This window comes from Podarcis raffonei, chromosome 3 (genome assembly GCF_027172205.1).
Source record: "Podarcis raffonei isolate rPodRaf1 chromosome 3, rPodRaf1.pri, whole genome shotgun sequence".
Classification (NCBI taxonomy): Eukaryota; Metazoa; Chordata; class Lepidosauria; order Squamata; family Lacertidae; genus Podarcis; species Podarcis raffonei.
Window position 1 is genome coordinate 63005825 of NC_070604.1, and position 288358 is coordinate 63294182.

At 41.9% G+C, this 288358-nt stretch overlaps 5 protein-coding genes across 8 annotated transcripts; 2 read left to right on the forward strand and 3 right to left on the reverse strand.

Annotated features, from left to right (window-relative positions):
• Window positions 1-1974: 1974 nt before the first annotated feature.
• Window positions 1975-104435, reverse strand: MAP3K5 (mitogen-activated protein kinase kinase kinase 5). 4 transcript variants are annotated; one of them, XM_053382022.1, is made up of 30 exons: window positions 104288-104435; window positions 69020-69159; window positions 66129-66152; window positions 60955-61148; window positions 57793-57961; window positions 54836-54942; window positions 49881-50051; window positions 45543-45655; window positions 43793-43952; window positions 39103-39256; window positions 37632-37739; window positions 34039-34088; window positions 30508-30603; window positions 28538-28619; window positions 27805-27938; window positions 25943-26070; window positions 24856-24992; window positions 21685-21790; window positions 19981-20138; window positions 19495-19672; window positions 19013-19033; window positions 18320-18500; window positions 18059-18227; window positions 13548-13733; window positions 11354-11459; window positions 8828-9071; window positions 6079-6191; window positions 4826-4938; window positions 3411-3487; window positions 1975-2952 (listed from the first exon to the last, which is right to left on the reverse strand). In XM_053382022.1, exons 1-30 carry the CDS (start codon window positions 104418-104420, stop codon window positions 2892-2894), a joined length of 3813 nt encoding a protein of 1270 aa, XP_053237997.1. In that variant the 5' UTR covers window positions 104421-104435; the 3' UTR covers window positions 1975-2891. The 4 variants fall into 4 exon arrangements, with proteins under 4 accessions (XP_053237997.1, XP_053237994.1, XP_053237995.1 ...); XM_053382019.1 differs by lacking the exon at window positions 104288-104435 and adding an exon at window positions 94397-95487; XM_053382020.1 differs by lacking the exon at window positions 104288-104435 and adding an exon at window positions 94397-95486 and having other exon boundaries at window positions 18320-18497.
• Window positions 104077-158163, forward strand: PEX7 (peroxisomal biogenesis factor 7). Its single transcript, XM_053382023.1, has 10 exons — window positions 104077-104336; window positions 105657-105714; window positions 107274-107424; window positions 112095-112172; window positions 113745-113853; window positions 129884-129990; window positions 131418-131531; window positions 132776-132831; window positions 148787-148886; window positions 157965-158163. Exons 1-10 carry the CDS (start codon window positions 104180-104182, stop codon window positions 158031-158033), a joined length of 999 nt encoding a protein of 332 aa, XP_053237998.1. The 5' UTR covers window positions 104077-104179; the 3' UTR covers window positions 158034-158163.
• A 10345-nt stretch (window positions 158164-168508) lies between these two features.
• Window positions 168509-177801, forward strand: SLC35D3 (solute carrier family 35 member D3). Its single transcript, XM_053382024.1, has 2 exons — window positions 168509-169097; window positions 172436-177801. The coding sequence occupies exons 1-2, from the start codon at window positions 168662-168664 to the stop codon at window positions 173260-173262; spliced, it is 1263 nt and encodes a 420-aa protein (XP_053237999.1). The 5' UTR covers window positions 168509-168661; the 3' UTR covers window positions 173263-177801.
• A 31488-nt stretch (window positions 177802-209289) lies between these two features.
• Window positions 209290-222365, reverse strand: LOC128410576 (interleukin-20 receptor subunit alpha-like). The gene is made up of 7 exons (XM_053382026.1): window positions 222260-222365; window positions 219835-219964; window positions 218759-218937; window positions 217352-217527; window positions 215460-215598; window positions 213280-213419; window positions 209290-211010 (listed from the first exon to the last, which is right to left on the reverse strand). The coding sequence occupies exons 1-7, from the start codon at window positions 222354-222356 to the stop codon at window positions 209955-209957; spliced, it is 1917 nt and encodes a 638-aa protein (XP_053238001.1). The 5' UTR covers window positions 222357-222365; the 3' UTR covers window positions 209290-209954.
• Window positions 222366-238156: 15791 nt separating this feature from the next.
• Window positions 238157-259106, reverse strand: IFNGR1 (interferon gamma receptor 1). The gene is made up of 7 exons (XM_053382027.1): window positions 258843-259106; window positions 250889-251006; window positions 250555-250724; window positions 247418-247587; window positions 244666-244846; window positions 243007-243125; window positions 238157-241336 (listed from the first exon to the last, which is right to left on the reverse strand). The coding sequence occupies exons 1-7, from the start codon at window positions 258928-258930 to the stop codon at window positions 240902-240904; spliced, it is 1281 nt and encodes a 426-aa protein (XP_053238002.1). The 5' UTR covers window positions 258931-259106; the 3' UTR covers window positions 238157-240901.
• Between the last annotated feature and the right edge of the window lie 29252 nt (window positions 259107-288358).

Consider the following 288358-nt stretch of genomic DNA (forward strand, 5'->3'; position numbering starts at 1 on the left):
CCCGGCTAGACGAGCAATTTGGCTAAGCGTAAGGTGGGGGGGGGGAGTTTGCAAGAACGAAGGGCCACGGATTAGCATATGCTAATCGAAATAGAAATCCGTTTGGCTAAACTTTGAAATCCACAAAACAGTCGGTAGAAATGAACTGTGAACTTTGGATTAATTGAAGCCAAAGTGCAGCAACGAACAGCAGCAGATGGTGATAAAGCCACGGTTCATTCCGTAGCCTGGAGAAGGTGAATGAAATCTAGTACCGATTGTAAAGAAATTACAGCATTATATAACCCAGACTAAACAAATAAAAGAATCCTACACAATGCATGCGAAACAGCATTACAATGACCCATTTGAACAGTCAATGAGTTTAAAAGCATTTCTTGTTTATGCCTGTTTCCTGAGCTGCATTCAGCTTTACCAAGTTAACCTCAGTCTCTGGACGTGTAGCTGCATTTATTTTCTTGCTTTTGAGGCTTGCAGAGCTCCTTGTAAATTTAAAGGATCCCTTCCAAGCATTATGAATTGCTAGTTCATCCACTGGTGCAGTGCATCTACTGGTGCAGAAAGCTCACTGAGGTCCAGCTGACCCTTTTGCAGCAATGGGTACTGAGAAGCTGTGTTTTTCGCACACAGGCCATGACTGATCAGCCTCACATGAGTGAGTTGTGAGGGAAATGATGTTTGGCAATGAGGATGGAGAGAGATAAATAGGGCAGGGGAGGACACTTGCCATTTAACAGCACTCCTGATGCATTTTTCTTTAAAATTCAACAGTATTGTCACTTGTTTCGCTATTGCTAAATCAGAAATTTGTACTAAACGTATAGTGATGATTTTGGCAGCTGCCTCATTGGTTGGTTGGAAAAGATTGTTGCACCAGAGCAAAGGAAAGTCCAGCCTTGTTGGTAGGGAGAGGGGGTTATATTATGTGTTGCCACTATCCTGTCTTGTCCCTGAAATCTGATTTTGCTACTTTTGGCACACTCAGAATGCCTAATGGGAGTTTTTTTTTGGGGGGGGGGAAACCCTCCCACTTTCCAACAACAGACCTCCACACACACACACACACCACCCTATTTTTGAATGGCCCTCAAGTCCAAAAACATTGCCAGGAAGAGTGCACAAGTATTTGCATGGTACTTTGGATCCTGGTCATAATCTCCTGAGCTACTGCACCAGTGCAACTTTCATTAGGGTACAAAGACAACTCCAGGGCAACACTCATGCAGCAGCTCTTATAACTTATCATCACTAAACTAACATTTTTTTAAAAAAAAACACTACCAACTAAACCAAGCTTCTGTTCTTGTACAGAAGCAAGAACTCAGACTGTGCCAGGCTTCTATTGAGAGACAAAAGCACTCAATTTAGCTACTGGCCCACCTCAGCCCTTTTGATGATTTAAGACTAGCACTAAACTGAAAGTATGTGAAAGCAGTTTTCAGTGCACTGGTGACTAATTAGTGTATGGTCAAGTGTACTAAAATCCTATCAGTTATTTCACCACTGCTTAAAAAATGCATCTGCACATTCCTTTGATGTACAAATTGATGGGTAGCTTTTCCAACTTCTACAGATATTTAGACAGTTTTCCTCTGTACTGCAATTCTGTAAAGATGTTTCTGCCTGCTATACAGTGGTACCTCGGGTCAAGTACTTAATTCGTTCCGGAGGTCTGTACTTAACCTGAAACTGTTCTTAACCTGAAGCACCACATTAGATAATGGGGCCTCCCGCTGCTGCCGCGCCGCCGGAGCACGATTTTTGTTCTTATCCTGAAGCAAAGTTCTTAACCTGAAGCACTATTTCTGGGTTAGCGGAGTCTGTAACCTGAAGCATATGTAACCTGAAGCGTATGTAACCTGAGGTACCACTGTACTTTCACTAGCAGGACCCTTTAATTATTCTCCATTTCCTCCTGTTTGTCATAGTTCAGATCTTTCAACTACAACTTTAAACCCAGTAAGTCAAGAAATCTATCAGAATTGTGCATCATTTTTTATTCCTAAAATGTATATCACAATGGATAGCTTTAGAACAAGCTAACAGTACTATATGTATTTTCAGGCATATGTAACTGGTACAGTTCAGTAGTACATAAACAACACTAAAAACAAATTGCACTGTAGACCAGGATTTAAGTTACTAAAATAAAAACAATATAAACATTTATAAAGGACTGTAAGTAAGTACCAAGTATAATATTCAGCATACTAGAAGGAAAAAGCTACCAAATAAGCTTTACACAATCATTTCAGTTACGAATTCCACCCCAAATTATGAAAACATGCAAGAGCCTCAGAACAATGTCTTCAGTCCTTGGAAAGACAATACCCATGGGCCCTTGTGTTTCCCCTGCCCAAAACCTACCCCTTCTACTGAGCCACCCACCCCACCCCAGGCAAGCTGCAAAGCCACCCTGAGATTGAACTGATAGGTCTCCCACCATTCTCTTCTGCAGGCTGAGAAAAAGAGACTGAGTCCCAGAAAACACCCTGCCCCCATCACAGGCTCTGGTTACACATATTAACGCAGAAAGCTAATTTTCACATTTGCTTCGTTGATGTGGAATCACATGAAATCGTACAATGGGTCTTTGTAATATTTACATGGGTTTTGTTAATTATAGCCGCTGTTCCATCATTTTAGAAAAAGAGAAGATTCTGTGTAAAAAAATATTTAAAACTAAAATAAAATTTAATGTTGTAGACAGGTCTCTCAGGAACATTAGGAGTAGACGCAGCCAGAAAGCTGCAGTGTCCTTAGCAACGGTAAACAAATACTGGATTAAAGTGCAACAGCATTTTTATCTTTTTTTTTATACGGAACTCCTGTTCTGGGCTGCTGGAAAGCTCCAGTTCTCTTCAGAGATGGAGGAATCCCTTCAGTCGGGGTCAGGTGTGCTTCTCTCGGAAGTCAGTGATGGCCTTCCACAGTGTACATAAAATCCCACCTCTGCAAAAGAAAGTCACAGCAGGTTTTTTTTTTGTTCTGTTTTGTTTTACTCACAACAAACAGCATTTTCACTGGCAAATGTCTTCATTCAGATACCTTGTGCGCTTCTTAAGCAGAAACAATGCACATTAATTTTAGTTCCTATCAATCACTGTGCAATAATGACATCCTAATGGAGATTTTGATGTATATCTTATAATTAAATGCAGTGCACTAGCTACATAATTGATAAAATGTACTAGTTTAGTTTTAGCTATCATTAAAAAAATACATTAAAAAGCATCACAATTTGTATAAATGCATTATAAATAAGGATTCAATATGTATATATGTGAAAGATTATGTCAGTCTAAGAAGCTTGTAAATAAAAGTAATCGATTCATTGAAATAACAATAAGCCCTTTCATAAAATGAGTACTACAAGTTTTTTTAAAAAAAACCAAAAAATACTTGGTTACCTGAGTCTAAGGCATTTTAGATCATCTCGAGTAACATAGCAGAGAACGTCCATTAGTGTGTAGTCTTCGGCCAAAAACTAAAACAAGAAATCTATGATGAAAGTTATGCTGATTGTGCCACTGGTTATCACTCTTGCTTTATTCTCAGGGTTATACAATATCCCTGTTTAAATCAAAGTCTATTTGTCTGAAAGATGCACAGAGCACATGTAACTTATGAAGAAAAGTGTAAGATGAATGTGTAAGAGTAATGTAATATTTTTGTTTAATACTTTAGTTCTTTATGTACCCATAAGAGCCAAGTAAGAGAACCATGGTGTTCTGGATTCTATTTTACAGAACTCTGGAACTTACACTGTAAAGACTATAACAAAGACAACTGAGCTTTGGTCAGAGGCAGTGCATAAAGAACCAGATAAACTGCTCAAAATTAAGCAGTGTGCTAGTCATTAGTGCATTAGCATTTTTACACTAAAGTTCAGGGCTGTGGAACCGGTGGCCCTTTGGATACTGTTGGACTCCAACTCCCAGTCAGCATGGTCATAGGTCAATAATGATGGGTGCTGGAGTCTATCAGCAGCATCAGGAGGACCACAGGTTTCCCTAACTCTACTCTAGACATTAAGAATATCAGCTATAAGCATTTAAAACAACAACAGCCCAACAACCGGAGTCTATAAACCATTTAGAATTTATTTTTTAACAGAAGTCATGGGACTAAGCAAAGTTGCAAGTAGAAGATTGCTTGTTTAGCTGCTTTGTAGATTGCAATAAAGTCACAGAAGGTTTTATCCAGGAGTCGTCGTCAAGGTCGGGGCTGAATGCGTGCACTGGAAAAGCCAATCCAGCATTTCTACCAATGCATCCATGCAACCCTGACCTCACTAGCATCCTGGCCCACCCAGATGAGCAGTAAGTGACACCAGTGTCAAGAAGGTGACTCCTTATGACACCGGCAGCTCCTGATTTGTTCACTCACCAAAAAAAGTGACTTTTTTTGGGGGGGGGATGTTTGGCTTAATGGTAGTTTACAGAGATTCTTCACACTTATCCCCTGAATGCCCATAGCTCAGTGGCAGAACACATATGTGACATATGTAGAAAGCCTACAGCTCAGCTATAGTACAGTGACATTGGACCAAGTAATAAATAATAAAAGTAGCTCATGACTGAACTAGTGATCCAGTGATCAGACATACTGTATTTCAACACACGATATTAATTCAAATCCAGGAAGGATGAACAAATATAGTAGTTCTTTTTATGTTTTTTATACACATCGCATTTTCTTCCCTTTATTTGATTTCCCCCCTCATCAAACAGATAGATAAAGCAACATTTAAAAGTTTGCAAACTAAACCTCTGGGTCTAGCAAAATCACAAACAGAACATACCTAATAAAATATCTTTCCTACCCTGTTTATGGTTTCTTCATCAGCACCATGAACTCTCAGCCAATTAGTAAGATCTGGATCTTCAACCCCTCCATCAGTTGTGCTATGGTGAGACAGAGACGTGCCAGGAATAGCTGAAACAAATTTTTGAGACTGGTAAGTTAGTGCATTTTTACATTTACATGGACCCATAAACTTCCTCCAACCTTCATGCGGAATTTTACATCATGTGCCCTATAGTTGCCAATGGGGAGAAGTGCTAGATAAAGACTGTGAACTTCAGAAATGAGCTTGTGCTAATTATGATCGTCAGCCAATATGAAGAAATGGCAGGGAAGGACTGTACCCACTACCCATATAATCATGCCATTTGTCATTTTAAGTGACTTGATTTGGGAGAACCCATTTAGAAGAAAAATATTTGTTCACGATCCTTGTGTACATAAAGTGCAGCCAGCTAAAAAACATCATGTATGGTTCAAATTTATTTGATTTTTTTTAAAAAAAGTGATAACAAAAATGGATCTAACTCGTCCACAAAATAGTTATTTCAGCAGAGTGATTCAAAACAATGTGTGCTAGAACATAAGATTCAAAGAAATCTTAGTTTGCAGGTATAAATAACTTAGGGCAAAGCTTTGTGAATTATAGATAAGTGAGTACTGAGTGGCAAAAGGCACCCAAATCTTATCAGATCTGTTGTCAGAATTCTTTCATAAGAACTGCCATGCTGAATTACAACAAGGTCGAGCCTTGTGACAATTAATTTGAATTGTTGCAGAGAAACCTCATGGGCATTTGCTTTGCTCTGTACTTAACAAAAGTGAGTTGTATCATTCCATTTTGTGGTCTAGGTTTCTGCTCCTGCTTACTCTGGTAAAGCTTCACAGTGACAGTGTTTACACATAAATAATAAAACTAGGAATGTTACAGATTTCTTTTTTAAAAAAACCCAGCAACCTAGAAATAAAATTAAGAGAGAATCTTGCTGTTAGCTAGTAATGTATAAATCTTTGTTTTAAGTAAAATTTGTAAAACACTTGCTTTACTGATGCTATACGGTATCAGAAATAATATGCATGCTGTGGGTATATCATATGCCTGTTTCAAAGAACTAACTGCCTAGAAAATGTGATAAAGCGTCTTAAACAAAGGAGGCAAAACAACCAAAATGAAAAAGATGGGTCAGGGTGCATGTGAAGGCTTTGACTGCTCAGTCTTCTTTTGAAAAGTGCTTTGAGGAGCAATTGCCTTTGAAGATTCTAGTGGAGCACCTATTGGTTGAGTCCTAAGCTTCAGGTGTTTGATCTCCTGTTCCTTTTCTTCTATAGCGTGATGCAACAGGGCTTGAAATTCTCTCTCCTTCTGCACTAGCTCTTCCAGTAGTCTGTTAAGGAAGTCAGAGAGATGAAAGGAAAGAGTTACATTTCACTGTGTGTTTGCCAAGGTAACAACATGAAAAGCAAAAAAATGCAGAACTGCATGAGTTAATTCCCCAAAGCTACTTCCATATCTTGACACAACTTCCATGCCAAACAAGAGTACCATAAAGCAAGCTTCTACAGTTCATGAAAAGCAGATTGTGTATACTTTGCAAATGAAGAGGCACCTGTTAGGCCTACTTCTGAAGTTCTAAAACCTATGCAACTTCCATTCATTTAAGTGAAATGCACTTATTGTTTAATTTCTACCCTGCCTATTGCAAATAAAATCTGAGGAGGAATGCAAAAAAAAAAAAAATCTAATAAAATCTCATTCAGAATCAATAAAATTCTCTCTGAACTCTCTGGCAATGCATTAGTAATGATCACTAAAGAGCAAATTCAACTTTCTGCCTGATTAAAACCTTTAATTTGTAATGATGGGCTGAGGCGATTCTCCAAAGAGAACCAATTCTGAAGGCTGACAACTGCATCAGAAAAGGTTCTATATGCTGTTCTGTGAAACAGCCCACCAAGACTGAAGTCCTTGAGCAGAGCAAGTCCTTTAGAATCAAGGTAAAATATTGCATGAAACAAATACTAGGAAAGGAAAGGAAAGGAAGAAATTAGGAGGTGATAATTTTATTCAGTTGCAAATTATTATGCGTGACAAAGGAGTGCATATATGTAGCAAGTAGGGAGAGGAGGTGAAATGAACAAGAGACCATCCAGTCAACAACACCTTCCTCATCTTGCTTCCTTGTCCCCACCCCACTGCCAACCAAACAACACAGACAAAAAGAGTATTTCCCCACCTGCTTGCCAGTGTGTAATGCAAACAGGGAATGCACCTTTGCCTCTTAAACTGGAGCTTGGATTAAATAATGTGTGACATAAAGAGAAGCAAATGACCCTCCCCTACACAAATATCCCTCAATTGTTCTTCATATGAGTCCTTCACAAAAGCCTGTACTGCGATGAAAAGGTGGGGCAGGACTGTGTCTGCTTCCAGTGTAATGATGAGTGGAGGACCATTGGCCTTCTCTATAATTTCCCACCCCACTTCCTTTGCCTCTCTCAGGAAGGGGTGTGTCTGCAGGAGCTAACTCCCTACATTTACTCTCCCCACCACAATGAGATCCCAGGAAAATGATAAAAGAAGCACTGTTCCATTTCCCCACCATACTGAATGTCCCAGAATACAACACTGAACAGGAGCAAGAGATGGTGAACAAGAGTCCACCTTTAGCAGTGCACATATAGTGAAAAAGTGGGGATATATATGTGTGAGCATACGCATGTGCACACTTCCGCCACTGAACATTAATTATTTGCAATGTGGAAGGTGTATTAGGATCATAGTGAATTTAGTAGATATTCACGTAGATTGGGGAATCCATGCTAACTCCTACAGAACAATCACAATAAGCAGAAATCTTAGGATTTATGCCTACTTGCTTCTATGAATGTTTTCGGAGCAAAATCAGCTTTAAAAGCAATACTTAAAATAGTTTTGGACCTGGAAGCTAACAACAGAGTTGTTTTATATTCTCTGTCTAACATTATTTGATATTTGTTTTTATAATTATTTAGTTCCAAAGACTGAGTTTTCTATAGTATATTTTGAATGGAGGTCAGTAACAATGAAAACAATGCGCTCTAGGTAGCTGTGCTAAGCCAGGTGTTCAGTAGCCTGGATTTGTTCCCGGTGAATGAATTATTAAGAAGACCTGGTGGTGGTTCATACTATTATGAAAATGAATTGTTATTTAATCATGAGTTGTGAATGGCAGGAATATAACAGAAGATCTTGGAAGCCCATGTAACAAAGGAGCTTTAAAAGCCCAAGGACGTTTTAAAAGCAGGCTTTAGACTGCTATATCAATCTAGCTAGATGTACGATTCACATGGAAGCAGCTTTTTGTGAACCTATTCTAGCCAGAACTAGAAGAATTGTGTATAGACTTTTATTCAACAGTCAGATTTTTATTTTTATTATTTAAGAAAAGCTAAAATCCTATCAATTGTCTGTTGGGGAGAAGTCATTAATGGAGTAGGGCCTAGATTTGTCCCCCTTGCTCCTCCTTCCTACCAAACAGCTGATAGGCAAAAGGTAAAGGTAAAGGGACCCCTGACCGTTAAGTCCAGTTGTGGACAACTCAGGTTGCGGCACTCATCTTGCTTTACTGTCCGAGGGAGCTGGTGTTTGTCCGCAGACAGCTTCCGGATCACGTGGCCAGCATGACTAAGCCGCTTCTGGCAAACCACAGCAGCGCATGGAAACGCTGTTTACCTTCCCGCTGGAGGGTACCTATTTATCTACTTGCACTTTGACGTGCCTTCGAACTGCTAGAACTTCAATTTTTTCTCTCTGCATGCACATAGCCCTGACAGCTCTGTGCTCACTCCACTAGATGGGAGTGTCGGTGTTTTACTAGTCTCAAAGAATTAAACTGATCTGGCACAGCAGATTAAGACTTGTGCAAAAAAAATAATGAAAAATGCCTAATGGATTGTGCAACAATATACTTTAAAATGTTGGTGCAACTCTGTTAAGTGTGATAAGGAATCAGCTCCAGGTCTTCAACTACCTAGGACTTACCTGTTAGTTTCCAATTTTAGCCTTCCAAGTTGAACATTAAGGGATCGCTGGGCAGCCTGGGATTCATGGGATACAGTAGAACTTAGAGTGCTCACTCCTGAGGTAGCTATAGCATCTTCCAGTACAAGGCAAGGCCGATGAATGGTTGGATTTGGAGGTTGCTCTTCATGTTCCTCCTCACCTTCAACGTCCTCCTGATCGGCTGTATCACTCTCAGATGCTAAACTGAAGTGTGTCCTCAATTCTGTTAGAGAGAAGGCTTAGTGTTAATTTTAGCAATGAAATCACAGACAAGTATGATGGGCTCTGCAGCCTCCTGTACGATGGGCAGAAAACTTGGAGGACTTGGAACAGCACGGGCTGCACCCATTCTCCAGGCTGAAACCAAGATGCAGTTTGTGAAATAAGAAAGGACCCCAGGGATAATAACCTTGCAGATCTGGCACATCAGGAACAAATAAGAAACCAAGCTGCTAAATTAGGTGCTGATCCCCAGGAAAAACTGGCACAGACTTGTCACCAACAAAGCTTGCTAGTAGCGCCACCAAGAAGGGATAAGATCAAACCTATATAAAGCTAAAAGCTGTGTTCAGCTGACGAGACAGCAGCTTGCCACAGAAATTATGCTGACATAGCATAGCAGAGTACTTTGGCTTCCAGTAGAAGCTGAGGAAGTGTACTTATATTGAAACAGACTATATTTGTTTATCTAGTCAACCTATTGCAATTGGCAGAAGTGTCATCCAGCAAGGCCAGCTATGATCCTGTTTAATTGGGGGGTGCTGAGGATCAAACCTAGACAGCTCATTCATACTGATTCAGATCACTGATCCATCTAGCTCAGTGCTGCCTACACCAGCTGGCAGCAGCTGTCCAATGTTTCAGTCCCAGCTGGAGATACCAAGGATTGAACATTGAGATCTTCTGCCTACGAAGCATGTGCTGCAGGGTCCTCACCCCACAGGCTGATCTTGTTCTTTTTCTTGTTTACTTCTTTCCTACCAGGCTTGTTTCACTCTTGCTTTCTTTGTAGTAATTATGTATTTAATTAGTTTTATTTACAAAGATTTAGAAACCACTTGGCTGCAAAGCTCTCCAAGCACTGTACCTAATAAAACTGTATTAGTAGACTCCACTGATCGGCCTGCCAAGCCAGCACTTTTGTCCTGCCTCGCGTGGTTCTATACTGCTCTTGCTTTACATTCCATTTCATTTTATGGATATGCTTTTGATGCAACGTTGGCATTTTATTGTGTTTATACTGTAAGCTGCTTTGATTTGGTTATGTAAGTGGGATGCAGTTGCAACCAAAAGAAATTATTACGAATTCTAACAGCCATGTCCTTTATACTAGGATGTAGGACTGGCACATGGGCTGATTGTTATAAGAGATGTACAGCAACCTCTGCACTACACACAGGCCTTGAGGTCTGACCAACGGCAGCTACTAAATCAACAAGTGCTGACTAGGATTTGCACTACATCTATCAGGCAATTCATTCTCATGTCTTGTAAATACTCATTGCAGCTGCATGCAGAATGGAAGGCTTATGGGATTTTTCAAAAATAATCTCTAAAGCTCTTTCCTGGTCACTAAGCCGGAGCACTTTTCATACAGCAAATGCTTCAGGGCTTACTATTTTTCATGCCTCTGACCAGAGTTGATTTTTTCCAAACATTTTATAAATCTATCTAGACCAAACTGCACACTTCCTACCATTAATTATTATTATTGTTATTATTATTCAGTAACTTCAAGAATCAGTGCCTGAATGTATGTGCTTTCTTCTTCCTTCCGCATTCTTCTTTTCCTTTTGCATGTTGTTGATAGATGGTGAGGCTGCAGGGCCTGGATCGACTTACCTTTCAAACTCTGTATAGCACTTAGAAAATGATAAGCACTTCAAAAGTGATAAATCACCCTCTTTGGTTTTAGAAGGAGCATAGGAAGTAGAAGTTGAACAGTTTTTGATCATTTTGCCTTAATGATATGTGCCCCAAAGGGAGCTAATATATATGGTCCAATTAACTGTGTGTTCACTGATCACAGCATGTACTGAGCATTCTGGGAAAGATAGAGTCTCAGATTAAATCTAATGCATTGCTAAACCTTAAAGAAATAAAAAGAGGAGTGTAAAAAGTGTAAATAGAGGAGTGCCTTAATAATCAGGTGTTAATTCTTTTAGCTGTAGGTCTTAGAACACTTGCAGCTTTAAGTCCTAAGGACTGAAACTATGGTCTCCTTCATACATACATTTTAGTGGGTATATTTTAGAGACACGTAGTTGGTATATTTCTGATCTTTCCATCTATGCTTGAGTCCTGTGTTTGTACACTCCCCCTCCCTCATGGGTAGCCAATAACTGCTTCAAAGATTACAATTTTATTAGGGGAACATAACAAGGGTATGCAACCGCAAACATTAACATGTAACGTTTGGTGATTTCAGCAAAATTTTCCTCCATGTTAAGTGCACTTAGGAGGATAGCCTTTGAGAACTATTTCAGTGAGTGGCAAGTGTCTCACCTGGAACCAGGATGGTAATAGCAGTCTGCACAGCTTTGCGAATTATGCTATCTAGCGCAAACATCCAATGTGGTTTGATATTGTGAGTTCTTAAAACTTTATTCACCTGGAAAGAGACACTGGAATTAGAAACACTATTACGTTTCCTGTCTAATATTAAAGTGTAGGTATGCATAACAAAGAAAAGTTATTATTCATTGTCGGAAAGGAAGGCAATTTTGATATTTTCATGTTTCACCACCATTACACCTAAAAAAAGCATCAGAAAAGGATCTTGTGTCCTAAACAACCATCAGCCTTGGTAGCATGTCAACAAAACAAGCCCTTGCCTTCCCCCCTAATCTTGGGGCTGGAAAGAGGGATGATAGATGCCCGCCCCTCCATCTCAAAGATTAGGAAAAGGGCTGGGTCTTATGAAGCGTGCCAGAGGGCATGGAAAATGCACTTTAAAAAACCCCTCAGAATGTATGTTGTCTGAAGACATCTTTAGGGAAAAAATTAATAAATGTTCAGAACTAGTACCTTGGAGACCAGAGTTTAAATCCCCATTCAGCCATGAAGCACACCAAGTGAATTTGGGCAGTCAATGACTCTCAATCTAACTTATTTCAGAGAGTTGTTAACACCACCTTGAGTGTCCTGGTTCCCACTCAGTGAAGAACTTGAACATAGGTTGCAGTTTCTACCAAAATCTTCAATGCTGAGATCAGTGCAATGCATAGCAAAATGCAGTTCAAAAGGACAGCAGCAAGGGAATGGGGTGTGCACGACTTAGCACAGCAAACATTTCTGCTCTGAAGTCTGGGCAAACAACCTAGCTGAGCCTACTGTACCTGCTCATGTCTACACTGGTGTCTCTGTGACCTAGGTGGGTCACTCCCTCATCACAGGTGGATGGGACAGGTGGAAAGGCAACACTGAACATGGTTTCTGACAACTACAAAGGCAAAGCTGGATGAGGCAGAACCAATGTTTGACTGCTCCAGAGATGGAGAAGCCTGTGCATCAGGGCTGTGGCGACTGATGGAAAGGTGGAATAGGGCAAGGGAACGCCCCTGCCTATTTGAACCCTTTTCAGGAGTCTCTTCCTCCGGCTCTCCCAAGCAGAGGCCTTCTCAGTCCGCTGGATCAGTGGCAGAACTTGGGGTCTCAAATTTCAGTGGTGCTCTGTCCGATGTGGGACATGGGTGGCACTGTGGGTTAAACCACAGAGCCTAGGGCTTACCAATCAGAAGGTCGGCGGTTCGAATCCCCGTGACGGGGTGAGCTCCTGTTGCTCGGTCCCTGCTCCTGCCAACCTAGCAGTTCAAAAGCACGTCAAAGTACAAGCAGATAAATAGGTACCGCTCCAGCAGGAAAGTAAACAGCGTTTCCATTCGCTGCTCTGCTTCGCCAGAAGCAGCTTTGTCATGCTGGCCACATGACCCGGAAGCTGTACACCGGCTCCCTCGGCCAGTAAAGCGAGATAAGCGCTGCAACCTCAGAGTCGTCCGTGACTGGACTTAACGGTCAGGGGTCCCTTTACCTTTACTGTGCAATGCCAGAATTTGATGCCCTCCTGCCTCTCGCCTTCCATTCCACCTCATAGTTGCAGCGCCCCCTAGGCTCTGCACCCAGTACAATCGAACTGAACTAGATCTCTTCCTGGGGTCATATATTTATTGGCCACATCTCTTCTCTGCCCTGGCTCAACCAGCCTCTTTGCACGCACCCACCCACCCGGATCCATGATATCAAGCTCCTTGGAGTTAAATGCGAGAAATAAATGTGATATGTAACTAAAGAAGGAGGATATTTCTCACATTATTCATAATGTATTAGCCTGGACATAGTGTTTCTCATTCTAAACTCTAGTCCAAGAAACTTGCTTATTTATGTATTTCGATTCCATTTTGGCTCCAATGAATTCTAGGTGACACACATTGTGTTTCCTCCACCCCTATGTTATCTTCACAACAATGCTGTGAGGTTGGTTAGAATGAAAAACAGACTTGCTCATGGTCACCCAGTGAGCTTCATGTCTCAGTAGGGATTTAAACTATGCCTTCCCAGCCCTATCTGAGCACTGTGACTACTTTACCAAATTGGCTCATGATTAACTTTCACTCAATTGTATTGCAGATTTAAGACATTCATCAGTATATGAAAAATCAGTGTAGCAAAACTAGCAAAAAAGAGAGAAAGGTATACTTACTGCATCTTGGAAACCAAAGAGGACCAGCTGAACCTGGCTGATGCCATGACTGTCAAAGTCTAGCTCTAGTTTTATCTTTGAAAGTGTATTTGCAATAATTTTGCGATCAGTTGTCCGTATAAATTCTCTGAGACTGGCGACTAAAGTTGTGATGTGTTCCCATTTCAGCTTAGGCTCTTCAGGTCCCTGTTAGAACAAACAAAAAATAGCTAATTACCTTTGTGTAATCATGAGGCAATAGTGAAAATATTCAGTGAATATTCCTCTAGGCACTACTTTCATCTATAGATTTCCATATGGCTTCAACAATTCAGTCTTTTTGCAAATACTGTGGGGTCTTTTAGCTAGGGGATGTATATAACAGAAACTGCAGGTCTCCAGAAATAGACGTAAGTGTATTTGGACTTTCAAAAAAATTCTGATAAAAGTTTCTGATCCAAGGTATCTGAAGAAAGTATGGACAGATTACTGGTTAAAAAACAGGAAGAAGAAAGTAGGAATAAACTGAAGGTTTCCACAATGGAAGAAATGGGTTTCCCAAGGACCTGTGATTTCTGACTTGCTTATAAATGATCTGGAGTTATGGATGAGTAGTTAGGTGTCCAAGTCTGTGGTTCAAGTGTGAAGTGATGCATATTGGGCACCAAAAATTCAAATTTCACAAATATGCTAATGGGGTTTGAACTGGTGGTGACTGACCAGAAAAGGGACCTTGAGGCCATTCAATGACAACAATCAACCCTATGTACTAGCAAATTGCATGCAAGGGATTATTAGGAAAGGGATAAAAACAAAGTTGCCAATATCATAATGTTTTTATATTAATCTGTGAGGTGATCACATTTGGAATACGTTGACACATCTTTAAAAAGGATATTGTAGAGCTGGAAAAGTTGCAGAAAGGGGAAAGCAAAATGATCCAGGTTGGAGCAGTTTCTCTATGAGGAAAGGGTACAATGATGGGAAAGGGGGTTACTTCAGAAAAAAAGTTGAGTTGGAAAGACATGGTTGATGTTAATAAAATTATGCTTAGTGTTAAGAAAGTGGATAGAGAGATGCTTTTCTCACTCATTAGCACTCCCAGGCACCTAATGAAGATATACAGTGGGACATCCAGGACAGATTGGGGGGCAGGGGGCAAAGACTTCATTACCCAGCACATAAGTGAACTATGGAATCTGCTACCTCAAGATGTGGTGATGGCCATGAACTTAGATTGGCTTTAAAAAAGAATTAGACAAATTCATGCATGATATGGCTAAAATGGCTACTCGTCATGTTCACTATATTCTACCCTCCAGGATCAGAGGCAGCATGCATCTGAAAAGCAGGGAACAACAGAAGAAGAGAACTATTGCTCTCATCCTGCTTATGGGCTTTTCATAGGCACCTGCTTGCTCACTGTGAAAAGCTGGCTTAGACAGGCCTTTGCCTGACCCAGCAGAGGCTCTTCTTATGTTCCTATGACTTTTAGAAGGCTGTTCTAGACATAAAGAGAAGTGTGACACAAGGCACAGAGGCAGGAATGAGAGAAAAAGACCAGGCTACTAGTGGTGTACTCATTTTCCAAACTACAGTGTAGTTCATTACTATTCATTGAAGCAGTAAACATTTACTATATGAGCATTTCCAAAACTGCAATAGAAAATGTTTTTTCACTTCTATTTCCTATGTCGTTGGTGGCATCTACAGGTGCAAAAGGACTTGGTACATGACAAGATGTGAAACAGCATTCAGTGTATGGAGACATTTGGTTTATTACCTTTTCCCTACCAACACATCTCATTCACACTTTGGAATTTATACCCTGAGCTTCTCAGCTAAGAATCTCACAGAATATTTTTGAATACATTTCCCGTGAATGTGTGAGGAAAGCACAGTGAAAAGGATCACATGCCTTTTGAATATTTTTGTATGAACTGCATCACTGGTTATCTGGAGAAAACTCCTCAATTCATTTTAACCACTAATTTGCTTAGGGGCACACACAAGATTGTGGACATGGGTGGCGCTGTGGTCTAAACCACAGAGCCTCTTGGGCTTGCCGAACAAAAGGTTGGCAGTTCGAATCCCTGCAACGGAGTGAGCTCCTGTTGCTCTGTCCCAGCTCCTGCCAAGCTAGCAGTTCGAAAGCACATCAAAGTGCAAGTAGATAAATAGGTGGCAGGAAGGTAAACGGTGTTTCCATGCGCTCTGGTTTCTGTCACGGTGTTGCGTTGCACCAGAAGCGGTTTAGTCATTCTGGCCACATGACCCAGAAAGCTGTCTTTGGACAAACACCGGCTCCCTCGGCCTGAAAGCGAGATGAGTGCCGCAACCCCATAGTCGCCTTTGACTGGACCTAACCTTCCAGGGGTCCTTTACTTCTTTTACCTTACACACAGGATTAATAAATAAAGTTTGAAAGCAGCAAATTATTATTATTATTATTATTATTATTATTATTATTATTATTATTATTACCCCGCCCATCTGGCTGGGCCTCCCCAGCCACTTTGGGCGGCTTCCAACAAAATATTAAAATACAGTAGTCTGTTAAACACTAAAAGCTTCCCTAAACAGGGCTGCCTTCAGATGTCTTCTAAAAGTCTGGTAGTCGTTTTTCTCTTTGACATCTGGTGGGATGGCGTTCCACAGGGCAGGTGCCACTACCGAGAAGGCCCTCTGCCTAGTTCTCTGTAACTTGGCTTCTCATAGCGAGGGAACCAGCAGAAGGCCCTCAGGGCTGGACCTGAGTGTCCGGGCTGAACGATGGGGGTGGAGATGCTCCTTCAGGAATACAGGACTGAGGCCATTTAGAGCTTAAAAGGTCAGCACCAACACTTTGAATTGTGCTCGGAAACGTACTGGGAGCCAACGTAAGTCTTTCAAGACTGATGTTATGTGGTCTTGGTGGCCGCTCCCAGTCACCAGTCTAGCTGCTGCATTCTGGATTAGTTGTAGTTTCCGGGTCACCTTCAAAGGTAGCCCCACATAGAGCGCATTGCAGTAGTCCAAGCGAGAGATAACCAAAGCATACACCACTCTGGTGAGACAGTCTGCGGGCAGATAGAGTCTCAGCCTGCGTACCTGATGGAGCTGGTAAACAGCTGCCCTGGACACAGAATTGACCTTTGCCTCCATGGACAACTGTGAGTCCAAAATGACTCCCAGGCTGCGCACCTGGTCCTTCAGGGGCACAGTTACTCCTGACTAATGAGAGATCTAATTACTCTCATCTCATAATGGTCTGGGCTTATTTAGTGTGGAACTTCCTGTACATAATGATGCTGCAATAGTAAGCCACTTTGAGGCACAGCATTTCCCATATTTGCTGCAACTTGTGGCCTGGGTTTGATAAAATTAGACTCATTGGTGGTGAAATAGATCAGATTGCTCAGCCCTAGTGCTGAGCACAGTTTAGGTATATGCCATGGTCAACTCAGATTTGACACTTAAGTTACATTACTTCACCCAAGGTGAGTCACAGAACAACACTTCATTTATCTACTAATTGCAACATCTGCCATGTGATGCTGTTGTTAGATAGTCATGGCCATTCTCCTGTAACACAATGAAATTTTCTAGCACCATATAAACCAAAGGCTGTTGAGTAAATTCCTCAAAGCAAAGTTGCCAAACTACCAGGGTTAACTGGAGTCAATTCCTTGTAGGCCCATCCTAATGGTGTGCTTTAGCAAGGTCAACTGTGTTACAATTTGGCCAGGGAGAGGAAAGTATTTTTCTGACATTTTTCTGTACATTTTCCTCACTTTTAAATTTTATTCCCAGATTAAAGTACTCTAATAACAGTGTGTGTGTGTGTATTTATACAGAACCACACAAATATTTTTGCATTTCTGTTTCCAAGTCAAACTATAGTCTCTGAGAGTTAAATAGAGCATTTGTCACTATACATATCTTGATTGACATGTTTTTATTCCCTATAAATTTTACATAATTCAGCCATCTAGTAATCTGTTTCTGCTTTCAATTTTAAAGACAAAAGCCCCCAATAATGTGGATTACTGTTTACTAGAGACCCAGAACCTTAGGAGAATTCAAGTTTGACTTGTGCACACCATATAGTATTTTACGCTTCTCTGCTTCTACTTTTTACTACTTCTTAAAGCCAATTATTTCTGATAAATATTATTCTACTAAAAAGCCTCTGCTTTCAAAGTGCATGCCTAATTTGCAGCATTTGGGTGCTTGCTATTGTAGGATGTCTTAAATAACTTGTTATACAGTGCACTGAACTTTATAGTTCCATGCTAGTTACTCCTGCTTAAGTGTATATAGGATTGCAGTCTTAAGTCTTGCAGAGGTACTTGCATTTAATTATGTATCCCCACTAAATGAGCCCCTAAACACTCAGTCATCTGATAAAGGTGTTCTAAATTATCAATCATAAACAAATACACCAGAGTAATATCAATGAAACCTTGCAAAAACTTCCAGTTTGGGATGTGCTAGTCCTCTGATTACAAGCACTTATTTTACTATTAACTATGCTAAGGGTATTTGTTTACCTGTGCTAAGGCTTCCATCAAGTTTCTCACCACCTTATCTTGGTCCTCTGTTAGGATTCTATGAAGGGTGGCTCGCCGTTCACTATCCTTTTTGAGCATGAAGATGCCAGAATCCTTCTCTTCAGGTGAAGGAGGTGCACTGTGGTCCTCAAAATTCTCATCTGGGATGCTGCGAATATATAAATTAGAAACTGCTATTAAAACCACCAAATTTATTTGCAAAAGTCACTTTCTTTCCACGAAGCAATATGGAAGGTTTACCTTAGAAAAAGGGACCTTAGCCCTTTTGCATCCTTTTCTCCACAAGATTTGGCTCTCATTTTAAAAGAGAATGGGTCAAGCTTTAATTCTGTGTCAGGTGAAACAGAGCCATATTCGCTGCTGCTACTAGTATCTTCTACAACAACAGGAACAGGCAAAGATATGCTTCGAAGATATTCTGCTCATGGAAGTGAAGAAACCCAGAAATTAGTGTAATCAAGCCCGCTGGACACAGTGAATTATAATAAACATTAGCAATGATCCATCTCATCTAGCATGCAAAGCATATGTAACCTGTGGGGCCTATGGGAGTTGATGTGATGCTCACATCCAAGGTAATGTCCAGATACACTGAACTGGACCACGAGGAAATGTGGCTTTGGTGGGGAGAGAGAGTTCATTATACCCTATGAAAATCTCCTCCCACATGTACAAGTATGGGATCTGCATCAATAGGACAGGATTGATTGTACCAATTATGTCTCTGTTATTGCCCTTTGAAGCAGGTTTTGAAGTTGCACAAGAGGCTGTGGAAGGTGAAAAGAGGAAGTCCCACTGTATGAGAAGATGTCATGTTTGGATATTATTTTCTCATTTGAAATGGTAAATGTAGTAGCTAATGACTAAATAAAACACCAAAGTTCAAAGATTTCATTAAGTGTATGAAAAGAAAGGTCTAAATATTAAACTTACCATTTGATCCAACTGAGAGTGCTGTGAGAAAAAAAAATAGAAAAGGAAAAGTAATTGAAACCATCCAGAATTCACTTATGAAGTAGAACTAGCAACAGGTAATTTGACCATATTACCGGGGGGGGGGGTGTTCAGAGAATTTAAAACAGAGGGGGTTTTGTGTTTTAAGGATTATTTCAAGACACACATAAAGGCCTCAATCTAGCTAAAGTTATTCATGACTCGTTTTCACTGAAAAAACAATTTAACAAGCCTATTATTACTCTCTTAAGTAAGTCTCAATGCTTTCAAAGGGAAGTTAAATGTTAACAAATAGTATCATAAACGTTTAAAAAACACTTATTTGATGCAAACTGGTTGATTAAAGTCACATTTTAAGTATGCTAGTGATTCTGTGTTGAGCTTCTCAAAGAAGCTGTCAGTGTTGGCTCAATTAAACAGAATTGCTAAGCTCTTTGAGCTAGGCATAAATAGGTCTTTACCTGTTAACTTTGACTGAGACTTCCTTTTTTTGCTTGTAACCTTTAAAAACTCATCTACAAGAAGCTCGTTAGCGCAGGCTCTCTTGTCTGGATCTGGTTCAAAGCAGCACAATAGGAAGGCTTTTGCCTCTGCTGACATGGATTCAGGAATCTCAGGGTGTATTTTGAACATTCCAACCTGACAAATACAGAAAAGGAAAGACAATCAAGACCTTCCACCACAGAGAGGAGTCTTCTTAAAATAAAACATTACATAAAGACATTAGCATTTCCATCTGAAACTGGTTTTCATTCCTAGGGAGGCATTCATTGGAATTTGAACAACTTTTTAATATTCTCTCTTTAGCGTATTTTCCCTTTTAACTGAATCACTACTGCAAAACATATTATTCCTCACAGACACACACAGACGAGTGTTTCATCTTATGGCTCTTCTCCAGATCAGCGTCTCTTTTACAAAAACCTAAAACATCTATAGGATCTAACCTTAAACATTGCCGCCTGAGGCTCTCCAAGTTCGTAAAACGGAGGTTTCCCTGTTGCCATTTCAATAATTGTGCAGCCTAGGGACCAGATATCTGCAGCCTTTCCATAACCTCTTGGTCCTTTATCAATGATCTCTGGCGCCATATACTGAAGGGTACCTGTTAAAAACAAGCAGGCAAGCAAAAATTCACTTAGGCAGGAATTTCTTTAATCAAAAGCGAAATCTGGAAGAAAAGCGCACAGTCAAATATTAAATTCCCAGGCTTTCATGGTGTTTTGTACTTTATCTAGTGTGCAAAGCATTTTAGCTCTGTTGGCACAATGTAATAGGCTTTGTGTCCATGTTCTGTTCTTACCCTTCCCTTCATGTGCGAAGTTTGGGTGCTTCTAATGTGGTTCATTACATCAGAGTTTCCCCAGTTACACCCGAACTGGGAAACTGTGGTTTAATTTCCATTTACAATCCAGAATAAACCTCAGAAGTGTTTGATTATGGTGCACAAGTGAAAGAAGGAAAGGAGAATCATAGGCTCAGTGCTTGTTCTGAGTCCAATAAATCACAGTTTAAAGCAGCCCATTATCTCAGCAATTCTTACAACATAGGTAAAAATAAATACAGTGATACCACGGGTTAAGTACTTAATTCGTTCCGGAGGTCCATTCTTAACCTGAAACTGTTCTTAACCTGAAGCACCACTTTAGCTAATGGGGCCTCCCGCTGCTGCCGTGCTGCCGGAGCACGATTTCTGTTCTCATCTTGAAGCAAAGTTCTTAACCTGAGGTAATATTTCTGGGTTAGTGGAGTCTGTAACCTGAAGCGTATGTAACCTGAGGTACCACTGTAAATGGAATTGTGGGGAGAGACTAAGAGATTTAATTTATTTATAAATATATCTAGACTTTCTCTGCAAGGCAGCATAAAGTGGGATGCAGCAGTAGCTTACCTTAGGCCACACTGCTTTTATGCAAGTTCTGTTTGCATAAAAGTAAGACTATAATACTGAATTTAATATCCACCATCACCACCAATATCAATTGAAATTAAAAATGAAGAGATTGGTAATCAAAATACATTCTGAACATGTTTCAAATCTGCATCTGTGAAGCTCAGTCAGATAATCTGAGTATCATTCATTAGCTGTTTAGCAAGAAAGGGGAAATGAGGCAGGGAACAAAGTCTACAAAGAAACATACTGTCTCAAACAGTATGCTGATACCAAAGTATCTATGGATGCATGCTGTCTTGGCTGCTAGACTGAGGAACAGAACACACACAATACCTCGCTCATCTAAGCAGACATATTGCCTCTAGCTATATCAGAACGTTTCCTTATAACATGGAAGGTCAGGAAACTGCAGCAGTCTGGGCTTCTCTTGATTCAGGGACCAGGAATGTTGCTGATAACAGTGAAGGAAACTGCTATGTGTGTTGCGCAAGCAGATTATTAATACTTATCTGATGACCACAACTTGGTCAATGAATAAAGCCACACTCCTGAAAACATTTCCCAATGACTTCAGTGCAACTTTGCAAGTCAGTGTGCTTGGGATCTCAACCTGTATCAGGGTTTTAAAAAATGTACAGAACTAAAGCTGTAATCCTGTACCTACCTTCCTGCGAGTAAGTGCCTTATCTAATTTATGCTCCAGAATATTATTTTACTCTTAAATTAGGCGACTCTGTAATATGTTTTAGAAACATACCTGTGAATGTTTCAGTGCATGGATTTATGCCAGCAAGCCTCTTTGATGTCCCAAAATCTGAAATCTTTAGCACTCCACTGTATGTGTTGATAAGTACATTATCACCCTGGAGGGGAGAATATTTGGGATTGTTACTTTTTTTTAATCTTATGGCTGATCTTGAAAAAGAGTTTGCAGCTAAAATTAATGATGAAATGGCTTGTAATAAAAGAGGAATTAAGTGGAAGCTGCTATTAGTCACTTCATTTCTAGTTCAATGAAACTTCATTCCTGAATGGAAAAATTACTACTTTCAAACATATTATGAACAAATTCTTTCAAACATATTATGAACAATTGGCTATTTTGATATTTATTACGAGATTTTGGAATTCTAGATTTCTCTAGGTTTATTACGTAAAGTAACATTTGGATCCTTTCAAACTTTCTACAGAAATTAGTTTTTTATTAAATTAGTTTTTAGGGGCTTTTTAATTTGTTTTTATAAATTAGCTTATACAGTGCTTTTTTCTTTAAAAAAACCATGTATAGGGGTACTCTCATTTTACTACTCATATTGAAATACTGCCCCTCAATGAGGCCAAACTTAGATTCACAAAATGTTTAGGGTATGTGTACCCCTGCGTCTCCCCAGAAAAAAAGAACTGAGTTTATATAAAATCTCCCAATCATTTTTTTTTTGCTTTGCATTTTTAAATATCATGCTGCCTTATTTTTAAAGGCTCTCTACATAAAACAAGACAGAAATGAAATCTAGAATTGAGTAGAAGTACCTCAATCTGCTATGGTTGTGTGTTTGCTGCAAAACAAATAGGTCAATGCACAGTTGCATCTTCTATTCCGAATAGGGGGGTTTCCCTGTGTCATATAACTGCTTATGCAATGCTGCCTGGCAGTTGATAGCTGGCGCTGTTGCAATAGCAGTGATCTGTCTTGTAACATAGGGTGTATACACTGTGCTAGGAAAGAGAACTCCATCTGATTTTATGCAGGCAACATTTTTGAAGAACATGAGTAAAATGGACAGTGCCATATGCACAGCCACAACGTGAACTCGTAGCTGAAAAGGAGATTTGAACTCTGGCAAAGAATTCCAAAAGGTCTATCCTATTGGATCATAGTAATCTATCCAACTGGATCATTAGCAGCATCTAAGGAAACCGGTGTGGCTGCATAAGGAGCTTACAGATGAGCTGAGAGTTAAGAAGGGCATGTATAAGAAAGGGAAGAAAGGGAAAATCACAGAGGAGGAGAATACACAAGTAGCCAACAGTTGTAGGGGAAAAGTCATGCTGGCTAAAACTCAGAATGAGCCCAGGCTTGCCAGAGAGGTTAATAATAATAATAACAATAACAACAATAATAAATGTTTCTTTGGCTATGTCCAAAGTAAGAGGAAGAACAAGCATGGGGAACAAGCGTGGGGAACATGGAGAAATGCTATTGGGTGACAGAGAAAAGGCAGAACTACTCAACACCTACTTTGCCTCGGTCTTCACCCAAAAGGAAAGCAATGCCCAACCTGGTGATAACAGAATAGTAAGGAGGGCGCTACAGCTCAAGATAGGAAAAGAGGTAGTAAGGGAACACCTAGCTACTTGAAATGACTTATACTTTAAATGAATACTAAAGGAGCTTGTGGATGTAATTTCAGAGCCTTTGTCTATTATCTTAGAGAATTTTTGGAGAACAGGGACCTACAGACTGGAGGCAGGAAAATGTTGTCCCCATCTTCAAAAAGGGGTGAAAAGAATAACCAGGTAACTACCGACCAGTGAGCTTGACATCGATACCAGGGAAGGTCCTAGAACAGATAATTCAATAGTTGGTCTGTGAGCATTTAGGAAAGGATGCTGTGATTACTAAGACCCAGCATGGGCTTCTCAAAAAAAAAAAAAAAAGTCATGCGAGACCAATCTAATTTCTTTTTTTGATGGAATTACAAACTTGGTGGATCAAGGAAATGCTGTGGACATGGTGTATCTTGATTTCAGTAAGGCTTTTGATAAAAGTCCACCATGATATTCTCATGAGGAAGCTGGTAAAATGTGGGTTGAATGAGGTAGCTGTTAGGTGGATTTGTAGCTGGTTGACTGACCAAACCCAAAGAGTACTCATTAATGGTTCCTCGTCATTCTGGAAAAAAGTGACAAGTGGAGTGCTGCAGGGTTCTGTCCTGGGTCCGTTGTTGTTCAACATCTTTATAAATGACTAAGATGAAGGAATTTAGGGAATCATATTTGGTGATGACACCAGACTGGGAAGGATAGCTAATGTTGCAGAAGACAGAATCAGAATTCAAAATGACCTTAACAAGTTGGAGAACTGCGGGCATGCTAAGAAAATGAATTTCAATAGGGACAGATGTAAGGTTCTATACTTAGGCAGGAAGAAACAGATGCACAAATATAGGATGAGGGACACCTGGCTTACTAGCAGTACATGTGAAAAGGATCTAGTGGTCTTGGTGGACCACAAGCTTAACATGAGTCAACAGTGTGATGCAGCAGCAAAAAAAGCAAAAACAGCTAATGCTATTTATGCTGCATCAACAGGGAGGTAATTGTACCACTCTATTCTGCCTTGGTCAGGCCACACTTGGAATACTGTGTCCAATTCTGGGGACCACAAGGGTCTGGAAACTAAGCCTTATGAGAAGTGCTTGAAGGAGCTGCGTATGTTTAGCCTGGAAAAGAGGAGACTGAGAGGAGATATGATAACCATCTTCAAATATCTTAAGGGCTGTCACATGGAGGAGAGAGCATGCTTGTTTTCTCTTGTTCTGGAGGGTAGGACTCGAACCAATGGCTTCAAGTTGCAAGAAAAAGGATTCTAACTAAACATTAAGAAAAACTTTCTGACAGTAAGAACTGTTCAGCAGTGGAAGAGACTCCCACAAGAGGTGGTGGACTCTCCTTCCTTGGAGGTTTTTAAATAGAGGTTGGATGGCCATCTGTTGTGGATGCTTTAGCTGAGATTCCATCATTGCAAGGGGTTGGACTAGATGACCCTTGGGTCCCTTCCAACTCTAAGCTTCTATGATTCATCAGCTTAAGACTCTGAGAACTGAATCAAGTTCCTCTCCATTCCATTGCATTTTGCTTCAGAGGGCACTTAAGGATAACTTCATGTCCATTACATAAATTTAATGCTTTTTGTAAAGAAATCTACCTTTATGTCTCGATGCACTATTTGATTATCATGGAGGTATTTCAATCCTTCAAGAATCTGTTTGGTATAAAAACCAATGGTCTGTTCGTTATCCTTCAATGGTCCCCATTTCGATCTCAGAAGAGCAGAAAGGCTGCCTGTAATATGGAAAAAAAGTCAATGAAGGCAATTTTCAAATCAGGAAGATCGCCATTGTCATTAGCCCTGTGGAGATGTTCTGGCCAGGCTGGATGGAAAGGGGAGCAGGATTTGGACAAGAGTATGGAACTGATCCTGGGGAAGGACCCAGTGGCCTGGGAGGGGCTGATCTGGTTCGCTGCCTATGCATCTGGATAGGCTTGTCAATTAAAATAAACAATATCCCTTTTTATTATATAATATAATAGAAAAAGAGAATGAATTGCTTATTCCAATTCAAAGGCCTGTGCTATTTTTAGGTCATCTGAGATATGCAAGTCGGCAGGAAAGCAAATCCCAACATAATGGAATTGGTAAAGTTCTGTTAATCCAGCCAGCCGCACTAGTTCTAGATAACTAAAGTATAAAATGTCAACATCCTAGGCACATAGAAAGGAATTTCACATTGCACTAAGGTGACTGCTAAACATTTTGGCTTGCTAGACAGAACAATTCCCCTTTCCCATTCCTGCTGCTCTGGGGGCTCTCCTGACACCCCCCATCCACTTGAGCCAATTTCAGGTAGTGTGGGAAGGAGAAGAGGGCAGGAAGCTCTATTGGGCAAGTGGAAGTCATTGTGCAGGGCTGCCACTGACGGGACTCATTAGCTGAATTGTGCCCCAAGATTTGTATACATTGCAGTGCAATCCTAGTGCTGTCTTCTCAGAAGTAAGCCCCACAGAGTTCTCAAGGGCTTACTCTTAGGTTAGGCCTATGGTCTAAGGAACTTAATGTTGTATACATGCCTATTAGATGGGTGTCATCAGTAAACACTTCAATGCCTGAGCTAATATGAAGGGTCCTGCTTTCTCCGGCTCAGTGAAAATGTGAGCGGAGTCTTGTGAGCACAACAATCTCTGCATCAGAACAGAATATATATATATATATTCATTAACCAAAAGCTGCTTACCTCCTGGTACTTGTTCCATGAATATCTTAATGAATCCATTTTCACTAAATGAGCCAAGATACTGGACAATGTTCTTATGTTTGAGGTGCTTATGCAAAGCTATTTCTTCATGTAAAGGCTGGGAATACCTGAAAGAAAGTTCAGACTGCCTCAATCAGCTTATTTCACTGTATGGAGTTCCATACCCTACCATGCTGTGATATAAATTCAAAAGCAACCCGAAATAGCAATTCTGCTAGTAAATACTTTAAGGTAAAATGGTACAGGAAATTGCCCAGGCAACGTTTATCAAAAGGAAATAGGTCTAAATGATAATGGAGAACAAACAGGCAGGCAGAAAGCTTCAAGGCTAAATAAATGAACCATCCCAACAGCATAGAAAAATAAAACTCAAGCTTATCTCTCTGGTTGAATAATCCAGCATAAATGAAAAGCTTTTAAAGTGGGAGGTTTATAGGAAATGTCAACCATGGATGTTTGCCTAAAGTGCAATAACATTTTTTTTCCTTCTTCACTGAGAGATCTGCAGTTTTCAGCCAGTATCCACTCACATGTGCTATTTGGCTGGCTTTTTCAGTGATTTTCTGTGTTTCTTCTGGAAAACTAAGGTATGGAGCCTGCTTTAATGACATGCCAGCAGCCAGCTTTTGCAATCCCACCCCTGCTCACAGGAGTAGTTAACTTGTGTTCATGGTGTATTAGTCATTCTATTGTTGTACTGATCATGTGAGTAGACCACACAATCTATTAGGATTTTCTTTGGTGGTGGTGGTAAACCACCAGTGTAATCAGGACTGAGTCTCTGATTTGAGGTATTAAGGTTGAATTTTTACAAATCCATCCATTTGAATCCTTCTGCAGTGTCGTGTTCCTGACCATGTGCTGAAAGTTCCCAGACACAAAATCCTGAGGCACAAGACTACTCCAATTTCAGGGAACGAGGGGCAGGGAAGGGCCCACCTTTTCCCATGGCACTTCACATACTCCCATGTGAAGTCTATGGCAGCAATCAGGAGCGTAGAAAGCTGTCATAGACGAGTGTTTTCGAGAACCTGTGTGTTGTGGCCCTCCTGCTCAGGCCCCTGATTCTGAGCTGAGCCCCTCCACTGAAACTCTCCCTCTGAAAGTCTTCCAGGTCCCCTCCTTCCTTGGCTTAGGATGAGGAGGTTGAGCTATCCAATGCCAGGGAAGCCACTTCTCTGCCAGGAGAGGTAAGGGGCTCCATGGCACAGAGTGAGCTATCAGAGGAGCAGGAAAGCCAGGCATTGTCTTCAAAGAAACAGAGATGCAACCAGAGGCAGGATCATCCACCCTCCCCCCAAATAAGGAGCACCTGGCTTCAGGCCAGGAGTTCTCAGCAGGCCAAGCATTCTCGCAAGTAACTAGACTTCCCATGTCTCTGTTTAAAAGCATGGCAGATGGTTGGGACCAGTTGTCTGAACAACTTCACATTCCTGTGCAGTCTGATGTTGCAGCTCCTGATCCTGGAATCCTCACCACTGGCCTCATCCCTTAACTGTGTTTAGGGAACCTCGTTGGCACCTAAGGGCATTTGGACTAATTCCTGCTCTTCTCCTGTTGCTAAATTTGCACTGTCAGTCTTCTAGAATGAAGCTTGGCTTCTTTAACTAACAAGCAAGTGCAGCTGTCATTGTTCTTGGGCAGGAGCTAGAACACTGAGAGCCTGGAAATCAGAATATTATGCAAAAATGACTACACCCTGCACACCTAAAGCAGCCTATGAATCACTTTGATTAAGCTTTTTATGTCTAACATCTAACACATCATGCAATTGTTTAAACTTTGGAGAACTAAGAACACAGAGCACATGAAAGCCTATGGAATGCAGACCGTTACTTTACCTGCTATCTCTTTCTGGGATTTCTTTAATGGCAATTCTCACTTGATTGCTCATATCTCGTCCTGCATAAACTACACCGTAAGTGCCTTTACCCAGAATAACTCGATCACCATTTTCATCATATTCGTAGTCATACTACAACAGAAAGTACAACAAAAGGAAAATATCAGTGATTCTAGTATTTATTCCGTTTAAGTATTGTCTTGTGTGCTTAGAAATAACACAGGGAAGTCATGCCTTACCTGAATTAAATTGCAGTTGTCAGCCTGGAATAAACATTTCTAAGAAGTATCTTAGAAGTTCCAAGTCTTCGAAACATAGCGTAACCTCCATTTGTTTCTAAATTTACACCCTGCACTTCAGTGGCCAACTGATATTCCCAAAGCAGCAATTCACTATGATAACACTACTTTGCAATGGATTTTACAGCTACCACAGAGGAATCAAGAACATGACTGAAGTCAGTGATTGTTGGACATGCTAAGGGGCGCAAGATTGAAGCAGTACTTTCAAGTTTGAGATAAACTGCATTAACAACTATTACTGGAACAATCCAGAAGTTGTTAATTTCACACCGAACTCTTTCAATATGAAAGAGATGAGGATTTGGCTTGCTTTTTATCCAAAGCAGTTAAGGCTCATCGAGCTAATTATCCAGTTAAGAAAAAGTAACCCAACAGGAGCACAATTCTGTAAAAGTGTGAGAAGTAGCAGGAATGCAAGACTGCCCTTACCTCCAGAGAGTCTCCATCACATTCACCTTCCTCTGTGTTCTTTCCTATTTCTTCAGTGATGCTATTAACCATTTCAAAAAATCTGCCAAAAATCCATATGAAAGAAAATATAGTATTACAGCAAAATGAATCCTAGTGGTTGCCTCTTTTTTTAGCTGCTTATGACTATTTCGCTGTGTTCATAATAGCTTTCACCCCCTCCGTTTTAAGAACATTGTAACATAAGAAAAGCCTGCTGGATCAGGCCAATGGCCCATCTAGTCCAGCATACTGTTCTTACAGTGGCTGGACAGTTGCCTGTGGGAAACCAGCAAGCAGGATCCGAGCACAAGAGCACTCTCCCCTCCTGTGGTTTCCAGCAACTGGTACTCAGAAGCATTGCATAGCCACTGTGGCTAGTAGCCATTCATAGCTTTCTCCTCCATGAATTTGTCTAATCCTCTTTTAAAGCCATTTCCCTTCTCCACTCAACAGCATCAGTACTGATATACAACAGATGCCCATTACTGTGTCCTTTTGGGAAACACGGGAAAACCTGGGGAAAGGTCTCTTCCTTAGATGATTATTCTGCATTGTTTTAAAACCTATCTTTAGCTGTCATTTTTTGTGGTGTTTTTAAAGCTATTGTGGTAGATTTTCTGTAAAGTGCCTCAAGATTCATGTGAAGAGTTTTTCATAAATTGATAAAATTCATGCAGTTGTGCATGTGTTTATGAATGAATGCGTACTCTGATAATACTGTGCTCCTGAGTACAAACCATGATTTCTAATTATATCACAGCTGGACAACAGGGATTAACAAAATCTACCACATCCATTTTTGGCCTATTCTGTTTGCCATCCAGATTAATTTTTAAAACAGCAGTTGCACAATTTGCCACAGTTTTAGCTTGCGTCTTATTTTCTTTACATTGTTACTATTGTAAAGGAAGACATGCTGATAAAACATCATGACAAAAGGAATCCTGACATAAGTGTACTATCACATCAGGATTCCTTTGTATGCTGGAATTGTCTGTATGTGCAATGATTCAATCTTGATGTGAATGTATGATTGCAGCAAGATAATTACTATTACAATTGTTGTTGTTACAATTGCAAAGAAAAATTTGATGGATGTTGATGATTAGCACAATGTAAACTGAAAAAATGTGACCAACTATTCATCTGAATACAAATTGGAAATCAAAACCAGAAGAATGTCGTGTTTCCCAACACAATGGTGCAACCCTGTAAGCAAGACCAGGTAACTCGTAGCTTCAAAATCCAAGGACAGATTTGGATAGGTAGAACTTTGTAAGCAACCCTTCTAAACATCACTCCATGCTCATCATTCTATGTTCGCCTGAGGCTCACAAATGCTAACCAGTTCATCAGCAGCCGTTACTTCTTTTTAGAATACTGAATATTATTTTTCTTCAAACATTTCAATTCCTGTCAAAGAGCCATTCAGTGTATTATGCAGAATGAAGTAAGACACTGTTGGCAAAATTCTAGAATGTACCAAAAATTGCAGGCATATGAGTGTATCATTTTTTTGAATGTAAAATTAAGCCTGCCTGCATGTAGTTAACTAACAAAGGTATGGTGTAGCCCCCTTTCCAGTGTGCTTGTTCACACATGCTGGGTTTTCTTTTAGAAAACATAAGACCAAAAGGAGACCTTCCACCTGAAGTGGTAGATTCTAGAATTCTAATACTTATACCACTGCAGCATGCTTAGAGACAAAAGGAATGTGTTGATATTCCCAGTAAAATCACTTCATCTCAGTTTTATCTGTGGGTCTCAATTTATTTTGATAAACGTTATGCTGACTCTAGTATACACTTGTCTCATGCACACACATCTCATGCTCAGGCGGAATGTAATTGGTCAAAGATGATCCTGTCAGCCGAAGCCAATTTCCTAAACAGCAGCAGCTCACAGGATCACCGTCACGCAAACTGTATAGATAATTGGTGAAAACATACTTTTTGCAGTGGTGTTCTGTACAGAAATAAATTTGGAAGTCATCTGAATTGTGCAGCACGTACAAGAAACAGCATCGTTCTTCAAATTTTGAAATGCTAGAAGAGAAGCAAAGATAGCATGGGTTAATGGTTTTGTGACTCTATGCTTTAGGCAGTTTTCGTATTTCAAAAAGAAAAATTATGTTCTTTATGCTTGCAAGAGAAAGGATAGAACCATACTTTCTCCAGTTAGATCCTTCTAAATGGAAGTTGCTCCAGGGAAATTTGTGGCTGTTATACAATTGAAAGATGGGTCAGGATTTCATGGAGGAAGCGGGATAATAAATATTGCATAATGAAAATGAATGCTCTATATTGTATTTCATGTATAATAGATGGACTTAGATTATTGTCCTTTTGCTATATTAAAATATAAAGAACATTAACTGAAAAAGCTTCACATAACTGAAAAGATTTGGACCTCAATGATTCAACAAAACTGACTGTTGCAGAAAAGCAGCCCTGAGTGTTTTCTAGAGATAACCCTTTCCAGTCAGTGCTGAGCACACACAAAACATCAGTTTAACAATTACTTTTGCAACAGGGACATTTTGGGACGGCTATTCCCTGTAACAAACAATTTGAAGAGTAGGCTAACTTATTTATCTTACCAGAAATAAACACTTATGAGGAAAATACCTCTTTCTGACATGTGCTGCATAAGCTAATGTAGAAGTCTAGCAGAGTAAAAGCCCACCAACAGAATATAAGTATAATCCATTTGCATTTTATATCATTCTGTTGAGACAATGCCTCTTCTGTACTTCTGCTTGCAGGATCCTTGTCTGTTTGCTCATCTGTTCTTTCCATGGAGACTAGACCCTTAAAAGAGTTTGAGCCAAGAGTTTCTATTCAGAATGAAGGCCAGGCACCGTTTATTTCCTACCAGATTCTATTTCTTAATTTATAATGAAATGGAAAGAGCCATCAGGGGGCACCCTAGCACAACCGTATAAGTCATTTTGTTGTTCTTAAAGTAGTAAAAGCACCACCACTCAAAAACTGCTGTCACATAGTTATTCTAGGAAACACACAGAAACAGAGGAAGTTATCTATACCAAGTGAGACTGCCTCTCCATCTGGCTCAGCAATGTAAACACTGACTGACAGCAGCTCTCCATAATTTAAAGCAAGAGACAGTTCCAAACCAACCTGGAGATGCCAGGGACTGAATCTGGAACCTTCTGAGCCACAGCCCTTTCACATATTTGGAAAGGAGTGGAGTAAACGGTAAAAAGTGCTATGTTCCTTAAACTTCCTAGGGAGATGTGAGCATAGCTGACTCCAAAGGATACAACAAATGTAAAACTTTTCTCCCTCCTCTGTACCTCATATTCAATGACTCCTTGTCCAGAATATGTTGGTCGCACTTAAGTTCCATCAAAATTAATTAATTTAGCACCATGGTTAGCTTGCCTGATTGATTTAAATCTAACTATCTCTCTGGATTGAAATGATTTTCTGCCTCTGAGTTTTGGGATTTCTTTTAACCAGTTATTTTCTAAGTTAATTAACAATGAGAATCATTCTCCCCACCACCACCACCAAGAGTTTGGGTTTTGTTTTGTTTTGTTTGAGAATTTAACTAAAAGTTAAATCTCAAATAAAGTAATGAGGAAAATGAGACACTGCATATCCAAGATACTAGGGTCTAATCATCTCCATGGTCAAAACTCACCCATTACAAAAACCACTGCATTATTTTAATGCAGCAGTTGAGGTAAGAAGGCGCTAATCTTTATTTGTTCAAGAACGGCCTTACAATGTTGTCTAGAATTGGAAATATTGAAGATCTGCAATGTGGAGATGTGATGTGCCTCTTTTCCTTTCAGTATGTATCTTGGTGGCTCCTTTCTCATTGAACTGCCATTCCCTACATGGTTAGCCAGTGTCAGGAGACTTGAGAGAAATTTATAAATCTTCCACTTTGGTGCTATGGAAGGGCACCACGCCATGCCTTCTGCAAGTGCCCTCGGAAGACCACCACTACGAAGTAAGCCCACCTGATACAGTGCAGACCCATCAAGCTGCTGCAGTCAGCAACATGTACTCTTTCCTGTATTTCAAGTTTAACAACAACTCATCAAACCTGTCTACAGGAAGCTCCTGTGCAGACAAGCCCTACATAAAACCCAAGCTACTAATGAAGGGGGGGGGACTGAAGAAAAACCACTCAAACACGACAGAATTACATACACTTGTTCAGCACTCACTGCTGTAGGCCTAAATTTCTTTAATGACACCCTTCATTCTGAAGGAACAAATTCTAGTAACCATGGATTATACAATCTGATTTCAACACTCCTTTTAAAGAAGATGTCTTTTCAGAGCCATTTTATGTCAGCAGAACCAAGTTTAGACTGTACTACTTTAGGCTGCATGTAAAGCTTATGTGTTTGAATGCTTCCTCGCAGAGGAAACACCCTTCTTGAACAATGAAAGCTAGAAGGGCAGGAATAATGTTCACTATAGTCCTCTCCCTAATATGCTTTTTCATTACTGAGATAGCATTTTTGGTAGCAGAAGCATTCAAACATGCAACAAATTCTCTCTCCCAAGTGTCCAGGCTGCCTTCCCATATACTTTCTTTCTATATTCTGCACCTATTTATGGTTCTTACATGACATTTTGTGGTTTTGGTACTGCTACTCCAGAGGATCCTATAACATGTATTTCACCAGCTATCAAGGTACTAAATGTGTTTATATCACTGCCTCTCCTAATACTAGTAGATGGAAGCAATAAGGGAGAAACAATTAGGCCCCTGTCCACATATGTACTAAATGGAAACTTCATCACCACATTTCTTATTGGCACAATGCAGCAGAGGGCAATGCTGCATGGTGGGCGGTGTGTTGAGATGAGTCTGGGAAACCTGGCTTTGGAATTATGTTAACCTGTGAAGTTCAGACTGCATTCCTATGCATGGCTACCTGGGTGTAGGCTCCACTAATACAGCATGACTTGATTCTGCGTAAACATGCATAGAACTGGGCAGCCCCCGTATATATAAGGTGTTGCCAGCAAACATTTATGAAGAGATAAATGTACTGCCAATATATAATAACTGCTTGAATTATGAGAGGAAGATAATTTATGGACTAGAATATTTGTATGGGGAAAGGTCATGTGGAGCCTCTGGGCAAGATTAAACATTATGTATGTATGTATGTATGTATGTATGTATGTATGTATGTATGTCAGTCATACAAGACAGGAATTCAAAAACTGCTTCATGCACATTTTGAGGATTTCCCCCACAGTTCTGACACCCAATTTGAAAGATTTTGTTTATGTTTAGCCTTTTAAATATGTTTGTGAGGGGGTTATTGGTTTTGCTGCTGCTGCTGCTGTGTATTTTGTGTTCTCGTTTTATATTTTTCTGCTGTAAACCACCCAGCGATCTTCGGATGGATGGCATAAAAATTAATTAATTAAATAATGGCTACAGAGGAAATGTCATAGGTATCACAAATAAATAAATAACTTTACCTTACTCCTCTTATAGAGTCAGCACTGAAGTTCCATTCATGAATGCCTTTCTGTAATGAAGAAGTCAACAAAAATTACCGTTCTTGCGCATATAGCTGTACATACATACATACAAATGTGTTAATTTGTACACGTTTATGATCAAACAATAAAAATTATTCATTTAAAAAAGAAGCAGCGTACAACAGCTTTTAGTCTATAACTTACAAAATAATATTTGCAGGTTATTTCCCCCCCACTGTGTTGGCCCTTTTGTAACTGTACACGTCACCTTCATAACAACGTAGAAATAAAAACACAGTGCATGTGCACACACAAACCTGCAAAGATACAAATAATCCTAGTACTGTATGTTTCCTTCACTGAACCTCTGAAACAAAATCTGTTATTTTACCCAGTCTTCACCCTGTGCTATGGGAACCAGTGTGTATCACATCCTTCAAAACAACCCAATAAAATCTCTCTCCAAACATGCCTTTTTCATGTTAAATTTAGACATCAATTCACGGCCACTATGCTGGAAAAAACCTGTATGTAAATGAAGGCGTTAAGATGTAAGAACATTTCCATTTCTCATTTCTAACTTAAAACAATCTAACACACATACAAAACCACAGCCACAAGCCCAAGACATTCCCAACCCTTCAAAAATCCTAGTTTCTCTTTGATTCATGTGACCTCTTTGTTTATGCTGTTATGTTCTCAGGCTGGTGAATTCCTGGCGATTCTGCCAAATTTTCAATCCATTGGAGTAAACATTTTATGGGGACTGTCTAATTCTGACATCTGTTCTTTGGTTAATAATAAAAAAGGCAATTGGAAAACTGCTTCAGCAGCCAACATGAGAGACCCAAGTGTCCAGGCTAAGGCACTACTGAGAGCAGTAGCAATATCAATTCCAGCTGCTACCTTTTACTGTAGCTAAAGTTCAGAGCCAGAAAGTTTCATGCTATCAAAACAATTCGGAGTTATGCAGAGTTTTTTAACAGCCAGGAAAAGTCAGCAAGTCCTCTCCACGTCAATTGAATATTCAGAGTGAGACTTCCCAGCTATGATGGAATCCAGGGAATGAGTCATGAAGAGTTAGGACGTCAGTGTAATCCAGAGGACAGAGTGACCCTGGACCTTAGGCCTACATTCAGATACCTCTCCAGCCATGAACATACTTGGACAAATAAGTGCTCCTGAAGTCCTACTTCCAAATCCACAAAATGGGAATAACAGTAAATTGATGCACGGGGTTGTGGAAAACATGAGTAAGATAAGGAACAGAAACAAGAATTTCCACATTATGCACTCAATGGTCATTATTACAAATGTGATGTGATGTTTATGGAATCAGCCAGATGTTTAACACTGTTCAACTTGTGGTAACTTGGGGAGCTTGCTAGAAATGATTTTTGCTACATGTAATACAACACAAATAACGATACAGATGTGTCACACAGTGAAATGAAGCAACCGCTGACCTAGTAGAAACTAAACCAGTGTGCAGTTGAAGTTCTGTATGCTTCTCTGACATGGATTCTTACTTAAGCAATCTAGACTGGCTGAATGACGTTAAAGTCCAACTACTGCAAGGGGGAAATGGCTTGCTTCTAAGCAAATTAAATGAAATAGATATAAACAGCAATATTCTACCATGTTTTGCCTTCATAAAGCTAACAAAGGCAACCCACTAGCTTAAAACGAGTTATTAATTCACTGTTAATGTACATGTGATGTGATACTTGAGTATATTCTTACATATGGTATCCAGATTTACTCTATCAGAACAGACAAATGGTCATGTCTGTAATGTCTTAAGAGATTGTGTTGGTTTATATTCAACAGATATGTTTGATGCAGCAGAAAAGACAGAAAAGAAAAAAAAACTGTCGCTATTCCATGCTGCATCAACAGAAGCATAGTGTCCAGATCAAGGAAAGAAGAAGAAGAAGAGAAGAGTTTGGATTTGATATCCCGCCTTTCACTCCCCTTCAGGAGTCTCAAAGCGGCTAACATTCTCCTTTCCCTTCCTCCCCCACAACAAACACTCTGTGAGGTGAGTGGGGCTGAGAGACTTCAAAGAAGTGTGACTGGCCCGAGGTCACCCAGCAGCTGCATGTGGAGGAGCGGAGACGCGAACCCGGTTCCCCAGATTACGAGACTACCACTCTTAACCACTACACCACACTGGGTGTAATTGGGAAAGTAATTGTACCACTCTATTCTGCCTTCATCAGACCACACCCGGAATACTGTGTCCATTTCTGGGCACCACAAATTAAGAAGGATGTTGACAAGGTGGAATGTGTGCAAAGGAGGGCAACCAAGATGATCAAGGGTCTGGAAACTATCTGTCACCGATGCTTTAGCTGAGATTCTGGCATTGCAGGGGGTTGGACTAGATGACCCTTGGGTCCCTTCCAACTAAGATTCTATGATTGATTATGAAAGCTGAGTACACCTCCTCAAGAATTTACTGCTCTTCGTTTCAAGATTGCTGCTACCTTTACTCCAGAACTAAACGTGAAAACATCACAGAGTGATCACCTCAAGTTTTCCATGTACTGTTGCAATAAAAAAGATGAACAAAATAAAAAACAGAACTTTCCAATAAATTGCTACAAAAAGCAGCCAATGCCAGGAAAAATTCTCTGCTACATTCTTCTGTAGTGGAAGCAAAATAGAGAAGAAATAACATCTTATGGGTATGAAGTATTTGAGATGTTATCTGGAAAATAACTTTTCCTGTTTCCAACTTTCCCTCAACCCATTCCATTTACACCTCCAGTTTTCCCTCTATAACTTTTGCTTGCTGCCTCCAGTTCCTACTATCAGCCACTTAGGACCACTTTATACATCTCACAGCAGTGAAGCTGAGCTTGCTACCATTGAAAGCAAAAGCAAGCAGCAACAACTCCTGGTTCCCTGATGAGTGTACCTATAGGATATATCTGCCTTTAAACACCTGCTTCTCACACATGCATTCTATATGTTTAGATATATTCTGTAAAACCACAATTTGTAAAGAAGCTCTTATAAGTACACCGCAAGGTACCAACCTGGTCTTCCATAATTTTATTTTCCTCATCTCTTTAGGCCAAAGTCACAGCACAAGATTCTCCAGAGGTATAAAGGGAGAAGTCTGCCTTTTATATCCAGAAGGTTTTCAACTTCTTGTTTCTTCAGATTCCTGATTACCAATTATGAACATTTCTCAAACAGGCCAGTCACTCTATCTGCCAAAATGGCAGCCTATACATGGAACACTTAGGAAACAACCTTATTTTGATGGTGAAGTCTGAAGAGTTGTTTCTCATGCTCTGTGCCTGTACCCTTCAGCTCCAGACCTGTAGCCTGTATGGACATGCCATGCTTAATACTCCCTTTTGTTCCCAATATTCATTACTTCCTCACCCTTGGGCTGCTTTGGATGTTCTGTGTTTCAATCTCTCAAACATGAAAGGCTCTAAATCCTCTCTCGTTTCCACAAACGTCTCCCAATTTCCTTTAAACTCCTTCGATCAAGCAGTCAGCAGTTACAGGATATAAGCTGCACAGAGGAGTCAATGGTTTATTGTTGTAAAAGTGGTGTGGTAGCAGCTTACCTTATCATCAGGCATAACATGCCAGATAGAGACTGTCTTCTCTTCAGCCTCACTATTAATGGAGAGGTAAGAAGGCTGGTAGATTTTCGTAGGCTCTAATATTAAAACCTTTGAACAGAAAAAATACATAGAACATTGCTAAACAGTTACTACATTTCTTCAAAATGCCCCCATAAAATTATAAAATTAAGTACTGACACTTCTCAGTTTAGCTCTTGGAGGCAAGGACAAACTGCGCAAAAGACAAACTTTTACTATTTGCCATAAGCAGCTTTGCATTTTGTTAGCTAAATAATTTACTGAATGTCTTCCAGCTTTCAATTTTGAAGAATATTCTACTTTACTTTTGTTATTTGGTTCTTACATGCAAAAATGTGAGAAAAAATGTTTTGCTGAAGAAGCAGCACTTGCCAATTTCACAAATTTCCTTAGTCCAAGCCTGATTTGCAGATCAGCCACCTGCAATCTCACTCCATGTTATTAAAAATAAACTCCAGGCCCTCCGAAAGTATTTGGGAGGAGAAGAGGCATGAGTAGCTACAGGGGAGAAGAAGGGACACCAAACTTTCCTTTTGTGAACTTCCTTAAGTTAGGATCCCATAGCAATATTTACCGTATTTTTCGCCCTATAGGACGCACTTTTTCCCCTCCAAAAATGAAGGGGAAATCTGTCTAGGCTGCGGATAGCAGCCTACTTCCCGGAGCATCGGGTGCTCTGCTTTCAGGGCGCCCGGCGCTTTGGGAACACATCCGCAGCATGGGGAGCCCTGCGGGAGTTCCCCGCAGGGCTCCCCACGCTGCGGATAGGAGCCTGCCGCCCGGCGGGCACGGCACCCTGAAGCAGAGCTCCCCGCGCGCCGGACAGACATCTGCAGCTAGGGGAGCCCTGCAGGACTCCCCACGCTGCGGATAGGAGCCTGCCGCCCGGCGGGCACGGCACCCTGAAGCAGAGCACCCCTCGCGCCGGGCAGACATCGGCCAGCCCCACAAGCTCGGGGGACAGCAGGGAGGTGCAGCGCCACCATCCCGCTGTTCCTCGACCTGGTTCGGTTTCCCCGACCTGCTTTTGGGGGGGGAAATAAAGGAAAACATTTTTTCCTTTATTTCCCCCCCAAAAAACTAGGTGCGTCCTATGGGACGAAAATACGGTAATTTTTATTTTCTTTTTATGAGTAAAACCTACAGAATCAGACTTGAACATGTAAAAATCCATACACCAGATCCACCAGAAGCCTGAGTGAATAAAAAAATGTCTTTATGTGGCAACAGAAACTCATCAAGGATGTAGCAGTTTGTGCCACCAGGAGAAGCAAGGCACCTTCACAATTATTCAGATCAACTCATCTTGCTGTTCAAAGTTTATTGCTTTCCAAATTAAAAATGCTTCCCTGCCCCTCAAGAATCACATGGCAGGACAAACAGGAAATTGAAATGGTTAAAAATTAATTGGAAGAGTTCAAAACACACTCACAGGAAATCTAACTACAGAGACGTCTGACTTTGTGGCCTCAACCAGAAAGTCCATCCAAAAGTCCACAAGTTCATGTTTTGCTACTTGCTGTTCTGGATTCAGTTTCTTAAAGTGCTGATATATCAAAATAGTCTCCACAATGGACTTGAGGTACCTAGGAGCAACCAACAAAAAACGAAACAAGTCTGTAGCTATTTCCAATTCATTATAACCACTATATGCTTTATCACATTTATCTGCACATCACATTGCCAAGTTGAGAGACTCTCTTATCAGCTATACTGAAAGATGAGAAACATGGGCATGTCTGCACAAAGCTTTATCTGCAATTGTTGCACTAGTCTAGAAAAAGATTGCACAAAAGCAAACACACAAATATAGGCACAAAGTGCAACAAGAAAATCATGCAGACTCTTTTCTTGGTTCATGAGAACAGTACACACCGTGCTGGCCTGCTAGGATCCCTTTCTGATCTGCAGATGGACAAGAAACAAACATATTCTAGAGATCTACAAAAATTACAAGAGTACCCAGAGAGTTCTCCAAGACTTAGGAGAGCCAAGCTTATTGCATGTACACGCAGCTGTAGAAACCCAGGGCCAATCATAGTTCCTTCAGTGTGTATGAATCAAGTAAGGGAAAAAAAGATAACTCCAAATTCAGAATGCACCACAGCTAAACAGGTGTTTACTGCTATTTCCACAGCATGTGAAGCAACCATTAATTTGGGATATGTGTGGCTTTGCGGGACTCATTCGACAGAATGAGTGCATCTGTACTATAGCTGGGTAGTAGAGAACAAGCTTTGCAACTTCAAATTCTGGCACCTCCTGTTGAAAGGATCTCAGGTTGTGGGCTTAGGGACAGAACATCTGCCTGAGATCAGTCAGATCATTTATAGCATTGGATTAGACGGAACAATAGTCTGACTCACGCTAAATCAACTCCTTATATTTACCCCCAAAAGCTGCTTGTAGACACATGGAATGTGAGATAATACTTTTTATGGACAAACTGGGCTTTACAATTCTGTATTTTCAAATGCATGTCTTTGTAAAACTCAGATGTACTTGCCTGCTCTCTATTTCTCATCACTAAGATGGTCCAGTGTCAAACTAAATTATAGGTTTATAATATAGTCATGCTGATGACAAGGTACAACAACATTCAGCACATATGCCATGGGCAGCTTGTGTCACTGACAATAAATCTTGCAAATTGTCCTAATTAAAAACTTCTGGTGTCACAAACATATCTGCAGTAGCTAGAAATAGCGCCTGTACACGGGTGTGGTTCTATTATAGAATACACAAATTACAAAATCCTGCAACAATAAACATACACCACCATGCCTAAGAAATTGCTTGTATCTATTTCAGATACATTTTGATTGGGCTCCATCACATATTGGGATTCTATCCCACCCAGGGTTCCCAATTGCTTTTGGACTACTGTTCCTATCATCCCTGACCGCTAGTACTGCTAGCTAGGGATGATGGGAGCTGTAGTCCAAAAACAGCTGGAGACCCAAGTTTGGGAAACACTGATCCCACCCAAGGTGGGAAGGCATTGCTTTAGCCTGCTGTGACTGTTCTTTACTGCATCATCTTTGAATGTTCAGTTCAGGTATTTTAAAACGCTGAATGTGTTGGTGAGTGACTGTGTGCTTTAACTGCACTTTCAAGAAACAGGCCTCTGCTAAACTGATTGTCACTAATGTGTCAGAAAATGCTGCAGCTGTTCCATGATGGATGCATACACAATCTCTCCTCCCTCTTTCATTTAAAAGTACGGAATCATATATTCTGCGAGGATTAGATAAATGATATTTGTCTTCCACAAATCTTATCTTAATACTGACACTGCCAACATTATCTCTATGGCATCATCTCGATGCCATGCTATGGCAAGACATACAGCTAAAGGTCAGCAGGAGCTTTTGGCCATAGTCGCTAAAAAAGACAGTACGTACTAGCTGCTCCTTATAAAACAGGTATTATGGTCTCACTGCCCACATTTTTAATTTACTAAAACAGGTATGTTCCACCTTTCTGTTGTAAAAGAGGTTACAAGGACCTCGTTAGACACATTTTTATTTATCAAAACATCTATATTCTGCCTTTCTGTGACAGACAGCTCATATAAAAATATATTTAAAATCATCAAAATAAAACCAGAGCAGCAGATAAAAAATAATAATCAAGCAGGAGAAAATGAATTTGGTTTTCCCTCTCAAAATTGCATGTATGGAGTGGAGAAAGTGGCTTGGGGCAAGCATGATGGGGGCAGGAAAATGGTGAGTGGCGAAGGGCTAAAATATGCCCCCCCAACCACTGCTTATTTACTCAAAATGACCCATCTCCCAAAGCTACTTTACACAAAAAGTGTAGCCATAGGAATATATAGCAAATACACATTCACATTATACATGTACTTTGTGTCTTAACAGAAGAACTATACTTATTGGGCATGTTCTAGCACTTTGAATTAGAGGTGCCTGTGAAGTTATCCCTAGCCAGGCGTGGGGGTGGGGGGGGAACACTGTGGGCTGAAAAAACTTACCTCAAAGTGGAATCTTTCCCAAAGATTCTCCAACTCAGATAAAAAATCAAGCCAGAGAAGTATTCCCCTCTCAAATTGCTCGTCTCTGTCAACATCTACAATCCCCCAAAGGAGTCCCATGCCAAAGGACCTCCAAATACACTTACCCCCTTCCCATAATATTGGTGGCAGCACAGAACAGTAGTTTGAGAAGACGGCTTCCTCTCTCTCTCTCTCTCTCTCTCTCTCTCTCTCTCTCACACACACACACACACACACACACACACACACATATCCTCTCCATCACCCCACACACACATATATCCTCTCCATCACCCTAACAGCAACTCTGAAGGGAACTCTGGGAGACAGTTTCACCCAAGGATTTCACAATGACTCCTGTGCAGCAGTCAATATAAGGAAAGGGATTTCTGAAGGTGTAAGGGAGGGCGAGTTTGGATTGGTTCATAAAATCTTTCTCCTGGGAAAGTCAGAGAATCCCAAAGCCAACCCAGAGAGAACTTTAGGAAGTTCACCTCTCTCCCTGGGAGAGATTTCAACAGGGACCTAAACTGTACCAATGAGGCTTCCCATAGGCATCTGGTTGGCACTGTGAAGACAGGAAGCTGGACTAGATGGGTTTTTGGCCTGAACCAGCAGGCTTTTCTCAAGTTCTTATTGTTTGTACAAGTGTCACTAATAGGCCATTTTATGATTGAAGGGTTAGCCACACAAAAAATAAGGGAACAGCATCTTCTACCCGAACTAGTAAGTTGTGTGGTCTGTGGACTTGAAATCCCTTGGTTCAAATCTCATTTTAGCCCATGGAATTCAGTGGTTGACTTTTACCTAGTCTCTTATAGCTTGGAGCACATTTAATGTCATCCACATTAACAAGAGAAGGCGCTAATTTAAATGGGTTCCTAGGTCTAGGTTCAATGACGTTTAGACAACCAGGAAAAGGATGTTGAGAAAACTAGTTATCACCAAATAAGGCTGCAGGCTTATGGACACTTACTTCCATCTAAGTCCCAATGAAGTTAGTGGGGAATTAAACATACACAGGCCTGCATAAATACATGAAGTTGGAATCTACACTTTTCTGTACATGTAAACACAGAACAAGTGCATGCATGTCCTGATTAAAGGAGCTAACTTCATATACATTTCCACACCTTCCATTTCCCAGTCCTTCAGTTCCTTGTGACCTCTTACTTCCCCAGAGACCCACCTTCCCCCCAATTTGATCTGAAATTGGCTGAGGGGTTTTGGTTGCCTAGCAACGTCAAGCCAGCTTCCTCATCCCTGAAGCAACCAAATGGCTGACATTTGTGAGTCCAGAAGAGGCTCTAAAGAATGACAACACTGCTGCCTGGTATGTTTTGGAAAGCAAATACTGTGCAGAAATGTCTCATCCATCCACTAGTCTGGCCCTGGCCACAATATCAAGTGGAAGCTACACTGTTAAGTAGAAAATGAAGCAACTTGATTTCAACGTGTAATTGCTGTTTTATTGACCGAAAGCCAGAACCATTTTGAGCTAATAAAATAGTTTAAAAAGAAGGGGGTGAAACTAGCAACATAATGGGCTTTAGCTATCATTCTGGATGGAGAGCATTGCTGAATACAGTACTGCAACTGTTTGTAAATTGTTTACATGGGGTGACTGAATGTATTGGGGAATCTATTTTTTAAGATAATGTGACTACAATTTTCTGAGCAGTTATTACCAACTACTGCAAGAGATTCTGTTTATATGGACTGTGGGGTCACCTTGCTATGGAATTGTTTGTATAGAAAGGGGGCGGCTTTTGCTTGATGACTTGGCCTCCTGCAAGAATGCCAAGAGCCCAACCTTAAGAGGCAATTGGTGTAAAGGTTAGAAAGCCCCAGCCATGATGTTTACTGGGTGATCTTGGGCCGGTCAGCTGGACCTACCTCACAGGGTTGTTGTGAGGATAAAATAGGAGTAATTTTTTAAAAAAACAACACAGTTGCTGAGCCCATATTCAAAAATCTGGGAATGGGAAATATTGTCATTTATATTTACACTAATTTCCCCCTCCCCCCAGAATATTCAGATCAGAACAGATGCTAGAGTACTTTGAGTACTTTGATCCAATGCACACTGATCATACAAGAGCCGTACCACGCTGGCGTCTTCAATTTGAAAAGTTTCTCTGAAGCCTGTATCACTCTTGTGTGATCATTTGCCAGAACACTAGCTCCCAGGAAAAATCCGACTTCCCAGTAACTCTGCAATTTTTCCAAGTTTCCTTTTTTCCCAAGCAGGCTGCTTATCTTTACTCCTGGAGAAATAATAAAGAAAAAATTCTCTGTAAGACTGCACCGCAAACAAAAACTCAAGTTAATGCATACTTAAGCTCCGTTGAAATTGGTGGTCCTAAACTTGCGTAATCACCCACAATACAGTGTTCTGATTTATAAACCCGTCTTCCTTCTCTTTCTGCTTCTCTCTTGCTTAACTGCAATCCAGTTTCTCAAATATGACAAGATAATAGAAAGCGAGCATTTAACTGGTAGCTTCACTGGATTCTAGACCAGCACCACTAGCACATATGGTGACTGGGATGGCGGAGAACCTAATCATCCCAAGAGTGCATGCTTTAAGAGATGAGGACATATTGTAGGCCCTTCAAACCCTACCCGTGTCCTAGCCAATGGCTACCCAGAGTTTTGAACACTGATCCACTGAAAAATTCCGGCATTTCTTCACCTATTCTTTGCATCTCCCCCCTTTTTAATTCAAGGGACTGTGACCCACTAATATAGAATAGACCCACTGAGATCAAGAAAGCCACAACTAATCTTAATCCCCTGGTTTCAATAGGTCTGTTCTGAGTATTACTTAGTCAGATCTTGTGTTTGTTCTGTAAGCCTCAGAGACATTTCAAAATAGAGACAGTGAAGGTTAAGGAAACTCATATCCACAGAACAATCCACAAAACACTGCTACTAAGCAAGCTTAATTTAGCTCAGAGAGACTTCATTCGGAGCCCTGCAAAAATAAATAAGATTTATTTGTTGTCATATTTAGAACCCACTTTTGAAAGCAATCGTGCAGAAAGTGGCTCACAAATAACAACCACAGATGTCATTTAAAGCACGTGCCCTTCAGATATTTTGGACTATAACTCCCATCGTCCCTGACCACTGGCCATGCTGGCTGGAGCTGATGGGAGTTATAGTCTAAAACATGTGAAAGGCACTATGTTGGCAAAGGCTGAAATATCAGTTACGAAACAACAATTTCATACAAGCAATCAAACCATAATTGCTTTTGCAGCTGCACTGTAGCCATTTAGAATATTAGTCTGCTATAACAGACTCTTGATAATGTCATGCATTAACCCTAGTACCCTTAGGTTTCAGGGGAAAGGAAATGTTATAGTAAATAACTATTACAACTAATTCCACATTTAGAGGAAGTGTAAGATAATATGTAGCTCAATAAGAACAAGCAATGGGGGAAACAACGGCTTGCAGGATCCTCACTAGGACAAACCTTAGTCCTAGAGAGCCAATGAAGTTTGTTATTAGATTATTCATAGACTAGAACTAGCAGGGTTTACTAATCAGTATTCATAATTTATCCAACAATATCACTGAGTCACCATAAAAAGCTCTTTTCATTACTGACTCTGCAAGAGAGACATTTAACCCAGAAAAGTGAACTTAGGCAAGACAATTGCAACGGGCAGGATCCATGCGGTGGCTCAAAGTTATACCTTTTTAATGGAAAACTTAGCCGAAGTGCAGAATTACTAACTAACAAAGAACTCTGAATGCATTCATCAGATTGTTTCCTGTAAAACAGAGGGTGGTGAAAATGCTGTCACTGAATTTTATTTGCCTGTGCATCAACAGGCTATAATTACCAACTTTCCGTAGCTCAAATGAGGTATCAAACTGGTGACCAGCGGCCAAGAGAAGGACTGCATAATTAATCCCTGACTGTAATGTTGGTTCTGACTCAAATGCCTTCTTGAACCTAGGAGAACAAACAAGTTATAGATATAGATATATAAAAAATAAGACGTACAAAGGGACAATTATATACATATTTGGTACTCTAAGTGCCGCTCTTCAGTTTGTTCAGCCTGACCAACCCGTTTAAGCACAAAAATATTCTGCTTATAATTTTCCATCCAGGCAGCACGGTTATTTTAAGAAGCCAACATTTACAGCACCCTCCTACTGTTTTCTTCAGATTCTTGTGTTTATTCAGTTGTGAAAAATATATAGCTGGTTAACAGCTTTGCTGTTTTGCACGAAGAACTATTTCTGAACACTGGCATTAAAATTCCTTATGGCATTTATACTAGAATTATGATTTATGCCCCCTCATTAGAGATTAATATTGTTGTCATGAAGTTATCCTTCTCTTATTTATATTCAGTGATCCTGCGACAGTAGGCAAATCAGTACAGTGCTATGCAGTATACCAAACTAGAATGAAAGACGGAAGAGTTTTCAAATACATATTTAATAATATCAACACCCAGTGCTTATTTGTAGAATTCATCTCAAGTGCTCAAAGTGCTTCACAATAAAACAATCCTGGCAAGGCATGTCAGGCAGACAAAGGCTGTGGGAATAGGAGCTTGCCCAGAGACTCGGAAGTGCTGTAGCTCAGGGGTAGAGCATGCCGAAAGCCCCAGCATCTCCAGGTAGGGCAGGGAGAGGCCTCTGCCTGGAGACCTAGAAAAATGCTGCCTGGCAGAGTAGCCAATACTGAGCTAGATAGACCAAGAGTCTGATTCCATATAAGGAAGCTTCCTATGTACTTAATGAATTCATAAGAAGAGGCTTTAACTGCAGGGACATCCAGCTCACAACTTACACTCTTAGGGTCCATTTACGCACACCCCTTAAGCATGTGTCAATGTAGCTTTTTGTTTGAAAAGATGTGTTGGAAGGGACTGGAGTGAGAAGGAAAAAGTGTCTCCGTTTTCAATTACCCTCTCTCACATCAACTTTTCAAACAAAAGACAAAGGAACCCACAGCAGATCAGTGGTCAGAGCACTGGTCCTTCCAACTCAGTTTAACTCATTTTATTACCTCTCTTCACTTTGCAGTACAGTCAGGCATGACAAAATGAGGAAGGACATTCAAACTAACACAATGTTGATTTCCAAAAAAGCGCTTCCCTCCCTCACTAATAATTAACATGTTTGGCAGACACATAATTTCATTGCTGCTATACATTTTCCTGGCAACTTTACAACAGAAAAAAGAAAAGTCCACCAAATAAACTGGAGTTAATCCTTCTACTCAGAATGCACTAACTTGGCACTGAATAACAATTAATTCCTTAAATTTGTAAGATTCCTTGGATCTCTTAAAATGCGGTATGTTGCTAAGCAGGGCAAAAATGCATGAGAGACTAAATCCAATCCAAACAAGCATTTCTGTTCATCCAAAGTGCACACACAAAAGGAAGGCAAGCGGCAGCCTATATTTACCAGACACATCACTTCCCACTTTCCACGACTTTTAAAATGAATTTACTGTAAATAGGCACTGGCGGAGTTACATGGTGGAAGGCAAAAATCTTGTTTGTATGGAAAACAAAACAGCACAGTGAAAGCATGCCCAGAACTCTCTGCCTGAACCCTGTCTAAAGACCACAAAACAAGGTTAAAGGTGACTGTTTATTGCATTCCCTGTGCTCATCCAGCCTTTGCCCAGTTAAGCCCAACAGCTGCTTTCAGAGGAGGGACAGGAAGGGAAAAGTACAGCTAAAGAATCTGCATTAGGCAAGAAGTTAGGAATCAAATGGGTACAGGGATCACCACCATCTTACCTCTAGAACTCAAGCAGAAGGGCTCTTCAAATACCCTAAATGCTATTGGCACAGTTTCTGCTGTTGCCACTGTTATAACCCACCCATTTTAACACTGGAGTGTTTTGAGCTACGTAAGCTGAGACCTTCCCCATCACCCTGAGTAGAAGCCTGATACCCTGGGAAAGGAACAAGATGGCTCTGCCATAGAGACTTTCCAGTCCTGCCATGTTTAGACGATTTGCAAGGTATGCTACTGCCAGCAACTACAGAAACTTTCTATGTGATCAGGGTGAGACCACACTAAATGGTTCTCCCCAATTATGTGTGCCACTTTGAGCTATCTCTATGTGCAGATGTTTCCAGAAACTTCCTCATAGTGGTAGAAATGTAAGATAAGAGGTTTCCTCACTGCTTCATTGCTTCATGAGTCATGAGTTCACAAACATGCCGCCAGGGAACAACTTGAGAGTACAACATGAATCCTGTGGCTAAAGGCTCTTGGGACTCTGATGCCTCTGAATGACATGAGGGATCATATTGCTTGCTATCACACTGCAGCTGGATTCAAATGCAATGCTAAACCATGGTTTGGTGCTACACATGCATGAGCACATGCCCTCTCCTCCTCCTCCTCCCGCCACATGGCCAGGAGAAGGACATCACCAGCAGTTATTTTCAGTTTCCACTAATCTTGTATTTGTTTGGGGACCAGGGATCATGGTTTATCACAAACCCTGGCCAGTTTCAAAAGAAGCCAAAAAAGATATTATGAAGATAGTTTGTTTAGTTAACCAGGGATGCGGGTGGCGCTGTGGTCTAAACCACTGAGCTCTTGGGCTTGCCGATCAGAAGTTTGGTGGTTCGAATCTGCACAATGGGGTGAGTTCCTGTTGCTCTGTCCCAGCTCCTGCCAACTTAGCAGTTTGAAAGCACACCACTGCAAGTAGATGAATAGGTACCGCTGTGATGGGAAGGTAAATGGCACTTCCATGCACTCTGGTTTCCGTCACGGTGTTCCGCTGTGCCAGAAGTGGTTTAGTCATGCTGGCCACATGACCCAGAAAGCTGCCTGTGGACAAACGCCGGCTCCCTCAGTCTGAAAGCGAGATGAGCGCCGCAACTGCATAGTCGCCTTTGACTGGACTTAACCATCCAGGCGTCCTTTACCTTTACCTTAGTTAACCAGAGGTTGTGAAGCACCATAGTATCTTATCTGCATTTAACAACTAACTGAGATAGAGATTTCCAGGTGTGTGGAAGGAAAGAGGAAGCCCAAGACTTTGCTTGGGCTTGTTTCAGTTTGTACATGTAGTGCTAAAATCATGGTTTAGCATTATGTACAAATGCAGCTGGCAAGTAAAAGCCCTTCAAGGTGACAGACTTTATTTCCAGTCACAGTCTCACAATTTATTTAAAATTAATAAAAATTGAATAGCTTTTTATATCTGGCTTTTAAGAAGAATCTGTCTAGAGTTTTCTTTAGTGTGCGACAGAATCTCCTTTAAAAATGCATATGGAAACAATGCAAAATATACTGTAATACATTAAATGCTAAAGCCAAACCTTTATATCACTACAGCACATAAAATGTCTGCCCAGCACAATAATAAAAACTCAATGTAAACAAAATAAAACTGCACCAGCATGTCAGCCTTGTTACACCATGTATACAAGGAACTAAACATTCGGTATACAAGGTCAATTTAATGATTTAACAGCTCTAAACATTTTTAGCAGAACTCCTAGTACTATGCTGGAAGCTTGTTGCTAACAAGTCACTCTCTTCAACTTCTAATATCTGTCCTCCTTTAACCCTCTTCTCTCTCTCTGCTACAGGCTGCTGCTTTTTGGTTATGCCTGCTTGGCTATAGTCATCTACTGGAAACTGGCACAAGCTGAACCCAACCAGCTGACAGCTTTGGGCCCACACCCAGACTAGCTAGAGACTTGTTAGCCAAGCTAACAAGAGGAAGAAAACCATCTTGCCTGATTTACCCTGTCAGCATTATAGCAGCAACGTGTCTGAGAAAAATCTGACAGCTAATAATTAACTTGTCATCGCTGTGTTGATATTAATAGAAAGTCTATCACCTAGCAGCGTTCACTCTTGTCCTCAGCTTGGAAACAAGCAGATCATGAGAGAAGATAGGAAGATAAGCCACATGGACTCATCAAGCATGCTTCAATGGGCAATAAAAAATAATGAAACAAAACTTCTGGCAGTGGAAGAGTTGGCCCCTATCCTCCAACATCAACTGTGAAGTTGCCCAGTCTAACTGGAATCATATTTATTCACTAGATTATTAATTAATTTTATGTAGCCATGAGTTTGTAGAAATAGAAAAAATGGAGCCCATTTCCAACTCCTATTGTCAGCTGGAGTGTTTTTGTTAAAATTATGTGGACATGTAACATGGTGCTACTTACCATAAGGTGCCTTGGTCTCTACTTTCTGTATCTGTAAATCCAGAATCCAGAAAGATATCTTTGTAGATCCGTCCCACAAGGCAGTACATATCAGAAGGTACTTGACTCTCATGTTCCACTAGAGGTATCATAATATCTAGAGCTTTCTGTCTGTCTCCAGGAAGATTTCGCCTGGGTGTTTTTAATATAAAAAAAAAGAATACAAAAATTTGAATTTGTCATAATTCTCTGTTGTCCTGATATATGAACACTTTACGTTCTTTCGGCATGGCTAGAATTTGAATAGAGCTGGGGGGGGGGGCAAGGCAGGGAGAAAAGATAGCTGTCTCATTAAATTGAATGAAAATAACCTTCTCCTTTTGCTCTTCACAGAAAATTATATTGTAGGCATCTGGCAGTATGACATAATGCATATGAAACAGGGAACATTTTAGTAAACTCTCTGTTCAGATATTACAGAATAGTTTCTCTTTGCAGTATGATTTTCATCTGGAGTTTTAACATAATGGGTTGCAATAAAGGTAGCAACAGGAAATGGATCTCATAATCTGTCACAGTCAGTTGAGGCTTTTTGACTTAAAAAAATAGTTTGTTGCTCTCAAGTAGGAAATCTAAAAATAAAACTACTTGCTGATTGGTCAGTGCAGGGAGAATCCATTCTTGCACTGACCACTTTTTGAAGGTCTTCCCATTCCATGTTCTCACGATCATCAGAAACATTCATTCCTTGGCTGACCTCAAATTAATGCAAGTTTCTTTGAGATGCAGAATTGCTTCTAATGCAACCGATTCCAGCATACAGCATTTCCAAGTAGGAAAAAGCACACAAACAAGCCATCGACTCTCAAATACAGATTTCTTTTGCTGCTTGTACAGTGTGTTTATATGCTAAAAAAATGATCCCATGTACAATTGTCACACATGGTAATCTAGATCTTGTTTGTATAGCTGTTCTACACAGAAGCTATACGTGCAGGAAATTAGTCACTTTTGAAGCATCCCTGGGTAAGCAGCCCTCTCCATATTTCCCTAGCAACACAATGAAGGAGGCATTCAAGAGTGCCTTTCTATGCTTTGCAGCTTTGTAAAATAATGAACAAATAAAGAATGCCCAAAGAGGCAAAATCACCAAATTAATTAGATTTTCTCCACATCATTCCAACTATATTTTATCTCTGTTTTGTCCTCAACTTTCCATCTAGAAAGCTGACTGATAATTGAAATTTAACATGGCTATAAGAGGCTAAATATTCACTTAATACAGAGTCCATTTCATGTCACATATGTTATGTAACCATTTTGTAAAATGCTGATTAAGTGGTGGCAACATTTGCTCCAGATTTTTGCAGTGTAATTTTTCTCACCTGCTTACTTCCCGGTTGCCACTTTGCTCTCTGCTTATCAAACATGCAAGGCACAAGTCCCAAAACTGGATATGACACTTTGTTCCAAGTGGATTTGCTCTGAGCAGTAGACTCACATGATTCTGCTTCCACCCCATTATTTGCCAAAGGAATAATGCATTGTTTCAAGCTGAAACATTAGAAGAACGAGCCTCACTCCTACCTCAAGTTGCCTAAAGTATTTTACAATTTACTGTTATGAGATATTCAAAATTTAAACTGGTACCCACACACTTTCCGTTCTTCAAGATTACAACAAAGGTGAACTTTCTGTACATTTATTTATGATGATGATAAGTTTAGACATATTGTGCCATAACTACAACTATCACAAGGCCTGTGAAAGCTATCATGGCTCACAGATTACAGTTAGAACTTCCTTAGAATGCGAACACATTACTAGTCAAGAGAAAAGAGATTGCCAAGTATCATTTCAGTTGACCCTGGGAACTGGCCTATCCACTTCCACTGTGTCATCTTTGCTTGCCCAGTAACACACACACAACTCATCCTATTCCATACCCCACTTCAAAACAACCTTCTTCCATGAAATCTTTTCTGCTCCTTTTCAGTTGAACCTTCACCAACCTGGTGCCCTCCAGATGTTTTGGCCTACAAGTCCCATTAGCCTCTGCTCACAAGTCACTAAGTTGACAAAGGCAGCTCAAATGCAAGCCTTGTCCTCCTTATAACCATTCAAAGCCAGGAAATGTTCAATTTCCCTTTTTAAAATAATATTTTAAAAAACCAAATAGTTGCCCCTGCATATTCTTATGCAGGGACAGAATGCCTTGTATATTCTATGCCGTGCTAAGCACACCTTTGTTGCTAGATAGCTAAAGGAATTCCTGAGGAAGGCCAAATTTGTCCAGGTGCAGAGCTTCCAAATCTGATAAGAAAGAAAGCCAAAGTTCAGAGCCCCATCAGTTGCCCTCTGCTTCTTGTTATCTGCTGCCACTTCCTAACAGAAGCTGTTTTGTCCCACCTATTTCCCAAAGCCACCACAGATATCACTGTGTGAAATAAACTGGCAGCTGCCAGAAGACAGTGGCGGCATTGCAAATGGAGTATTGGCTGCACTGTAGCCCAACATTTTGCTGCCCAGTTCTGAGCTTGCCCAATAACTTCTCTGCAGGGTTATGCTAGGGCACATAACCATAGCAGCTTCTATGTTATATATGGCAGAAGGCTTCAAATGCTGGTCCAACAAGCTTCCCCAAATGTAACTGAAATCAGTGTCAGGTCCCACTACAATGCAGATCAAAAGAAATTGGAGGAGAGAGGGAGGGACCAGGGTCAGGTGAGGTCTAACTTATTCCAGGAAATATAAGTAGGGGTGTGTGGGGGGGTGTAGGGGAAGCATTATTTCTAATGGTAGCAATCGACATAAAGAACAAGAATCATAGACTATTGCATTATGTAGCAGAGCAGTGAATTAGGGCTTACATTGTGCTTTATTTTGTGATCCAGATAAGACATTTCATATATGCACATCACCAGATGTCTTGCAAACAAGAGATGGTCTAAACATTGCATTCGTCACAAGGATGCAAGCCTCTAGTGACAATATTTAGTTACCTAAAATATTTATATGCTTCCCTTCATTTTACAAAATTTGCAAGGTGAATAAAACAACTCCCAAGACTGTTTCACAACAATAATAAAAAAAAGTATCATGCACAGTAGAATGCAACATTAAAACAAAACCCAACAAATACAAGCATAAACCCAGCAGAATCAGTAAAAAAACCAACCCTGAGTTTAAACCAGCTTCACCGACATGCTGGAAGGTCTGGGTAAATCATTGCCTGGTGTCAGAAGGACATCAGATTCAGTGCCAAGTGAGCCTCATGGGAAAGGCATTCCACCTCCACACGGGACAACTGAGGGCACAGCACACAACAGTCACCACCAGCTCAGCTTCAGAAGAGTGGAAGGACTCAAGGAAGGGTCATTGATGAGGATTGTAAAGTTTGGTCAGCTCAGGTGGGGAAAAATAGTCTTTTAGAGGTGTCTGGGTCCTAAGCTGTTTTGAGCTTTTAAAAGCAACAGAACCTTTGACTGTGCTTGGTGACTGAATAGCAGCAAGTGTTCTCATTTTTCAAAGCAACTATTTCCCACAGCCATTCCCAATTAATAGTCAAGCACCTCTGTTTTGAACTGAAGTTTCTGAAATGTTTTCAGAGGAAACCTCACATACTTCAGTCTAATTTGGAGGTTACTAGGAAATGGAGACTGGTAGCCAGGTATTCTCTCCCTCCAAGGGGAATCATTGCTGATCCAAAGGCAAAAGCACGGGGAGGCACCAATTTGAGCTATAAAAGTAGATGCAAGCCAAAAAGTGCAGGAAAAATAGTTTTCAATGTAGAGACATTCCAACAAATGTTTTGCATCAGACATGCTGTGAACAAACTGGCTCTTCCTCAGAGGGTTCATTTTAGTTATAACTGGAGAACTTGCCTTAGCTGGTAAAAGGTACTATATTGCATAGATGCCAATTGGTCTCCAGTAACAAAACTGGGTGTTTCAGCTCTCCAAAACCTTTTGAGGGAATGCATCCAGAACAAGTTGAACACCACTGCACAGGTCACACAATTCATCAACAAAACCTCTGTCTTGACTGGACTAAGCTTCATTTTTTGGCCCATAAACTATCCCAGACAGATATAGCCAGGTATCAAAAACTCCACACCAGAATAGATATGACTTAGCTAAATTGTTTAGCACAATTCATTATGTAAATTAAGACCTTCAAGTCATAAGCATTCCAGTTTCCACCAGGGAACACCATTGATGTAGATATCTAGGCTAGCTCTAAGTGAGCGAACTGCCTCCATCTCAGGTGCAATGAAACCTTAATGATATTTGATTACTGAAGGCTCAGATCATAAATACGGTAAGTCACCAAGTGACTAACATACTAAAGAGGCAACACAGAGATTTCATTTCTCTTAGCAATTCTACAGGCCCTACTGCGCCCTGCCATGCCCCCAGTTTGCCTCGTGCACAATTTAGAGAACCACAGCTCAAAATTTTAGTCTACCATTCTAGTCCTAAGAGAGTATTCATACAGGCTAATTCTTTCAGCCACAGAGAAGACATGCTGTATTCTTGCAAGGGCACAAGGCCCTCTTACAATTACATGCCTACAGTACATTGTGCACATGTACGTCAGTGTGCATGCTGCACATCATGTCTGACCAGAATTGTGCTGATTTGTACTTTATGCTTTTGAGTATGTTTCATGGATTGTTCAATCAACAATCGTCTCTTCATGTTTTCTGTTTGATCAAACTGCTTTCATAATCATGAGCAGAAAGTAAAGTTAAATACCGATTTTCACACAGATGGAAAGCCAAATCTAACTCCCAGGGTGTGAAGGAAGAATAAGATGAAGTAAAGAAGGCAGGGAAATGCAGAAAGAGACATATGACTCAAACAAGAAGTTCCACTGAAAAAGCTAAGAAAAGCTTCAAGCTTTTGTAGAAGGAACATTTAAGGAAATGACTTACATGAAACCAACAAAATTTCATTAGGAAGGAAAGATCTTACCTGTTCAGTGCAAATGCATAATGAAACTTCACGTGATGATGCAAAGCCAAGTCAAAGGTTGGAAGTTTTTCTAATGTCTCTACCAGCTTCACAATAGAATCATAATCCTTCCAAGAAACAGAATGAAAGGATTTATTTAAGTCATTATAGCAAAAAAGGGAGATAAGAGTAAACTTTCCTGGTGCACTTCTGACATGACAAAACGATTTAACAGTTGCACCTGAAGAGGCACAAGTTAAAGTGGACACTATAATCATAATGTTCTTCATTATCTAATGAAAGAGCTTTTACTCAACCATCCTTTTTCTGCTTCCATTCAACTGCCACCAACTTACTTCTGAGCAGACATGTATAAAATTGCACTGTTCATTTGAAAAACACTAATTTAAGCCTGATGTCCCCAATGCAGCACCTACCAAGGCAACTTGCCCACCCAACAAAATGAGGGTTTGGGGGAGGGTTGCCGCCCTTTTAGTCTGTGTTATATTGGTTGGTAGGGTAGTAATAGATCTTGATGCCTTTTTGTGTGTTTGTGGGCTGGTTCTGAACATCACCAGTTTTTCTTTTGTGAAATGCATATTCTGTGGTGCCAGAATTCCAAATGTGCCCCTGAACTGAAAAAAATAATGGGCTGCAGGTGGTGATTGAATTAAGCATAATTAAGCCATATTTCTTTTTCATAGGAAAATGGACTATTAATAGCAAATAACAAATGAGGTAAAATGAATAATTAAAGCTTTCTCTACACACAGGAATAGAAACTGACACAGGTATAATTAAGAAAGGTTATTCAAAGGGCAATTAACATAGGCTAGTTATCACCAATCCCCCCACCTGTATTTATCAGGAAGTAATAAAAACAGACTGAATTTACAAGGAGGAAATGTTTCAGTTAAAAGGCACAAGAGCCTTTGAAAAGCTTCAATAATGCCTTGCATCTCCAAAGTAGACAGGCTGTTGCTTTACTGCAAAAAACAAAACAAAATAAAATGCAACTCAGGTCTAAAAAACATTAGATGCTAACAGAAAACACTGAAATGCAACAGGCTGACAATGATGCTGTCTGGATGCCCCATAAAAAGTGAATGAAGGATGTCAGTGTGGGTTCGTGTGAAAGCAGCCTAAGAAACCAAGAAAATATAATGTGCAGTTCCTGGGCACATAGCTATATAATCATTCCAGAGCTCTCACTTGAACAGCAGCTCCTCCTGTCATACCGGAAGTGGATTTCTATATAAAGTTTTGTTGGGCACAGGAAGCAGAACACGGACTGTTTGAGCAGAAGCACTACCATAGGCTGTTAGGATTCCATAGACGGATTTTAAAATAGTTTTCATTTAGAATGATGCAAGGAGACACAAGTGAGCTCTCCTGTCTCACCCTCCTCCAAATAGGGGTTTTTAAACACCATCACAGGAGCATGTGAACAAGTACATGAAGGACCACAGCTCCGTTGCAGAGCACTCACTTTACATACAGAAGGTCCCAGCGTCTCCAGATAGGGCTGGGAATATTCCTGGTTTGAAGCCCTGAAGAGCTACTGCCAGTCAGTGGGGGCAATATGGAGCAAGGCAGTATAAAGCAGCTTTCTATGTTGCACTGGGACTCCTGCAGCTTAATCTGACAGTAGTTCCTTGCATACTATCAGATGGCACTTCTGTAGAGTTAACCCTAGAAAAGTGATTCCCCCCCCCAATCCACTTTGTGAAGTGCTATAGCAAGAAAGGGGATCTAAGTCAGTATGAGAGAACTTCCTATGTTGCACTGGGACTCCTTCAGCTTGCACTAAAAGTCCCAGCATAGGCATGGAATTTTGTCACATAATTTCTTTATAACCCAGCTACCAAACTTAACACAGTCTTCTCCAATATGCATAATATAATAGACTTTTTTTAAAGGAATTCAGAATCCTAGCCATTATACACCCACCCCTTTCCACAAACCTAGGCATAGATGTACACAAAGTTGCCATGGCAACAAAGTTCTGTTTTTAAATCTGGCAACTGCATGAGTGCTTTCACTCTGCAGTGAGACATAAGTGCCAGTGAGCCATTTGTCCAGAGCTCCCCGCATGCGTCACCATGCTCTTTTCACTGGAAGCAGCAGCTGACCCAGATCCATTTACTGGTCAAGCATTTGCTTTGAGAATTTCCAGAAATGGGTGCCTGCAGCAGATATTAATTCCCTCTATTTCTGATGTTCAGGGGTGTGTGCTACTCACTGCTCATGTAGCCAAAACCCGTGTTCTGGAGCAGAGGTGTGGAACCCAAGGGCCACATTCCCTTCTGTGCAAGCTTCTGAGGGCCACATGCCTAATGGTAGGTGGGCTGAGAGACAAAAGTGGGTGGGCAAGCTAATGCAAAGTTTACTTTTGTGTGGTAGGCATTACCAAGGTTGTAGGACACATTTCAACCATGAAAAATTACCAGGGATTGGAAACAAGGCCACTGAGGGAGTGTGGCCTGGGAAGTGTTGTAAGGGCAGATAAGAGAGGCCTGGAGGAATAAGGTTCTCCACTGCTGCTCTAGAGGGAAGTATTAGCAGGCTCAGGAAACCTACAAAGGTTTTACCTTATTTATTTGTTAAACATATATCTCCCCCACCCCACCAGGAATGCAAACGTCCAAATGATAAATCAATACAGACTTACAGTAGGAGAAAAACACCTTTTGGCAGGGGAACCTTAATGGGGGCAAGCCTCCTCTGAAATAAGGGCCTTGTGTGTTTAGTTAGCCACGGAAAGCTGACTGACCAGGGGTGTGTGGAAAACTGGCTGGGAGGTGGAACTCGAATGAAATATCTGTGGAAGAAGGCACATCTGACTTCTAGGAACAGTGAACAGGAGCACTCCACAGAGTATGATTTTGTTATAATGGATTAAATATGTTAGTAGTGAGAAGAAATATGTCGGTGGAATAATAGGAGCAATACATTCAAATTAAACAATAGGAGCCTACCTGAATATCTCTGTAAGACAACAACAAGTTTATCACAATGTCAGCAGACAGAAGCTCAATGTTATCCACCCGTTGTCGTATCCTGGCCAGTTCTGTGGCTAGTTCTTTTCCTGTGTATAAGTTACGTGCTTTTCGGATATCATTAAGAATTGACTCCCTGAAGTATTGACTAGAATGGAAAAGAAAACTATCAATTTAAGCCTGAATATTTAAGGACAGCTACTTGACTACCTAATTCTACAGCAGACACAACGATGAAGTACGAATGTGGGGCTTTCATTTCTACTGCTACTGGAGACTATAACTGGCAGTAAGAGAACCAGGAAGACGAATCAAGGTAATGAAAGGTGATGTCAAGAATGATAGGAGTTATAGTCCAATAACCACTGGAGGGACAAAGATTCCCCAACCCTGCAATAAAGAGCTGCATATATGGATTGAATGCAAGAAACTGCAAGCTGATCACTTCTGTAATGCAGCCATATAACATGCTTCATCCCTTTAAATTCAGAAGAACACAAAATATTTTCAAATCACGGGATGCATGAACAGAAGTCACATCCCATGTTTCATATACATAGTTCAGCATGGTAAGGGATGTTGGAAGCTGGGAGAGAGTTGTGCACTTCTTTTTCTTGTAGAGACCAAGGCTCTTCTGGGGCAACTTCTCATTTTCAATGGGAGGGGTACAAAAAGAAGTAGTGTCTCTCTCCCCCTCCCAGACCTAGTGATGTTGAATTCTTGAGAATAATCTTTTGGAGAATATTCTCGATTAATGAGAATATTAGAGAAATTTCATTTAAAATAAGAGAATATACATTTTAATGCATTGAAAATTATATAATTAGTTAATATACATGTTTATTCATGGGTAAACTTGTTCAGATGGCAACCAAAAATTGTACAGATACTTTTATTCAATGGGGCAATGCAGTGAATTCACATTCTTTGATTTTTTGCACCAAACTTGAAATTGATTGTATAGGCCTAGGTACTTTAAGTGTACAAAGCATTAAAGCTACTTTCTGTAAAAACCAAACAAAACAAAACAAAAGAAAACAAAACACTGTGTGCCCAGGGATGCAGAATTGCTAAGAATCAGGTCACACCAAAATAGAAAAAAGGCTATTACATATAGTTGAAATACATACAAATTCAAATGTTCATCAAATGAAATAGCATTTTTAAAACTAAAAAAAATTAATTTTTCTGTAGCTCACATTTCAGAACTGCCAATAGTGAATGACACAATGCCCAGTAATGTAACTGGATCAAAAAAATCATTATTCATTACTTACATCAGCAATATCACAGCTTGACTTATTATTTACTAGATTTTAAAAATGTGAGTTATAAAACTGGTTCTTACATTAGAATTTACAGTTTGTGGAGAATATTCTCCGGAGAATTTTCTAGCATAAAATTCACCTCACATCACTTCCCAGACCCACCTTTTACTTTTCAGGTACTCCCTTCAGCTTCTTGGTGTGTGGAGTACCTCAGGGTGCGATACTCTCCCCAATGCTTTTCAACATCTTTATGCGCCCCCTCGCCCAGCTTGTCCGGAGTTTTGGGCTGGGTTGCCATCAGTATGCCGATGACACCCAACTCTATCTGTTGATGGATGGCCATCCTGACTCGGCCCCAGACACACTGACCAGATGTCTGGAAGCTGTGGCTGGATGGTTACGTGGGAGCCGGTTGAAGCTAAATCCTTCGAAGACAGAGGTCCTGTGGCTGGGACGGGACGATATGGGATTGGGGGGGCAACTCCCATCTCTTGCGGGGGCGCAGTTAGTGCCAGCACCGTCCGTTAAGAGTCTGGGTGTAATCTTCGACACCTCCCTTTCCATGGAGGCGCAGATTGCAGCTATAACAAAGGCGGCATTTTTCCATCTCCGCCAAGCTAAGCAGTTGGCTCCTTACCTCTCTCGCCCTGACCTAGCCACTGTGATCCACGCGACGGTCACCTCCAGACTGGATTATTGTAACTCGCTCTACGTGGGGCTGCCCTTAAGACTGACCCAGAAACTCCAGCGGGTGCAGAATGCTGCAGCGAGACTCCTTACGGGGTCTTCGCTGCGAGATCACATTCATCCGGTGCTATATCAACTGCACTGGCTCCCGGTGGAGTACAGGATCAGGTTTAAGGTGCTGGTTTTAACCTTTAAAGCCCTATACGGCCTAGGACCCTCGTACCTACGGGACCGCCTCTCCTGGTATGCCCCACAGAGAAACTTACGGTCTTCAAATAAAAACATCTTGAAGGTCCCAGGCCACAGAGAAGTTAGGCTGGCCTCAACTAGAGCCAGGGCTTTTTCAACTGTGGCTCCGACCTGGTGGAACACTCTGTCACAAGAGACTAGGGCCCTGCGGGACTTGACATCTTTCCGCAGGGCCTGCAAGACAGAGCTGTTCCGCCAGGCCTTTGGCCAGGGCACAGCCTGACTCCCTCCCTCGGCAATCTTCGCAGAGCTCTGGCCCAATGGTGGCCAGTGGCTTGAATTTAATTAATTTTATAATGAATGATTTTAGAGTGTTGTTTGTGTTGTACTTTTGTATTGTTTTATTGTTGTTAGCCGCCCTGAGCCCAGCTTCGGCTGGGGAGGGCGGGATATAAATAAAATTTATTATTATTATTATTATTTATTATTGAGCTTTTGAAGAAGGCGAGGTAGGATTGTGGGTTCTTTCTAGTTTCAGTGATATCACAGCTGGGGTGCATTGGCCTTGCTAGCAAGCAGCTTAACCAGGAACAACGTCACCCCACCCAGGTCACTCCCAATACAAAGAATGCTCCTACGCACAAGGTTGCACCTGACAAAGTTGTTCCATTTGCATAAACGCTTGTGCAGTAAAACATCCCCACCATCTCCTACCCATGCACACACCACAAATTTGTTCTGGGACTCTCCCCAACCCTAAAGTAGAATGGTGGGAAGTGTGTGGGGATGGAAGAAGAGTAAGAGGAAGGGCAATTGGACAAGCAGAAGTCGTTGATTGAATGGGACAACTTCACTGTACAACCTAAGAACACACAGATCATCATCCCTTGGATGCTACTACCATATGCTATACTTGTCTCACTGATGTTCTTCCCCCTCTTGAAAGGATTTCGCATGTGAATTTGGCAGAAGATTGCATTATGGTGAGGATCCTTACCTTGAGCTGGCCTGTGCCACCTTCAAAAGCTGAATGAAACGGTCAACCAAAGGTAAACATATTGGCCCGAGCAGAAGTTCAAAGCTGGGCTGCATCAGCTCAGTTAGTCCTTTCATAAAACTGCTGTCACAACAGTAGACTTTGTTATGGGGAGTTATCATATATGGTACGAATATGTAGTTGCCAGTGCACATCTGCAGGAGAAATAAAAATATACACTCTGTATGAATTACGGCATGAGAATGCTTTATTAAAGCTAAACCATTGGACCCATTGAAATCAATGGACTTGAATAACATGTCAATTCATTTCAATAAGTCTGATCTGAGTATGACTTAGTTAGCTATAACCCAGTGCAATCTATGTTCAATGCTTTTCTGTTTATTACAGCAATCCCTTGGGGGGTTATCTGTCAAGGACCACATGCCAGTTGCAGTCAGGGCAAAAGCTAGCAGCTAGTGGGGCAAAGCCCAAAGAGGACAGTGCACAGCCCTTTCTCTTTCTTTCTTTCTTTCTTTCTTTCTTTCCATCATCTTTATTTTATCTCTCTATGTGTTTCTGTCCAGCTGGGAGGGGAGACAGGTTGGCTGAGAGCTGAGGGTCTCATAACATTAGACCAAAGGTTGCAGATGGCTCACATTTGCTTTAAAACAATTCAGGTTTGGGTTTGTAAGTAGTTAAAAAAAAAGAAAGGATATTGTTTGCAAGCTCAGTGGTACACTGAATGATTACTATTTAACTTCCTATTATTTCACATTTCCACACATGTGGATCTGCAAGGCCGCCCGGACAACAACAGAGCAATAAAACATTGCTAACCCAACAGCAAAAGCAAAACTAACCACAAGGATCACAAAGAGATCAACAAAACTGCTTTGAGGTGGGGGCTTGTTTGTTTGTTTCTTACAATCAAGCAATATATAAACTGTATGAAATAAGCAAATAATTTCATTGGAACAGTTACCGTATTTTTCTGTGTATAAGGCTAGGTTTTTAAACCAAAAAATTTGGTTTAAAATTGGGGCTCGTTGTATACATGGGTAGTGCTGAAGGGTGTTTTCTTAATTTCTTAATTTGGAGTCCCCCAAAACAGGGGGTGTCTTATACATGGGGGAAGAAGAATATCCCGCTTTATCACTACCCTAAGGAGTCTCAAAGCGGCTATCTCCTTTCCCTTCCTCCCCCACATAAGGAGTCTTATACATGGAAAAATACGGTATGTTTTTAATAGTTCTCTCCTCCCTAGTAACGATGAAGCTCAATGTACCTCCCTCAGGAGGGAATTTCTCAGTCCTTACAACTACTCAAACAGCCCTACCTTGTATCACCCATGACACTTCAGATAGCAAGCAAGGTGGGCTTCTAATGACTGAGTGAAGAAGTAGGTCCACGTGGTAGGTTATTTACAATGGATGTTAATGCCATGTTCAGGTGCTTTGAGTATTCAGGCAAACCTCTGTATCTATGAATTCGGGGCAGGACAGGTACTGATGCAAGCACTGCCCTCAACCTTCCTATGTCCTCAATTCCTAACCATCTCTATGTTGTGTGTGGAAGGCCTATAGGGGCTTCTACTCAAAGAAGCCCTCTGCACACCTTCATATAACAAAGGGAAGGCCAGGAACTGAGGGGGACATGGGGTGGGGCTTGCATGTGCCCCTCGGTGTCCCCATCTACACTGTGAGCTTTCACATTTTAGAAATTATGGTTGAAACTTCATTTTGGTGTCAGAGAGCTCAAGCAGAGTAAGATCAGTTTCTTAGTATATCTACGGTGGTGTCCTTATCAGCGTTATACTGCTATAGGGAATGTTACAGGGAAATCTCAGAAGATATCTAGTTTCTGTTACTGAAATACGAACAACCCTAAGGAGAACTTATAGCAAAAGACTGGAATTACAAAGTCCTGTTTCCTTAAGCCACATTGGGACTTATTTCCAAATAAACAAGCTAGCAGTTGTATTATCTATATTCCCTCTCTGTGCAATAATCACAACTCCTCTTGGCTATAAAGATCCTGCCAGCTCTGGAGAAGCTATGACACGTTCATTATTGAGCCTGTCACCACTACACCACGACAAGGTGGTAATCTCACAGCATTCATAATTACGTCATCCAGTACTTATGCTTGGTTAGTGTGATAGCGAAATTGCCAATATTATTGTGGTGATGAGTCGGTGATGAATCAGTTCTCTTTTCTACAGCCCTTGCTGTGTCTCTTTCAGAGACCATCCATAATAACTGTATTGCGTAAGACTTATTGTTGAAAGTACTTCTCTGCAGGGTTTTCCGTTCAAACAGTTGTAACAGATGGCAAAATTTAGAGCATGCTATTAAGCCCATTTCTCACATAATTTTCAGCAATCAAGTCAACATGTGCTAATATTGTGCTTAATACAAATATACAGCAGAGTGTCCACTTTTACAAGGAGAAAAATAGACAGATTGCTATCTAGCTTGCTATCTAATAGGGATAAGACCAACACACATTTGCAGGATATTGAAATGTTGACAAACTTTCTCATCTTTCATTAGTGGAGCAATTCTCACAATTGTTTTGAGTGTGATAAGCTAGGGGTGAGGAATCTCGCCTACACTTGTATTTCATATAGCCCTCTGGATCCCCTTCCACCCATTAGCTCTTCATCAGGGAGTTGCTAAGAGGGTTAAGAGCTTTGATGTGGTGAAATTACAAATATCTGCTGCACGAAAATCAAAACAGAAGGGGGACAGTCCTAAGCAGACTTGCGTTTCTTGCAAATATGAAAACAGCAGTCCATACATTATGCAATTTCATGCATGCAATATTCAGGATGTGATTGCATTTTGAAGTTTGAGGCTTCAAATAACTGCAATGCTTGCAGTTCAGCTGTGTGCTGACCTTATTTGCAGCCTTCTGCTGGGATTGCTGAGTCCTTGCTGCCTTTTGCACAGTCATGATAAAGGCTGCTGAAGAGCTTTTTAAAAATTTAAACTACAAACCTTGTTTTTTTATTTAAAAAAAAACTCTCAAGGAGGTGAAACCTGAGTGGAATTACTAAGAATTAAAACATGACTTTGTTTCCACAGGAAATCGCTCTTGGTGTATGTGTTTTAAAGGTGCATGATTGCATGTCTAAAACGTGACCCTTGAATAGCTTTCCACTAGGGCAGGGGTGTCCAACAGGTCAATCGGGGATTGACAGGTTGATTCCCGGGAGGTTCTGGTCAATCATGGGCTCCTTTTAGTTTGCGTTGGCATAAGAGCATCCTGCCCCAGCCCCTCGGCCCGGCCTCCATTTTCGCATGATCAGTGTAACAATCTGTGAGGCAGATTGTTTCCTTAGCGATCTTTTGGTGAGCAACTTTTCCCCTTACTCCTTTACTCAATGTTGACATTTTCCTCCTCCTTAAAAAAAAGCTCAACAACTTTGACCTGATCCCCTGAAAAACAGCATGTTGTGCATATCTATTGTAACACGAATGGGGAACCTATGCTCTTCTAGCTTTTGTTGAACTCCAACTACCATCATCCCTGGGAGTGATGGGACTTGGAGATCAGCAACATATGAATATGGCAGGTTACTCTACTTTGCATTATAGAGAATTATGACAGGTGTCCAGAGGATACCAGTTTAACCTGTTCATGTGAGATAGAGCATATTAAGGTTTCAACAGCACAAAACACTTCAATATCGAAAGACATATCTGCATAATGGAAACATCCAGAAGCCTGCTGCATCTTGTTTCTAAAATATAATCTCTTTGAAACACATTTCCGGTTCCTGATGTAGCCACAAAATATATAGAATAAAAACAAAAATATCCTATCCATCTTCCCTACTGTTCCTCCTTTGCATGATTGCAGCTGTCTATAAAGTGCTTTGGGAATGCACTCACCCAATGAGTCAAAGTCAAAGCCAGTCAAAGTCTTGTGGAAGGACTGCTACTCACACAACGGGACTCCCCTCCCTTTCTCCCCAATACTGGCTAGGTGAGGGGGTTGAGAGATCCCCCTGAACATCACACAAGGGGAGGAGAAGGAGGACTGTTCCATCTGACAAACGGAACAGTTTAGATAATTGTGATGCCAACCAAAGGAGAAAACCCACAAGGCCAGCTTCCTTCCTCCTAATCAGTTCCAACAGTTTGAGGCAAATATGAAAGAAAACCATATTCAGCTGACAAATGGTTATTCTGAAAAGCTGAGGAACAAGTGTTTCCCTGTTGTTGTTGTTGTTGTTTGTTTGTTTGTTTGATAAAATTTATACACCACTTGATTGTAAAAACAAGAAACCCCAAAGTAGTTTACAGAAAGGTGAAACAAACATACAACGGTTAAAATATTAAAACAGATTAAAATTGTCATTGCTAGAACCCCCTTTTCACCACTCTTCTCATTGAAAGCAGAACCACTCTCCACAATCCTATATGGTTTTGGGCACTATTTTAAAGCAGCCTGCGAGCAATTCTTCTGCCACGTCCCCAAATTAACTTGACTTTCCACATTCTGCTCCAACAACAAATTGCTGAATCCTAAAAAGACTCAAGACAAGCCTTTGGCTAGGTGAGCAGTCAACAGTTGTATAGTTCACCTCTGAATCTCAGAAGTTGAGGGACAAATGGCAACAACCTGCTTGTGGCTTCCTGGAAGCATCTGATGTTTGGATTACAACCATAAGAAACCAAATGCTAGACTATAGGAGCCTCTAGTCTGATCATGAGAGCTTTCCTTGTGTCCTGAGGATGTTGTATGGGAATTGTGGGCTAAATGCAGTTTATCAGTCCTGGGCATTTGTAAAAGCAGGAAGCTTATCTATCTGTACATAGTTTCCAAAAGCAGGAAAAGGAAAGCAACTTGCTTAAAATCAAGCCAAAGGGAAGAAATAAGAGTAGGAATGGGAGAAGGGAATGCATGGGGGTAAGAATCAAGGAAGTTTGCTTGTGTGAAGGGAGAAGAGACAAATTGTAGAAAACCTGGTAAAGACAATGTGAAGTGGTAAACATGGCACTAGCAACAGGTTAATTAATGCGATTTCTAGTATTTGCTGCTGGAAATTCAGGCATTTTGACCTGAGTAACAGAGATATATGGAATAGGTGTATCAGAGAAAACTGAGTGGCATACTTTTAAACCTTCAGCTAAGTCGCTGGGCAATTCATACCACAATTTACTATTTTTGAAAAACATACTTACATTATTCTTCTGGCAAATAATTTCCTATAAAGAAAAAAAGATAGATATCAATTGTATAAATTGCAGATGATAACTAATACAGAACTTGCCCTTGGAATTTTGCATTTATTTTATGGGATTCCATTGCCTAGGGAGAAATTCCCTTTGTAATGAGTGCAAGAGATACAGATACAGTTACTGAACCTTCTCTTGTGCCTTTAACAACAGCCTGGACCACAGAGATTAAAAAGTGACACTTTCCCTAACATGAAGATAAAAGGGACAGGAGAAGATTCACCATTCTGGTTTATGGACTGGTGGTGACTTGAAGGCAGGCTTTTTCGACGTTAGCACCAGTGTCAGAAATATGAGAGCCCCATCTGTACTGGCATTCCACTGTTTTTTGAAGGCACACCTGTTTACAAAGGCATTCTCTTGACCTAGTCTCCTGCTTTAACTGCCGTGCTGTTTTCATGGAATGGTCTTACTCTACGTTTTAAATGCTGTACATTTTAACCGTGTTAAATGTAATGTAATTTTATGTAATTTTATAAACCATTCAGAAGCCTTTTTTGGCATTAAGTAGTAGATCGATTGATCAATCTGATTAATAATGCTACATGTCAGACTGTTGTTGAAGGTGCAGGAGTAAGGAATTGTGGCAACCTTAGATACAAAACTGGGCAAATGTTACCAGTTCCTGTTAGCAAGATAGCAGTTGAATTTGCAACAATATGCCAGCCAAGGTTATTTGTTAATAAATCCATTGCAATGTCCATTCTGAAGATTTGCGCCGGCACAGCTACTTGACAACTATTTTTATCCAATATATTAAATACTAGTTGCTATTATTGGGAAACTCATATTCATCAGTTATCATTATGCATATCTTGCTGTGCTGTCAGTTGCCATGGACACGCCTTTGAATTGACTGCAAGGAAGGACTTAAAAACATCCAGATGCTGCACACTATTTCTGAATGACACAATAAAAGGGATGCGAGGAAACCACAGGTTAGCTACATAACTTCATCTGTTCAAAAGTCCAAACAGCTTAGTATTTGTAGGCCTGAAGTAAGATAAGGTATATGCTTGTGCAGAGGGAGGAGTTGTGGTTAGAACTGATTTTGTTCACTTTTATTTAAACAGTTGTATCCCACCTACTTCCCAGACAAATCAAGACAGCTAACAAACCAAAATACAGGAGTAATATTTCAAATACAGTGGTACCTCTAGATACGAACGGGATCCGTTCCGGAGCCCCATTCGCATATAGAAGTAAACGTAACTAGCAACGGCACGTCTGTGCACGCACACGTCGCTTTTCGCCGCTTCTGCGCATGCGTGTGACATCATTTTGAGCGTCTGTGGAAGCGGCCAAACCCGGAAGTAACGCGCTCTGTTACTTCTGGGTTGCCGAGGAGCGCAACTCAAACGTGCTCAACTCGAAGCGTATTCAACCCGAGGTATGACTGTACAGAAAAATCAACAAGAAAACCCACTCATAACAACCAACAATCCCCCTCCTCATACCCACCCACAAACACCACAGTAATAATTCCAACACAACCAAGCTCCATAGTCCTTTTCAGAAAGTGAAATCTTTACCGGCAGCCTGCTACACCTCAGAATCCCATACTGATTCAGTTCTGTGTTTGATGCTCCTATATATCACAAGGTGTATGTATGTTTACATATATTTGCATCAGCTGCTGTTTCAGTTTTGTTTTTTGCCCACAGGTTTCTGAAACAGGGAATGAGACCAGTTGTGGGGTGTGGGGAGGGGGTGGAATGGAAGAACCAGCTGTGGGGTAGTAAAACCAGTGTCTCAGCCATTACTTCCTGCAATTCCAAAAACTGAATGCCATACGCTGTCAAATTAAGTCAACTACCTGTAGTAAGGCAAATGTGTAATGCATTGTGCAGGATCAGACCCCCATGGGCTCAGATAGTACAAGCACTCTCATCACACCCAGGCTTGCCCTCCATGGTTCTATAGTTTTAATTTGCTAGCGTAGTACGATGAGGTTGATACTAGGAAAAACTCCCTAACTGTAATTATAGTGCAACAATGAATTGTTCTGCCTAGGGAAGTACTGCTATTTTCTCCCTTGAATTTACCAGCATATACTGGATGGGCATCCGTCTTGGATGCTTTAGGATATCCTGTCACAGGAATGACATACTGGGTTTCTTCCAACTCTGTGGGTATGTCTGAACTAGAGTCTCTGTGGGCTAGTTAATTTCAATTTTTTATTTGTTCTTCAACATGTCCCACCCGTCAGTTCTTGCCGCTCTGCCCTTTGAACATTTAAGGTGCAAAGAGCAACAGGGAATCAATGCGGGCAAAAAGAGCGGGACAGGTGGGTGGACAGGCGGAGGAGGAATACAAGAATTTTAAAACATTACTTTAATGCAACAGGAAAATTAGCCACGGTGGAGTGAAGTAGACGTGGAATACCTTTTGGGTGTTTACTGCGATTTCCAAAACCTCTGTTCCAGGTTTCTTTCACACTGAGCTTTGAAGCAGTTTGACAGAAAGCAAGAGTAATTGGAAAGACATTTTGTGGTTCCCTTAGCATAGTATTTTTTATTTGTAAATGACTACCCTGTGAGGTAGGCTAAGCCGAGAGGCAGTGACTGGCCCAAGGTCACCCAGTGAGCTTCATGGCCAAATAGGGATTTGAAACCTGGTTTCCCAGGTCCTAGTCCGGCACTCTAACTACCACACCACACTGACCCTGTATGTTTGGCATCTGATTGAGTTTTCCTTTCCAGCTGTTAAGAAATCATGATGACAAATAAAACTGAGAATTGAGTAAGCGTATAGAACTCAATGCAATAAGACATTTCTCTGAAATTCTCAGGTCCCCTCCCACTTCAATCTTTTCAAGCTACAAGAGCGTCACTTACCTTCAATGACTGCAGAGAGTCTGCATTTGTATCACAGTAGAGGATAATATTATTGGCCATGCTGAAACTCTCTCGGACTCCCAGGTGATAGAAGAGGGAGGGCTGGCGGAAAGCATCACTCATCTCCACCACTGCAATATCTGCAAGGAAGAGTGAAAAATATGCTTGTCAATCTTAGTTTTAAAGTTCCAGCACTGCAAATATATTTTCAATTAACCTGATGGCTTTTCTCAGCAACCATCAAAGGTAGCTGCTGTCCTGGAGAACAGAAGTTGCTTTTAAAGCCAATTCCAAAACCAGTAACTAGAAAATGAACTACAGTGATGAAATGAAAAAGAACTTGCAACATTTTTTTGCTATGGAACAACAGATCTAAGCTTTTATTCCAAGAAGGCTGTACTTTAAGGGGAAATGGCAGAAGAGGAGGGATTTCCTCTTTGAAATAAATAAATAACTGAATCTTGAGGACTCTTCTAGTAGTGGTTCCTCATTGCAGCACTGGCAGCACATCTGGGAGCTATGCACAATTCTAATATTTTGCATTTATGGGTTCCACCTTTAAAGTGTTCTCATACATCAGGGAAGCATTATGCGGCTTTTATAACTTTCCGTTAACGGAGCCATTAGATTCCTGGCTGTTCACAGTATTTCGCTCCATGGTCTACCAGATTCCACGTAATGCTTCCACATAAAATAAAGTCAAATCATTTTTTTAAAAGTCGTTCCACATCACCTCATCTACCAAAGAACCCTGTGCATTAAAGAAGATTCTGGGACATGCCATAAGGTGTGCAGACAGTTCACATACAGAACTGGCCTGGCTTCCTGGGCATCATCCTTCCGATGCATGAAGAAAGAGTAAAACCTTAGAACGAACACTCTGTGCAATTTCACATTACAGGGAAAGATCAATGATAGAGGCAAATCATATTCCAGAAAAACTTGTCTCCCTTTGAATAACTTTCAATGAGTTTCAAAATTTACCAGAACACAGTCTGATATAACAATATACAATTTTCCCCCCTTTCCCAGAACATTTTTGTGATTGGTTACATGTAAGTTCTCATCCTGGAGAACTGAAATGTTTCTTGGATTAGATATTTATAAATTAAACATCCTAGAACTCTGGAACCCTTTAGCCATCCTCCTCTCCTTTGGTGATCCGATAATTTACACCATCCATACAGTGTAAATTGCAAGCAATATGTAGGAGTAATATTAAATGATAAGTAGACATATTCATCAGGGACACGGGTGGCGCTGTGGGTTAAAGCCTCAGCGCCTAGGACTTGCCGATCGAAAGATCGGCGGTTCGAATCCCCGCGGTGGGGTGCGCTCCCGTCGTTCGGTCCCAGCGCCTGCCAACCTAGCAGTTCGAAAGCACCCCCGGGTGCAAGTAGATAAATAGGGACCGCTTACCAGCGGGAAGGTAAACGGCGTTCCGTGTGCTGCGCTGGCTCGCCAGATGCAGCTTCGTCACGCTGGCCACGTGACCCAGAAGTGTCTGCGGACAGCGCTGGCTCCCGGCCTCTAGAGTGAGATGAGCGCACAACCCTAGAGTCTGGCAAGACTGGCCCGTACGGGCAGGGGTACCTTTACCTTTACCTTTAGACATATTCATCACTTTAGAGTCATGATTTGTATCCTTGCTTAAAGTTTACAACTTATTTATGAAGAGCTGCTGTCAGGGCTGGAGTCAAGAGCAGGTCAGAAAGCAAGAAGCAGAGTTTGGCAGGGAAGTTAACTCTTTATTAAAAGAAACAGCATACAACTCAGCAACACTTCCCAGCAAGTACTGCCCCTATGGAGCAGTGGCCAGGACTGATGGTCCCTGCCTTCAACCCCCTCTAAGGCTCCTCCTCTGCCGGATGTTTCCCAAGCAGTCTCAAACTGCTGTAGGGGTACCTTTAATCTCTGCTCCACTCTGCTCCACTCTGCATCATCTCATATGGCCTTGATACAAGGGGTGAGGGGAGCTTGTTGCGGTTTACAACACCTGGGAGACAGACTCCTGGGATTATTCTGCAGCCTCTGGGCACCCCTTCTCTGCTTCAGCCTCTGAGTCTGAACTACTCCCTGTCACAGGCTCTGCTTGCTCACTAAATCCCATCGCCTCTTCAGCATCCAATAACTCCCTCCACTCTTTGCCCTCTGACCTCTTGTCAGTGTCCCACCACCAATCTCCTGGCTTTGAGTCTCCCTCCTCTGGGAGTTCCCTGGCTGGTGCCTCCCACCACTCCTCCTCATCCAACTAATTCCTCACAGTTACATAAATTTCAGAAAGCTGAATTAAATGCAAGATTCCACATCTCAAAAGCAACATACTAATCCAGAGGTATCTTTTATCAGAGAAAGTAACTATAGATCAGGGGTAGGCAACCTAAGGCCCGGGGGCTGGATGCAGCCCAATCGCCTTCTCAATCTGGCCCGCAGACGGTCCGGGAATCAGTGTGTTTTTACATGAGTAGAATGTGTCCTTTTTAAAAATAAAATACAATATGCATCTCTGGGTATTTTGGGGGCATAGGAATTCGTTCATATTTTCCCCCCAAAATATAGTCCAGCCCACCACATGGTCTGAGGGACAGTGGACTAGCCCACAGTTGAAAAAGGTTGCTGACCCCTGCTATGGATAGTAGTCTTCTTACTTCTGCCTCCACAGTAGCTTCTGAATACCAGTTGTTGAAAACTGCAGGAGGAAGAGTGTTCTTATGCTTGGGTCCTGCTTCTGGGCTTCCCATGGGTATCTGGTTGGCCACTGTGAGGACAGGATGCTGGACCAAATGGGCTACTGGCCTGATCCAGCAGGCTCTCCTTGTGTTCTTATACTACCGTATTTTTTGCTCTATAACACGCTCCCAACCATAACATGCACATAGTTTTTAGAGGAGGAAAACAAGAAAAAAATATTCTAAACGAAACAGTGGATGTATGATTTTTGTGGTTCATGCTGTGGCCACAGACATGTGATCTGACGGTGAGTTTGGGGTAGCCCAATGCAAAAATCCTGAGGATCCATGTGGATCCGTGCTTTGTAACCACGTTTTTGCACCACTGCGGCCCCAGGCAACAGTGGGTGCGTGATTTTTTTGGTGCAAGCTGTAGCCATGGACATGCTATGTGATCTGATGGTGAATTTGGGGTGACCCAGTGCAAAAATCCTGAGGATCCGTGTGGATCCGTGCTTTGTAACCATGTTTTAAGTGGGGAGGGAAGGAAAAGCACTTAAGGGACAAGGAGCACGTGTGGGGTGGGTGGAGAAGGATGCTGTTAATAATGCAGAAGAGGGGTTTAAGAGGAGAAGGGTCTTATAAGAGGAGTGGGGAGGAGAGAGAGACAGAGAGCCTGCTTGTGAAAAACTTTGCTGCTATTTAGCGAGTGGGGAGGAGAGAGAGAGAGACAGAGAGCCTGCTTGAAAAAACGTTGCTGCTATTTAGCGAGTGGGGAGGAGAGAGAGACAGAGAGCCTGCTTGAAAAATCTTTGCTGTTATTTAGCGAGTGGGGAGAAGAGAGGGACAGAGAGCCTGCTTGCTTTAAAGGAGCCAACCGGACAGGAGCTGCTTACACTCGTGTAAGCGGCTCATCTCCTCTCCTCTCCTCTCCTGCTTTGCTCCTTTAAAGCAAGCAGGCTCTCTGTCTCTCTCTCCTCCTCACTCAGCGGCTCTTCTCCCGCTTTGCTGTTTCAAAGCGAGCCACGGAGGAGGGAAGGAGGGGGAACCATGGATCCTCTGCTCACGACTGCAGCAGATCCCCCCGCCATCCGTAGGCATTCGCTCCATAACACGCACAGACATTTCCCCTTACTTTCTAGGAGGAAAAAAGTGAGTGTTATGGTGCGAAAAATACGGTATATGTATTGTATCTCTCTTTAGTAAAGGTAAAGGTACCCCTGCCCGTACGGGCCAGTCGTGTCCGACTCTAGGGTTGTGTGCTCATCTCACTTAAGAGGCCGGGAGCCAGCGCTGTCCGGAGACACTTCCGGGTCACGTGGCCAGCGTGATGAAGCTGCTCTGGTGAGCCAGCACCAGCGCAGCACACGGAAACGCTGTTTACCTTCCCGCTATAAAGCGGTACCTATTTATCTACTTGCACTTAGGGGTGCTTTCAAACTGCCAGGTGGGCAGGAGCTGGGACCGAAAGACGGGAGCTCACCCCGCCGCGGGGATTCGAACCGCCGACCATGCGATCGGCAAGTCCTAGGCACTGAGGTTTTACCCACAGCGCCACCCACGTCCCTGTATTTCTCTTTACATTATAGTAATTACTTCTAAATCTACATTTGCTTTTTTTGTGATACGTGTTCTCCTTTTTGGCATGGCATAAGTGGTCTCTCTAGCTGCACTCCTGTCAGTCTATCAGCTTCACCAGAAGTGAATTCACAAAGAACAACATTAGAAGTATCTTGGATTCTCTTGTGTGGCCACACTCACGTTACAGGACAGGACTGGTTGGTTTTAAAACAGTGAAAGGTGTTGTCTCTGGGTAGGCTACCTACCACAAACCTGTACTATCCATTAACATTTACTGCATAAGCCTCAGTGCCATAATTCTCCTTAGTAACATAGCTAGCTTTGTGTTATTATTAAAGCAAGCAACCTTCTGCTCCTACAGCATCATAAAAAGGCAACATAGAAGACGTGTCTTTTCTCGTGAACGTGCCATCTGTCTTTCTCACCCACAACACTTCCTTCCCCTAACCATTCAGTAAATTGTGCTGATTTTTCAAAGGAAAAAAGTGGGGGAGAATCTGTAAAGAGTTTCTCAGAATCTAATAAGCAAATGGATATTTTCAGTTGTTAAAAATAGAGTAATATTTTGTTTGTTATAAAGTTATAGACACTTCTACTGATAATTCAAGAGTAGAAAGTAATGTGTCATTAGTAACACTTGTTAGATTAAGTAATTATTTTTAAAAAACAACCCTCAAACATTTAATTGACTGAAGAGTGCACCCTAATAAGCAGTCAGTAGATCATTTATACCTTTTTAATACCAGGGCTTATAAAAACTGCAGATGGCACACACTAAGAGGCATCTCCCCTGTTCTCCCACATAGGATGGATCTTCTAGGATGATCTGACACAACACATGAACACATCATTTGAAAACTATATTTCTTGCTTCTGAAATATTGTTTTTAACCATACGCAAATTTAATTAATGTGTTAATTTTAAAAACTCATATAACCTAAACTTTATGTTCATTTGTAAGCACAGCTTGTATCCACCAAGAACCATGCATTCAGTATTGTGGGCCCAATTCTGTGGAACTGCCTCCCAACTGAGATCAGGTAGACCCTCTCCCTGTTGAACTTCACCAAGTGAAGTCCTATTTCATCAGGCATTTAAGTATGTTTTCTTATTTTTCTAGTTAGTTTTAACTGGTTTTATCTTTGTAGTGTCTTTTTAACCTGACTTTACACCATGCACAGAGTAAGGTTTTAAATTGTTGAGATATATATATATATATATATATATATATATATATATATATATATATCTAAGGTAACAGCAAGAGCCTGGAGTATAACAGTTGGTAGAGCATAAGACTCTTAATCTCAGAGTTGTGGTTCAAACCCCACATTGGGCAAAATATTCCTTCACTGCATGTTGATTATTATTTTCTGCTGCCTTTTGTAGCGTTCTGCTTTAAATGATGTATTTTTTCAATGTTAACCACCGTGGGGTTCTGTGAGAGGAAGGGGTAGGTTATAAGAAACAAGGAGACTGGCTTCATTCTGGCTTAAGGTTTTAGTCTTTTGTATAGACACTGTGAACAATTCTATGCATCTTTACTCAGAATTAAGTTACAGCGGGCCCAGTGAAGATTATTTGTAGGTAGATGTTCATGAGATAGCAGCCCACGTCTCTTAGGAGATAACACCACAATCATGAATAATACTGTGTTTTGTTTTTACAGCAGTCTTGTAAATAAAAACTCCGAGGAAGATCACATAAATTGCCTCAAGTTCTCTCAGATGAGAGGATGTACTTCACAGCTAAATAAATAAAAATCATTAAATTATGGAACTCACTGTAGTGGTACAAGACAAATTCATGGAGGAGCAAGCTATCAATGGCTACTAGCCCTGACAGCTGTATACCACCTCCAGTACTGGAGGCAATATGCCTCTGAATGCTAGTTGTTGGGGAATACAAGTGGGGACGGGGCTGTTGCATTCATGTCCTGCTTGTGGGTTTCCCATACTGGTTGGCCAATGGTAGCCAGTGATTGGCCACTGTGAGAACAGGATGCTGGACTAGATAGGCCTTTGGTCTGGGGACTTATGTTCTTAAATATGCCTTGAATGGATTTCAGAACATAAAGCTTACAGCCCAATTCTATGCACCAATGGCCACTGTTTTCTATCATATTATAATATGATAAACGGTGTAGTAAGAAGGGTGAACACCCACTATGACGAACTTTGCACTTAGCTTAAATCAATACTATTAATCACCAAGGTGAATTACCAAAATTGAAGTGCTCTCATTGTTCTGTGCCATGTAAGCAGCCCAAGAACCAAATGATTACTTCCCATTTAACTATACACTCCTGTTTGCCTCCTAAGGGATTTCATTTAATTTCATACAGGACAAATGAACTGGATCTATAAATGAGCCAGACCAATTTCCAATTCAGGTACATCATGGATTTTCTGGTGGTATTGATAGGACAGCTTCTCATGCTAATGCAATCAAATATTTCTCCACTTTCCCTCTAGTTGGGCTCTGTGGTGAAAGGTGATTAGCAGAACATTAGCCCCTTAGAACTGAAAGGGGGCTAATGATGCATTTCTTTTCACTGTAGTCCTTTAGCAAACACAATAAATCTGTTACCCATTTGTGGTATACCAAGCACATCAAACGGTTTGATAAAAGAGCAGAATAGATAGAGACAGGAAGACAAAAGTAACAGCTGTATGTCTATTAAGTTCCATTTCCACCAATACCCATCATTAAAACAAATAGGCAACAGCTTTATCAATCATAGTGATGTCTAGAGTTGAAGCAACTACACCTGAAACAGAAAGAAATGAGATACTAAACAGCTTGCCTAATTCACTGCCTACTGGGCTCTACATACTTCACAAGGTCAAATGTGAACAATGATTAACAAACCTAAATACTAGACCTTCACATGGCCTATACTGACTATGAAAAAGATATACTTCTCAGGGGGTGGGGGTTATAAATCCCATTCCTAGAAGTTTATCTACAGAAGCGTTCAGGTTGATTTTTATTTTAAATAAACCGCTTATGTATAGTACAAATACTTAAGAAAGAACACTGAGAACTGTAAGGCTGGTCCACAGTATCATTGGAATTATCCAACCAGACTACAGTATCTCTTTTATTTATTAACAAATAACACCTTTGTTATGAGGAAACTCAGCTGAGCAATACAAATAACAATTAAAAACAAGAAAGCCAGTGAAATACAGACATGAGCATGAAGAAGAAATTAAAAAGGGGGAACCCACAGAGGATGCTTCACATGTTTGGCTTGGGCAATGGGCAATATCAGTGAGGTCTATTTTTGTTTAAAGCCCAATGAGAACCAGAGTTAAGAATGCTTGTAAGAAGTCTTTCAATAAGTGCCTTTGTGCTCTTTGCATCACTCTAGGAATCAGTGCTTAAAGGTTATAAGGCACTTCAGATTATATCTATGAGCACTGCAACAAGATTTAGACATGGTATTACTGGTATTCATATGATAATTGCAGCTACCACCTACTAGCTCAGGAAGTGCTGAAGTTTCTTATAAACCTAGCATGTATGTGAAATATTCATCAGGGGTAGGAAAGCAATAATAAACTAATCAAATCACACAGGAGCAGTTCCACCAGTATGAGATTATTGCTGAAGGGTCATGGGAAGCAGAAATACCATTAAAGGTGACTATATCACTCAGTTTCATTTGTTCTCAAAATTAAAAATCAACTTGAATTGAAGCAACCAGATAACAAGGCAACAGGGTATCACCATGTGAGTGTAGCTACCTGGGTCTGTTTGTCCCTGTTCAACCCCTTCATTTAGAATCCTCAAAGCCCATTGGCTACCTGTTACTTTTGGGTGTTAAGAGTGCTAGGGGAGGGGCAGTTACTTCCCCTTCCTTCCCACAAAGGCAAACACAATACAGTAGCTATCTTTACTGAGAGGAGCACTCACTGGAAGCCTGCTGCCTGCTTATTGGAGCCAAAGAAGTGCTCCTATGTTTCAGTTCATTAGTCTTTGTTATTCAGATGAGGTAGATTGGGGGGGAGGTTAGCTTTTACTGAAGGAGTTGAGTTTTCCAAAGAGAAAAAATGATTTGGGAATCTGAATGTGAGGTAAGAGTGCTACAATTCAGCCCAATATTTCAGACAACCATCTTGACTGTGGTTTGTCAGTGGTAGAAAACAAGGTACTAACTTTGTACTTAGGTTTGTAATGTCTGGTTTCCTGTTAGTGTCTAAGGAACTCAGTGCTTTTCTAAAAGGATGGATTCCAAGGCTTGCCTAAATTATTATTATTATTATTGATTGGCTGGTTACTGACTCACCTTTTATACATATTTCAAGGTGATTTACAAACATATAATAAAAACAATTATATATTTTTAAAAAAACAGTACAAAACACAACTACATACAAGTTTAAAAACAACACAAAACGATCACCCAGAGACTTTTCATCCTGTTAGAAAAAATTGCTGAAACAAAAATGTCTTCAACACTGATGCACATCCTATTCTTCCTTCCCTGGGAAATGTTCTCAGTAAAATCAGACATGTAGAAGCAAGTTGAGATTTCTCCACAACACAAAGCCAGAGGCTACATTTCCAGGGCAAAATTGTTGCAGTGAAAGTAGCTTCTTCCAATTTTTTATGTTATTTTCTGTCTTATTTTCCTGTACTTGTGGTGATTTTGCTCTTTTGACTTTCCAGTATGAACTAGAAAAGTAATACTGAACTGTTTTCCAGCTACCAGATTTTTAATCAGTCATTTCTTTATCTGTTCTTTTCTTTTAAGATTCATTTGGAGTCTCAGCTACTGGCTTTTTAATTAGTCGTTCCTTTCATTTGCATCTATATTACTACTACTACTACTATTATTACTGTTAATTAACTGCTCTTCACAAGCAGATGCCAGGGAGAATTAGAACAAATTAAATTCAGTATTAAAAACTGTTAAATTATTCACAGGAATGGGTTGGGCCCTGAAAACACACCTCTCAGGTGTCAAAGGCCAGAAGTGCATCTTCAGTATTCACAGAAAGATGAATAGTGAAGGTGCCAGTTGTGCCTCTGTGGGGAAGGATTTCACAGCTTAGGAGTCACCACAGGGAATCTCCTCTTCTGGTCCATCTCTCCCCCAAATTCTAAGGGTGATGAGGCTACCAAGAGAGTCCTCCTGCTGACTGTAACATATGAGAGGATCTATAGCAGGGGGCAGCAAACTTACTGCACCTCGGGCCGGTGTCTCCAGTGCTGATCATGCGGTAGGCCGGAGGGCGGGGGAGCACGTGCTCATATGCATGCGCACAAGCTATTTCTGGTGCTCCTCCGACCCGGAAGTGGGTAGCCACGCAGTGCAGCACTGGTAAGAGCGGGCGGTGGAGGTCGCCACGGGCCGGTTAAACGAGTCCCTCAGGTATTATCCAGCCCGCGGGCCTTAGTTTGGGGACCCCTGATATTTAGGGACAAAGGCTGTCTTTCAGGTATTTGGGGCCTGAGACATTTAGACCTTTAAACTCCTTAAACTGCAAGCACCTTAAATTGGACCTGGAAACGAACTGGCAACCAATGCAGCTGATTTAGAATGGAGTTTATATAAGTTCTAAAGGCTAAGAATGTCCATCAACCCCAGTCAATGGGGACAATGATTGGGAAAGATGGAAAATGCAGTTCACAAGACCTGGAAGGCACCATGCTGGCCACCCCAATATCCTTAAGCAATGTGTGTATTTAGTGCCATTTGGGCAGCTCACTATGACAAGGGAATGGTGGATGACAGGGCAATGACCCACCACCAGTAAAGAGTGGGGGAAGCTGGCCGCCAAGTTCTATTGCCACAAATGCAGCTCATTCACCTGCCTCTTTGAGTATATGCAGCATGAGAAGAGTAGTAGATGCCACCATCAAGAGGCCCAAGGAACTGCGGTAAGCTGACTTTTATTCAGTTGTATGGGTGACCAAGATTAACTTTGCTGAGTATTTATATTCATGCAAGAGAAGCACATGTGTGAAATTACCAGCATGGCAAACAAGGAGTTATTATGCATGCTACTAGAATATTATCTAACTAGTAATTAAGTTATGTTAAATTGCACTTACGTATCCAATACAGAAAGCGGATATGACTCACCCAAATTAAGATTCTTAACACTCTGCATGAAGGCTCTCCAACTTTGTAACATGAGAGTAAACAAACATGATAAACAGGTTTGCTTTCATTTTTCACTGGTAGTGCCTGATAGCTTCAGCTTGTGACTGCAGTGACTTAGTTCTTATTCATTCAGTGTTATAGCCAAAAGGTTCAGGGTATCAAATGTTAGTGATATGCAGAGTACACTCACTGAAATCAATCAACATGGCTAACTTAGGTCCACTAACTTAAACGGGTCTGCACCAAGTAAACTTAGTTGGATACAAACATTAAATTCAGAGAAAAAACCTATTATTTTACAAAACAGCTTTATTAAAAACGAGTAGCTTCATTATTATTTTTGCATTCTAGTGCTACAGCAAGCCACTATGAACTTTGACAGCTAGTGATGTCATAATGATGTCATGCGCTTGACAGCTGTCAAAGTTCATAGTGGCTTGCTGTAGCTGCCAATTAGCTCTCATTAGAGGTTACAGAGACCTCCTTTGAAAACACTCCTTTGAGTACATAGTTGCAAAAAGCCCATCTGAAGTCTGCAGATTAAAAATGCTCCTTTTGTGGGAAACAATCTTGCCCCAAACTTATATTCATTAAGATGAACGATAAAAACCTCAGCTTTTAGTTCAGCTTTTAGAGACTAATAGGCTGAGTCATTTTTAAATTGCATGGTTGCTGATTATGTTATTTAGGCATTTTATGAGAGTTCTTGTTTACAACATAATTTTATTTTGCCCTATTTTGTTGTACACCACCCTATGACCATGTTTGATAAAGGGTGTTACAGAAACCTTGTAATAAATTTTGTAATAAAAATAGGCTCCAGAGTTACAGCAAAAAGAGGCAATTTGTAAAAATTGCTTCTTTCACCTTCCTTTAAATGCAGCAATGAAACTTCTATGAGTGGGGCAGGGGGCACAGCCCCTTATATGTAGAGTTCCATGCATATAGCATTGTATCATGTACATTAGAGTCCTGCTGGATCAGACCAAAGGCCTATGCTGGATTAGTCCAGCATTCTGTTCCCACAGTGTGAAGCCAGATGCCCCCAAGCAGTACCTGAGTGTGACAGCACCCTCCCACTTGTGATGCCAAGAAACTAGCATTTCCGAGGCAAGCTTCCTCTGACACCGGAAGCAATGCATAGCCATCATGACTAATAGTCATTGATAGCTCAACCCCCATGAATTTGTGAAGAAACATGCATGTCTTTGGCTATTGCTATTATTATTAATTGCACTTATCGGTTTGATTCCCCCCTCCCCACAAAGTAACTCAAAGAAACCTACAAAATACTACAAAGAATAAAACCAGTATAAAGCTAAAACAGAATAAAAACATAAAAACACAAAGCCTAAAAATACATATAAAAGGCAGGTCTAACACATTCCACCTGTCAAAAGAGGCCACGAGTATATAAAATCCTTCAAATTAAGGGCCAACGGCCTGGGTAAAAAGAAACCTAACAGAGTGAAATTGCATATAATTGAAACCCATTGAAAAAGTCAACAAACACCCCGTTCTGCGCTTTTAGTGATATTTCAGTGACCTCTTTATGACGTTTCCATGATACTTCCAGGTTCAACATGATGTGCATATACATGGTCATGCACATATTGAATGATTATCTCTCTTTTATGTACCCTGAAAAAATATGGGCATTAAATTAAATGGCTAGGTTAATATCACATTCAAGTTAATATAGTACAGCCTAGTTCTTTTCTCCCCACAGTTTGGGGAAAAGGGAGGACAAGGGTGAGACTTCACCCAAAACTAAGGCCAGATTGTGTGTTCTCCCCAGAATATAATACATGAACAGGCTTAGTTAAGTACTCTGCATTCTTTTACCAATATGGTCCAGAAAGCTCAAATGTTTTTATTAGTCTCACTCAAGTGCTGCAGCATTCCTTGCAGTCTTTCAGAGTTATGACACAGACACGCAACAGAAAGAAAAGAAGCAATAAACTGGCACTTGAAACTATGTCATAATTTATACATTTCCTGTTTTCATCCAGGTGTTGTTTTTCAGTTGAGCAGTTGATTGACCAATGCATGGGATCAAATTAACCTTTTAAAACATCATTTATGTCATTCACAATAATCACATTTCCGTTCTACATCATGACTGTACAATTAACACTCTACAGTTCTCTCACCGCATTGGAATCCTGCTGTGTAATATCAATATTCACAGGATTCCTGCTGAGTAACATCAATGCGAGGCATATGATGAAGTAAACTGTAGTCCACAGAAGGTCATGCTACATTATGTCACAAGATCAGCCTCATTATTATTAGTACACTTTCCCATTTTGTCAATGGAGCTGCACTGCTGATGCCTTCGGTAATGTTTAGTGTATACTTCCTTTCTGAACACTGGAAAAGATGGAATGTACAAAGCTGAAGACTAGTGCAACTACTAAAATACTAAAGAACTCACATATGGCACTTATTCATTTGTTATTTTAGTCTTTGGTTACAATGTGTACATAAGAAGCACGATCCATCCAAAGTTAAGCACTGTTAAAATGAATGTGATTTCAAATAAAGACATTTAAACATCTGTGTTACCCTCTGACTGAAATCAGTAGGACTTGTTCACAGCAATCCTCTGATTATCCCACTGAGTTCAATGGGACTTCCTCACAGGTTGGTGAGTACAGAATTACAGCCTGAAAGTGCTTAACTTTGGCTGGATCATGGGTTAGGTGGTGCCCTTCTGATGTTAGTATAACCTACAGTGGATTATGAATCTGTATGATGATCACAGCTAGAGATTGAAACATGTATTCTAGTACTATTCAATGAAAATATAAAGAACCTCCAGTGTTCCACATCTGCTCTCCGGGTGTCTGGATTCTAACATACCATCATTAACAAGTGTGCTGAACACATAAAACAAGGTGGAGTGCCATACGGTAGCTAAGTGTAGCTAAATGAGCTGGAGGAACGCAATCTTAAATGTGTGCACAGAACAAATATCTGTGTAGGTGGAAGCAGAACAGCTGAAGCAGACACAGCCCCTAAGTTATACACGCTCATTTCAATTTGTGATGCCATCCTCCATACATACTGTATACACACTGGGGTTGTTTTGAGTTAGGTGAAGAACCTGCTGCCCTCAAGCCACCTCCCTGCCTAGGATGCATTTGTTTTATTTCCATTCGACTTCTGAAAAAGGTCCATAGCGTACCCTTGTACTACAAATGTAGGATTATTTTTTTAAAAAAGAATATCTTTGATCATAGCGGTGGAAAAAAAGGAGCTTTACTATGATATGAAATAAGTGATTATAGAACAACTGTTGGTACTTTCCCACAATATCAGGCCTTGAACACTACCCACCAGGAGTTATGCTGTGAGAACAAAAAGTTTAAATTGTGATTAGCACGTGCTCAAAACCTTTGATGGGCAGAGCAGTACATTCTTCCTTTGCACCAGGGAGCTGGATAGAGTAGAAGTATCCCTTGGTCTGGCTTTGCTGGCTTCCATCAGCCTTCCCCTGAAATGGGAGGTAGGATTCTAGAGGGAATCCACTGGATCCCAAGCCAGCCCTACTGGGCCTGATCTGACTCTGATCACAGTGCCAAATCCAGCAGCAATCTGCCTGCCACCCAATGCTCACCCCAGCCACCACGTGGGGCATGACTCCTCAATTCAGCCCCACCAGGCAGACGCCAGTGTTACGACTGCCCCCAAAACTTGAATGTAGCAACTCTGGTGCTACAGAACCAAGCCATGGTCAAGGATAGCGTGCTAGATTACAAACTGAATATTTGCAAGGTTGTGCCATATTGCATGAAGCAACCACGCAGCTCATAGACTGAAAAAAAGTAACCTGTCCCATTGCGATACAGCAAGCACTGTTCAGCTGCTCCTGTTATTGCAAGTAGATAATGGGCTATTATCCTTGCAGCATAAAGAAAGCCAAGTTAAATTTGTACTGTAAAGGGGCCTTCAAATTACAATCAGATTGCAACTAATTTAAACATTCAATAAGCAGACAATAAACTGAGCACATGTAGCGCAAGTTCATATGTTACATTATCCACACAAATGCAGCTATCACTTAATAATCTGAATTTGTGAATCTATTATGATTCTATCAGTCATCTCTGCCTCCTACTACATCAGTCCATTTCTCAGCAATGTAAGACAAGGGCCAGTTCCAACAACTTTTGTCCTCCCATGAAGAAGTAGTCATACAAGGGGAAAAAGAAGAAAAAAACTAAAATACATATTGCAGGGGGGATTCCAAAATCACAGTAATGCAGTTTTTATCTGTAAGATATCCCTGCCCCCATCATGTCACTTTTTGCTTTCTGAGCCTAAACAAAGACAACAAAAATGTTCTGTATGCCAGTGACTCAATAATCAAAGCTTATTATTACAGTGTAGCCTCACTAGGCACTACTCCAAGCACTAGAAGAAGGTCCTTTTAATCTGTTTAGGAGCAAACCCCATCCAAATAGTTCTTGGAGGGCGAGGGGGGAGGGAACAAAGAAACATTTGAATAACCCCTAGCTAATCCAACACATGATGCATTGCAGATGTTAGGGGGTGGAGGCAAGCAGGCAGAGACTTCACTTAAGAGAAACAAGTAGAATTAAAAGTGAAATTTCTTAATCACTCATTTTTATTCTATAAATGGTAGTTGTTGTTATTATTATGATGGAACTGATTTTCAGCCACTACAGACAGCAGATGTTGTGGGAAGCATGTATTTCTGTGCTAAAATGGGGTTTGGAAATCACTCAATCCACTATTAATAGGGGACAAAAGTGTTTTAAGAAGCAACTGGATGTTATAAGAACTCCAAGACAGAGAGAAAGCCTTAACATTACATTTCATCACAAATTCCAGGAAATCCAAAAATAAAATAGGAATAGTTTTGTAACCAACATTCTGGTTCACAGAGTCAAAGGAAAAAGCCTTGGAATGTAGCATCTCCCAAAGGTAAGCAAGACACTATCAGAAAAGAATCACTGGAATTTAGAAAGGGTTGCTCTGCTTCTTGCATTCCTTTTGTCCTTTGAGTCTGCAGCCAAGCAACCATGGTACAGACTCACTTCTGTCCATTCTGGATAGCGTCAAAACTTTGTAAAACAGTGAGAGCCAATTTGCATTGTTTTGTCGTGTGCAATTGTAAAAGCCTTTACTCACTGACAAGTGCATTTAAAACTGCAGTGCAATTTGTTGTGTGGCTGAGAACTGCCCCCTTCTCCCATACACCCAGAGGGCAAATTACACTTGTAAACAAGAAAGTGAGCCAGGCATGCAGATGCCATAGGACAAACCAAGGGAGGCTGGCTGCACATGCAAGTACTCCTTATCGCTTGCATTTCCTGAAGAAGCAGAATTGTCCTTTAAGGCTAGGAGGCAAGGGCCATACCTCCAGCAAACTGTGGGACACAAGTGTGCTCTCTCTTTAAAGAGCTACTGACCTTTTCAGATTAGAAGAGAGACAGAGCTATGAATACAACAACCACACTGCAACAGGGACTCCAGTGAAGCACAACAACAGCTCACACAAAGCCCTCTGTCCCTTCCACCAGTGGAGAGTGATGATAGCCACTTATCCCCTGAATAAGGCAGCTAATAAAAGTAATTGGTGACAACTAATGGCTGCAACTAATGGCTGGCAAGTAATTTGGAACCAATACGTGAAATATTGTGATGCTGCACACACCACCAGCTCATGGATGTTAGCCTTGCACAAATCCTTGCCCCACTAACCCCAGCTTTAGCACTAAAAGCTCAGACACCCACTTCAGCCCCTATACCCTGGGAAAGGATCTCTACCAACCGCCTCTTTATCTCAGATCCCCATTAACCATAGGGAACTTCAGACCCAGGAGCTTCTCTCCCTAGGCCACACAGCTCACTGGCCCAGCTTCACACCCCAAATGTGCACCCTTGAACTCTCATAATGCTTCTTTATTGTCTGGATGGAGAACAGAGACGAGTGGGGGAGTGCATGCAGAAACCAGCCTAATGTACAAAGTGGGTGCTACTCCATCCACTTGTCCTTCTGGCCCCACCCACCACAAATATGTGGCCTTTGGAAAGTTTACCAGAAGGTGAAAAAAGAGTGCTCCCCACTCCTTTGTTCCATTGCCTTCACATGGGTCCCCCCTCCCTCTCCACCAGCACAGTGTGTAAACCAAAATTACTCTTCCACTCAGATGCCAGTTAATTGCATCATGTCTGAAATTTCTATGACTGCCCAGCACAAGAAGACTCGTGAATGATTCATGACATCCCAAGAACTCAGTCAGTAGCCAGGAGGGAGACTTGCAGGCAAATGAAATGTTCAACCTCCTTTATGTATGTGAGACAAGTGTTTTCGTTTCTCACTCCAGCTCAGAGATAAAATAATGTAGCCAATGTCTAAATAAAGTCTCCCATTTGGCCTCCATGATTTTGCTAAGCTTCCACAATACTCCTCCTGTTTCCATTATCACTTTTAAACTGCAGTACTGAGCTACTCCAGCCAAAATCTATGCAAAAGGGAAGATGAATGGCACCAAACCGCATGAACTAGTTTGATTTTTCTAACCTGTTAACTAGCACTTTTATATTCCAATTCTTATTATAAGAGAAGTAGACGTATTTCCCTACAGTCCACCACTTCCTCTGAGAAAGCCAGCTGCTTTAAATTCTCCTCGTCACATAGTAATTAAAATATTTTGAGAATTGTTATGGTTGAGGAAAAGTAAGACAAGCACAGTAAATTAATTAATTAAACGAAAGACACAGAAGCATTCTTCCGGCCAAGAGCTGGCAATTCTAACCTGAAGCACAAAGCAGAAAACAAAGTAGCACCTTGGGATGCACTGGCTAGAATAATGTTTTGTGTAACAGGAGTTAATCCCTATGAGTCAGAAATTAACAGCTCAAGTCGGGAAAACATGTTTTAGAGATGAACAATAATGATGCTGTAAGGAGACAATGCTATGGTGAGAAAACACACATCAATAAGACAGTCATTTTGACTACCGTATTTTTCGCACCATAGGGCGCACCGGACCATAGGGCGCACCCAGTTTTTAGGGGGGGAAATCAAGAGAAAAAAAATTTCCCCCCCAGCCCCAAAGAGCAGCGTACAGGCTGCGCACAACCTCTCCCTGCCGGAGGGGTTTCGCGCAGCTATGGCACAAGCCAAGGCAGCGAGCAGGATGGATCCCGCTCGCTGTTTTGGCTTCCCCTTTAGCCCCGTGCAGCCTCTCCTTGCCGGAGGGGTTGCACACAGCTATGGAGCAAGCCAAAGCAGCAAGCGGGATGGATCCCGCTCGCTGTTTTGGCTTCCCCTTTAGCCCCATGCAGCTTCTCCCTCCCGGGAGAGGCTGCGTGGGGCTAAAGACTCCATAGCCCCGTGCAGCCTCTCCTTGCCGGAAGGGTTGCGCGCAGCTATGGAGCAAGCCAAAGCAGCAAGCGGGATGGATCCCGCTCGCTGTTTTGGCTTCCCCTTTAGCCCCATGCAGCCTCTCCTTGCCGGGAGATGCTGCGCAGGGCTTTCCTGGCTTTACTGGGAGGTGGGGGGATTCACCCACCTCCCGCAAAACTGGCAGAAGCCGCGCAACTTCTTTAAAGAGATCGCGGCTTCTCCTGGCTTTTCTGGGAGGTGGGAGAAGGGACTGATGCGGCCAGTCAGTCCCTTCTCCCTCCTGTGGAAAAGCCCGCAAGAGCGCACGGAGCTTGTGTGCAGCTCTTGGGGGCTTTTCCCGCCTGCCTCCCCCCTGCATTCGCTCCATAGGACGCACACACATTTTCCCTTGCTTTTTAGGAGGGGAAAAGTGCGTCCTATGGTGCAAAAAATACGGTAATTAAAGAGTTTTGTATGCACTGACACACTGATTTGAAATTAACCTTTGCATGTCTTTCAGTGCTGGTGCAAGATTTAGCAAGGTCTAACACAGGGATGGGGAACATCATTCAGCCCAAAGGTCCTATTTCATTTTGGTCAACTTTTCATAGAACCATCGAACTGTAGATTTGGAAGGGACCCCGAGGGTCATCTAGTCCAACTTCCTGCAATGCAGGAATCTCAACTAAAGCATCCATGACAGACCAAAGGTTAAAAAAGTGAGAAGAGCAACAGAGATGAGAATTTTTACCTCCATGCAATAGTTTCTGCACACACTCATACACCCCTCTATATCCTCCATCCGGGCAAGTGTGAATCATTATTAGAGTTCAAAGACACATTCAAGCCAAGCAAAACCATTCAAGGAAGGTGCAAAGCAGGGCTGACAAGGGATGTGGCCAGGCAAAAAGGTGTGTGGCTAGGTGTGGCTGAGACCTGGAGAGAGTCACACTTGGCCCCCAAGCCTGAGGTTCCATCTCCTAGGTCTAATATATACTGCAACATATACTATTATATAACAGGAGGCTATATAGGACAGCCTTGCAAATAGGTACTAGCTTGCATTTTTCTTTACCAACCTGTTAGACGGATGACGGAATGGGGTGGGAGGTTGGAGAATTCCACCTACAGCAGCGTGCTGCATGCATTTGCTAGGTGCGAAATGGAAGGGGGCAGGGGGTTCTCCTTTGGCAGAGTGCTTGGTTTCCTAGCTGGGTGCCATGAAGAGGCAGAACATTCCATTCCCCCCACAACCAGCAACCGCAGCCTGCTCCCTCACCTACATGTAACTCCTTCTCACCAGTGGCTACCAGGTTACACACGTGCACACCTATGTTTCTAGATGCTACTGGTAGTCCCCTGGCCTGCCAAATCTAAGCTTGACAAGGCAATGGAACATCCACAGAGCTTTATTCAAGTTCCAAGCTGCCATCTCTTTGTCACTCCAACATGATCAAGAAATGAAACTTATGGTAGAACCTATACAGATGAAGAGGCAGGCTCAATCCCCAGTGCATGAATTCAACAGCACAAAATAAACTAGAAAGGAGTCTCCTTTGTCTCCTTTGCTTTCTTTGTTAACCGCTCATTGTCATTTTCCACTCACTCTCTTTCTGTATACGACAGCACTTGCATTCCTCTTTTCTGCTTTACTACACAACTGTAGTCACATGCCCTCTTCTTTTTCTGTCTACCTACCCGCGGGAGTTACTACAGGTATATTCCTAAATTATCTCTGTTCCCACCCTTCCTACACAAGGGAGACGGGGAGTACAGAAAAACACATGCAGCAATCTGCACAGCGATCTGGAGCTGATTCATTTTTAGCATGCCTGGAACTGATTGATTGATTGATTGAGTTTATATACTACCCTATACCCAGAGGTCTCAAGGCAGTTCACAGAAGAAAATCAAAACCACAAAATACATAATCAAAATACCGTGGTACCTCAGTTCACGAACACCTCTGTTGTCGTATGTTTCAGTTCTCGAATGCCGAAAACCCAGAAGTAAATGCTTCTGTTTTCAAACATTTTTCGGAACTCAAAGGTGCGACACGGCTTCTGCTGAGTGCAAGAAGCTCTTGCAACCAATGGGAAGCTGCACCTCAGTTTTTGATCGTTTCGGAAGCCAAACAGGCTTCCAGAATAGATTCCGTTTGAGAACCGAGGTACCACTGTAAAAACAACAACCCAATAGCCACCCCCCCAAGCAAAAAATACCACCACGTTTTGAATTCTCTTTGCACTTTGTACACATTCTAAAGTTGGCAAGACTCAGAATTAAAATGTCTTTGTAATTTTTGGAACAGAGTGTGCCCATTGTTGCTGTACTTCGGAATGGACCCATCAGTCTACTTCTGGTCAGCATCAATTTCGCATGTGTTCACTGGTAAATCCATTCTGTCTTCATTTCATGTATTAAGTTATCTGTGTGCATGTTCTGAAACATTTTATCCAGTGTGCACATTTCAAAACATTATATATATATGCACTTTTTCACCTTACACTTTGGAACACCCTGCCTATTGAGATCAAGCAGGTACCTTCACTTTACTCTTTATGGAACCTGCTAAAAACATTTCTACTTAGACAAGACATCTCAGATGCTTAGAAAGTTTAGGTAATCTTAATCGGTTTTAGTATGTTAACTGTCATATGTTTTAAAGTAGGGTTGTCTGTTTTTTTCTTGATTTTATGGTTTTATCTTCTGCAAACCGCTTTGAGGTTTTTTATAAGCAAGTGGTGCATAAATTTTTATGAAATTAAATAAACAAATCAGGATTTCTGTAAGTCTCACTGAGACCTAGATGAAAAGCAGGGTATGCATTTTCTTAATTAATCAATATATAAACCTTAGAATTCAATCAAGTATGCCTAGCTTTAGCTCACTCCAACCATACTTGCATATAAGTGTAAACATGTGGGAGTGTTACTAATAATATTATTATGGTCCTAATCCCGTATTCCATTAGTAAATATTATTCAGTATTTTCTGCTCCAGTATTGCTGAAGTTACAGCTGTTGATACCACCCATTAACACTTTCTTGGTTAACACATCACATTAAGCCAAAGTTGTTGCTATTGCTGTTTTAATGCCTTAATGTGAACATGCAATGTTGGTGAACACACGGCTCAGAAGTTCTTGCCGAGTTCCTCCCTGGCTCCTGCTGCTGCCACACCGACAGGAAACAAGCCAGAGTGTGGCTTGTCATGCCCTCAAACCCGAGTTGTAGTTTCTTTTTCTCGAAACAAACCATGATCCCAGGTTCAGATGTTGTGAGGGGACACTCTCTGGCTTGTTTCCCAGCAACTAGAAGGAAGAACACAGTGAGAACTTTAGAGCAGTGTGTACTAGTGAACTGCATGTTCACATTATGCATAGTTTCTTTAACTATGGTTTAGTGTAACATGTGAAGTGGGCCACCAGGAACATAGGAAGCTGCCTCATATTGAGCTGGACCATCTAGTTCATTGGCTCTCCAGGGTTTTAGGCAGGGAACCTGCCTAGCCTTACCTGGAGAAGCTGCAGATTGAACTTGAGACTTTCTGCCTGAAAAGCAGATGCTCTACCACTGAACTACAGCCCTTCCCTTATGGTAGAACAACATTTATTGTGTAACCCTGGGACAACATTTCCTCACCAACGGTGCTGGTGGTCATAATAAACATCGTCACCCGAATTCTGTAGTCAGAGCTTGGTAAGGTAAACAGTGAGCTAATTCTAGTGGCACGTCAGCTGTTTTTAAAAACTACAGTGACAAAAATGTTCCTTTATAGAGTTCTGACATCACAGGAGCTAAATATAAAGAAGGGGAAATTCCCATACTCCCACACCTTCTGTTGACCTTTTGGCTGGTAATTGCTTGTTAGCTTATCATTTACAGCTGAATAATTAGTATTTACCGTATTTCTTAGGTAATTCTGTTGGGGGGGGGAGGAAATAGGCGTGTAAATTCTTATTTGCGGGGATGTTGGCATTTTTAACAGAGAACAGTTAATCAACTCTCTTTAATCATGCACACAACTAGGACTGTCAAAGAGTGTAAAGGGGTAGTTGTCACCAACATGTGGATGGCAGCTGGAGAAGACAGAGGGTGAAGAAACAGCTGTGAGCGTAGCAGCCTCTCCCCCATCCTTTGTACCCTCTGGAAAACTCAACAGACCTTCTGCACCTGGAACTGGGTGTGAAAAAAGCTGTGGGCAAGTGCCTGAGGAAGTACCGTCCACTTTGGGCCTGCCCATAAAAAGCAAGCCTAGAGTGAGAGACTAGAATGATGTCTGCTGTTTCCAGGAACTCTTATTGCTGTGAAACCTCTGTGGTTGAGCTGAGTTTGCTTGGACCCTGGGTAAGAACCCAGAGACTGAGATGGAGGGTGTGTCAGAAGGAAAATGGACTGAAAATGATTTTTATATATTAGTAACTTTGCATTGTTATATGTAACTGTGTATTTTTGTTATATTTTTGTTTGAGCTGTCTGTTGTTGCTTCAGGTTTCTGCACACTCCTTAGAGATATTCTAAATATATGGCAATTAAATAAATAAATGAAGTCATATGGCAATCAACTCTGTCTCTGTTCATCTGACTTGGAAGAGGCAGTTGAGGTACTGGACAGGTGCTTGGAGGCACATAAAGACCTGATGTGGACACATGAATGGAAGCTGAGTTCCAAGTTATTGTGCCCAGGAAGAGGGGAGACAGTGTGCTATGCATGGGATTTCACACACCCCTGTCCAGGAGAAGCATGTCTGAAGCTTGGGGTCACTGGAGACTCGGGTGGCCGTGATGACTAGGAGTGCCTATTTTGAGCGAAGGATGGTTTGTCAACAAATTTAGTAACTCCTAGACTGGATTATTGCAGTGCCGTCTATGTGGTGCTGCACTTGAAGAGGCCTCTTAAACTTCCAGAGGTCCAAAAAGCAGCAACCAGACGACTAGCTGGGGTACAATTTGGAACTCACCAAACCTCTTTTTTTTTAATAGCAGCACTGGTTGCCAGTTCGTTTGAGTCCAAATCAGGGTGCTTCTTCCCCACAGACTCTATTGGACACAAAAATTGTCAGAGGGTATCCTCCTGGTAGTTCCACCACCCTTAGAACTTTGGGTATCAGTGGTCCAGGAGAGGGCATTTTTGTGTAATGTCCTCCTCAGACAGGTGTGTCTGGCATCATCATCGTGTAGTTTTTCTCTGTACACTGAGGAGGTACCTCTTTAACCTGGCTTTTGATATATTATTAAAGGGTCTAAGCTGTTCCCTGATCTTAAGCTGCTTAAGCTGTTTTTAAATTGTGGTAACCTGCCCTGAGGCCTCATGATGATTGATTAGATTCTTACCTGCCCTTCACAATCTCTTTCCTATACACTGAGGGAGAGGAGTCATGTCCTAAAACAGGGACGAGGAATCTGGTTTTCCAAATGTTATTAACCTACAAGTCCCATTGGCCCTATCAAGCATGATAAATGGAATGAGGGGATCTGTGCTCCAACATCTGGAGGGCCATAGTTTCCTCACCTTATAAGATATTTATAGCGCAAGTAGATTGATATATTAAGCACTGCCTCTAAGGACCCATTCATATGATTAATCTGGCATAGTATGCCTGTGGGTTTAAGACGTTTCTGGGATATACTGAAAAAGTTATGTGTGCCAGCTCAGGACCCAACCTATATTTACCATACTAGTGGTCAATACATTTTCAGCAGCTGGTCAGTAAACACAGGCTAGGGGGTGAACTGAGTGTGGTGAAAGAGTTGCACAAATGGTCACACCACACAAAAACTAAGCCTGGTTTTGCTCAGCCCATGTTCAAACCACACCAATTAGACAGTGTCACATGAACAAGTCCAAAGCCACATCAGTGGCTCTGAAAACAGAAATAGAAAGGTGGATGAATTAATTATGAATAAATCTTTATGTTCCCAGGGAATCCCTGGGTGTGAACAGACAAGAGTGGACTACTTATTTCCAAAGACTTCCTGCCAAAAGACTTAGCACTGAAACACCTATTCACCTTTGTTTACAATCCTCAGGTACTACTGGCTAACAGCAGCTGCAGAATATGGACTGATTACTATCTTCAGAGCCAAGGAAACTATGAACAGCACAAGATGTGACAAAATACTCTAATTATTCTGTCTTCCATACAAAAGCCTAATAACAAATACATACGATCAGCTTTCCCAAAAACTAGCCCAGGTTTACTTCACAGACTAGGAAACAGCAGAAAGTATGTCGCACGCTACCCATCTGGGCACACATGCTAGCGACCTTCCCCAAGGGCCAGATCCCTATGCTAATACTTATCTAGGTATTTAAAATATTTCTAATCTACTGTTCAGGTCACATTGTCCTTGCAAGGCAGTTCACAAAAAGTTTTAAAAACAAGTAACATAATAAAAACAGGACTCTGTCTAAACAAGTGAAAAAGATGGTAACATGTATGATTGGTTTGAAGGGCTGACTCCCAAATAAGGCCCTCAATTGAAAAAAAAGCTAGGTATGATAGCGTAAACTGGTTCCAACTACACCAAGTTATTTACTTTAGCTTAAACCCAGATCTCAGTGGCTACCACAGGAATCGGGCTATTAGATTTTTATCAAGGTTTGAGCAGCTGATGATTGTGACTCCCTAATATTTATAAAATCTTGTTAGTGAAGGCAATGAGATCAACCCAAAGCTTAAAAGACTCATGCGAACAGTGTTTCATGAAATAAGAGAAGAAAGGAAGTGGAAAGTACTGGGTATGAAAAACGATTATATTCAGTCTCAGCAAAAATATGGGGAAATTCCCTAACAGCTACTCTCTGCTGGTATCAACTACCCTTAGTCATATTTTTATGGTGCTTAACATCACCTAAGTGTTGGAGAGAATGTGAGGCATGGGGACATATTTCCTTATGTGGTGAGAATGCACTCTTCAAGGAGCTGGGATTGGCTGCAGCTCTTTACCAAGCATGAACACGCGGTGGGAAACCTGGATTTGCTATTTTATAATGTGTGTGAAACCTCCCCTCATTTTATCTTTGGGAAGCTGCCTTATATCAAGTCACACTATTGGTCCATCTAGCTCAGAACTGTCCACACAGACCATCAGCAGCTTTCCGGGGTTTCAGGCAAGGGTCTCACGCAGCTTTACTTGGCACTTTCACGGACTGAACCTGGGACCTTCTGCTTGCAAGCAAACCCAGGAAAAACAAAAATGTGATGTTTGAATTTCAGACAAAATAATTGCCAAACAGCATTTAAGGGTCACTTGTGTAGATGACCTCTAGACCTTACTCCACGTGCCATGTGAATGATCCGGAATAAATAACTGCCAACCACAAGGCCACCACCTGGATGAGGCTCAGCAGGTCTGGCAAGTGCCTCGATGGGTGAACACCTGGGAACTGCACTTGTGCAGCCCGTTTCCATAACAGAAGAAAGTCGGCATAGAAATGTAAGAAAACACAGACATAATGGTATTCCTCTCTTCACCCTACGTGGGTATTGAGAAGAGGTAAATGAAGGCTGAAGCCCCTCGCTTGCCCCACCACCTGCATGCGCGTGAGGAAGACTCTCCTCGGGTAAGCGCGCTTTCGGCTGCAGGCGCGGCGGCTTTTGCCTTCCGCTCGCCGGAAGGAAGCTCGTCTGTCGACTCACCCGCGTTGTAGAAGCGGTCGAGCACCGCCGTCTCGCCGAAGTCCAGCTTGCCGAAGTGCAGCGTCTGCAGGTCGGCGCCCACCGCCTCGCACGCTTCCCTCAGGCTCTGCAGGGCCCCGCTCTCCGCCGCCTGCAGCAGCCCCGGACTCGCCTCGTTGATCACGTAAGACACCGTGGTGCTCCTGTTGCTGTGGCCGCCGCTGTTGTTTTTGGCCCGGGCCGCCGTGTCGCTGGCGGGGCAGACGGAGCTGCTGTCCTCGTTCCAAAAGGTGCCGGGCGGCGGCGCGCCTGGGCCGCCCAGGAAACCCCGGCCCGCCGTCCCCTCGCCTGCCGCCGGCGCTCTCCTGGCGAGCCCATCCTCGTAGAACAGCGGGCAGCCGCCGCCAAGAATGCCCGGCGGGCTGGGCACCGAGAAGCTGATGGTCCCCGCCTCGCTGGGGTCGCTCATGCCGGCTGCTCCTGTCCCAGCCGCCTCCTTGCCCCGGGACGAGACTTTATGCAGATGCCATGCCGCCGCCGCCGCCGCCGCCGCCTTTCCCCCTCGACCTGCTTTCTGCAGTTGGCTTGTGCGAGCTGTTGCCGAGCTGGAAAGCGGAGCGGGAGGGGAGGAGGGAGAAAAGGAGCCCTTCTTTGATTTCAAGCTGCAGCGGCGAGGGAAACGCGGATTCCTTCGTTGCCCGCCAAAGCCACCATTGCGCACTCTTTTCCTGAGCCCCGCCGGCTCCTCAGGTTGGCGATCGGCTCATCCGGCAGCCCCAGGCGCCTTTGCAAAGGTATTATTGCATGCCAGCCGCCCTCGCTCTCGCAGGTCTTCAGCAAACCCGCCGCCGTTTGCGGGAGCGCGCCTCTCGCCGGTACGCAGCCTCTACCTCGCCCGAGGGGCTTTGCCAACGTGAAAGACCGGGGGAAAGCAAGCGAGCGAGCGCCCAGCCACTTGTTGCATTGCTACTGTGCAAAACCAGCACCCTGCCCAGGAAAGGCTCCGCCCTCCTACCTTAGCCACGCCCCCTGCCCTGTAGTAGAGAACTGCGCATTCCTGCGCTTGTAAACATAAGACGAGCGCCAAAGTTTGGTCGAGAGGAATCATGCGGCGCCTGAACCGAGAAGTGGCTCCTGTATGATAAAGCGCCCTCTGCTGTGCTGCTCCTCTCGTCGACTTTGCTGAAGGTTGCTTTTACGCAAACAGGAGCCCGTTAAGAGGCTTCGCTTTACAGTCCCCACTTTCATTTCCTTTTTAAATGCAGAGGCAACTAGTGTTGCAAGATCCTCACCGAGTATAATTTATAAATTTCAGTCCATTTTGATTTTTTTTGCTGGCACATTCTTCTTCCCTGCCCTTCTCCTCAAGGTCCCAGGGTGGGTTACAGCATTAAAGCACGTGGCATGAACCTTATTCTTGAAATACTAGGTGGGAAATCGGATGAATTCTTATTCTGTTCTTCATCTGTTCAAATACCTTGGGCGGAGGGGGTGTCTTGTTCTCCTTAGAGCTGGAAGGTAACAATGAAATATTCTCTTTGGCAAAGGCTTGTAGCCAAGTGATCGAGCACATGCTTTTCATGCAGAAGATATTCCCTGTCCCAAGCATCTCCACGTAGGGTTCAGGAAGGCCATTGTCTGAAACCCTGGAGAATTATTTTCTGTCTTTGGACTATAATGAGCTAGATAAGCTAATGGTCTGATTGGATAAGGGAGCTAAGTTTCCTATTCTTATTTATTTAGTTATAAATCTTTTATATACATCAAAGCAATCCTAGGGTTGTTTCCCTCAAGATGTTTCAACAAATATGTTCCAGGTTTTACTTCCAAGTGTATAGGACTAGGGTGGGTTCTATAGGGCTAAAAGCATTAAAGGGCAGAGTGATTATTGATTGGTTGATTGCATTTATATCTCACCTTGTTTTTCCAAGAGATCTGGGTAGCATACATGGTTCTCTCCCCTGCTCCTTTAATTCCCACAACTACTGTGTGTGGTAGGTTAGGCTGAGGTATGTCATGGCCGAGTGGGGATTTGAACCCTCTCCCAGTTCCCACTCCAACACTCTAGCAACTATAGCACACAGGCTCTACCCATTGACACACACCCCATCATGTGCAACACAGTGTCCTTCTGCCTAAAGAATGCATATTATTATTATTATTATTATTATTATTATTATTATTATTAAAATTGTTACATATAAAAAATAAGCCTATCAAGAATAAACTTTCTGTCCTAACCTCCTTCATATGCTCATTTTCTGTATGCAAGTGCATTTTGCTAGGGGGAACATTCAAAGATACCATCATCCAACCTGTTCCTTGAAACCAAGTTCAGGGACCAATCCCATGCACCCACCAACATGCAGAAATAGCTTCCCTGTCTTCTTTGTGACTCTTTTCTTGCAATAGAACAAGCACTGTTGCTGATACCTCAAGGGGAATAATCCCCTGGCATAGCCATAACAGATGATGTAAGTGCAAATGCAGAACGGGAGACAAACAGACTGGAGGTAGTATGAGTTAAAAGGCTATGGGAAGAAACTTTTCATTTGTTTAATAAATGTAGGCAACATTTGAAGTGACAGGTCTGTTTGACATTCAAGCAAGTTTATTTACAACTTGTGCCCAAGACCGTACATCTTTGCATTGGCTCAACACTATTAGAAAAAAAATAAATAGAAAATACTTTATATGGGATCCACTGTTACACAGTGGTTACAATGTTTGTCTCAACTGGTAAAAGTCAGTATGTTTTGATTTCAATACAGTGGTACCTTGCAAGACGAATGCCTCGTAAGACGAAAAACTTGCAAGACGAAAGAGTTTTACGTTTTTTGAGTTGCTTTGCAAGACAAATTTCCCTATGGGCTTGCTTCGCAAGACAAAAACGTCTTGCGAATTTGTTTCCTTTTTCTTAAAACCGGGTGCATTGCTTGAAGAGGTGCAGTTCCGTGCTTCGCAAGACGAAAAATTCGCAAGACGAAAAAACTCGCAGAACGAATTAATTTTGTCTTGCGAGGTACCACTGTAAACCAATGGTAGAAATGGGAACAGTGGTCAAGTTAAGTTAGACAAAGCTCTTTGCAATGCAATTGAATAAATAGGGTGAATAAAAAGGGCGGAATCTAGCCACTTTCTCACAGCTTTCATCAAATATAATGTTGCTTACAGTGTGACCCCTCTTAACACCAAAAATGTCAGGGATTTTTATTCTGGTTATGTATAGGATACCTTTTGTGTGGCCCAAAATGGTCAAGGACTGAAGCACATGTTCAAATATGATAATTGGGCAATTGGTGGTTTCTGATTAAATTTTTGTGGCATCTACACCTGTCCACAATTTAATTAACCTATTCATTATATATGGAATGAAAATGTATCTGGAATATCCTGAAATACTGCAAGAGCTCCCACAGCGTGTTTTTCCTAGGGAATTTGAAATTTATAGGGAAAAAGAGCCTGTAGCATCTTAAAAACTAACAAATCTTTGAGCATAAGCATTCATGAATTATCTATGTGCTGTAATAAAATTGTCATATCTTTAAAGTGTCACAGCCCTCTGTTGTTTCTGTTAAAACAGACTAAAATAGCTCTCAGTCTGGAAGTTTTGGCATTTTATAGAATAGTCCTTGGCTGCCACCTACTGTTCTCTTGAGTGGATCCCCTTTTAGGACACTGTTACATCACATAACAATATAAATTACATTGTTGTTTTTTACACTTAAAATGTTAAGAATCACCATTAACTTTTCAATGACAAGTGTGTTTGTGATTTACAGCCATTTTTCTAGATCAGACAGGAACACTGTAGTATTTACGTAGCCTGGTTTGGAGGGAATAAGACTGTCTTGAAGTAACATAATCAAACTTTTAAAATTAATTGGCCTTATATTATTTGCTTGTGTCTAACACTGTGGACAGTGTTCTCGAAGCTACGAACATGAGTTTGACCAAGCTGCGGGAGGCAGTGGAAGACAGGAGTGCCTGGCGTGCTCTGGTCCATGGGGTCACGAAGAGTCAGACATGACTAAACGACTGAACAACAAAATTTGTATTAAATATATATTAAAGGAAAATGATTGCCCTTCACCTTCAGTTTAAAATTTGGCCCTGGTAATAATTGTTGGCCTAGAATATTTTAGGAGCAGACACAGAGCCCAACTTTGGGGCAAACCTTTAACCCATAATTTATAACAGGGCTGGGGCACCTCAAGCCTTGGAGCCAAATGCTGGCCTCCCTTGGGACTTTCACCAGGCCATATCTCCCCCCTAAGCCTTGTTTCACATCTTCCTTGAGTGTTTTGGCCTGACTGGAAAATGTCAACTCTGATGGTACTCTCTGCTTACCTGGATGGTGATAGAAGGGTGCATGAGTATGTGTAGAAACTAGTCTACTATATGGAGATAGATTTTACATTAATTACTCCACACACTTTTTCCTCTGGCACTGCAAGCAGCCCCCAGATGGAAATGCCACTCATGGATTGAAAAAGGTTCCCTGCCCACGATGTATAATGTAAACCACCAGCCAATGCTTCTTTATCTGCATCTATTTATCATGTATATGGCTGAGTTGGCTGCTTTGCCAGATTATAAACTTAGAATCCTTGGTTTCGAAAATAACTTTTATATAGGGGGAATAATTCCCCTATTCTGCTCCCACATTCACTCCTCTATCCCCTCATTATCACCATAAACAACTGCACTTCAAGACAGTGCCTGGAAGAAACACTGCTACTATCTTCCTCAGCAAGTTCTCATCTGTTTGTAATTCAAGGAGTATCACACTGCAGCCAATTTAAAAGGATGCACAATTCCTCTTCCTCTGCTCTAGCCTTGCAAAAGCCTCCCACTTCCTCAATGATGCAACCTTTCAAAAGGGAATCAGCCCAGAGAAGACTGAGAGGGAAGGAACTCTCTTCCACATACTCTGCAGCTGTTGCTGCATGCCCCACAAAATCAAGCAGAAGAGACACACAGAAGCTTCTTGAAACACAAACACACATCAGCAGCTAATCTAGAGGGTGCCAGGAGGGTGGGCAGAGGCCCCCATCTCTTCAGGCATACAGCACAGCACAGTCTTCCACTCACACTTTTGCTTGGGATTCACCAGGCTTGCTAGGAACTGTGGCTGCACTGCTCTTCCCAATGCAATTGGTATCACAATTAACACTGAACTGAGAAAGGCTGAATTCTTGTATCTACATTTAGAAGGCATTTCTATTATACAGAGTCCCTTACCCTTTTCTGATACTTGAAGATTTTTGAGAATTCTCATGTATGGCAACACAGCTGTAAATTTGTAAGTTTTCCCAGGGCTTCTCATTCTGGGATCCTGAAGCACACAACAGAAACGCCCTTCTTCTCAAACCTTCTTGTTTTCAATGCTGGGAGAAGGGTCAACACTGTCTTTGAGAGTCAGCTAATTTACTCCCTTCACTTTTCAGTCTAATTAGAGGATTCAGCCCAAGTATATTTTAGAACCATGTATGAAATTAAATAATTAGTTTCTAACTTTTCTGAGCGGCAAGGTCACATCCTGCATTCTCAGTACGGAGCACTTCATATGACAAGAATGATGTTTTTTGATGGGTGGAAAATGATATAATTCCATAATTTCTTGTGCACACAGGGTACTTTTGATAAATCTAATGCACAAGTTAACATGTTTAGTCAAACAAAGTTGTGCTTTGTATTAAAATTGCTTAATGGTTATGCAACCCTTTTGCAAAATCTCATTATTTATGCTGCTTATCTTTCAGCCACCTACGCAGCTTGAAACCGATTGAAACTTTCAGGCTTTTTGACAATGCCAACACTAACACATCCATGCAGGAAATGCTAGAGGCTAAAATAATTAGGCACTGGTTTTTACATGGCATTGTTTATCATTCCAAGTTCAGAGTCACAAAAGTGTGTGTCTTAAAACATTCCAGTTATTACAGAACAATGTAATAATTTGCAGAACAATTACTGATAAAACTCTACCATGTGAGTCATTGGACTTTTATCATGCAAAAACTTATTCACATGATAGGATTTCACAACAAACAGAGCTGCAATCCTATGAGATAAATTGGTACTGAAATCAATTAAACTTTCTTCTCAGAAAACATGCATCAGATAAGTCTCAAAGCTGCTATCTGAAAAGTATTTGCTCCTGAGAAGACTGACTCGAAAGGGACATCAAGCCCACAATGCTAGATATACTTATTAAGATGTGGCGTGTATGTTTCTTGAATCGTGGGAAGGAAGGAGGCAGACAGGCTTGGAGAAGGAAATAAAACATACAGAAAGGGGGCAGAGAAACAAACAGACCACTCAGAAAAAAGGAGAGGCAGGAGAAACCAAAGACACATGGGAGCAGGTGAGGGAAGGGAAAAGAAACAGAAGGTGCCTCCAGACTGTCAGTATTTTGTGGGTATTTTGTCTATGCATACTGAAAATTAATGTTTGTGCAATTAAAATGGATTTAAGTGCTCTGCTGCTCTAGTGCTAGTGCAAAAAAATTAAAAAGAACATTGTCTTTTTGTGGTTTGGAAAGTGATGAGGAAATGCACTGAAAAGTGCGGGACGAATGAATGATTAATAGGAAAACGCCCACAAGCAATTCAGGATGAATGCTCATTATGATATAACCTCCCAGCATGCTTTGTGTAAGCAAATCAGAATGAGTGCTGAACACACTGGACACGCCCAAAGAACTCTGCTTTCTTCTTGGTGCCAATCTCAACCTGGGGGAAAAAGAGAGTGATAAGAAACTGGAATCAGTGATACTCCTCCTACTTCCTTTCAAAGCTTTCTGTAGTTTTCCAATGAGAGATTGCTCCTTTCTCAGTTCCAAGGAATACAGAAAAGAAGTAAACTCCTGGAGAGGGGCAGGAGTGCAAAAGTTTCACAGGCACTGGAGGAGGCTTTCAGGGGCACCATTGCATCTGCCACACTGGGGACACCAGGCCTAATATAATGGATGCTGTCAGGTGAGAGCTTATGGTGGAAGGAATCTGGCATTTCAACAGAACTGGTACTTTTGGTAGTCCTGTATCACAGATCTTTGCCAGGATCTGTGTTATCAACACATTTTATGAATCACCAGTTAAAAATGTAATTATCACTTTTATTTCAATTCCTACTGATCTTACTGTTTACAATTCCCCATACACATCTCCTCAACAATGTATATTCTCCTGTGATTTAGGATAATACTTTTATGCATCAAATGAAGTATATCAGAGATAGCCAATATGCTGCTATCCCATCATAACTTGTGGCACAGACCTTTCTACCTAGCATTCTCCCAAGAGAAAAAGGCTTCACACAACTCACTCTTCTTCTAATTACATACAATCCTCCATATGTGGAGCAAGAATCAGTTTTAAAATGAAACTGAAGGGAGACTGGGCTAATTGATCTCTTTCGTTGCAAATGCTTTGAAATAATTATGTGGTAAACCACCCCCTGGGGGGAACCAAGTTTTTTTGTTCCTTGTTTGTTAGAACAGAACTCTGGTTCTATTTTGTTGTTTGGGGCCATGCAGACTGGAGAAAGCAGTCAATGAAAAAGTTAAAAGTTCACATTCTGTGCATAGAGGTTAATTATTTTGTAGTTATTTCAAACAACACACATTTTGGAAACTCAAAGCTGCCCCTTTTCAATCCTAGTAATGCTATCTTACTGGCAGAAAGTAAAGCAGCATTCAGATTACACCAGTGTCCAAACTTTTTTCAAAGAGGACCAGATTTGATGAAGTGAAGGGCCATGAGGGCTGACCAAAGGGCCAACCAATGTTGTTGACCCTTTTTTATGATTGAAGTAGTTGAGCATAGAGTATTTTTCCAGATTAAAAGGGAACCATTAAACAGATTTTTAAACATTTGCCATGTCAAAACTGTTCACTAAAATCTGAAGTGAACATTTTATAGGACTATGGCAGGACCCATCTAAAGTCTATGACAGGGGTGGCTAACTCCCAAGAGACTACAATCTACTCACAGAGCTAAAAACTTGCAGTGATCTACCCCCTTTTGGGGGGTTCAGGTCAAAGTTGTTCGAGTTTTTTCAGGAAGGAGGTAAAATGCTTAGCTTTTTTTTAGGGGAGCCACAGTTGTTCAGCTTCTTTGTGGGAAGCCAATGATCTACCAGTGACCTACCACAGACGTCCAGTGATCTACCAGTAGATCACGATCTACCTGTTGGACATGCCTGGTTTGTGGGAACACATTACTGATTAATTGCTAGGCTTCCTCTTGTGCTTTTTTTGGTTAACGCTGCCTTTTTGCTTTGGAAAATAAACTTGCTAAATGCACCATGCCACGTGCTCCTGTGCTTTTTAGAGGCCTAATTACAGCAGTATCTTCGGTTTTATGCATTTGTCCATTTTTACCCTGGAATCAACGCTCATGAAGATCAACATAAAAAAATTCCTTCCAGCAGCACCTTAGAGACCAACTAAGTTTGTTATTGGTATGAGCTTTCATGCGCATGCACACTTCTTCAGATACCATGCCCATGCATGCACACGAAAGCTCATACCAACAACAAACTTAGTTGGTCTCTAAGGTGCTACTGGAAGGATTTTTTTTATTTTGACTACGGCAGACCAGCACGGCTACCTACCTATATCTAGAAGATCAACATAGTTTTAATTGAAATAAATTTAAAAATTCAAGAGCTACACAGCCTTCTCAACTGCTGCATCTCCTATGGTGAGGGCTGCATCCCCTGTGGAAGTATTTCGCCTTTGTACTGTCTTTAATGGCCCCCAAACCCTGCCCAACCCTCATACTTTTAAGCCTTGTGTATTCTGCCTTTGGGATGTGGGTGGCGCTGTGGGTTAAACCACAGAGCCTAGGACTTGCCGATCAGAAGGTTGGCGGTTCAAATCCCCGCGACGGGGTGAGCTCCCGTTGCTCGGTCCCTGCTCCTGCCAACCTAGCAGTTCGAAAGCACGTCAAAGTGCAAGTAGGTAAATAGGTACCGCTCCGGCGGGAAGGTAAACGGCGTTTCTGTGCGCTGCTCTGGTTCGCCAGAAGCGGCTTAGTCATGCTGGCCACATGACCCGGAAGCTGTACAGCGGCTCCCTCGGCCAATAAAGCGAGATGAGTGCCGCAACCCCAGAGTCGGTCACGACTGGACCTAATGGTCAGGGGTCCCTTTACCTTTACCTAGTCTGCCTTTACATAAGGGGCAGGGCCAGCCCCTCCATGAGGCAAGGTGAGGCAACTGCCTCGGGCAGCAGAATCCACAGGGGCGGCAGATCCAGACGTAAGTCTTTAGTCCCGCTCCTTGTTGCCTGATGTAGTTCTTCAGGTACCCCTTCATCCCTGGTGGGGAGGGAGAGGCCGCCATTTTGTGGCTCGCCTCGGTTGTCTCAATGTATTGGGCCACTCCTTTGCATTGGGTTAGAGAACACGGTTAACGGCGCTTCGAACCACGGCAAGGAAATGAAGCGCGCCCAACTCTGCTCGCTATCGTGTTTCCCGTTTCTTCCCCGCACGTGGAGGGAAACGTCCCTCGAGCTGCGACGAGGAAGCGGAAGCCTCGTTGAAGAAACACCGAGCAGGCTACTGCTATTGCAAGCCCAGGACGCTTCTCCATTGCCGCCCCGCCCCAGAAACTGGAGAGGCGGCGCTCTTTGCCCAAACCTATGATGGCTGCGGAGGCGACCTCTGCCCACAGTTCCGGCGGCCAGAGCTGGGCGGGGCGACGGCGACGGGAGCGGGACCTCCCCACAGAGAAGGAGAGGCGACAGCGCCTCTCCCGCAGCCGGCCCGGGATAGCTCGAGCGACGCGGTTGAAGCTATGAGCCGCGGCGGCGGAGGTGGCGGTGGTGCGCCTGCGAAGGCCCCGAGGGCGCAGGCCTTCCGCCTGCCCGGCCGCCACGGCTACGCGGTCGAGTTCTCGCCTTACCTGCCCGGGCGCTTGGCCTGTGCTGCCTCGCAGTACTACGGGATTGCAGGTGAAGCGGCAAGCAGAGTGCGCATGCGTGGAGAGGGGCAAAGCCGTGTTGCGTTTTCCAGGCTGCCCGGTTCTTCCTGCCCATCGACGTTGGTTGAAGGATGTGGTTTGCCGGGCAAGCAGTTGTTTTAAAAAGAGTAATCTAAAAAGAAATCGAACGGCATCCCGTTTGCATGTTCGCTCCAGCCCCGCTTATTTAGGATTACCTTCCAAGCAAGCGTGATCCCAGCCTTGTTGACTTGACAGCAAAGCCCCACGGATTTCGATGGGGTTAGCTAGTTGCGGCCGCCTAGGCTTGAGGGCTGCAGCCTTTAGATGAGTATGTGCTGAGTAGGGCTTGCTTTGGAGTAAGCACGCTTGTGGTCGGGCTCGTGCTGCGACGTTGAAAGGTTACCACAGTGCATAGTAGAAAAAGGCAGTGCTTTTTTTCTTTAAAAATGTTTAGGGGTACTCTCATTTGGACTCAAGAAAACCACCATTTTATAATTCAAATCGGGAAAAATAAATACAGTAAATGGATAAAAGTACGAAGATTCACAAATGTTTAGGGGTATGCGTACCCCCAGAAAAAAAGCACTGGAAAAAAGTGTGTATCGAAGGCATCCGAACGGAAGAAGCGTGCTGTAGGATTTCTTGTAAGATTCTGAGCTGGAGAAAAGAGTGTTAAAATAGTTCTCCCGTTATGTGCAGTGTCAAAACTGTTTACTAAAAAACACATACCTAATCCCAATCGTTTCCATGGTTGTCTCTGCTGATGATCTGACAAAGGATGTGCTTTTTTTGAGGTACTTGTGGCTGATACTTAGATATAAAGACCAACCTTAACAGTGTTTAAACATAAGGGCCTAAGAACAGTCCTGCTGGATCAGACAAAAAACCCAGTGGCCAACAATATGCCCATGGAAAACCCATATGCAGGACACTCTCCACTTGTGCTCCCCTGCGACTGTTATATACAGGGATATCACCTCTTATACGCTCTAAAGGACAACTTCATATTCTGTCTATGCCACCATAGTTATCTTCTTTGTTTTAGAAAATGATTGATTCCAAACTGTAACACTTGACTGTAACACTAGATAGGTTTGATTGTGTAAGTGAAAAAAACAACTTGAACACCGGGTATTTTATAGAATTGTTTTGCAATCCTGTGCATGCTTTCCTGAAAGCAACTCCTGTAAGTCAGTCTTATGCCACATTAGGTTCTATGGTGGAATAATGGCTATAAATTAAAGAAATAAAATAAAATAAAGAAAATAAATACTATATTCTACTATAAGGTATTTCCTTATTTTCAAATGGTAATATTTTTCTTTTTCAGGTTGTGGAACTCTGGTAGTATTAGAACAAAATGAAGCTGGAGTTCATCTCTTTAGAAGGTACTATTGTTCTATAACGTATTAATAAAAATATAATCATATAACCTTGATGTATTGGAATTGTCTCTAACCATCAAAATCGGAGCAGTCAAATAAAGGAAGTTGTGATCAACTTTTGGACTTCAATGTTATTTTAGAAGCTTCATTTTGCTTCCGAATCCAAGCCAAAACTTGGATTTAATGAAACAAAAATGGGATCCTTGGCTGCCTGGGATATATTTCCAAAATTAATTTCTGATTATTCTTGAGGGATAATCTTTAACTACTTTAGCTAGGCTGTAGTGAGGATCATTCATGTGCTCTGATCCTTCAAGGGCAAAGTAGGTTAATTCACAGGTCCAAATATATCGAAGTGCACAAACTTTGGAGTGTCTTGGTGAGCCACGCTGTTCCCCTCACCACCTCTACACTTTAAACTTAAGGGAGAAGGGAGACTCTACTTCAGGGATGCTGAGAGGGTCTCCAGCGTAGTCCAGCTGGAGGGATATGATACCCTTTCTCCTTACTAGATTCAAGTACAGGAGGAAGTCTGGGGCTTGTCACACTCACCAGAATGCGGTGAGAAACACAATGGCAAGCATGACAATTAGAATTATGGATTCTTGCAGGTGGGTTTCTGCAAAATGTGATTTACATTCAGAGGAGAATGTGATTCTTTAGTACACTATGTGGATGGGGAAACCTGTATACACCCATTTAGGTGCCAATGAGTGCTTCTATCTGCAGTCTTGGTGCCTAAGTTGTGTCCAGTACCTTGTGTGTGACTACATCTCTTGACTGAGACTGTGGAATTTTAGCTACAATGCTACTTGAATGCTGTTTAGAACATAAACCCTTTAAGCTGAGAAGGGATTTAAAAACCAATAATGGGTAAGTGGCTGAGGCCTATCATTTGGTAGACTGAGGCCTACCAGACCCCAACCCTTACATAAAGTTTTAGGGCCTTGAAAACAAGGCCAGGGGAAGCAACTGAGGAGGTGGGCAACAACACTCTTGAGATTCCTGACCAAGACGTCAGCTTATAGGTTTTACAGCCAGCGCAGGTGGTGGAGGGCACACACAAGTTGTGCTGTCCCTTATGGAGATGCAGGAAAGCAAAGCTTAAAGCAGTGGTGAGGAACCTGTTGACTCTCCAATGTTGTTGCACACCAACTCCCATCATTCTAGTTCAAAACATAGGAGAGGCACCAAGCTAGGGAAGGCTAACTTTGTGAATCAGACAAGTTATTTATTAGTTTTTAAAAATCCTGCCCTCCTCCTAAGGAGTTCAAAGTAGCATTAGTGGTTCCCATCTTATCCCTACACAATCTCTACGAGGTAAGTTAGGCTAAGACAGAATGTGTTTGGCTATAGAGTGCTCAGTGAAGTTTCATGGCTCATCCAAGATTTTATTCCTGGTTGTTCCCCAGTCCAAAACTATCACTCTTTCTATGGAACTATAGTGACTCCTGAGAAGTTAAAAAAAAAAATCAGACTTAAATCTGCTATCTTAGCATATGAATTTATTTAAGTTATGTACCATTTCTCATGAACTAATGTGTTGGTTGCTATTTCTTTAGTTTTGACTGGAACGATGGCCTATTTGATGTGACATGGAGTGAGAACAATGAGCATGTGCTTATCACATCCAGTGGAGATGGATCATTACAAATCTGGGACACTGAAAAGCCCGCAGGTCCACTTCAAGTCTATAAAGAGCACAGTCAAGAGGTATAATACATGATGTTGTTGCATTTCTTTTCATTCATAAATAGGGACCTTAACACTTAGGCCTACTAAATACCTACTAAGTTGGTACAATGATAAGTGCAGTATTGACTTTACTCTTAGATTTCATTTTTCATCCTTTTTCGGGGTAATAGCTTGAAATTGGCTCTTTGAGCTGAATTCTCCTAATCTCTCCATTGGTTTCTTGCCATTGGTCTTGCTCCACTTTCTTGTGTTGTTTTTGAAAAAAGGAAGATCATCTTAAAATTTAAAGAGTACTTTTATAAAGGTTAACTTATTTTTGAACACAGGAAAATCATATTAAAAATTTTAAGAGAAGCACTGCAGATGGGTTATAATTCCTTACTAAAAAGTAGGAGAATTAAATTACATCCTCTATAAATTGTAGTGATCTATCCTAAAGTTATATTTTATTTATCTTTTTCAGAGTTGCCACACATATTGAGTTAAGCTGTTCATGTAAATGTGACCGTCTATTTAAGCAGAGCAGTGCATAGCATATAGCTTTTCTGATCCACTCGGGGAAAAACCAGTCATTTCATCATCCATAGCATTAATAGCAAACATAAAAGTTTTCACATTCTATAAACTGAACTCAAAAGATTTTTTTCTGGGCTACAGAAGTCATTAGCTTGTATTCTCCTATATCATATGAACTTCTGCCTTCTGAAATGAGTTATTACTTATTGGCTCTCATAAAGATGCCTAACCTCTATATTTTTGCAGACATTGCAGCTATACGGGTTTCACAGAAGCGTGCTGACTCATAATGTTCTGCTAGCCTTCTAATATCTGAAAAATCCTTCAAGAATTATAGCTAATTTTGCTGTGGTTCATATCTGCTGAGGATTGTATTGATCATATAATTTATTTGCCCAGTGAAAAAGAATAAACTTCCTCCTAAGTATCAGAGGTTAGAAAGAAATTCACTGTTTTGGGAAGACCTGTTTTTAAGCTATTCCTATGACAAAGGGCTTGCCTCCTCCCCTTATAAGTATCGGAATCTGGTGATTTCTGGAGACAATTTGAGAAGAATATGAAGACTACAACTCTGAGCCAAATCTAGTCTCTGGGCCTACCCTTGAAAGTGTATTGTTTATTGAAAAAGGAAAGGTGATTGCTCAAGAAACTACTTGGACATGCTTTTTACTGTCTGATGCAAATTCCCCACCCTGTGAAGTGAAAGTGACCCATGATGTTTGACTCCAGGGTCATCACATCAGTACAGAGGAGACACACAATCATTCCATTTGCGCTGGTGTTTGAGCCAGCATCACTGATGTGTCAATGAAAGGGGCATGTTGCAGTGAGATGGACTTGCTGGCATCACCTTGGGCTTCACCTTCTAGCACAAGCCGAGTGTTTCACCAGCAAGTTTCTGTCAGTAAGGGAACTGGGGTCACCATTTGAGGCAAGTGAGACAGAGGCATTGGCAAAGATTGGATGCCCCTTGGGTTGTTGTGTTAGTTGTTAAAATGGTGGCACAGGATCTCAGTTTTTAGCATGAAGAAGTAGTTACAAGTAGTTTGTAACTACTTCTCAATGCTAAAATTATATTTGTAGAATACAGCACAAGAAAAATTTGATTTCCAGTGTCTCATGATTGGGGAGGGAGGCTTGAATGAGCAGTACAGAAATGGGATCCAAGGCCAATAGGACAGAGCACTAGGGATGATGCATAACCCAGGCTTCTGTCTGTCTGTCTCTCTTCCCACTCCAAAATGAATGTCAGGGCCACACAGCATACAAGCAGAAGTGCCGGATTGGTGCTATGGGTGGCAAATCTACATTATATAAAACTAATACATTATCTTCAGAGCAACGATTAAGTCTTGCACATCAGATACTCAGAGCAAGAGGAAATCTGCCTTCCTCCCTCTCCTTACTTTTGGGTGTCACATATCAGATTTTGTGGCAGCTTGTCTATAAATATGTAAGACATAGTCTTTGCCCTAAAAATGATAATATTTTACTAAAATATTACATTATTTTAAACATAGTTTGGGGATAGTCTATTGCTTATGATTATTGCTTATGAAGCAAGAGAACAGAAGGCATCAGCTATGGATTAGAGACATTTGTAGCAAAATGTGTACTGTGAAATAAATAAAAGACTCTTGCAGGTCATCTAAACATGTAGCAAGATTCCAGACTGGAATATGGATACAGATATCTGGCTGCCATTGCTTTTGAAGAATACAGTGGTGCCTCGCAAGACGAAAAGAATCCGTTCCGCGGTTTTTTCGTCTTGCGAAGCAAGCCCATTAGCAGATTAGCGCTATTAGTGGCTTAGCGGGCTTAGCGGATCAGCTGATAAGCGGCTTAGCGGATCAGCTGATAAGCGGATTAGCGGATCAGCTGTTAAGCGGCTTAGCGGATCAGCTGATAAGCGGCTTAGCGGCTTGGGGAAAGGGGGGGGGAGGGAAAAAAACCCCGCAGGAACTCGCAAGACATTTTCGTCTTGCGAAGCAAGCCCATAGGAAATTCGTTTTGCGAAGCACCTCCAAAACGGAAAACCCTTTCGTCTAGCGGGTTTTCCGTCTTGCGAGGCATTCGTCTTGCGGGGCACCACTGTATCTTAGTGCTTAATCCATTTATTATGAATACTAACATTAATGTTAATAATATTTCAGAAATAAGCCTGAGAGCTTTTCGTTATTGTTGAGGATAAATCCTAATCCTCCCAACATCAAGAGAATAAATAATATAAATATTATATAGATCTTTATATCAGAGAGACTGTTGCTTTTCATTCTACCATTGACAGACTTGGCACTTAAAGGTTCTCTGAGTGATACAACCACTTGTTTCAGAGAATAATGCTGTAAGCATCACATTTTGTTAGAAGTTTCTTTTACCTTGCCCTTGTGTCTGATCTTGTATAACCACACACACACACACACACACACATTACTATCAAAGCCAAACTTAAAAGTAGTCACTTGCCTGGTTGAAGGGTAATAATTGTCTCTAAGCAATATTTTTATTTATTAGGTAGTAAAAAGTTTCATGCTAATAGCATCTCTTAGTTTGCTTACAAGGCTTATCAAAAGAAAATCAGCTGGTACAGATAAAAGTAAAATGTTTCTTGTTTAAAGTCTTTTTGCATGTTGGTGGGTTCCATTTGTGCAAAGCAGGTGCCACAGGCCCAGCAGGTCTATTTTTGCATACTGCATCAGGATTAGCATTCAACAATTATGGGAATGGTGTTGCACAAGCACCGAGGACTTTGTGAATTAATGCCCCAAGAGGCTTATCACAGAAACCTCAATATAGTGGTTGTGCTGCCAAATATTTTTGTTTTTTGCAGCCTAGTTAACTCACAAAATAGCTATTGTTTGTCATGAGAGGAAAATGTTCTTGCAATCATTCATGAGTTGCCTCAGATTATACTTTGTGAAGTACAGTTGCTGAGATATACTTTCAGATTTTTTTAGCAGAGTGGACAAACAAGGCTGGCAGTTCTGACATGTTGGAATCAGAACTGTCTGGATGTGGTATTCGTCCATTGTGAATCTCTGTATTGGGGATCCACTGGTAATTTGAACTGTGAAAGAGATACAGTGTTCAAAAACCTAGGGGGTTTCCTGGTTTGGACATTGCCTTCTGTACACAATAAAGGGAGTGGAGGAAAGATGAGGGGAAAACGTGTCAGCCTGAGGATAGCCTGATAGAATCATAGAACTGTAGAGCTGGAAGGGATCACAAGAGTCATCTAGTGTAACCCCCTACAATGTAGGAATCTTATGCCCAACATAGGGCTCAAATCCACAACCCTGAGATTAAGAGTCTCATGCTCTGCCAACTGAGCTACCAGAACAGGGGTGAAAAATATCTGGGCAGAGGTTTAGGAGATAGTCATAGTGAGCAACAGAAATGGCTCTAATCATTTGGACCATAGGGACCATCTTGGAGAGCACATTGTAAATTGCTTTGAGGTTACTTTTTAACAATCAAGTGGTGTATGAATTTTAGGAAATAAATAATAAGTAACGGAAAGCTTTCAGCTTTCTGTTTTAGGAAGGAAGCCTCGGTTCTAAAGTAAAGACTGCAGTACTACATTTCCACAAATAATACAATGCATCTACCTACTCATTTATTTCTCATTTCATATGTCATATCATGTAGCTAAATAAGCTTGCATCTTTATAAATGTGTTACTGAGACTTCATGTATCATTAAACCTTATACAGTGGTACCTCGGGTTACAGACGCTTCAGGTTACAGACGCTTCAGGTTACAGACTCCGCTAACCCGGAAATAGTACCTCGGGTTAAGAACTTTGCTTCAGGATGAGAACAGAAATCGTGCTCCGGCGGCACAGCAGCAGCAGGAGGCCCCATTAGCTAAAGTGGTACGTCAGGTTAAGAACAGTTTCAGGTTAAGAACAGACCTCCAGAACGAATTAAGTTCTTAACCTGAGGTATCACTGTATAGCAAACAGTTTAATTCCTGGTGTTAACGAGAGAAAGCTTTCATTGTGGAACTTTGTTTTGCTAGATATGTAAACATTTCAGAAGGTTTATGCTTTAATTGATTTCATAACAAATATTCTCACTGGTGGCAGGACAGAAAAAAACCATTCTAACTATAGTTTGTCTAACTTGGATGCTTTGTGAACTTGTGAACTGAAATTAATCCAATATTTGCAGGTTTACAGTGTTGATTGGAGCCAGGCCAGAGGAGAACAACTAGTAGTATCTGGGTCGTGGGATCAAACAGCAAAATTGGTATGTTTGTACTTCTGGCTATTTAAATTTTGTATTAATTCAACATGCAGGAAGAGAATCCTCTCTTATCCTGTGCCATTCTATTGACTCTTTGTTTGAACAGATGCTACCTTGCTCTCTCTGCTGAAATTATACTGGCTTAATAAAAATAAAGATGGTTTAGGTCAAGAATGGGGAATCTCGGAATTCTAACTCTCATAATCCTTGACCATTAACCATCCTGGTTGGGGTTGCAGTCCAATAGCAATTGGAGGGCCATTCCTGCTTTATTTCTTGCAAATGCCATAGGCAGTGAATGAATTCAGCATCTGGAGTCGTCACAGGATGTGGTTCTCCACATAGCAGAAGACCAACTGTTCAAACCTGTGTGAGAGATTAAGAAAAAATTGCCACCGACCCACTGGGTTGATGATGAAAATAAATTTGAACATAATATTATGTGAAGCAGAATTCCGGGGAAATGAGCAAAACTACAGGTGCTGAAGTATTGCTTTTGGACCTACATGTCCTGCAATAAGAGGTGAATAAGATGAAAACAGAAAAATAGTACTGCCACTAATATAGAAAGGATATTAGGTCTGGTCTGAGCATGCAGTTGAATGAGATAGTAGAATTCTGAACATTGTTCCCCTTCAGCTGTAGGTGAAGGCGCCATTTTTTAATCCATCTGAAATTGCCTACCTCCAAAAAGTCTATCACTGTTCTATTTCTTCTTGAATAGGTTCTGCTAGCATGTTGTCATATGCACCAATTAAAAAAGTTTCACGAATAACAAAACCAGAAGTTTAAAGTTTGCTGTCATAAGTGCTGGAGAGAGATTTTTTGCAACACAAACAAGATAAGGTGGTAACGAGATTTCTCTATGCACAATGTAGGAGTATTCAAGCACTCAGGTTGTATAGAATTATTCATGCAGCAGGATGGAAAATAGCTAATTTTCAGATATATAAAGCAAAGCTGCTTCATAGGTGCACATTTCTAACAGATCTTAGATTCACACTCCTACACAGAGAAGTTGTTCTAGTGGAAGATGACACCTTTTTATTTTGTATTATTTTCAGGGACAAACATGACAACAACTAGTTATTTTTTCTTTCATTTTTTTGCAATGCCAAAAGAAAGCATTTTTCTGTCTTTGAATTGGCTCTGTTTTTAAAACTATCTGGGGCTATTTAAAAATAACGAAGTTAATCCTGTGCATGTTTATGCAAACATAAATCATAGTGATTCCAATGACAGTTGCTACCAGGTAAGTGTACCTATAGTTATACCTTAAGTTTTTAAAAAGTCAAGGGGTGACATGACTGAATTTAAAATGAAACCTAATAAACATAATAAAAAACAAAGTTAATTTGTGTAGTAATTTTCCTCTGCTCAGTACTCAGTACTACTCAAAAGTAGAAAATGCTGCCCTGTTTATGAACATCTTATAATAGGACAATAATGTATGCTGTAGTGCACATATTTAGCAAAACAAGCCTATGTTTTTAATGTGAGCAAATAAAATTCAGTATATTGCCTTCAGTTATTACACTGCACAAACAGCTGTTTATTTGTTTACATTATATCTAGTGGGATCCTGCAGTGGGACAGTCTTTATGTACTTTTAAAGGCCACGAAGGTGTCATTTACAGCACAATATGGTCTCCGCACATCCCAGGCTGCTTTGCATCTGCCTCAGGTAAATATTTAACTGTGCAGTCATACTCAAAAGGGGAACATTATTTTTGATTGCTTTCATATCCTGTCCAGCAGGTGGTGGTATAAATTTATAGAAGTGGCAGAAGAAATGATAAATGTATAGCTATAATTGAAGTGGAGGTTCAGTAGTTATCTTTTAAATCCACTGACTTGGTCTCTCTACATGGATCAGCAATTGTCTCACTTGAGTGAGCTAGTGGCAATTTTTCACACTGGCATTTCCCTCCTCCCCCCGCTTCTCTTTAAAAAGTTTTTTCCCCCCTTGCCTGGTTGTCTGTATGGCAGTGTAGTGCTTTGCTACACAATCAGGCTTCACATCTTTTACCTGATATTTCTGTGTCCATGAGATCAAGGCGTTCCCTGAAAAATGCACCTCAGCAAGGCTTTGGGTAGTGTGTTGATTAAATTTTGAAGCCTGTGGTTCATAAGAATCGAAAACCAACCATTGTGTAACTTCAGCTCATGCTTATTTCTTGTGTATCTGGCTGACTTTTTATCAAAACGATTAGTATCTCTTGGGGCAAGCTGAAATCCTCACAATGATTTGAAAAGGGATTTGGGAGTATAATGAAAAGGTTCACTGCAGTAAAGATTTTTTTTAAAAAATGATTTCCAGGATATTCTTTAGGTTAACACCATCATACTGTTGCACCAATTTACTTCCTATGGTTTTCTAGGATTATTGTAGTGGCTGCATTAAGACTTAATGTTTGTATCATGCTTTTGAGTGTTCAGAGTGCTTTGTTCACATTACCTTACTGCTGTTTTTGCAACAAATTATATATATATATACACGCACACACACACACACACACACACACTGCAAAAGGTGGGCAGGTTGAAGGCAAACATGAGCAATAGTGGCATCCTATAACCAAAGTTAGTTTGCAAAGTAAGATATCAAACCACAGTTTTATTCTTGGGGGGTTTTTTCTCCTCAGCTGCATTTTGTTAGTTCTCTGAGTACATAGCATGGAATTGTTGCTTTCAGTAATGATTTCTTGAGGTTACTAATGCATGAATTACTGTGGCCTGACTGTCCGGGTCTAAGAATGGCTGCAGTTGGCATACCAACCATATCTGGTAAAATGATTTCATAGCCACTAAGCTATGTGAGCTTCCAGTGAGAAAGATGGATTCAGGAGCACTCCCAAGTTCAAAACCTGTTTTTTCAGAGGGAATGCTATCTTGCCCAGAACAGGCAATCTCTCGGACACCCACAGTGCCTCCTATTTCCCAGAGTCGAAGCTCAGTTTACCATCCATTCCATCACTGCAGCCAGATAACAGTCCAGATAATGCACAGTCTCTTTTGACTCAGATGTTACAGGGAAGTAGAGCTGTGCGTCATCAGCATAGTGACGACATTTTGCCCCAAAGCTCTGAATGACCATACCCAGTGGCTTCATATAGATATCAAACAACATTGGGGACAAGATTGTACCTTGCAGTACACCCGAGTACAAGGACCAGGGAGCCAAAACACAGTTTCCAATGCTACTCTCTGGGCATAACCTTTCAGGTAGGAGTGAAGCCATTGTGAAAGAAGTGATTCCAATACGCATCCCATGGAACCAGTCCAATAGGATCCCATGGCAAATGTATCAAAAGCTGCTGAGAGATGGAAGAAGCAGTAACAGAGGTGCACTCCTTGCATCCTGCGCTTGATACAGGTCATCCATCAGGGCGACCAAGGCTGATTCAGTTCCCAAACTGTGCCTGAACCCAAAGTGAAATGGATCCAAGTAATTCATATTCTCCAGGAACTCCTGTAACTCCTTTGCCACCACCTTACCCAAGAAAGCAGTATTTGCAAACAGGTGGTAGTTGTAAGCCATAGGATTCACATATTACACATTTTTACCTTTACAGCAATAAACATTAACTAAAAATTAGGATTGTGTTTAAGGAAAGATGTACCCCATGTGTGTGGGTGTTATTTTTAAAGCTCAGCATGTTGTGGAGCTTCTTTGCCTACTGAAGCAGCATAATTAATCTGTTTGATTAGTAGCAGCATGACCATTTCTCTTCTGTGTACCAAATGGATAGGTCAGCCAGATTTTTCTTTCAAGTGTAATGCCATTTAACACTTCAGAGTGATGCATCTTCCTTTCCACTCCTGAACCAGAATCATTTGAAACCAAATCTAATTTGTTTCAATTGAAATCAGTAAGAAAAGCTGGCTCTAGCCCTCAGCCACATGCAGCTCCTTCACTTGTTGCATGCCTAAAGGATGCTTGAACTGCAAGATTTTGTACATTTATTGCAATTCACTGGCTTCTATTCTTCAGTTAGTTTCCCCACCTACCCACCATTGGTAAGGGCAGGCAAGAGTCTTCTGAGCCAAGCTCCTTCAGATGTAAAACAGCAGATAAATAAATGCCCTTTCACTAAACAGTTGTGCTGGACTGAAAATTTTAGACCCAAAATTGGACACATACTGTAGTGAAATGGGCAAGCTGAACTATACCTTCCATTTCTTTTGACAGGCCCTTTAAGGACTATTTAATGAGCCATTTTCTCAATCTTTTTGATTAATGAAACACATTATAGAATGAACAAGATCCAGCACATGGAGGTAGAACACGGGCATCTCACTGGCTGTACTTCTAAAGATGTCGTCCTTTTCTGACCTTAGTGTTCCAGACTTGCTTTTTCTGCTGCAGCTGCTGCAGCTTTTGCAGGGAAAATATTTTATGCTTTGGCAAACTACAGACTCCTAGTTTTTGTTATTCTTTATGGTACAGAGGTCGAGCCAGGCCAACAAAGCGGCTGTGACCATTATAGACCTTGTTTTGAAGAAGATGCCATACACAGGTCTTAAGAGAAAAAGACATTTATTGCTGTGCAATAGCAAGAAAAGTTCCAAATAATGAATGATCGTTGTGATGGGATGGTGAGCTGCTTGTGCGTAAAATCCTAGTCCCTCAGAGTTTGGCTAAGTCCACAAACCTCTGTCTGTGACGGAGCGCCTTAAGCATGGCTCCATCAGTCGCTCGTTGAATCGGACAGTGGGCGTTTACGGAACTTCTTCCAGCATAAAAGCTCCTTAACGGAAACGCGTCTTCTGGACTCTCGGCGTGACAGTTTCCGGCGAGGAGTGGGTGTCCCTACAGGAGGTCCTGAAACCTCCCCACTGTTTTCGCTTGAAGTGTCTCTGAGCCCTCCCTCCGACTCACTTTCCCTTGGAACTCCACTTCTCCCCCTGCTGGTCCCCTCCTCAGCTGAATGGTCTCTCTCACCCTCCGTGAGCCCTTTCACCTCCTGCGTCTCAGATGGCAGTTCCCTGACAATCGTTTTACCTGCTTATGTTTCCCATCAGTTTTGACTGATTTCTGGGTTAATGGACCAGACCAGAAAGCAATGCAGTTGACTACATTGGGTACTGGAAAAGCACAAAATGTATTCTTCATTCTCTGGGCTTTCCTTTTAAGAACTGTTCTAGGTCAGTATGTTGGGACATCTGGCTAGTTCTGTATTTAGTTATTAGTGTTGACAGTGGCTGGGATCCAAAGAGCCACTTACTCAGTATTGCCCTTACACTGTGACCTTTCCTTGTGTGATCTGATTGGTTAAGATGAGTGCTGATAAATCATTTTACTAGGAGAAAATGTTAGTCTGTTTTTGTTTGGTTTTGCTGCTTTGGATTTTCACATCAGATGGATCTCAAGATACAATGGTTAAGAGTAATTTATCTGGATAGCTTTAAGAGACGTATGATGGGAAGCCACAAATGATGATTTGCCGCTTATGGATGTAATGTAGAAGCTATTTCGTTCTCTGGATTATTCTGTACTATGCAATACAGAAACACATGGCTGCTGTCAAACACTTGGCTTTGTTATGTTATTATTATTTAAATATTTATACCACCCTTCATCTGAAGATCACAGGGTGGTGATCTTATATTAAGGCAAATATGAATTAGCCTTTTGCACATATACATAGTCCCTTAATATAAGATCACAGGGTGGTGATCTTATATTAAGGCAAATATGAATTAGCCTTTTGCACATATACATAGCCCCTTCATTCCTTCGTAACATGAACGATCAAGCGAGGAAGTCTCAAATTAACCATAGTTTCCCATTTTATCTGGACCAGGAAACCATGGTTACCAGCTTTTGATAAAACAGGAAACTATGGCTACTTTGAGACGGCCTGATTAATTAGGGTTATTTAGAGACTGCATTCATGAACAGGCAAAAGGCTTATTCATATACTGGCTTATTAAGTTGAGAGAGGATTGTCTGAACTGGATTTATATCTTTGGTTGTTTATTCCGCATAACCTTACATGCAATCAGTGCTGATTGTCCATCTTTCCCCCTAACATCCTTTTTACCATGTTGGTTGATGTAGCACTTTGAGATGACATTTTCAAGGACCTGACCTACAGGGATGACCAAGATCTTTCATGAGCTGTGAACATATAAACAACTTTCTTAGCTTGTTATACCAAAAATATCTACGTATATTGGCTTTCTGGATTTTGTATATTTTGCTGATTAGGTTGTGTCAAATGGGTTGGCTGGTGCTGCTTCTTAAGATAGGTGGGTTAGCTTGATTGATTATATGTACGTTTTGCCTCTTACATTGTTTCCAGCTCAATAACATTAAAACTGTCTGCCATACCTATGAGATTTTTGTATGGGTTACCGGTCAAGTCACTGCAAGAGATTAACTGCAGAAATCTGTTTCATTTTAAGTTGGCTTGAAATGTCACTTGAGAGGCATTTGTGTTCAGCATCAAAATGGGTAGGGGTCCTTTTTGAATGACACCCACTTACTTCTACACAAGCTGATAACCAAATGGCGCATGTGGTGGGTGCCCACAAACAGGAGCGCCCTGCCATTCACAAGTTTTTCCAGCAGTAACTGCACACAGCTGGTCACGTGAATGAACCCTGAGCCACTAGCCTGAAAATGAAACATCCTTTGAAGTCATTCAAGGATGCTCTAAGTGAGGAGCTTTGCTTGCTACCATGATAACAAGGATACTAGTTCATGGAAGAGTTCAAAATGACATTCTTTTCTTAGCTGTGATTCCTGCATTGCAGGTGGTAGACCTAGATGACCCTCTGGGTCCCTTCCAGCTCTACAATTCTGTGAAAAGAGTTAAATAGAAAGCTAGCAAATAACTTACTGTTAAATTTTTCTATTTGCTGTTCTCCAAAGCCCTAACTGCTGGTGTGTGTTTGTGTGTGTTGCACACACATCCCATCCTATACATGTGAATGGAATTGAAGCTGCAAATGGTTGTTTTATGGAAAAAATGCATTGACAGCTTCAGGCTTTTTATGGAATTCCTCCCATTAATGCAGCAGACACTTAATCAGATTGTCAGTATATAGATATATTACAGTATGTTTGACAGTATGTAAATCTCTAAACTCTACTTTAGTTCATTGTTTGGGAGAAGGGGAGAATATTATAGGAGAAAAGCAAACAGAAAAATCACTGTATTTATGGTCTAAGAAGTAGAAATAGAAAAAAATGATTAAATACTTAAGGGTCTGGAGTTGTGCAAATTACACCCATGAGCACTTATTTGAACAAGAGTAGATTATTGGGAGTGATGGGGGTGGCCCTGCCTGAATGGCATTTCAATTAATGTGTATTCAGCATTAAATACATTTTCCATTTGGAAAGGTGCAAAGCACTTTGCAGAGCTGTTAATACTGTATTCACTCATCTGCACTCCTGTGGGAACTTACCCAGTTGCTTCAGCTCTTGTTTAGAGCCCGAGATCAAGATAGCAACCAAGAGTTGTTAAATCGATGTTGTCTATTCTATTCTATTCTGTCATGATGTCAGTACCAGTTTCTGGACTGATAAAGCCGGGTGGGAGATCGGGTGGAAGAGGCTGCTCTGGCTCATGGGCCTGATAAATGTCTGGCTGACAACAAAAGGCTAGCCATGTGGAAAATGTGATTAAAGAAATGACATAAATAACAAAACCGCCTGGTGCTTAAAAGGGTTTAATGAGTCATTGTGCCATTTGCCCAGAAGGTCCCTTCTCCCTACCTGGAAAACAAAACTGAGTATCACGTAAAGAAGGCCCAAATGCATCTGATACTCACATTTGTCACTCCTGTGTGATCTTTTGCCATTCAGTCTTCAGGGCTAGAGGTTGTGATCCATGCTTCCATTTTATCATGAACAACATCATTTTTATATTCAAATACTGTTTATGGCAGACTTGTGAAACCACAAAAGTGATAAGCCTGCAAATATTTTTACTACGTTCTCTAGGACCAGCTTGGAAATACAGGCTTGCTAGCCTCTTAATAGGCTAGTTAGCAAAATTGCCTTTAGCGATACAGCCTGGTGAAGTTGTGGCCAGATACTTGTGCCTGCTCTGTTTCCATGCCTGTTGTGGTCAAAACCAGGTAGGCTGCTGGAGGAGGGAGGGAGGGAGTGATCTGTCTTCCCTCTGCCTGACTACACAGTTGCCTGTGTAGAATTGCTGGTCGCCTGTGGCCACCAGGATATTGGTCATAAATTTGCCACTAAGAAGCTGCTTACAAATCAGATGCTTACTTGTAAGAGGAAAGCACTCTGACACTTATAAATGAGAGCTGCTTCGGCAGCGGGAAGAAATCTGTGAAGCTTGGCATAACAGCCAGCTATTATCTTAACTGCTAGGACTTCAGTTTTAATGTTGCATTCATTTAGAACTTTAATGTGGCTATTACATTTATTTATTATAGTAAATGCAAACTGGTTTTACTCCAGCATTTTCAAGCATCCAGAAAAGAAAATGTGGACTTGCATCTTAGTAGAATTTAGTCACACTGAAGTTTTCCATTCATCATAATTAAGCTTGGCTTCTTGTAGTAGGACAATTTTCTAAAGGTTTTCCCCAGCTGCAGTGGACTTGTTTTTCTTTTCAGTTTGCACACCAAAGTATCAGTACACACAGAGAAGTAGCAAGCTACGTAGCTCTCAAATTAATTAAATTCCTATTTCTCATTCAGCTCTAACATTTTATATTTAAGAGTTCGACAGCAGTGTTAATGACCATAGTGCATTATGGGAAAATAATTTACACATGAGGAATCTGGAGCTGCTGATAATATGAGACATTGGCAGTCTCCCACAAGCAACTTCAGAACATCAAATTGTTAGGAAAATGTTAACAGACTTTTCCTTGAACTTCTCTAAGAATGGTTTTGATGGGCTACCCATGAGTCAGTTTTAGGATGATCTGAATACTCGCACTAAGTACAAAAGTGCTATGTTTTGAGTCCCTGTAGATCAGTAGAAAATTGTTTTCTCTTTTTACATAAGGGGACTTCCGAGGCTAAGAAGCTGCAGATTCTTCAGTGTATCTAGTGGCCTCCTTCTAAGGCATGCAGAGCTGACGAAAACGCTTAAGTTGAGGCATGCTGGCTATTCTGCCAGCAGATCACAAAACACAGCATTATTCCAGCATTGCAGGTATGTTAGTCCAGAATTGTAGGCAGACGCAGCAGCATGTTCATTTAGAACTGGCTGTTTGGGTTTCCATGTAAATCAGCATGCAGCATCCTTGGATATTAGAACTGATTGAAAAGTAACATACCGTATTTTTCTGTGTATAAGACTTGGTTTTTTTCCAAAAAAATAATGTCAAAAATCAGTGGGCGTCTTATACACGGATAGTGCCAAGGGTGGACTGGCGATTGGCTGTTGCCCCCAAAACATGGGGGTGTCTTGTAGAAGGAAAAATACAGTAATTTCTGTGTTTTACTGCTATTAAAATTTAGGGGGGGATTATTGGGTTATTCTTGTTTTTATTTTGATTATTATTTATTCTGTGTTTTTATATCGCGATTTTATCCTGTACCACCCTGAGACCTGCAGGTATAGGGCAGTATACAATTGTTGTTGCTGCTGCTGCTGCTGCTGTTGCTGTTGTTATTAACAACAATGATAATAATAGGGTGCCCGATGATTTTTTAAAAAATAATATTTTTATTCATTTTCCACAAAAAAATATAAAAACCATTTAATACAATCAATTCACATTTTATCACACATTCATCACTTTTTTTGACTTCCCTCAGCTCCTCTGCCGATCTTTCGTTTGCATCAATATTATTAACGCATTTCTTAACTTAGTATTGCCTTTAGATATCTCCTTCCCTCCTCTTATTTTCTTTTTAACAATATTCCTCTGTTTTTCACAGAGTCTCTTGAAAACCAACAAACGTTATCTGTTCATCACATATGCCTTTCAGATAATCTGTAAATCTTCCCCAGTCCTCGATGAACTTTTGGTCTCGTTGATACCGAATCTTCCCTGTTAGTTTGTCCAATTCTGCATACTCAGTCAATTTCAGTCTCCATTCTTCCACCGTCGGTAATTCTTCCTGTTTCCATTTTTGGGCCAGAAGTATTCTCGCTGCTGTAACTGCGTATTGAAAAAGTTTACAATCTTTCTTACTTATCTCATTTCCTACCAATCCCAATAAGAAGGCCTCCGGTTTCTTAATAAACGTATATTTCAACATCTTTTTCAATTCATTATATATCATTTCCCAGAAGCCTCTCACCTTTTTACACTCCCACCACATATGGTAGAATGTCCCTTCTTTTTCTTTACATTTTCAACACTTATTACATGTTTTGTACATTTTAGCTAGTTTTACTGGCGTTATATACCATCTATATACCATTTTCATCACATTTTCCTTTAACGCAGTACATGCCGTAAATTTTAGTCTTTCATTCCATAATTTTGACCATTCATCATATTGTATATTATAACCAAAATCTCTGGCCCAATGTATCATTACCGATTTAACCTCTTCATCTTTTGTATACCACTCCAGCAACATTTTATACATTTTAGACAAATTTTTATACTCATTATTCAATATCTCTAGTTGAAATTTTGATTCTTTTTCTCCATATCCATACATTTTACAGTCTTTTTTAAACATTTCACAAACCTGATAGTAATGCAACCAATCATAGACAAATTCTTTTACTTCTTCATTTTCCATTTCCCCCCTTCTTTAACTGTCAATTCTCCATATGTTATCCACCTCCCCCTCATATTAATCTTTTTTACGCTCATCACTTCTAAGGGTGAAATCCAGTGGGGGAGTTTAAATTCCAACAAATTTTTATACCTGTCCCATACATTTATTAACGGCCTTTGGAAGATGTGGTTTTCAAACCCTTTATGAATTTTCTTCTTTTCATACCATATATAGGCGTGCCAACCAAATCTATTATCAAACCCTTCCAGATCCAACAATTCTCCATTTTCTAATTTAATCCACTCTTTTAACCAGCATAAGCAAGATGCTTCATAATATAGTTTCAAATCTGGCAGGGCGAAGCCACCTCTTTCCTTCGCATCTGTTAGTAACTTAAACTGAATCCTTGGCTTCTTACCCTGCCAGATATACCTTGATATTCTCTTTTGCCATTCTTTAAATATTGATGTCCCCTTAATTATCGGGAGTGATTGAAATAAAAATAACATCTTTGGTAGCACGCTCATCTTTATCGTGGGTGCCCGATGATTTTTATGGTTATTGGGTTTTTGTTGTTGTTGTTCTCCTTCTGAATGATTCCATGGCCTATGGCTAGTGCAATAAAAAGTTTAATTGATAATGATAGTCCAATGAGGTTTTGTTTGACTTCATAATAAGCTACACAGATAGCAAAGCAAATTTACATTATACAGGTTCCACTTGTAAGACTGGATGAGTTGGTAGGCGCAACCCAATATAAATATGCAAAGTTGGATTTCTCATTCCAACACAATGGTTTGGGATTTCATCATGTATTGGTACATGCTTGCACAGTACATTAATTTAACGATTATCAAAAATTACTTGGTATGTTTATATTTTGTTCTGTAAGCTGTTGCTAAAAATAGTAAAGTTGTTTCAATTTTGCTTAGGCCTATATATTCCTAGTATACATTGTTATTATGGCAGATGCTTTAACAGCAGTGTTAGTAACTAACTGTCATGGGGATTGAGTCTGAACTGATGTAGTGCATTATCTATACCCTTTAGATTTGGACCATGGGGAGGCATTTTAATGTACAGGTGCTAAAATAGTCTAGATTTGTTGCTGTCAGAAGTTCATCTATTAGTATGCCTGGCACCATCATTGCCTGCATTTAGGTGCTAAGCTAAAATGTTTGTTTACTCAGGCCTTTGACTGTTCACTTGGAGATAGGTAGCCGTGTTGGTCTGCCATAGTCAAAACAAAACAAAAATTTTTTCCTTCCAGTAGCACCTTAAAGACCAACTAAGTTAGTTCTTGGTATGAGCTTTCGTGTGCATGCACACACAGGTATCTGAAGGTATCTGAAGAAGTGTGCATGCACACGAAAGCTCATACCAAGAACTAACTTAGTTGGTCTTTAAGGTGCTACTGGAAGGAAAATTTTTTTGTTTTGTTCACTTGGAGGGAGGCTAGTTGTGAGGAATTGGCCAGTTTTAGTGCTCATATTCTAGCTGGGAAGGGACGCGGGTAGCGCTGTGGGTTAAACCACAGAGCCTAGGACTTGCCGATCAGAAGGTTGGCGGTTCGAATCTCCACGACGGGGTGAGCTCCCGTTGCTCGGTCCCTGCTCCTGCCAACCTAGCAGTTCGAAAGCACATCAGAGTGCAAGTAGATAAATAGGTACCGCTCTGGCGGAAAGGTAAACGGTGTTTCGGTGCGCTGCTCTGGTTCGCCAGAAGCGGCTTAGTCATGCTGGCCACATGACCCGGAAGCTGTCTGCGGACAAACGCGGCTCCCTTGGCCAATAAAGCGAGACGAGTGCCGCAACCCCAGAGTCGGGCACGACTGGACCTAATAGTCAGGGGTCCCTTTACCTTTACCTTTTATTCTAGCTGGGTGGCTGGGATTTGTCCTTTTACAAATATTCTTGGATTAGTAAGTTCAGGTATGGTGTTTTACAACTGATTTATATATGGTTTTAATTTCACTTTGGGGCACCCATTTGTGTATGAAAAGTGATGACTAAATATAATAAACAAATAAAATTTAGAATAAATACGGGGACTTTGACAATGTTACATTCTTGGTCATTTTTGAGCCTAGAAAAACTGGTTCCTCTGTTGTTCCTTGAGACCTGAAGCTGTTCAGCACCTCAGACTACCTTCTAGCTCCTGTAAAGCCACTTGGTAGCATAAAGACTAATAGCCTTTTAAGACTTTACTGTGGAGACCTTGTTTTGGCCACAGCAGATATGTGAAGTGTGAACAAGAGACATATGTACTTAAAAACTTGTGTGTACCCAGCTGGGAGACCTGATTTGTATGCTATTCTCTGAGAAGTATACATGGGTGTTGAGGAATATGCATCTGTAAACAAGTTTGCTGCATAAAAGTGTGATGTGACCTTTATGAGAGATGTCGAACACACAGCGGGCTATTTAACAGTGGGTCAGAAATCCTTATTTATTGATTTATTAAATTTATGTCTAAGCCTTAAAGGATGATGTTCACAGTTGTTGTTGTTTTTTTAAAAAATAACCTAGTAATTTTTTCCCAGACAAGTGAGACCCGTTATTAAAATACAAAAAAAACCTATCTGCAGTATGGATGAAGACCTCTTGCCTTGGCACTAGTAGCCATTTTCAGCTGCCACGTACTTCATGAGTTTGATGTTAGTCATATCTATTATATGGTGAAATGAGGCGAATATTCCATTTTGGAATGCAGCATCCCAGATCATGGCACCTTAATAGTAAATTCGATCTGCGGCCTGCTATAATTAGGCCTGAATAAATGAGCCTTTATTTATAACCTATCATAAATATTATGCAATAAATTAGCTTCCCACTTTCAGGCAGTTTGCTACAGAAAGGAATGTGACACAGCGCTTTGTGTAGTATTTATTTATTTATTTGTCATCTAGTAAAATGTTACTTAAATGTTGACCATGAAAATATGCTTTCACTAGCCAGAAACTCACAAATACAAAATAAAAAATAAAAAATATATACACAGTGTGAAAGTGAATCTTGCGCATAAGAGGCATGCTGAGGAGCTTGAATGAAGAGCTGAGAATCTTTAATATGTTTTTGCTTGGTTTTATTTTGATAAAAATATAAAGGTGAGAAATGAATGAAAAGAATGTAAATGAGAATGAATTTATGTCAGGAGGAGGCGGTTCTACAGACAAAGATCGGTTGTCGAATGTAGTCCATTCCAGAAGCCCATTCGGCTTCCGAAATATTTGACAACTGAGGCGCAGCTTCCAATTGGTTGCACTCAAGCGGAAGCTGCTTTGGATGTTTGGCCTCCAAAAAACATTCAAAAACTGGAGCATTTACTTCCGGATTTTCGGCATTCAGGAGCCGAAACATTCCAAAATGGAGACCTTCAGGAGCCGAGGTTTGACTATACAGTGGTACCTCTGGTTATGTACTTAATTCGTTCCGGAGGTCCGTTATTAACCTGAGGTACCACTTTAGCTAATGGGGCCTCCCACTGCTGCCACGCCGCTGCCGCGTAATTTCTGTTCTCATCCTGAAGCAAAGTTCTTAACCCGAGGTACTATTTCTGGGTTAGCGGAGTCTGTAACCTGAAGCGTCTGTAACCTGAAGCATATGTAACCCGAGGTACCACGGTACTAGGTCTAAACCAGGGGTAGTCAACCTTTTTATACCTACCGCTCACTAATTTTCTTGATGGTAAAATTTCCTTACCGCCCACCAGTGCTCGATGGAAGGAGGATTCAGCTTGTGCCGTAGAACCCCCTACCGCCCACCTAGAATCCTGAAACGCCCACTAGTAGGCAGTGGGGAACAGGTTGACAACCCCTGATCTAAATTATCTTCTGGTTTCTCATGGAATGCTGTACAATTGACAATTCTATGCTTGCGTTCTCATCCATTTAACAAAATTTAACAGAATAATGACAGCAAGTTGCATTAGTTTTCTACCCACAGCAGTTAAATGCTCCCCACTCCTCCCCAACCCTTTTTACTCTTGTTCACCTAGATACAGGGCCGTCTTTAGCATGCACCGCTGGGGTGCAAAGATCCGCCCAGTACTCCCAAATTTAGTTTAGCTCCCAAATTAACTTTTATTATGCTTATGTCACTATTATCATTTAATAAATAGCGCTCACGCCTGTGCGGCTCCAAAAGGAGTTTTGTGTGTGTGTTTTGTTTAAAACCAGCTTTTCCAAAGAACACACTGGGAGTCGGTGTAAAGACTCCACATAAGTACTAGTGTTGTTTTAAACACTGCTTTCAATTGCTGTAGCAATTGCTAGGGTAGTGCTGGGACAGCCATGGTGGGGAGAGTCCACTAGGCCACTTTCCCCAAGGATGCTTTAAACTTCTGCCAGTCCTAAGGGTGGGGGTTTCTGTGAGAAAAACAAGTTCAAATCTTCATTCAGTGTGCTAAACTAATTGCAGTTATTTGGATATAGGCCAATAAAATTAGCCTGCTGTGATCTTCTCAGATTTTATTTTTCTGACTTTAAAAAAACTGATTCTGATTCTTTGCCACCAGCAAGATTACATGCTACTGCTACATCCTATAGCCAATAGACATTTCTTGGCAGCAGGTACAGGCTGCCATGCCAGGGTTGTTGCTAAAAAACCACTATCCTTTTCAGTAAACTGCGATTAGTGATTCGGGAATACAGGACAAGCAGTGGCTCCCTCCAGACTGCTACCATTCATTCCCACCCTTGGGAAAGAGAGGCTGCAAAGAACACCTGTGCCCTTAGGCGAAAACACATAGCTGTCTGCACTTGTGCAGACATGCATTTTGGTAAGTGGTGGGAAACCGTTGGACCAGAATTCACCCCATCTTCTAGGAATTTGTTCCCACGTGGGCTTTGGGCTTATGCCTTATCCCAGTCTTCTGAGTCATCAATACCAGCAAACTTTATTTATTTATTTAACAACCTTTAGTATATTATTACTTGAACATAATAGCTTTGGGCGCATGTGGAGTGAGGCAGTCCTTCACATTAACTGGTCCCAAGCTGTTGAGGACTTTATATACATTAAGAGTATCAACTTGAATATGGCCCAGTAATCAATTGACAGCCAGTTTGTATCTCTGAGTGAGGGTACAGTATTTTATGCTTACAAGGTATTGCTTCTGTCATTAATTGTACTGCAGCATTCTGCACTAACTACCAAATGCCAGGAGAGATCTGTGTTCTGTTGTCTTCATCTGGTTTCATTCAAAGCCCATAGTATTCTGAAGTACGAAAGAGCCACCCTGGCCCTACAATGCTAGAGAGAATAATCAGGGACAATTGTGTCAACCGCCTGTCTCATCTAGACTAGGGCTTTGACAGGATTGCAAAATGTTTAGTTTTTGCTTACGGTTGCTTGTTCTCCAGGTGTCCTTGTGTCACAAATATCCAAAAATACTCATACTCCTTCGCTTCTGTACTACATCCAAGTGTTTGTGTTTGTGTGTGTATTAATCAGTTAAAGGCAGACTGTCAAGTATTCTGGGCAGCAAAATGTGGGTTATCATCAAAAACTGTTGCCTTATGACAATTTCCCACCAAGTATAATGCTGACATAAAACAGATTTTCTTTTAATTGTATCTCATCTTGAATTGTTCCCAGTGGCTGAAACAACCTCCCACTTCCATCTGGCAGTCTCACTTTCTGAACCCTCATCTACAGAATCATTTCTGAACTTTACTTTTTTCTAATTTTTGTCATTGGTTAACCAGTCACTACTTTATCCTCTCATATATTTTTTCCCATTTTAATTTTTTAATTCTTGTTGCTTTTTAAAATCAGGATTTATAACATAGATATTGCCCAGAGTCTTATCATTTATCACACAAAATGAAATCTTAATAGCAGCATTGTGGTGCAACGGGATCGGTGAACATGTTCAGTACCAATATTGGAAAATACTTGCATTGCAGCTGGGAAAGGGCTGTAGCTCACTGGAGGAGCATGTGCTTTGTATGCAAAAAGGTCCCAGATTCAATCCTTGGCATCTCCAGGTAAGTATGGGAGAGATCCTTGCCTGAAACCCAGGAGAACAGCTGCCAGGCTGTGTCAGCAATAGTGAATTAGGTGGACCAATGGTCTGAGTTGATACACAGCAGCTACTTAGGTTATATCACTGGGATAAAGATGAAAATACAAGGCAGAACAAATAGGTTTTGAAGCAGCAAGAGGGGTTTTGAGCCATGGAGTCCAAAGTAGTAGGGGTCCAGTTCTACAGATGAAGGCAGATCACCAGCCTGTTTTAATAAGCCCTTGACCGTTCTTTACCACTACATGACACTTATGCTTATCACTGGTTAGAAGTTTTAGTTGAATTGGGTTCCTATTATCATTTATGCTCTTTTAAGGGAAAACCATTCTTTGATGCAGCAAAACAGGCCTGTGCCCAGTTTCCTTTTTCCTTTTATTGAACAGGGAGGCACTCATTGCATATACATCTGTGTGTGTTATAGATTAGATTGGTTCTAGAGCTGGGCAGCGGGCAAGGATAAATGGTGCTGGGCAAGGAAATTTTATAAATATTTGTAGAGCAATTGGAGTAGTCTAATGTTTAAGCAAGTGGTTGATATAACTGAGTTCTAACTGAATTTGGATTCTCTACTGTATGTTTTGATGTTGCAGTTGTGCATTTACTGTCTACTGTGAACCATTTTGAGGGTGTCTGTTGGGCCAATAGTAGTTGGTATGGCTTTTATTTTTAACAAAATTATAATTACGTAGCGAATTTTAAGAATGTTACACAGGTTGTTGATATTGACCAAATCATATATCCTTACAAACAAAAAACACGTACCAAAACAAGGAATAAACGCAAACAATGAGAAACGAGGCTGAATCTTGCATTGGTTGTTTTTTAAATGTAGAATTACTGTTGTTAATTCCATCTTGTAGCTTTCTTATTAATTTTTATTTTGCATGTGGTGTTTGATTTGTAAGCTTTCCTAGATGCAAGCTTAAAAGCTTCACCATTGTAATTATATGAAGAATTGAATGGATATGTATTGGAAATAGGAAAAGCATTACTTTTTAGTGCTTCTATTTCAGGTGACCAGACTTTAAGAATTTGGGATGCAAAATCGCCAAGACCCCCAGTGATCATTCCTGCTCACCAGGCGGAGATTTTAAGTTGTGATTGGTGCAAGTATGATCAGGTATGATAGCTGGAAACAATATATTTCTAAACTTTCAATGGTCATGTTTCTGGCTGGCTTGGTAACGTATAGACAAGGAACTTGCTAAAGTTAAGTACTTTGGACAGATTTCACTGGGAGAGACATAAGCACTTGCTTAACTCTTACTTTAAAATTGCTCTCCCCGTTTAAAATGCCACTATCAATATTAGTTTACAAAAAATGAATATTTAACTTCTCTATTGTTATCCTTAATTTGCTACTTGTTTAATTAATACCCCTATGAGAGAACCAGAAGAACACCATTGTCAGGGTGAGGAACCTTTTTTGGCCTAGCGGGCCAGATCTATATCTGCCCCACACTGCAGGCCAACTTTGACAACTGCACAACTTTGACAACCTGTCAATCATATGATGTTGTAATGACATCATTATGGTAGGAGGAGATTGAACTCCTTATGCATAAGTGTTGATCATTGCCCTTCCAAAGAGGTGTCCTTGTATTTATTCTAGAATTAAGAGTTTGTGCGATTGACATCTTGGTTTCATTGGCATTCCTGTTGGTTGTTGTTCATTGTCTGAACATGTGCATCCAAGTAGCATCCAATAGGCTACTATTTAGAAAAATTCTACCTGGATGCATAAGTCTTATTTTAATCATATATAAGTTCAGTGTTACTTAGACAATAGACTAAACATTACCTGTTGCCTACCTATTTGTAATGCTATATAAAGTTCATAAACCTTCTCAAATTTTTCAGCAGTGTTAGCTGTTAGTAACGACAAAATAGACACATATTCCATGAAGGGAGTCCACGAACAGAATTGCACATTTACATTAAAAGTAATGGGGATATAAGAGGCAGAATGAATAAAGGCAAGGAAAACAGACTATGGATATTGATTTAAACTAACTGACTTCAACTTTAGCTGTGGATTGATCTTTTAATTTTTTACTTATCTTACACATATTTTTGGAAACACTGACAAACACACCCCCTTGGTGTGTACGCCTGGTTGAAGAACACTGCTCTAGTATTTAAAGCATTTCTCTCAATCTCGTATACTGTCTGTCAATTCTAGATTGATACCAGTATTTGTCTGAGACTGTACTCCTATACACATTTTCCTGGAAGTCCCACTGATTAGGATTAGTATTGTTAATTTCTGTCCCAGCTAACATTGTGCCCGAGTGAATCTTGGTTTATATTGTTCTGTGACATTATATTGCTTTTATTTGATCTATTTTCCCATTTTTGTACAACACCTTGGTGTAGTAAATTGTAAGCCTCTAAGAATTATGCAGTATATAAAAAAAGAACTCAATAGGGCTTACTTCTGAGGAGACATTATAGGATTGTACTGTTAACAACTGTTCTTTAAGTTTAGCATTTGAAAGCTACACATATATTTACTTTAACCCATTCTACATTTTATTAAATTACCAGAACTTGCTGGTATCAGGTGCTGTTGACTGCAGTTTGAAAGGCTGGGATTTGAGGAACATCCGACAGCCAGTATTCAAGCTCTTTGGGCATACATATGCTATAAGAAGACTCAAAGTAAGTTTTTTTAAAAAAATATTATTAGATTTCAAGTTTGCTGTACATATATCACTAATATAGGCAGTCTGTGTAATGGAGTTAATGAATGCACAGACACCCGTTAAACATTTGTTTTGGAATCACTTTTATGATTAAAGTCTGGCAGTAACCTGGCTCCATTTTTGTGCCTAGTTCTGCACTGGGGAGCACATTCCATAGACAGGGCACCTTGGCCCAGAAGGTCCCCTCTGAATCTGCTCTTCAGAAGAAAAACCACACCACTCCCATTGGGCTTGCCTACCCTTTCGGTATTCCTAAGTAACTCTCTGGACCAGAGCCACTTCAGTGGGTGATTGTGCAAAGAAGTCCCTGTGCAAGTACCTTGCTTCCATCTTGTGGATAAAGTGCACTTTTTTGGTTGATACTTTCAGATAGTATGCTGAAGTGGTTGCTATGATGAAATATAGAACTTATTTCAGATATCTTTTGGAAGTTCTTGCTACTTGTTTAAAACAAGAGAGAGAGATGAAAGGATATTAGGACTATAAACTTTGCTGGGTGGCAGTGGTGAGGAGAATGAAAATTATTATTTTTCACCATTGACGTGCTTGAAAATGATGAGTTACAGTTTTAATTGTGTAAGAGCCAGAAATGAGGTTGACAGAGTTTGGCTCTTGGCTCCTATCTTTGCCGCAGCCTTTGTTTCATCCCCACTGTGTCTGCCAAGGACTATAATAATATATCTACTCTCCCTTATGGGTGAAATTATGAGACTCTTGTGCTGTTGCCAGATTTCAAGCTTGAATCCAGTTTTCTTAATAATAGTAATTAAATTAAAAGAGGGTATTGGAAGAAAATATGGCCTTGTATAGAGTAGCAGTATAGAGTATATCTCTCTCTTAAATGTTCTGTGAAATGATACAGAATGGAAAAGGATACTGCTGCTGAATTGGGATGAGCATTTAAACACTTTGACCATTCATAGGTTGAGAACTCATGCTCATTCTGCAGCCCAAGGGAAAATGTAATAGCCACCTTGGGTGACTGTCATGTAAGGGATTTTAAATGGAGTTGAGAACTTAATTTATGGTAGAGCTGTTGGGTGCCTCTACTGTATAATAAAATAGAAGCTGGTAACTTTAAAGCAGTCTTTGTACTGAGTAATATACTTTATAATGACCCTTTACAAAATTCTCTTCTTAGTTAACTTATATATCTCCTATATTTGTGCTGTTAATATATGTATCTTTATCTCTTTGTAGTTTTCACCATTTCATGCTACTGTATTAGCTTCCTGTTCCTATGATTTTACTGTGAGGTACTGTAATTTTTAAATTATTTTTATTATTGTTGTTGTCTTGCACTTTATGAATCATGTGCTAATTTTTGCTTCTAGTCTGGGGAAACAGAATTTCCAGGGGAAGGTGCTATATTCTGTGTCTTTGGCAATGAGAGAAGATTGGGTTCCAGGATAAGGTTTTATACTTCTGTTGCAGAAACTGGAGATGTTACCTTGCCATCCAGTTATATACTGGCAGCATTACAGTTTCTTTCTTAATCTACTTTAATCAGCTTGATACCTTTTGAGTTTGACAGATGGTTTTATAATTTGCCCTCTCTGTGTCCTGGCATCTTTATGCCTTTATTTTTGGATCTGTAAACTGCGTATGTCATACTCAAATAATGAAAAAACAAAGCAGATACAGATATTGTTTGCAGTCATTATACATATGTACAGAGAGAGTCTGCAGGGTATGACATGAATCCTGCTCTTATGGGTAATATGAAAGGCGCTTCTATGTGGAGGCTTTTGTGACTGACTGTCATGTTCAATCAGTGCACCTGCCGCTTATAATTCACGCAGGGACTTTGCCAGTGCCTAAAGCAATTGCTGCTAAATCAGCATGGGTAACAAACCCAGCCACCAACACTGTAGTAGCTGGTACTGAAGTATTTCTTTCCCCTGTTCTTAATGTTTATAATGCTCTTTTTCCATCTCGAAGCTTCTCAGGCCCAGTTTTCACCAGCAAATGCAGTGGGAGGCATGTGTCTCCTCTGTATCACTTTAGTTTATTTCACTTCTTCATATTGTCTTCCACACAACACCAAAATAGAGCATGATAGAGTGCATGCTTTGTTTGGAAATGGCCTGTCCTTTACATCTACAAGGTAGGACTGGGACTTCATAACATTAGTGCAGAGGGTTCCAAACTAGTCTCCTCCCTGATCTTCTGGCTTTCTAAGCATATGAATGTATATATTTTGCAGGGGAGCCAGCACATGTAGCCTGAAGCAGTACCACTTAGACACAGGTTTACCATCTCATCAGTTATTTTTTGAAGAGTAGGTTTAAGAGGAAAAATGCATTTGTTACACTTGTAGACAGTGTTTTCTAATTGGGGAACACAAGTACTTGTTTATAGGTTTAGACTTGCAAATTTATATTTTCAAGTGCTAGCTAAAAATGTGTGGCTTCTTGTTGTTTAAAGACTGATTTGGCGAGGTGGGGGTGGGGGGGAATTGGCCATCTGCCATGACAGATGCTCTTGATGAAATAGCTGTTTCAGCTAACCAGTATCCTGGACAATGCGGTGGCTTTTTTCATACATGGAACATACCAGAAATAACTTGGTTAGAACTCTTCGAATAGCAACATACCATTTGTTATTATTAAATGGTTTGTGAGAGATAACTTAATCTGTTTCTTCTCATTTTGGAAGATAACCTTCTGTTTCCCCACCCCCACCCCTTTTTGGTACTAATACTAGCATTGTGTTGTTGATACTGTTGGATTTCTTTGTAGCTTGTTTAGAACATGTTTCAGAACTGAGCATATCAGTGTTTTACAATTTGATGAGTAGTGAATTAGCTGTAAGGATACTAAGAAACCGACCCATAGTACTTTAAAAATAAAATAAAGTATGTGTTTTAGCTCCACCAATAATGAAGGCATGGTGACCCCCCCAATGCCTTTCCTATGCCTGCTCTTGTGCTTTGAACAGAAGTTTGATATGTATAAAGTAGGGGAGGATTTTCATGGAATGATGGGCAAATGAGGCTTTCCCCATCACTTGAATTTCTACATGTCAAGTTATTAATGATCCAGAGGCAGAATCCATACCAAAGTTGGCAATCAGAAAATACCATTTAGGACTGCCATAGACATCCATATGTAAAGAGCAGCATTTGATTCTCTAAATTACATCAAAGACTCAGATACCATGCAAAGTTATATGCACACGGGAGTATTTACCCGAAAATGGTACTAAAGCTAAAGAACAAATGTTCTCTAAGTCCATTTAAATATCTATAATTCAAAAAGAGAGGTAAGCTCTTGGGGACTTGAAGACAGTATCTTTCTATAATGAATTGGCATACATTATAGCCAAGAAAAAAAATCGTGTGTGTGTGTTAATGTAGATAGGAAAACTGTAAATTCATTCTGTGGAACATATACTTGCCTCAGCATAAATGCTTTACCTGGTGCGACTTGCCAAGCTAGGAAGGGACTACTGCACAGGAGGGAACATTCTCCTTCCCAGGTCACTGGCATATGTCCAGCTAAGTCCAGCATTTGCCAGCTCATTCAAGCAGCATTTCCCTGCAAGCTCATCAGGAACGAACTTCTAGTTGGACACACTAGGCATCAGGAGTAAGTCTAAAACTGGATTGTTAATGCCCCTCTCCCAGTTTGCACATAATGGCAAGCCATGTTCTGAAAGAAATGTTTGTTCTTGGCTTACCGTATGTGGCGTGCTTAGAATAAAGAAAGCGTAAACACTGGCTTGCAGTTGCTCTGCGATTCGCTTCCCAGCTCCAGAAAGGGAGCAGCAAAGTAGACCCAGCTGAGCAGTGTGCACCAGCTATGCCGCTCATTCGCAGTAAGCCGCCCTTTCTTTTTCACCTTGCACGTGAGTTAGACCACTGACTGAAGCTAGTTGGTGGTGTTTGCCTGCATATTGGGTACCTGCACATTTCACAGCTGAGAACAGATGACATGACTAAGAACGGAAGAAGAGTCCTGCATGTAGTTCCACCATCCTGTTCTCACAGTGGCCAACCAGATGCTTATGGGAAGCCCACAAGCAGGACAGGGATGCAACAGTCACCAGTATTGAGTATCTGATATCCAGCAGTTTAACCACTCCATTTCGTAAAAACTTTCCCCCTAAACAGATGGTGAGCTCTTTAAAAGAAACAGTGCTGTCACCAGGAGGTTTGGTGCAGTGTCATACTTTGACTGCAATTCCATTTTACTAGTTTCCCCCTCCCCTCCCCCAAAGTACCATATTCTCCTCTTTTCCAAATAGAATTACATTGCCATTACAATGACAATATAAGGTTATTAATTCTCTGTAGTTGTACGCAGATGCTTTCTATCGTAATGGCTATTACGGTTTGCAGTTTTACCTGGTATTGTTCTGCAAATAAAAAATACCCTATGAACATCCCAGATAGAATCTGTAATGCATGCAATTAAAAAGCAAAGAAACTATGAATGTTATGCAATGGAAGGGAAATGCCAAACTGCAGCAGCTTGTAGGATCTGGCAGATGGCAAGATCTGCAATAACGTAATTGCTAGGTGAGGGATTCTGAAGAAGTCTGGTGCCTCTAGAAGATAATGGAAGATGCCATTTAAACTGTGGTGATAAAAAAATAAAAAAACCATAAATCCACAAATGGAAAATTATGAAAAGGCAATCTTCCTTTAAAGACATTAATATAGAAGTTTCCCATAGACTATCATTCCACCAATGTGTTTTCTTGGAAGATATAATGCAGCAAGTTTTCACAGCTCTTAAAGCAACATAGCCTGCTTTGGAAGTGGCATTGACTAAAGGCTTATTCATATTGATGGAGCCTGTCAACATTTCCAATTGACCCATGATTAAAGATAAAAATAAGGCACTGATACTTCAGTGATAAAACAACATTTGTAACATCCTTCATGTACATAGTTCTTCTGAAGTAGATGATTGCATGTATTATTAAGATTTACATTTTTTCCTCTTGCTTTTCCGCCAAAGGCGCTCTGAGCAGCTTCCAGTAAAATGTAAACATACAAAATCAAAAAATAAAATAACAAAACCAATACATCTTCTTCTAATAATACAATTTTTAAACTCTTGAAATGATAGACTTCATTAAAGTAATTAAAATCAATAAATTCCATGGCCCTAAACGGCTTTGCAACAAATAAAAGTTTTGGGTTATAGCTTAAAGTGGTAATTTAGTGGGTCACATTAGGGAGGGTATTCCAAAGTACTGGTGCCACTATGGGAAAATAGCTCTCTGGCTGGTTTAATTACTGACATAATAACCTGTCATGGACTTGGCTGGAGTGGGAGACACCAGCTGGGGAGCCCCGAAGGGAACCCCCAGGAGAAGAAGGCTCAGAGCCAGGGGACTGATGGTGGGACAGCAATGAGTGATCAGAGGGAGAAGAAGGGACAGACTGGGAGGAGGAGGTGTTGGAAGCTGAAGAGGTAAGAAGAGCAGGAAGTGACTGTGGCAGAGATAAATCCAGAATTAGAGACAGGAGGAGGATGGAGAGACAGGAGACAGAGATGAGTCAGGCTGCTGAAGAAGTCAGGGAATCTCTCCATCCTGCTGCTACCAACGAGGGCTGAAGACATGAAGAAGGCAGAGCAAAGAAAAACAGGACAAAGGAGCCAAAGGTTGCTGGGGGAGGAGGGAACTTAGAGAGCAGTGAGAAAGCGGGGACCTTCAGTCCCCACAACTGTCTCATTGAGGCAAGACATCCTGGGAAGAGCTGCTGTGATTACTAGGCCTGAGCTGTTTTGTTTCTTTGAATAAAGAGTGAACTTCACTGACACCTTGTGAATTATTGCTGACTTGATCCCAACTCCTGCCTTGGCATAAACCCTGGTGAGAAAAGGGAAGTACCTCCCTTGGCTCTTTTGGAAGGAAGGTTGGAATATAAATTGAATAAATAAAAAGTATTTCCTGAGGTATGCTAACCACTTAGGTTCCAGAACTGCATAGAGAATAGTTACTTTTTAAAACACTCTAACATTAATCTGTATAGTCCCATGCATCATTATACAAGGGCCATGTAATGTTCATTCTGCAAATCTTTTAGTGGTTCATGTTTTGGAACTCATTGCCTATAGACATACTATACTGTTCTAGGTAGAAACAGGCTGGACACAGTTTTATTTCTGCAAGCTTACCCAGGCATATAATTTAGTTATCTATATTTAGAGTTTGGTGATCTTTCTAAATAAAGACTTTTGGACATCAGATTAGCATTTGATTAGGTCCAGTCTACAACAGTGCCTCATCACTGCATAACACTTAATCAGTACACCCTTTAGCCCAGCCAATAGCACCCATCCATGGTGTGGAGTATCCTGGTTTGCTGCTCCCCAATGGGAACTTTTGAGCAGCAAGAAGCCCATATAATTTCTGGACCACCACCCTGGCATTTGTGGTGGCTGGGGACTTGCTTGTACAGCAAGACAGTGTTGTGGATTCAATCCCAAAATTTACATAAAGAGTTGACTTTAAAGGGGACTTTTCTTCTATAGAAATACTACCTAGTGAAGACTGTGTACAAAACAATAGCAGGGAAAGCAAGATGTGCATGGATTTCATAGGAAATAACCATGAGCAGGAGTAAAGTGGCTTTTACATGCTGATGGCGTTTAGCTCAGGAAGTCACTTTTGTTCAAGATAATTTTGTAGTGGAATTAAGTTTCATGGTTTTGGCAAATGTTTATAGATTTGGGACACATGTCTTGCACATAAATGGGGAAGGGACTTTAAAATCAAACTTTGGGGACAGGTACTTTATCTCATATCTTAACAATACCTTTCAGTATATTCAGTATATTCTGGTTTCTTCTAATTCTTAAGAACATTTGTTCTTTAGCCTTAGTACCATTTTCAGGTAAATACTTCAGTGTGCATATAACTTTGCATAGTCTTTGATGTGATTTTTTTTTTTTTTGTATTAGTAATTTAATCCAACATCTAGAGGCAAGGATAATTGATTGCAATCAGTTAATTAAAATTGACTATAGATATTTAATTAGGAGCCAAAATAAGATAGCATTATTTATGATGCTGTGATAAAACTTGTAAGATTTCTACACCAGAGAGAACTGCCCTGGTGTGATCTATAATTGTATGATGGTTCATCTATGATTGAAAGCTTGTGTTGCTGATAGTGCTCATACACTACATTTTTCAGGTCATGACTTCTAGAAAAATGATTTTGTTAACATCCGTGCAATGAAGTGCCTCACATTCACTGTGATTGGGAATGCTAAGAAATGTATTGTTCTTGCAAAGTACTTTGATTTAATTTTTTTTTTTTGCTGGTTCCTTTTTTATAATTTAAATTCAACAGCAGTTCTCAACCATTTTTCATGGACCACATGATCATTGCTGGAGATCTCAGGGGATCTCTTTATAAACTTCTTGTTATTCAGTGCCATCATTACCATCATCAAAACAATGAAAATCATGGTCCCTAGGCTAGTTGTGATCTGCACCTCCCAAAATAATTCACCTTTCCAATTTTTGCAGTAGAATTCTTGACTGAAAAAAATGTACTGGTGTGTTAAAATGCATATTTTAAAATATATGTCAGCAATACATTTGGAAATACATACATTTAGATAAAAGATATATTTTAATACAATTTTGTGAGGTTTTTTTTTTAAGGTTGCAGATTAATGTGGAAATGGGGTAGAATGGCTTTATGAAAGAACACATGTAAAATAGAACCACAGGATTGTAGAGCTGGAAGAGACCATGAGGGTCATTTAGTCCATATTCCTGTAATGCAGGAATATTTTTGCTCAACATGGGGCTTAAACCCACAACCCTGAGATCGAGTCTCATGCTCTACCAATTGAGCTATTTTGATTGATCCATAAATCCCAGCCTAGGCCAGTTGTTAGCCTGTTTGGCATATCTGGTCCTAATCAAAACACCTCTGTCTCCATTGTCAGAGCCAAGTACAGATATTCTCAGCTGTTCCCCAGTCTATCTTCTACCTGAATGAAGTCCACAGACCATAGTTTGAGAACCTCTACAATAGACAGTTCTAATTCAGGAGCAAGATTATTGACTTTTATCAGTGTAGCTTGTTAGCACAGACTTCAAGCTGATTCATGTTTACCTATCTATTGCTGCCTCCGTTTATTCAGTCGTTATAAGATCAGCCACACAGATCAGCACAAAAGTATATGTAGAAGACTTCCTATCTATAATTAATGTAATGAACCAACACTGTTAACTCTTGAAATGCTTAGCCTTTTGTTCATTCCCCATACCTGAAATTTCTTTACTGGATGCAGCTAAAGGGATAAAGCTTTGCCAGCAATCTCTCTTCCCTCTCACCCCCTAGTTATATGTGCCAATAATCTGAGTGCATAGTAAAACCAGCAGCATTACTCTTCCAGTCTGCTGAGTCAAGCGGTCTGCCTCATATCAATTACTTAATTTTATTTATAGCTAAAATATGTATCTTGCATAATACTGCACAAAACGTAAGTGATGTTTTTATGTGATTTTGTTTTAGAGTACAATGCTAGTGAATAATAACCAGAGCTTAGCTTGCTTTGTCTGCTACAAAATCAATGGGAATGCAGACCTGTATTAGGAAACGCTGGTGAGGAGGGGCCTTTAGGGGATGGGGAATCATTGCCGAACAGCCACAACATAAACGAGGGTAACCTAGTATGTTGATTACATTAAATACAATTCTTCTTCATCTTATTCTTCATAATAATAATAATAATAATAATAATAAACGCCTAGTGTTTTCTCATAATTTCTATCAAATGCTAGCTCCCTGTTTTTCTCTATACAGTGGTACCTCGGTTTAAAAACAGCCCTGTTTACGAACTATTCAGTATACGAACCCCACGAAACCGGAAGTAGTGTCCCGGTTTGCGAACTTTACCTTGGTCTAAGAACGGAATCCGAACGGGGGAAGGGCACTGGCGGTGGGAGGCCTCATTAGGGAAAGCGCGCCTCGGTTTAAGAATGGTTTTGGTTTAAGAACGGCCTTCCGGAACAGATGAAGTTCGTAAACTGAGGTACCACTGTATCAAAGTGAGAGAGACTTGCATTGCAATCTTATTCATGCCTACTCAGAAGTAAACCCCATTGAGTTCAGTGGGACTTACTCGCAGGCAGAAGTGGATCACCTTGTAGGTAGAGCCACTGCTGCTTACTGGGAGGCAGAGGGCAAGGGAATGGGAATATCAGCAGGGTTCAGGCTCTCCCACTGGTGCAGTTGCACTGTGCTGACCTCCCTGCTGCCGCCCCTCACTTACACGTGGTGTGTGGCAGTGACCCCAATGCTGGCAAGCCGGCATTGTGGCCCTGCCCCATCAGGCAAGCCACTTCTGCTCCCAGGTGCATGCATATAGGATTTCAATCTTACTTTTTTAAAACAAAAGCTGAGTATTGAGAGAGGAACCCTACATGCCTTCTTTTGGCTGCAGGCTACAGCCCTTGGAGAACACAACAGACCTAGTCAAATATGTAGTATCAACAGAACATGAAGATAAAGCAATATCTTTGTTTTAGTTGTGAAAAAGGTAATCTTATGGTTCCTGTTTTCATATAGAGTAGACTTACAATCTGGGTTTATCTTAATGTATTTTGCTTCCCAGATACTCTTGAGTATTTGCCGCTTGACATTTTATTGCTGAACTTGTCCTGCTGTTAAAGAAGCAATATTTAGTTTATATGCCACATACCTGGAAATGAGAAGCATAGACCTTTGCATGAAATGCCGTATTTTGCCATAAGCACTTCTCCACGTCAAAATATATTCCTCAGTCTTATTAGGGGCTAAAAGATCAGGAATGAAGGGGTGAATCCTAGTTTTATTGTAATCTCTTGAAAGTAATAAATGGCGTTCTAAATTGTGACCAACCAAAGAAATATTGGTGGCATTAAAGTATTATGTGTGATTCACTTCCCCTCATATAGACATTTGAGAAGAAAATCTGGTTTATTTCGAACACTTCTAAATAGATCTAATTCACAGGCAAGCTACTATATTCAGAGTCCCTTTATAAATGGTCAAATTCAGCCCACAATAACTTTTATTTGAATTTATATAAATGATCTGAACATACATATATTTGGGTCTTCCCCAATTTAATTGTATAAATTCCATAGATATAGATATATACAGTAGAACCTCGGTTTTCGAATGTAATCCATTCCGTTCGACTTCCAAAATGTCCGAGGGTCAAAGGGCTGCCAGCAAGTTCAATGGAGAAAATTGAGAAACACACCTAGGAAGCATTCGCTTCTGGGTTTTCAGCATTCGGCTTCCGAATCGTTTGGCAGCCAAGACATTCGAAAACCAAGGTTTGACTGTATAGATAAATAAAAATTCCGTGCACACAGCTTGGAAGCTTTGCAAGCATGTATGCTTGGAGGTCCCTTCCAGAACACTCAAGTAGTGTCACCTTCCTCTGTTCCTTTTAAAGCTCACCTCTTCCAGGGGGGCTTGAGTTTGGTGTAACCACACAATTCTCCAGCCTTTCTGAAATGACACCTAAATGCATGCAAAGGTTGTTGTAGTAGTAGTAGTAGTAGTAGTAGTAGTAGTAGTAGTAGTATTTGTACTCCATCCATCCGACTGGGTTACTCCAGCCACTCTGGGTGGCTTCCAACAGATATAAAAACATAATAAAACATCAAAAACGTCCCTATACAAGGCTGCCGTCAGGTGTCCTCTAAAATTTGTATAATTATTTATCTCATTGACAGCTGATGGGAGGGCATTCCACAGAACAGGCTCTGCTTCCAAGAAAGCCCTCTGTCTGATCCTTGTAACTTCACTTCTCGCAGTGAGGCAGCCACCAGAAGGCCCTGGGAACTGGACCTCAGTGTACAGACTGAAAGATGGAGGTCGAGATTCTCCTTCAGATACATAGTCATATCCATCCCTTGGTTCCTGCTCCTTCACTAGAGTAAATTCAGCATAAATATCTGACTTTTTGTAGGTTACCTGTAGACAACCAGAAATCCTGATGGCTGTATATAAGTAACATGTCTGCACTATATAAAGTACAAAATGTTGCAGTATATCCTCATCCTCTAACATTAAGGGCTCCTGTTCAGGGTTCCAGCTTACCATGCCTTCCTCCAGGATGCTAAAAATGTCAGGTGTTGAAGTAGGCCAATATATTCCCCCACATATAGTATTCAACATTTTGTGGTTTCTGGAATTTTAGTTTGTTGGGTTGGGGGTAGGCAGGCATTGTTTTGTAATTCTATATACCTGAAGGTTCACCAAGGTATGCAGATACCTATCCCCGTTGTTTCTCAGTGGCTTTGTTTTACTCCAGTCCAATAAGCATCCAACCACTTGAGTTTGTCATTAAAGGGAATTATATTAATAACAACTCTAGGTCATGGCAAATGTGTCAAGATTCTACCCCCTGCTAAAGCATTTTGGATGTGTTTTAAGAAACCAGGAGAAGTAATTCAATTATCTTCTGTTGAAACTTTAGGTGAGCAGGGTTTGGAATATAGTGATTAAAACAACTTGAACTTACAGGTCATTTCACAAGCTAGAAGTACTGGTTTATTTTGATGGAACAATGAATACTACAAAAAGCATTTGGCAGTACAATTGATTGATTGATTTATGTATGTGACACAGGCATGCATCAATAAATGCATTCTTATTTCTGGCCCAATACCAGCTTAATAGCTTTTTTCTGATTTATTTGTTTACACATCTTAGGCTTCCTGTGTGTGCTAATTACACCCAAATCCTCCTCCTTTTTTGAATGAACCAAAAACAAAAACACACACACAAAAACCAGTTTCCAGTTAAAGCTATAGTTTCTGACTATGTACAAACTCCCATATCCTCTGCATTCAGTGGTCTCCCACCACTGGTTTGGAAATATCAACCCTGTATGTAGTATCTTAAGAAATACTGCATTTTGATGCATTTCCCCCCCAAACCCACTTTGAGCTACATTGGTAGAAAGAATGTGATTGTTTCTTAGTAAGACAAGCAATCATTTGCAGCAGGCAGCATTGATTTCTAATATTTATTTTTATGATACTACCTGTGCAAGAATCATCCACAGTTAACATTTTGACTTTGTATAGTGGTTTTAGGAATTCCATATGTACCGTATTTTTCGCTCTATAACACGCACCTGACCATAACACGCACATAGTTTTTAGAGGAGGAAAACAAGAAAAAAAATATTCTAAACGAAACAGTGGATGTATGATTTTTGTGGTTCATGCTGTGGCCACAGACATGTGATCTGACAGTGAGTTTGGGGTAGCCCAATGCAAAAACCCTGAGGATCCATGTGAATCCACGCTTTGTAACCACATTTTTGCACCACTGCGGCCCCAGGCAACAGTGGGTGCATGATATTTTTGGGTGCAAGCTGTAGCCATGGACATGCTATGTGATCTGATGGTGAATTTGGGGTGACCCAGTGCAAAAATCCTGAGGATCCATGTGGATCCGTGCTTTGTAACCACGTTTTAAGTGGGGAGGGAAGGAAAAGCACTCAAGGGACAAGGAACATGCGTGGGGTGGGTGGAGAAGGATGCTGTTAATAATGCAGAAGAGGGGTATAAGAGGAGAAGGCTCCTCTCCTCTCCCGCTTTGCTCCTTTAAAGCAAGCAGGGTCTCTGTCCCTCTCTCCTCCCCACTCAGTGGCTCTTCTCCTGCTTTGCTTTTTCAAAGCGAGCCACGGAGGAGGGAAGGAAGGGGAACCATGGATCCTCTCACGACTGCAGCAGATCCCCCCGCCATCCGTAGGCATTCACTCCATAACACGCACAGACATTTCCCCTTACTTTCTAGGAGGAAAAAAGTGAGTGTTATGGTGCAAAAAATACGGTAGTTGACTGGCAACATTTCTTTCTATACTTCGAAGATAAAGATTATGTGTAGCTCAGATTTGGGAAACTGTAGGAGTTACTGAACTGTTTTCATGAGGAATTGGCTCTCCACTTTTGTATATATAGAATATCTAGTCATCTGTGGAAATGAAATAACAGTTACAGTGAATGGCCACTAATATACTATAGAACAGTACAGCCCAGAACATTCTTCATACTGACTGCACTTATCAAGGGGGGAAATGCTTCTTCCTTAAGTCCTGTTCTTTGATATTCCATTAAAGTTTGACGGGGGAGAGTGTTATATAAATGGGGCTAGTTCTGAACTTTCAGTAACACCTGAAATAACCTTTCTTCGGAAAAGTGGATGAAAGTTCTTTATACAAGTTATGAAGTGTAAATAGGCAGCTGATAACACATTCAAAGAGGACGCGGGTGGCGCTGTGGGTAAAACCTCTGTGCCTAGGACTTGCTGATCGTATGGTTGGCAGTTCGAATCCCTGCGACGGGGTGAGCTCCCGTCGTTCGGTCCCAGCTCCTGCCCACCTAGCAGTTCAAAAGCACTCTTAAGTGCAAGTAGATAAATAGGTACCGCTTTATAGCGGGAAGGTAAACGGCGTTTCCGTGTGCTGCGCTGGTGCTGGCTCGCCAGCTGCAGCTTCGTTACGCTGGCCACGTGACCCGGAAGTGTCTTCGGACGGCGCCGGCTCACGGCCTCTAGAGCGAGATGAGCACGCAACCCTAGAGTAGGACACGACTGGCCCATACGGGCAGGGATACCTTTACCTTTACCTTTAACACATTCAAACAGATTCTTATTTGGGACATGTAGATACTGCAGCACCATGAATATTACAGTAATTCCATAGTAGTCCATGGAAGATTATATTGAACAAGAATGCATTCTTTTGAGTATTCAGGAACCTAATTAACCATCCCAGTTGTCTAGTGCTTTTGACTCTGCTTTCTCAAGCTGGGATATTTTCAAATACAGTATGCACATTTGTTTCTGTGGAGGGAGAATAATTTGCTGTAGAAGTATATTTCCTTCACATGGGAATAGTCAGATACAGACAACGACCACGTTGTATGTGTTCAAAGCATGTGCAATTGTGCACGTACGCATTACCGTGAACCCGGAAGTGGCAGGGAAAGGGGGTGGGGCTTCTACAATGACCTGGAACGCGACCCCCTCACAAATCAGGGGTTGCCTGTAGTGTCACAATGTGCCTCTGTCTCAAGAAAATGTAGGTCTGTACAAATGTAAGGACCATCCGTACAGTATAGTTTTGGGAGCATAGCACCAAAGAAATCCCCTCAGATTGATTATCAGCTGTAATGGCACTTTGTTGTTCTATCTCCTTAAAAAGGTAAAGGACCCCTGACAGTTAAGTCCAGTCGCGGACGACTCTGGGGTTGCGGCGCTCATCTCGCTTTATTGGCCGAGGGAGCTGGCGTACAGCTTCCAGGTTATGTGGCCAGCATGACAAAGCCTCTTCTGGTGAACCAGAGCAGCGCACGGAAACACCGTTTTCTAAACTAAAGAGCCCCAAGTGTTGTACCTTTCATCACTGGAGCATTTCCTGCTCTTAGGTTGCTTTGTTCACATTTTTCTGCAGCTTTTCTACCCTTGCAATATCTTGTTAGAACTGGTGGCCAGAATATATATGTGTATGTGTGTGTGTATTAGTGTAAAAACTTGCTGATACTGGCAGTTTTATTTTTGACTGCTTTATTAATATGTTTAAATAGGTTTGAAAGGTTAGGCTCAAATGTGTTGGGGTTTTTTTTCTATTTTAAATTAATCTTTTCCAGTTATCCAATAATATAAATGTGTGATATCATGGGTAAATGTAAGGATGTTGATCTGCATATGCGTTTGCTCTTTGGAAATGAGCATGTTGGAAAATAACCTCTCGTTCTCCTGTTCCTCTAGTACTAGGAGAAGCGAAAGAGGGCTGTTGCCATAGTGCATCCATTGTGTAGCCACCATTCTGGTCAGGTGATTTGCAAAGAAATTAAATGAAGATAGATTAAGCAAACTAATTCAGTTGCCTCTAGTGTTTGCAGTGTCCCTAAACCACCCATGAATTGCATTTTCCATAGTTTGGTCTTTCCCCCCTTTCTTGGTAACCACTCTAGTGGCAAAACCAGCTGTGTACATTATGAATTGTATATTGTTCTTCTTTTGTAAGCATAGCATGCATATATGTTGAGAGCGAAGGGGTCCTTGGGAGAGAAAAGAAGAAGAGACAAAATTGGTTGTAGTAGAAATCTATTGACTGTGGTGGGCAAAGTAAGGGCAAACGTATCTCAATGAAAATAGTGAAGAATTATATTTAGTGCACACTAGTTATTAGGTAATGTAGACGGCCGTGTGTGTGTGTGTGTGTGTGTGTCTATGTGTTGCAGCTGCATGCGGTAAGTAAACAACGCAGAATGTGATACTAGGTGGAGGTTTCACTTTAAACAAAAGCCCTTATGGATGCAAAGAAATAATTGGAAGGATGTGAGTAATGCCTGGTAAGATCTTAGAAGCTGTGCCACAGATGGGTTGCTGAATCAAAGGTCAGTAACTAGAAGAGGCTGGACTTCAGTGCCCTTCCTAATTCCTTGTCCTGCCCAGAAGAACAGAAAAATCTACAGTATAGTTAAAATGAGGACCAAAGTGTGCACAAAGATGTCTGATTTTTATACCATCGTTCATTTATGGAATTGGAATTGTCACTCTACATCTTAATTTTTTAAGCGCAAGGATATACCAACAGCTCAGTACATAAAGCCGGGGTAGGGAACTGCTGATCCCTGATCATTGGCCATGCTGGCTGATGGGAGCTGTGGTCCAACAACATCTGAAGCAGATTTCCCCAACCTGGTGGTCTCCAGATGTTGTTGAACTACAACTCCCATTATGTCTGACAATGGACCAGAACTGATAGGAGTTGTAGTCCAAAACATTTGGAGGGTACCAGGCTCAGGAACGGCCCCTAACTTAAAGGAATGATTTGGCCTACATTTAATTTACCTAACGGCTCAAACCAGGTAACAAAATCTTAAGTAATCTAAAAGAGGCCTGAATTTTGAGTACACATTCCAGAATGTAAATGAGAAATGTTTAAGCAGTTGAATTGCCACATAACTGAGAATTATTGATCTTTTGAGTAGTATCTACTTTACCTTATACACATACAGGCATGACTGTTAAACAAAATTAGAAAAGAAATTAGTTGTTTCAGTTTTATTGTTGCCTATAAATATACTTTAAACACTGGCTGTCCCACGTTTGTGTGTGTGTGTGTGTGTGTGTGCATGTGAACATAATAGCTTATTTTTAGTTACTATTTTGTTAATATCCTCTAGATTATAACTGTTTTATTAATGTTTGTTAATCACATAATGCGACATGCTGTAAATGTGATGTTTAGCTTATTTTTTTGCTAATAGTATTTATAGATTGTAATTATTTTACTGATGGTTCATTAATATATTATTTCTGCTGTAGTTGTGATATTATGTTCTGTTATTGTTATTTATTGCTTTGAGATTCATTTGAATGGAAAGCAGTATAGAAATACTGTTAACCATCCAATCACTGAAGATCCTGGTTAACAGGAAGGCAAGTTTAGTCCTTGAAGTTTCCATGTCAGGAAACAGCAAACGGAAGGTAGGGTGGAGTATGTGACAGTATGTAGTCCCTCCCAACAGCCTTACTTAGCATAGTAAAGAGTATTCTCTGCCCTGCTGTCTGCTGCCTGTCTAAACAGGTTTAAGATATATGGGACGCCGTAAGCACCTAGGGCACATCTGAAAATAACACATTTGCCTGGTATTCTTGTGTGAATTCTGCAGAGCATCAAGTTTCAGACCATTGATAAAACATAGCTAAACGATGAATCAAATATTTCTGATGTAGAAAGTCTCCAGTTGCATCCTTGATATCTTCATTTTTAAAAAAGAAAAATGAGGTGTGAAACTGTGAAAGGCTTATTGCCCCATAGTCTGTAGAAGTAGATAGTTCCAGTCTAGATGTCCCAGTTATCTGACAGTAGAAGACAGACTTTATAGGTTTATATGTTATAAAGCTTTACTTACTGTTTAATAAAGATACTTCAGTTTACTGTTTTGCAGTTTATCCCAATGGGAGATCATCATGCCAGCTCTGGATCTAAATCTCCATACTGGGCTGAAGGAGATGTAGCCTTAATGAAGTACTTATTTATGCAGATGAGTCAAAAGACTTGTGCAATAGGATTAATTGCATTTCTAAAGTGGATGAGTTTGTTTTTTAAAAGCATTTGGCAGCTTCAAGCACATCAGCAGTCCAGCATTACATTTTTTAAAATGGCCTTTCAATTACCATAATTACAATATTGTTTCCATCTATAGATTCTGGGATTTTTCCAAGCCTGATCCACTGCTTGAAACTGTGGAGCATCATACAGAGTTTACTTGTGGCCTGGATTTAAGCTTGCACCACCCGAGTCAGGTAAGAGAAAAGAGAGTGTCTTCTCCTTTTTCCTTATGTGGATGCAAGCATCAACTGTAGTTTATATAAATTAATCCTCACTTATAAGGGCAATAGAAATTACTCTCTCTGACTAGAGTCTGATGGTAGGTTATCAAAATCACAACTTTCTGCCCTAAGCGCTGGGTGCACCTGTTCTACCTCTGGACCCTCAGAATGTGTGAACATGTGTATCGGCCCCAGGTCATGCAACTTGCAGGCATTATGCTTACACATGGAATACACACAAGTCCCAGTTACCAAACACAGTGCTTTCCCAGGAAATCGTCCATTAGGTGAGCTGATGGTTTCCATGATTTCCTATTGGAACATTTCTGATTTGTGATCACTCTTCCATGGTTTCTTCCTAAAATGGCTGCAGACAGACAGTGAAGTGCAAACAAGTAAGGAAGTGGGCAGAATCTGGCTGTTTGGTTACACTGGTCAACAACAAATTTGTAGTCTGCGTTTTTTCAGTTGATTTAGGATGAATCTGATGTACTGAATCCAAAAATCACATTGATTTTGCTCAATCAGGTCAAGTTTTTGAGCTATAGCCACATGTCGTTTTTTTACGTTTTTGTTCACATGTACGCTTGTGTGGAGCATTTTAGAAGAAGTTGGTGGGGGTAAAATGCCATGTAGAATAATTGTTTTGACTGGAAATGATTATTTTAATGACAAGAAGTATTCAGGTCCGATAGTTCTGGGTGATTAAGTCGAAAAGGGATCAGTTTGAAGTCATAAAACCTCGAAATCTTCCATAAATTGGTGCGCTGTTGGTGCGGCTGGGATCAACAGAAAGAACTGGAGCAGCCTCAAGTATCCTGATCTTCAATCAGCACGTTGTCCTGTAGCTCATTGTGATGAAATTCCAGTGCCTGTCTTCGGAGAACTTCCTGACATTAGTGACGAAGATGCCTCCAGTGTTGAAGGACATGAAGAAGAAGTGGTTCTTGAAGATGATGCTCCACATCCATTTTCCCAAAAGGAGTTGAATGATCTAGTTCACGACCTCAGCTTGTCAAAGGACTCTGCTGAACTGCTGGCATCCAGATTGAAGGGGAAAAAACCTCCTCTCTGACAGTGCTCGCATCAGCTTCTTCCGCAACAGGCATCAAGAGTACCTCCATTTTTTCTCAGAAGAGAAGGACTTGGTGTACTGTGCAGATATTGCACAGCTTCTGCTCAAGCTTGGAGTGCAACAGTACGAACCCAAAGATTGGAGACTGTTCATTGACAGCAGCAAGTAGTGAAGAACTTTCTTGGCAACAATAAGGCCAGAAACTACGCAGAACTTGTCAACAACATGCTGACTCCTTTCAGAAACCTGGGCTGCAACATGAGCGTCAAGATGCACTACCTATTTTCACATATGGACCGGTTTCCTGAGAAACTGGGTTCAATGAGTGACGAGCAGGGGGAGAGATTCCATCAGGACATGAAAGAGATGGAGACCAGGTATCAGGGTCACTGGGACGCAGTCATGATGGCTGACTACTGTTGGACTCTAAAGTGAGACCTCCCTGCTGCTGAGCATTCCAGGAGTTCCAAGAAACAGAAGTTCAAGCCCTGAAGTTTGAAAAATGGTGAATCAACATGCAATTTACGTGTACTTACCTTTATCAATGCCCACCATTCAGTTTACAGTAAACCTGATCTGATGGAGAGAAACGGATGCCATTTCCTGATTCAGCTGTGCAAAAATGCCCTAAATCAGTTGTAGAAATCTAGACAACATTCAAAAAGTAAAAAATTGTTGCCCAGAGTTATCTGTATCAACTGTGCACGTAGCGAGGTTCGGGTAAAGATAAGTTTTAAAATAACAAGCAGGCAAATAGTGGGACCTGCTTGTATATGCATAGCATTTCCTTGGCGAGAATGGCATCCGAACAAATCCAATATTAGTATATGGATAGTGTAGAGTTAATTATTTATTTTCTCTAACAGCTGAGAAGGTTGGAAGGGATTACAGTGGTACCTCGGGTTAATACTTAATTCGTTCCGAAGGCCCGTTCTTAACCTGAAACTGTTCTTAACCTGAAGCTAATGGGGCCTCCTGCTAATGCCGGAGCACGATTTCTGTTCTCATCCTGAAGCAAAGTTCTTAACCTGAAGCACTATTTCTGGGTTAGCGGAGTCTGTAACCTGAAGAGTATGTAACTAGAAGCGTATGTAACCTGAGGTACCACTGTATTATTTTTCTGGCACCTAATCAAAAGCCACACTCATCAAACTTATCCCAGTGTCCCCAAGCAGAATCAGCTTGAACCCATGGTCTTTGGGGAAATGGTGGTTTAAAATTAAAAATAAAAATAGAAGCAGTCCCTTTTGGAAGGGTGCATAAGAGAATCCAGTTATCCCATCTTGCACTGCAGCAATTCATCACTAGCAGTTACTGTGACTCTTAGTAGAAAAAAAGTAACAAACCAAGTACAGTCGTACCTTGGTTGTCGAACAGAATCCATTCCGGAAGTCCATTCGACTTCTGAAAACGTTCGACAACCGAGGCGCGGCTTCCGATTGAGCTTCCTGAACGCAATTGGATGCCATGTAAGCCCCATCGGACATTCGGGTACCAAAGAACGTTCGCAAACTGGAACACTCACTTCTGAGCGGCGTTTGGGAGCCAAAACGTTTGAGTTTCAAGGTGTTTGGGATCCAAGGTACGACTGTAAAAGCAGCTTATTTTATTAAACCACATTTTGTATCTTATCTCACCTGTCAGGATATAAATCCTTCCATGGCAGCTTATAAGTAACATTGAGTTATACATTTTTAAAATGCATCAGGATCCTTCCCACAAGGCAGTTTATGGTACATCATGCTCTGGGGAGAAATGCAACGGTTCACCTGGAGCAGGCCCTGAAGTAACATTTCTTGCCTCTCTCCTGGAACCCTTCCAACAGAGCTGTTAATGGTAGATGGCCCTGCTTGAGGCAGTGTGTGTGTGTGTCCAGCTACAGCAGGCCCTGAGGTGGTCTTTGCCTGTCTCCCTCTCTGTCCTGGAATCCTTGCCACCCTTTGAGAAATTGCATTTCCCCCTCAATTTTTTTGTGGAGACATCACTTTAACATTTGTATAGCATAAATAGTACCCATTTAAATAAAACGGATGAACTCCCCTGCTCTTGCTTCAGCGGCCAAATTCATCTTTTCTCAGCTGAATATGTTACTTTGAAGATACAATGAAATGAGGGAATGTTTCTTCGCTTATCATAAAGGGGTTGAGAGGATGGTATTTTAAGACTTCTAATGTAATAAGCCTGAATAACATTCAACCCCAACGTAAGGGAAATAAATGTAAGTCCTGGGAACTCTTTCTTTAATTCTGCACCTAGTTTTCATCAGGCCTTCTCTTATGCTACTGAGATAATTGGCTACCATACCTAAATGAATGCTTTCTGTTGAGCAAGGTTTTTTTCTATAGCTGTTGTCTGCCTGAAAGCAGGACTCATGGTTTGAAGGAATATTCTCTTGTAAAAGTTCTGTGAAGTATGAACCATGATTCGGTTTTCTAAATTGCAGTTTTTAAATTTATTTCAAAAGCAGCTGTAGTAAAAAGAATATACATATATTCTATCTTTGCACTGAAGAACAAGACACATGCAAATACGCAAGTGTTACATTCTGCAAAATAAATTGCTCAGGGCATCTCTGAGATTAAAATTAAATTCCAGGTTTGGACCCCCTAGAGTAGTAAATTTATCCCTACAGAAATCAGTGGCAAAACTTACATTGATTTTAATAGTGCAGGTTTGCAGGACCAAAAACAGCTACTGACTTTCCTAGAGGTTCACTTTGTAAAGAACCACTTATATTTTAAAAGAGTTATTGTTAAGTGGTATATAAATCTTAATAAATAGATAGATGATAGATAGATGATAGATAGATAGATAGATAGATAGATAGATAGATAGATAGATGATAGATAGATAGATAGATAGATAGATAGATAGATAGATAGATAGATAAAACGTTGATGGGTAAGTAAAGTAGCCCTACTTTACTGGCAAGACCAATTACCACAGCTGCTGCTCTTTATGCATCTTATGAGGAAACCACCCGCACAACTCTGTTGCCGTGTTAGTAGCACTAGATGTTGAACAGAGCTGTTAAACTGAAGCAAGAGTTATTTCTACGTGGGTATTAAATATGCCATAATTTAAATGTGCAGGAGTTTTCTTTGTTGCCTGTACCAAGCACCCCCAGTCATTCTATAGTATTCATTTACTTCACCATTAATTTATTGTGTGTTGCACAGCACCTTTTCGTACATGAATGATTCTGTTGAACCACTGACAGTTGCAACCATGAAGTCTGATATATTTAGAATTGGAGACATGAATGCAAAATATGCAAGCCTGGGCTGCAACGTGCTGATAGAGAGGCAAGGAAGCATATATACACTTAGATGGGCCTTTGTCAGTAAAGCAGCCATCATGCTATTTTTGTGAACTGGTAATTGAAGCTTTCAAAAATTCTGAATGATTCCTGCCAGATCTTCTAATAATAATGTTGATATTGGCCTACAACATTCTTTCCAAAGATTTATTTCTCTTCGGGATAATAATGCTAAGTTTTATGTCGTTAAAAATTGTTCATTTTAATTTTCCCTGTTGCCCAAGTCTATTTGTTCACAAATAAGTGCAGTCCTAAACATGTCTACTCAGAATGAAGCTCCATTGAGTTGAAAGGGGCTTAACACCCAGTTAAATGAGAATAGGGTTGCAGCTGGGAAGAGCAGTCTCCGAAGTTTAGGAAGCCAGTGGAATGTGCACAGTCTTAAATTAAAGCCAGCACAAGCTACACCTATTCCACACTCTATTTTGTTGCAAGACTACTGCTGGATGAGCCTGGTAGAAGGAAAACAATCCTTTAAAACAGAGTTTGACTTATACCACCCTTTTTGCTAGTGTGAGTTCCACCAGATTGCCCAGTCACATGACTGAGCTGGAAGAGGTTTGAAATAGTTTCTCTCCTTGCTCCACCATGCCCCCAGAATGGTGACTTATGCTGATGTATGTTCTGCCATCTTAAGTTCCACCAGCTGAGCTCCAACTGAACCATCATTGCCCCAGCTGAGTTGCGTTGAGGTTATGCCACTATGACAGCATAACCCTGCTTCAGCCAGCACAGCCCAAGGTCTGACTAATCCAAACCTGCTTATCCTGCTGGAGCTTGGATTTGGATTGCACTGTGAGTGTGTTTCCTGGGCCACAGTCTCCAGTTTTTGGCCCAAGTATATCAGCTATTCTTGTGGGATATTTTTCCTCTCTCCTTAAGCACTGAGAAGACAGTGTGTCATTCAGGTAATTTCAAAAGGCTGGACAGATTACCTTAGGTACCAGAAAAAGACTGAGCAGCAAAATAAGACTGTAATGATAAATGGCTAATTGGGGACCTGTCAGAGAAGTAAATCAGCTGGCGGGTCAGTGAAAACTAGTGCTAATTAATGAATGGCAACTGGCTTCTACACTGTTGGTAGGAAATGGTGTGGCAAAGAGAGAATTTTTAAAAATGGGATGACTTTCACTTCAGTAAACTGAATTTTGAAGTTTGTCAGCCTGCATTTATTCAGAATTCGTATTCTCTGGCTTTGGAGGGAAGGAAAGGCTTGATTTATGTGCTGCATAATTCCAAATTCCCTACCAGCAGTTTAGTTGGCATGAGAGTAGGAACACTGCACCATGCTAGTAAGCGAGTGTTCCTTTAATTATTTGCTAGCACTAGCAAATAGCCCTTCACTTTAAATGGGAATGTCAGGGACAGATTACTGGTTAGATTCTACAGTATTTATTGCCAGGTGTGGGAAGGGGAAAAAAGACAGTTCCAAAGGGGGTTGTTCTTTGTTTAAGTAGAAGGATGTTACTTATATAGTAGTATAGCACAATATTCCTGTTTTATACAGAACTCAGGGGAAGGTCAGAAAAAAAGAGAGGGGTGGCCCTGAAAATATATATTTGTCCTTTCTGCTACAGTCTGCAATACTGTAGAGCTTTCTGGCTGCTGCACTTATGATTGTCACGTGAAGGAAATGCAAGAGATAACAACACACCTATCATCCATGTGTTCTTTTTCTTTCTTGCTTCCACTTTTATCATCCCCTCCAGTAGTGATGTTTGGAAGTAAGTGTTAATCCTTCCACCTCAATCCAAGCTGAAATACTCTCCGCAGATCCTTGACTCAGATTACTAGTAGTACTTATATAGCCAAAATGCAGCCACAAAGAGCAACAGACTTTGGAAACCCCCAAGGTTTGCAGAAGTACAAAGAAAAAGCAAATAAAGGAGTAAAACAACCCCAAAGTAGTCTAGTGAATACTGAGCATACTCAGTGGGCCTAGGAGATGGCATCTGGCCAGACAGAGCCATGAATGCTACACATTGCAACGTTCTGTTGCTGGTACATTTAAATTGCCACTCTTTCTGAAAGATACGTAGAAGCAACTACTCAGGGCTTGCAATTCTGCATGTTTTATTGCAGACAGTGGCAATCTTAGCATGCCATTCACAACTGAAATAAGAAACAAGTATTTTGTACTCTGGTATTGATATCTACCTCCAAAAAGTATTGCGAAGAAGTACTCCTGAGACATAACAAACGACATAAGGCAGCTGTCCCTTGTGTATTTCTCAAAGGAAAGGTAATTAGTAGAACTACGTGGGATTACGGCATAACAGAAGATTCCTTAGGAGTGGGGAGAGTCTCTAAAAAGTCTAACTCATTTTAGCAATATTGATTTTTTTAAATCCCCAGAATAATTAATCACAGGGAAAATAATTTACTACAATTCTGTTTGTTTATAATATTATAATTTTCCTTAATGAGTCTGTACTTAGTTAATTTATGATAAATCATTGAGCAAATGAAGAACCGTTAATTATCTGAGTCAATTAGCTCTAATCCTTATTCAGTTCTTACCTTTAATACTTGGTATTACGGATAAACTCTTAATACTGCAATTCAGAATTTATCGTAATTAATTCACACAACCGTTTCCCTAATCATCCTCTTCATTCCGACTGCTCTGTTTAATCAATTTCATTCTCCTTTCATGAAGGGCTAAAGAGCTATAGCAACCCTTTCCTTGCTCTCAGGTAAAAATTATTTAAAGGTCTTCTCTGTAGTCCAACTAAAGTTAGTCATGAGCAAGATCCGTTCCCAATGAACGTTCACCTCCAGGAAGGATGATGCAACGAAAGATTCCCTGTGATTGGCAAAACTAGCCAGTTAGGAACATAAGTCCACATTAATTCATATACAAGTGGAGGTTTCATAACAATCCACACCCATTCTACTTTCAGCCGTGTCTTCCGTTCTTTGGCTCTTGGCCCATTGTGTGCCTGCACACTTCGATTATATTGTATAAAAGGTTTCTACCTCTTCTGCATCATATTGGGTGTCACGTGTTGCTTTAGCTTGGGTGGTACCAGCTCCTAAATCACTCGTGTGCAGGGTGGACACTACCTGAGAAACCATGGTTTGCACTTCAGCGCATCTGTACTCATACTGGGTTACCTTCATCAAATTACAACCATAACAATGGGGATGAGCTATCACCAAAACTTGTGCAAATGGATGATATGTTTATGATTGCTAGTCCTGAGCTTTAGGAGTTCAGTGGGTTTCAAATCCTAAAATGCAAATACTGATCAAACATTCATGAGCCGTTAATTGTAATTTCCCCTTTGTGCCTTCTTAAGTGATACAGCGCCAAGCAACAAGCTTTCTCTTCTCAATCCCATGTGTTGCTCCTTTAAAGCATAAAGATTTTTAATGACATAAAACTGTGCTCCCTCTTGAGGACTGGTTTCTGTCTGTCAGCCTTCCAAGAGCACACAATTATTTATCAGAATGATTTGCTGTTGACGTTCTGTTTGCTCTCATTGCTTAGCTACCCGTAAGTTTTCCCTTGTACAGTCAGAAACAAGAGCTGGACTGAATTGTACAATTTGCTTCTCTGAAGTCTAAATTTTGCAGAAATCCTGTTTGCTCTCCCTATGTTTTGATGAAATTATTGTCACTGTATTTGCGTTCAGGAGCTACTGCATGATGCTAATTAAGTTGATCACAGGTGGGAATTCCCCAAGGATTTTGCAGATGGCGTTTTATGTATTGTTTCCTCTTGGCAATTGAACATGCCAGAAGAGACTTATTTGCTTTCTCGTATCTGAATATGATGCTTATGAAACCGGGGGAGGGGGGGAGTTGTCAGTGATTGACAAAGCTGTCATTTTAAATGGAGAAGAAAAATCATGAATGATGTGGAGGGTGGGTTGTTAATTACACAATACATTCGTTTCATATACAGATAATCTTTTTCATCAAAACTATGCTCCCTAAATAATCAATTCTTTCTTTCACAATTGGGACATATAGCAACATAATTTATGGCTACAGCTTTTGTGGTTCAAACTGCTGTCTGCAGTACATTATAGATTGTAAACTATTTTGAGGGTTGTTGTTGTTTTAACAAGCAAGCAGTGTATAAATCTGATGAAATAAATAAAAACATTTCTGTGTTTTAAAGTGTTTTAATGCCATTTTACATTGTACATTTTAATGCACATTTTACATTGCTTTGAGGAGCAAGGGTCAGCTATCATGTTGAAATGATGGGTAGATAACTAAAGGTGACTCTTTTTTAAAAAAAAGCATATGATGGTATTCAACTGAATAATTGTGCTCAGAAGGGTTAGTGCAATGAAACACAAATTTCTCCCCTTGCATGAACCTCACACTATCCCTATTCTAGCTCCAGAGGGTTGGGAGAAGCCAAGAACAGATTTTGGGGTGCAGAGGAAGAATATTCTATTGTGCAAGTAAAAATCATTGCATTGAGAGAACATTTGCCTTGGCTGTATGTTGAAACAATTGTTTTGGATGTATCTGAAATTATCTTTTTAAAATTTATTTTTTATCTATTTCAGTGTCTGTTGTCTAGCATTGTAGGGATGCTGCATTCAAGTTGGCAAGGAGAATTGCTGCTGCAACCATTAAAAATCTGTGTGCCAACTAGTAACTCCTATCTAAAATGGACTGTGTTTGCTCTCCATAGGTGGCAGATTGTGCTTGGGATGAAACGGTGAAAGTCTATAGTCCATCTTCATTGATAATTCCATCATAGAAAGAGATTCTCCATGGAGGACAGCTGATTTGGAAGAAATTGCTTCTCCTTTCTCAGGGCAAGGCAGAACTTTCATGGAATGCATTGTTACAACCTTATTTTAAAATATGTCCTTTGATGTTTTAAATCAGGGGAAAGAAATCTCCAGATGTTGTATGATTCTAACTCCTGTAAGTCCCATCCAGCAGGCCAATGACCAGCAACAAGTTGATTGAGATATACAGCTAACATATGACTTCTTTCACAAAAACTGTGTTGGACCAGTAAAATAATAATAAATTAGCTGGACAGACCAAAAACAGAGAGAACTCCTAGATATGTGTAGAGCATCTTGCAAGCATTCATGTAAAGACTGGGTGATTGGAACTGTATCTTTATATCTACTGAGGGGGGAAATGCAAATCATTGGTGTTCAAATTAGAATTTATTGTACAACAATGTAGCATCTACCTGATGCCTACAGCATTCAATTAATTTTGTTAGAGATACATTTTACAATTGATGTTGCATTATAATATTCTACAATGTTGATGTACAGTAAATTACATTATCTAACTCGGCTTTGTTGAACTTTTGTCATTTTCAACTAACTATTCTTTAATCAGAAAATAATTTGTTTCACTTTGTCTGTGGGTTCTATGAGGGTTGTGCTGCAGTCATTTTCCTGAGTCAATAAATTTGGGTTCAAGGTTCAGAGACAGTTGTGCCTGAAATAGGGTTGCCAACACCAGAAAGATAAAATACCTATTGCTCCCTTTCCAACACCAGCCAGTTGTTTCTCCGGGAAGCATGCAGAGGGTCTTCCGTGCAGGTATGTGTAGGCAACCTCCTGATGCATACAAATATTTATGTTTTGTGGTGCTAATCCCAATACCGGCAAAATATGAAAATGAGTATGCCGTCCTCCTACAACATGTACAAGGTTAAAGCAGTAGCTTTTTCTATGATCACTTTGAAAAATCCATACCCACAAAGATGAATTGGTTCTCTGCCAGAGGCATTCAGCCTACTCACATTTTAGCTGTTGGAACTTTGCACCCTTTCAAATACAGTACCGCAAACACTCCAAGAGAGGCCTTGGCTTCCACTGCAATAAAGGTTTGCAAACTGGATTGAAACACTGGAACAATTTTGTTTGTGTCTTGGCCATGGTAATCTGTCACATTACATATCAGTGATCACTGATGAATAGCTCTGTGTTACTGTGTCCTAATCCTAGTTTTAGATTAATGTACTAGATAGGGAACAGCTAAGATACAGGAAGTCTCCACGTAATTGGGAAAAGATCAATAAATGCGATGATATTATAGGAAAAGAATATTTATTAAAACTTTTAATAATTTTAATAACTTTTAAAACTTTTAAAAATAACACTTATAGGTCAGACACACAGCTGTTATCCTTTTGCTGCCAGACATCTGCTATATATAGTTTTTAATCTGTTAATTGCATTTTAAACTGTAAAAACTTTAGCCAACCATAGTTTTTGGTTTTTTTAAAAAAAAGTATCGTATGGAGTACAGTGTCTTCATACCTAAAATCATCTTACGTTATACAACGGTATTGACTATGGGACGGACTACCTTCTTTCAGTTGTGGACACAGACCAGTCCAGAAATATTTTCAGGTGGCTGGGCAAAGCAATCCTAGGGGAACCCTTGCCCGTATACATAAGGAATTGCACCCACTTTTCTGTAAATCCGTCCTTCATTTGCCCATTGCTAGCTCTATGATGGTACATAAGATGTAAGGTAAAAAGGTAAAGGACCCCTGGACGGTTAAGTCCAGTCAAAGATGACTATGGGGTTGCGGCGCTTATCTCGCTTTCAGGCCGAGGGAGCCGGCGTTTGTCCACAGTCAGCTTTCCAGCATGTGGCCAGCATGACTAAATCGCTTCTGGTGCAATGGAACACCGTGACGGAAGCCAGAGCGCACGGAAACGCCATTTACCTTACCACTGCAGCGGTACCTAGTTATCTACTTGCACTTGCGTGCTTTTGAACTGCTAGGTTGGCAGGAGCTGGGACAGAGCAATGGGAGCTCACCCCGTTGCGCAGATTCGAACCACTGACCTTCTGATTGGCAAGCCCAAGAGGCTCAGTGGTTTAGACCACAGCACCACCCGTGTAAGATGTAGAAGCAGTTCACGCCATCCAGTTGTTCATAGTGACATCCTGTGGTGTTCAGTGTCGAGAGACTGAACACTGCAAGTAATGATCTTCATACGTTACCAGCTCCTTTTGTTGCAGAGAGATGCATACAAGGGCCAGAACGCCAAAGTGACCACCTGCAATGTAATAGCCAATATACAGTAATCCCAAAGATCATTTGCTGAAAATCCTGGACCTTTGGACAACCAAAAATGAATTCTCTACTTTCTTGAGATGTAGCTTGAACACTGGTAAGCTGTATACTAAGTGGTATCGTGCAATCCAGTAACATAGGAGCAGCTTTTCTGTAATGGTGCTTCTGGGCTTTTTTATGTATACTTTAAAATATGTATCTGTATGTATGTACACGCAACCTTTGACACTTAAATATTTTCTGATTCTGTTTCGTTTCAGCAGAAATTCTGAAACAATGATTCAACTTGGTTTCCAACAAGGGAGAGAAAAAATAAGGTTTTCCATTTAGGTATGTTAGGGTTGCCTCCTGGCTCATTTTTTATTCCCAGAAATATCTGGTATTTTGTGATGGTGATTATTATTACTATAAAGAGGTCTATTATTTTGGGAAGAGCAGAGATTGCTGTATTTTAATTCTCTCACCAGGAGGCAGTGGAACAGATGAAATCCATAATAGCTGTTGCTTTTTCATTTTTGCTATTTTAGCTATGCCTACAAGCTGAATACTGTGTCTGGGTGTGCAGGAGGCACCACTGTTGTCAAATGAAATAGGGATCTGTGTATACCTTTTATGCGTACCTGTGCCAATTAATCTTTCCCACTCCATGGCAATGAATGGATATGTCTATTGAGAAGAGCTTCATGCAAATTTCACATCTCCTGAACTGGAACAAATTTCAGAATTTGTTTACTATTTAACAAGTCTTTCTTCACTGTATTAAAAGCAAAAGTTCCATTTTCTGTTTTTATTCATTGGATCTTGCAGGAGACTGAAGTGTCACAAACACTTGCAAATTTATCAACCGAGAAATTGCAGAGAACCATAAAATGACTGCATATAGCTTTTCGTAATATTCAAGGTAATAAATGCTAGTCCTTTGCAATAAAACTGATCATTTCAAGCCTTAGCAGTTATTCCTTTTATCTCATCTTCCTGGTCACTATGCAAGCAATGTAGTAGTGAAAATTGAGGTAATGGAATATTTTGCAAACTAGGTGTGCATGATTGAGAGATACCAGGGGGAAAAACCTCAACAAGCTAGACTTAAAACTAGACAATAGTCAAGTATGAGGCCAGAAATATTGGGCTTTTATATGCAAATTTCTCACTTTGATGAGAGGGGTTCTGCTGCCTGATCTCTACGTCCAATGGATAAATCAAACTCTTCTGTTAGCCATGCCATTTGCTAATGTTTCTGTCACAAGTTTCTAAGTCTAGATGTCCTTTTTAAATACTGAGTATATATAGCCCTGAATATGTACATTAAATAAATGTAGTTTGGCTTTTAACCTTTAACAACTAATTTCTAAACCTGGAAGGATATAAACATCCTGCAGAACAGTGAAAAATGTTTCATCAGCAGTAATTGAAAGCCAACTTTTAATTTTTCAAACATAATCATTTTTAAAAGCAGTGGCTTTTAAGGTTCACAGCAGTATCTTTGGGTTCTCCAGTAGCTATATTCACAAGTGGCCTTTTAAGTAGAAATGTCATTAGTATTTAATCCTTATTTTAAAGGGCACATTAAAGTTCTTTCATATTTATCCCTTTGCATGGCTTTGCACATGCCGTGAAAATGCGAGATTCCTGTGAAACTGCTCTGAGTGTTTTATCACAGTAAGCTTTTTAAATTATTGTAATTCCACATTAAAATTAGTAGACTAATTCACAGTCTGTACTTAGCTGGAGTAGACCCTTTGAGACAAATGAGATTTTGCCTATGTAAATGTTAAGTGAATCACCTCTAGGAAAGATTTAAGAGATGTTTCCATTTGCCATTTTGCTGTTCCAGCAAATAGTGAATTATTTATTTGTTTATTTAAGTGTGTGTGTGTGCGTGTGTGTATTCATTGGTTGGGGGGGGGCAATCAAAGTGGATTACTAGTAATAATGGCTAAACTAGTTCTGGGAGGCCCCTGAGGAAATGCAGAGTGCTTGGTTGCCCACTGAGATACATTTACTCAATGCTTTGTGGGTAAAATCTATTGTTCATATTGATGTAGATTCCTCTGGGGTATCTGTACCTGAGTATATAGGCAATGGACTGAATCAAACATTGGTTCTCTTCAGAGTAAACCCATTAAAAATAATGACTCGAGTACATTTATTTCAATAGGCATACTCTGAGGAGGACTAACATTCAATCTAGCTGGCTAGCAGATGCTAGCTTGTCATGCGGTTGTTAGGCTGATAGAGAACATAGATATTTTGTTTATCTTGCCATCCTTACAGAAAGGACTCTGTATATTCTGCAATAGCGTTATCAGATTGTACCAGCTCAGAACATGGTGCAAACAAAAGCAAAGCACAGACTAGGCCAGGTCTATGAAACCTTTGGCCCACCCGATGATGTGGGTCTCCAGTTCCCATCAGCCTCAAGCAGCATAGCCAATAGTCAGGCATGGTGGGAATTGTCCATCCAAATCTTGATGGCTGGAGGTTCCCTATCTCTGTAGTTCTTAAACTTGAGAAGACTGGCTGGGGGGGGGGTAATGCTTAGCCAGCTTTTAGAAGCAAAGGTTAACCCGGAGAGTGATACCCAGCAGTCCTATAAAATGTGAATGAATGATACAAAAGTCAGATTTTCTTAGTGCAAAATTTGGAATATGTACGTAGTATTGTTGTACCCCACTCCTTAGGAAACTGCTCTGAAGTCCTTCAGTCTAAACCACCACCCACTCTTTCTTGACTGGTTCATGCAATAACAGCAAGGAAATCTCTCAGTGGAATGTGATTGAATGATCTGTGTGAATGTGGCTGAAAAAAATCTTGCCACGGGAACAGAAAATTTGGTGAAGTTTTGGCAGGAAATACCTGTGATCATGAACCTGAAGGAATGTGATGCCTTCACACTTTCCCCCTTGTGAAACTTCCATTCCAAAAGATTCTTTGTCATGTGTCTGACCTGTGGGGTAGGTCCTTAAAAGACTGACAACAGGCCTATGACACACATGCTTAAAATCTACAAATGCTAATTTATATGTATGGATGCCACCTTAGGCCAACTTCCAGAGAGGAAACTGACCTGTAAGCAAAACTTTGAAATATTAAAAGTTTTTTAAAGGCGCTGAGGGGGGTATCCAGGGCCCAGTGTGAAGGACTTGGGGCTCAGACCACCCTCTAACAATATCCTTGTGCCTTGATTCCTTCAATTTATGCAGCATATGTCCCTAAGCAGTAGCTAATTTTCCTGGAGATCTGCTTGGAAGTGAGACAAGGTGAGCCAGTGTTGCAGCCACTGCCGCTTACCGTATTTTTCGCCCTATAGGACGCACCGGCCCATAGGACACACCTAGTTTTTTTGGGGGGGAAATCAAGGAAAAAATTTTATTTCCCCCCCAGGTTTGCGCAGCCATCCCCAAGCTAGAAGAGGGAGACGGAGCGCTCCGTCTCCCTCTTCTGCCTTCAGGGACAGCCTCTCTAGCCTCCGTGGGGCAGCGGCTTGCCCCGCTGTCCCCCGAGTTTGTGGGGCTGGCGGGGGGGAGAAGCAAGTTTGCTTCTCCCCCCCCCCTGCCAGCCTCCAGATCAGGTCGGGGAATAGCGGGGTGGCGGTGCTCCGCCTCCACGCTATCCCCTGAGCTTGTGGGGCTGGCAGGGGGGAGAAGCAAGCTTGCTTCTCTCCCCCCCCCGCCAGCCTCCAGACCAGGTCGAGGAATAGTGGGGTGGCGGCGCTGCACCTCCCCGCTGTCCCCCGAGCTTTTGGGCTGCAGGCTGCTGCCCGCAAGCCTTGCGAGCCCGTGGGACCTCCCGCCGGGCTTGTAAGACTTGCAGATAGCTTCCTGAAGCCTGGAGAGCGAGAGGAGTCGGTGCGCACCGACCCCTCTCACTCTCCAGGCTTCAGCGAAAGTCTGCAATTGCCCCATAGGACGCACACACATTTCCCCTTCATTTTTGGAGGGGAAAAAGTGCGTCCTATAGGGCGAAAAATACGGTAATTTTTTCCCTCTCAGAAATTTTGGCCAGTTTTTGCTCAGGAATGTTCAGTGGCACAGGTTTTATTGTATCTGTCCTTGTCTGGGGACAAGAATAAACATCCCAAACGGTCTCATTTACTGTGGCAAATTCCACAGCATCCTCTATGCTAATAGCAAACGTTTTCTCCGAAGTGCTGGTCCTTAAGTAGCCAAAATGGCATCATCCAGGCACAAGAGGGAGACAACAGCAGGCTTGGAGGTTTGTGGTGGTGGAGGGGAAAGAAACAACACCTCCAGCATAAGGTTGGTGGTAGAAAATCCCCAAAACAGGCCACTGAAGACTTAGCATGCTCAGTGACCATGGAATGCTGACTGATGGGTTGAAGGGGAATGGAAACCAAAGGAAAGGGAGGAAAGAATGGAATATCCTAGAAAATTGTATGACTCCATGCACCAGCAAACTACAGGTCCCAATTTGAATGTACATTATTTACTTCCTTCATGGGGGGGGCAGGGGCTCATAAAATAATAAACTGTTAAAGCAACCCAGCACCATCAAAATCCATCACAAAGCAAAATTTGTGGGAAATGTCAGGGCCAAACCTGTGTGTGTGTGTGTGTGTCCCCAATCTTCAGTTGTTGTTGTTGTTGTTGTTGTTGTTGTTGTTGTTGTTGTGTGTGTTTCATGTTATTTCTGTTACATTATATTTGTTGTTGGAAGCTCAGCAAACTTTTATTTTCCTGCAAACGGGTTGATCAGATAAGGGTGATTAATGTCAATGATTAAATTATAAAGAAGTGTAGAAATAGAGCCTTTTTTTGGCCTCCTTGCTGCGTGTGTGCGTGTCCATGCGTATGCCTGGGTCTTCTTCCACCAGCATCACCATGAAATTGAGATTTCAGAGGAAAAGAGATTATCAGCCCCTCCACTGGGTCCCTTAATGCAATTTAATGGTAACTGGCAGCAGTGTGTCCTGTTTTCATTCAAGATCTTATCTAGAATTGGTGTGCTGGTGCTCTTCATTCTGTTCTACATTTAACACGCTTGTCCATCCCATAATCCCCAGCATGGTCACAAAAGCGTGAAATCATAGTGAGGAAATTCAGAACGTGCATTAAGGTTATGCTAACAATGTTTAAAACAAATCATATCAAGAGAGGCATGATGTAGCAGACAGAATGTTGGATTTGGAGAAAGGGAAATGAATTCAAATCTCCATTTAGCCATGAGAACCACAAGGTGACTCTGAACCAAGTTGCTATCTCTTAGAGTGGGGGCGACGGGACCTCTTTTCAGCCAGAAGCTCAGAATTCCCCAGAGGCCAGTGATGTGGGACCAGAGGCAGAAGTAGTGGGTGTGACTCTTGCCTCTGTACAGTTGGCTAAATTCCAGCCATGGAAAAATAATAATTTTCTATACACATGGACACAAGTCTCCATCTGGGCAAGCAAGGGGCATTCACAAGGACATATTCTGGTCAGGAAAATAAAATAATGGAGGACATGGAGTAAGGCTGGTGAGGGATACGACTTGGGGAGGAAGGATAGTCTATGGTTGGGATAGGGAACCTACAGGCCTCCAGATGTTGCTAGACTACAACTCCCATCATCCTTGATCATTGGTAATGCTGGCTGGAGTTGATGGGAGTTGGAGTCCAACAACATCTGCAGGGCCACCGGTTCCCCATCCTTGGCCCAGGGAGAGTCTTGAGAGCCAGGCAAGCCTGGAGGGCTGTATTTGGTCCCTGGGTCACAAAGGAAAAAACCCCTCCCCCATATCTCATGGTGACTAGCAGCTCTTGCTGAATCAATGGGGGCTGCAAACTATTATATGTTTGCTGCATCATTTGTTTAAAGGGGATGAGTGGTATTGCTAGGAAACATTCTACCTTATAAATTTAAAACATTATCATCACAACTTTTTAAAACTATACTAAGTTTTGGGCATGAGTTAATGGAATTTTGTAGCTGGTCATTAAGGATGTCCCAGCTCTGCTGTCAGGCCTGTAGCTAGACTTGTAAGTCCTAAGGATGAAATAGTAAATTAGTGAAATTTAAAAGCAATTTGTTTAACATGCTTAGAGTAGTTGTTTTATTTTAAATTTATGTAGATGCCCATCAGTAAAATTATCCAGGCAGCATACAAAATAGGTACAAGATCCCAACAGGCATCTATCTATCTAGCTGGCAGCTGCCAAGAACAGGCTGCTGGACCAGATTAGAAGTCAGAACTGCTCTTGTGTTCTTCACAGAAAACAGCACAGTGATATTAATAAATGTAGTAATGCATCAATACAGTAATTCAATTATTTGTATTTTCATATTTTTGCCCTGGTGGTGTCTACCACATTTTTCTCAGGCCAGGGTTTGTGATTCACCCACAACTAGCGTGCAACAAGCAAGAGGAGGGGAGTTCAGTGTGGAAGCTGCTCCTCTCCCCGCTCAAGGTGTGGCCCTATCCTGACTGACGAAGTGGGTTGGGGGAATGACAGGCGTTCCTGCCCAATGCTTTATTAGCGACTAAGCCTTAGACCGCTTGGAAAAGGTCTAACAGAACCCAGGTCTATCTGAGGCTGTTAGCCATGCGCAGACCCAACGGAGCCCTTAGTATCAGTTGCTAGGGGACTAAAACTAGACACAGGATCCTGGATTTAGGAGGATATTCAGTTTCACCTTCTTATCTAAGTAAAGCCCACGGAACAAAGCGAGAAAGGATGCACATGATTGGGCAGCACATCACCGAAGAAAGTCCTAGACGCTGACTGTCCACCGTATTCGCATAATTAGAAAATGTACAAATCTGTGCAGGGGGTTGTTTGTTCAAATAATCGCGTAGAAGTAGCTCAAAATTAACCTCTTGGTCTTACCCCATGCGCTTGGAAAATGGATCTTTTAATATCCGTGCGTAATCTTCCCGCTTCTTGTTTCCGTTTCAAAGTCCTTTGCAAACAAAAAAGAAAAAAACAAAAAAGCGGGGAAGAGAGTAGAGAGATCGCGATAAGTTTTCCACATCCTCCTCCAGTTCTTCTTCTTCTTCTTCTTCTTCTTCTTCTTCTTCTTCTTCTTCTTCTTCTTCTTCTTCAAGCAGTCCTTTGGGTGATGGCAGGTGTCAGGCGGAGTCATTTCCCAGACGCGCTTAGGTGGCTTGCTGAGTTGTTCTGGCTGCGCGCTTGTGGATGTTTGGGCTGGGAGTTCCACGTAGGGTTTGCCGGGATCATCCTGGAGGTGGTGTATGTAGTAGTTGCAGCTCAGGGCATCTCCAGTCGGCTGCTTCCTTTAAGATCCTTCCCAACTCCAAAGTTCCCATTGGGCACTTTCCCTTCTCCCTGCTCATACATTGACAACTGGTTTTCTTTTGTGGTGAAATTTCAAAGCGTTATTTTTTAAAAACAGAGATAATATGCTATTCAGAAATCACCGCATTATTTAATTACCTTAAGCTCTGTGGTGCATTCATTGATAATTTGCCGAAGCACTGAGACTCCAAACACGCGCACACCTCCCCGTGAAGGGTTAACTCTTTGCTGCTGCTTTCGAGGCACCTGTTTCTTTCTGTCGATTGCAGAAAAGCGACCAGGCGCAAGACTGGATCAATATTTGTACTGCCTTATAAAGGACCCTACCCACATTCATTCAATAAGGATGGATGCCTATTCCATTAGCGTAAGTGAACTGCACGGAAAAGCCTAACCTATAAATTGGAAGTTGTGTTTTGGGCTTTGTGTGTGGGTTGCTTGACATATTCGACGAGGCACGCCAGGTCTGGTTTGTTTGTTTTCGCTTGGAAGGAGAGACAAAACTTAATGAGGATTCCTCTCTCTCCTTTTTAAAGATAAAGGTTGGGGGGGTGGCAGTTGGAAGGGTGTGGAGGGGGGATTCCACCTACCCCTCGATCTTTTGATTCAGCCCCGCTCCTCCTCCTCCTCCCTTTTTCTTCCAGGAACAAAGCGAATCCATGATTCACGCGGGTCAAGAAGGAAGCGCGGCCAATGCACTCCAATTGTTCCCATTTAATTAAGGTAATGGGAAGCGCCCGGGCAGCCAGCCCCCCTCTGCGTCAGCAAGAGGAGCTGCTGGGCGATGGTGTAGGCAGCAGGTTCCCGAGCCTGCAGAGGCATTTCCCCGCGGATCCCGTCCCCCCTCCCGCCCGCCCCTATTGATCACTGTCCCCGTCCAGTCCGTCCTCCGCGCGCGCTCTTGGCGCACAGCAAAGTTGCCCTTTCCAGCCTCGCAGCTGCTTCGGCGCGGAGCCCTCCAGCAGCGCCAGGCGAGGGGCGGCCGATCGCGGCGTCCTCAGCAGCAGCAGTAGCAGCAGCCGGGAAGGTAGCACCGGCTCCGGCGGGAGGGAAGGAGGACGCAGGACGCACCATGCAGCTGTGCCGGGGCCGCGCGTTGGGCATCTCGGTGGCGGTGGCGCACGGGGTGTTCTCCGGCTCGCTCAACATCCTGCTGAAGTTTCTCATCACCCGCTACCACTTCGCCTTCCTGACGCTGCTGCAGTGCCTGACCAGCTCCACGGCGGCGCTCAGCCTGGAGGTGCTGCGGCGACGGGGCGCCCTGGACATGCCGCCCTTCGGCTTCAGCCTGGCGCGCCTCTTCGCCGGGGTCACGCTGCTCTCCACGCTCCAGTCCAGCCTCACCCTCTGGTCCCTGCGCGGCCTCAGCCTGCCCATGTACGTGGTCTTCAAGCGCTGCCTGCCCCTCGTCACCCTCCTCATCGGCGTCCTGGTGCTCAAGAACGGCATCCCCTCCGTCGGGGTCTTGGTGGCCGTCCTCATCACCACCTGCGGGGCGGCTCTGGCAGGTGAGTGATGGAGAGAGAGGGAAGCCTCGCCACAGCTCCTCCTCGGTCCGCACGGCTCATTTCACCAGGATCCTGGGGGTTCTACCCTGTCCTGCCTCGTTCCTTCGATTAGTCCCCTCTCATCGCCCCCTCCCCCCTTCATATCCAGCTCCTTGGCATGCCCAGCGCAGCCACATCACCTCCCACTCTGCCCTTTCCTCACCCCATCACTTCCCGACTCATCAGCCCCATCACCCACCACGTCCCTTTTCTCTCTCCACTCTGGTCTTTCGCTTGGATTCCCACTGACTCCTGCTGCGACCCTCATGCCACCTCTATCTTACCTCCTTCCACGCTTCCTTAGCTTTTGTTATTACATCTCTGATCATCTCTAGAGCTCGCCTCAACCTACATCATGTTTCCACACCAACCTTCAACACAGCAGTTTTCCCACCCCTTAAATATATTTTTATGATAATATATTTTCAGCCTAATATCACTGTCCAGTCCTTAATAAAGTGACTATAAAGGTTGGAAGGTGGGTGAAAAGATAGAGATGTAAAAACATGTAATGTAGTTTCTTCCCATCCTCTCAAATACTTTATTCCACAGTTACAAGCCTCAACCAATTCCCATTCCATCTCCACCCCTCAAAACACCCCAGTAAAGTCATCAGTATCTTCTCAGCCAATATTATATGAAGATTAGTAGTACCTCGCCAAAGTTCATAGCTCCACACTCTTACCACTGCTCCTTCTCCCATGACTCCTTGTCCCATCATCCTCCCAGTGGCAGGGTCTTGTCTCATCCTTCCTCTTCTACACTCAAGCATACAGTTCTGCTCATTAGCAGAGGCTGCCTCAGGGCTGCTTCACACAGTATGAGCTCCCTGACATGGCTAGTTTTATGTCAGGGTACACATCTGTCTGCCATTCTCACATGTATTGCACTGTTTGCATAAATACAAACTATGTCCGAAGCTGCCAAGGTTCTAACCCAAACTTGCCCCCCCCCTTCCATCACAACTTACCACCCCCTTCCCCTATGTCATGGGTTTTCTAATTTTTTTAAATACTCATTTTCTCTATAATAAAGAGTTCAGTGAAGGCTCTTTCTAACTAAAAACACACAGGTAGATCACCTCCATGTAAGAAGAAAAATATGTACACTTGAGTACACCTGCAGTACCTCTGTCGTCAGTCAACTTTGCACTCCTGTGTTTTCTATGCATGACCCATGGACGTGATTTTTCCTTTATGGGGATTATCTCCATGCAGGAGAAATGTCATGTCTGAAGTGGCCCAGCTGATTTCCCCCTCTTCTTCCGCTAGCCCCATTTTATTTGCAGCTGCCTGGCTTGTCTGTCACATGGCAGCTGTTGTTAAGGATGAGGAAAAACTCTCGAGAAAATCCACATTATGGATCCGTCAGGCAGTGCCACTGTCTCTACAGTCTATAATTAAAGTCTATTACCAGTGCCATTAATAGACAGGGGTAAATTCTATTTAGGAATAACTGGATTGCCAGAATTCATGTACACATGTATGCATGTTCAGAAGTGAGAACTAGTTCTGAATTATCAAGGATAGTTAAGCTGGGGTGAATATGACTGGGTTAAAAAAAAATAATGCTTTAGCTATTGCAAGAACTGTGCAGATAGAATAATTAACCAGCAATTCCCAATGTCTTTTTATCTGGTTATTAAACAAAGTGGGGTGTCATATTTTCTCTCACCTTGGAAATAAACTCTTGCTTAGTTTAAAAGGATATGAAAGAATGAAGCACACAAATGAAGAAATATTTGCCCTACAAAGAGATTTGGATATTATTTTATTTTATTTATTAGTTAAGAGCATTTATGTACCACTTAATCATCAAGCCCTGTAAGCAATTTACATAAAATCACTATGAGACAATGACAGTCAGTAACTTAACTTCTATATTTTTCCCCTATATAAATATTTGTGCCATTTTCCCCTATTTGTTTGTTCATGAGAGGGTGTTATGTAGAGACAGATTGCTCAAGTTGTGTCTGCTTTCCATAGAAGGCAGTAGTGCAGTTGGCCAAAGTTGGATTCTGGACTTAGTGCTTTTAAGGGGGCAGTGCTCTTTAGATGGTAATGTGGACCTTTATTCACCTCACAATCTGGAAATGCAGCCCTGCTGCATCTGAGTACCCTCCTGCTCATTCTGCTAGACCAGGCGCTGGACTTCCTCCCCACTCACTTCGGGAAGGATTCAGTCACAGACAGCTAACTAACATGGGCTGCTGGGGTATATTCTGTATTAATTGGATGACCCAGAGTGTGTTCAGGTGCTCTTATCTGTGGAGGAAAAGGAACAGCTTCCTCTCTTATGGCATAAGTACCTTGATCACTGTACAATCACAGGGGAAGGAGATGGGGAGAGAGAAACCTTGTTGCAGGGAGAGGAAGAAGCTTGTTCACTATGTTTTCTTACTTCTTTGCCACACTTCTTTGCTCAAGTTCATACAAATTGAGGGAGTGTTAAAATTTACCAGAGGAGATGCCAAGCATCTTCTGGCACAGGTGACAGGTGATTTGGTTTAACTTCAAAGGATAATTTTTAAAACAAATCTACAGGAGTGTATTTGTGAATAGGTTACCATCACAATCTATTTATAATATTTAAAAACAGCTTTAAGGGTGCTTTGGGAGTTGGAAGGGGTGCAGTGTATTCATCCGAGAAAATATCCAGCAGGTGTACCCTATAATCTTAAAAAAAAGGTGCGTATATCTTTTGCAGCGGTAGCCAAATCACCTGCTACCCTTGGCTTTTCTGGGCCACACAAATATGCAAAACTGTTTTGACTGGTGAAACTCAGAACAAAAACCCTAACCACGTGTAAAAACAAGCAACGACTGCCCTGTCATGGTGCCTCAAACTAGGCTATTGTCAAACACCTCACCGTCAATCCTTTTGTTTCCCCCAAAGGGAATGCAAGCAGATATCGGCTCTACAATATTACATATCCAGCTGAGTAAATTCAAGCTCTTTCTATTCAAAGCATTATAGGAATGAATGTAACAAGTGGGCTTCTGCATGTATTTGTGGGTAGTTACTTGCTAAAAATTCCTTTAAATGAGGGCTGAATATGAACATTAGAGACCCCTGTGAAATCTTGCATTTGTGCTCAAGGCAAACGGCCTGAGATTCAAAGTCTTACTCATTGCTACTGCTGCAATTGCTCTGGCACTGACCTTATCGCCTGCTGTAGGAGAAGAGGGGTGATCCTGCAGAACTAGACTCGTGATCTCTCTGAAATGTTGCTATAGGCAGAGTCCCTACATCCTGGCATGTAAATGCATGTTTCTTTCTCTTTCTTTCAAAATTGGCAGGTGCGGGTGACCTGACTGGTGATCCTATTGGGTATCTGACTGGAGTGCTGGCTGTGCTGGTGCACGCAGCCTATTTGGTACTCATTCAAAAGACGAGTGCAGATAGTGACTATGGGCCCCTTACGGCCCAGTATGCCATTGCTGTTTCTGCCACACCTTTTCTCATCATCCTCTCCTTTGCCAGCATGGATGCCATCAATGTCTGGTCCTTCCCAGGATGGAAAGATCCTGCCATGACCTGCACCTTTATTGTGTGTGTCGTGATTGGCTGTGCCATGAATTTTACCACTCTCCACTGCACCTACATCAACTCAGCTGTAACCACCAGTTTCGTTGGGGTCGTGAAGAGCATCGCAACCATCACGGTCGGGATGGTGGCTTTTAGCGACGTGGAGCCTACAAAGCTGTTTATAGCTGGTGTGGTGGTAAATACCATAGGCTCCATCATTTATTGTGTGGCCAAGTACATGGAAACGAGAAAGCAGAGTCATTACGAAGACTTGGAGAAGGAAATGAGGGAAGAGGAGAAGAAAGAATGTGATGGAGAGCAGCCACCTTTTGTAATGGAGGAGATCTCCAAGGACACAGAGCATGGGGAGACACCAGTGGAGGAGTCAGCAAATGGAAGCGACCAGCAAAGCACAGAGGAGAAGGACAGCATAGTGGGACAAGGAAATGCGCCCATTGTCACTGATGGTGGCAACTCTGAAGCAGTCACCAACAGCTCATTAAAGGATGCCTACCTTGGAGTATGGAGGTTGGTTAGGGGGGCTAATTATATGAAGAAAGATTACCTAGTAGAGAATGAGGAGCTACCAAGTCCTTGAAGAATAATTTATTAGCAAATAATCAAGGGTATGTGCATTGTTTTCCTTGTGGTGGGAGTACAGAAGGACAGATGCTTTCATATGTTCACAGACAAATCTTAATTGTTTATTAGCAAGATTTTACCTCATTCTGAAGGAACAAAGGCACCATGGTCATGCTTCGATTCAGTGAAATCCCATTTTTTGTGGACTTTCACTGAAATCAAAATCTCTGAGATCAAAACCAGGCCTGGACCACCAAGCAGGTGCCCCCACCACACACCACAGCTTGCTTTTATATTCACATAAGTCAACTTGATTGAATTAATAGTGTGTCCCTCTGTAAGTACTCCCTGAAGTACTAATGGAATTACTCTCAGCAGTTAAAAGCATGAGACCCCAAAGCAAAAGCTAAAAAGATTTGTCCAAAAGGTAATTCAAAAGGAAGTATCACTGGATTCTCTGTGGTTTGAAAGCTAAATGAATGGGAAGTGCAAAAACCGTGAGTCATCTCACGGATCCCACTTGCCATCTTCCAGATATACTGCAAGTCCCACCCCTATGTGGACAGCCCTTGCAGTGAATGAATGGAAGTAAGATAAGAAGATCTTCCTGATAATTGGGCACCATCCCACTTTCTCTCTGCCTATTCTGCCTTTGCTGACAAGATGAGAGAGGTGTGGGAGGTGGATTGAGGCTTCTGTATCCCAGCTGGCCTCAACTTTCTCAACTAGTCTATTTTTAGTTAACATTCATGGTAACAGGCAAACTCAGTGTGTTCAAAAATACTTTGTGCACTGGAAAGTTCGGAAGTTGTGTGTTATTTTAAAATGTATTTCCAGTGCAGGATTGTTGAAAGAATAAACCACTCTGAGGGTTTCCCCCCCTCCTTACGATCTACAGGTATATAAATTTTATGAAATAAATGAATAAACGTAAGCCATCTGTCCCCAAACTGGTGCCCTTCAGATGTAGTTGGACTCTAATTCCCATCAATTCCCATTAGCATGGCCAATGATCAGGGATGATGGGAAATGTAGACCAAAATATATGGAGGACACCAGGTTGAGGGAATGTGGACATAAAAAGTCCACCTAGTACATCATCCAACCAGATGCATTCAGGAAGTGTACAAGAAGGTCTTGAAGGGAACAGCCTCTTCCACAGTTGCTGTCAGGTGATATTCAACAGCACACTGTTGCTGAAAATTGAGGCTGTTGTACAGCCATTGGCAAAACAATCCTCCATTAATCTGCTGAATTCCCCTTTCAAAGCCCTCTGTGCTAGCAGCCATCAACAAACGTTGTGATAGTGAATGTTATACATTAATGGTCTGTGGTATGAAAAAGTACTTTCTTTTGTCTTATAACAGAAGCATTATAAGGTGACTTGGGGCTGCATTCAAAAGGAAAGTTTGTAGAAAGGAGTTGATGAGGTCAGGTGTGAGGGGCAGGGATGGGGTGGGGTGAGGCAGTGGCAGTGAGACCACCACCACCAACCCAGAGCTTCCCTCAACCTTCCCCAAGCAGCAAGTTATAAATCGAGGCAATCGTCTCACATGTCCAAGTCCCAGCAGCCTTAAGCTGGATTGAGTTCCTCTTATCTACCTGAATGCTACTCAAGAGCTGAATGGGTAACAAGAACATATTGATATGGTCTGGGTCCTCTTAACATATGTATCTACTAGAAATTATTTACACACACACACACACACACACACACACACACACACACACACACTTGCCTCAACACATCAGCCTTGTTTGCACTAAACAAAATGTGTTTCTAACTCATAGCAGGGTCGGGGTTGCATGTGTAAGCCTTGAGTTCATGGACAGTGGCTGCAGCAAACTGAAGTATCTGGAAGCACATTTTACTGCTTCAGGCATTGGCCTGTTTTGCACAACATGGTAAGCCAAACTATGGCTTATTGGGGCTGTGTGAACATGTAGGCTCCTGCAAAAGAGCTCACAAGTGCACTTTGCTCCTCAATTATTATTATTTCTTTACTCCTGCACTAAGCTAAGCCAAGGTTTATCATCATCATCATCATCTATTATTTATTATTTATACCCTGCCCACCTGTCTGGGTTTCCCCAGCCACTCTGGGCAGCTTCCAACAGAATATTAAAAACACGATAAAACATCAAACATTAAAAACTTCCCTAAACGGGGTTGCTTCATAGTTAAGCTCTAATCACATTCTGTAGCATGAATGAACCTTGGCTGCAGCTCATAGTTAGTGAGAGAGCTTAACCACAACCCTGTGTTTGGACAACACACTAAGCCAAACTTTGGTTTACTCTAATTCAGCATGGGGTGGGGGTAAAAAAGACTAAGGAGGAACAAAGTGGCTGCAAGCTCTTCTCTGAGCCCCCACATATTGACATGGTCCCAGTAAACTATAGTTTGGCTTAACTATGCAAATCAGCCAATATCTGAAGCAGTAAACTGTGCTTCCATATCCTGAAGTTTGTTACAAACAATGTCTGTGAACCCAAAGCTTGCCCACGCAATGCCACTCCTGCTATAAACTAGGAGCATGCCACAAATCGTAGATGAGTCACACAAAAGGCAAGCACATGTATGCTCTTTTTATTTCAAAGATGATAGGCCTGACCTCTACATGAAAGCCTCTTCCACTCCTGCTGCTGTGTTCCCCATGTCCCACTCCCAATTTCATTTGCAGACTACTTCTCATGATTTGGGTATTGTGAAGAAGGGAAGAAGGAGAAAGCAAGGTGCTGAAGTAGGGAAATTGGCCTTCCATCCAACATTCCCCAATGAAACCCCTTTTCCTTGAGATGCTACTGAGAACAATCAAATGGACAAAGACAGAGACTATAGGCAAAATTTACCAGTTAACCATGCTTTTTCACTGCAGGCACAATTTTCAGTCCTATATAGGCAGAATTCAGTGCAACTCCCACCCTGCCCATTTCTTTCACTGGACTTTTATGCTCACTAAAGCCTTGTTGAAGCAAGTGGAGGTTAGGTTATATCTGTGCTTGGTGGGCTTTAGCCCATAATTGTTAAATGGCTTCAGACTGGACCACACTGTGGCTGCATTTAAAATTTGACTGACATCAATAGAGTACTTGGCTGTGATTTAAATGATCCAAACTGATCACATACTTTGTGTGCAGAAGGTCCCAGTTTCAATTCTGGGCATCCTCCCATTGAAAGATCTCAGATTGCAGGATTGAGGAATACTCAACAGAGACTTTGGAGAGCTGACAGCAGTCAGAGTAACAAGTGGCTTTCAAATCCTGATCCAGAGAACCTTGTAGTTCCTCTCCTTAGGTGTCCCAGGTATCCTGCAATGAGAAGATCAGTGCAGTGGTACCTCGGGTTACATACACTTCAGGTTACAGACTCTGCTAACCCAGAAATAGTACCTCGGGTTAAGAACTTTGCTTCAGGATGAGAACAGAAATCTCGCAGCAGCGGCAGCGAGAGGCCCCATTAGCTAAAGTGGTGCTTCAGGTTAAGAACAGTTTCAGGTTAAGAACGGACCTCCGGAACAAATTAAGTTCTTAACCCGAGGTACCACTGTAATGGTGGTCTAATTTCACTGAAAGTTAGATTGCCCACCAATCTTCCATAACCAGCCATGTCCAAACACAAGAGAGCATTGACTGTGCTGGTGAAATGACAATGAAGCCCAGAAGACCTAACCAGTGCACATGAACCCAGTATTTTCTCCAAGACAATCCCCCAGAATTCCCTTCAACATACAAGGGTTCCATGGGAAAGAAGCTCCCCAGATAACAAGGATTCTTGGAAATGAGGAAGTATGAATCACTGGTGTCGCTTGTGCGCGCACACACACATATGAATTAATGGCCTGATTTGACATACTTTAGTTTCATATATTCATATGTTTTCCTTCTAGCAAATTCATTGCTTTATCATTCATTTAAACATGTAGTTATTTAATAACATTTTCTACCCTTGAATATTAAAATAGGTTCATTCTATTATATGCAGGCAGGTGTGGTTCAGTAAATTAGAAGGCTTAACTACTTTGTAAATTAGTTGGCCAAGGCACAGAATAGTGATTCCAGATCCCTTTTTAAATATGTTCAACAAGCCATGGAGAATAACTTGATTTTTGACCACACAACTCTTTTGGTACCTGGAGGCTATGAAGTGCTAACTTACCACCAAATATGGTGCCTTTTCCACATGCTTTGTGGGAAAGTCCTGGTTTGCTGCTTTTAAAAGTGCTAGTAGAAATATCTGAAAATACCAACAGTATTGGACACTTTTAAAGTGTGCTGGTGAAACTTGTACAGTGTAAAAAAGAGAGACAGAGGAGAATGCGTGGTTATGCTCTATCTCTGTTCATAGCTTAACATGGGTGTTTAAGAATTCCCAGCTTTTAAAAAATGGGGATTTGGTAAATGCAGCCCAGAGGAGGTTTTTTTGTCAATGAAAGAGACTGTTGTAATGTAAAATGATATAACTATTGCCTCGTGCTGAGGCATTTTAATTGCATAAATAGAAGACTTCAATTAATCTGGAGAATGAGACATGGTAATAAAATGCATTGCTTTACAGATGCCTTAAGAAGTTTTTATTTTTGTTGGGGTGGTGAGGAGACGAGTAAGTGGACTTAAACTTTAAATTTACTTATCTGATGTATTTGTGATCCTGTGTGTGTGTAAGAACGAGACAGAGCGCCTGACATGCCTTTCGTAGATTTAGGTGTATGTTTTAGGGCATTATACACCACTGCTTGTGGGACGCGGGTGGCGCTGTGGGTTAAACCACAGTTTATATATACAGTGGTACCTCAGGTTACAGGTTCAGGTTCAGGTTACAGACTCTGCTAACCCAGAAATAGTACCTTGGTTAAGAACTTTGCATCAGGATGAGAAAAGAAATTGCGTGGCGGTGGCACAGTGGCAGCAGGAGGCCCCATTAGCTAAAGTGGTAGCTTAGGTTAAGAACAGTTTCAGGTTAAGAATGGACCTCCAGAACAAATTAGGTAAGTACTTAACCCGAGGTACCACTGTATAAGGAAAAGGATTTCTGAAGGTGTGAGGGAGGGTGAGTTTGGATTGGTTCATAAAATCTTTCTCCTGGGAAAATCAGAGAACGGACCTCTAGAATGAATTAAGTTCTTAACCAGAGGTACCACTGTATGCATTTTGTGTACAACTAATTGCATGTGACTTGATGCTGGATGGGCTCCCACATCTATATATAGCATAATCTAGGTAAAGGTAAAGGGACCCCTGACCGTTAGGTCCAGTCGTGGACGACTCTGGGGTTGTGGCGCTCATCTCGCTTTATAGGCCAAGGGAGCCGGCGTACAGCTTCCAGGTCATGTGGCCAGCATGACTAAACCGCTTCTGGCAAACCAGAGCAGCGCATGGAAACGCTGTTTACCTTCCTGCCAGAGTGGTACCTATTTATTTGCTTGCACTTTGATGTGCTTTCGAACTGCTTGGTTGGCAGGAGCAGGGACTGAGCAACGGCAGCTCACCCCATCGCGGGGATTCGAACCGCCAACCTTCTGATTGGCAAGCCCTAGGCCCTGTGGTTTAGACTACAGTGCCACCCGTGTCCCTGCATAATCTAGGGCTTCTCAAACTGTGGTCCATGTACGACTGAGCTTCATTCAGGTGATTCATGGTGTGTTTGTGGATTTATAGTTGAAAATGGCACATCCATCGCATTAAATATTCTCATTGATTTTTAATTGCTTTTCATTTCTTACATTGTATTTTATTGTGTTGCTGAATTCTATAGAATTCAAATTGTAATGCAATAGAATGCAAAATGTAAGAAATAAAAGAAGCAATTAAAATACAATGAAAAATCATACAACATCTAGCATGGCACAGGCTGCAAAATCATTAAATGGCCCACCAAGATCCTCTGTAATTTTCAAGTGGCCTGTAGGAGGAAGAAAGCATAGGAATCGCTGACATAATCAATGGTGAAGCAATTAGTTAATGGGGGGAAAGTACTGTACTACAATTCCAGAACTGATGGAATCAAGAGGATAGTCACAGGTTGAAAATCAAGCCCAGATTGGTTTGGCATGGGACTGTTGCCCTGCTGAGACCAATTTCATGCCGCATGGCATTCAGTCATATGGTAAACATAAGGCAGGATGCCAGTCAGGAGGGTGGCTAGGAGTAAATGATCACTTTGTAAAATATAGGTGCAACTTCCTACATCTATCTCCCATTAATTGGTCACTATCTGCATTTCCTGTATGATTACTGAAAGCTCTTGGCATGAAATTGGCCTCAAAGTCAGCTAATCTCAGTCATGTGAAAACATACTGCGCTGTACTGTAGGCATTGCTTACTTGGAATGATTTTACTTGGTGCTGTTTGGCAAAAGAACTGTCAATCATTGGCCATTGAGACATTCATTTCTATTAATAACAGTGCCTGCAGACCCACACTGCTTAGTACTGTTTAATATGTATCAAAGAGTCAGCACTCTCCTCTGGGAACAGCAGTTGCCATTCTTCAGACTAAAGACATGGGTGAGCAATTTAACATGAGAATATTTTGAAGGGCGCACTACATTTGGTCTGGCAGTTATAATAGGTGATTGAGAATTGAGGGAAACACTTATTGTTAATAGAAGTAGGCACGTCAGAGAGAAACTGAAGAAAGAAAGACAAATTCTCATTTTGCTGCCATAATAAATGAGTGGTTGTGGTGCACAATGGCATTCTCCAAAATAAACATTAATTTTTGTGTCAATATGGCATATTGAATATGCTATTGAGCAGCACCTGCTGTAGCTCTACAAAGCAGGGCATTATAAGAACTCAGGCAAGGAAACCAGCCTAGCTATTGCTTTGGAGGTTTTTCGTTGTTGTTTTGGAAAAGACATTTTACAAAAGGCATACAGATGTCCGTGTGCTTTTGGCTGAGATGTCCATGTATCTGGTTTAGTCCCTAGCAATCATTGTAGGATTTTGGAGAGAGAGAAGAGGGTAGGGAGAGAGAAACAGTGTCATCAAAGGACTTTGGAACAAAAAACAGTTTGGCAGTGCAAGCTTCCGTTATCACAATCCAACACAGAATTAAGCATGCTTAAACCCATTGAAATAAAGTTTTGGTTGGAATGTGGCATCTGCCTAATTTCGTTTAGAAAAAAATCTACCAGAAATAAAATAAAGGAACTGACTTTTAATATGCATTAACATACCTACAATCACGACATAATTTTCTTGGTTACAGGTAGGTAGCCGTGTTAATTTTCCTGGGTCTTTTTTATGGTCATCGGTCTAGCATCCACATCCCTTGCCTTGCCTCCTTGCCTCCTTGCTCCTTTATTTTGCCATTAGTATCTTCCACTACCAATTTAAAGTAGCTTTAAAATCATAAGGAAGGGAGATAGCATCTTTCATAATGCACTAATGCCATTTTCATTGCATCTCTCAGTCCTGGAAAGCTGGGGACAGGCATAAGAGTGGGGCTGAGGAGAGTGTAATCCAAGGCACACTACAGCACCATCTAGTCTCTTTACGGACCTAGCTATAACAAGTAAAGTGAGCAAGTAAGTAAATTAAGAAGAAAGAACATTTTGCTGGTATAAGCTCTAGATTAATTGTTCTTTTATAATGTAGAATCTATCATATTAAATATTCCCAGCAGTTGTAATGCTCTTGAATGGAGCTTGTCTACTTAGCTCTGCTTTCCCCATTGCTGCCTCTGGTTTTTTAACCATAAGCCTGTTCAAGTGCAGGAAGCAATCAACTCTGCCCATCAATTAGTTCTGTGTTCATGCTTGATGAGTTTGCTGGAGGTCATCTCAAAGCTGTTCATTCAGAGCAGTCATTGTTGTAATCAACGTGTGCCGTCTTGTTTCCCTTTCACCCTCTGGAAGGATGTCAGTCAGGAGAGGGTGGGGTGAAGGAGTGTGGTACTCACCCATGCAAACATAGTTCATATTGCTGGGCTAATGGAGCCAATAGATTATGAAGATTTAAGTCAGGGATGGGGAACTTCTGGTCCTCCAAATCTTGTTGAATTCCAGCTCCCATCAGCTCCAGCCAGCATGGCCAAAGGTCAGGGATGATGGGCGCTGGAGGGCAACAACATCTGGACAGGTTCCTCATCCTTGAGTCAAGCCAGCGTGCCAGAACGCCTCCCTCTTGGCAGAGAGAGGAGGGTGTTCTGGTGGCGGCGGCAGCAGTGGGGCAGAAGGAGTGCCACCTCTTGCACTTTTGCCACCTGAAGCGGGAGCTTCACCCCACCCCATGGGCAGGCCAGCTCTGATTCTTGTGCTGTTCCATATTCAGTAGATAACTTACAAAATGGATTAAACTTGGTTCAGGTTTAAAAAAACAACAACAACACAGTGATATAAAATGTTTTAAGGGTTTAGCTTTTTACTAAATAGCACCTGATAATTTTAACTCAGATTACTTGATGCATGTGTGCTGACATCAGAAACACCTGCTCCAATCAATGCCAGTTCTGTATTGAATATGAGATACCATCTTTGAAGGAATGTCTGGTGGAATAAAAAATAAATAAATGCCAGTACGCTTTGGGGAAAAGGAGGGTGCAGCTTTGCTGTTCTTCACTGCAAGGCTACCTACTTCTGTCTCTTACATTTAGATGATATGTCTGTCTATTGTGATGGTATAATTTGAAAGGGAACTAGGTGATTATGCCATAATACTACAAAGCATCTCTATCCTCCTCTCACATATCATGTAGAAAGGGCCAAATCAGGATTGGACAAAGGTCAAGGGTAGAGATTCAATGCTTACTGATAAAAGGCACCAGACCCACACAAAAGTTTGCAAAGGATGTCCTCCTCCTACTGTGGAATATGACAACAAGCAGTGTTGTAAATGAATTGTGCAACTGCCTCACCCTGCAGCTCCAATCAAGTAGAGATTTTTTCCCAGGGGTGAAACCCCCCCCCCCGAGCACCTGTCTAGTGAATTAATTAAAAGAAATGAAAAAGCTGAGTCTTAGATATTGCAGCACTTACAATTCAATTAATATAGTTTTAGGTCTGAGATTTGAATATGAAATTTGAAAGTGAAATTGAGTAATGTCCATTAAAAAAATACTTACAACATAATATATTAAATACAGAATAGGAATAATATTAATCAATGGCTTGAGCTGAAACCACCAAAATGATGCCACAGCATAGTTCTAATGTATCTTTTATGCAATAATTTGTGCATTCAGCTATACAAATAGAAAAATAATATATATATTTCACAAAATTTGAAACCTATTATAAAATAATCACCTCTAAATACTGTGGCTGTTCATTATCTAGCTCCTTTTAGTCTCTCATGCAAAAATTACAATACCTAATAAGCTCCCTGTGGAAATAAAGCCACGACCATAAGAAAGCAAGTGTGTCAATGCAATTTATCACAAGGAAGATAAGCATCATAATCTTCATGAGAAAAGAATGTTCTCTGTACGGATCAATTGCTTCACAAGTCTGATTGCAAAGCTGTTATCAGGAAGGGGAAAATGGTGCAATACAGTGACGTGGTTCTTTCTTCATGAACAACCGATACCAAAGAGGCATCTGTTCATAAACTTGTGCACATAACAAAATTGGGAAAATGTGCACATTGCCTTGTACTGGATGCATCTTCTGGACTGCAGTCATAAAACTGAGGGTTCGATAATAACATGAGGTTGACACCTTTTTGAGGGTCCGTGGCACATATGCAAACTGGAGAAATTGTCTTGAACACCATGCAACACAGCCATGCAGGCACACACTACAACCAGACGCACATATAATGCATGGCAACCATACACGCCACAAGCACATGTCTGCACACTCATTCTCACTGCCAGCCAACAGACTTGATAAAATCCTGCTAGAGAGTATAATACAAGGCTTTTTTCATTTAATTTCAGCAGCGATTAGTGGGAAGGGACACGTCAGGTGCTATGAAAGGGCTCAGCGGGCACAGTGTTGCATTAGCAACCCATCACATAAGGGCTTAAGAATGGCCTTGGTGGATGAGACCAAAGTGGAGAGTCCAGAGTTAAGCTTCTGATAGCAGTCATAAAGACACTTAGACTATCACAAACAAGTCTGCAATTCTATCCCCACCTATCTGGGAGTAAGGACCAATTATTTCCATTGTACTTACTTGGCTAGGCTTTCAGCCAGTGGCCTCAAGGTGATGGCCATCCCTTCTTGATTTTTCAGCATCAAGCACACTGAGGTATATTGGCTTAGAGGACAGAAGCTCCATTACAGCTATCATGGCTACCAGCCATTCATTCATCCATCTTCCATTAATCTGTATAATCCTTATTAAAGCCATCTACACAAGTGGCCATCACCACTTTCCTACAAACACATCTGTTCAGTGCTTCTGGGCTTTCCCATTCACTTGAATGGAAGAGCTGACTTCATGCTTGCAAGGTTGTGTTGGTATTGCTGGTTCTAAGCCTGACATGCAGCACTCCAAACCACTGCCTTAAGCACCCCAGCAGCAAAAGTCAACTCTACTTACGTATTTTAAAAGATCTTCATTCAAAACTGAAGCTGGTGCAGTAGTTGAAACCCAAGGCTCTGCCAACTGGACACAAATGGGGTTCATGGGATTGCTCCAGGCCTGTACCTCAGGATTAGACTTGAGCACTGCACAGTTGCCAGCACTTTGTAGGTACAGATTCTGGAGAAGGGGTGAGTAGACGAGGCTGGGCCATCATCAGTGGCAATGATGTGGGATTGCTGATTGGGCAGCTACCCTTTAGCCTAGTCACCAAAGGCAGAAGCCAAAGTACTCGCCAAGGAGGGAAGGTTTGCAGGTGCAGCACAGTCCAAACAAACCAAGGTCAAGCACAGGGAATCAGCCTAAGTCCAATCATGATCCAGGAGCAAGGTGAGGAAACAGTATAAGGTGAACAGAACAGGGAGGTTCTGTGGGCTTGCAGACAAAGAGCTGCCTCTTGCTTGGCTGTCTCTGAAGAAAGGTGTTGGAACTTAAAGGCTCCATGCCCCCATTTGTCAAGCACTGGGGATTTTCCTGCTTGGTTGTTGGGCAGTAGTAGTGGGTTACTGACTGTGGAGAGTTCCAAGGAGAAATTATCCTCATAGTCAGAGAAGAAGGAAGAGCTATTACTTCCAGAGAGGTAGATACTGGTAGTGCGGGTTCTGGGGTTCCTGCCCCAAAAGTAATTCTAGGACACACCCTATTTGGGATTCCTACCCCAGTTTCCTCCATCTTCTGTACTACCAAGGTATGTGCCCATGGCACTGATCTTCCTACGCCACCATTCTCACCCAGATATATACTAAGCAAAAGCTTTGTGCAACACTACTACACCAGTTATTGTGGCAATGGCTGCAGTTGATGCAATAGACCGGTTTGTGCCAGGGTAGTGTCAGTAGGCTCGTAAAGTGTATTGGTCCAATGCAGAAGATACTGACAATCCATTGGTTGGTTTGCATATGTGTTTTTGCTTTCCCTCCTTATTGCATCTGATAGTGAGTTTCTGGGGAGTAGGGACTCGAGACCTTAACCCAATTCTCACAAGTTCAATAATATTAGGGGCCACTTTTAAAGTTATTGCCATGGCTGGTTTCTACTAGGAGAGCTGATCAGCAAATCTTTTAAACATCAGCTTCAAGAGGCTGGTTGGGCAAATGAAGATCTAATGGCAAGCAGTGTAATAAAGCAGGCGCTCAGTGACCCTACTTGACTACACTTAACGTTAAAAGCCATTTGGGAACTCGGCTTAAGGAATATATTGCTTTTCAGCTGACTTGACAATTTAATTTGGCTTCTTTACAATGCGCAGCCTTCTGAATATAAAATGCCATAAATTGAATCTTTTTACTGGATAAGCAATAACCAGCTAAGCCCAGTGGAGGGAAGACTGGTATTCATGCAATACTGGAGCAGTCTGCTAGGATGAGGGATATCTAATTTGGGTGAGTGCATTTGCAGCGACTTGGCATCTGCAGGATGTCTGTGGGTAATTGCCAGCAGATCCATATGCAATCAATTCTATATATTCACCTAGAAAACTGTTTTTGAAAAGGAAGAAATCCTCATCTCACTGTGAGTCCTGCAAGACCTGATCTCTCCTTATTTGGCCCATTTCCAACTGGCCTGAGAGGGCGGGGCCTCCTTGACTGCCACCAGCAACAAAGGTTGCTTCTGCTGTTCAAGATGCCTGGAGACCATCAGGGTGGAGAATTATTTAGGGGTATTTGCTGTGGTCAATATTTAGTATTGGAAATGCATTATTTTTGCTGTTTACATAGCTCATGGTTTATTATTATTATTATTATTATTATTATTATTATTATTATTAGTTTGACCATATTCTGAATTATCAGTCAATTTTTTTATTCTACATTTATTAACATAATAGGTTTTCATTCATTTGTTGTTTATATTGCTATTGGATTTTGTTATGTCTTGTAGCTGTTAGTGAACGATGCAAAACGTTTTGATGTTGTGAGCAGCCTTGAGCATGGTTTTCTATGGAAAGGCAGCATGATAATGATGCCATTATAACTCGGCAAGACAGCAGATAAATTATATGAGCTCAATCTACACCAACAATCTCATCTTTTCTTACCAAACTAAAATATTTCATATATATCAGTGATGCACATTTTTAGTGCAGGGATGGGGAATTTGTGGCCCACCGGGTATTTGATAGACTACAACTCCCAACACCCCCAGCCATTGGCCTTGCTGGGGCTGATTAGACTTGGATCCCAGCATCATCTGAACGACCAGAGGTTCCCATCTCTGCTTTAGTGCAGAGAAGAAACTCTTGATATGGATACTTTATACGGTCATCTAATCATAAAAACATAAGATCCTTGTTGGACTACACCAAAGGTCTATCTAGTTCAATATTCTGTTTTCACAGTGGCTGACCAGATGTCTATGGGAAGACATGAGTGCAACAGCAATCTCCTGCTTATTATCTCAGGTAACTAGAATGCAGAGAGGAAAATGCCTCTAACATTGGAGGTAATACATAGCCATTAATAATGGTAACCACTGATAACCTTTTCCTTCATAAATTTGTCTAATGCCATCCAAGATGGTGGCAGTCATCGTAAAGATAGTCAGAGACAAATGAGATACCTGAAATATGGTCAGAAGGAGCTGGCTACTGCAGAATTGATTGCATGTGGGAAGTCGGGCTTGATATATGGCTGACAAAAAGAATTTGGCTCAGTCCCTGGTCTGATGGAATCCTTCTAGACTTAAGACTGGAGACATTATTACAGAGGACAGTAGTAACTGTTTATCTTCCCAAAGCTGTTTCTTTTCCTATGCTTGGCAGTAAATCTAAAAGAAATTGCCTGGATTTACTTCTGATAGGGCTGCCCTACTCGTAACAATAATGTAGCAACAAACACAAGCCAACACACGCCCCTTGCAAATTTGTGCCTGCAGCACTTCATAAAATGCAGCAAAAATCAATAAACTCATAAAAATGTTAAAACATTAGGAAAAGAAAGGAAGGGGAAACGCAATGGGATGTAAGCAACAGATGATGTAAAACAGGGATGGGGACCTGTGGCTCTCCAGATGTCATTGGCACCAACTCCCACTTGGCCCACCCAGCATGGCTAGTGGTCAGGGATGATGGGAGCTGGAGTATAATAACACTCAAAGGGTCCCTGCTTCCCCATCCCTAGCCTAAAAGCAGCTGAAATATAGAAACCTTTTGCAGGTGGTTTGTAACAGTGGATTTTTAAAGGTGAGAAGGACAGGCATTTAGAGCAGGGGTGGAGAACCTGAAGCTCAGGGGCCTCACTATCTGACCTTCAGGACTCTTCCCACCTTCCTGAGCCACAACCCTTACCAGCTTTGCCCTCACCTTAAGCGTTTTTGCCTGACTGGAGTGTGTTCTTGAACTCTGATTGTAGGCACCTGGTTGGCCACACTGAGAACAGGATGCCAGACTAGATAGGTCTTTGGTTTCCTGCAGGAGGATTCTTCTTAGGTACCAACTGCTGTGTTTCAACTGCTTCTATAAATGTAGTTGAATTACAAAGTGCAATGCAAGGAGTCCAGAAGAAAAAGCCCACAGGTATTACCAAGTCAGATACGCTTCCTCTCCAATTGTATTCTAGCATTTGCAATATTTCATCCTTTCGGTATCTTCAGCAACATTAAGATACAGATTTCAAATCACCACTTACCCAAAAGATAGAAATAAAGCTAATGGAAAAGCTAACAGCTGTATCGGTGAGATAAACAAACAACCCTACAAAGTTCTATAGAGAATAAACAGTGCTCAGAAGCTCTTTAAATTGTAAAGCGAATGCTTTTTAAATCTGTTTTGTGATGTTTACAGTGACTCTCACATGGGATTATAGGTCCTGGAATGTGTACCACAACCAAATGGATTTATGTAAACTACCCCATTGAACCAATCTGCCCCTGCCCAAGTCATCTGATGGAAAAATCATATTCTCATATACAGAAAATATGAACAAAAATGGCACAGTTTCCTATGTTTCCCCAACTGCTTAATATGGACACAATCGTCCAATCTCTAATCTTTTGCAGGGTTTGTCTCTGAAATGCTTTTTAACACACTTGGGAGGCCCCAAGGCCTACACCCTCAGAAAAACTATATGGTACAAGGAGTGTTCTTAAGTTATTCAAAAGTCACAATGCTCCCCATGTAAATTAAATTAGTAGATTATATCAAGTGTAGAAACAAGGCATGGAACTTAATGCAGCCTTTGAAAGAGAAAGTGTAAGAGGTATTTTTTCCAAATATATTGCCATTGTTTTGAGAAATACTAAAAAAAGACAGTTCTGAATACAGTACTAAGGCGAGTTTGAAAATAATAAGCTAGAGAGGGAAAATACTGAATCCACAACAATATGGCATTTCTGTACTGCAACTGGAATTGATTTCTCCAAAGCTTTCCTTTCCTTTGAAGACCAGAAACTGTAGGGTGAGGATATGCTGCTGTGATCTGATCTCTTCCACATCATAAAATTGCTCTACCAAGATGATAAGTTCAACGTTGCATTAGATAGGAGTGATTGAAGTTGGCTTTCCTGCTCTCATGGAAGCCTTTTGAGTGGTTTTGAAATTTAATGGCACCTTTCATCTGCTGAGAGGATAGGCTTGGGAGAGTGAAGTGTACAAACGTGTACCAAAACAACATGTGTTTCAAGTGGAAAGCCTCTTCTCCTCTAGCTCTGCCATATATTTAATCAGTTAAAATTGTTTAAGCTAATTTTAATCTTTTTTGTTTTATATTGTTGTAGCTCTGGTATAAGGTGGATAAGAAATCTAAATAATAATGATAGTGATAGTAAAAACAAATAAACAAACAAATATTATTTCACATATCTGAGTGCTGATGTTTATGTAGCCAAAATGGCGCCTTTCACACAGAAGAAGGCTTGAAAATGTTTCAAGGTCTGAAGTCTGAGCATGCTCAATGTGCACAAGTTAACAGGGGAGTTCAGGGGAGAACTGGGAGGGAGGTGGGGATGAAATGGACTGTCCTGAACAGGAGTACCCTACACTGCAACATTTTGTGGCAGGATAGGAGAGGTATGTTCATGTAGTTGTACACAGAAGTGCTTGTGGAGTTTGTAATATACTAATGGGAATTGATGTTGGAGTAAATGACTCACGGGTTCTCCTCCAACTCTGCAATCCTATAGCTGTAAGACAGGCCTGGAGCAGAGGAAGATTGGGGAAATAGTCAGGTCAATTTATTTTGCTAGGTAAGGCCAGGTCTGTTTAGTATCTCCTTTGTCATGTAAGTTGGGGGCAATATGTTGCCACAGAAACTAAACTGAGGTCCAGCTTTGAGGGCCTTCTGGTGGTTCCCTCACTGTGAGAAGTGAAGCTACAGGGAACCAGGCAGAGGGCCTTTTTGGTAGTGGCGCCCAGCCTGTGGAATGTCCTCTCATCAGATGTCAAGGAAATAAACCACTATCTGACTTTTAAAAGACATATGAAAGCAATTTTTTAAAGTTTGATGTTTTATTGCTTTATTATTATTATTATTATTGTTGTTGTTGTTAAAACAGCTGGAGACACTTCAAGAAGGTGATACCAATACAGCAAAAGGGATATGTAGTTTTCTCTGCAACCCCTCCTTCTAGTTGGAGGTGATGTCATCCAGGTGTATGTGTGAAAGAGAAAAGACCCACTTCTTTTTGGAGTGACACAAAGTCAGAGACAGAGGCTGAGTTTTAGACTCTGGAAGCTACCTCTCATAAAAGCAGATGGGGAAGCAGTTGACTTTGGGTCATCTGTCAGAATTACATCCATCTCTTCCTATGTTCAGTGTGTGTGTGTGTGTGTGTGTGTGTGTGTGTGTGTATAAAACCATGTACCACAAAAATACCATAGGTTTCCAGTGATCTAATTCCAAGAAAACAGAAACATGTTGCAGCACAGGAGTTCTTGAAGAACTGGGCTATGTGTAACAATGTTCATTTTGTGTGTGTGGTTGATTGACACCTGTCTATCCATCCTTGCTGCCCTCTGTTTAACTGGGTTGAGGCATCTGTTTCTCAACTAAAAAGTGATACTTGAATATAATGAAAAGATCAGGGATATATATTGTAATCCAAGAAGCGTATAAAACATATCAAACATAATTTATCACAAGAATGGAAGTGTTTTTAAATTCACTTTAATATGTCATGCAGTTGAGCTTTATGTCTCTGCTCATCAAAGTACAGTATTCCAAAACTTCTTTGATTTTCCTCTACATTCCCCAGACTCTTTTATCATCCTTCTGTTGAGATCCACTAGGTGGCACCATTAGTATAGGCTGGTTTTTTTGTTTGTTTTTTGTTTTGTTATTCCCCCACTGACAAAGTTCGTTTGTCAAGTAAGTTCAAAAAGGACTGCACAGCCTTCCACCCACATGACGTAGTCCCAAACAAGAGGGAAACATGAAGCTAGCAATGGCAGTAACACATTTCTATTGCTTTGCGTGACTGGAGTTGTGTGAATTTAGGATCAATAATTTTTGGACCGGGCTGGGTCTTACTATCTCATTAAAAATAAACACTTGTGATTACCTAATTGTAAGGATTATGTTATGAAAAGCTTCACCCCTGATTTCATCACTTGTGTAACAGAAACAGGCCTTGCTAGTGGGTTGTCTATTATTTGTTTTCTTGCCTAGCCAGTTGGCAACCCTGTGTGGGTGTCGCACAGGTTATTATTTTTTCATCATTTATTACCTGCCATTCACCCTAACGTCCCAGGGTGGGTTACAACAATAGAAAACAGCGAAGGCTCCATTAATATATATATATTTGCACTTTAAATGGAAATGAAATCTGGAAAACATGGTGCAAGAAAGAATTCCCAGGTGCAATTTATTTCTCATTCCACCTCCGTTAATGAAGTCCCTTTATTTCAGCGCACCCGCAATCCAAAGGACCCCACAGCTTGGACTATGTGTGCCTTAAGTGTTATCTTGTTAGTGAAAAATTGAACTGGCATTGATCCTCCTCTCCCCCCCACCCGAGTTAGTGCCATGATTAAAATATTTCCTTTAGCGGCTGGCAGAAGAAGAGAAGGAAAGTGGGAAGCTATTTTTGTAATCAAAATCTGGAAAACAAAAATACACTTGACGATAGCCTCTCAGCTCGCATATTAAACACATGTGCCCTGTCTAATTTACAACCTAATCCAATGCATATTAACTCAGAAGTAAGTGCCAGTGTATTCAGTGGTTGAAGTGTATACAATTGCAGCCTTATTTAGTTTATTGAAGGCATTTGCATAGCACCTATTTAATAAATTGTATTTTAATACTTTTAAAACTTTGTTGGAAGCTGCCCAGAGTGGCTGGGGAAACCCAGCCAGATGGGTGGGGTATAAATAATAAGTTATTATTAATAATAATAATTCTTAACCATAACATAAACAATTGTTATTTCAGCTATCACCACAATTTAGATAATGAAAGGGATTTATTTATTTTAGAATAATAGTCTTGTGGACAGAAATGGGCTTAGACCAGTGGCTCTCAAACAGCCAGGCAGGACCCCATAGGGTCAGACTGCGGAACTTGTAGCCTTCTAGGTGTTGTTGAACTCAGTTTCTCATCAGCTTCAGCCAGTGTGACCAGAGACCAAGAATAACAATGGTTCGAGTCCAACAACATCTGGAGGGGCATAGATTCCTCATGCTTGTGTAGGGGGAAATGCCAGAGAGAAACAAAATCCAGGGGACATTTCCTTGCCATTGAAGAGGCCTAGCATGGTAGTCATCAAAACACCCTGTGCTGACGGTGGAAATTGCACAGCGATATGAAAGGCTTATGGGAGCTTTTGGCTGCAGAGTGACTTCTCACCACCTCCTTGAGATTTCCAGTTCAAGTACTTCTGCAGTGCTAGAGTTAGATTAGTACCCCACTTGACAGGTCCTTATACATATAACAGTGGCGGCAAACATGCACTTCTCTGCAAGGATTCTTTGTGCTTCTCGGTCACACTAGGTAGACAAAGTTTGGAAGGAGGAGGGAGCAAGTTCAAAAGTTATGGGAAACATTGGCTTTAGGCAGACCTATGGCTCAGGCCTGAAGCCAGTGTTTGGCCTGGTCAGGCACTGGCCAAAGGCCTCATGACTCATCACCATCTTAACCTCACTTGGTCATCACCAGGCCCCCTTTCACCTTCTCTCTCTACCTCACTGCTTCCCCTGGGCTCTGCTAATGGGCCTGGCATTCTGGGTGAAGTAGCCAGGCATTGCCTGCTCCACTGTCATGATTTGCCACAGAGGCAAGAAAAGAATTTAAAAATTAGGTGGTTTTTTTAAAGCAACCACCACCACCACCATCTATAAGCTTAATAAGTTTTTCCAGCTGCCATGGCCATCTTGCACAGAATGCCTGGCTCTGAGGAGAATGACATGCTTGGCCATTTCTTGGAGTCCAAGTGGCAGGGAAGCTGCCATTTGTGCTGAAGTTATTGCATAGGTAAACAATGTGTTTTAGGAAGTAAGCAAAGGGGTGGGGAAGAGGCAGAGCAGTGGTCCTGCAGCCACAAAGAGGCAGGGGACAGCAGTCATACCCTGCTAAGGCCCCCCTGAAGTACAGTGTCAGCCCTGATGTGACCGAGTAGAAATGTGGAGAAAATGGACTAGCAGAGGCATGCTTTGAATTATTAGGCTTTGCATTTAATGCTGTGGCTTTATGTTTCTGTTTATTCCTCCTAAAAAAACAGCACCAGGGAGTTTTTTGCTCACAAGTGTGCTACAGCTCACAATTTGACTGTGTTCTAAGAAAACAATTTTGGTTAGAAGCCTAATAAACACAGCCTTTTCTACATCACAGTGTAATATCCAAATATATAATAATTCGTTCTGACTCTTCTACAGCACAGTCCTATGGGCTACATATCATGCATCACCAACTGCATCATTGAGAAGCAAATATTTTATTATAAAAGTAATAATAAGTAAAATACCAATAAACAATGAATAAACATTTTTTTAATAAATGCTCTGGGACTGCAAAGCTGAAGGAGTGCTCACTTTGGCTTCAGCCAGGGCACCAAGGACCACTGGGGTGCAGTAGCTGCTGCATCCTAGGAAGAACATCAAGGCAAAGAAAAGACTAGCCTGGCTCCATACCAATGAACTTGGTTCTGCCAGAAAGCAGGCTTGCCCAGCTGCCCAGCTGAAGAGAAGCAGGCTCTGGCCTCAGCCACCACACCTAAGAAAAGGCGCTGGCTGGGTTGGTTGCAGTGTCTCTGTCCATGGTGGCTAAGTTATGCCTCCGAATACCAGTTGCTGGGAGTCACAAGTACAGAGAGTGCTGATGCCCTCAGGTTCTCCTTTGGGGCTTCCCATAGGCAGCTGGCTTGACACTGTGAAAATAGGCTGTAGCCTAGGTGTGCTTCTGGTCTGATCCAGCAGGTCTTCGTCCCCCGCAGATCAGCCTGCCAACAACTGGATATGAATCTCATGCCTGTCCACAGCTCAACATGCTGTTCTGGCATTGTCAACCTCTTCCTCCACCACTACCTTCCCCTTCCCCTTATGTGTCTTGTCTGTTTACCTTGAAAATTTGAGAACTGGTCATCTTTTTTTTAAAGAAAAAGAAGAAGAAGAAGAAGAAGAAGAAGAAGAAGAAGAAGAAGAAGAAGAAGAAGAAGAAGAAGAAGAGTTGTTTGGATTTGATATCCCACTTTATCACTACCCGAAGGAGTCTCAAAGCGGCTAATATTCTCCTTTCCCTTCCTCCCCCACAACAAACACTCTGTGAGGTGAGTGAGGCTGAGAGACTTCAAAGAAGTGTGACTAGCCCAAGGTCACCCAGCAGCTGCATGTGGAGGAGCGGGGAATCGAACCTGGTTCACCAGATTACGAGTCTACCGCTCTTAACCACTACACCACGCTGGCTCCATTGATGTGAGTCCTTTGGGAGACAATATTTTTCTGAAAAGCAGGATAAAAAATAAAATAAAGTAGGCATCTAGAATTGGCCAATTCAATGCCTTCCACCCAGTCTTTTTTGGTGTCCTTTGCAACCCTAAGGCAAAAAGAGCTTGAATGTTAGGGTGACCACAGGAAGTCTGCAGGGGCACACTTTGAACAACCACAAGAAAAAAGGGAACTGAGAAGTACAATGTGTTAGTTTCCTTTTGTTAAAGTGAAATAAAGCGGGAGTCCCTGTCAGCAGTTACTGGAAGCCCTGCTCTAGTTGTGGAAGAATATGTCCTAAAAAAAGGGGCAGCTCTGTGGTGGATGAGTAATCTCAGGAAGCCTGAAGGATCAAAAGAGAAAGCTGAAACCAAGGCCCACATTATCCAGCTTTCAAATCAGAGGGGGTGGAGCACATGTATTTCAGACCTATGCTTCCATGCAAGGGGCAGGTAGAAATCAGCCACACATAAGGGCAAAGAGACTGAGGCGGTGATGGGGAAAGCTGCACTTGCTGCTTGTGCTGTCAGTAATGCAGCTTGCAAAAGTGCAGGAGCCTTGTAAGGACGCAGGAAAGCTTGGCCAACCCCACTCCTCTTTGTGGCTTTCAGAATTCACCTCACAATGTATGCATTTTAAGGGAAATATTGATGGTTTGAACTGACTTTTTAAATGAGGAATAGTAGGTAAGGAGCCTGGCTACCTGTTTCTTACTCACCTCAGCTTTCTTCAGGATGGGGCAGGCATGGGGGGGGGACACACACAGGATACTGAGGCAGTATATTACCAGAGGTGTGTGGGTGTGAGTGGGTGTTTTGTCATGGCAATCTGCAACCTGGGATTACACCTGAAGTCTCTCATCTGCTAACCCTGAACTGTTCCACTGAGCTACAGCCCCATGAGGTATCAGTCTATATGTGTGTTTGGGGAAATCCTACACATAGGGTGGAGAAGGACAGAAGATGGTTGTTTTCACGGAGGGTGCTAATGTCGTGCAAAGGTAAATTAATCAATGCAGAGTCTTGTTCATAAACAGAATAAAACTTTTACTTGAGAAAATAATGTTGTTCACAAACAGCATAGTTAAAGAGCATACACAGAGTGCTCATAGCAGCTACAGTGGTACCTCTGGATATGAATGGGATCCGTTCCGGAGCCCCGTTCACATCCAGAAGCAAACGTAACTAGCAACGGCACGTCTGTGCATGCGCGCCTCGCTTTCCGTCACTTCTGCGCATGCGCGTGACGTCATTTTGAGCATCTGCGCATGCGCAAGCGCAAAATCCGGAAGTAACGCACTCCATTACTTCCAGGTTGCCGCGGAGCGCAACTCGAACACACTCAACCCGAAGCGCATTCAACCCGAGGTATGACTGTATCTGACTCTTCACAGAGGCACAGTCTTAGTTACTGATTTACTAGAGTCCTGGAGCCACTCTGCCTGCAACAACACAACACACACACACAGAGGCTGAGAAACACACCAAGATACATTGACTCTGAGGCCCACAGAGAGGCTGGCTACTTTTTAGGGCAAATGAGTCATCAATCAAGATGAGTCACGAGTCACAGTGACTTAGCAGTTTGCTGTTAACAGTTAGCAGTTAGCAGGCTTGAATGATCGTGTAGGCCTTGTCGGCCTTACTGCTTCTGCTCTCAAGAACCTTTGTCTCATGACAGATAAATGTTGGGAGACTAGAAAGGATGCATCAAGAGGTTCCATGCTGTCTGTCCCTCCCAATGGGCTATGATGTGAGCTGTGCTGAAAGTGGCTCTGTAGGTTTCTCCTGCCAGCATACTTGTGTCACAAATGGCTTGTGTGAGTTAATCCTAGCAGTCTTGTAACTGGTTCCCTCAAAGCACCAAACAATGTTGCAACTGAATAATAGCAAGGGAGTTGCCAGGGTGTTTGTAAGAGTAGCCTTCATTCTTTTGCCTTCTCTGCAAACACTCTCATATATCTCCAGGTGTTATTTTGTTTCTGACATTACTGGGGAATTGAGGGTGGAGTGAGGATATAGCAGCATAGCTGCAGCGTAGCAGTGGCTATCAATGATGGGCTGGGGAATTGCATTGGCTGTGGTTGGGGAAGTAGATGTGGCCAGTGCTTTGGATTCAGACATGTGTGTGGGGCTAGACACCTGGCAGTCACCTGGCATCACAGTGACACCAGGTGCAGCAGTTTCTTCTGCACATGCAGTTTGAAATCAAACCTCACAGGAAAGGAACAAAGCTTTGCAAGTGCCATCGTGGCATCTGCAGAGCCCTATTACTCTGCTAGTGCCAAAGATCAGCTAATTGTCAATGTTTACAAAGGAGCGTGGTTCGCAGGTGCCACCAATTGGCCGATTGGCGGTGTCTGCAAAACCCTCTTTAGACTGGGAACAATGCCTTTATGTGTCCCACACCTGAAGTTATATGTAACAGGTGCAGGGCACATGGGTGCAGCTTGGGGAAAGCACCCTTGTGGGCCAAATTAGGACTGCTGCTGGAGTTTCTCATGGCTAGATGAGACTCATTTGCTTTCACATATGCAAAATTATCTTTGATTCCAGCAGCCAGCTTAAATGAAAAGGCTTCCATACTAACAGCTTGTTCTCCTTAAGAGAAGTGTCCTCTCTCCTTATCTTACTTCATTCCCTTTCCAAAGTGGTAACGCAGTGTTACACTCCTATCAACTGAGTTTCTGTGAGCTGTTAGAGTTTGCAAAAACATTGTTTAGTACTGCAGCTGGCAGTACTGCAGCCAACCTCTGTGGCTTGGCTCCAGCAATTTATTAACACAGTTCCCATGGTTGCATCTTGGAAGAAACCAACCTGAGTGTTGGCAAAAGAAACACCACCTCTTAATTTGATTGCTGACACACACAGCTATAAAAAGTTACTCTGTTGTCTCTGTGGGTTACATGTTGGCTTGTGACCAGCTTTTGCTATAGCGTTCTCACAGAAAATAGATTGTGAAAACAGAACACAAAATGTACTGGGAAATTAGCAGGTCTGAATGATTATGTAGTGGGAAGCATTTGGACTACAAAACCCATGATGCATTGAGATTTGGAACAGAACACACACAACCCTTCTACTTTTGTAATTAGGGTGGATTATATTTATTTATTTCCTTATTTCCTATATTTTGTGTCACTTTTCAGACAATTACTGTCCACCAAAGCAACTCACTCCAATTTAAGAGAGAGAGCTTGAAAAAGACAACCAGAGCCAGACACTATCCTTATAGGCTTTCAAAGACACATAAAGGAAGGAAGGTGGAGGGAGAGACAGGTGAGCTGTGTGCCTTTGTATCCAGTTGTGGCCAGGCCAATCTTCCTTGAATAGCTGCTGTTGGTTCTTGCTTCTTTGACTGATGGATGTGGCCAAGAAGCCTTTCGCCTTTGCTTCTGCAGTTCCAGGGCAACTGGCAGCCAGAGCTGATTATTTCCTCCAGCAGCGAGTGGGGAAGCAAAGTCCCTGCAGTTGACTGGAGCCTGGCCCAAGAAGTTGGGTTGATGGATGGGGCCTGACTGACTTCCTTCCTGCTATGATATTTTACCTGGGAGGAAGCAGCTTCCCAGTGGCCCTGGGTCCCCTGTTTGATGACAGAGGTCAGACTGTGCTGTCTTCCGGGAAGAATGGCAGATGAAGTTGATGGACTATATGGAACTGGCGGAAATGACTGGCAGAATCCGAGACCAGGGAGAAGAGTTGGTGGAAGAAGACTGGAAAAAATTTAAAGATTATTTACAGAAATACTGTAAAATTAATGAATGCTAGAAAAATGTTGGAATGAAGTTATATGGCTTTAGCAGAAAGGTTATAAGGAATTAAGTATAAATAGATTTTTAATGTATTAAAGGGAAAAAATAAGGTTAAAATAAGTTAAGATAAAATACAGGACAGAAAACTGAGGAAGATGGAAAGGATTTGCTGAAACAATTAATTGAAGTGGAATACAAAAAGGGAGGTGTGAGGAAGTCGTGGAAATAAGTAAATGAAAGATAAGATACTGAAATTATGGATGTGTTTTAAATTTGTGTTTGTTGTATTTTGTTAATTTAATGTTTTTAGTGTCAGTGTTATGTAGTGTTTTTGTTTTTGTATTGTATTGTTGAATTATTTTTCTTTCTTTTATACTCCTTAAACTGTTAATAAATATTATTTAAAAAAAACAAAAACAGACTGTGCTGCCTTCAACCCTGTAGACCCCGGAAACATAATGTTGTGTGCCACCCCTCCGAGTGGTGCGAGATTCCAAGGGTTCTACCCAGGATTTGGTGTCTTCGGAATGAGGGACAGCAGAGACTGTGGTGCCTTTATGATATATGGTTTATTTGTACATATATAGAACATGAGCCTACAATGGAGGGCCCCACAGCATTAACACCCCAAGAAGGACTTGCTTCTTCCATAGCCAAAGCCTTGGATTCTAACAGAAATCAGGCATAGCTCTGTCTCCTAGCTGCCCAGCCTGCAACCTTGCACTTTCCATTGCTATTTAATCCTGTAGTTCTTAGTTTTGCTGCTTGTTTTTAGTAAACTCACCCCCATTTGCTACGATATTGTTGTTTTCTTTATTGCGTGTAAGCCATCTTTGGCTCTTTTCTGAGGAATGGCAGGCCAAAAAAAAAAAGTTCTAGAATCAATAAAGCTAGAAAACCTTCTGTAGGAAGAAAGCACACTGTCCAAATTGAGTGTCAGCCATTCTCTAAAAGACAAAACCTTTCCAGTGTGCCTGTCTAAGATTTTAATTCTGCCTTTGGAATGGTTTGATAGTTAAAAAAACAACCAACCAACCAACAGCAACAATCCTATGATGCCCCCTTCTTGAAAATGCAGGGTTTCCTGTCCAGAAATGAGGATTGGAGCTGGTGAAGCGGCAGAAGTTAAAATAAAAGGTGGGGAGCTATGTTGTTAGTGGCTCAAATGAGCATTGGCTGTGGAGCCTGATTTGTGCTCAGCCCTTACAGATAAGTAAGTTCTGCAATTCCCAGTACATGGCCACTACAAAAGCAAGTGCATGTTGATGGGGGGGAAAGCCCTTTTGTTCAAATCCACTCTCTGTAAAAGCTATAACGCTGATAATTTCTGGAGCAGCAGCAAGCACCACACTCCTTTTAGTTCATTTCAACACAATTGTAAGAGCAAAGTACCAGCAGCCAATGCATACATCACCTCATAATTCCACTAGTTAATTTCTTAGGGTATGATAAGCTCTCATTTTCAGCTGTACTTAATGGAAAACACTAGCAGTGCACTCCTATACTGTGCATAGCTATTCAGAAGTAGGTACCACAACATTTAATAGAGCTTGTTCCTAGGCAAATGGTATGTGATTGCAACACAAGTGACATCTGTGTCTTCCTTTTGGCCATCAATGGGACCATATTGGCTATGAGTCCTGAAAGACCTGCTCCCTGCCTTGTGGGCCTTTTCCCACCTGGCCTGGGAGGGCTGGGCCCTGATTGACTTACTCCAGCTGCAAAAACCAAGGCTGCTGAACAGAGTCTTGGGCTGGGGTATTGTTTAGAGGTTTTTGTTGAGGTGTTGTTGCTGTTATTTTTTGCATCTTTATCTCTTACAATGATTTATGTGGAAATTGTTCAGTTACGTCTGTGTGCCTTTTGATGTGTTTTATTTATTGTCTATGGCTACATTTGTTACCGGTAAATCTTTTCACGTTCTAAGCCACCTTGAGTGTGGTTTTAACTATGGAAAGGTGGCTTACAAATCAAATGATGTGATGAAATGTGCTTTTCTGGAATGACAAGGACGTTTCTGATGGTTAGCCTGTGGAAGTTGCTCCATTAGGGCAAATGGGGCACAGCTTCACCAGCTTCACCAAGCTACTTACCTACAGCAACTGCAGTGGGTGGAGTCAGCATCCTTCTCCTTAGTCTCAACTTTTCCTGTAGAACTTAGCATAAGGAGGGTGGGGACAAAACTAGAATTAGTTGGTTCTATCTATCTGTCTTTGAAGGGATGCGGATGGCACTGTGGGTTAAACCACAGAGCCTAGGACTTGCCGATCAGAAGGTCGGCGGTTCGAATTCCTGTGACGGGGTGAGCTCCCGTTGCTCGGTCCCTGCTCCTGCCAACCTAGCAGTTCGAAAGCACATCAAAGTGCAAGTAGATAAATAGGTACTGCTCCGGCGGGAAGGCAAATGGCATTTGTGTGCACTGCTCTGGTTCGCCAGAAGCAGCTTAGTCATGCTGGCCACATGACCCAGAAGCTGTACGCCAGCTCCCTCGGCCAATAAAGCGAGATGAGCGCCGCAACCCCAGAGTTGGTCATGACTGGACCTAATGGTCAGGGGTCCCTTTACCTTTACCTGTCTTTGACCCTGGCTCCGCCTACCCTTAACCTCCCTGCATTCTGCCCAGGCCCAAGGAACACCAGCTGCCACTGTTGTAAACCTATAATCAGTCCAAGAGACAACACAGCTGGGAGCTAGTGTTGATTTTCCTTTCACTTGGTTCTCACCCCTGGGATTTTTGATGAGACAAAACAAATCTGCTTTCTTGGTATAGCTCGCATGTAGCTCCAACATCAGCTTTCAGTGCATTGACATCAACCTGGATCCCATGGTAGTCTGCCTGAAACCCAAGGGAATCTCTGCCAGAGAGTACTGAGCTAGATGGACCAATGGTGTGGCTCAGTATGAAGCAGGTTCCTATGTCCAATTGCAACTAAATTTGGATAGGGGTTGAAGCAACACTTTGTTCTGGGACTGGTGCCAGTCCCTGGAGGGAGCTTGAAGATGTGCTCAAACGCAAGAGACTCCTGTGGACTCCTGTGAGGGTTGTGAGCTTTCTCCCAGCTCTACGCTGCTTCTCACGTACACTATTGGAGGGCAGGCAGAGAAGTACCAAGTAATCAAATCAAGCCAAACACAACAGAGCCATCTGCTGCATTATCGCAGTGATCAGAAGTTAGAGAAGAAGCTAAATTTACAAAAGCAACATTAACGAGGCTGCTTCTTTGATTCCCTAAATAAATCTCTCCAGAACGCTGATCTCAATGCAGCAATGATGTGGAGATACATGCTAACCACATTAAGAAACCACATTTGCTTTGCCATATTGAAAACCCCAGCAGTGGGAATCCAAGTGAAAATAAAATGAAAAACCGCTCCTCATTACCATGCCAACTTATCAATTGATTTTGATTGTGAAGCCTTGCTGCGCTTTCAAGGATATTTGGCTTCCAAGCCAAAATGTCATTGTAATGCTGGGAAAGAGCACTTGCGGGCCAGAATGAGGAGTCCACGTCACTCTGAAGAGGCCAGTCATTGCATTAACTTACCAAACCCTCAAGCTATAAGTCAGGGCGATCTCTCATTCTTATCTATGGGACTTAAACAAAAGTCATCCTCATAAGGTGTTAGTTTCTTGCAACAAAAACAACAACAACATCTCAAGGTGTTTCAAACCTCGAAACAAGCAAATACATCATAGCATAAACTTTTGGACTCTAGTCCATGGAAGATTGTTCCATAAGAAACCTGTTAGTCTTTACAGTGCAATAAGACTCTTTATCATCCTTAAAGTACTGCAATCCTTGGTCTCCACCTAATTCATGTTTTTTTCTTGGACAGAGACATGTTTTGAAGAAGATAGTAGCACACGGGTTCCAAGGCAAAATAGCACATTCCTGTTATCCCATGCACATATAGGAACATAACAGGCTACCTTATACTGAGTCAGACCACAGGGCTATTTTGCTCAGTATGTTTACACTGATTGGCAGTGGCTCTCCAGGATTTCAGAGAGTGCATATTTCTAGCCCTATCTGGAGACATCTGGGATTGAACCCAGCATCTTCCAGATGTAAAGCTGATGCTCAGCTGCAGAGCTATGGCTCTTGCTTAGTTTAACAGTGGATAACTGTTAATGGCCATCTTTATAGGCTGCTATATTGGAATATAATGAAATATATTGGCGCTGTGGTCTAAACCACTGAGCCTCTAGGGCTTGCTAATCAGAAGGACGGCAGTTTGAATCCCCATGACAGGGTGAGCTTCCATTGCTCGGTCCCAGCTCCTGTCAACCTAGCAGTTCGAAAGCACCCCAAAAAGTGCAAGTAGATTAATAGGTACCACTCCGGCGGGAAGGTAAACGGCGTTTCCATGCATTGCTCTTGTTTCACCAGAAGTGGCTTAGTCATGCTGGCCACATGAGCCGGAAAAACTGTCTGTGGACAAATGCTGGCTCGCTTGGCCTATAAAGCGAGATGAGTGCCGCAACCCCAGAGTTGTCTGCGACTGGACTTAACCGTCAGGGGTCCTTTACCTTTCTATTTTGGAATAAAGAAACAGTTCTTGCAGATGCCTCTCTTGGCTATCCATTTCAGTTCCTGTTCACTGGCTGGGAGAAGGTACAGTGGTGCCCCGCAAGACGAATGCCTCGCAAGACGGAAAACCCGCTAGACGAAAGGGTTTTCCATTTTGGAGGTGCTTCGCAAAACGAATTTCCTATGGGCTTGCTTCGCAAGACGAAAATGTCTTGCGAGTTCCTGCAGGGTTTTTTCCCTCCCCCCCCTTTTTCCCAAGCCGCTAAGCCGCTTATCAGCTGATCCGCTAAGCCCGCTAAGCCGCTAATAGCGCTAATCTGCTAAGCCGCTAATGGGCTTGCTTCGCAAGACAAAAAAACCGCAAGACGAAGAGAGACTCGCGGAACGGATTCTTTTCGTCTTGCGAGGCACCACTGTATTGCTACCAGACCCTAATGCATTCCAACTGACCTCACCACAGGGCTTTCACATGACACTACCACGCAAAACTGTCCTGCAACCAGGACCAACCCACCCATGAGGCAAAGTGAGGCGACCGCCTCAGGTGGCACAATCCTCAGGGGCAGCAAATGTGGCCTCCAAGGAAAAGCATCACCCATTGATTCTGCTTCTGCCACAGTGGCAATGTCAGCTGTGGCATGTTCCTTGGCTGCCAGATCTGCCTCCTTCTAGGCGACCCCCCCATGCCACCTCTACGGCAACCTCTTGGTGAATAGGAGGCACTGCTGGTTTCCTCCCATCCCTAGGGAGGAAACCCTCTGAGATCTGCTGGGCTCTGCACCTGCCTGGTATGATTTGGAGTTGGCTGCTTTCCCGCCAGTGACGACCTTTGATTCCCACTCCAACTGTTGGGTAAGGTTGATTTGACTCATCAGCCATTCCCAGTGTTGATCACCACACACTGTTCCTGATGCAGATCTTCACTCACGCCTTCTTCCATGATGGTGTGTGTGTGTGTGTGTGTGCGCGCGCGCGCCATTTTGTGGATCACCTCAGGTTACAAAATGCCTCAGGCTGCCCCTGCCTGCCCCTAAGCATGCACTAACAATCAATGCCGGGATTTATTTCCATAATAAATGAACCTGGGCCAAAATCCAAAGTACATATTCTGCCCCGAGCTGAAAATAAATCAAAACTGCTTTCCCAGTTTTTGAAGCGACGCAGCGAAGATCTGAGCTGTAACAAGAACATTTAACATAGTTTGTGCACATGACATCAGCTTTTTTCCTTGGTACTGGAACTGGCAGCATTTGCCATAGGGTAGCATCATTTGCCACTGCACTTACTTTAATTAAAACAGAACCATGTATGTCCCTAATTATATTTATTGGATGAGTTGCCAATTTTGTCTTTGAAGGCAGCACATTATTAGAAAGGAAAGGACTGAAATGACATATCAGGAACTTTCTCCCCTCCCCCACATAAGCTGCAGATTAGCATTTATTAGTGCTTGATTTGAACACTTGCAAAAAAGCTTGCAAGGTGTTTGCAAAATGCCAACCTCCCCCTCCAAACGCCCAGCAACTCACTTTGGGACAGCAGAAGCGTCTGCTGCTTCCCTGGTCATAGAAGAGCCCTGGGGGGGGGGGGAGTCTTCTCCTTGGCAAAAATGGCATGTATAGCATTTGACACACTCTGAGGATCCCAGATCTGGTCATTCCAGTTTCTTCCCTGAAAGGAAAAGATAGCAGTGATGAATATGTCACCATTACATGACCCTTGGCGGCTACTCCCAACTCTACAATTCTATAGCTCTATAAACTTGCAATACCCATTCACTACACATAGTTTTCTGGTTTTTTTGGTTTATCTTCAAGCTCAAGTTAAGTGTATAAAGTATCTTTTTCACCTTAGCTGTTAGGAATCTTTGGAACCCTACAAAGAGGCCTCACTCATCATCATCATCATCATCATCATCATCATCATCATCATTCATTCATTCATTCATTCATTTATAACCCACCCATCTGGTTGGGTTTCCCCAGCCACTCTGCACGGCTTCCAACACAATAGTAAAAATACCATAAAACATCAAACATTTAAAAACTTCCCTAAACAGGGCTGCCTTCAGATGTCTTCTAAATGTCAGTTGTTTATTTCCTTGACATCTGATGGGAGGGCATTCCGCAGGGCGGGCCGCTACCGAGAAGGCCCTCTGCCTGGTTCCCTGTAACCTCACTTCCTGCAGTGAGGGAACCGCCAGAAGGCCCTCAGCGCTGGACCTCAATGTCTGGGCTGAATGATGGGGGGGGGGTGGAGACACTCCTTCAGGTATACACATTCCTCACAAGAACATTTCTGGTGGACTCCCCCCCCCCCCCGTTCTTCTTTTCCTCTCTGTATTAATTTCTGCTGCTAAATAAGTACTTTCACCTCCACCAAGCCCCATTCTCACAGAAAAAGGAAACACATTAAACTCTTGCTCAAGCCCATCAGCTAGCCAAACCATCATTCTCTCTTCCCTTTCCCAATCAACCTGATGAGGTACCTTTTTTTTTTTGGGAAGACCTATTCCATGTTTTCTCTTTGCTCTTCCATGTGTGGCTGTCTCATTCTCAAACCTCAAAAACTGGGGTCCAAACTGCTCTGCTTGGGGTTGCAAATGATTTGTTACTGTGATCTATTGCTACTCTCTTTCATTTTCTTTTTTAAAATAAGATTTTATTTTAAAATGTTCATAACACAATAAGATAAAAGAAACTAATCTAGATAAAAACAAAAACATAGAAAGAGAAAACAAAGGGAAACTAAATAAATAAAGAAACTAAAAAAGATAAAAGAGAAGCGGAAAAGTTGAAAAGTCTTCCAATTTTCCATCTGTCCATTACATAAAACAAATTCTTCCAAATATGTGGTCTATTGCAATTACAGTGGTACCTCGAGTTACAAACGCCTCAGGTTACAAACTCTGCTAACCTGGAAGAGTTACCTCGAGTTGAGAACTTTGCCCCAGGATGAGAACGGAAATCATGTGCCAGTGGCACAGCGGCAGCAAGAGGCCCTATTAGAGAAAGCACGCCTCTAGTTAAGAACAATTTCAGGTTAAGAACGAATCTCCGGAACGAATCAAGTTTGTAACTAGAGGTACTGTACTCTCCTTTCCATACCCACTACTTCCCCAAGTAGGGAGCGGGTGGCGCTGTAGTCTAAACCACTGAGCCTTTGGGGATGGCTGATCAGAAGGTTGGCAGTTTGAATCCCTGCGACGGGGTGAGCTCCCTTTGTTCTGTCCTAGCTTCTGCCAACCTAGCAATTGAAAAGCACATCAGTGCAAATAGATAGATAGGTACCACTGCAGCGGGAAGGTAAAACGGCATTTCCGTGTGCTCTGGCTTCCATCACGGTGTTCTGTTGCACCAGAAGCGGTTTAGTCCTGGTGGCCACATGACCCGGAAAGCTGTCTGTTGACAAATGCCAGCTCCCTCAGCCTGAAGTGAGATGAACACTACACCCCATAATTGCCTTTGACTGGACTTAACCGTCCATGGTCCTTTACCTTTACCTTACCTACTTCCCCAAGTACCAATTCTTTTCTGTTTGTATTCGTAACTATTTCGGGTGCACTCCTGAACAGAGGACTCTTTTTCTTCTTTTGATGCCTCATATTTGCACAAAACCAGAAAACTGCAAAGCAAATTTACAATTGCCTGAGAGCAATGTCCAAATTTCTTGGATAGGAAATTTTACAGCTATCTGTGCCCACGCCCTGCCAGTACATAACTGGCATAATAAAATCAACAAATTAGAAGTTGGGGGTGGGGAGAAATAAAGGGAATGCATGGTGGTATGAATGGGAAAGATGGAAGTGGCTCTCAAATACAAATTCAAATATGTATGGATATGGCCTACTCCATTCTAATCCAAATGGAAGAAAGCAGATTATCAGCTAAATAATGCTCAAATGTGAACAAGCTCTTTCTCACACCTTTCCCCTCACCACTTTTACTGCATTCTAGTTTTCCTATGCGTCCCCATGCATGCTTTAAGAATTAAATCTTAAGGTTTTTAATATTTAGCCTGTTGTTAGTGTCCTGTATGCAGATTCTGTTGAATGTCTTTAGTAAGCTCATTCCATTCTTGATATAATAAACATGCTTATTATCTCTGGTGTCTGTATTTTCCCCAAATAATACAGTGCCAGGATTGCATGTGAGAGCTGCAGGCTTGCATGCAAATTGCCTGCTTCCTAACATTAGCGAGGGTCATTCAGGAAGTCCTCCAGCCATATTCTCTCCAGGCAGTACTTCTGCAGTACAGAGGCATCTCACTTTACCAGCAAAGAAACCACAATATGTGCTTGCTGAGGACATGTTATTCCATTTCTGTGGCTACCACTGTTTGTCTCTAAAGAGGTTGTCGTGTGCGTGGTGGTTTCCTGAGTGTCTCAGGCGCCTACTAGAAACTGCCTGTAGATGCCAATGATGAACAAGTGAATACAATCTCCTGTACAAAATACAATGACATCTTATTATACTTCTTGTTGCCAAATAGTTATTATACTTCTGTTCTAAATTTGCTGGATGGGCCCTTTCCCCCTTAATAAGCGAAGCACAGAAGTGTTCATATAGACCTGCAAAGCAAAACATAACTAGCAGCTTGTATGTCCCAACCAATGCCTCACCATTTCATGGCACACCTCTCCTCCTCTTATAAAGCAGCAAATGTGCCATCTCCCCATTAGCAAGAATCTGTAACCTGTGTAAGATGCTCTCGTCCACTACGTGAGAACTAGACATAGTGCAAATTATGTTGGGTTGGTGCCATCTGGAATGTTTGGTAAAGAATAAAATGCACTTGGATCATTTTTTAAAGGTCTGGATAAAATTTTAGCTACAATGTTTTCATAGGTTCTGTGAACAAGGAGACTGGAGACTTGATGTACCATTGTGTTAGAACTTTTGGAATAATGCAGCAAACCTTATGGGAGTAATCCAATGCATAGAAGTGCAGTCAAGTTGATTCAGTTCTAGCATCTTTGAGCCCTGTCTTCTGTATTTCTTATGAACTAAGCATTAAGTAACTGAGCTGACAGGGTTGTTGTTTTTTTACCCCAATACAGTACTTAATTGGTACTTAACTTGTGTGTGTGTGTGCGCGCGCACACACACACACACACACACACACACACAGCCCTATATGGACCTCCCAAAGCAGCTCACAAACATAATAAAAGAAAAAGGGCAGTTTAAAAAGAAACCACTAACTTACTAAGAATTGTATCATAATAATAGACAAAGCTCTGGGGATCTGGCAGCATAAAAATTATGTGACTTTTGAATCATGAGTGTATCAAGAAACACAGCTCAAAATTCTTGGCACATTATCTGGAGCTGATGAAGTACAGTATTTGAAAGAGATATCGTTTTCCCACGCTCCCATATCAAATACTCCTTCCCTTTCCTGTGTTCCTTTAATAATGTTGGCATTTGCAGATGCTCATATGACTAATCAGAAAATTGTTATAATTAAATAGTATCAAAGCTAGCCATGGATGTAAACAACTTTCAAAACAACGTTTCCTTTTTGCCACAAATTTCTTGAATGTCTTGGTGCTTATTATTATTATCATCATCATTTATTAAACTTCTATACAGATCTTCATCCAAAGATGTGGTTGACAATATAAAAACACAAAAATGCATACCATAATAATAAAAACAATACTCCCAACAGTTTAAAAGACCACAGGTTAATTAGCGGAAGGCTTGCCTAATGGCAAGAGGCTCAGCAGGTGCAAGGCTAGCAGGAGGGAGGGGTAGCTGTAGATGGTGAGAGGACTGAAGTCTATCCGGCCCCTGTCTCTGCTTTATAAGACTGTGAAGCAGTAACTTTATTCAGTTTTTAGATTTACAGTATAAGCACCCTTTGTCCAGTAGGCATAGCCCCTTTGCCTCTGAAGGTTTTACCAACACACTCACCCTATCCTCCATTAAGGCCAGGAAGAAGCATTATCAGAATCCATGGGAACATGCCAGCCAGCCAGAAACACTCAAGGGGGGTGCAAAGCAGAGCTGGGTTGGCGGGGGAAAGTCCCAAGGCCCAGAGAGGCCTCTGGGGCTGCATTTGGCCCTAGGTATGAGGTTCCCCACTCCAGATCTCTAGAATTTAATACTGTATATTAACATATAATTTCACCTTCATGCCTCTAGATAGCTTTCCCTAAACCTTGGCACCACATACATAATCATCACTTGATGAATACAGCACCAAAAGGTGACTAGTGGAAATGAGTCACTATAAGAACTGCTGTGTCACATCAGACACAAATACCTTTTCATGGATTAACTTGAGCCATCAAATGACCAAGGAATCAAGTGGTGTACATGTATGTATGAGCTGGCTTTCTTATGTCCCACATTATTTTTCCTTCATAACCTTACAATTCACATTTGCGAAAGCTGAGTAGAGAAGTGTTTGAGTGCTTGGAGAAGTTTTAAGTAGCTTTGCCAGACGTGCCTCAGACACATCTGTTTGTTCATACAAGATGCTCCTGTTCAGCTGTTTTCCAAGTCACTTCCTATCTTTAAAACACAAATAGGAAAAGGTAAAGCTATGGCATTAACACTAAATGCCAACAATATAATTTCAAAAGCCAGCCGCATGTACAATATGCATTCATTCTTCCTACATGTGTGACGTTGCATTTGACTGTGTTCGCACAGCCAATTGCATGTAATTTACCAACATGCTGTAACCAAACTCTCAAACTCAAGCTAGTGAATTCTTCTATTAGCTTGAATTGTCCATGTAATTGATTATTCAAAATTGTTCAAAATATTGGATGCAACTATGCTTTCCTATGGAGAGGTTCCGACTGCTGCCAATTCCTCAGGTTGGATGAAAGTGTCAGGCCTGATTACTTTAAGGTGATCAGAATGCTTTAGGCTAATAGAGGTGACTTCCTCCAGGATGTTGAAAGTGTCAACATTGATTTACTCATACTGTGTTGATGCAGAAATGGAAAAGTGATATATTTTACACGATTAATTGCTTCAGAGCTATACTGCATGCAAAAGGCATGGGGCAAAAATGACAAAATACTATTTTCATTTGCTGAAGTTCTCTGCTTTTTCTGTCTATTAACTGATCACAGCTAACCTCCCATTTCATATAAAGGCTTAATAGACTTCTGTTTCCAAAGACTGGAGGTGTATTTTCACATACTTGAGACATAACAGGGCCTATGGGGTTTCCCCCTTTGTTTCCTATATGTGCTATTCCCAGCATACACTAGTCACAATGTGTGGTGTTGCACGAATGCAGTAGCCAAAAAGCAGAGGAGACTGGGAGCCAAGCTACAAGAATCCTGTTAGATCAGACCAAAGGATCAGAGACAGTGGGGACCAAAGGATCAGAGACAGTGGGGCCAGCCAATGGGAAGCCCACAAACAGGACAAGCCACCCTCTCCATTTGTTTCACTGAAACTAGTATTTAGAGGTTTTGATCCTGGAGATGGCATATAGCAGTCATGTCTGGTAGTCACAGACAGATCCGTTACAATGTTGTATCTACCAGGGGCTGTTAGTTGCTCTCTGCCAAGCAATGCCTGCCCCCAAGATTTTTATTTGCTGATTTACATCTAACTGACACTATCACTTGGTTCAACTCTAGCTACTACTCCACTACCGTAGGACAATGTCATATCTGAGGCAAACAGATCATCTCAAAGCTGAATGGTTTTCTGACAATCAATTTCTTTTCAAAGTCTAGCAAGTGTCTTCCATCTAAAGTTAGTACTGAAATTGACAAGCATGTACTCTATGCCCTTATCGTATATGTTTAACTGGTGTTGGTTTTTTTTTAAAAAATATAGATATTGGTTTGAATTAATGCAATTTTCAACAAATACGTGCATTGGTGCAAGACTACTGAATGAATAAAAGCAGATTACTTTGTTGGAGTTCACCAATAATTAAAACCAATGGCCTTTGATAGTCATTGATGGTTTGATGGTCACCAGCTTCATACTGTAAGCAATTAATCTTAACTGTTAAAACAATTCTACTTAGTAGTAAATTAAATCACGACGGGAAAGAAAGTTAGGTTTGCATTTGTATATGCAGTCCCCATTGTTCTTTAAGGTGCAGGAGATACCTTTCTTCATCTCTCTCTAACAGCTCAGCAGAGCACCGTCTCTCATAAACTCTGGACAGAAGTCCCTCTTCCAGAGAATCTTCATACTTTTCATTCTCAAGTATTTCATCACTTATTAAATTAGACAAGGGTATATTAAGTATCCCAGTCTGGGGGTCCCAATCTATTATTATGCTCTGCTCATCTTCCACTTTTGCTTTCTTTGCTGCCTCCTGGTCCTGGGTGGCCCATGTTTGATGCTTTGACGTTGCACTTCTCATCACTACGTTTGCAAAAGTTTGTGGTTTTTCAAGTGCAGCTCTTTTCTCATCGAAGGAGGACTCTTTTTGATTATGTGCCAAACAAGTATCTGCCACCACACTGCATTGAGGACAAAAAGTTTGGCCTGGTTTATTGGGAACCAAAGTTTGTGAAGGAGCTTGGAGGCTATTATGTCCAGAGCCCATCTTATTCAAAAGCGTCTCTCTTGGTTGCTCTCCTGAACGGATACCTGGAGCTCCCACACCAAACTGGGGACAGTAGGCCTGTTCTGTTCCATCAGTTATTAAATCTGGAGGTACTTTTTGCAGTTTGTGAAGCAGTCCCTCTAGTGCGCAAATACCAGCTTTTAAGCTCAGCTTCTCTTGAACCAGAGTTGTATCTTCAGCCCTCAAGTCAAATTCATAGACCACAACTTCATCCTCGTGCTTCTCACCTGAAGCCCTTTGAGATACAAGCTTCATCATGGGTAGCTTGTTCTCATCTTGCTCATTTTCAAACATAACTTCCTCATTTAGGCAAGCGTCTTGAGAATCCTGTTGTGCTAGTTGCACTTCTGAAGCTTTTCCCTCAACACTGTTTCCATCACAACATCCATCTCTGCTGTGGGCACTGCCTAGTAAACGAGTGTCCTCCAGAGAGGTCTTCTGCTCTTCAGCGATATTAATAGTAATGAAGTTAATCACAGTTTTTTCGGAAGGCAACAAATTGCCTCTCTCACATTTGTCACTATACTTCAAAACCTGGGGAGGGGAAAAAAAGCAAGCTATAATTTAAAAAAGAAAACTGAGAGATCCGTTAATTGCAGTCTCTACTTTTAAGTTAAAGCCCCAACCCAGCTAAAGTTAATTACTTACTAAGGCTGTATACACACCACTGTGTTAATGTGCATGTGGGTTGTAGAGATCTCATTATCCCATGGGCAGTCTTCTACATTTGTCTATACATTAGCATTCCAAGTTGAACTCGTCTCAATGCTTCCCATCCAGACAAGCTCAGAATCAATTAATTCTGGCCTAGTTCAGCCCCACTGCCTCTCCGCACTTGGAATACTCTATTTCTGGGCCTGATGCTGGCAACTGTTTGGTGGGTGGCAAGGGGAGAGCAGTGGTGAATGGCTCTGCCAGGAGAGCTGCGTGGAAGTGCGCTTCCAGCTAATATGATGTCCTCCCTTCAGCATGGCATAAGGGTGTGTGCATTGGATTGCTCTCAAAGTCTCACTGCTTTTACTTGAATTTAGTCCTGAATAATGTTAGCTGGATTAGGTCTATGTATAAAATTTATGTGCTTTCACATCGCAACTATTATGCAGGTTGGGGAGTATTGCATACACTGCCTTTCCTTTCCTTTCCTTTCGACCAATTTCTGGAACAAGTCAAGACTATATCAGTGCTTTCTTTCTAAAAAAAATGTTTAGGGGTACTCTCATTTTCCTACTCATATTGAAATACTGCCCCTCAATGAGGCCAAATTTAGATTCACAAAATGTTTAGGGGTATGCGTACCCCTGTGTCCCCCCCCAAAAAAAGAACTGATCTATATTATTATTATTTTGCTGCACAAACAATAGCTAGGAATCCTAGGAAGCTGCCTTTTGCTGAGACAGACCACTGGTGCCATCAGCTCAGTATTGTTTATACTGACAAGTAGTTGCTCTCCAGGTTTTCAGAGAGGTAGCCTTTCCCATCGCTACCTGGAGATAACAGGGATCAAATTTGGGATCCTTTGCCACCAAGTTGCAGCCCTTCCCCACAGGACCATCCTTCTAATATAATGTACAAATAGTGGCAGTAGTTTTCCAATTATGTTCAACAAGGAAAATTAATTAGGAATAATTAATTAGGAATAATTAATAGGAAAACAATTGTCAGGGCCCATTACTTTTATCCTCTTTTGTAGACAAAAAGCAAGGAATTACATTTGTAGATTTTTAATTGAATGGACTGGTTCCTATGCTTGGCTGCAAGTTGGAAAAATGTTTAAGTAAAGAAGATTGTAGTGCATTTTAAATGGCAGACACTAAAGCCAGGTAGTTTGCTGGATAAATGTGTTGCAAATTCCAAGGGCTGGAATAGCTGGGGACAATGTAGATCTAGTTCAGTGCTTCTACATTGCTTAATTTCTTATTTTTCTCAGCAATTAATTCATCCATTCATAATTTGTGGTCATTGATTTCTTTTTTAATGCATCTTTATGTGCAAATATAGCCTTGCTGCTGGCTTCTCAGTACTTTTTGCCCGAGAATATTTTAGTCCTTGCTTAAGGCAAAGATTCTTCCGAATAATTTTCTGTTTGATGCTTATCAGCAAGTTTGTGGAAGACTACTAAACATTGGCCTATTAGGTGAAATAAGAAAATGCAGCACACACACACATTGGGTGGGTGGGTGAATAATAATATAATAGAATTGTAGAGTTGGAAGGTACACCAAGGGTCATCTAGTCCTACCCGCTATGATGCAGGAATCTTTTGCCCAATGTGGGGCTCAAACCCACGACCCTGAGATCAAGAGTGTCATGGGGGAAGGGCCACAGCTCAGTAGCGTAGCACTTACCTTGCTTATACAAAGTACTAGTTTAGGCTCTGACATCTCCACTTAAAAAGGCTCTCAGCAGCCCTATGTCTGAGAGCCACAACCAATCGGGGGTAGCCAGCCTTTTCTTTTATGTCTTGGAAAAGAACCCAGACTAATTAATATGGCTTCATACTAAATATGATGTAGCAATAACACGGGGAATGTCTTGGGCTTTGGGAAAAAGCAGTTGCAGCCCCCGCCCTCAATATGGACTGGGGGTAAGATGATGGGGGGAGGTGGGTTCCAACTCTTTGCCCCAGTTTCTTGACCCCAATCCAAGTAACCGAGCCCCAGGCGAAAATGTTCCTCTTCAACCAGGCCTTTGGTTGATTAATATTAATTAATAAATATTTTCACACGGGGAGTTTTAAAGTGTATGGACTGGGCCTTAACCATGTGATACATTACATACTACAGGGATAATAAAGAACCCTTACCAAGTTTGTAGGGTACTTTTGCTTTGTGATATGAATGTACCTATATACACAACAGCATGACACCAAAATAATAAGGACTGTTAGAAGGACAGGCAAAATATATCCGAGTAAGATTGTCGCAGCCTCCTTGAAAGCCGAATCTGTGGAGAAATATGTGCATTAGATGCTGTTCATTTTTCCAAATATCCAGCAGTCATCAGGATTTATTACTGGTAATTGGATATGGAAGTCTAAATAGGCTCCATTAAAAAAGAAGACAATAATAAAAACGACATCAATTATTAATACAAAACATTAAAAAATACATGCCACAGCTCAACAGTATTTTACAAGTGGTTGAGATTTCAACAATTTTAGTATTATAAATTATTGTAAAATTTTTGAACAACAGTGAAAATTATGAAAGACAGCCAGAAAGGAAGAAATGTTGCCTGTAGCTTCAATAAAAGCACTTTGACACCATTCTTTCTCTCAGTTTGTTCACTTATAATACAGCATTTGGGAAATATTATCCCTTTCAAATGTCGTATGTATGCGGTAAAATACATGTACTCTGTAACTTTTTACTCGTAGAGCAGCTGGGCTGGGTTCTTTTAAACTCTATATTTAGGCTGTTCTTCCCTAGCAAGTTATTGAGGTCCTTGCCAGCAGATTCTTCTTTGCCTAATTTCCCCCAATTATTAGGGATACACAGATTGCTAACAGGGACTAAAAAGGGCTGACTTGCTGGTTTCTAATAAAAGATTCAAAATTATGCTCTTCAGAATCGAATGGAACCGAAGGCAGCCACTTAATACGGCAGTGCTGAAAATGGCAAGCAGTAAAAAGAGGGCCTATTTCTGCAACTCTAACCTGAAACGGGTGCAGCAGGCAATATATAACTTTTGATTTTCCTTCACTGAAGAGTGGAAAGTGGAGACCAGTAATTTACAGGTTGAGAGGGAATGGATGGGGAAATGAACACGGCTCAAAGATGCTTCCCCTAAGCAGGCCAATAGCCAGAAATGTTGTGGTGATGGTGGCAGAACATTGGAGAGTCATTGTAAATCAGGGTGGGGAAAGCAAAACCTAAAGGACAAGCTAGTCAGGGTGACACAATTCAAAGCAAGCCATTACGTAACCTCCTGGCACCTTTGCAGTAATTGGACAGAACACTGGAAGATCTCTGCCTTAGCAGTTTTTTGGGGGTGGGTTGGGGCTGGATGAGGATATTGCCTGCAGGTTTCCCCCTTATCATCATATAAGAAAGAGAAAGATGGCAGAGGTGCTTCCAGGTCTTCTGACATTGAAAAGAGTAATTTTATAAACCAAGGAAAACTCTATAAACCTGGAACATATATGAACAAAGGAATCTGCCTTATACCAAATCAGACAAGTGGCTCATCCAGCTCAGTGGCTCTCTGGGGTTTTGCAAAAAAAACTGGTCAAATATCCTCCCCTTCATACTTTTGCAGGCTCATTTATCCACTGTGCATGTGGGGCAGAGGGATATTCCATGACTTTTTTGTGTCTTACATTATAGAAATGGCTATGGATGGTTTTTCTTAAAAAAGAATCCCACACACACTGCCACTATTTGAAGTGGTTTGATGGCCTGTGGTAATCCTATAGCTTTCTTGTAAAAGAATGCTCAATGAGAATGATACAGTATTGTTCCTTTGAAAATTATTGCAATGGGGGTGACAGCAGTTGCTACCTGGGCATGATCTATGCTTCTGAGCAATGATCCCTCCCCTTTGCCCACATCAGGCCCACTCCTGCAGTTCCAGCACTTGTTTTGCACTAATCTAGGTGATCGCTCACTGTGGTTCACCAGTTGGACAGATCTGGATGATCCTTTGCCTCATTTGAGTGACTGGGTGTTTCTATAGATCAATGGGCTCTTTAATGATCTATTAGAATTTCAAGGGAGAAGGTAATAGCTCTTAGCCTATTGTTAAGGCACAGATCCAGCAATTAGGGTTGCCTGGAGATATGGTTTGTCCTCAGCTGACTGTTATTTAGAAAGAAGCTTCACTAAGAAACAAGGTTATATACCTTTGTAAAGCCAAGAGGATCTTGTCATGACTTGTACAAAAAAGGATTTCTCAACTACTTTTATCTATTTTTAGAACTATTTGATATTAAAGCAACAAATTTGCATCCTGTATTGGAGATGTGTTTTATAGTTCTTTGCTTACCTTTCAACGTAGCAATGCAATCTTTGGAGAGTCCACTGAACAGGAGTGGAGTAATATATACCTGCACTGTGACACAGTACACTGTATTCGACTCTAAATGGAACACATCAAGTCTGTTGCTTTTAATACAGAACATCCACTAGGGGAAAGAAGACATTGTCACACTTCAGAACTTAACTATACAACAATATATTGGAGAATCACAGAAACACAGGAACATTCTACCTATGGTTTCATCTATGAACCAACCACCAGAGAGTGGAGAAAAACGTGCATCTCCGTTCAGATTGTTATACCTTAATCCAGGGGTCAGCAAAGTTTTGTGGCTTGGGCCAGTTCACGGTCCCGCAGATGCCATGGTGGGCTGGACTGCACATGCACATACACATGCGCAAATGCTATTTCCGGAGCTCCTTCTGGCGCAGAGGATGTGTGCGTAGCTTCCCATTGGCTGCAGGAGCTTCCTGCAGCCAATAGGAAGCCAGCCAGCATCACGGAAGGCAGTCCCCGCTCTGCTCTGTGCCAGTTTAGCATGGCGCATGGGAGCCAACTGAGTGGGCGGCAGGGGTCCCCAAGCAGGCGGTGGGGGTCCATGGGCTGTTTGTGGCTCATGGGCCTTAGGGTTGCTCACCCCTGCCTTAATCCTACATATAACATAGCTGTCAACTTACAGATTTGAAAATAAGGGACCAGCAGCCAAAATAAAGGACCTGCAGCCTCACCTGTTCCAGGCACTCCAGTCTTTCTGTCCCCCTGCAGTCTGGTCAAACTCATGCTGGTAGCTTCGAGAACACTGTCCAACCAACTTTGTAACCAGAGGTTCAACTGAATAGAATCTGAATCACATGCACCACAAGGCCTATGCAGCCTCAACTTAAGATGGCTCCTCGGCCTGGCTTTGCACTGCAAAGTTTGCAGCAGCACGTGCAACAAAATGGCGTCCAGCATTCAAAAAACCCCTCAGCTTGCATTAACTAGCCACACACAAGGCATGCAAGCTCCACCCCCAGTCGTTCTTAGACTTCTTATTGGGTGAGCAACACAGCCAAGCAACACAGTTGGAGCCTCCCTCCTCTCTGGCTGGCAGGGAGGGAGGGAGAGGAGCTGCTTCCTTTGAAATTTAAGGGACATCATTTAAGGGACATTTAAGGGACATCCATCAATAAGGGACAGCAGCGGGACATGGCGCTGGAATAAGGGACTGTCCCTTCAAATAAGGGACACTTGACAGCTAGCTAAAAAACACAGTGCCATCAGGATAGAGATGACAGCCAAAGAACAGGATCTCTCTCCTTTCTTAGCTTTCAATTTTGGTCTCTACTGCTGACTTTCTTTCAGCCCACATCTTCACTTTCTTCCCAGCCACCACAGTCATCATATAGTTCAGGTAATTGAGATGAGATCACAGACACCTGCTTGGACATGGCACCAAGCCCTGGGTTCCCAGGTTGGCATTTCTTTCTTTACCACAGCTAGTTCCTGGCTCTTCCTCTTGTTGGGACAAAAAGCAGTTTGGGTGAGGGGAAGGTTTTAAAGGTGGAGGGCAAGACACTGGCCCACAGGGAAAGTGTTAAATATCCCTTCCCCACATATAATCTTCTGCTCCAGATCTGCAACCTCCCACAACTGTCTTGCACGTGTAGTGGTTTTCTGTCTTTATTATCAGGGGGAAGTCATTTACATGACTAAGCACCATGTTATTTTCACCCTCATTGCTCACACTCCCAATTATGCTGCGCTCCCAAGAACTATCCTTCGTCTTCATCATCCATCCACATACATATTTGCAAAGCACACAACTGCCCCTTCTCAACATCCTAATAACATGACCATCTCCAATTAATCCAGAACCGATTTAAATTGCTTAATAGCCCTTTCTAATCAAGTTTTACCTGTGTCTTTTTTTTAGTGTTGAATACAGATACATTATATTGTAGGATGGGATATATTTCATGCAGATAATTAGGCTCATTTCTGGAGTTTCTGCTCCATGTCTTAGGTGCAGCCACAATGACTGAAATAGATTTTTCAGCAGAAGACAAGGCAAATGCGGGTGGATCAATTTTAGCTGGAAAAGAAAAGCAAGTATATATTAGAGTGTGCATAGTGACAAGAAAACAACTATAGCCAACTGTGATAATATTCCCTCATCAGTCTTTTGTTTTGATGTGTGGTTGCAGAGCTGTGAATGGGGCCCCTCCCTGCTCCACCATCCCTGCCCAAGCCTTGATTTGTAACACTCAAAAGCTGGTGAAGTTATTTTAGCAACTGAGGCACAAAACTCCATAAGCACCTCTCTCCCCTTCAACCTTACGATAAATTGTTTAATTTATTGCCCTTTCATGGCACCCAGAATCAACAGCCCAACAGGCTATCACACTTTCCATAATAGCAGGGTGAGCTGTGGTGAATTACAAACTCTTATTAACTCCCTTGAACTTTTTAAAATAAATAAATAAAAACAAAATACTTTTAGGCTGCCTTTAAAGGCAAAAGCCTTAAGCTAGTTTACAAACATGAAAAATCCAAAATACAGTCACAATACAAATCGTGCTTTAGGAACACATTCCACCCAATAATATTAAAAGCAGCCAATCAGTCCAACTTCAATATAAGTTAAAAATCATGAGCAAGACAGCTCCCCTGAAATGCAAATAACAGCTTTGGCGAAGTGATTTTTGTTGGGAGTGTAATGGAAGAGAAAGAGTTAAACTCCCACCCCCCAGACTTTACATCACTCACATAACAAAGATGTCTAGTTGCTTTCATGCAGTGCCATAGCTGGGGGTGGGGGGTGGGCAGGGACTAGCTGAGTTTTTTGCCCCAGGTGAAGTCTCCAGAGGGGCACCAATGAGGCTCCCAGCCTCTCTCTCTCTCTCTCTTTGTGTGTGTGTACGCAAATGCATGTCAGGAGGGTGCCAAATTGGGTCTTTGAGCTGGATTAAATAAAGCCTAGTTTGCCCCTGCTTTTATGCAATTAATGCTAAGTCCAGTGTGCACCTGAAAGAAGTTGGGCAAGCAGGCTGTTCATGCAAATGACAAAGCTGTGATTCAAATCCAGTGTTGACACAGGATCTCTGTGATCAAAGCCCTAATCACTTTGCTATATAGAAAGAATAATAAATGCAGTTTTCAAGCCATGTTTAAACTAGTGCCTGCTTAAGCAACCATCGCATCAAATTTTATCGCAAGCATTTTAGTGGAGTCTGTTGCACAACATGAGTTCTGACTGGTAATCTGCCCTCTGGAAACTTTCAATACTATTATGAACACATAGCATTCCTTAGGTGTTTCCTTACTGTCTGTTAATGGATTAAACCGAGGAGATTCTGTCCAGCTGGAACAACTTCCATTCAGAAAAGCTTTTACTCTGGCATGATATAGCTCCTTATGGTCACTTGTTCCACGTGAGAGGTCACACCAGGTCTGACTGATATTTCTGCATTCTGCATCCTTAATCCATCTAGCTGTGCCATATCTGAATTTTAAATAATCAATAGAAAGAGAAAAGGTCAGTGCTCATTCTATGATCATGGCTACTAACAATTGGTAGCCTTATCCTCTAGCAATTTGTCTAATCTTTAAAAACATCCACCTGAGTTCGTGGCCATCGCTACTTCTTGTGGGAGTGAATTCTGTAGTTTAACTATGTGGTGAAGTGATTATGACAGTATGAACTATTCATTCAATTTATAAGGCACTTTCAAGCAGTGCCGTTGCAGTGGCTTGCAAGAATTGAAACAAAATATATATAATTTAATCAATGCAAGTTAAAATGTTTAACAATCAAAGTAAGGCAGCTCAGCCGGTAGAGCACGAGGCTCTTAATCTCAGGGTCGTGTGTTTGAGCACCATGTTGGGTGAAAGATTCCTGCATTGCAGGGGGTTGGACTGGATGACCCTTGTTGTTCCTTCCAACTCTATGAATCTATGATTCAATTGCTCATACATATCAGACCAAAGTTGCTTGGGTGTTTCCCTACAATGTCCAGTGATTAATTTTGGATTATCATACTGAAAATGTGCAATGTATCCCATGCCTCTTACTGCTTTGCTTACGTTCAATAATTCATGTAATATCAAGAACCACTCGTAATTTTTCCCTTTTAGGTGCTAGCAAGGAGAGGGCATGTGGGGGAGACAGACAGAGATGCTAGGGACTCCTGTTGATCACTGTCTTGCCAGAATCCAAGATCTGTTTATATTTTAAAGGAGCCGGTCTACTGAATGAAGCTACGCCAGCTTCAACTTCAACCTTGAGGTTACTGCTGCAAAAGAAAGCATGATGAAGCATGTTGCACATTTAAAGCACCATTAAAAAAACTAACCCACAAACTAGTATTGGTAGTACAGAAAAATCAACAGCAAAACATACACTAAATACTTCACACTATAAATTAATTTGTCCTCAGGAATCCCTTCTGGCGGCAACCAGTGTAAGACATTCTTCAGGTTTCTGGAGACAAAATGAACATTCCTAGGGCTGGGCAAAGTACAACACAATGCTGTTGGGAAAAACAAACGAGTTAACATGTGTGGACAATAAGGATGCCACCATTTATCAATGTGCATTTTGAAAAGCTGATCATCTGGATGGACAGGCCAACAAGTTTTAAACGTTGGCCGGTTTTCCCTGTCTGCAGAGGCAGCTGCCAAGGATTCTGGCTGATGGCAATTCAGGATTCTGATTGCAACCAAAACTGCCTCACTTTTATGACCATGTTAGACTGGTGTTAGTTGTAGCATGTAAACTAATCTATGTGTCCCTGGCATTGTGATGTAATGACTCTTGCTATCACTTCGCTCAGGAAAGAAGCATAGCACCCACACTTCATATGCAATGATGGTCTCTCTTCACAAACGTAAGGTAAAAGGTGAAGGACCCCTAGACAGTTAAGTCCAGTCAAAGGCAACTATGGGGTTGCAGTGTTCATCTCGCTTTCAGGCTAAGGGAGCCGGCGTTTGTCCACAGACAGCTTTCCGGGTCATGTGGCCAGCATGACTAAACCACTTCTGGCACAATGGGACACCATGATGGAAACCAGAATGCACGCAAACGCCATTTACCTTCCGGCCGCAGTGGTACTTATTTATCTACTTGCACTGGCATGCTTTCAAACTGGGACAGAGCAATGGGAGCTCACTCCGTCACACAGATTCAACCACCAACCTTCCGATCAGCAAGCCCAAGAAGCTCAGTGGTTTAGACCAAAGCACCACCCGCGTCCATTTAACAAAGGCCAGGTAACCTGCTCCTTTAGTGGAGATCAGACTTTCCCCTCCTTTGGTATAGATGGCATTTGTGTCCTCAGTATCCTTCGCATCTACTGAACAAAAAAAGTGTGGATTATATGAGTTGCCGCTTATGCTGGTCTGTGACCATAATAAAGTAAAGTCATTCATATGAGCTGCCTCAACACGCCAGTTGCTACTAGTTGTACTCAACTTAAAAGGACATCACCACCTCTACATATGATTTCTTGCTGCAAAAGTGATGCTATCTCTTGCTCAGGGATGGAAAAGCTCTCACTCTCACTCTCCTACTTTTCTGTGTAAAACAGAAACCTGACCAGACCACGAACCCTGCTTCCTCAAAATCTGACTTTCGACAAAATAGGCATGCATTGTAATGCAATATGAATAGCAAAATATGAATATTTAGACTCTTAGCAGCCAAAGCAGCAAAGATGATGTATAATTTCCATCTCACTGAGACACACCGTGCTGTGTAGTAATGCAGGAACCATATTTCCCAGCATTTTCTATTAAGGTGCCAGATGCATTTCTTACAGATTTTAAGAGAGGTTTCAAGAGAGGACAGCGGGAGTGCCAAAGAGTATTCAGTAAGGAGAGAGGATTCAAAACACACACACACTAAAAACAATAGTTTTTACAACTCTAAATAACTACAGAAACTTTACTGCATTTGTGCCTTTGGCATGCATACTTGGGACTTAAACCTATTCCAGTTGCAAACCCATAGACTTACACTTAAAAGGGTAAAATTAAAGGGACCCCTGACACTTAAGATCTAGTTAATTCAGTGGGACTTACTTCTAAGTAGGCATGCATAAGAATAACCTGTTAACTTTAAAAGAACAGGCAGTACTTGTTTTTGTATATCAAGCAATCTGGGCAAGGGTGCCAACTTGAATAAAATTCTGGGGGGTGGGAGAGACAGGTAAGCCCTACCCCACATAATCAACTACAAGATGCAGTGCACACATACCATTTGAATGGCAATGCCCATCAACTGGGGGGGCGCTCCCTCAAATATTTTACTGTGGGGCAGAAGGGAACTCCGCGTCTAAGAGTTGGCTTCCATGAATGTAGGAAACCTTGAGGAATAGAAGGGGGCAGGGAGCCGAAGAGAAGATATTCCTCTCAGAGCTCTCTGTCCCGTCAGGACTCTCCTGTGCTTTGAGGGCTTGCACAGCACTTGTAACCCGTGCGGTGACGAAGATACTCCGCATGTGCTCAGAAGCACTCTTGTTTATCTGCTCCAAACTGGAACAGCGGCATTTAAGCAGCTTCCAGAAGCGAGGCCAGAATCAAACTACCCCCAGGCAACAGCACATAGCTCAGTCCAGAACATCGGACCACAAAGAGCCCACAGGACAGGATTCTTAAGAAGAAGAAGAAGAAAGCGACACTTTCCTCGCCATGGTTATTATTCTGCCAACTGACCTCGCAAGCTTCGCCGAGATTGCAGACGAAGCCTTGAAAGAGCGCGAACAGAATGGCAGAAACAGGCGAGGAAGCGCAAAGCGCGATGCGCCTTCCTTTCTGCCGGGACTCACCTGACGCCACCGGCTCAGCAGGGGCGGGAACGACGGCCAGGCGCAGCAGCAGCAGCCCCAGAGCCGAGAACCATGGAAGGGCTTCGGCGCCGCACATCGAGAGCGGGCGGCGTGTGCGCGGTCACATGGCCGCCGGGCGAAGGGGGCCGCGTGCCGCGCCAAACCGGGCAGAAAGAGGCGCGAGTAGAGCCGCAGGCCGGCCTGAGGGACCGCAGCAGGTCGCAGCAGCTGAGCGGTTTTCTCTCACACGACGACGGGGTGGTTCCCTCCTCCACGGAGAAGGTGGAGCAGACGGGACGTTTTGGAGGAAGAGTCGCGGGACCGAGCGCCTCCTTTGACGAGGGAGCCACTTTCCTCCGCCCTAACCCTTAATAGGCGTCTGTCTGTGGGGCGATGCCTGAGGCGGCTGTTAGGAGCTGGCAGAGTACCTGCTGCCCGCGTTTTCTTAGAGGTACTCTTTCCTGTGTGACCTGATGGTTTTCAGGGCCCAGGTTCTAGGAATCCCTGGCAAACAAACAAAACAAGACAAGACAGACAAAACCCAGCCCCCTTTCTTTTCTTGCTCTCCCCATGCCCGCACCACTTGTCAACACCTGCTTTACAGATGGTGAAATTCCTGCAAAGAAGTTGCTTCCAAGTAGGTGAGTCCCATAGTAAGATGGCAACACATGTTACACCCACCCCAAATATGTCTAACTTTCTGTGTGAATGACTACAGGTAAGCTGTGATGGGTCACAGTTGAACAGTGTGTGTCTGCACAATATGTGCATGTGTACAGGGTTTTGTATTGATTTACAAGGCTCCAGGATAGCTTATTCATTAGATTCCTGCCCCATCACTGAGCTGTTTGGGGGAGTCTCTGCTAGTGGCCTCCAATGACTCAAGCGCATTGTGAAGGCTAACTTTGAAAATGGACAAGTTAGACCATACAGGCTTAGGACAAACTAAACAGACATTTCCTTTAACATGTGAAATTGTGAGTGGGGTTGCTATAGTTGGCAGTGATTTGTGCAAAGGGAAAGCAGTGGGCCAGACTCAACTCCGTACCCAACTCAGGCATTTTTTAAACCAGAAAATAGGACTGGGCAATATATATGTATTGTCTGCTCTGGTCTAAATGTATTAGTAACCACCCTACATTCCTCCAGGGGTTAGACTCTTGCAATGGGCAATCTTTCTCCATGCTGGGGCCACCCCTTCTATCTTGGTGCTCAGTCAACTCAGCTCTATCAAGTAACTCTGCATGCTGTCCTGCTGCTTGAGGTGTGGCTAGGTGGGCCTCAAGTTACTGCACCTTCTCTTGCAGCAAGACAGCCAGCTTGCACTTGCTACAAAGTGAACTGTTGCTTGTTCTCTGGCAGAATGGCAAACATGGCACAGCTGTTACAGGTCACTGTAGCAGCTCCATTACCTTCCATGCCTCTAGTCCTATGCTCACCAAGAGACAGAACTCTAGCAGGGGAGATTAAGGGGAAGGCCTAACCCGCCCCCCCCCTTTGCAAGCTCCCAGGATCTGCACTGAGCTAAGGAGTCAGACACGACTAAACAACAACAACGACTGCTGCTGGTTGCTAACTCCCTTCTCAGCTGTAACTCCTCCCCCTCAGATCCCGTGTTCCCACAGAGTAATCAGCCACACACACCTCCTTACTGGAAACAAGCTCCAGTGAACTCAGGAGAACTTGCTTCTGAGTAGACATGTGCATGGGATTGTACCGTTAGCCATATTCTACCAATAGCTGGAGGCCCCTGTTTGCAAGCTCCCAGGATCTGTACTGAGCTAAGTTTGACTGCTGCTGGTTGCCAAATCCTCCCTCAGCTGGGCTCCCTCTCAGCTGTAACTCCCCCCCCCCCTCAGATCCTGTGTTCCCACAGAGTATGGTAATCAGCGCAGCCACACACTTTCCTATGGGAAAAAAGCTCCAGTGAACTCAGGAGAACTTGCTTCTGAGTAGAGATGTGCATGGGATTGTGCCGTTAGCCATATTCTACCAATAGCTGGAGGGCCAGCAGCATCTCTCTCACTGACTAATTTGGCATAAAATTAGATATGGCTTGGGTGTGTCAGTTGCTCATTTCCATTTGCTAGGTTGCTGGCTGGTACAGGAATGAACAATGGGGTTGTATAGGAGCAGGGGGACTTTTGTGGCATACAGAACTCTTGCAGAACTTCTGCTGCTGTTCATACTGAGGAATATTGGGTTAAGCAGCCCTTTGTCTCTGCTTGGATAAGATTAGCTGGAGATCCAGAATTATGTGTGTGTTTGAGGGATGGGAATGTGCTGTTGTGATCAGGGCCTATGCTTGGGGCTAGGTGGGAAATATTTGTGGCAGTTCATGATCTCAATTTGCTTTCTTTCCTGGACAGGTGATGCACAGGTGAAGCATCCCAGTATAGTGCCCATGTCATGGACAGATCACTATCTAGATAGGATTAAGCTAGTGATGGCCTCTGCTCTCTGCAGGGGAGCAGAATTTAGTAAAATGGTTGGCCCCAGGAGGGTGTGAAATCAGATAGATTCCTGTTGTCTCTCATGGGAATTTTCCTCTGGGTCCTTGTCAGCACCTTGGTTGACCTGTGCAGAGGTGGTGGAACAGGAAATATATCTTCCCAGTTATACTTTTCTGCAGAATTGGGAACATTTCAATTCTGTGCAGAGAAGGGCAGTTCGGCTTGCTTACCCAACTGATCTGTGCATTGCATGGCAACTGTCTATGCAGAGCGAGGGAGAGAAGGAACTTCAGAGGCAAGCACCCACATTACTGTTGTGATTACTGTACTTTCATATCACACAGTGCCACCAGAATGGTACCCATTGCCTGAGGGTGGAGCTCGACCCTCTCCATCTCCAGAAGCAGCTGGAGATGTTCCCTCTTTGGGGGCTGAAGAGGAGGTGGAGCTGGATGATTGGGGGACATCAGTCTATGAGACCTGTTGAGCTCTCTATTGTCATTTCATCAAGCTCAGAGGGGACAACAGAGGTAGAGGACAGGGCTGAGGAGATGGCAGAATTGGACAGCAAATGTAGGTCCATACTCAAACATTGACTCACATCTTTGTTTGAATCGTGGCTATGCGACCATAATGTTGCACTGGGAATGTAGATTTCCTGCACAAATAGAATCATAGAATTGAAGAGTTGGAAGGGATCCAAGGATCATCTAGTCCAACCCCCCTGCATGCAGGAATCACAGCCCTACTTCCTCCTCCCAGCTGGGATGCTGAAGCAGCAGCACCAGCATCCAGTCAGATCCCTGGACAAAGAGCAGCTAAACTGATGCAGCCTTGCTGCAGCAGGAGATCACACATGACCAGCAGAGAAAGTTTAGGAATATGGGTGGGGTTCTTGTGGTTCTGCACCTGGTGCTTTTCCACATGTACACATGCACTTGTTGCTATCTATAGCTGACCATCCTCCTTTCTGCTCACTCTGCTGGAGTCAGGGCCATGGAAGAAGCCATGCCCTGCACAACTGCGGTTGCAAGTCCAGCTGTGTGCTTGTTCCTAACAAGATGCTGAATCAAAGAAGTAAACAGAGTAGTAGTACTGGATCTGGAGAGTTTGAAAGATGTCAGATGTGTCTTAAATGGACAGAACATGCCTATTTGACAGAAAGTAAGAGTACACCTCATTATGGCACTTTTTAGAGCATTCATGAAGGAAAGACATAATATGGATACAGATAAGTAGAGGAGTTCTCAAATGATTTAATTGATCTAAATTGTAACTAGTGGCATGAAATGGATTTTGAGATTAAGGTTGAGGAGTTGTTTATAGTTAGATATATAGTCATAATATTCAGCATATTTATTAAAATAGGATATTGCTAATTAAGAATGGTTTTCTTTATTGCAAATTTGTGATACGTTTGATAATAGATGTGAAGGGGAAAAAATAAGTAGTAAATAAGAAGGAAAAAAAGGAAGAAAATGGGAAACTAATTAGCAGCAAAAGATACACTTAGGAACCATCCTTTCATATTATGTCTGCTGATGGGTCTTGTCCTAATGATGGATTTTCACATTGAGGAAAATATGGCTATCTTCTCTAGGACTTTAAATTCTTTATCCTTCAGTTTTACCAACCCACCTGAATTTTCCAAGGGATTTCAGGGACAGAAAAAGCTGAATGGGCCAAAACAAAATTGTTTTTCAACTTGGCCAAAAGATTTGATTGATGACTCAGATTCTGTTAGACATGAATTTATAGGCTCGGTATCAAACACTATTAGATCCTATTTAACAATTGTGATTCAATCTTATTTCAAAAAGCAAAGCTGCCAAAAGAATGCTTTCATTGTCATTCAGTTCCACAAGGCACTTGTGTCATCTATTATAAACACAGAAAAAGTGTTTGGCAATGAAATAGGACAGACACAGCCTGAAAAGATCCCAAATAGAAAAGCAATAATGGGAGCCATTTTCCAGTACAATCAAGAATGGGGGGAAGGTGCATATTCTCTCTCTCTCTCTCTCTCTCTCTCTCTCTCTCTCTCTCTCACACACACACACACACACACACACACACACACGCAGCCCTGATTTGTGAGGGACCTCAACTTGTTTTCTTTTCCCTGTGGGGGGCATGATTTCAGCCTGAGTTAATCATGTTGGCTCCTCATTCATTTCCAGGATGGTGTTGCTAAGCTTCTGGGACCCTGACAGCTGCCCAAGGGTGCTGGTGCCATTTTCTGTTGAAGATTGCTAAATTCCCAGAGACCAGAACTAACCCAAATATACAAGTGGATGATGGAAGTACATTTGTCCAGAGGTCATGAGGCCAGAGTCTGATTTTGCTGTTCTCTCCAGCTGTGGGTAGCGGAGACAGAACAGCAAGGCATGCTAAGATGGTGTCCCCTGGGCTGAAGAAATGAAGTCAGTGCATACTTTGTGATGAGACCTGTTGCTTTTTGAACTCCCCATCTGATTCCAGGTCTGCTCTGTACCAAAAGGATGTATTAGACCAGATGTATTAGACCAGTAGTGGGGAACCTCAGGTCTGGAGGTGAAATGCAGCCCTCCAGGGCTCTGTATCTGGTCCTCTGAAATCTGCCCAGGCCAAAACCCTTGGTGGCCCAAACTTCATATCCTGAAGTTGGATTGTATTCTTGAATTCTGTCTGATAATAGCACTTCCTTATCAGGACGAATTATAGAGAGGGTTGTGTGGGTTTTGTTGTTGTTGTTGTTGTTTAGTTGTTTAGTCGTGTCTGACTCTTTGTGACCCCATGGACCAGAGAACGTTAAGAAACTATGATACTGCAGAAGGCAAAACTTACATTTCTTCTCCATCTACTTTTGCCTCTAGCCATGTTCACCACATGCATGTGGCCCTCACAAATTACTTAGAAGGGAATGCAGTCCCTGCATCCCTTCTCCAATACAGCTACACAGATTAAAGTATGTGTAACAGTGTCTTCTCATCTTAAGGTGAGACAGCAAGCAATGAGTTTGGAAACCACTGTATGAGGGAGAATAAGAATGACTTATTGATAAGCACTGTCAGCAAACTCTGTTGCCCCCATATGCTGACTATAAAGAACATTCTGGTTCACTGATAAACAATATCAGGGATGTGTGGGAAGGTGTAGGAAGAAGTGCAACTATCAGCAGCATTTTGAAAGCTTTGTGTTGTTTTTCTAAAAAGTTGTTCTTTCACCATTTGAACTTATTAAAGAACTTACTAAAATTGACATTTTTTTGCAGCAGAAATGCTAGCATCACAACCCCATTTCCTTTCGTGGTGATGATACAAGCATCTCTTCAGATGGCTAGTACGCACTGAAAACCTGTGTGATGTGGTGATCTGATTTGCCAGGGCAGAACTGGGGAGACCCTGGTTCAAATCACACTCTGCCATCAAGGTCATTGGACGACCCAGTTGCTTTTTTTTTTTTTTTTTGGATCTAACCAGCCTCACAGTGTTGTTGTGTGTTGCCTTGAGCTTCTTGGAAGAAAGGTAGATTGTAAATAAATACATAGGAAATACATAGTAAAGCTATAGCACTAGCAGAATTCTTCAGGACAGCTGCAGGAAGGAACCCTCTAGAAATGTCCATGCAGCCTGTAGAATTCTTGTTCAAAGGAAAAGGGCTGTTTTATCATTAAAAAGAGTATAGAACACATTCCACAGGGCTGTCTGCTAAGGCAGAGCCAAGGTTGGCAGCCATCATCAAGCAACCTTTAATCTGAGCTTTTAAACCATTATCAGTTTGAGCGTCCATGTCTCTGTGCAACAAATTCCGTGGGGACTCAGTCTGAAGTTAAACTGCAGTCGTTTTCAATATGGAGCCATTTTATTTTGCAGGTGCACCTGGACATAAACTTTACTTTGGACGCTGAAGGGAACATAAAGGCTTGGATGGAATAAATTAAACTAAGTAGAGCACTCGCCATTAATCAGGCAACTAAACAAGCAGAAGCTCCAGAGAATGATCCCAGCTGCCACTCAATTTATCTTGCAGTCAAAACAAGAAAGAGAGGAATGGTTTGGCCATGTCATGACTTTCATAAACATCCATTAACAGAAGGGTCTTATCCTACACCCCCCCCCAATTTTCTATTAGCCTTCTGGAAATTGTTAATGTGCTTGAAATCAGAATTTGATAAAATGGATTATATGTTGTTATCTTTTGAATAAGGTAGATAATTCCTCACCTGATTTAATATTCCTGAGGCAGAAATGATTTGAACAGATACATTTCATTCAAACTTGTCTTCCTTTATAAAAGCCTGCCTTTATGAGATCTTATGCATGTACTTTGTATATAACTGTTTGAAAAGTGATTACTATTACACTTGTAGTAATAGCAAATGGGTTTGTTTGGCGATGGTGAAACCTAGGCCTTGAAGTGTGTTTTCTGTTTATAAAATTATGCTACAAAAATATAAAATTGAAATTGAAAAGATTATCAATAATTGGCATTAGGTTATATGTACTGTTTTCATTCAAACCGGTCATTATAAAAGCTTAGTTCACTTAAGAACTAATGTCTGAGTTTTCTTGTTTTCTTTTTCCCTTCCTATCTTTTCCTTTGGTGTTGTGCCTTTTTAGAATGCAAGTCTGAACTCATGAACTTTATTTTTTTAAAAATAAATAAATACATGAAGTAAAATATAGGCATTTTATAAATTATTAATGGTGACAGTGAAATTCTGTCCATGATGGTTTATTCACAACTGCAATAATCTCCTAATGTTCCAGACGTTGTTTGATGGACATGTGTGAACCAGAGATAGTAGTCAAAATATCTATCAATTATCTATTGTTCAATTGAAAAGTAACCTCTGTTTCAGCTCCTAAATCTTGCAGTATAAGAGTGTATGCTGAAGTAAATCAATGTTTCATGGAGGCAGGAGTATTGCCAGCCTAAGTAACTAACAAACATTGAGTTCTGAGTAATAATGTGGTGCTTTAGAGAATGGGCAGGGAACTTGTGGCTGTCCAGATGTTGCTGAACTTCCAACTCATGTTAGCCCCAGCCAGCATGGCCAATGATCAAGGGATGATGGGGATGTATTCCAGCAGCATCTGGAGGTTCGCGGGTTCCCCTCCCTGATTTAGGATAGACTTAGGCTGCAATTCCATACATAATTTACCTGGAAGTAATCCAATTTAACTCAATCATACTACTCTGTAGACAATGCAAAGCATTGCATTGTTGAACTGTAACTTTATGGCAGTTTGGGGGTATGGGGGGAACATTGGTTTATTGATGAGATTATAGTTTAGCATGATGAGAGGCTCAGATCATTTCTTTAATTCCATGGTCATCTTCACTGCAGTTAATTTTAAAAAATACCATTCGTTTATAGTACAAACACTAAACATGGATTTTTGAAGATGTTTTAGAAGGGCATAACCTACCCTCGGGGTGGGAGGTTCTTCCACAAAGCAAACCATCAGGTATTAAAAATGATTTGGTCTAGAAAGCTAGATGTGTTCTAGGAAGCCCAATGACACAGCTCAACTACCCTGGTTCTAGTTATTTTGATGAACACAAGCTCATAACGTAGTTAATCTCCATAAAAATCCAAGTCTTTATGACTTGGAAACATAAATTCATACCTCAGCAACATTCTTCCCTGATTATTATAATTCTTAGTGCATTGCCTTACCATCTGCTTATCTGCAGAAATTGCAGTCCCATTGACTTTAATTGTCAGAAGCCCAAGTTGTACAAAGAAATATGAGAATACCTGCAATCTTTTCTGCTTGGTTGATGGCAGGGTTCTTTTTTACAAAAGAGGTAGCTGAAACAATATATCACTCTGAACTGGCTTACGTGTTGCTTCCTTGTGCTCTACCACAGAATAACAATTGCACAGTGCATGGCAGCAATACGAGCTTTGTCACTGAACATCAGTGAAAGTCAAAGTATTTCCTAACCATAATCTTCCAGATAATTATAGGATTATGCATGACAGTTCTAGCAAAATATGCACCACTGATGACTGTATAGTTGCCAGCTGTATGAAGCACCATCCCTTGTAACCTTGTGCTTTTCTTCTAGAAAAAATAGGTGCCGGTACTCAACATGAAGTTGTTATAGTAAGTGCCACACTTTGAACCAGTGCTTTTCTTCTAGGGAAAAAATATGTGCTGGTACTACATACCTCTGAGTACCCCAGGGAAAAAAGCACTGCTTGGTACTAGTGATATGAATTGGAAAATGGTGGTTCCACCTCACACCTTCATAGGAAGCTGCCATTGAAACATAGGATTATGGATGGAAGGGTTTCCCTCTGCACCATGCTTGTGGGAATAGAGGCCTCCCTCCAAAGGAATATTGTTAATTTCATTTCTATGCCACTTTATATTTTTGAAGAAAAATCTCAAAGCAGTTTACAACACATCAAAACACCAAACAGAGAACACCAGAATAAAACATTACTGAAGAAAGTCAAATATAAAGTATACATTTGGAGCAACATACAGTGGTACCTTGGGTTAAGAACTTAATTTGTTCTGGAGGTCCGTTCTTAACCTGAAACTGTTCTTAACCTGAGGTACCACTTTAGCTAGTGGGGCCTCCCGCTGCCACCACACCGCCACCACGTTTCTGTTCTCATCCTGAGGTAAAGTTCTTAACCTGAGGTACTATTTCTGAGTTAGCAGAGTCTGTAACCTGAAGTGTCTGTAATAATAATAATAATAAAAATATTTTTTTAAAATTTATATCCCACTGTCCCCAGCTGAAGCCAGGCTCAGAGTGGCTAACAACAATAAAAGTAACACAGTTTACATAAAATCACAATCAATTAATTGAAATGCATTCTAAAATAACTTCATTCTAAAATCAGTTCAAAATCAAATTAATGGCAACCATTGGGCTAGAGTTCTATGAGGATTAACGAAGGAGGGGGTCAGATTGTGCCTTGGCCAAAGGTCTGGTGGAACAGCTCTGTCTTGCAGGCCCTGCGGAAAGATGTCAAGTCCCGCAGGGCCCTAGTCTCTTGTGACAGAGCGTTCCACCAGATCGGGGCCACGGCCAAAAAAGCCCTGGCTCTGGTTGAGGTCAGCCTAACCTCCCTGTGGCCTGGGATCTCCAAGATGTTTTTATTTGAAGACTGTAAGGTCCTCCATGGGACATACCAGGAGAGGTGGTCCCGTAGGTACGAGGGTCCTAGGCTGTATAGGGCTTTAAAGGTTAAAACCAGCACTTTAAACCTGATCCTGTACTCCACTGGGAGCCAATGCAGCTGTACAGCAGCAGGTGAATGTGATCCCATGGTGAGGACCCCATAAGGAATCTTGCCACGGCATTCTGCAGCTGCTGGAGTTTCAGGGTCAGTCTCCTGAAGCGTCTGTAACCTGAGGTACCACTGTAGTTAATAGGAAACAAACATATTGGTGGAAAACCAACATGGTGTGATTCTTCTCCTGAACAACATCACACTGGCCTAGGAATCAGGTACTCAACACCTGCCCCAACAAAGTAGGCTGATTGAAATCAGTGTGATAGACATGCACAGGAGATTAATTTGGGATACTTTGCGGACATTTGGCTTTGATGCCTATTGCCATGCTTTTAATTGGGTCATTATGCAACTCGGCTGTGATTGTGGAAAGGATATCTGAAGGTAATCTTCAAGATAAAGTGGTAATAGAATCTATACGGTAGTGACATTGTTTTCTTATTTAAACTGGATTAGCTGTTGACGTATGTTTGCACTGTAGGAAAAAAACAGACTTTTGGATCGATCTTATCTACAGATCGTGGGTGAGAGTTGCCTCTTACAGCATGTTGTCCATAGTATTGGCTAGAGAGGGACAACATTTTCAAAGTGCAAAAGTCATTTGACCAACATCGCATACATTTAGGAGTCTAACAAAGCAATCCTAAGCACGTGTATTCAGATCTAAGTCCCATTATTTTTAAGGGACTTCACTCTATAGTTGCTGGGCATATGACCATGCCTGGGCAGCACAATCCTAACATGTTTGTGTAAAATAAAACTCCATGTAATGCATCCACAATTGGATAGTTCAGTCGGTTAGACCATGGTGCTGATAATACCAAGGTTGCAGGTTTGGTCCCCATATGGGACAGTTGCATATTCCTGCATTTCAGGGGATTGGACTAGATCAGGCTTCCTCAACCTCGGCCCTCCAGATGTTTTTGGCCTACAACTCCCATGATCCCTAGCTAGCAGGACCAGTGGTCAGGGATGATGGGAATTGTATCAAAACATCTGGAGGGCCAAGGTTGAGGAAGCCTGGACTAGATGATACTCAGGTCCCTTCCAACTCTAAAATTCCATGATTCTGTTATTCTAATGCCACTCTTCATTCTTTGACAGGTTTTTGAATGCTCAGTTTTCTCACGGAGTTGGAAAGGACTTTAGTCAATTCTTTACTCATTAGTCTCACTGAGATATACTAGAACCAAATCAAGTGAAAGACACTGGATGGCTGTAGGCATGCACTGCATTTTTCCATTCTTCCTGCCATTTGTAAGGAACCAGTACATTCTGATGGTCTTTTGATGTCTTTCAAATATCTTATGTATCTATTTTATCTGGTTGTCTAGACTAGGGATTGGGGGAGGGTGTAGCTCTCCAGATGGTGTTGCACTGCAGTTTCCATCATGCCTGATGTAAACATTAGCAAACACATCAGCACAGAGTACGGATACCTTTTACTGCATTGGCTACTGTGTTAAATGACCAAAAGTGAAATGTCAGATTATGTGTTCTTTGTCAGATGCCCTTATTCAGAGCAATATAGTGAAAAAATTGCTAGTAAATTGCTCAAGTAATCTCACTACTTTTAGCTCGGGTGTGTCTGCCACAAAGGAGAAGAAGTAGTCATCTGCTTTGACTCTATACCTTCCTGGAAAAACAGGTAGCCTGGACCCAGGCTGTCCCTTCCCTGGTCAGGGTAGATTAAATCTCCACTCCATCCCAGACTGGTAATTAGTCATACTCAAGGACGCAGCCTGTCATTTCAGTGCTGCACATATAGGTGTGCAGTCTTGAGTGCCAGACGCAGTGTGATTCATGCTCTGGATCTGTTTCACCCAGAAACTTTACTGTCTGGGTTCATTTGCACCACCATACCTGGACCAGGTGTTAATTGCCAGCATCCTGTTAGGACAATTCACCTGCAGGCTGCCCTTCTATGACAAAGTAGAAAAGCAGACTGTCTTCCCTATCACGACGAGAGAAAAATTATGAAATGAGTACACTACTGCTGTCTTGCCACTGAGGGTCACTCCTCTTCCAGGCATGGCACATGCAGACATGCACACTTAATTCTCCTGGTTTTAAAGCGGCTTAATTAGAAAATGCAACAGACATCAGGTAGACTAATATTTCTAGCAATTATTATTATTATTACTACTACTACTACTACTACTATGCATCACATCAATTTGTAGTGGATTAGATTGCACCTGACTAGGGACAAAGTCTCAGAAAAGGGTAAAGATTCTAATCTGAAACAAAATTAAAAGCAGGAAGATGTTCTCTGGGAACAATTCTTTCTTGTTTTGAAAGGCAAATTGATTGTAAAGTTATCACATACTCCTTGCACCAGCCAAATGGGCAAGAGGAAGATGAATGCCCCCCCTAAAAGCACAGAGTGATGTATGAAATGGAATATTTATATGAAGTGTGAATGAACAGTTTGTGATAATTGCATTGGTGTTGTATTGATTTAACACAGAGTTGGAGACATGCTAGGTATATTAGTTCCATGTTGTGTAGGGCTTAAAAGTAGTGTACAATTTAAAGGACTAATAAATCAGTCTGCAAATTCAGAGGTGGTTCGAGCCCATGCAGAAACGGCTGTGGGCAGGTCCTGCATTGCTCGGGGCTGGACTAGATGGCCTTTGGTATCCCGTCCAACTCTACAATTCAGTGATTCTATGTCGGATAACCAATGGGTGGTATTGAATGCTAGTCCTACTCAGAGTAAACCCAATGAAGTTAATGGAGACAACTTAGGTTCATAAATTTCAGTGGGTCAACTCTGAGTAACGACTTGGCTGAATACAGCCCAGTATTTATTTTCATGTTTAAGTGTGCCTGTGGAAGGGCTTTTATGCTAAAATTGTGTCTAGCATTTTATGATGGAAACTGTAAAAGTGAGTCTGTGTCTGCAACCTGAAAGATACCCAGATATATAAATTATGGTGCCCTGACTTGGGGGAGAAAAGGAGTCATGCAGTTTCTGAGCTTCACTCAAATGGCCCTGCTCAAAATGGTGAGTATTCCTGGAAATGTGCCTAGTTTTGGCTTAGGCCTAACTAAAAGCCACACCATGACTATGCAACAGGCATAGCTCACAGAGATTAACCTCTGGCTCTGGGACACAGGTAGTGTCCTCACAAGCTAAGTTGCTCAATATAGAGTAGAAACATGCATTCTGTTCTTTCTGCATTATGCAATGATTTAAAGCTGATAAATTGATACACACATTTGTAATTAGAGAGGGAGAGCTGGCTTTCTCACTCCCCCATCCCATCCCTGACTGAGCAAAATTTGAATATAAGGAGAGATCTGACGGTCAATTCCACGCTTTGTTAATTTCACATATAGTTGTTCTCATTTCATAACTGGGTGAAGAAACATGGGCTGCCTCTGTGCATTTTGTTACCTTCCTGTCAAGGGAGAGAGAGCTCACACAAAGCGGGGGAGTGATTTAACGCTGATGTCCTGAAAATGTATCTAGGTTCTCATCGTGTGCTGAACCCTCCACCCACCCAGCACCGCAATTTGCCTCCATCCAAAGCTGGTGCCATAGATTGCATTGCAGGGAGAGCACATGAACACTGCCAGATATAGTTCCCACTTCAAGGGCTTATTTTATTACTAGTCTGTTTCTACAGGAAAAGAGGAAAAAAATAAATTGGGTTGAAAGGATGTTATATTATTGGATTACAGTGGTACCTCGGGTTAAGTACTTAATTCGTTTTGGAGGTCCGTACTTAACCTGAAACTGTTCTTAACCTGAAGCACCACTTTAGCTAATGGGGCCTCCTGCTGCCGCCGCGCCACCACTGCACGATTTCTGTTCTCATCCTGAAGCAAAGTACTTAACCCAAGGTAATATTTCTGGGTTAGCGAAGTCTGTAACCTGAAGCGTATGTAACCTGAGGTACCACTGTAATTCTATTGGCTTTTCTTTTTTGTTGACTCCTTGCCGGTTTTTGTTTGGTATCACTGCTAATTTAGGTAAAATTCTCGATGATTGCTGCATCAGACCAAAGGCCTGTCTGTGTCCACCACCCCATTTTCCACAGTGGCCAACCAGCTGCCTCCTGTCTTGTGCAGGACAAGAGCATAAGAGCCCTCTTCCACTATAGTTCCCCAGGAAGAGGCATTCAGAGGCAGGCTGCCCGAACCTGACGGTAGGCTTGCAGCCTTGATTTGTAACTCTAGCAGTGTACAGTGAGTCTTTTCCCACCCCACCTACCTTTGCAGACGAGAGTGGTTTATGGGCTTACCCCAATTGCCTTGCACAAGCCTGGACTTGTGGTGCCATAACTGAGCGGTGGCATTTTTTGCCTTCAAAACACCTGTATTTCTCAGTAAGGTGTGTGGCATAAGTCAGCACTTGTTACATCTTGGCATCCTTAGTTGGCCTGACACACCCTGCCATTTAACATCTGTTTAAAACCTTAGGAGCCCCGTGGGAAAGGTATGCAAGTTCCATAACAGAAATCACACTCTGCTGATTGTACCGATAACCAAGCTGTTCCTAAGATACACAAACTCTAAGAGCAGAACCAAGCCTAGGACTTAGCTCTTGTCCAAGCTGGTTAAGTGGGTTCTTCTGCTGAACCATCGGGGAGTGTGCCAAAATGAACATCAAAACCAGATAGTGCCTCTAGATTATTCATTCAACTACGTTTTGTGTTCCAAACCAGTGATGGGGAAGCGATGAAGCACAGCAGACCACTAGGTTCTCAATGCCAGCACAAAAGGCCTTCAAAATTCTGTGCCATGTTCATTGGCATCCACAGGGGTATTTTGGCTGTGTGTGGAGTGGGGAGTAGAACTTGAAAAAGGGGGAGCAGGCTAGTTTCTCACATAATAACATTGAGAATAACGCCTGTACATTTTGCACGATCTCTGGTTCTTCCAATGCCAGAAACTTAACCTCTTAATAAAATGATGAAAGCTGGGAACCGGGGATTATTTTTCAACTGGAAGGGGGCACAAATGCCCCTCTTAACCCCCTCCGCTGGATGACCCTGACCCAATCTCAAGTCTATAGAGGTACTGAAGATACTGACTTGTTATAGAATTGTGGAGTTGGAAGGGATCCCGTGGGTCATCCAGGGTCTTTCCTCCTGCAATGCAGGAATCTCAGCTAAAGCATCCGTGACATGGCAGGGTATATTCTTATTAAATTGTTGGGGTATAGCTGGCATAACCACAGAGGAGGCACCAATACCGGTGGATCTACATGGATGAAGTCTGTTCTCTGTACTTCAGTCTAAATTGTTCCTTTGGACCTGTTTGGCATACTGGGATGGGGAGACAGCGAGAGATCATCTCTCTCTCTCTCTCTCTCTCTCTCTCAACTATGGAGAAATGTGGCCTCAGGCTTCTTCCTTTTCTCTGTCACAGTAAGGAATCGCTTGCTGCTGCATCGGCAAGGGTGACAGAGTATGTGCTTTCCATCCAGAAGACCCCAGGTTCAAACCTCAGCACCTCCAAGCAGGACTGGGAGAGACCCTCCTGAAATCCTGTAGACAATGTTGAGCTAGATGTACTGATGGTCTGACTCAGTAGAAGGCAGCTTCCTAGGTCTTTTGGTAACTTGACTGGCATAGTTACATTCAAAGCAGCTAGCCCTCTAGGTTGCCAAGGTTCCAAAATGCTGCAGAGATGGAAGCTCTCTGCAAACGAAAGGGTACTTTGCTGATGAGGATAGAGCCCCCCTCCAAATCTCCAGTTCTGTTTTCGTCACAGCTCAGGAGGCTTACATGGCATATAAAGTGACAAAAGGAAATAAGATACTGAGCAGTGTTTGAGTATAATTTAAAAAAGAAAAAGAGCCCAAGTACATTTCTTCAATTTAACAGAGACAGTTGATCTAATAATATGCACTAAAATTTTCTATGTCTATAAGGTAGCTACTGTGAAGAACAGAAACTAATCATAGCATCCTTGCCTTAGCTGGAATAAATTACTGTCCAGATGCTAGTCTGGAAAACACAGAACAAGAGTGCCATCTATTGGCATTATTTTTTCCATGATTTAAACTTTTTAGTGAACTAAGGCTGTTTAAGTGTCCCACCAGTTTATTCAGAATTTACTAAGAACTGTTATCGCTATACATCTTTCCCCCCTTACATTAGTGATCTTGTTGTACTGAGATGTTCTTCCTTTTTGGTGCCTGCATTTTTAAGTTTATTTCAAAACAAATTCCATGCAGAAATATTTATATAACTGGTGTCTTCCAGAAGGAACGTTTATTTTGCCTTCTAGCCAACAGTCACTTATGAAAATAAGAAATATAAAGACACACACATATATTTTTATAACAAACATGTATGTAATTAAAAACAAATCTGTACAAAAGTGCTTTAACATTACAAACTTGGATTAGAAGTTCCATGCCCATAATTCAAACCCAGCATTTTTAGAACTTTGTGGCTAATGTTGGTCACAGGACAGAGAGGTGGGGGATAAAGAAGAAGAGGAGGAGTTTGGATTTGATATCCTGCTTTATCACTACCCTAATGAGTCTCAAAGCAGCTAACATTCTCCTTTCCCTTCCTCCCCCACAACAAACACTCTGTGAGGCGAGTGAGGCTAAAAGACTTCAGAGAAGTGTGACTGGCCCAAGGTCACCCAGCAGCTGCATGTGGAGGAGCGGAGACGCAAACCCGATTCACCAGATTTTGAGTCCACCGCTCTTAACCACTACACCACACTGGCTCTCACACATTACAGATCAGTGCTAAACCCTAGGCTAACCACAGATATGGCTTTCAGATATAAACAGAGAACTAACCAGAAATAAAATAAAAGCTGCAAACATGAAGTTTAACTGGCACCATATTAATCACCCACTTGTAAAGAAACTAGGATGAACTTTTTTGTTGCTGAACGGGCAGTAGTTGCTTTGGCATATATTTTCCTTTGTCCACTGGAACCGCTTCTTCCTCACAGTGTGATCTCAGGCAACACAATGTAGATGCGATGGCATCCCCAACACTCAGTAACCCAATAATTTGGCACTGTGACATCACTGAGGGCTAATGGAGTCAATTCAGAGTAAACAGTGCACTTCCTGTATCATAGCTTTATTGTGTGGGTAGGTGGCGGAATGCCTACCTCTCAGGAGAGAGTTACTGTGGCCCTTCTGGTCACTCCGCCCCCCCACATGTAGATACCTCCCAATCTGTGGTTACATCTCCACCACCATACTACTGGCAGAATGGGTGAATGCTTCAGCCTTGGGCTCTGCAGAGTCAGCCTATCTGTAGGTTGTTTAAAAACCCAGAACAGTATTTAGATGGCCCCAAAACGCCTTGATAATCTCAGGTAGAAATGAAGATTTTGCTGAACAGTTCATTAGTTTAGGAAGGTCAAGCAGCTCTTCCTGCAGTGGGTAAGCATACACTGCATTGCACATACGCAATGAATCTGCAGTAAAAAGGGAAACTATACAGAAATCCTCTGACTTCCGTCTATTCAGTTCCCCATGTGACGCCAGTTAGTGCATTGCTTCCCCTTTTTTGCTGTCTAGTCCCTGTTTGACTTTGTGTGGTGTGTGGCCCCCTCCCCCCCCCCCTTATCAGCCCACATTTGTGTCTTACTATAGGTAGACTAGACTAAGGAACAATACAAACGGGAGAGAAAGCCCTGAATATAAATAACCCCTAAAGCAGAGCAGATATATAGGAAGTGGACAGGGCTGACCAGATGCTAGACCATATGATAAACACCAAGAGTCATGGTGCAGTATAAAAAACTGGGCATTTATATGGTACAGCTGGCTATGCATAATCTTTTCCTAATTTATGAGGCTGGAGCATCTGGTGTGTTACTGTCATTCTATTAGGCTCCCCCCCCCCCCACTTCCAAGTGAGCTGTGTCTTGTTATGAGTATCAGATTTTTAAACGCTGCCCTGCCAGTGGGTGAAATGAAAATGCAATTTGGGGAGATGCATTAATGTGAACCTATTGCTCATAATAATGCCTTTCAGAAGTGAACATGGTATCTGAGAACAAACAAGGGGTGGTGGTGTAATTTCTATCAATTCACACACACTTCATTTTATACATGGCTGTAGCTCACAGGCTTTGCAGTCGCAAGGGACGCGACCTGTATTTGCACCCATCTATGTGGAGATGAGAGTTTTTATCAGTTCCAACTCTCAGTCCAAAGAAAAGGAAGAGCGAACTACACTAGACCGGAAAAGATCTTCTCTGCACAGTTAGGGAAAGGTATCCAGATAGAGGGGCATTAAAATCAGTTGACCACAGACCAAGGCCCAAGCACGTTGGTGCGGCGGCTACAAATTAATGCTTGAGGATATTTATGGAAACTTATTTAACTGTACCTATATAGCTATTATTAGAAAAATTATTTGAAGCCCTTCTCTAGAAGTGTGCATGTAGCTGTACAATTAAACTAAGTCTTTGGTTATAATAAAACTGTCAGGTCTTCTTTGAAGTAAGAGATTCAATGTGGCTTACTCTTAAATATGTGAGTGTTAGCTTGCAACATACCTTTTGTAGGATTGGGAAATCATAGTTTCAAATTTCACATCATAAAGACATATATTATGAGAAGTAAAAAATTGCAGCAAGTGATCCATCTAGGTCTGAATGCTGTTCTCACAGTTAGTTGGCCAAGCAGATGCCTACAGGAAGCACACAACAAGGGCCTGAAACACAGCAGTATTTCACATCCTGAGGTTTCCTGCAGCCAGTATTCAAAAAAGCATACTGCTTCCCACAGTGGGGGTAGCAAAAGATTATGATTCTTGCATTGCAGGGCGTTGGACCAGTTGACCCTCAGGCTTCCTTCCAACTCTACAATTCTTCAAATTCATAGCAGAATACTTCAGATATGGCTAAGTGCTTATAAACCTTTACAATGGATATTTGTGACAGTCAAAAGTAATTGCTTCTCTCTCTTTTACAATGTTCTCAGATTGAGAAACGGACCTCTTAGGCTTCTGGTGTGTCACTGGAACTCTGTGTTTTCAGCCATTCTTCCACACCAGGAGGAAGCCAACGCCTGTCATAACCAGAAATGTTTCTGCAGCTATCTGGGAGTGTGGGTTGTTCCACATCTGCATTGGGAAGATCCAGATTTGGAACACTGCTACACATCTCTTCTTGGCCACTGACGTCTCTAAAATAATTTTCATTCTCTTCGGCGCTTTGTTCACCTTCAGAGATTTCCACAATAATGCCTTCATGGAGACTTGAAGTTCTCTGAGAGTGAAGTGTATCTGCTTCTTGGTCAGAGTCACTGAGGCCAGTGGTCTCTCCTGAGGGATCCGACTCTGGCTTAATGTCTGGTTCAGTTACAAGAACAGCATGTCTGCCTTCTGGTCTGGGGTCAAAGTTGACTGGGTTCATGTTTCTTACCACAGCAGCCTTAAGAAACGAAAAAGGAAATGAAAAAATCAGTGGCAAGTTATTTTCCTTGGAAACAAAAGATAACACACAGCCCATTTCTCATCCGTTTTAGCATGCATGAACACATGGGAGTGCATCAGTTTGCTCATCTTCCAGCTTCTTCCCTGTCCTTCATTTCACTTTTAATTTTTATACCGCCTTTCTATATTGCTATGCACAAGGCAGTTTACAAGCTGAAGAAAGAGCAAAATATAATAATCCAGTCCAACACAAATAAGTTTAGTTATAAGCCCTATAAAAATTGTAAGAGAAGTAAGGAAGTCCAAGTAATCCATAAGCTTACTGAAAGATGGGAGTTCATAAATCACTGGAATATGATAAAGATAAAGATATGGAAGATAAAATACTCAATCTTATGTTTTGCATAAATTGATATGATGCATTGCAATCTTTTATTCATCATTTGAACATAAATGTGTATTTGGATATTTAAAACAAAAAAATGGGATAAATGCCATAAAAGTTAAAATGTTCGCCACACCAGTGAATCTGGCTGTGGAGGCCTTTGCTTTTGACTACTAATACTGCCAGGTTGTGTCAGGCACCACAGGGACCAAGATGTGTACAGGGCCCCATGTGGCTGAACTTGCTGACAGCATTTCTAATCTCCCCACAATGCATTGCTATGCCATGGACACTGCATTCTGAACACTGTTGCTACCATCTAATAGTCACTCGGGCCCAACATTTTTGTCAGTGCTGCGTCAAAGCGTTTTATACCAGCAGCGGAAGGTTTTTTTCAGCTTTGGGCCTGAACAGCAGAGGTTATTAGGTAGAAAGCAGTCCTTGCTTACTCCAGGCATAGACAAACTCGGCCCTCCAGATGTTTTGGGACTACAACTCCCATCATCCCTAGCTAACAGGACCAGTGGTCAGGGATGATGGGAATTGTAGTCCCAAAACATTTGGAGGGCCGAGTTTGCCTATGCCTGGCTTACTCAATGTGTTCTACTGAATGCTACATAGTGCATAATATTATAATTGTGTATGACTGTATTTTGAAAACATTTGCAACCCTCTTTGGGAGTCTCTGGAAGCTATAAAGCAGCATGTAAGTTTTCTAAGATAACCAACAAAATAAAATTTGAGTCTGTTAGCTATTAAGACATTATATATGAAGAAAGGTCCATATAGTTAAAGCTATGGTTTTCCCAGTAGTGATGTATGGAAGTGAGAGTGGGCCATAAAGAAGGCTGATCGCCGAAGAATTGATGCTTTTGAATTATGGTGCTGGAGGAGACTCTTGAGAGTCCCATGGACTGCAAGAAGATCAAACCTATCCATTCTTAAGGAAATCAGCCCTGAGTACTCACTGGAAGGACAGATCGTGAAGCTGAGGCTCCAATACTTTGGGCACCTCATGAGAAGAGAAGATTCCCTGGAAAAGACCCTGATGCTGGGAAAGATTGAGGGCAGAAGGAGAAGGGGACGACAGAGGACGAGATGGTTGGACAGTGTTCTCGAAGCTACCAGCATGAGTTTGACCAAGCTGCGGGAGGCAGTGGAAGACAGGAGTGCCAGGCGTGCTCTGGTCCATGGGGTCACGAAGAGCTGGACACGACTAAACGACTAAACAACAACAACAACGTATGAAAAAAAAGAGCTTTAGGCTCCTACAGAGAACTTACCAGAGACTTAGGAAGTTTAATTGTTCTCTGTTTTTTACTGAAACATTTGTTGATTCCTGCAAGAATTCCCGCCAAAAGAAGAAATCCAGTAACACCTAGAGTTATAGGCACTGTTAAATCTACAAAATTAAAGAGAGAGACATTTGATACAATAACAAGGCATTGGGTCTAATACTATTAATTCACACATATACGTATGCTACACATTTCAAAGTAGTACAGATATTTTTTAGTAAATTAACAGGTCCTTCCTTGGCAGCGCAGAGCTATTTCTAAAACAGCCTGGAGCACAATCTGGATACATGGACGGACACACACACTCTCTCTCTCTCTCTCTCTCTCTCTCTCTCTCTCTCTCTCTCTCTCTCTCTCACACACACACACACACACACACACACACTGTTATTCATGAGAGCATGATGTAATGAGTTTAAAACAGATTCTATCTATACAGTCGTACCTTGGAAGTCAAATGGAATCCGTTCCAGAAGCCCGTTCAACTTCCAGAACGTTTGAAAACCAAAGCATGGCTTCTGATTGGCTGCAGGAAGCTCCTGCAGGCAATCAGAAGCTGCGGAAGCCCTGTCAGACGTGCAGCTTCCAAATGAACATTCAAAAACTTGAACAGTCACTTCTGGGTTTTGATCGCTTGGGAGCCAAACGTTCAAGAACTAGGCTGTTCAAAAACCAAGGTACAACTGCTGTATGTAGCTTGAGATTTCTGTATTTCTAGCTTGAGATGGGCAGTCTTCCATCAGTAGGGAGTTCTACTGAAGGTGTGGGTGGGAGAACGATTCTGAAGAAGCTAGACTGACATCATGGGTTCCCTCTCACTAATTAGGAACCAGGAAGCTGCATTTTGAAACACAGAACTCCCTGGATGTGTTTGTGGGCCGTCCCATAACTGCAGCAGTTGAACAGCTGGAGGTTATAAAGATGGAGCAGTCAGAAAAAGCTGAACTAGCACCTGTGAATCTAGACAGAATGACAACTATGCAAGTACAGTCAACATGCAACTTGCACACACTTAATTTGCATGATCGCAGCTTTATGCACCTGGTGGCTGGTCACCCGTGGTAACACAAATGCAAGCACAGCAGAGCTGAGAAGTGCTGGCGCAGAAAGCACCTTTAAGCCCTCTGGCTTGCTTACTGGGTTCTCAGAGGCTCCTGACACCCTGCGCTGCAGGCAAGACCTGCACAGTGTGCCATCACTTGAAAGGCAGGGATGGTCAGGTGGGAGCGATTCCAGGGTTGTTCTAGCTACACACAGTTTTGACTATATGTACAATCTCCGAACCTAACCCCTGTGAAAGTTGTGATCCTCCTCTACTACAAATTATGAAGCTGAGTGACCACAGTAACCACTGAATTCAGTGGTGGTTACTTCTAAGTAAAGGAGGAAAGAGGCTGCTTTTGCAAAGATGTGGAGGCTGCAGTCTACCCCCACCCAGTCAATCATGTGACATCACAATGATGGCAGATGACTAAGGGGTAGCCGGCTTGCCAACCTGTCCAATTTGGTTTATGAGGCAGATTTTGTTAAGACTATGGCCCATAGAGCCGGAAAGGTTCCCCACCCCTGTCCTGGTGCCTCTGTATGATCCTCTGCTCTGCAGATTATGAGGCTTTCAAAATAATGAAGAATTAACTTATTTACCTGATGAGTGTTTAGGAGGAATGTCAATACACCTCTCTTCAGATTCTTCACTCTGAATGGCAAACTCTTCTGAAAATCCTTGAACTGAAACACAATACAAGCTTTCCGAAGAAGGAACTTGAATAGATATGGTACATGATGTGTCACTACATGATGTGTCCTCTGCCTCAAATTCTTGACGCTGTAAATAACAAAAAAACTTTTTTAAAAAGTTACACTTGTTTATGTAAATACAATATATGCAAGGAAACAGGAAGGGGGCTGCTGGCTGATTTAAACGCCGCCTACTAACAACCTAATTTACTACTGAAGATTTGGAGAGTAGAAAAAGCCTTTTTTACGGGCTCCATGATACAACCAGATTTTTCTTTCCATGTTCTTAGAATTAGTCAGATTATCCATCTCTGTTTCCCCACTGCATGATTTATACTGTATGTGGTTTACTTCCCTGTTCCTAACATGATGCAATCAATTTTCTCATTTCCCCCTTTCCTCTGTCCTCCCCTCCACCTCCATTCCTACTTCGTGTCAGTGGTGTTTCAACTAATTAGGGTCCTGGTCCACATTCTTCCTTTCTCTCTAACCTCATTGCTATTTCAATATGTAGCATCCCTCTTTGTGTTCTTAAAAGCTATTGGGGTTTTTTTGCTTAACAGAACCATGTTATTGTTTCTCATCAACTGTCTTCTCTTTCCCTGAAACACTGATTTAGCCTCACAGTGTTAGAACAAGAGACTTGCAGTATCTTTAGATCAATGACCAACATATTGTGGTGCATATACCTAGATACATGAAAATACATATTGGGATTCCGCCCTGCCCCCCAATTGTTTCACATAAAATAACTAAGAAATATATATTTAATTTATAGTTCCTCCTCTTTACCGCTCCTCCTCTTTAGTTCCATTATTACTGTCTCTTTTAAAAAGTCTATTTAAAAAAGAGACAGAAATTCCTGTCTTTTCTTCTTTACCATTACATTATCCTGACTTTTGCATTTGTTGAATATTTCCAAATTTCATTCTTTCTCCTCCTACAACTAAAACATTGGTTTACACTGATTTTATGCTGCCTCTATTACTTAAAGCATCAAGCTTGCCTAATTCCCTCCCCAGGCACGCTTAGTTCTCTTCTCCACCCTCTATCTTGAGTTCTCAAATCTGCTACTCATTTTGCCCATCCTGCCTCCTGGACTGACCACTTCTGTCTTCTTTACTGGCTCCCCTTTCATTATGACATTCATTTTAAACTTTTGCTCTTTGCTTCCAAGTGCCTGCATTCTCTTGTCCTTCATTTTGTCTTTTCTCTCACAATGTGGCCCTACTCGTTCCCAACATTTTGCTAGCACTCTCTTCCTCACCAAGTCCCTTTCTTCCTCTGCTCCCCCCCCCCAATTTTCATTCTTTAGTGCTTATTATTCTAATCCAGAGGGACGCGGGTGGCACTGTAGTCTAAACCACTGAGCCTAGGGCTTGTCGATTAGAAGGTCGGCAGTTCGAATCCCTGCAACGGGGTGAGCTCCCGTTGCTCAGTCCCTGCTCCTGCCAACCTAGCAGTTCTAAAGCACGTCAAAGTGCAAGTAGATAAATAGGCACCGCTCCAGCGGGAAGGTAAACGGTGTTTCCGTGCGCTGCTCTGGTTCGCCAGAAGCGGCTTAGTCATGCTGGCCACATGACCCGGAAGCTCTCTGCGGACAAAAGCCGGCTCCCTCGGCCTATAGAGCGAGATGAGCGCGCAACCCCAGACTCGTCCGCGACTGGACCTAATGGTCAGCGGTACCTTTACCTTAACCTTTATTCTAATCCAAGGTGGAAGCACTGCTTCAAGTCTTCAGTGGCAATATGCAGCTGGATCCTACATAATTTTCACAAATCTCTTCCTCCCTGGTGATTTCTTCTCTTAATTTGTAAGGTAGGTGCGTGTTGGTGTGGGTGTGGTAAATTACTACCTTATTTTAAAAGACCCTATATACTATTGTTACCGCTGTAGCACAATTAAACCATCAGTACTCTAAGAGATAAAGCTTTGTTTATTGAAAAAAATGTGGAAACTGAAACTTTAACTGTACCCTAATGTACACAATACTTAGAAACCTGTTTAACATAAATTGTTTTCAGTGTATTGTTTTCAATTGTCTTGCTGTGATGAGTAGCACATTGAACAGTCTTAGGGCACATGAGATTGTCTATTAAAATCTCTATGCAGCACTCCTGATTCAGAGACACACACACAGATTCTGAACACAGTAAGTAACAGGAATGACTTGGGTAAAGAATTCCAACTGTCATTGCAAAACTGTCAGTGCTTCAGCATAAATGAACAGGTCAATCATGTGAATTTATGTCGTTGAGGTTTGCAGCACTTATCAAAAAGAAATCTTGCCAACTATGCCCTTAAGGGGAAATAGTGCTATCAGTGGTACACTTGTAGATTGAGAGAAGAAAGCACACACTTTGAAAGAAACACATTTTTTTTTCAGGCCTTTACCTTCCCCATACTAATATCAAGAAGAAAAACAGGATGACCCTTCACAGCTCAAGAATATGAAGTATACAGCAGGAAACAGGAAACAAAGCACACCCAGAAGTCCAGCCATTAGGCAACTTCCAGTTTCCTAAAAAGTGTGTGGAATATACTTCATGTGCCCGCTGGAGAAGTGAAGCTCATCAGAACTATGCTGAAATTGTTCTCTGAGCATCACATCAAAAACAGCCTCTACATTAGGGAGAGAAGTTGATAGTCTTAAATATACCTTTTTCGGCTGTCCTTTTTCCCAAAGGAACACTCTGGAGGTGAAGTCTGTGATGTTTGCCCTTAAAGTAAGTGGGATCTTCTTGCCATATGGAGTGAGAGGAACTTCAGTCTCAACTATTATTAGATGATTCTCAATGTAGATATTAAATTTTGGTGGTGCTATTCGGCCTGAAACAGTTAAGCTTTTCCTATTAATATCAAACAGTTCACAGTACTGCAATGCAAGAAAGTTAGCTACAGAGAACTTTAAACATTTATCAGCGTATTGAAGCAGTATGGGTGAATCATCAGATCTTATCTGGGGAACAACTTGTGGACAGAATGCAACCCTCAGCCCACTTGTATTGGCTGAAATTCTACTGTATGTAGGGATCAGGCTGCCTGGGCCACGCCACTCTCTTAATATACCTCAAAGTGTTGTGCTGCAAGAATAACAACTATACTTTTTTTTAACTCTGTGAAGTACTACAGAAGTAATTAAAATGATAATCAATAGAGAGAATCGACAACCCGTGAAGATATTCAGTATGGAAATTGTGAAGCTATCCCACATGAATCATAATTGGAGCATTAACAAAGCCATTTTAATTGGAGGCAGGTACTATTTGTCATAGGCTGCTCACCTGTGCTACACACATCTCCCCCTTAGGGCTGGGCGATATCAGCTTTTCGACATCACGGTGTATTGCCAGCCAAACACCGCGGGGGTTGGCGATATACCAGAATGCTGAAAAAACAAGATGCGCTGGCAAGAGCTGAGGCAGTTTCACCCAGGCTTGCAGACTGGGACAACGCAGTTGTTTGCGCTGCTCAGCTAAGGGGAGAGGGTTGCTGCTCCCCACAGCAAGCAGTTAAAGCAGCCCCGATGCTTTTGCCATTCATGTGTGAGCTGCGAGAGCACCGGGGCTGTCTCAGATGGGGGGGGGATGTTAAACTGCTCAGCTGAGGAGTGGCAACTATGCTCCTCTCAGCGGAGCAGTTTCAGAGCCTCCACCCCACCACTGGCTTGTGGGAGACAGTGCCAGGGTGGGGGCTCCTTTAACTGCTCAATCAAAGCAAGGGCAGCTGTACACTCAGTTGAGCAGTTTAAAGACGCAGAGGAAGGAACAAGCTGTATCGCCGTCTTGCTGATATAGCTTGTTTCTCCCTCTGTGTTGTATGAGGGCAGATTGGGATGGCGGTTTCACTCAGCAGGTGAAACCACTGCTGCTCCTGAGTCCCTCTGCTAGCAGTGGCCACTTGAGGAAGGAACTCTTGACTCCCTCCAGTGGACGCTGCTAGCAGAGGGACTCAGGAGTGGTGGCGGTTTCACCAGCAATATACCGCTAAGTGAAACCAACATCGTGGTCTGCTCCTCATACCAGTCCTGGGCGATAAATCAATATATCACCCAGGCCTACTCCCCATGCTCCACTCTTAAGCCCCTGAGCTTGGAGGCTTAAAAGGGGAGTGAGGGAAGCCTTGCAAAGGGCTCTGTGAGTCTCCCCGCTTTAAGTTCCTGATCTCAGAGGGGAGTAAAGGAGACTTGAAAACCCTTTTCCAAGTCACCTTGCACTTCGCTTCTTAGCCTCCCAGACTGGGGACTTAAAAGAGGGAGATTTACAAAAGACTTTAAGACAGCCGCTCCCCTTTGGAGGGGCTCAACCTGGAGTGCAGGGACAGGCTTAAAGGCTTCGCAGAAGTCTCTTTCAAAAAGGTCGTGTACAAGAGCTGCTTTCAGACAATCAGTGCTGAATTTTAATATTTTGTTGGAAACCACTCAGAGTGGCTGGGGAAGTCCAGTCAGATGGGTGCGGTATAAATAAATTATTATTATTATTTTCAGGGTACCCAGTACTGGCACTTTTGTTATTGTTAAAAAGTGTGGCACTTACTGTAACAACTTCATGGTGAGTACCGGCACCTATTTTTCTAGAAAAAAAGCACTGGCTTTAATTGTCACTCAGATTAATGATGATTTAATCCTGATAGAAAAGTTCCTTCCAGTAGCACCTTAGAGACCAACTATGGTAAGTTTGTTATTGGTATGAGCTTTTGTGTGCATGCACACTTCTTCAGATACCAATAAAAGCTCATACCAATAACAAACTTAGTTGGTCTCTAAGGTGCTACTGGAAGGAATTTTATTTTATTTTGTTTTGACTACAGCAGGCCAACACGGCTACCTACCTATAACTAGATTTAATCCTGCTCTGTGATCTTGCTCCCTGCTGGGAACTTGACAACCAGTGAAGTATTAAACCCTGACTGTCTGCCCTTCAGCTGGCATAATCAGTAACAGTTGATGTGTGGCTAGGTGTGGTTTGGGGAAAATAATAACAATAACAATAACAGTAGTAGTACCACCCACCCTTCACCTTAACATCCCAGGATAGGTTACAACATTAAAAGAACATTACGGACAATTTAAAACAATCCACAACCATAAAAATAAGGTGGGTCCTGAAAACACCTGTAGGTGCAGGTGTTTAAACAGTACAATGAAGGTGCGAGGCACACCTGTGTGGGTAGGTAGTTCCACAGCTTAGGGGCTGCCACACAGAAAGCCCTCTCCTGCCCCCCCCCAGCCTTAGAACTACCAAGACGGCCTTTTCTGCCTGGTCTCAGCACCATAGAGAGTCTGTAGGAAAGGAGACAGTCTTTCAGATATCGGGGGCCTGAGTTGTTTAAGGCTTTAAACAGCAATGTGAGTGCCCCTTGAATTGGGCCCAGAAACAAACTGGGAACCACTGCAACTGTTTTAAAACACAGTTGTATGAGATCTAAATAGAACCCCAGTCAGTAATCTGGTTGCTGCCTTTTGGACCAACTGAAGTTTCTGAGTCATCAAGGGTAGCCCCACATAGAGCGCATTTCAGTAATCCAATCTGGAAATTACCAGAGCATGGAATATAGTGGCCAGATCACCTTTGTCCAAAAGGGATCGTAGCTGGTGAACATGCTAGAGTGGAAAAAAATGCCACCTTAGCCTCCAGTGACCATGTCAAATATAGGAGCACCTGCAAACTGCAACCTTGTGGGCTAAGTTGAACCCACATGTGAGCCTCTGATTGCCCTGCAGCCTGGAGATTCCCTAGCCCCATTACAAAGGATAGCCCGTACTCAAGATCCTTACATATTTCAATGACAACTTACCATTCTCGAACACATGATATCGGTCTGAACATGTATAGTCAGATTCATGCAGTCCATTAAGAGCTTTAACCTTCACCCAGAATGTATCACACGACTCATCAACCTCGTGGGTGATGTCACAATAGTGTTGTGTTATGTTTACACAGTTATCAACTTCCACGTCACCAGCCCTATGTAAAACAAAAGAAAAGAAAACATTCAAAATTCATATTCAAATTAATAAAGTGTGATAAAATTGCAAAAAATGTTTATTTTTGTTAATCTGCTGATTCATTAGAAGACAGCACTGAACGAACAAACATTTGGGGGAGGTACAAAGTCAAAACAGTCTTACCTATCATAGCACCGGATGCTCACAGTAAAGAGTGTCTTTGAAGACACACTCTTGTAATCCCACTGAACAGAGGTGTTCAAATTATATGAATCTATGACAATATTGGTTGGTGAAGGCACTGAAAAGACAAAGGTTATTACTGCTTTGATGCAACTGAATTAAATGAATTTTGAAAGCAGCCAACCAAATGACTATTTATAATTCTAGCAGAAGGATATAAACAGAACACACCGGGGGTGGGGTGGACAGCAGGATTGCCCTGTGTGTTTCTGCAGCCTCCCACATGTCACATACATGTGCATTCCTATACATGTAGGAAATGTCCAACCTCTATGCCTGAAATCTGGATGGAGGGGATTGCATGTGAGGATGTGGGCACCTACAGCTTATTCTCACCTTATGTCAAATGCATGGAAGCAAAGGAGGTCTGTCCTGCCTGCACTCAGCCCACTATGCATTTCAGGACACATGTCAGTAGGTCTAATTCCACTGAAAATTTCTACAAATATACCAACTGTAGCCCTGCAATGATACCAGCCTTCAAAAATTGTACCACCCTGCATGAACCAAGGTGGCACAGACAGCTTGAGGTTGGTAAGCTACTTCCCTCACTATGAATTAACTACTAAAAACCACCCCGAATTAAAATTATTTACACACTGCTTTTTAGGAAGAAAGAGAGAGGCTCTCAGAGCACTTTAAAAAAAAAATCAGCTGTAAGATCATCCTTGCCTCAGGCGTATGATCTAAAACACATGACTTGAGGAAAAATGGATTTTTTTTGCGGGGGGGGGGAGAGAGGAAACCAAACTTGGTTCTTTTTTTTAAAATAATATTTATTAAAGTTTCAAAGAGGTTACAAAAATGAAAAGAAAAAAAGGAAACAAAAAATACAAAATACAGAAAAATAAAAACAATTAAAAACAAATCAGTCTTTCCATGTCTTATCTTTCATTTGCTTGTTTCCCTGACCTCCTCACACCTCCCTTTTTTGTATTCTAGTTCAATAGTTGTTTCAGCAAGTCCTTACCATTTTTGCTTTTATCTTAATATTTTATCTTGATATAATGTAACTTTACATTTTTACCTGTTAACAATCCATTTTTACATACCACTTTATAACATTATTGCTAAAACCACATATCTTCTTTCCAGCATCCTTCTAACATTCCTTAATTTTACAGTGTTTCCGTAGATAATCTTTAAATTTCTTCCAATCTTCTTCTACCGACTCTTCTCCCTGGTCTCGGATTCTGCCAGTCATTTCCGCCAGTTCCATGTAGTCCATCACCTTCATCTGCCATTCTTCCCGGGTGGGTAGATCTTGTGTCTTCCAATACTTTGCGATGAGTATTCTTGCTGCTGTTGTTGCATACATAAAGAAAGTTCTATCCTTCTTTGGCACCAATTGGCTGACCATGCCCAGGAGAAAGGCCTCTGGTTTCTTCAGGAAGGTATATTTAAGTACCTTTTTCATTTCATTATAGATCATCTCCCAGAAAGCCTTAATCCTTGGGCACGTCCACCGAAGGTGAAAGAATGTACCTTCATTTTCTTTACATTTCCAACATTTATTATCGGGCAAATGATAGATTTTTGCAAGCTTGACTGGTGTCATGTACCACCTGTATATCATTTTCATAATATTCTCTCTTAAGGCATTACATGCCGTAAATTTCATACCTGTGGTCCATAACTGTTCCCAGTCAGCCAACATAATGTTATGTCCGACATCTTGTGCCCATTTTATCATAGCAGATTTCACCGTTTCATCCTGAGTATTCCATTTTAACAGCAAGTTATACATTCTTGATAATATCTTAGTTTTGGGATCTAACAGTTCTGTTTCCAATTTTGATTTTTCCACCTGGAAGCCAATTTTCTTGTCCAAATTGTAAGCCTCCCTTATTTGATAATAATGAAGCCAATATCGCACTTTGTCTTTTAGTTTCTCAAAGCTCTGCAATTTCAATTTATCTCCTTCTTGTTCCAAAATCTCCCAATATTTCGGCCATTTGGCCTCCATATTGAGCTTTTTCTGAGCCTTCGCTTCCATCGGTGATAACCACCTTGGGGTTTTATTTTCAAGTAGGTCTTTATATCTTATCCAGACATTGAACAATGCTTTCCTGACAATATGGTTTTTAAATGCTTTATGTGCTTTAACCTTATCATAACCACAAATATGCATGCCACCCAAATACATTATTGAAACCTTCTAAATCCAAAATGTCTGTGTTCTCAAGAAGCAGCCATTCTTTCAGCCAGCAAAATGCAGCTGATTCATAGTAAAGTTTAAGGTCTGGCAGGGCAAATCCACCTCTTTTGCATCGGTTAGTATTTTAAATTTTATTCTGGGCTTCTTGCCCTGCCAGACAAAGCTGGAAATATCTCTCTGTCACTTCTTGAAACAGTCCATTTTATCCAAAATTTGCAATGATTGAAACAAAAACAACATTCTTGGCAATACATTCATTTTTATAGCATCAATACGGCCTAGCAAAGAAAGCTTCAAATTTGACCATATTTCTAAATCCTTTTTCACTTCTGACCAACATTTTTCATAGTTATCTTTAAATAAATTCACGTTCTTAGCAGTCATATTAACCCCCAGGTATTTTACTTTCTTAACCAGTGTTAAACCTGTCTCCTTCTGAAACCTCTCTTTCTCAATCGGTTTTAGATTTTTCTCTAAAACCTTAGTTTTTAACTTGTTCAACTTGAATCCTGCAACCTGACCAAATTCTTGAATCAGTTCCAATACTCTTTTAGTACTAGATTCTGGCTCCTGTAATGTCAGTACTAGATCATCTGCAAATGCTTTCAATTTGTACTGTTTGGCTCCGACTTGTATACCTTTAACCAATTGGTCCCTTCTGATCATATTTAGGAGAATCTCCAGGACCGAAATAAAGAGCAATGGGGAAATTGGGCAACCTTGTCGTGTCCCTTTCTCTATCTTAAATTCCTCCGTCACCACATTATTAACAATTAGTTTGGCCTTTTGTTCTGAATAAATTGCACCTATACCATTTCCAAAACCTTGACCAACCCTCATCCCCTGGAGATTCTTCTTCATAAAACTCCAAGAAATGTTGTCAAAAGCTTTCTCCGCGTCTACAAATATCAAAACTGATTTAGTATTAATATTCACTTGTAATTTTTCTAAGATATTAATTATATTTCTCGTGTTGTCAGACAGGTGTCTGCCCGGGAGAAAGCCTGCTTGATCTTGTTAAACCCCACAGGATGCTTCATCTACAACTGTAAAATATAGCCAGGAATTCCTCTTGCACTGGCACCCACAAGTTATGTTTTTACTCATATTGTGCAATGTAGGTGCAACATTTTAAGTTCCAAATGAATGCCTTTGAGTCTTCCACTGGATAAAAGGGAAGATACATTTTACTTAGTTGTAGAGATAATCCACCTTTCATTAAAGCAGGCAACATAATACTTATCTCTATCATGGAGCCATCTTTTAAACTTTTCAGGAGTGTAAGCAAAAGGAAGAAAAGGACAGTTCGCTAAGCTGACAATATCCTTTCCACACTCAGGAGGATGCACTATGTGAAGCTAAAAGTTCCTAGCTTTTAGTAAACAACTATTCCTTAGAGCGGAGCGGGTGGCGCTGTGGGTAAAACCTCAGTGCCTAGGACTTGCTGATCGTAAGGTCGGTGGTTCGAATCCCCGCGGCGGGGGGCGTTTCCGTGTGCGGTGCTGGTGCTGGCTTGGCAGCTGCAGCTTTGTCATGCTGGCCACGTGACCCGGAAGTGTCTTTGGACGGCGCCGGCTCCCGGCCTCTTGAGCGAGATGAGCGCGCAACCCTAGAGTCGGTCACGACTGGCCCGTACGGGCAGGGGTACCTTTATTCCTTAGAGGCCTTCCAAACTTGAGTTACACAATTGTTTTGCAGCTACAAGCACACCAGCTGCTAAATGATACTAAGCTGGGGATCTCCAACATATTTCCAGAAAATACGCAACTAAAGTTCCAAGTGCTTTCCCGAGTGCCTCTTCAAATACTTGCTCCACATCTGTTCCTCATGCCTTCCTAAAGGGTCAAAGGCCACCTTGAACCATAGTCAATTCTTCAGAGCATGTATGTCAAGATGAACATGGCAGCCCAAATGCAAAAGTGGCCATGGTGAGAACAGTTTTAAAAGCTTCTTTCCAAAAGACTACACTATTTTAAATCAATTTTTATCCTTCCTGGTTAAATTCTTATGGAATAAAAAATTTGAGGGATCTTAGAGATGTCACACACACACACACACACACACAAATCTGACATCATGGCGTCACAGAGTAGTCAGTATTATTTTTTAAATACAGTATCAAATTTAGTGGGGCCATTGGGGACTCACAATCTTTTGGAGTCAATGTCACAGGAGACCTATGGAAGCACTCATCAAAAAATTAAAATCTTGACAAATTTTGGAGAGCTCATGGCATCACAGTAGGAAACCCACATGAGTAAAATTAACAAACTAAAAGCACATTAGAACAACAACAGATGACAAATTTGAGGGTCTTAAAGACTGCAAAAAGTTGCTTGGTGGAACAGAGGCAGCCTGTGAGTCCTGATACAGAGGTTGTGTGGAGATCTTACTAGACTGATTCAATAAGGTAAAGGTAAAGGTACCCCTGCCTGTATGGGCCAGTCGTGTCTGACTCTGGGGTTGTGCGCCCATCTCGCTTAAGAGGCCGGGGGCCAGCCCTGTCTGAAGACACTTCCGGGTCACGTGGCCAGTGTGACAAGCTGCATCTGGCGAGCCAGCGCAGCACACGGAAACGCCGTTTACCTTCCCGCTAGTAAGCGGTCCCTATTTATCTACTTGCACCCGGGGGTGCTTTCGAACTGCTAGGTTGGCAGGCGCTGGGACCGAGCAACGGGAGCGCACCCCGCCGCGGGGATTCGAACCGCCGACCTGACAATCGGCAAGTCCTAGGCGCTGAGGTTTTACCCACAGCGCCACCCGCGTCCCTATATGACTGATTCAATAGGTTAACACTAATAACATATCTTTAGAATTCAGAAGTATTGTGAAAAGAAAGAGTTTACATTCATTTCATGGGTCCAGGGCCAGCTGATTTTAAGTGACCTTTATGGACAAGTTGGTTTAGCAGCCTAGTGTGCTTAACTTGCAGAGTGCAAGATTTATTGATTATCATTGTCTGGATCAACTGTACAACTGCTGAAGGCCCCATATCAATACTGTGTGGTGGTCCCCCCCCAGGGCACAGGTGTAGAGAGCAAAAGTGCACATCTACTCTGCAGCCTCACCCCTGCACACATCCCTGCTTAACTATGCTTCAGTCCATGCCTATAATAATAATATTATAATAATTTATTATTTATACCCCGCCCATCTGGCTGGGTTTCCCCAGCCACTCTGGGCGGCTGCCAACTGAATATTAAAAACAATACAGCATCAGACATTAAAAACTCCCCTAAACAGGGCTGCCTTCAGTTGTCTTTTAAAAGTAAAATAGTTGTTTATTGCCTTGACATCTGATGGCAGGGCGTTCCAAAGGGCAGGCGCCACTACCAAGAAGGCCCTCTGCCTGGTTCCCTGTAACCTCATTTCTCGCAGTGAGGGAACCGCCAGAAGGCCCTCGGCACTGGACCTCAGTGTCCAGGCTGGATGATGGGGGTGGAGACGCTCCTTAAGGTATACAGGACTGAAGCCGTTTAGGGCTTTAAAGGTCAGCACCAACACTTTGAATTGTACTGTGAGCCAATGAAGATTTTTCAGGACTGGTGTTATATGGTCTCGACAGCCGCTCCCAGTCATCAGTCTAGTTTCCGCATTCTGTAGTTTCCAAGTCACCTTCAAAGGTAGCCCCATGTATCCCTTGATCACATGCACCATCATGAGCAAACAAACCCAGGTGTTACTCTGATTAATCTATAACTTTATATGCCTAATACAGTCTTTAACAATGTCGTGCCCTCTCTGTGTTTTTGGACTACTACTCCCATCAGCCCAACCAGCACAGCTGTAATAGCTGTGGCTGATGGGAACTGTAGTCTGAAACATTAGGGTCAACAAACGGCATAGCTGTCAACTTTTCCCTTTTCTTGCGAGGAATCCTATTCGGAATAAGAGAATTTCCCTTAAAAAAGGGGAAACGTTGACAGCTATGACAAAGGGTGACATAATATCACACTGATATACCTAATGATTCATACCTAAGCACTAACAGCCTTTTACACGGCCAGTTTGGGAGCAAAAAATCCACAGCAAATACAGTGCTAAAGGCCGTATCACAATAAAAATATGCATGGCTGAAAAATTTAGGACTTGGGGCATTTGTAAATAAACTAAAGGGTAGGTTCACTTTACTTTCTCTCACATTAAGTTAAAGACTGCCATTCACTCTAATAACAAAAAGAATAGCACTGAAATATATTACGCTGGACACAACATTTGACTTCCATGACTGGCCCTGTCCCAGTTTAAGAGTTCTCACTTTAATGAAACTGTATTAATTTGGAACTATTTGGTATTGTATAATTGGGTTATAATTGGAAAACTAATAAAAGAAGCCACTGGGTGTGGCCTTTTGGCAAAAATTTCTCACAATTCAGTCACAGACCCCTTGCAGGTTATTGTGTGCTAGTTTGAGTGTGAGCACACAGTTAACACTGGGCACTAACCAGGTCCTTTGTTCTACAGTATTTTTTTAATGGATTTATTGTATGCTTTTATATTGCTGTAAACTGTTGTGATACATGATACAGCGGTAGAGAAATACTTTTATTTTTAAAAAATATAATGTAGAATCTGCATGAACTGGGAATTTATCACAGAATGCTTCATTGTGGATCAGCACAGCAAAAGGAGATCTTCTGAGTTGTGGAAGTTTCTGACTGAAAATTGTCTCACCTATAGCAACAAAAATCTTGGCAACACAGTTGGGCATACAACTCACATGCTATGTGGCATATTTACTGTAACTTAAGTAAATCTGCTTATACCATGTTGCTTAACTCTAATAATAAATAATTTATTATTTATACCCCACCCATCTGGCTGGGTTTCCCCAGCCACTCGGGGCGGCTTCCAGCAAAATATTAAAATACAAGAATCAACTTCCTTATCTACTTCCTTGTATGAATAAGTACCAGAGAACCTACTTCTTCTATAATGCAATACAGGATGAAAAAAGAAAATCACAAACATTTTCCAAATCACAAAGCCTTACAGAAGAGCCAAACACAAGCAGGGGTCTAAAGTCACTTAAAACTCTGTGACTTGGAAGCATATTTGACGATATGTGGGAAGTAAACGCAGTGCTGGCTGGCAAGGCAGATCAACTTAGTTCAGTATACTGTATTCGGCTGTACGGATTTGAGGCCTCACAATCAGTTCTAACAAACCGTGACTCACTCGAAGCCTAGAATGGCCGTGGGATGGGCATAGTGTCTTTCGTGCATACCTGATACGAAATCGTGCATACACACAACATGTGGGATATAAAAACGCAATGAACAAATAAATTTGTCACGGATAAATAATGTCCCCATATTTTGGGGGCAGCCTATTACGAATGGGCCGGTTTCAAAGGGGGGCTTTCCCGTGTGTTTCAAAGTGCCCGGTCGACTTTGCAACGAAGATCGGTAACTAGAGATGATGCCTCCTTCGGAATACTTAACCTACGGGACGAGCGGACCATGCGTAAAATCCAAAGAGGGAAGCGTGGAGAAGGCGCGCCGCTACCAAGACCAGAAGCGAGCAAAAATGACCAGCGTTGAACCAACCGAGCTTTGGCATACCGGAAAACTCATTCCGGAAACCAGATCCTAAACCTATAGCCCAGGCCTCTTAATCCAGGAATCTCTAAGAGTCGAATTCGCAGAGCCAGCCGCGCTGAACAATGCGCCAGGCTCCGGCGGCGCCTCGCTTCAGGAGGAGGCCGAACCCGGGCCCGTTCCCCTCCCACGGTACCTTTCTCCGGCAGTGCCAGCGCGCCAGACCCGCCGCGGAAGGCCCACGGCAAGACCGCCAGGGCGACCAGGAGCTCCGCCGGCCCCATTTTCCTCACCCCGAACCACAACAAACCAAGGCAAGGCAAAAAGCACCGTTGGCCGCCCCCGCACTTCCGCGGCTGGAGCCGCTCCCTCGGAGAAAGCCCCACCCACCCAGCCGGGCTCCCACAGAGGGGCGGGGTGGCTGGAAAGGGACGGCCTCCGGACTTTTCAGCTGGAGAGTCCCTTCTCTGGGGAGGCGCGTGAGTATAATAAAGCTGCAGCTGCCTCTTGTTCTGGCTGAGATAGTACGGTCCCGAGCAACCTCAAGTTTTGCTGGTTCTCACCAGAGACTTGATGTGAGCAAGACGTGAACACTTCAAGCAACAGAGCTTATCCAATGCCCATGCTTGGATCAGCTAAATGTTAAGTCGCTAAAAAGCAATGTATCTAATCTGAAGAGCGTTTGTGATGGTTATTTGTGTTGACCTCACAATAGCTAGAGCAAAAGGTCAAACAGTCACCCTTTCTTTTCTTAAGTTTTCGTGTGTGAGCACAAATCATTCCCAATCGTGGCTACACTAACATTCTGGATTTCGTGAGCGCTCACATTTATCGGCAACCAAACAAAAAAGAGAGCCTCAAAATGAAGCGGGGAGTCCCCTCAAAATAAACCACGAGGTTCCTTCTCCATTGTCTGAAACTACAGGAAAAACTATAGGCTCACATACAGGTATGCATAATACAGTTTCAAAGTGAAACAGTACGTTCCTGCGACATTGACTAAAAAATATACATCCTAGTTCATTTTACAGTTTTGATCTGCTCTTGACTTTCCGTGTGACCCTAGAATTCTCTGCATCGCATCACTCAGTCATAACTTTAACTTCCAACACTGGCTAAAAACACTGAAAGGTGGTAGTGGAAGCAGAATGCTGGCCTAGATGGGCTTTTGTTCTGATTCAGCAGGCTTCTTGCCATGTTTTTAAGATTCCAGCAAAAGAGACCAGTGTCTGTTTTGGAGATGCTTGAAATATTAGAGTCCAAAACAAGGAGCAGGGAACTTCTTGTTCTCAGGCCAGATGTGTTTAACTCTACCCTCCCTGTCCGAAGCTCCACCCTTTAAAAAGAATTCCCTCATGAAACAGCTAGGCTTAAAAAAAATGGTTTGGATTTGCTGCAATGGGAAATTTAATGATGTCAAGTCTAATTACAGCATCGAGGGGAGGGATGTCATAGCTCCGTGTGCTGTGACCACTCTTGAAATTAAAAAGGTGCTTTAAGTGTTCACGTATTGCTCACATCAACTCTCTTGTGAGAACCAGCAGAACTTGAGGTTGCTTGGGACTCTACTATCTCAAACAGAACAAGAGGGTTGCGTGACCTGGTTTTATTGCTATGTCAGTGTACAGCTGGTACCTCGGGTTACATACGCTTCAGGTTACATACGCTTCAGGTTACAGACTCCACTAACCCAGAAATATTACCTCAGGTTAAGAACTTTGCTTCAGAATGAGAACAGAAATCGTGCTCTGGCGGCGCAGTGGCAGCGGCAGCAGGAGGCCCCATTAGCTAAAGTGGTGCTTCAGGTTAAGAACAGTTTCAGGTTAAGAACGGACCTCCGGAACGAATTAAGTACTTAACCCGAGGTACAGCTGTACTTGCAAAGCTTGTTTTTCCTCATAGCTCCAATGAGCAGGGTCTCTACAGCCAAAAATTCCAGAGCCTGTCCCCTTACTGGCTCATAAACTCTGGAAGGTTAGCAACAAAGGAATGTGACCCTGTGGCTGGGAAATTTTCCCTATCCGGGTCTGAAAGATGTTTTCCTGTATGAAATTCTGCTCTGTATTACTGGTGCAATATGCAAAAACAATAGTAACTTTTGTACATTTATGCTTTTATCAGGGAAGTAGAAATAACTATGCTTATAAACACATTCATAAATGACTGAGCATACCAAGGACACTGTGGTGCTTCATTTGTTTGAAGCGAATGCTTTGGTTTTTTTCTAAGTCACCGCAGCACAGGAAATACTGACCTCATAGTGAAAAAGTGTTAACCTCACCTATTTCACTTTCCCAGTGGTTTTAACAGTTATAATAAATGCCTACTCCAATTTCTGGGACTCGGGTGGCGCTGTGGGTAAAACCTCAGTGCCTAGGGCTTGCCGATCGCATGGTCGGCGGTTCGAATCCCCGCGGCGGGGTGAGCTCCCGACTTTCGGTCCCAGCTCCTGCCCACCTAGCAGTTTGAAAACACCCCTAAGTGCAAGTAGATAAATAGGTACCGCTTTATAGTGGGAAGGTAAACGGCGTTTCCGTGTGCTGCGCTGGTGCTGGCTCGCCAGAGCAGCTTCGTCACGCTAGCCACGTGACCCGGAAGTGTCTCTGGACAGCGCTGGCCCCCGGCCTCTTAAGTGAGATGGGCGCACAACTCTAGAGTCGGACACGACTGGCCCGTACGGGCAGGGGTACCTTTACCTTACTCCAATTTCAGATTACATCCCTTACTGCGGGGGAGGCCTCCAGATGTTTCCACGCCACAGCTCCCATTAGCCCCGGCCATTGGCCATGTTTACTGGAGCTAAGCGAAACTGGAGTCCAACAACATCTGGAGTGGGAGACCCTAGCAGGATGATTTGGTATGAAATTGTGAATATGATATAAAGAATTTTAAATTTTGAAGTAAGATTCAATGTAGCATGAGTGGGTATAGGCTCGTACAATGTGGCTCCTTCCTCTCTTCCCCCCTGCAGTCCCCCAAAATCCAGAGTAGATTTTGAGTCCATGTGATGATGTGTAAGGAGAAGAGAAATGGAAAGTCCTGTTGCACATGTGTATTTCCATTGTGCAAGTGGGTGGATATTGAATGTGTCCCTTCAGCTCCAGGATAGAATAGCTATGCTGCTCAACACTGCCTTGCTCCCGTGACTGAGAGAGTCCACGCCATATGCCGTGCTGACGTCATGTGCACATGCCACTCAATGTGATAATGTCTCTCGCGCACGCCACGCAATGGGCTGCCATGGAATTTTGAAGGGCCCACCCCCGCCCCCTTGAAAATTTGGAAGCCATCAGACCCACGCCCCCCAGGTGGTGCCCCTGTTGCTGCTGCATTGACTCATGAATTGTCTTGCACGTTACTTGCTCAAGGGTGATGCCACTGAACTCTGTGAGACTCAGGCTGATTTGTACATTCACTCTATCATTCTTCTGCTTGCATTTTCACAAAGTATGTGAGGGTGACACCTTTTATTTATTTATTTATTTATTTATTTATTTACTTACTTATTTACAAAAGTATTTATATATCATCAACTCATATATAGTATCAAAGTGGCATAAAACAATAATATATATAATAGAACATTAAATATCATAAAAACAATACAAAATAATCATTAAAATGATTAATCAACACAGTTTAAACCAAGCATAGGCAAACTGGGCCCTCCAGATTTTTTGGGACTACAACTCCCATCATCCCTAGCTAACAGGACCAGTGGTCAGGGATGATGGGAGTTGTAGTCCCAAAACTTCTGGAGGGCCGAGTTTACCTGTGCCTGGTTTAAACAGCTGCATAGGCCTGTTGGCATAAAATATTCTTCGGGAGTCAATAGCAAGGACAGCAGCAGTTTTAGGGTAGCAAGACCAGTTTGGCCACACTGGGCGCGGATGATGTGGGGGGCACCGCAACTATGATGTAGAATGATGTGCTAGAGATGGGGGGGCTGGTGCCGAATTTTGGTGTCTGCTGAAATTTGAGAGCCCAAATTTCAAGGGCAAGGATGAGCAAGGATGCCTGCCAAATCTCTGCTGGAAGAGTGTGGAACCAGTGACACTAAACGACCACCATTTGGGCTTCTGTAACATGGGAGAAAGCTAACAACACTCCTCTGGATGACCTCAGTGACTGAGCCTTGGATATTAGGGCTCAAATGGTCCTTAAGGTACTCTGGACCCAAGTTGTACAATAGCACAAGAACCTTGAATCTGACCTGGAGCCATATGAGTAAACCAGTGCAGATGTTTCAGCAGATGTGTAACATGCTGTTGACCATGTACCATGTACCCCCATCAACCACTGAAGTCAGCTACTGAATTTGCTACTTGCTAGAGCTTCTGAACGAGTCCCAATGGCAGCCCCACATATAGTGTATTACAGTAATCCAGTATCAAGACTACCAATGCATGGAGTACAGTGGCCAGGTTATCTGATACGCACCAGCTGAAGCGGGGAAAAGGCACTTCCAGCCATACCGGTTGCTTGGATGTCTAATAAAATAGATGTATCCAGGAGTATCTCCAAGCTACACAGCTGTTCCTTTAGAAGAAATTTAACCCCATCCAGATCTGGCAATCGCAAATCTTCCAGACATGGGAACCACCTATTCACAGAACCTCCATCTTCCCAGGATTCACACTCCATTTATTGACCACCCATTCAGTCCATCACTGCATTCAGACACTGATTCAGGGCTTGCACCAACACGCCTGATTCAGCTGTTAGGGAGGAATAGAGCTGCATGTCATCAGCCTAGTGTTAACACCATACTCCTAAATCCCTAACCACTTCTCACAGTGGCTTGATATAGATGTTAAATTGCATTGTGGACAAAAGAGTGTCATGCAGAACCCTAGAGCACAAGTACTAGGGGGCCACAGAACACTAGTCCAATCAGGGTTGGCCTTAGGGATGGGTGAACTGGGCTGCCAAGCTTGAGACCAGTGGCATTTTAAATTGTACTCTTCACAGTAAGCTAGGGTGGCAAAAAGCAAGTGGCACACATGTGGTGGACTTATACTGGACCAGCCACACATCACCCCATTATTAGCTGTTCTTCAATGCTTCCCCAGTATTGCTGTAGTATTACTATTGTGCTACAGTGCATGAAAAGTGGGACACGAACAGTTTCCTGGGTCATTTAGAGACTACTTAGAGATGATTGTGATCAAGCAGTATACAAATTGCTGAAGTATGTACATAAATACATTTGTGGCATGAAAAGTTACAGGATTTCAGCAGGAAGTTGGCATACACCAGCTGGTGGCAAAGCAGGCCAGAAGCTTTTGCAGGGGCAAACAGTATTGAAATTGGGATCGTGTATAACCGCTCCAGTACCATCATGAGCACAAATAATCATGAATGCATAACAAATAGGATGTCTGGAGGAGTCCTAAATGTTGCAATCGGTTCCCCAGTGTACTGAGCTCCACAGGCAGAACCATTCAGGGGCAGTTAATTAATGCAAATCCCCATGTGTCTCTCCATAAGGAGAGCAGGGAGGATTATCATACTGTCATGTACACTAGCAATTTGTGTGCAAACTGCTCAGTGGAAGATTTCCCTGCCAAAATGGACTGCCAGGCTTCAAGCCACTGCCAATTTTGTGAAAGGCATAGAGGAAATAAGGTGTCTGGAATTAGTTACACCACTGTCAAATATGAATGTGCTTGGTGCTTTCAAGACGGCTCTTTGTTGATGCATGTTTGGCCCTGATCCATCAAGAGGCATTGCCTGTGCAGCCCCCAAGTACCGAGTGTGGGCCCACCCAAATAGCCCAGCAAGATAATACAAAAGTAACAATAAAATAAGTTTAAGGGTAGACAATTAAAACATTAAATAGACAGCTACTTCTTAGAAGTTGGACCCAAAACAAAATATTGCAGTGTGGAGTGTTCCTGTTCAAGCAGGGTTCCTGCCAGCCAGCCATACCCTTTCTTAGGATATTCCACTCCATTTCCCATCTCCTCAGTTCTCCCAATCCCATCTCTCAGCATTTTGCAGTCACTGGGCAAGCCTAGACCTCATTGAGCTGTTGGATGGATCCTTGCCGCATTTAGAGGATGCTTTCCTAAAGGTTCTTTTTGTGTACTTGGGGATGGTTTCCCCAAACCTACTGTTGCCTCCCCCGTGCGTAAGTAGTGTCATTTTAGCTAGAGAAAGACCCACAGCGAATGAGTTCACTATTACCAAGAAGCATCTTTTGTGTGTGTGTGCAGGATCAAATCTTGTTTTTCCATATGCAGATTTCCCTCACCCTATCAGAGTGTCTACAAGCATACAGAGAGGATTTCTGAATATAAGTTAAATCATATAATCATTTTTTTGTTGGGCTGAGGTTTACTTTGTAAATCTGTTCATTTTCTAAGGTACTGTACTTACTTAGGAAAGCCACTTGGAGTCACTCTAACACAGCAACCAGCTCGAGTCTGACTTTTCACCAGCTATCTGTAATGCATAACATGAAGACTTTGCCAAAAAAGTATGGTCTCCATGCTGATAATGTCTACAAATCTGCATACATTCATTTGATGTCATGAAATGTTTAACTGGAAATTACACAGAAAAGAGAAACACTCATATTTTATGATTAGTAACGAAACCAAGCCACATTAGTCAGTACTTATTTCCCCCCCAACCCCCCCAAAAAAACTGTAAGGCTATTTTTAATTATTTTGGCAGGCTTTTATGGGAATTTGAAGGTCATATGCTGTTTTCTTGTTATCGATATATATCGTAATATGGAATTACTGCTTATTTTTGATACTGTGATTTGGTTATCTTGATAGATTTTATTATTTTGGAAATCAATTTGCAAGTCAGGCAAATTATGAGTAATGGTGTGGCATCATAGAAATTATCTGCTTTTCAGCTCAAATTCTTTATGTGTCTACTCAGAATTAAGACCCATTGAATTAACTTCCAAACAAGTGGGTCTGTATCTAAAGCCATAATGCTATTCCCATTTACCTGGAAGTAAACCCAGGTGACCTCAGTGGGCTTACTTCTGAGTAGGCATGCAGTGGTGTGCACTGTAGTTGAGAGATGAAATCCCCCAGGCACTGGCTTTCTTATCGGATGCATGAACAGTGGTGCTATTTCTTTGCTTGTGGTGTATCATTCAGTTGAAGCAGTTGATAACATAACAAATATGAAACATTTTGCAATATTCTCATTTTCAGAAATGTGCAGTATAAAAATATTAGATAATAAGTCTTAAGGTACCTGATAAAAAGCAGTATTTCCTGTTGTGATGTTTTACATGTGGCATTTAGTGTTTTGATGGAATTTTTAAGCATGAGGCATGGCTAGGTGGGAGAAGGAGTTTTAACTTGGGGATATAAAGAATGAGAGTAAATCTTTGTGTTGGATCTCATATCTCAATCCTAGTAGACTCTGATGTCTTCCAGAGCAGCTGTCTAAACTTTTTTTTAAGTAATATTATAGCTAGACCAATGATTTAATGTTCAATTTTTAAATATATATTTTATATGATTGCAGGTGGAATTCATTTTCTCTCACATATCGGGAAACTTCGAAAAACCATATAGTTATAGGACTCTCCTTATAGGGAATTAGATTACATTCACCTGATCCAGCAGCTGGGCTAAACAACCCTATCCCCAAAGAAAACGGATATCCTAGTTGCCGAGGGGTGCGGAGAGGAATTGATATCTGTGCTGTGAAAAGATTGCCAGTTTGCAGTTATTAAAACAAAACAAAACACAACAAAGCAGGCACTACAGTGCTGGAGATGGAGAGCACAGATCCTAGAGCTATTTCCAGAGGAGGGAACATCTGTCCATTCATTGAAAAGTTAGGGCAGCCTGCAAGAGCAAGCATAACTTTTTCAGGCTTTGTTTTTCTTTATAAAACATTGCTTGACTGCTCCTGCATTTGAATGGTGCAGTGGCGGGTCTGCAGCCTCGAAAGAAGCCAAATTTAAAATAAAATGTTTACAAAATGGGATGATGTCACAAGTAAGTTGCTTATCACAGTGATGTTAGTAGGTGCCAGTAGCCAGGAAATGCTCATAACAGCCATATAATCACATTCCTCCAAACAGTAGACCCCAAACAGCAAAACTGATTTTTTTCACATTGGCAGATTCTTCTGGTTTGAGACCTGGGAAAATGTGATTGCTGAACCACAGAATGCTTCCTTGAGAGAAAGATTTTCGAATCTCCCCTCCCAAATTACTCAGTTAATCAAGTAGCAACTGTACATTAATTATACAACAAAGAAAGTGTTTGCAAAAGCCCTAATGTATCTACTCCAAAAGTTGTAGAAGCATGCCCTACCCTGAGATGTCTGAATCAAAATATAGATTTGAAACAGAGGTAGTTGAAGCATTGTGGAGCTACCAGATTGACTGAATAGTTTTATCTCTCCATTTTGTTAGTAATAGTTATTGGTGTCGACAGAAATATAAATAAATGGATATTATAATAGTTTTTTATTAGAGGATGGGAAGATCACATACTGTATAGTAAATCAAGTATTTACTATATGTTCTGGTCAAGAACACTGTAAGAAAATGAGTAAACTGTTATGTGTCCACTTTGATCAGCCTGGCTTTGATGATTTCAAAAACAAAGCCCTCTATGTTTCTTTCTTTTGTTTCTATCTTAAATATAGTCAGTGAGCAATATGGTACTTGATGAGTTCATGAAAAAATTTCCCTATGAAAAAATAATAATACTTCCAGTACTCTGCTTGCTGTTTTTTCTTTCACTTTTCATTCTGCCATTTTAAAATAAAATATAATCTATACCATGCTACTGCATTCAACCTTGTTACTTGCATTTTAAACAAATGCATTCCGATGTTGACATTAAGATCTCGAGTCACACTTTTCTAAATATAACTGTATATTTATATTCCACTGAATCTTAAATTGAGAAGAAAATTACATCCAGCCACTTTTGTGACCTACTGGAGTAATATTGAACTACGGTAATTTATAATGTTAAGCAACCCTGCTCTTTTCTGCAATGTGAAATGCCTTTAAAATACTTTTTTTTTAATTGGCAGCCTGTGGGATAACTAGCACCCTAAATAAAATTTCAACTTTTGTGATGAACTGTACCGAAAAGCTATACAGAAGATTGAATGTTCTGATGTTGATGAGCCATGAACTTTGTATATAAATGTAAACTGAAAAATGATTGCAGTAACATCATTCAAAGGAACATTTAATGGCTATTTAAAAAAAACCCCTAACAGTGGAACTGGCAAAATGAAAGGCAATTCAGACATAATGCTTGGCAGTACGTTTTGGTGATAATAGACCCACAGAAATCAATGCGTCTACCCTGAGTAGGACTTAGTAGATAACAAGCCATTTTGAATTTCTCCCATAGGAACACAGGAAGCTGCTGTATGCTGAGTCAGATCAGTGGCCTATCTAGCTTAGTATTGTTTGCACTGACAGAAGCCCACCAGGGTTTAAGGCAGTAAGACTTTCCCATCCTACTGGATATTCTGAGGAATGAACCTGGGAACTTCTGCCTGTCAAGTTGATGCTCTACCATTGAACTACAGCTCCTCCCTGAGATGTATAGTATATTTTTGGTTTGTGGGTGCATACAAATAAATTGTGCACAACAAACTCTTTTTGCACTGTTTTCCCTTTACACTTTTTTCCCAGTTGCTCAAGCAAGCCGTGCTTAATTTGATGCATGTGAATTTATTACTATTATTATTATTATTATTATTATTATTTATTTGCTTCTTCTGGTATCTGAAAAGTTTTCATGAGAGAAAGCAAAGGATTTAAATCAAATGGATATAATCTGAATCTTGAGGAACTTGGTTACTTTGATAGCAAAGGCAGGCAGCCTGTTACAAATATTTAAGTTGCTAGGGCCAGGGAAACGTTTCTTGAATTAGAATCCATGAGCTAAAAGTCCTGCCTTCCTATGGCCAAGGCTGAGGAATCTTGTTGGGAAGCTAATGAAATTTCATGCACTATTTCTGTTGCCTAATCAGCTAAGCAGCATTCGTGTTTCAATACCTGAAACGGGAGGAAGAAGTTATCCTGAAACGTAACTTTGTGCTCAGTGTTCAAGCTGAGCTAGCTGTGAAGGGATTCCATGGTCACTTGATGACATTTTAAGTAAGGGATGGGGGGCACAAGCTAATTCATTCTCACTGTCTTCTTCCTGGCTCGCTCAGTCCAGGCTCCTTTCAGCCTTATTCATGAGCTGATCAGTGGGAGAAGAGAGGAAGAAAAACTTATTTGCATTATATCTTTGCATTTAAAAGCTATAAATTACGGGAAACTATAAATGTTCCTCCTTAGTAAATGTTACTGCTCATAAAAGCCACGTTTGCATCTGTGCCCTTATTGAAATTTCTCCTGGCTCCAAAATAGATGCAACAACATTATTAAAACTTATGGATTCTAATAGCATATAGAAGGACGATCTTTTGTCTCCAGCCTTCTCCTTGATGTATTGTCGTCCCCTGGCATGAGATCAGGCAGACCTTAAATTAGTGGGCCTAGAAATGCTGCAGGAAACCAGATTGGGCTGCTTGTAAAACAACAACAAAAAGTCCTGCTCAGGTTTTGCAAGCAAAATCAAGGTGAGGTGCACTGCCCACCTTGAGGAGGCTGCTACCCAATTCTGCTTCCAGCATCCTGATGATGTCAAAGAAGGATCATGGCAGGGAAACAGCAGCACTGCCCCTTTGCCGCCAGGACACTCTGTTCACACTGACCAGCAAGACTGGCAGTTCCTATCCACTTGGCTGATATGAACACTGAAGTTATTTTTTCTTTTTTTTTAAAATATCTTTATTGTCATTGCCCCCTCTCAGGGACAACGAAATTACTCGACTGCTCCATAAAAACACTAATTAAAACAATACAGTATAGTACAGCAAGGAAGATTAGATGACTTTCAAAGTCCAGGCTTCCCATTCAGGGCTGAGATCGCTCTGGAGAAGAAGCTGTTCTTAAGACGGCTCGTTCTTGTCTTCATCGTCCTGTATCTCCGTCCCGACGGCAGGAGCTCGAAGAGACAGTGACCAGGATGCGATGGATCTTTTACTATGTCCAGTGCCTTCCTATGGCACCTTGTGGCATAAATCTGCTCTAAGGTGGAGAGTGGGCAGCCAACAATGCTCTCTGCTGCCTTAACAACTCTGCACAACCCCATCCTGTCCTGGGTAGTACAGCTTCCGTACCACACACATAAGCCATAAGTGAGCACGCTCTCAATGGCACAGTGATAGAAGGCAAGCAGCAGTTTCTGCGGAAGATGGTTTTTCCTTAGAATTCTCAAAAAGTACAGTCTCTGCTGCGCCTTCTTCACAAGCCCCCTTGTGTTGACACTCCAGGACAGATCCTCTTGTAATTCAATGCCCAAAAATCTGAACGTTGTTACCCTCTCCACACAGACCCCATCAATCAAAAGTGGCTGGATATTGCTCTTCTGTCTCCTGAAGTCCACCACAAGCTCCTTTGTCTTCCTTGTATTTATGAGCAAGTTGTTAGCTCTGCACCACTCTGTCAGCCGCTCCACCTCATCTCTATAGTGCGTTTCACCCTCCCTTTCAGGGATGAGCCCAATCACGGTTGTGTCATCTGCAAATTTGACAACCCTATTACTAGGGTGAGCAGCGACACAATCGTACGTGTAGAGAATATAAAGGAGCGGACTGAGTACGCATCCCTGTGGTGTTCCTATGTTAGTCTTAAGCATTTTAGAGGTATAAGGGCCCAACCGAACCCTCTGGGAGCGGTCTGACAAAAAGTCCAATATCCACCCACAAAGTGATAACGGAAGCCCCAGATCTTCCAGTTTAGACATCAGACGCTGTGGTAGAATGGTATTAAATGCCGAGCTGAAATCTAAAAAAAGCAGTCTGGCATAACCCCCCCGCTGCTCCAAATGTGCAAGGACGGCATGGAGGGCAATCGCCACAGCGTCCTCTGTCGATCTTTTCGTTTTATAAGCAAACTGGAATGTGTCCAGTCCCTCTGGTAGGCAGGCAATGACATGATTTCGTACCAGCTTTTCAAAGCACTTCATGATTATAGGTGTGAGTGCTACTGGACGAAAGTCATTCAGTTCTTCCGGGTTAGGTTTTTTTGCTATTGGGACGATAATAGAGGACTTTAGGCAGGATGGAACAATAGCCTGGGCTAGGGATCGATTTAAAATCCCAGTGAAAACTCCTGCTAGTTGATCTGCACAGTCTCTCAATACCCTTCCAGCTACCCCATCTGGCCCTGTGGCCTTCCTTGGGTTGATTCCCTTCAACACCTTCCTCATCTCTTCTTTTTCCACAGAGACTACTACATTCCTTTGTACTGATGATGGTGATGGTGGTGATGATGGCAAAGCCTTCCCAGGGAGTGGTGGTGGTGGTGGTAAAGCCTCAGCAGGTGTTGCTGCAGATGTTACTTCAAAACGGGCAAAAAAGGCATTCAAATCCTCTGCGAGGGATGCCCCTCCCTCGTCTGCCAGGGAATCCTTGGATTTATACCCTGTTAATTCTTGTACACCTTGCCACACCTGCCTGGTGTTGTTACTTTGTAGATGATTCTCCAGCCGCTGTCTATACGCCTCCTTTGCTACACGGATACCTCTCTTTAGATCCGCTCTAGCTAAGCTGTACAGCGACTTATTTCCACTTCTGAAAGCAGTATTTCTTGCCTTTAGCAACCCCTGGACCTCCCTTGTCATCCAGGGCTTCCTGTTTGGGTAGATCTTTATCCGGCGCCTCTGTGTTACATTGTCAGTGCAGAACCTGATATAGTCCAACACTTGCTCAGTATGAGTCTTTTTCCTATTAGTTCTTAGGGGGTGTATGATAAAAGAACCATGAGGATGGAATTAGAGGGTGGGGGCTCAAAGTCACTCTACTGTGAATGCTGCAGGGGGGTGGCTTTCAATGCCCACCTCCCAGTTTGCAACCATTGGGTGGGATACACCTAAGGAGTCCCATCAGCAGCCCTGTGCAAGGATTTCTTGCTTGCATAGCAGGGCTTTCCTCCCTCTTCCCACCCATGTGTCCCCCACCAGTTTTAAGTGTACATAGACAGTCAAAATAATGAAGCTGTCAGGGCTGTTGGTGAGTAATTAGTTGGCCAACTAATCCACCAGTTCACCAGCCAGCCAGGAAGCTCAGCTAGTACATGACTAACAAGTTTCTCAGTTTGAGAACCCAAGAGTGATGAGTCAACATGATGAGTCCTGGCTTGCCTGAAGGTGTGAGGGAAACTCGTCTCCCTTCCCTCCCACCCCCATGATAGGGGTGTTCTCTGGCTCAACATTGGCTGCGGTTCCAGGGGCAGGTGTCAGTGTGGTGGGGGCAACACTGGTTGCCAGCAAGGCCAAGCAGGGGACTGAGGGCAGCAGGAGGGCTGGCAGCTGGGGCCCAGGCACTATGCTGCCACCACCTCTTCCACACCATTGGTGGCCTCAGCAGGGAAGCCATGGCCTGAGGTGACTGGAGGTGGCCACCTGGCCTAGAACTCTGCCCAGGCGGGTGGCAGCAAGGTCCTCATGGTGCTGCATCCATGACTGAAGGAGCAGCAAAGGTGCACCAGGGAACAGGTTGCCAGGGTCAAAGAGACAGGAAGCAAAGGGAAGCCCATGTGCTCAACCAACACTGGCACCATCTCCATGGGAACCTGGGGGTCTGGGCACCCACAATTATTTTTTTACCTCTGCCCCTGCCCCCGCTGTCACACACCCCACCACACACTGCTACCACCCAGTCTTTGCCCCCTACTGCTGGGCTCCACTGTTGCCCAACCTTTGCCCCCCCTCCACTGTCTGCTGTCACCCAGCCTTCACTGCCACCACCACCTGGGCTCCCCCCCCCCACTGACACCTTACCTCTGGTGCTCAGGTGCCCCGGCAGCGACTGGACTGGGGTCTGCACCTGAACTGCGGGGCCTCTGTTGGGGCCCACTGCAGCCACGGACGAAGGCCACATGGCGTACAGAGGCCCCATGGCAGAAGTGCAGGCACAACCGTGGTGCCAGAGCACACATGCGTGCGCCACTGGGCAGCCATGGTGCAGGGCCCAAGTCGGCACTGCTAACTAGGAATACACCAAATCTACTGCCCCTCACAGCTCTCCCCAGAGTGTTGCCTAAGGCAACTGCCTCAGAAAGACTAATAGTAGGGCTGGCCCTACTTAGTCTTTATCTTAAGCCAAAGAGCTTTTGGTCTTTTGGGACGGCTTTCACCCTTTGCCCTCTGCTGTGGCTTCAAGACGGTAACTACTTGTAATTAAAATGTGTACTCTCAGTATAAGCAAGCAGGAGTCAGTGAAATTGATCATTCAAGCATCAGTTGGGAAGGGATGACCTCTCATGTGAATGGTTTCAAAATTTACTTTTTTCTCACCACAGTTCACTTTCAGTGCTTCCAGGTGGAGGTTTAATACTGTAAATATCAGATATCATGAATGAGACATTGGCAGCAGGTTTTATAATTTATTGTTTTTTCCCTGGAAGGGGAAATTTAATCTGGATTAAATTGGGAGGAGCAGGGAAAATATGGCAGACATTCTGTTGCCAACAATATTGTATGAAAACTGGGAAAATGTGCATGCATGAGGAGCACCTATCCCACAGTAAGCCCCCACCTGGAAGTACCACATGAGATGGTATCCGTGAGGTAATTTGAAAGGTCTTAGCAAAATGGCAGTCCAGTTGATATGCTGAGAGTCACTTCCTGAAATTTCTTATTATTTTGTACTATTATAAGTACCTCTGCACTCCAAAACTTCAAGCTTCCCCTTCAAAGGAGAAATTTTAATTGTTGAAATGTAGAGTTGTCTGCTGTCTTTCATTCTTTCTGAGGGGTCTTCCCCTGGAACAAAGATAGTATTGGGTTGAATAGTAACATTCATATGAGAACTCTCAGGACAACAGAACTTTGGGCATCCAAGCATGAAATGAAATTTCAAAGGTCAGGCAGGACAAGCAATTTATTCTGCTATTGGTGTTTTTTCATGCCTCTTAAAAATAAGGGGTCATTTCCTACAACCCTATTGGGTTTTTGGTGACTATATTTTCATACATGATTGAACTATGTACGGATTGAAACAGCTTTCTCTGTGCTCCTATTTAGGTCCACTTTCATATTCAGAATTGGTGGGGGCTCCTGAGAAATATTTTTTAGTGTGGGAAGAATTCTACCCTGTTGTCAGGACTGTATGCAGACTTTACCATGATGGTGGAACATCCACACCAATATGGCACTCTTGAGGGGTGAGGGGGCAGAACACCAAGATGGGCGTGGGAGTGTTTCTGTCAAGGTTGCCATACATTCAGAATTTCCCAGACATAGCTGGGAAACAGAAACTGTGTCTGGGCAGAAATCGTTGTAATGTCTGGGTAAATCCAGACATATGGCAACCCACGTTGGAACGGTAGAATTTGGTGAATGTCCTTTTAAAAAGCTCAAAAACTTTCGTGTCCGGATTTTCGCTTTTTGAAATATGGCCACCCTGGTATGCTCTGATTTCCAATCGTACTTTTAAAGCCCACTTATTAGGCAAACAACAACCCTTCCAAGAAGAATATAAGGGAACTAGGGATATGGCAATAGGAAGGAAGGAAGATCTAGCCTCATTAAGGAAAGGGGAGAAAATCAGTTCTGTTTGCATTTCTTGCGAACCAACCAAATGTTTGAAAAACCCGTATAACTGGGGGAAGTTATTTAATGGAAATAGCATGCAAAAATGTGTTTTATTTGTTTGTTTATTTATAAAAATTCTTGTATACCACAATTTCATTAAAAAATATATCAGAACTGTATACAACATGGGGAGGCAAACTAAGGCCCGGGGGCTGGATCCGGCCCAATCGTCTTCTAAATCCGGCCTGCAGACGGTCTGGGAATCAGCGTGTTTTTACATTAGTAGAATGTGTCCTTTTATTTAAAATGCATCTCTGGGTTATTTGTGGGGCCTGCCTGGTGTTTTTACATGAGTAGAATGTGTGATTTTATTTCAAATGCATCTCTGGGTTATTTGTGGGGCATAGGAATTTGTTCATTCCCCCCCAAAAAAATAGTCCAGCCCCCCACAAGGTCTGAGGGACAGTGGACCGGCCCCCTGCTGAAAAGGTTTGCTGACTCCTGGTATACAACAAATATAAATACAATAAAAACCACATAAAATCCAAAATCACAGATATCTAAATCACCGCTATGCACCGCAGAAATACGTTTTTTTCTTAAACTGACAGCATAGGAAAGTTTCCAGCAAACATTTAGAAGTTGATGCAGAAGAAGCTTGCTGAATCTCTACTGGAAGATTTTACATGATTGGACTGATAACATGGAAGGCTTGGTTTCATGTTTATATCAGATGAGTTTCATTAACATGGGAGATAACTTACAATGCTGCTACATTTGATCTCAGCGATCAAATGGGGATATAAGGATTCAGGCGCTTCCTGAAAAATTGATTTCTGAAATCTGCAGGTTAGTGAAAAACTGCCTACAAAAATGTGTATATTGGGAGACATTTCAACTAAAATGTTGATAGCTTCTCATGAGAACATTTAAAAAAGATCAGACTGCTTTGGAAATGTGGATAAATGAATTCAGGTGGGAAAAACGAAGACAATAATAGAAATCAAATCTGACAGTTTTGTCCATCGTTATTTCAAATGATTAAAATTCATGCTATGTGTTAGAATAAGGTTGCCATATTTCAAAAAGTAAAAGCCAGGACCCCTTAAAAATTGTTGAGTTTGGTTTTTGGTTTTTTTTACAAAAATGTGATTTTTCGATTGAGTTGCCTAAGATCCAGGACAAAGCTCCACCTTTTGGAAATCCCCCCCGGACATCAATTCTGCCTTTGAAATCCTGGTAATGTCCCAGAAAATATGGACGTATGGCAGCCCTGTGTCAGGGTGAATTGTATGCATGGTCAAAATAAGCCAGTATTCCCCTAGAGAACTGATTACTCAACTGAAACAAAATTTGTGCTTGGAAGTGATTGAAAGTGTTAGACATGGGCCAATAAATGGAAGGTGCATCCCAATAAGACATAGGTGTTATTTGTTCTGAATTATTGGGCCTGAGAGGTAGGGAGATGGCATGTTATGGGCAGAGTTGCACTCCCTTAGAAGGAGCAGGCTTGTAGCTTGGGAATACTCTTGTTGGCCTCTGTGGCTAGAAGTACCTATTTCACCCGCTATAACCTTTGGAATAGAGATGGCTTTGCAGCTGTACTCCATGCTCTGGTAATGGCCAGACTGGATTACAGCAGCAAGCTCTATGTGGAACTGCCCTTGACGATAACTCATAGTTATCGTCTGATCTTTCCAGTTGTGATTTGGAAGACTGTCTGAATTTATCAGTTAAAGAAAGATAGATAATGAATAAGACATCAAGTATTTAAACCACAAGCATTCCATTTCAAAATGAAAATAGCCTACCCATCCTGCAGTGTATTAGCTAAAAGCTCAAGGTGAGACAATACCTAAACTCTGGCTCGTTATATCTTAACCTTAAATCCCAAATAAAATAGACTGAAAACCCCCCCCAAAACCAACAAAGAATAAATAATGTGGCAGGTGCTTTTAAAAAGAAAACATATGATTTCACTGGCAGCCTGGGAAGCATATCTCCTGTATTAGCAACTTCTGTGTTGAGAGCATTAGTGGCTCAGGCGACCTTTGATTAAAACATGAAGCAGCAGCAGCAGCAGCTCCTTGCCAGCCCTTTCCTGACCAAGGGGGAGAGACCAACCCCTATAGCTGTTCATGAGAAGCGCCACTCTCTCGGCAGGGAGAATGAAATGGGCTAAGCCCGCAGTTCACAGCTCCTTTGTTAATGGCATCCAGCCTCTGGCCTTGGGAACTGACTGACGGCAGTTTGCAAATGTATGTGCTTGGCTGGGAGCCTGCCGTTCCCTTTGTCCCGGCAGTGTAGGGGGTCTAATAGGGAAGCCGGAGCGTGTCATCCCTGACCGCCAGAGCTTCCAAGCAGTAACATGATGGGCAACCTTTCAGACAATATCCAACATGAACATTCAAGGCTTGATCTATTCTTCTTCTAGACACTGGGAGTGACTGATTCCTCAGGCCAATTTCCAGGCCTTATTGCCTGAGAGGAGCTCCAGAGACTGAATGAGGGCCCTTTAAAGAGATAACATGTGGAACAGAAAAGGATGACGTTCACAATATTATTTCAATGATTGATTGGTACCAGAAAATTAGTTAAGTATACCTATGTGGAGATAAGCAGAGATATAGTTTAGTGGAGGGTGTCCCCCCCCCCGTGATAATGTAATCTCTAACAGGCTAGCAGGCGCTGGAGGAGACTCTTGAGAGTCCCGTGGACTGCAAGAAGATCAAACCTATCCATTCTGAAGGAAATCTCTGAACCAGATGGGCAATAAATACAGCACTGAGTATCATGTAACAAACGACAGCCTGATCATAGAAAGGACAGGAGTACCTGCCTTCTCAGCATCATAATCCCATTAAATAAGCTTCCTTCTATTGTTGAGGGTGGAGGAACCAAAAAGACTTGTTAAAAAGACACTTTTAAGGGGGCAATTTGCTTCATCAAATGTATGAAACAGACTGAGTTAGAAGCACACCTGTGTAGACATAATCATTTGCATGTGACAAACCTGTGGCACGAGTTCTACAGTGGCACAAATGATGGAAGCAGAAGGGCCTGTGGGCTTGGTAATGGCATAGAGTTAGACCTGCACTCCTGCCTGCTTCAACTGCTGCTGTGCTGCTGCCTGTTCCTTGGCCTACAGACTATGGGCAAATGACGGTCAGGCATGGATGGCTGATTATGCAATGCAAGAGTGCATTAGAAGGGCTACTAACACTTGACACGTGTGGCGCACTTGCTAAAAAGGTTAGTTAACCCCTTCCCATTGACAAAGGATGTACAAATGTGCCTACAACAATGTCTGCTGCCCTTTAGTCCCTGCATGGATTTCTGCCCACTTCCTGCTCCTTCTTCCCAGAAACCCCTGCTCCCAAAATCTCAGTTGTAAAAGGGCCCCCTTCCCCCCCTTCTGTGGTGACATCATACCCCGTTACCCTGGCACCCTCTCCCTCTCAATTCCTCTGTTTCTGTCCACTTCTCAGCTAGAAGGACAGCATCTGCATGGTCAATTGTTCTTAAAGGCCTGGTACATTCTCCTTGTGTTCTTAATGGCACCACTATCAGTGATCTTCTGAACAGCAGAACTGATAATAGCAAAAGCTGAAAGCAGAAGACTTTTTTCAACACAGCCAATCACAGTCCCTGAAAATAATAACAGATAGACAGTCCCAACTATTTCTGAGGGTATTTAAGTTACTTTAGTTACCAAAAGTACAAATTGTGATATAAAATGTAACATTTTGATGGATCATTACTGACAAAGGAAAAATATTTAGGATTAAAAACAAGCATTTCTTCTGGAGTGGCCTTGAGGAGTAAGGGAAGGGTAACCAGTTTGGAGCTTATCTTTTAGCTGATAGAGCATTACCTGATGCTTTTACTTGATATGTGTGATGTTCAGATATCTTGATTTCTGCTTTTCCTTCACAGTTGCTAAGCAAGTTGTTTTAGAACAGTGTGGGCAATTCCTCAGTTACTGTGAACTGTAACAAAATTTCAGTTGCATGGGGGAAGTAATTTCTGAAACATGCCCAAGTTGACAGGTGCCACCTCTTGGAGAAAACTCATGACAGTACTGTATAGTGGCTTCATATATTATTTTCTCTGCATGGTTGCATGGGCCACTGCGCACTCAGGGAATTAAGACCTGGCACTTCATAGTGCATGCATTCTGTTAGCTATGTTTAAAGCTCCTTAAACTTTGTTACTGTATTTGTGTGGCTGAGCTTAAAATCCTGGAAGCAGAAGTGATGTCATTCAAATATCACTCTTATGGGAGTGATGTCAAAATGTATATGAAATGCACGGTTTCTGGTTCCAAATTCTGGGTGTGTTCTGATATACACAAACAGTAGTCCACAGTTGGTTTGGACCACTGATGCACATTGGGAATATATTGCAGAGCTGCTCCCATTGTGGAAGTAAAGCAGGAATCCATTATGCACATCTGCGCATATCTGAATTCCAATGTGCATAAGAAGCCCTTTGATCATGCTGCATGTACATATAGTAAAAGGCTACGTTACTGATGGGTGCATCATTAAATTGAACTTTGGGCACACGTAGATAGCACCTTGTCACTTAAACAAACACCTTGGTTAACAACTCAGTGAGTGGTTTAATTCTGCATTATTCTTAACATTTCACAAAGTGCAAATTATTGCATTCTTTCACAGCCAAACTCAAAAGTAAAATATGAAACTATAGAGGTACCGTGTTCAGTCACAAGAGTTTCTAAGTGTTGCTCTTAACTACAAGAAAGTGGCTAGTTAACTCGGCTTTGACCAAAGATTGCTAACTATTTATTTAAACATTTATTATCCGTTCTATTCTGAGGGTAAAGAATGAGTTTGAACTATAAAAGCTGAGCCTGCAGGAAGCCCCATCAGTCTCTCCACACTTCTGCTGTCATCCCTATTGTACAGGAAACATTATTCAAATGGCAGGCTCCAAACTCCCAGGTAACTGGGGACAGCAGGATATCAAGTATATTCTTCATCAACCTTTTTGTTGTGATGGGAAGAAATGAACTCACTTCACTTTCATCTTGCTGTGTTCTTGCATCACCCAGTAGGTGAATTGGCCTTGGCCAAACTCTTTGATAAAACACTGCCCTTTGCAGTCATAAATTTTCCATCTCTCAGACAAGGGTGGTGGTGGTTGTTCATATATATATATATATATATATATATATATATATATATATATCTCCACTGAAATATGTGTTGCACTTTCTGAAATTACAAACAAAAAGGGTTTGCTTAAACCCTTGCTCTTCTTTAGGTGACATGAAACAACAGCCATGGGAACCCTAGTAGTGGGGTACATTTTAGTGCCTAAAACTTAGAACTGATGAACAATATTAAGTGGCAGTTGTCATTGCCATCTAAAACAAGAACTTTATTTTCTAGGACTAATAACACACATTTAAATAGAACTTTACAGAGCACTTTAAGACCTCCCAAGTTTCTGTATTTTCTAGGGACAGTCCCAGATTTTACAGAAGCTGTCCCAGTTCCTCATTTGATCCTGCTTTTCTTTAGGACATCCCTATTTTCATCAGAGGGACGCGGGTGGTGCTGTGGGTTAAACAACAAAGCCTAGGACTTGCCGATCGGAAGGTTGGTGGTTCGAATCCTTGTGACAGGGTGAGCTCCCGTTGCTCGGTCCCTGCTCCTGCCTACCTAGCAGTTCGAAAGCACGTCAAAGTGAAATCAAGGCTTTGGTTGTACTCATGCTTATTTATAAATTAATGGAACATGCTGCAAATGTATTTATTTACTCCGTTATTTATTAGTCACTTTTCAGGGCCAATCTCTCACAAAGCAACATGCAGAAAGAAATCAAACAATAGAATCTCAGGCAGAGCATGAAACACTGAGTGGAAGCAGTCAAATAGATGCATGAAAAGTAATTAGATCACCGAAATTCTCATACAGAATGGCAATGGTAAAAAGTTTTAAAGGCCTTTTTCAAAGCCAGGGGTGGGTAGTGGCGAGGTCAGAGCACTGATGGAGGAAGAGGAGTGCGGGGGGAGCGCACTGCCCCCGGCAGCATGTTCCCAGTGGGGTGCCATTGCGGCTGTCCCCCCCGCCTGCACTAGGAGCCACGCCCCTGCAGGCGGTGTGCCATGCCTTCAGGATGCACGCTGTGCCCCTGTGGGTGCCACGCCATGCCTGCTCTCTGCCCCCGGTGGCAGAGCATGAAGCTCCGCCACTGGGTCAGAGATGCTTGTGGGATTTGGGCATACAGTGGTACCTCGGGTTACAGATGCTTCAGGTTACATATGCTTCAGATTACAGACTCCACTAACCCAGAAATAGTACCTCGGGTTAAGAACTTTGCTTCAGGATGAGAACAGAAATTGTGCAGCGGCAGTGGTGGCAGGAGGCCCCATTAGCTAAAGTGGTACCTCAGGTTAAGAACAGTTTCAGGTTAAAAACAGACCTCCAGACCGAATTAAGTTCTTAACCCGAGGTACCACTGTAATGACAAGAGCACTAGATTTAGACACAATGTCGCACCAGCTCTTCATCATTAGGCTTTATAGCAGCTTCTTGTTATACAGTTGAATTTTATCCTGGATGCAATCATAAAAAATAAGCATCTTAAGACCCATTGAAATGATGAGCTGTGCATGTAAGTGACTTTTAGGCATATAAACACCTTTCTGTTGTAAGCAAATGGTATTAGATAGGAGTATTTCATTGGAACTTCACTGATGTAAACTATGTGTGAGATAAGAATCAAGCCCAGTGTTTCAAAATAGGGAAGAGCAAAGAGTAAATTAATGTAATTAGTTCAATATAAACATTTGGATGGGCTAGCTGGCCCATGCCTTCATGCAGTAACTTGTCATTTGTGTGTGACCTGAGTAATATTCCAGGGCTTGATTGACAGGATAACCAGGCTGCTAGTAGTACCTGAGAAAGGTGTCTCCAGCCACACCTCTTAAAAACTGAGGATGGTCTTCAAAAGGAGACCAACCTTCGACCTGCAGCCATCATTTTGGCCATCAGGTCAACAGTTGTTTCCCAGAACATCAGCAATTGTCTTTCTCCTTATGTCAGGAAGCTCTTGAAACATTATACAAGGATAATTAAGTGGTGAATAAGGGTCAGCCTGGACAAATAAATCAATGGAATAGTTTGAACACAGACTGGTTGAGCAAAAACAAGGAATTCCGCCATGCCTGTTACCGCTGCTCTTGATGTTAACTGACTTTGTTAACATTGCATCCGAAGGCGGCAAGTGGGAAAGCTTTGTGAGGAATCAAAAGCTGAGCAAAGAGACATGGGCTTTAATTGTTCAGCTTTATTTCTGAAATAAAGACATGCAGGGCATCAATTTAGCTGACTTTAATGGAGCACAAAACTGGAGCCATTCTTTAGAATGCTAATTGAGTTAGAAGGGTGTTTTTTTAATGCCTCTCAGAGAACAAGGTTGCAAAATTGCCCTTACCATAACCAAGTGTAAACTTGTGGGGGTTGTGGGCAATGAAGACAGTGTACAGGATATGGTAAACCTAGGACTAGGTTGGAAAATATTGTTTTACAAATTCACCAGATGGCCTGTTTGTCTTAATGCTTTCATGTTCAAACACTATAGAAATCAAGGTCATTAACTTAGGCAAAGAATTCTGTTGTACACAAGGGCCAGCAAAACAACACTTTAATATACGTGTATGTGTTTTAAAAAAACACTGAAGAGGCCAACATTTACTTCAATATCAAAGTCTTCCTAAGAGCAAAAAATGCTTTTGAAATATACTACTTGTGTTACACACACTACATTTTACATAGACATCAGTGAAAGATAAAATACGGTATGTTACAGGTGATAAAAGACTGCTTTGCTTAAATTGCATAGATGCAATTTAGGTGTAGGTATTATTTTCTGCACCTCTAGTTTTGGAGGCATCCTCCCTTCTCAGTAGAAAACTACAATAATTTTGTGGCTTTCTAGTCCCAATTTGGCCTAGGAAGCTGTTTCCCCCCGCTGCCGTCCATACCCAGCTGCCCCATACCTGACCTCATATGTGAACATTTTAACTGTCAGTTCTTCTAAAACACTCTTCTAGTTTCGAGAACTGATTATTGCAAAACCATTTCACTCCATTAGCTTTTTGATTTTCTTCAGCCTGTAATATGTCTCAAACTTTTGTTTCACAGGCATTTCCCCACCCCCCCGTCTCTTTTTATTATATTTCCTTTCCAAATACTATATACTTTCAGAGTAGTGGAGAACACAGAGGTGGCAAGTCAGTAAGAGAAGTTGGAGATGAGTGGTCTCTTCCCTCTATTCCTTCCCCTCAGCCTGCAGTGAATTAGCACAGTTCCCCAATGGTTAACATTCAGTTGTTGAGCATCTACAACTATAAAAGACTTTCTCCATGGTAAATCATTCCTCCTTTCAACAAATTACATTTTGGTTAAACAGTTACTTTTTTTAAAAAAAAAATCATTGTTGTGATATTAATTTACTGTACATTCAGTAATCTATGACAATTCCGATCCTTTCAGCATAACATAATAATAACAATGTTATTGCAAATTAAACTATTTTTCTCTTTTGATTATGCTACATATATTTTCTATAAACTGACCAAATGGTAATTTTTAGAAAAGTTTTAGAAAACTCATTAAAGATGTGTGACAAAGAGTGATTGCAGCAAATGTTTCATTAATCTAGATCAGATAAAATCATACAAAGAGATAAAGTAATAATACTAATGCTGATGGCTGTTATCTGCCTTGGTGTGGTTATTTTTCTGGAGTGGTTAAAGTGTGTTTGGCTATAGCTTTTTTCTCCCCTTTCTTTTCTTCTTCTTGCCCTTTATAAATGTTTAGTTGGGTCAGTATGCTGCAAATTTATTATTCAAGGGTTGCAACTTGCTGCTTCACATTCCAAGTGAGCTAGAATGCTATCATAAGAATGTGTAAGTATGTGCAAGAAATGAAATGACGTGAATATAAAACATTTAAAATAATTATACGCAAGATATTATATGATACATAGACTTCCCCCTCACTGATGAATGTGTAAAATATCTATGAGAAACATATCTATGCATCCTCATAAATTACTAGTGTTTGCTAAGATAGGTGTAATGGATTATGTTGAAAGATGAAGAGAGCTTATATACCATAACCAATCAGCTTTTTTCTTAAAGGTCAGGACATTCTGTCTGGGCCCACTTGAGTTTTTGATTCTGCCTTTGCACTATTCATGGGCACAATGTAACTGTCAGTCTCAACAACGGCCTCCAGATCTGCTGGCTCCACTGCTCACAGGGTAACACACAATATTTCACATCCACAAAACAATTCAGCGTCTGCATAGGCAAACCATATGATTGCCATGGGGAGCAATATTGACACACCCTACCGAGCTCTCTTAAGGAGACACTTAAAAGAGCTGGACTTAAAAAGAAGAAGAAAGAATACGGCCTTGCCATTCTTCTCTATTACTAAGTTACCAAATAGCATTTTAATGTTTGGTCTTCATAGGATGAAGTCTAATGCAAATGTCCCCATCTCCCACGCTCCCCCCAACCCCCCCTGTTTCTCATTTTACTGGTTGGTGACAGTTTTACTGCTTTACAAAATGTCCCAGGTCAGTAAGAAGGTAGCTTGATAGATATTAAGCAGAGTTCAGCAGCACGACTGATAGCCTGTTTAGATTTCCCCCAGTGAGTGTTTATCATCGTGTATATATTATTCATTTCTGTTTCCAAGATAAATCCAAAGAGTGGCATGAATTTATATGCATATGAGACTGTACTGCTTGCCTTTAGGGGACTTTAGCACCAAAGTACTGGCTCACTTCTTAAGGCATACCAGGGCAGGTTGAGTTGTACACAGAGATAACTTGTGTTATGAGAAGCATGGAAGAATTCAGTGTCAGGTGCTACCCCCAGCCCTGCCCAAAATCTGTTTCAAATATGTAGGACAAGGCAGTGCAGCAGAGTGTGGGGTTGGAATGATGAGCCTGAGGGCTGGTTTACTCACCCAAGGGCATAACTCGATCTCTCATCTCTTGGTTACTCAGTATTTGGTAACTCTCAACCAAAATATGTGAACTGTCCCCTCTGAAAAGATGACATCGGACGATATGAAAGTTTTCACTGTGGTGATGAATGTGCGATGGGTCATCCACACATCTAAGAAATCATTTGGTGGGACACCCAGCTTAACAAGTGCAGGGAGGACGTGCAATTCTACCCACACCAACTTAAAGGGCTTTAAAAGGGGATCAGACAACATGGAGGACAGGACTACACAAAGCTACTAGAGGCAGTGGCAGACCTTGGCATCTCAAATTTCAGTGGCACATGTGCAATACCCAAATCTGCCCCCCACTCCCAGTTCTTGCCTTCCATTGGATGCCATAGTTGCGGTGCCCTAGAAGCTCCATGCCCAGTCATGCTCCCCTAGATGCAACTTGGCTAGAATATTGGAGCAGCAGGCCTTTGAATTACAGATGGTAGGGAGCACCAGTGGGAGTGGGCAGTAGACAGATCTTTTTTGTGCTGAAAGGTTTGTCTTAGGATCAATTGCTGGCCAGAGGACACTATCCTTTGCCAGTGTTAAAGTAAGATTAAGTTGCCAGTCTTATCTGCTTTTGTAAATGGAGTGGGGGTGAGGGGGGAAGTTGCCATCTTGTCCACCTCAGATGTCAAAATATTTTGGACCAGCCCTGTAACAGTTGCTGGTGGAGTGAACCAGTCTTGAGTGACAGTTTACCTACCCAGGTAAACTCAAGATATATAGTTGCTTTAATGCAGAAATGAAAACACATGTATGCTTCAGTTTTTGCTTCTACAAATGTCAGCAGATGTGCAGGCTCACAAATGCCAGCTCAGAAATTAGCAGAATTAGTCATAAGTAGAGTTTACAGTTTATTTATCTGCAAACAGTGATGAATTTCCTTGTGAAATATTGACTAACCCATGGCAAAAGATTCTGCATAAACACAACTCCGACTGCAAATACATACATTCTCTTGGCAGATCATAAATATACATGATGGGGTGGATTTTTTTGTCAGAAGCAATAGGCTCAAATTTATCCTCCAAGATGGGAAAGCTTATGCGTTCTGCTGTCCATGTCAAGCACATGTCAGGCCACACAACTCTGAAGTGCAGCACTGCTTGTTTGATAGACAAGACATTACAGGCATTTGTGAGGCTAAAGGCTGCCTTTGTCGCATCTGACGAGCAATAAAGAGACAAAGGTTGAGAAGCTGCTAAGATGATTTCATTCCATGCTGACAGTAATTTTAAATACACTCTTTTCCTTTCGTTATCTGTACTAGATGGAGAACTAGATGTAATATATGTAGATATGTCTCCTCTGAAGATGTTACGGAATATGGAGAGTATATTGGGTTACCTCAGTATATCTGAAAAAGTAGAATAAAAGGCCACAGTAGAAATGATGGCTGTCATACATGCACATACACAGTAGGGTTTTTTAATGTATTGAAAAGCAGCTCTGATGAATGAGAGCAGAAGATATGCATGATGCTTGAGAAGCTTTCAGAAGCTGTTTCTGATAAGATATAGATGGGCAGGGTCGGAGGAAGGGGGTATAGTGGGTGTGGGTTGCCCTGGGTGTCATCACTGAGGGGGTGACAAAATGCCGGGTGGCACTCACCGCGGGGCCTGCAGCATGCCTGAGCCATGCATCTCTCCCGGGAGAGACCGAAACGGTCCGCAGAAATACACTATACAGGTACCTGCACCTTAGTCCAGTAGGGCTAAGAGAAACTTCAAATCAGGTAACACAATTGTGTGTGTGTGTGTGCACGCGCGCAGAGCAGAGAATGGGGAATGCTCTTTTCTTCCTCTGTGTCACTAACACAAATAGTAAGAGAAACCTCAGCAACTGTTTTATAGTTCTAAAAATTTGGGAGACTGAGCCTGGGCTTGAATGCCGAATTGTGTCATGTCTCTTTTGACCCACCAGAGCTAGTTTTAAATTCGTATTTTGGGTGACGTGTGATATACTTAGGATCTGTGCATCGTGCTAAAATTTCATGCAGATGCTTATCCCACTCAAAGTACAACTTTGTATAAATGCTTTATTACCAGCTGCTCAATCTTCTCAGTGGAGAGGTTATGCTAAGTAATAGATCTCATCACTGAATGTGTAAACTTATGTCTCAGGTCAATGGATAGAACAAACACCATTAGATGTTCTGCTGTACAGTGGTACATCAGGTTGAGAACTTAATTCATTCTGGAGGTCCGTTCTTAACCTGAAACTGCTCTTAACCTGAGATACTACTTTAGCTAATGGGGCCTCCTCCTGCTGCTGCGGCTGCGCCGCCGCTGCGCAATTTCTGTTCTCATCCTGAAGCAAAGTTCTTAACCCGAGGTACTATTTCTGGGTTAGTGGAGTCTGTAACCTGAAGCATCTGTAACCTGAAGCGTCTGTAACCTGAAGCGTCTGTAACCCAAGGTACCACTGTAGTTTAAAAACCAATAAAACTGTTGCAAGAAAAGAAATGCTTTATTAAAAATTGTGGTCTCTATCCTCTAGAAAGCTCCTTGTCTTAACCTTGCATGTCTAAATCTCCTCTTTATTTGATTATTGTGGAAATGTGGATGTTTTAAACGCACAACTCGCTTGTGAATGTGACAGACACACGTGAACACAAACATGGTCATAAGGGAGTTTCAGTTGCCGGCAGCTTGCCACTGAGGATATAGAAGGCAGCAGACCTGAATTCTGCATTCACGTATTATGAGGAATGCACTTAAGAGCTTTAGGTTTCAGAAGGTACTAACCGTAAAAATCCAGCGAAAAGCATTTGTTATTGTTGTGTGTCAGGCATTATTTAATGTTTCATTGGGTTAAAAAACAAACAGTTCCATCAAGCAAATGGGCGGGGGGAGGTGCCGTCCGCTAATATCTGATCGCATTGACTCCTCTGTCATATATGGGAGAAAGCAAAAGAGAAGTTAAATTTAGAACACAGAACTGTACACGAAAGAATTTCTCCCTGGGGTGTTTCTACAATAGGCTACAGAGTACCATTCTCGTGCTCTAACAGATGCCCAACAGAGAAGTTCCAGGCCCTAAACCTCACTGCAGTCTCTTGTGTTAATGAGGACTCTTGATGCAGTTTAAGGTACACTGGTGAGCAGCTTTAAATCAGAGCGCATCCTGCTCCAGGAAACTTTACAATGGATGCTGAGGCCAGTCTGTTAGCATTCCAGATGTGGCGCCTGTACCTTGCCTATGACCAGCATTCATTTCTGCACTCCACAGCTGGTCCATGTAAATGTGCCATATTGCAGCCCATCTGCTCAGAGAGTGCACAGTGGCACATCTCTCTCTGACAGTGGACCATTTTATTGAACACTATAAATATTGAAATTCATAGGCATGAAGCAGCAGATTTTTAATGTTACTTAGAGAGACATTTGAGCCACAACCTTTGGCAGAAGCATACACTGTTACTATCTCAGTACACTGCGCACCATTTGGTTCAGACTCATGAACAACTTTTCCAGGGATTTCATGGCTCTCCAATCCCAGGTAAAATGGAGTACAGACCCTGAGGGATGATATTTAGTGTGAATGTCACCCTGCATACAATGCGCTTTTGGGATATGGACTTTCCAGCCCTGTGCTGCGTTAAACCATATGTTAATGTTTTTATACTCAGAAAAGATTAGATTGGGGACCAATAAGGTTTCAAAACTACAAATAATAGGCTAACCATTATGAAATGTGAGATATTCCTTTGCCTGCTTCCCCCCATACTCACCCCCCGCCCTCCCGCTTCCCAAAGTCTCTGCAGTTTTTCTTTATTTTTAAATGGCAAATCTGCATTTTGCTACAGGAAAACATCTTATCCATATTTTATAAGTTAATATGTGCACATTTTGTGATAAAGAATAAACATCCCCATTAATTTGAAATTGCTGGCAACTGATCTGGAACAGAAACAAATGCACACTGCTTTGCAAATTGTCTGTCAAGCAGCTTCTGGAAAATGTGCATTTAGATGGCAATGCCTATGCTGACATTTATGTTGCTATCTGTTGTAGATTTCCTGTTTTGCAGTCTCCAAGTAAAGCTGTGAT

Bases quoted from the DNA above. Each gene is read 5' to 3' on its own strand.
- MAP3K5 (XM_053382019.1), bottom strand. From the start codon at position 94,844: ATGAGCGACCCCAGCGAGGCGGGGACCATCAGCTTCTCGGTGCCCAGC. The intron at 57,962-60,954 runs GTAAGGATCCTC...TTTCCATTCTAG, and splicing joins GTGGCACAGGCCAGCTCAAG to TCAATACTTCAGGGAGTCAA. The intron at 39,257-43,792 runs GTACGGCTCTTG...GGTTGCTCCTAG, and splicing joins AAATTGAAGACGCCAGCGTG to GTACCTCAAGTCCATTGTGG.
- PEX7 (XM_053382023.1), top strand. From the start codon at position 104,180: ATGAGCCGCGGCGGCGGAGGTGGCGGTGGTGCGCCTGCGAAGGCCCCG. The intron at 112,173-113,744 runs GTATGTTTGTAC...CATTATATCTAG, and splicing joins GGGATCAAACAGCAAAATTG to TGGGATCCTGCAGTGGGACA. The intron at 131,532-132,775 runs GTAAGTTTTTTT...ATCTCTTTGTAG, and splicing joins ATGCTATAAGAAGACTCAAA to TTTTCACCATTTCATGCTAC.
- SLC35D3 (XM_053382024.1), top strand. From the start codon at position 168,662: ATGCAGCTGTGCCGGGGCCGCGCGTTGGGCATCTCGGTGGCGGTGGCG. The intron at 169,098-172,435 runs GTGAGTGATGGA...CAAAATTGGCAG, and splicing joins CTGCGGGGCGGCTCTGGCAG to GTGCGGGTGACCTGACTGGT.
- LOC128410576 (XM_053382026.1), bottom strand. From the start codon at position 222,356: ATGTGCGGCGCCGAAGCCCTTCCATGGTTCTCGGCTCTGGGGCTGCTG. The intron at 218,938-219,834 runs GTATGTTTTGCT...TTTAAAATTCAG, and splicing joins TATAGTGTGAAGTATTTAGT to ATATGGCACAGCTAGATGGA. The intron at 217,528-218,758 runs GTAAGGAAACAC...TTTCTTTTCCAG, and splicing joins GTTTAATCCATTAACAGACA to CTAAAATTGATCCACCCGCA.
- IFNGR1 (XM_053382027.1), bottom strand. From the start codon at position 258,930: ATGGGGCCGGCGGAGCTCCTGGTCGCCCTGGCGGTCTTGCCGTGGGCC. The intron at 247,588-250,554 runs GTAAGTTGTCAT...TAACTGTTTCAG, and splicing joins ATATCATGTGTTCGAGAATG to GCCGAATAGCACCACCAAAA. The intron at 241,337-243,006 runs GTAAGTTCTCTG...TCGTTTCTTAAG, and splicing joins TTAAACTTCCTAAGTCTCTG to GCTGCTGTGGTAAGAAACAT.